Source organism: Mauremys mutica, chromosome 6 (assembly GCF_020497125.1).
Source record: "Mauremys mutica isolate MM-2020 ecotype Southern chromosome 6, ASM2049712v1, whole genome shotgun sequence".
Lineage (NCBI taxonomy): Eukaryota > Metazoa > Chordata > Testudines > Geoemydidae > Mauremys > Mauremys mutica.
Window position 1 is genome coordinate 24041240 of NC_059077.1, and position 288358 is coordinate 24329597.

Here is a 288358-nt window from a genome sequence, read left to right on the forward strand (position 1 = left end):
AGACCCAATATAAGTAAAGTGCACAGAACTCATTTCAGAATGTAGCTATTTCTACACACATTTTTAAACGTCTGATAGTATAGATCTGCAAGTCTAGCAAAGACATTAAGTTTAATTAGGTGTAACAGTTTCTCTACCCATACTTTAAAAAAACAAAACAAAACACAACACTTCTGGATTATTAGTGCAGTTATGTTGTGCATTCTGATTTTTAAAAAAAATATTCAAAAATTTGCATGGGTTTTCTAGTATATCACTGACATGACAGCATCCAAACATAGTTTTTATTTAACTTGCTACTTTTTTGGCATATTTCACAATTATAAATCAAACCGTGTGAAAAACATGATGCAAGATAGGAAGTGTATATTACTTGTAATTTAATATAGTGATATTTTAGTTTATAAGAAAATATGATTTACATACTCTTTAGTTGCATATAAGTATGTTTATGTAGTGGCAGCATAAATACATGTTATTGTTCAGACTCCCAAATCACAGTACAGTTTACAATGCAATTATTTTTGGACTTTCTAATTTTGAGTGTTAGTGGCACAGGAACATAATATATACATATTTTTGAGATTTACCAAGTAAAATAAATTACTCTATCAGTAAACAGTATGTATTTACACAATTGTGTCCTCTCACAAAATGGTAACACTGATATATCTTCCAGGTTTACATTCACGGAAACCATACAGGATTCTTTTTCAAACTGAGTGTAAATTAATTAGTACAAGGATGTTTATTAAAAATCCAACTGTTGGTTTTAAAAGTCAATGCGAGTTTTGCCATTATCTTCAGTGGTATCAGAATCTCACCCCAATCATCTAGCTAACAATCAAAACCTAGTGAAACTCTGAAAGCAACATTTTAATACAAAACATCCTATCAGTGATGCAACTACTCCTATGCTTTATGGACAATCCCTAGACAATCAGGTCATTGCACCATCACGTGGAGCAGACAACAAAACCTAGGAAATTCCCACCACAGTTAGGGGGTTATAAACCCCAACGTGGAATTTTGTTTTAGTCACTGGAGTCCCATTAACATTAGAGTCACCTGGCTAAATGCTTATGCTCTCCTTTGAAAATTATCAGTGGGAATCCAGACATGGGGTCTAGTTAATGTTCTTATAATAAGGGTCTGACCATGCTCACACTGAAGTCAAAGAAAACTTCCATTGACTTAAATGATTGCAAGAGCAGCTCTCATTAGGGCTAGGTTCTATTTGCACATTGACATCTGGATCAGGCTCTTCATGAGTATCCAGTATTCCTTCTATGAAGTTTATTCTCAATCTCTCCCCCCTTAAAAGCAGTGGAACTAAGAATAGATCCCCTTCAATGTGACTTGTAATGCATTAATAAAGAGCTTGTGCTTTTGGGGGGGGGGGGAGAGGAGGGCTTCTTTATGAAGTTTAAAAACAAGCCTTCAGGTCTTTAGGTATTATTGTTTTAAAAATAGGAATGCCAAATCTAGTCTCACATGGTTTTGCTGGAAGACTTAAGGAGGAGGAGAATGCGCCAAAGAGCCTGTGTATTTTCAGTAATCATACTTTGAAGAGGAGGGATAGAGAGAATTTAATAAAGATCCTTTCTCCAAAATGTTTGTTATTGGAGTTAAACAGGTGTTAACATAAAGACCGACAATAAAAAAATTCTTTACTCTCAATTGTTCAGCTTTAGTCTTTGATCATTGGAGAACTAATGACAGCACCAGTCTTCCAGGGAACACAAGACCTGGATTTCTAAAGTTAAAAAAAAAAAACCACACACACAGGAGCAGGAACTCCCCAAACTCCAGAACACTTTTTGAAAAAAATTCTCCCAGGCACACTTTTAAGAGATAATTTATGCACTTGGATGCAAATGAGGTTCCCACTGATTTCAGTAGGAACAGTACATGTATCTAAAGAAATGATTCAGAGTTAATCTGCTATTATATGTCTATTTATTTATGTAATGGGTTCTATAGAAGTGGACCAGAATTTCACTATCCTTCAAAATAGTTACTCAAATCATTGTAAATAAGCAGAGAATACACTACAAGTAGCATTATTTTCTGAACTTCTGAATTATTATTCATTAAAGCAGGTTAGAATCACATTAACACAGATTTTAGAAAACAGACCATTACTAAATGGAACACCTCATCCATGAAAACCTAATTTTCAGTGTAATCCCATTTCTAGATGTTTTAGGAGTTGCCTATCTTTCAAGTATGAAAAAGAAAAATAGTTATGAGATCTAATGCTTCAGCTTTCACCATAATTTTGCAAAGAGAAAACTCCTAAATGATTAAAAAATGTCAACTTATAACCTAACTTTGGCTGAAAATTGCAAACAAAGCAAAATTTAAGTTGAGCATATTTCCCCCAAAAAATCATTTGCATGATAGCATTTTTTCCACTGTTATTCACTGGCATTTTTATGGTGTTTATTTGCATGAATAAGCACTTCTTTTTGCAATGAAGAGCCTACTTATTGCAAAATATAGGTACCTTAAAAACACAGATACCTTGGTGCAGTGCAGTTGTGATGTCAAAAGCATTTAGCAATAATGATTCATGCTACATAGTTCACGTCTTCAAATGGAAAGCTCCAGGAGTTTTACACTGTGCTAGACGTTTGTGAAAAACTGTAACATTATAATTTAAAACTGATAAATTTCACATTAAAATTTCTCTTACACCAAGATTTTCAACTGCTACTACTGTAAAAAGTCTTCTTAAACAGCCATCAGATGCATTCCTGTCATTGCACACATGCTTGAATGACAATGATAGCAAAAAGTTATGTTTATATTTAATCTTAATTATACATGCTACCATTTAACTGCATTTAATATTGAAAGAAAAAATTCCAGATTCTATGACTGATGTGTAAGCCTTCCACATTTTATGCCAGCGCATGTATACAGAATTGCCATTTGATCCCTTCTACTCACAAAGGGCCTGATGCAAAGGCCACTGAAGTCAATGGAAGACTTTTCACTTCAGTGGACTCTGGTTCAGGCGCAAAATTCAAATCACAAGATGTTTAATAACAGTGTGTAATACAGTACTTAATTTAACTTTTCACTTAGGATGACTAAAAACTACATTATATTTCTAAGATCATCTTTTAAAAAAAATTCCTTCCAAAACTAAAAACAAAACAAAAAAAATCCATCCCCAAACCTTAAGTTATAGTTCAATTTGAGCCCTATTTGCATGTTTAGTCTAGGTTTACCTTTAGCTAACTAAACGAGGGTTTTTAAAATTATTTTATTGCCTCCCCAAGAACAAAACAAAACCCACCCCACCCTGTGTAACCATGCCTGTTAATACAAATACAGCTCTACCCCGATAGAAAGCGACCCGATATAACACGAATTCGGATATAATGCGGTAAAGCAGCAGGGAGCCCCTGTCCCTTTTAAGGGCCACCTGAGCCCCGCTGCTTTACTGTGTTATATCTGAATTCGTGTGGAGCCCCAGGCCCTTTAAATCACCGCCCGAGCCCCGCTGCCAGAGCTCCAGCGGTGATTTTAAAGGACCATGGCTCCCCGCAGCAGCTGGAGCACTGGGCCCTTTAAATCCCCACCAGGGGAGCTGGACCGAACCTGATATAATGCGGTCTCACCTATAAGGTGGTGAGAATTTTTGGCTCCCGAGGACTGTGTTATATTGGAGTAGAGGTGTATTCTCTAGCCCACGGTAAGTAAGTTATTATACAAGGTGCATTTCTAACTATTATTGTTCCTTTATTTTCCACAATTTTTTTATTAAAGAAAAAGGTCTTTTTTGGTTCAGAAATGTTACAGTGTTTTTCAAATAATGAGTAGCAGACTTTGATTTCTATTAAGTTTTCATAAGCTATGAAGGGATCAGACATCATCAAATATTCGGCTTCGTGACATTGATAAATACCTTCCACCAGGCTGATACCTGTAGGACATACATAAAGAAATCGTATAAGAACACACAGAAGAGGAAAGAAAGAAAACATCAGTAACATACTGAAGCAACGTCACATCTAGTGTCTATTAAAAAGAAATCTATTCTGCCCATTTTGCCGCATGAAATATCTAAACTGCAGAATAACTTACATTTACAGTGATTTTCATCCTGAATGATCCCAATGTACTTTATTCACTTATATATAATAAAATAAATGCATTAAAATCTGTACAATAAAATTACACTAAAATTGAAATTCTAGTAATCTAACAAACATCTGCATAAGAATTTTATACATGGCAGTTAGCTATCTGAAATTAAATCTTTTAAATATCATGTGACCAAGAGAACATTTAAACATATTTGAGGAGGTCTTTTTTCTAAACTACCTTTCTCATTAGCCATGAACAAACCAAAGACTATATTATATTTTTGTTAAATTGTAAGGAAAAAAAACCCACTTATTGGTATCTGAAAGTTTTCAGGTTGGATGAGCAGCAAAAAAGTCTACACAATATCCAGTGAAATAGCACCACCCAACACCATTAAAAGGTGAATAGCAGCTTTTGAGGGAAAAAGAATGTTTCCCCAAATTGGTAGCCAAATATATGAAGACTTAAAAACACAAATATATTCAAAAGATCATCACAACTGTGTTTTTCTCTCTCTAATAATTCTGACCAGACCCAAAGCAGGGACTTGCCCTTCTAGCACTGTTCTACATGTTTTAAGATACTTTAAACTGTTGCCGTGGAAAAGACTTAGGGCTTGGTTCTACCCTGACATTGGTTTTAACCAGTGGGGTTTCAATGGAATTACTCCTGATTTACACTGGTGTGAGAAAATTTTTTTACTGCTTAGACAGAATTGGTTAAGTTTTAAAACAAGTGTGTTAGAGTCTAGTTCATTCTGGCTGCTAGATCCATTGAAAATTACTGAATTTTACAGGTTTAGCAAGTAAGTGAAAACACACATTAAAGCAGCAGAAATAATGCATTATATAATGTCCTGTGTTCATTTGACAAGTGCAGGAATTATGTGTGTGTAAATTATATGATGCATGGGTTAGAAAAGGGGTTCTCAACCTTTTCCTCTCTGAGACCCACTCTGACATGATATAAAAACTCCAGGGCCCTGGGGGGTGGGGGAGGAGAAAGAGGCCCTCGAGGCAGGGGCCTTGGGCATAGGGTAGTTTGACTTCTGTTTTGGGGGGGCATGGGCCAGTGGGGCTCGAGATACCTCGACATGACGGGGCCCAAGGGAGTACCACCTCCATCCCCTGACTCACCTCAGCAGGCCACCCAGCCTGTCTGGGTTGGGGGGAGGAGAGGGGCGCAAACAAAAATTATAACTAAAAGGTGGGGGGCTTAGCTCAAAAAGTCTGAAAACAGCTTAGGGTACAGGGAGTGGTTGTGTGCAGACGGGGAATAGCTCAAGGTGCAGGGAGGGGGTAGCTGGGGCTGTGCATACAGGAGGTGGCTGTGGGTGCAGGGAGAGGGGTACTAGGAGCTGTGTGCAGGCAAGGGGGTAGCTCAGGGTACAGGGAGAGGGGTGCAAGGGGCTGTGTGCTGGGAGGACTCCCCTACGGTCCCTGTTCCCCGAGCGGTCTGCCAGGCATGGAGTCAGGTCTCCCCACCCAGGGGGCTCTTACCAGCTGCCTCTGCGGGAGCAAAGGGGGCCTGGAGCTGAAGAGCAGCATTAACTTAGGGCACCAGCAGGAGAGGAGGAAATGCTGCCGTTGCCTGCTCCATGGCACCAGCCAGAGCCGCAGCTGCCCCGCACTGCCTGGCTCCGGCTTCCCACCTCCGACCTAGCCAGGGGGTGGGGGTGGGAGAAGTGTGGAGCTGCCCCCTGGCACTGCCGTGCTCTTGCGCTGCACTTGGGGGGGAGGGGCAATGCCCTCCATGTCCCCAACTCTGTCCATGGGCTCAGGGCTTCTGCCCCACAGGAAGCACCAGGGCTTGGGGCTCCAGGATTCAGCCCTGTAGGGGGCACCGGGAACCGGGGCTTCAGCTGGGGGGTCCTGCGGCCGCCTTGAAAGGGCTTGCAGATCCCCAGGAGGCCGTGTTGAGAACCATTAGGTTAGAGAGTACAAGTTAATGAGTTACTACCGAATAGCACACTTACACGTTATATGAGAGAGAGAGAGAGAGAGAGAGAGAGAGAGAGAGAGAGAGAGAGTTTTGAAAATTTTGCCCCATGTCTTCAAGCAATGTGTGGACACAGTTTTGAAAATTTTGGTCACAGGGTTGTAAACAAATTTAGTAATTTACAAGATTATAGTTAGGTACCCATTGTGGATGAAATCCTACCCTGAAAAAATGGGAGTTTTGCCATTGACTTCAATAGTGCCAGAATTTCTCCTCATGTGAATTTATGCAAAGTTGATACACATTAACTTAGTAACTATGATGAACAGTAAAAATGCATGGCTACATGTATACATATTTTTCACTTCTGCTTGTTGATTTTCTCCAACACAATTAGTTATCCTTTTTTGCTTCCCCATCTGTGAATTACAGATGACCAGCAATGTGGGAAACAATCAGCTGAGCCACAGTCAGCCCATGCAATGTCCTTAATTCTTTACAGGATTTCACAGAAGCGGACTCCTTCACTTTTGCCTCTATGAAATATATTTTTCACATGTATCCAATATATTTATTTTACATATATGTCAAAAATATTGACTGAAATAAATAACTTTTACCCACTAGGCATTTGGGAGATGGAGAGGGAATCACCAGCACTTTCAAGTGGTTTCAAACACTGCCCTAGTCATCTTGAGACACAAACACTAGGGGAGATTCTGAATTCTGTTTATCAATAATATGCCTGTGAACTGGATATAGTTGCCATGGATCAAAGGAATAATAAGTCCAAACACTTGATTTAGATAAAACTGAAAATTCCTCACCTTCCTGAGTCAAGAGGATGATCAAGAGGATCATCACTAACTGAATCCGCATTAAAATCCAAAGGTTCCGCATCTTGGAGGAGTTCTATTCTATCCCTTTCGGTCCTGCCATTTGACCTGGTATACTTAGACATGGCTGAATATTTTTTTTTTAAAAGTATAGAATAAGCAAATATCATTAAACATCTTAAAATCCTATGTCTTATAACTGTTCTCTCTCTAACAAACAAACAGAATATGCACATTACTTGTAAGTCATTCAAAAAGTAAGCCTGACTATAGCTAGATTCAATATTTGGCTAATCCAAGTTGGATGCTCACAGTTCCAACCAGTACCCCTGTGAAAAATGCACTCACTCTGCATGTCCAGCTTGCAATTTTTCAAAAGGGAAAACACTTTGCCAAATCTATACCCAGTTTCACCAGAAAACTCCAAGACATTTTTCAATTAGGCCTATTTTGACACAGAGTTTAAAATTATGAGCATTTGTAATTGGAAAAATATATTCCTCCCGCACCATGATTCAAAAGTGGTTAGACAATATTGGTTGAAACTATGTTTCTTAAAACAAATGCCAAATCAAATCCAAACCAAACATTTGGGCAAAGATCATGCCAGGAAAAAAAAAACAAAAACCCCAAAAGCCAAAGTTTCAAAAAGTTATGAATGACTGGGAACAAGTGTTAAAAGGCAATCTGTTATGCAGTCTTGACAATACCAGTTGGTGCACCTCCCATTATAATATTGGAATGTTGCATATTATTTGGGTGTCATCAAAATAATTTCAGTTAATCACTATAAATATTGGATTTCCAGGTGGGAGGAAAAAAAAAAATGATAACCCACCACATTTCTTCCTCAAAATTTGTACCTATCATAGTTACACATAAGATTACTATAACTGAAAATAGTTACATAGGGAAATAATTTCCCTCTACTCAATATATTTACTTTATTGATTTAATACCACTTTGTGCATACTCAGTTTCACTGTATTGATGGGTCAGCTGTATTTTCTGTTTCGTGAATTAACATAACATTATTTGTGTTAAGCTCTGAGAAGCTCCTGGGTAAACAGTAAAACATACTTCTGAATTTTTGCATGTACAAGTGAACAAAAAAAAGGATGGGTAAAACTCTCCAGTAAGCATAAAAACTAATTACCTGCACATTGAAAATTTGACCAATATTTTACTATTTTCCCTCAAGAAATACATAACTGGTAGTTTCACACATTATAAAAAATGTAAACTATGAGTTTGTATAATGGGTTATATATTCAGTATATTGAATTAATATTCCGTAAGTCTAATTACTGTGACATCATACATTTGAAAGATTATCTGGGCAACTAGAAGGGTTAGAGATTTTAAAATCTTAGACTCTAAAAAATTGCAAGCATCCCTACCTATCAGAACACAGTAAAACAATCCACTTTGGGCTGGTCTGTGTTGATGGAAGATGCTCTCCCGCTGATTTATCTTATGCTTCTCAGGGAGCTTGCATACAGATGTCGATGGGAAAGTGCTCTTCCATCAACTTAGCGAGTCAAATCAACACTATTGCATCGATCGCAGCAGTGCTGATTTAGCCATATGTGCAGATAAGTCCTTTGTTGTCAATCCCACAGCTGAGAACAACTGCACAAATCATAAGGACTACTGGTCAAATCAGAGAGTCCAATAACTGACCTAGGAATCTATGACTAGTCTCAGAACCTCCCCCATGGAGTGGAAAGAGGAAGTGTCAAAAAGATTGCCAGCCCCGTGGAGACCTACTGTCCCCCCTGGAGTGAACAGCATGGCTTCGTGACACAAGAAGGAGTAAACTCAGCATGCCCAGATGATAAGCAGAAAACAAATTATTATTACTTTTATAATTATGCTAGTGAAGGTTTTAAGAAAGTATAGAAAAAAAGTGTATTACTTACGTCTGCTTGCATTGGTCTCTGAGAAACTAGATTCTTTTTGGTCTGGGTGAACATTTCTATTTCTAGTGGAATCTTCTCGGCTGTTTCCATATCGCTCTTTCCATTCCTGACCCAAAAACAAAAACAAAAAATACACCCCATCAGCTATATGAACAAAGTTACTTACTCGGATCATATCTGGAATCCTCCTAAATTCTAGATCCATTTCCTTGGGATATTCATCCTCACACAATAAACTAGAGGAGCAGTAACATAGGTGTTTATACATTAGGTGTTATTGAGTACATGCTGTGAGACTGCGTGCCTGTGCCTTCTTCAATTGACAAACTTTTAATAAATGTGCGCCCTTTCATTCTAAAATATATTTTATTAGCGAGTGTTCCCCCCAATAGTTTTTTAAAAGTAAGTATAATAGTTATACTAATTATGTATTAAATCTCTTTGTACAAAATATGCTCAATATCTCTATAGTCTATGCAGTAGAAATGAGATGTTACTTTTTGGTTCCTTCCTCCACCTGTTGGTAGGATAATATAACAGCCACACAGTCATAGGATGCTTACAGTAAAAGTTCTCGTCACTTTAATATTTTCATATTAGAGTTTACATCAGCGGTTCTCAAACTGTGGGTTGGGACCCCAGAGTGGGTTGTGACCCTGTTTTAATGGGGTTGCCAGGGCTGGCATTAGACTTTCTGGGGATAAAGCCGAAGCCTGAGCCCCACCAACCGGGGCCAAAGCACGAGCCCCACCGCCCAGGTCTGAAGCTGACGCCTGAGGATTTCAGCCCTGGGTGGTAGGGCTCAGGTTACAGGCCCCCTGCCTGGGGCTAAAGCCGCTGGGCTTTGGTTTCCCCCCTCCTGGGGTTGTGTAGTATTTTTGTTCTCAGAAGGGGGTTGCGGTGCAATGAAGTTTGAGAACCCCTGGTTTATGTAAAAGAGAGGCAGGATCTGATTTAGTTTCTATTAAAACCCATTGGAAACTATTTAATTACATTCAATATGACTCAAATTCAGATTAGTGGTTCCAGATCCTGAGCTGGTGTAAATTGGCATAATTCTATTGAAGACAATATACCAATTTACAACAGAGCAAGATCTTCAGTTCTAGTCTGCAGAATAAAAACCACCCAACCTTTCTGAACCATTAATTGAAAATGGTCTGGTAAGACCAAAATGTTTCATGTCAATTTAAGTGCAGTGACAATGTAACACATATACACATGAAGAAAACATGTAAAATTAAGTGCTGAAGATTTGCAATAAACCAGATTCTATTTTTAATTCATTTTGAATTTAAAAAAGGAAGTTATATAGTATTTGAGCTTGAAAAACATACCAGGGTAATAATTAATTTCCTGTAGACTTCAATAATGAATTGACTGGAAGTGGATAGACATAGTTCTTCTGGGATTATGACTTTAGATGCCAAATTCCACACCAGTGTTATAATGGAATGAAAACCAAGATCCTAAAGGAAAGTTGTAATACATACCAACATACAGTACATAGAAAATTAGTGCAATACTTTCTAAAATATTCTCATACCCTTCTTCTATTTTCACCTTCTTCCTGCCTTTGCCGTTTTCTTTTCTCTAGAAAAGGAACGATATTTTTATTTAACTAAAGAGTAATAAAAACCATCAGTGATTATAAACAGTTAAAGCAGCAAGGATTAAAAAAGGCACTGGAATAAAATTCTTACCAATACTCTTAAAGGGATTAAATTTAATCAAAACCAATACATTTTTCATGAAGAAGGGGCTACCTGAGGAAAAACACTGAAGTTTTACATTAACTACTTCCCTACTTTTGATAAATTTGAATGAAGCTTAATATGAGCTTTCCCAATATTTAATAACATGGCAGATCAACAGATGGGGCAGGGAAGAAGAATGAACAATTCTAAAATAATGATGTGCCAGATGGAAGGATCTCTGTCAAAGAGAAACTAAAATGTTACCTAAAATACACAAGGGTTTTGTTTTTGTTTGAAGGTCTGGCAGTTGTAAAAATGAACTAATGGGACAACGACAATATTCAGCTCTGTAAACTTAATGATGGGATATTTAAGGGTCCTTTCAAAAGAGATTCTCTGTAAAATGCATGGTGCCATAATTGCTTAAGGGTGGTGGTGCATGCACCTTTCCAATAAAAATTGAGTACAAGTAACTTCATCTTATATTTTATGATTAATGTACAGAGTCTTTACGTAACTTATTAAAAAGTGATGACACATTACTATAGCACCTTCCAGCTGAGGATTTCAGCTTTATAAATCTCAACTAATTAAGAATCACAATGGCCCTGAAATACCTCAAAGGGTATCTCAGATTGTGATCTCATATGAAAAACTTCACTTCTACACTGCCCCTTACCACCAAGTTGGGGCATTAGTTCAGTACTGATTCCAAGAGAAGACTACTGCCTACTGAATCACAAACGCTGGTTCCTGCAGCATTTAAGGTTTCCTTAGACTCTCTTTCACGTACTGATGAAGCCCTATAGTGTGCAAACTGAGAGAGGTGAAGGATTTAGACCAATAGGACATTTAGTTTATAAAGTGATCTTTGCAATTTTAGATTTTGGGACTAAGTACTAAAAAGCCATAAACAATATTCAGTTTTATCACAACATTTTAGATACATTTATTGTACCCATATTACCTCTTCTGATTAACTCCTTTCCTTCATCAATAAAGTCAGAGGTCATTTCATTGTCTCCCATGAACTGTTGGAACCCCAGCAGATTCAAACAACGAGTTCCTAAGCTGGTAAAAACAAAAAGGATAACAACAGTTTTAATTCATAAAAATATCAGCTGAGACAAACTGCGCTGTAGCATGCAAAGTTAGCTATCTCCAAAATTCAGGAAGAAGAGCTTACCGTATTGGCAAGCTACATTTTAAAAAGGAAATCATTTATTTTGCTGAGTAAGCAAGCTGAAAATTCAGAACACTAAGGAGGTACTTAGACCCAGAGTGTGAAGGAAAGGCGTGCATCAGCCCATAAAAGTCCTTTCAATAATGTTAAATCAGAAATACAGCAAAATGGAAGCATGCTTACAATTTATTAGAAGTGTTCCCTCCTATCACTACTGCAAATAACTTAAAACAAGAAATGTACCTGCTTGCAGTAATCTCACAAATACTAAAATTATAACTGTTGTGTCAGATCTTCGATACCACTGTAAACACATTAAGGATTCCCCTCTGCATAGATGACAAGTCATGAGGATGAGTTACTATAGAGGAGCCTATGTAAACTCCCTTCTGGCTTCCAGTGCAGGAGTCATGTCCTGGGTATCCTTATACGAGTGACCCCTGGCTGCTAACCAGCCTCATGGAGTCATGGGCAACCAGATGAGAAGGCTGCTCTAACTTTTATGGGGGACTGGTCTTACCCTGGAATCAGGAGGCCTGAAACCATCTTTGCACTCTCTCCATGGTGACAACTGTTGTTCTTTGCTCATTGAGAGAATCTGTTTGTTTTTAAGTAGATTTAACAGTTTATTCATAGTGTGAAAAACTTTTTAATGTAACTTTTGCACTTTCAGACTGCTGAGCTCTGGTGAATGTTTCAACATTTTACTGAATCATTCAGCTTTTTAGGCATTTTTAAAAAAATGTATTGCTATCTAAAAGCTGCAGATTGTAAAATGCTAAACTGACCTACAATCTCATCTTTAATTGTTTGAGTTAACATGATGATGCAGCTGGGGGTGGGGAGGAGTGTCTTATATTTTGAAATCAGTGCTAAGTAAATAATAAATGCAAAGGATTACAGATCTGTCAATTACTCACCTGAAGTAAGTAGCAATACAGAGAATGACAACCAGCATGGGATAATATATATAAAACCCATCTGCAATGAAAGACAACACTCTCATGGAGCCCATTATCTGAAAAGAAAAAAGTGTTGATTAGTACAAAGACAAGACAGTTGCACTCATTCTCTTTGTTTCTGTCTAGAATTTACCACTGTCTCACTCATAGGGCCCAGTTACAATACAATAAGTTATCCGTTCTCTAAATATCTACGTAATGAATATCTATGTCTATATACATATCTATGTAATTAATGTTGACAAGTGAAAAGTGAGTTATCAATAATTAACAGTACTGACTCTCTCCCTGTGTCACACTGCCAAAGCTGCAGTCAGCAGGGGGCACTTGAGCTGGATCCTGCTAATTATAAAAGAGAGGGTGGTCTCTGAGGTCTCCAAGACCCTGGAACTTTCACTCTCCCCATCTCTGCCCTAAAGAGTCCAAATTTTATGGACTTTCTGCTAGGGCTGTCAAGCGATTAAAAAATTAAATTGCGATTAATTACACTGTTAAACAATAATAGAATACCATTTGTGTAAATATTTTTGGATGTTTTCTACATTTTCAAATATATTGATTTCAATTACAACACAGAATACAAAGTGTACGGTGTTCACTTTATATTATTTTTAATACAAATATTTGCATTGTAAAAAGAAATAGTATATTTCATTTCACCTAATACAAGTACTGTAGTGCAATTTCTTTATCATGAAAGTTGAACTTAAAAATGTAGAATTATGTACAAAAAAATAACTGCATTCAGAAATAAAACAATGTAAAACTTTAGAGCCTACAAAAGTCCACTCAGTCCTACTTCAGTCAAATCGCTCAAACAAGTTTGATTACAAGCAGGAGATAATGCTGTCCACTTCTTGTTTAAAATGTCATGTGAAAGTGAGAACAGGCGTTCTCATAGCCCTGTTGTAGCAGGCATCGCAAGATATTTACGTGCCAGATGCGCTAAACATTCACATGTCCCTTGATGCTTCAACCACCATTCCAGAGAATATGTATACATGCTGATGATGGGTTCTGCTCGATAACAATCCAAAACACAGCGGACCGACACATGTTCATTTTCATCATCTGAGTCAGATGCCACAAGCAGAAGGTTGATTTTCTTTTTTGGTGGTTTGGGTTCTGTAGTTTCTGCATCGGAATGTTGCTCTTTTAAGACTTCTGAAAGCATGCTCCACATCTTGTCCCCCTCAGATTTTGAAAGGCACTTCAGATTCTTAAACCTTGGGTCGAGTGCTGTAGCTATTTTTAGAAATCTCACATTGATACCTTCTTTGCATTTTGTCAAATCTGCTGCAAAAGTGTTCTTAAAATGAAAATGTGCTGGGTCATCATCCGAGATGGCTATAACATGAAATACATGGCAGAATGCGAGTAAAACAGAACAGGAGACATACAATTCTCACCCAAGGAGTTCAGTCACAAATTTAATTAATGCACTATTTTTTTTAATGAGCATCATCAGCATGGAAGCATGTCCTCCAGAATGGTGGTTGAAGCATGAAGGGGCACACAAATACCTTGCAAAGCCAGCTAAAAAAGTGCCATGCAAACGCCTGTTCTCAATTTCAGGTGACATTGTAAATAAGAAGCAGGCAGCAGTATCTCCCGTAAATGTTCGCTAAGACAACCAAGTTTGTTCACAGCGAACAAGAAGTAGGATTGAGTGGACTTGTAGGCTCTGATGTTTTACAGTTTTGTTTTTGAGTGCAGTTATGTAACAACAAAAAAATCTACATTTGTAAATTACTTTCACAATAGAGATTGCACTACAGTACTTGTATGTGGTGAATTGAAAAATATTTCTTTATCATTTTTACAGTGCAAATATTTGTAATAAAGATAATATAAGTGAGCACTGTACACTTTTTATTCTGTGTTGTAATAGAAATCAATACATTAAAAAAAGTAGAAAAACATCCAAAAATATTTAATAAATTTCTATTGGTATTATTGTTTAACAAGGCGATTAATCACGATTAATTTTTTTAATCACAGTTAATTTTTTTTGTTAATTGTGCGAGTTAACTGTGATTAGTACACAGCCCTACTTTCTGGGCATGCTGCAAAAACAAAACAAATTCAAGAAGAAAACACCTGTGTGATAAGGTCTCTGGTGAAGCTGAGGGTAGGGAGATCACTGACTGGCTGAGCTCCTGTGGAACTGATTTTAATGCAGCTGAGATTTAATTGTATTTAGTGTAGGAGTCATTATTTTAGAGCACATACAGCCATGGTTAGAAATATTGTCTTAAATCTAAATCAACAAACAAACTACGCCCTCAAGATTATAGTCTACCACCAAAATGATAATTCAATCAATGTCAAACCACTAATGTTTGTGTTAGAAAAATAAGCCAAATACAGGCCTGTGAGCAAGACTAGGCCCTTAGCATAAGTAGAATCAAGGCCTTAAAATGCAAGTAGAGAGAAAAAGCCTGTGTCAGCTATTATCAGTTTATGCTTGGTTTGTACTAGTTCATGCTTATCAGTCAGGCCCACGCTTGGCGTAACATATGTGCAGCTGTCTTCTCATGCTTATGGCCAAAAGTAGTTCGCTTAATGGGTCACCTTCTCATGCGTGAAGCCAAAAGTAGTTAGTATAGTAGGTCAAAGGAGATATCTTATGTCTTCCTTACAATGATAAATGTATCCGCACAGCTGCACCCTTATCATGATGGATGTATCCGTGACAGTTATGCATATCTTGTTCCTTTTTTGATTGATATATGTATTCTATGTACTCCAATATTCCCTATAGATACATTTACAGGGTCCATAAGGTTAGCCAAATAACGTAAATAAGACATCAACAAAGTTGTTTGTTTCGGGGTATAAAGGTGGGCCCATCTGGCCATGTAAGGTGTCTCTCTCTCGGGCACTAGCCGAGACGAGGACACCCGCTCAGCTGATCGATCAATAAAGCTAATGGTACTCGTCTTCCTGGTCTTCCGTGCCTCCTTGGTGTAATTAGGTAAGCTCCGGGGGGAACGAGCCCTTTTGGCTAACATTTGCTACTGATATGTACACATTTGGAGTCCATGTGCAAAAACAAATATGACTTGGAAGTTACAAGTTGTACCCATTTAGCTCAGCACAGCACACACTGTTCAGAGAGTGAAACTGAGTACAAGCCTGCCAGTGATAATGATTAGAAGGGACAATGAGTATCTTGACCTTGCCAAATGAATAAGACTGGAAAAGAGTTTATATTACTCCTGGGGGAATTCTGTGTCACTGCATGTGCACAGAATTTAAGTCCCCCCAGATTTCTTTTGCAACTTCCCTGTCAGAAGTCATTTTTCTGCAGGGAAGCAAAGTGGTCATATGCCTCTCCCGAGCAGTGCGGGTGCGTCATTTGGGGCGCCTAGAGAAGCTGGTAGAAAAGTAAATCACTGCATGGTACCCCCGGCCCCTGAACCATCCTGAGGAGCCATCTGTACCCAGATCCCCACCCCACTGAGCCCCAACCAGCTGCACCCAGAGCCCCAACCCACCAAGGCCCACTCCCCCAGCACCCAGGCCACCCCAAGACGCCACACATACCCAGACCCCTCCCCACCACTGAACCCCAACCAACTTGTAAATGTAAAGTAATGCACATTGGAAAAAATAACCCCAACTATACATACAATATGATGGGGGCTAATTTAGCTACAACTAATCAGGAAAGAGATCTTGGAGTCATCCTAGATAGTTCTCTGAAGACATCCATGCAGTGTGCAGAAGCAGTCAAAAAAGCAAACAGGATGTTAAGAATCATTAAAAAGGGGACAGAGAATAAGACAGAGACTATCTTATTGCTGTTATATACATCCATGGTACGTCCACATCTTGAATACTGCGTACAGATGTGGTCTCCTCATCTCAAAAAAAAGATATACTGGCATTAGAAAAGGTTCAGAGAAGGGCAACTAAACTGATTAGGGGTTTGGAACGGGTCCCATATGAGGAGAGATTAAAGCGGCTAGGGCTTTTCAGCTTAGAAAAGATGAGACTAAAGGGGGGGGATATGATAGAAGTATATAAAATAATCAGTGTGGAGAAAGTGAATAAGGAAAAAGTTATTTACTTGTTCCCATAATATAAGAACTAGGGGCCACCAAATGAAATTAATGGGCAGCAGGTTTAAAACAAATAAAAGGAAGTTCTTCACACAGCACACAGTCAACCTGTGGAACTCCTTGCCTGAGGAGGTTGTGAAAGCTAGGACTATAAACAGGGTTTAAAAGAGAACTGGATCAATTCATGGAGGTTAAGTCCATTAATGGCTGTTAGCCAGGACGGGTAAGGAATGGTGTCTCTAGCCTCTGTTTGTCAGAGGGTGGAGATGGATAGCAGGAGAGAGATCCCTTGATCATTACCTGTTAGGTTCACTCTCGCTGGGACACCTGGCATTGGCCACTGTTGGTAGACAGGATACTGGGCTGGATGGACCTTTGGTCTGACCCAGTATGGCCATTCTTATGTTCTTATGTAACTGCAATGGAACCTCCTGCAAAGTCCCATTCCTCCTGCACCCAGAAACCCCCAATGAATCCCTGTGCATCCAGATTCCCCACGCACCCGGAACCCCCACCAAACTGCCCACAACCAGACTGCCCCACACAGAACCCTCTTACGCCACACCTGGATCCCCCCACCCTAAGCTACTCCACACACTGATCCTGCTGGGCTGAGCCTGCCTACCTCATACCAAAATCGGGGGCCAGGGCTGGGAGTGGAGGCAAGACTCTGTCCCTCTTGCTTGCTATCTTGGTGTGTGTGGTACAGAGGGGCAGGGCCCTGAAGTCTTTCTGGGGAGGCCCAGCTCTTGCGCGGTGTTAGAGTTGGGTGCAGCCTCACCACCAAATCCATATTGGGGGGGGAAGGTAAGACTGCAGAGTGTCAGAGTGTGTGTCTCTCTCTCTCTCTCTAGACAAATAAAATATGCAGAATTTTAAAATATTGTGCACAGAATTTTTATTTTTTTTGGCACAGAATTCCCTCAGGAGTAATTAATTCTATCCTTCTTAATACTGAGTAAGCAACAAGATGAAAAATTATGTTTTTACAGTAAACATTTAATTTCATAATTAATGTTTTTCAGACTGTTAAGCCATATTGCATCAAGAGAAATGCTCTCTATACTTACTGATGTATATGCAGTTGCCTGAGTGTTTTTGTGAGAGATTGATGAATCCATGTGAGTCAAACCCAAGAAATTCAGACACAGTGGTGGAGTTAAACGGCAGAATAACCTGTATAAATTTAATAGTTAGCAGCTTTTAAGCAATTTCCCCCCTAATAAAATAAAATGTAAAGAATAATATCACAACTAGATATGAGGTGGCTTTTAAAGATGAAATGCTGAATAAGTTGCACCCATCTAATCATCAAGGGTTATATCTGAAACACTATTGATTTAAAATTCATTTATTATTTACGAGGCAGTCCCAGAAACAATATATATACACCCACAAAATATATGGTGTACTTACATGCCACTGAAAAGGAGACTGTATGCATCAGTCTGATGGTGCGAAGCTAAATAATAATAATTAAATACACGAATCCTGAAGACAGTTGAGTAAACACAGATACTTAAGAAGAAGATGGTAAGGAAGCAAGCCATCTAGAAACAAAATATTCATTTTTTACTATTTCTTTCAAATTTACAATTATATCAAAATAACTGCTGCAATACTAGACTTTAGCAACAAAAGACTTCAAGGCAAAATTATTTATTTCTTTTGTGTCATGGAATTATAATATAACTAATGCATAAATTTAGCCTATATAGGGCTATATACAATGCTGTCAATGTACTGCATACAAGATGTACTTAAATAAATACTGCAGTGAAATCATATTTTTGAAAAACAAAAACACGTTAGCTCCTCTAAGTTGCAAAAGTATGAAGTGTATTTTTAAACAGCTAAGAAGGATTTAATAGTGCTACCCTCCTTCCCTATTTCCAGTGTAAAATAAAGCATGTTATAGGCTGCATTTACTGATGTTCTTGCAGTTAAACTGGGTCTAACTACAATTAGGCCTGGTCTACACTGGGGGGGGGGGGGAGGGTCGAACTAAGGTACGCAACTTCAGCTACGCGAATAGCGTAGCTGAAGTCGAACTACCTTAGTTCGAGTTACTTACCCGTCCTCACAGCGCGGGATCGACGTCCGCGGCTCCCCCGTCGACTCCGCCACCGCCATTTGCGGTGGTGGAGTTCCGGAGTCGACGGGAGTGCGTTCGGAGTTCGATATATCGCATCTAGATGAGACGCGATATATCGAACTCCGAGAATTCGATTGCTACCCGCCGATCCGGCGGGTAGTGAAGACGTACCCTTAGACAATGGTGATGAGTTGAACAAAGAAATGGATGAATAGTAAACTAGCTTAGGAGCTCTTCCTTGACTTATACAGGACAGTCTAATAATAAAACAGGCTTTTTAAAGTTCCTGTAGTTTTGTCACCATACTGCAAATGTTGGGCTCAGTTCCTACAAGGTATGTGTCTCTTAAGCCATTCACAGCTCCTAAGACTACAGACTTGCCGTTTGGTGGCAGGTTGGTATATTCAGAGCAAATATCGCACGCGTGAGAACCTTGGGGGGGGGGGGGGGGAGGGCAAAATAGCCCAGAGGATAAGAGAATGAGGAGTTCCATTTACCATGACAACAACCCATGTCTACATAACTAGACCAAGTTACTCCATTTTTATGTTCCTACAGATGACTGAATTGGGTCAGACTCCACCATTTGTAATAGAGTGGTGCACGGAAGAGGAGACACTGCCATAAAATTAGCCTTAGTACTTGTGTAGCTTAGAGAGCTTGTGTAGTTCAGTAGTCAGAGGTTAATTTTTCATAGATAATAGATTACAAGGGTAAACTTAGTCTTCCTCATTACTGCAGGAACTAAAATCTGTACAATAAGACTGTTAAATGAACATTCCAAACTGACCTCTATGCACATATAGTTGTACGTTCTTTCTGCCAGTTGTATGAAGACAGCAAACAAGGACAGAACTGGATTAGTGCTGAAAAATGTGCACTCTGACCACACAACAATTACAGAGAATGTGGCCAAAACAATAGCAAGAATTCTGTAAAACCATGGCCGAAGGAGACATTCCCAGTACCATTCTGGAAAAAAAAAAAAACAACAATAAATAGCAGATTAATACAATTTATATAAGAAATAGGAAGAGATGGAAATTTTCAAATTAGCATTGTTAAGGCATGGTGCCAACTGAGATGGCTAGCTGAAAAGAATCGGATGGGATTTTTACCTCTCTCTCCACAGCTCAGGGACCTAGAGAATAGGTTAGGTTATTAAATTCATGTTATTGGGATTTGGCAGGTTTACAGTGCATCAGTGGGTTAGTTCCCTGATAAACTGGAAATGGAAGTTGGATTACAAGAAGGCATCTCCTAAAGAAGGAACAGAATGGGGCGGGGGCTCCAAGTGTCTGGTACAGTGAGAAAACAACATTTTTTCCCCATACCCTCAATTCTTCTATGAGGGAATGGTGGAAGAGTCACAGCAATGGTATTGGGAACACTTAAAAGGTCTGGAGAGCTGAAGGCACCCCTCTCTACGGTGTTACGGATTACGGAAGGCAGGACGACCTGCACGGGATGAGCTATGGCTGGATACTTTTCCAGATGTATTGCTTGATAATGTTGCAACTTGTTTTTCTTTCTGTAGTGTCCAGGAAAAAGCTTTAGGAATTTCTATGGAGGTGGCCATTATATAGTATATAAGTGCTCTTAATTTGCCTACAAATTAAGTTTATTATCAGAAATATAACTGTTTTTTGGCAGCTGGGGGAGATGGTGTATCTATTCCATCACGTGAGCACAAGAGGATGTATATTTGCCTACTACTTCTATACATGAATATCACTCACGTAGGAGAAAAGATGCCATGCTCTACAGGAAAGCATGAGTTATAGTCATTTAGATACTCAACATTTGTATGACAAAACGTACCAACAGTTGGTGTGTAGAAATATCGGGTAATTCTGTTTTCAGATTCTTGGAACTGAAAAGTATGAACAAACTGACGAGTTGCACTGGTTTCATTTTTCGCCACATCCTCCAAGTAGAATGCTTGTTCTAAAAGAATTCGCCACTGCACCTGCGTACGACGGTGTCTCTGAACTGAATAAATTACCTATAGTAAACAAACCCCAAAGTTTCAGTTACAGAACACTTGCTCCAAGAAATGGGAGAAAACTGTTAAACTCCACACTGACTGCTCACAATGTCATATAGGTGTATTTTGGGCTGAGTTAAACGTGTTAAGGATGGAGTTAAAACCAATTTGGAGCTGAATGGGTGTGAATGTAAGAGAGCTGTAAGAGACAGTTAAGAGGTCACACCTAAAACAAGGCCTAAAAGAGTCTGCCCAGAAACTAGGACCATGTGGGCAGAGGGTTCCAATAGGTGTTGTTTTGACCAGGTCTGTCTGTGAGTGTGGAAAAGGCTAGCTGGAGGGCAGATAAGAAACTGAGGTCTGATCTACACTAAAAAGTTAAGTTGACCTAAGTCAACTTGCATTGACCTAGTCATGCATGTGTCTACTCTTATACAGGGAGTCCTTGGACTTACAACGCCCGACTTACATTGAACACCACTTAAGACGCTTTTTAATTGACTGCCCGTTTTGCCCCACAACGCTAGTTTCACCCTTACGATGCTCGATTTGCATAAAGTTCACTTGAAATCACTTCCTGGTTGTGTTATACTGGTATGGAGCTGGAAGGAGTCGTTTCTGATTGGCTTCGAGGCAGCAGGGTAGCTTGTTGCTGGGTAGGGTTGCTTGTTTTTGATTGGCTCCTGGCCCTGGGCTCAGCCAATCAGAAAGCTTGAACAGTGATTGGCTGAGGCTTAGCATGTATGCCTTTCTCCCTGGCTTTCTAACTTTGTGTTACCGGCATTCTGAGCAGCGTATGTAAGTTTATATGTTTATTTGAATGCTGTTTACAGAATACAGTGTACAGTAAATACATTGTGTCAAGTATCAGAGGGGGAGCCGTGTTAGTCTGGATCTGTAAAAGCAGCAAAGAGTCCTGTGGCACCTTATAGACTAACAGACGTTTTGGAGCATAAGCTTTCGTGGGTGAATACCCACTTTGTTGGATGCATGTCACACACGAAAGCTCATGCTCCAAAACATCTGTTAGTCTATAAGGTGCCACAGGACTCTTTGTTGCTTTTACAGTAAATACATTGATACTGCAACATTAGTCATCTATAATTCATTTAAGTACAAAAAACTGGGTTATTGTGGGGAAAATTGTGTATCAAGCCTTGGTTCAGGAACCAATCCCCCCCCTTCATACCATTGATTCCTATGGGAAAGCGGTTTCGACTTACACTGTTTCGACTTGGAATGCAGTTCTGAGGAACAAATTGTGTTGCAAGTCCGAGGACTCCTGCAAACATATGCACCCCATTACAGCAACACAACAACATCACCTCCCCGAGCAGTGCAGAGGCATGGCTGAACTATTTAGGTCAAGGCACTCTGAGTGTAGATATTGCATCAACTGTGCTGACCCTAATAATCCTCCAGCAGTTGTCCCACGATGCCCCTACCTCTGCAATAGTGGCCAATCCGGTCACAATTTTGAACTCCACTGCCCAAGGTCACAGAGACCGGAAGCCACATCCGCCCCTTTAAAGCCCTTAATCTTTTTTAAATGCCTTTTCCTGATTGACTAGCTTAATGAGCACACCCACTCGCTCACCTTCGCAAGCATCTGACCATGCTGGCCCCAATGACACACAAACTACCAGATGCATTCCTGCCTGAAGCAGGAAAGAAGTCATGGAGCATCTCAGCATGTGAGAAGAGACTGTGCAAGCACAGCTAAGGAAAGGCCGAAGAAATATATACATCTATGTGCAGATTGCACAGGAGATGCTGAAACGGGGGCAGATGTCGTCATGGGAAAGTGAAGGAACTTCAGCAGGCATACCAGAAGACAAGGGATGCAAACAACAAGTCTGGTACTGCCCCACAGACCTGCTTCTTCGATGATGAACAACATGCTATACTTGGAAGGGAGCCCACTAGCCTCCTGCCTATGACTGGACACTTTGTGAGACCCTGAGGCACAGAGCCCTGATGCACATAGCAAGACAGAGGGATGGTGGCAGCGATGAGGAGGGGGACTGAAACCATGCAGTGAATCAGGAGCTATCAAACTCCACTGAACTCAAACCAGTCCCACCTGGTGAGTGCAGGTGAACCCTGGTAAGCATGAACATACATTTTTCCTTGTAAGAATTTTTTACCTTTTTGTTTCCCAAAATCTCATCTCCCTTCCTTCCTTGGCTGCCCACCTGCCCTTCTTCCCCATTTAAAAATGGTGCCCATCCCATCTACAAGTATAAAGAACAAATGCATTGACTTTTGATTGCTTACTTGTAATATGTTAGAAAGTAAAATGCTAGAAAATAATTTTTTTAAAAAGTAGCATTATAGTCTAAATACACAATCCACATCCGATCATTGTCCTGTGCTCAGCTAGAGGTAAAAGAACAAGGCAGAGGTGGTGTCCACATTTCCATTCTTTGGTTTGTTGGGCTAGACAGGGGACCACATGGAATACTTTGTTTATCTGAACAAGAATGTCCCTTTTATCCTCTTGAGCGATCTTGATGAAACTTTGACGGAAATACTCTAGAATATTCTCCCAAACATTTCAAGGCATTGTAGTTTCTTGTTTCATCCCCCACAATAGGACTCTTTCCTGAACCATTGTGTGATGAGTTCCACTGCCACCATTACAGTAAATAGGCTAGCAGCATATGGGCCTGGGCTGGCTTCAGAACACCAGTAGAAGCTAGTTTCTCTGTGTATTTGTCACCCCCAGGAGGGAGATATCAAGCAAAATCACCACTGCCTGTAAAGATATTGGCAATATTCACCACACTTTCCCTATAGTAATACCGGGGGCACCCAGCATCTAAAGTTTCTATGCAACAGTACATCCTCCTTTCATGGTAGGCCAGGGCCTGCTCACCATGGTTTGACTTGCAGAGCGGTGCTGTAATAAGGCACTCCAAAGCTACAGTGACAATTGGCATTTCTTTCTAAAGGTATTTAGAGGAATAATATAAGGGAATTTTGAGACTTATCTTTCCCTTTCTGTTGTGACTGTAAATCTTAAAGGTACCTGTTTTAATCAGCAGCCTCTGGTGTGGTGGCTTGAGAGGGGCCCACTCCACACCCACTGAACATCTGACCTTATCAAGAGGAGAAAGAAGTGGACTAGGAGGATATGTTCTGGGAGATCCCCCAATTCTCTACGACAAAGGGCTTCATATGGCCATGAAGGGGCCATATGGCCATAACCCTGGAGAAGGACCAAGAATGAAGAGATCAGTTCCTTCAAGAGAGGCAAAGGGTCAGAAAGGTGCATTGAGAAGTGCACCACAATATCAAGGGTTTTCTAAAGTAACTCAGAAGTTGCAGAGCATTATCAACCTACATGTCCAAAGACCCCAGACTAAGCAGCCTTTCTAATCCATGGTCACTACTCCACACATACCCCTCCCCTACCCTCCACACACATCATAACAGAATGCAGCATGGTATGAACCCTTACCGCTACCACTCTGTGCCAGAGGAAATACAAGGAGAATAACTATACATATACCAACCTGTGAAAACCACAAGATCAGCCACAATGCACTACAGATTTCATAACATGACAAACATACATTTTTAATATGTAAATGTTTATTGTTTATTTGGATTTTTACAGTCCTGGTTACCCTGTTACAGTGCTGCTAAAATGTCTTTACCTTGTGTTTCTGCACTTTAATTTTGTTTCCTGTTCTTTGCACATAAGGTTCTATTTTCGGAAACTCAATATATTTTTTAACTTCCACCAAGCACAATTGCTGCATTACAGAATTCATAATGGGAGTCAGTAGCTCATCATACACACAAAGGCACACTAGTTCATAAAAGCATCACATAACACTGCTGTGGCTGACTGCTAAAATAGTCTTGTAAAACCTCCCTGAGCTGTATCCCTCCATGGTTGGCACGTCTAATAGTTCTTGTGTCTGGCTGTTCAAATTCAGCAGACAACCAGTCCACCTCACCCCTCCGACAGACTTTTTTCCTTTGCCTCTCAAATATCATGCAGTACACAACAACATGCAGCTATAATTATGGGTATTTTTGCCTCACTAATACCCAAGCTTGTGAGTAAACAGCACTAGCGACACTTTAATCTACCAAAAGTACATTCAACCATCATCCTGCTGAGCTAGTAGTTGAACCTTTCTTTGGTGATGTCTAGGTAGCCGGTGTATGACTTCATGAGTCCCGGCGGGGCACAACGAGTAGGCTGGGGGTCACAGAATCACTACAGGCATTTCAGTATCGCCAACGGTAATGTGCTGCTCAAGAAAGAATGCCCCTTCTTATAATGTTTGGACAAGTCTTGTGTTCTTAAAGACGAGAGTTTCATGCACCTTCCCTGACCAGCCCACGGTGATATCAGTGAAGTGTCAGCAGTGATCCACTAGCACTTGCATAACAAACAAACAGAAATGGATGCTTTTCTACATATCCACTAGCAAGGTGAGGTGATGCCAGAACAGGTATACGTGCCCTATTGCTGCAAATCTACTCTGATTTCCTGCATATTGCCAATAGTCACAGTCTTATGCAGCAGGAAATGCTTAGTGGCCTTGCACACTGGGATGACAACAGCCCCCACTGTAGATTTTCCAACTCCAAACTGATTGGTCACTGACTGACAGCAATCTGGCATTGCTAACCCACAGAGCTTGATGGCCACTTGCTTCTCCACTGTCAATGCAGCTGTCAATCTGGTGTCCTGCACTCGAAGTCTGAAGCAAGGTCAGCACACAGATCTAGGAACGTGGCTTTTTGCATCTGAAAGTTCTGCAGCCACTGCTCATCATCCCAAACCTGCATTACAATGTGATCCCACCAATCACTGCTCATTTCTCAGGACCAGAAGCAGCAAACCACTGTGTGGAACTAGTCCATGAATGCCAGCACCAACCTGGCATATTTATTCACTGTGCCCAACATCCAGTTATTGAGATATTCCTTATCTCTTTTTCCTCATCACATCCCCACTTGTAGTAATACTCATTCAAGTTTCGCAAAGGAGAACAGTGCATCCTGTATTACAGTGCCAGCTCCAGCTTTTTTGCCGCCCCAAAGAAAAAGAAAAAAAGTGGTCATCATTGGCGGCACTTTGGCGGCAGTTCTACCGCGCCGCTTCATTCTTCGGCGACAATTCGGTGGCCAGTCCTTCCCGCCAAGAAGGACTGAGGGACCCGCCACCGAATTGCCGCCAAAGACTCGGACGTGCCGCCCCAAGCACCTGCTTCCTGCGCTGGTGCCTGGGGCTGGCCCTGCTGTATTAGCAATGGTCATTAAAATGTTGATAAGCTCTACAGGATCCATACTTCTGTTAGGCAGATGGCAGAGACTGAAAAGTAGCACGCAGGATTTTGGGAATTTTAAAAAACAGTGCAAAAGTTATGAGATAGAACAAGCATTATGGGATGGGAACTTGACCTTTAGTTCCCAGAAATCCCTGGGCAAATTGCTGCTATCCCACAAATCACTGCAAAAATGTTTAACAAAAGCATTGAGCTGGATGGCGGTGCAGGGAATACTGGGATATTACCCATGGCATATCACATTTTCTATTGATGCAACCATTTGGAGTGAGAAGGCACGGCGACAACAAAAAGCCAAGCGTACACGCACTCGAATGATATACAAAAGCTGGCAGCAGTATGCCAACGTAACTTGTGTCAAATGAACCCTATAGTGTAGATTTGGCCTGAGAGGGACTTAGGGTATGTCTATACTGCAAATGGGAGGTGTGACTGTAGCAGATGTATATATACCCAGGCTAGCTTTCATCTAGTTAAATCAAAGCTAGCTTGGAGTAACAACTGCAGTGTAGTTGTGGCACCATGGGATAGCTACTCATATATGTTTCCTGGGTGGAGCTGTACTTGCGGTATACCTACACAAGTTACAATCACACCTCCTAGTTGCAATGTAGACATAGCCTCAGAAGGAGTGCAAGAAAGCCAAGCACCAGTCTGTAAGCCCTGGGAAAAGGTGTGACCCTGGGAAAAGCCTAAAGAGAGGTTCTGAGTCAGGAGTGCTGACTGAAAGTGGTTTAGGCCTGTTAACTAAGAAACTACTACTTTAGTTTCTCCTGCATTTGGAGAAGCAGGACTTTGTACATTCCCTGTAAACAGACAAGACTGCACTGAATAAGATTCCGTCATTAATTTCTACTCCCAACTGGAACAACTTACAAGGCTCTGAACAAACTAGCTGCTAAAGTTGAAAAGGAGTAACAGGTACAAAGATGACTTCTGCCTATTTTTTGATGGTGTGTATTTAATTCTACTTATAAAAAGAGATGTGAAAGGAGTATTTCAAAACTGAGCATTTCTTTCCCCCACCATTTTCTTTCTCTATCTCCCCAATGTGTTTTGAGCACTTTCACTACAATTTCTGTTTGAGATTCTTCATTACAGCACACAGTGGTATGCCTCATCACTACACGCTACAACATATCATGGGATAAGCAATTTTTATTCCTCTAGATATTCCTTTTGAATTTCATACATTAATACATGTTTTGTTCCACTTTCAGAAATAGAACAAACAGTTCTGGTTTTACAAGCAGAATAAAAATATCACGCAAATTAAGGATCTCAGTTTATTTTAAATGTCAACTAATTTAGAACAAACAATGGTCTTAAATGAATACATTAGCAGGAGAAGTGATGTTGCAACAGAAACTTATCGAGTTACCTGTTTGTGAAGTTTGACCAGACTTTTCTCACTTGGATAGTTGTTTTGCCTGTCATCAAAATCTTCATAGTCATCCATGTTCCTACCCATTCTTTCCTGGTATTCAGTAGGACACTGGTAGGAAAAGGAAAATAATTGAAATACTTCATTTATGGAAGCAGAGCATACATTACCAGTAGGATATGGTATTTTATTGAAGTCTTAAAATATTTTTTTTGGACAGTGGATGCAACTGAAATGCATTTCACTTAAAATATTCAATTTCTTTCCCCTCCGACATTGCAAAGGATTTACTTGTAAAAGTGGAGTCTGCTTTTCCCTGTCTGTAAATTATCACATTCTGAGAATATAAAAAAAAGACATATCTTGTTAAAGAAAAATGTATTTTATTCAAGTTTGTATGAATAAATTCAGAATAGGATACAGCACATAGAAGTAGAAAGAATATTTATCTTTTTCAGTTATCCTTTACAACGTAATTTTAGTGCTTGATATGAAAACAAATATATATCACCCACCAAAGAATAGCCCATCTACATTTATAGAAGACAAGCAATTATATACACCAGGGGTAGGCACCCTTTCAGAAGTGGTGTGCTGAGTCTTCATTTATTCACTCTAATTTAAGGCTGTGTGTGCCAGTAATACATTTTAACGTTTTTAGAAAGTCTTTCTATAAGTCTATAATATATAACTAAACTATTGTTGTATGTAAAGTAAAATATTTAAGACGCTTCATTTAAAATGCAGAGCCCCCCAGGACCCGAGCAGTGTGAGTGCCACTGAAAATCAGCTTGCATGCCACAGATTTCCTACCCGATATATACCATACTACACAGATGTCATTACATAGAGAGGTTGACGCTCATAAACAAGAAATTATAACTCAAGTGTTAGGTCAGCAGATCATCAAGATAAAAATCTTTTTTAAAAGTTACATTATGTTAAAAAATACTGTGTGCTTGCTTTCCATACTCTAGAAAAAGTCCTAATACTATAAACAGAATCCCAATTTAATAATTTCACATTTCATAACAACATTATTAGGACTGCTGGTATTTAACCGAGCTTTTAAGAATAACAGCTTTCAAAAGATTTTTATTTATTGAAACAAAATAAACCACAAGAAAAGAAATTCTAACATTGGACGAGAGTCTTAAAGGGGCTAAAAGGTCAGGTTTTGATATGTTCAGGAACTTACAAAAAAGAGCAAGAATCTCTAAAATGGTAGAATTCATTAATTACCTTTTTCAATATTGTATCAACACATTTTCTCAAAGGGTGATTATACTTGATACTCTCATTCACTTTACGGACTTCCTGTTTAAAAAACAAAACAAAAAACACGACCCACAAACATTACATGTCATTTCAGTGTATGAAGTGGCTAAAAGCTCTTAAGTGAAAATCTTATGTGACCCACTTGAGGTCCTTGCCAATCCAAATGATTCTTTAAAAATTTTGAAACTTCTTACCAATGAATGTTGCTGAGCTTTATTATGCGATCAACAATATAAAATAATTTCACAATATTCCCTATAGTATAGGAAAGTAAATTAAAAAAAAAAAAACTCTTCGCATCAAATAGCCCTACAAACGCTAGAGTGAGAGTGTGTGTGTGAGAGAGAGAGCGAGCGCGCACACAAAACAGAAACTGATGGTCTGTTTTTAAGCAGGCACGTTGAGGGGAAAATGCTTTTTGTTTTAATTTGGGGATAAGAAATAAGTTTTATTCTTGCCTGATTTTGTCATGTATTGTTGGTATGTGATTCAACGTGAGATGGTTATAAGGCATGCAAAATAAGCCAGGGTGCACTGCTAGTGGCTTTAGATATTTGTTGTGGTGACTCACGTGGGAAGTAAACTTGTAAGTGGCAGAAAGTGACTCATCCCAGGTTCCTTCAGAGAATCCCCTTGTTGCCATTAAGGATTTTTTTTGAATATTCTGTAATCCCTCTGCCTAGGTATTGCCCTCATCTCTGGTTGCCACATTTCAGAGAACGTTTGACAAGCATCAATAATAGCTGAGTATATGGAAGATGCTGCCTATCACATAGGCAAGTTCTGTCACAGCTGTTTCCAGCCAAGAACTCAGTGATGCACCAGTCTTGGACAGGTCAAAGAGATGGGGGAGAATCAGATATCTTCCTCCATCCTATTGGAAATGCACGAGATAACTATTTTATGAGAGTTTACTCAAGGATCTGGGTGTTTTCTGTGCTCCTACAGGAAAACTGAAATCTACAGTTCTTCTGCTGTATCAGTGATAAGTTTATCTGGAGATCTATAGTTGAATTCTTTGAGCTGGTGTCAGCACTGTTTGAGGTCACAGGTATTACTGCCCTTAAGAATTTCACCAATGTCAAGGAATGTATATCCTATGAATCTCAGATTTCCAAGGCATAGTGCATTCACTTTCAAAATAAGTTCATAAAATTTCAAACCTTAAAATCACAACAAGCTTTCAGATACTAGACATTTTAGCACTGGTTTTACTTTCTAGAACGAATGATACCCTGTGTTGTAGTTCTTTTGGGTTGCAGATACTGGACCTCAAAATCTGTCAGCAATCGCTCCAGCCAGGAGTGCTTTTTAGGCCATAGACTATGATTGAATATAGGAAGTTCTAAAGGCTCAGGGAGTGTAATTTTCAGTTAATAAATCTGCAAAATTGTCAGTATCTCTGTCACCAAAACATCCCCAGAATAAGGAGATGAAGTTTCTGCTGCCATTTTATCATACCCCGTATATACGTAGGAAGAGTTACCATTACCATACAAATCCCCACAAGTGTCGAATGCATAATTTTATGGTCATGGGCACTAGAACAGGACAGTAAATACTAGTTGTTGAATTTGTTTGATTCACACTTTGTTCTTAATAGAAGATATGATTCTATTGCTCAATGGCAAATCATAGGAATGAAGAATAATGGTAGCGCATTTCTCAGGAGAATCTCTTTGGAAAACAAATATACCTTCTGTTCACTCGTCAAAAAGAAGTATAAATAGAACCAAGAAACAGATCCTGAATCTCTTATTACAAGACAAGATTTTTAAGAATGGAAGTTTTTTAAGTAGTGCACAGAAGTGTTAACAGTATAAGCTGCATGAGCATTAATGGGGTCTGTGCACTAAATCTTCATGCATGCACCCTTATTGATCAGCATTGTTCCAAGAGTCAACACTTGATGATTGCTGTTCCCATTGCTGATATATCATATCAAATTACCACTATGTAGCAGTTTGTAAGCTCTTCAGAGCAGATACTGTTTTTACTTCTGATTTTATACAATACCTAGCACCCCAACTGGGATCTCTGGGCACTTCAATAATTTCATGACAGTAGCTTTCTAAAGCAGGTTCATGTTACTTAAAATGTTCCTCCTTTTGAGGAAGTGGAATTGAAGATGAATAATTAAACCCTCACCACTTTATACTTCTTAATTAAAATTAGCTTGTTTACCTCCATAATATCCTCTAAGTTCTCCTCTGCATCTGCTTTTTCAGTCATCAGTTTGGCAACCTTGAAATAAGTCTTCATAAGAAGGTACCCCCTTTTTGCTCCATTCCAGTGAGAACGTGGAATTTCCACCAAACCATACCCCAACAACAACACAAGAAGGAAAAGACCCCAGGTGTTGGCAGCTGCTATCCCAATTGTCTGAAGCTGGTTCCTAAAACAGAAGAGTGACCTCCAGTAAGTAATTACGTTTTCACAAACACAGAAAAAGCCACCAAAAAACCTCTGCCTTTAAGGAGCAATGCGAGTGCTGTTCACCAGGTGCACCCATACAGAGTGCTGACAGGCAGACTATGCTGGGGAAAACAACACACAAGAGCCACCTTTTTCCTGCCTCTGAAGCTTAAGAGGCGGGGGCATGAAGAGGGAAAAGAATAATCAGAAAACCCAGCAGCAAACCTGCTGGAGCAATAGACTACCATGCCAGAGACGACAATAGAGGTTTATATTAATTTGTACTATTTTCGATATATTCAAGTGTCTTTTTTAATACTAGCAAGTTTATTTGTAAATACTACATTCCAGGATTTGAAAAGACATTTATTGAATGAAGTCTTCCATTTCAAAGTTAACTGCAAATAAAGACCCAGATCAAAAATTTAAGTGTGATCCCAGAAATGTTTAAACAGACAATACTACCACAAGCCTTTCTAATGACAGTCTTCCTAAAAATATCTGACCAATAAAAGTTTTTCCAGAAATGCCACCTGAAAAGCAAGTGCTAGAAAGAAAATATTGGAAATCAGACTAAACCATATACCAGGCCTGCACAACATGCAGCCCATGGGTCGCAAGCGACCCGCGGAGCCTCACTGTGCGGCCCGCGGGGGAATTCTAAATCCCCCGCACACGGCACCCTGCGGGCAGCCCAGAGCCCTTTGAATCCCTGCCGTGGCAGGGAATCAAAGGGCTCTGGGCTGCCTGCAGGGGCAGGGAGCCCAGAGCCGCGGGGAGCCCAGAACCCTTTAAATCCCAGCCGCGGCCGGGAGTCAGAGGGCTCTGGGCTGCCCGCAGAGATTCCCAGCCGCAGCTGGGATTTAAAGGGCTCAGGGCTCCCTGCGGCTGCCTGTAGCCCAGAGCCCTTTGAATCCCAGCCCGCAGCCGCTGATTGCCCCCTCCCTGGACCCCTGCCCCAACTGCCCCCCAGGACCCCCATCCCCTATCTAAGCACCGCTGGTCCTTGTCCCCTGATACCCCTCTCCTGGGACCCCTGCCCCTAACTGCCCCTTGGGACCCCAGCCCCTATCTAAGCCTCCCTTCTCCTTGTCCCCAACAGCCCCCTCCTGAGACCCTCCCAACTTCCTCCCAGGACCCCACCCCCTACCTGTCCCCTGATAAACCTCTGGGACTCCCATGCCTATCCAATTGCTGCCTGTCCCCTGACTGCCCCTCCGAACCTCTGCCCCATCCAACCCCCCCTGCTCCTTGTCCCTTGACTGCCCCCCGGAACTCCCTACCCCTTCTCCAACCCCCAGCCCGCTTACCGTGCCACTCAGACCAGCGTGTCTGGCTCCATGCAGCTCCAGACAGTTGCTGCCATGCTCCCCCGTGGAGCCCACAGCCCCCCCCCCCAGCACCTGCCTTCCAGATTTGAACACCTCAAAATTCAGGAGTGCTCAAGCTCAGTTTGGGCAGCTTTTACGTCATTTCTCCCAAATCAAATATACTGATCCACTGTAACTTGCTGTAGAAAAAGTAGGATAAAATTGAGCAAGAAATGCTTATTAGCACTGGAATTGCTATTTTCAACAGCCATTGCCTTTTTGTTTGTTTGAAAGGAAGACAGTGATATTGCATTAGCAAATTCCCCATAGAAAGAAAGAGTGGAACAAAAGAATAATAAAGGCACCTCAACTTTTCCTCATTTATGGAGGACAGTCTTATAATATGCATCCAGATATCCTCCAATCACACAAGCTGAAAATTGTTCCACTTTACTGCAGCTCTGTAAACATATGGGAACCAATCCTGTCTGTGTTTTGTGCACATCCAAAATTCCTGCTGAATGACCCGCCCTGGGAGCGAGTTACCAGTGACCCAGGGCTGGGGCAGCAGCAGGGTGAAGGGAGGGCACTGGTGGGGAGGAAAGGGGGAAGCCCAGCGCTGAGGCGGCAGGGGGTGTGTGTGGGTGGGGGGAGAGCCCAGGACTGGGACAGCAGGAGGGTACAGGGGGGAGCCCAGGGCTGGGAAGGGCGGGGCAGCCAAATTTTTTTTTGCTTGGGGCAGCAAAAATCCTAGAGCTGGGAAAGTCTAGAGCAAATCAGAATTCTAGGTTAGATTAGTTCTGCCCAACTTCTCCATTGCAGAGATATTGTGAGAAATACAAACGCATTTTAAAGAACAAAGACAAATACTTACAAAAGTATTACTCTTACCATTGTAGATTGAAATTTGGATTTACAGCCACGTATATTAAAAATGCTCCAAAAATCAGCAAGTAAGTGCCATAATAGATTGCATTCTCAATCAATGCAGTTTTAATCTTTCCAGTAATGGAGAACCCTCCTGATCTAGCATAGGACTGCATGAAAGGTAAGAGTATCCTAGAACCAAACAAAAATACATTAATGATGTAAGATGGAGAAATCTTACCTTATTTGCCAATTTTCACTTGCAGAGTTCTCCTAGCAAAACCTGTTACCTATTACATTTGTGTTCTCTTTAGATACATCTAGTTGACAGTAAACCCTGAAATAACTTGTGTTTAGATTAAAATTTATAGACAGCTTTAGTATGAAGAACCATCACTTATGAGAGAACTACAGGCTTTGCTCCTCTTGGTCATCGTTTCACATTAATACACTACCCAATGTATCTAAAACAAGGCATATACATATTGTTTTCCCTTTAAACATATTTGTCGCAGCTACTGCAGGCATGTGCCTTCTCTCATGTAGCTTTCAAGTTCCCCAAGTCCTTTTTATAGCCTCTCATAATGATGAAATGTCGGATTTGTTCTTTATACACATTTCTTGGAAGAATTCACCCTAAAAAAAGAGAACACTGCTGAACAGAGAGACCTTGTAACATTTTGCTCTTGGGCAGTAATGGTTTTGTTTGTTTGCTTGTTTTGTTCTGTGCTAAGATTATCTCTCTGACTCAGAATATTAGATATAGATTGTGGAGCTTGCTCCCCCAAGAGTATACAGAAGCAATAACAGCAGAGAATGAAAGACCATTTTTACGAGCATCACAGTGGCCAGTGTAAGGAACATTCAGTTTGCTAAACCAAAACTCTTTAATTTTGGACTTAATACAAGACAAATATACTTAACTAAGTTTTACTACCAGTGCTTTGGTTTTTAACTGGATATATTCCTTATTAAATCCCCATCAGTTAATGGGAGTTAAACACGTTTAAATGCTTTATTGAAACTACATTGTTGTAAGATATTTGATTTCAAAACAATTTTCTTTTGCCAGACCATCAGATGACAATGTAAAAATCTTTCAGAACGAAATCTTAAAAGGTATTGTAAATACTAGCAATTTTTATTGTGGTCTTTGCCATCTATTTGCCTCACTTACCAGGTTAAGAACTGTGATGTCCAGTATACTACACGCCAGAAGATTGGCATAATTCCATCAGGGATATAACTCCATGGTTTGGAACACCTATGTTTTCTGTAAAAAAAGGTCAGAGAGCCACATGTTAATTGTAAAATCTAAATATCATAACATTCATCACTTCTACCCAGAAACTACTTTCAGTCTTGCCACTGAAGAAAACTGTTTTAATTAAATGTTTTTGCATGACTAAGATGTTTCATAAGAGATTTAGTTTATAGCCCACTTTAAAATTATGCTGATAAATACTGGCACCACAAACAGCACATATCTGGACAGGACAATTTCTCTTAAGGAAAAAAAAAAAGGTAGTCCCGACTGGCGTTCTATCAGGGACTCATCAGAAGTCAACAAGTAACGCAATTTTTTTGGTTGTGTTCAGTAAAACATATTCATATTTTTCTTACATAGAATGTTTCTTTTTCAGAGAACAAGATCTTAGGGAAAAAAGAGCCAACGTGAAAAAAAAGTAAATGGTTGTTTTCCCTTCTATGTATTACATAATTATTTCTGGGGGGTGGGATTTTCAAAAACACCTAAAGGAGTAGGTGTCTAACTCTCATTAACTTTAAATGGAAGTTGGGTGCATAACTTCCTTAGAAGCTTTTGAAAATTCTACCCAGAGCAGTTAGTAATAACAGTGTAGTACCTATTTCTATTATAACTCAGTTTGAGAGTCACTCATCTTTATAAACAAAAAACAAACAAACAAAAAAAAACTTTCACTCAATGGGCTGATACTTTCCAAATCTAGTCTTTGCCTCAGAAAGCTGGAAAGTTTGAGCAAAACGACCCAAGCTGCTGAGTACAAGGAGTGTGAAAAACAATGCTTCTAATCACCAACACAGTCCTCATTACAGAATAACTATCTGCTTGTGTATCAAAGCAGTAGGAACAGAAGGGATAAGAAAGTTACTGTTTGACAGAGACAGCAGTTATTGAGAAGTGTTTTGGAGTGTTTCAGTGAAAAGTTGGTTTTGATTTGCCAGTTATGAGCAATTTGCACATGTAGAGTAGTTTGGCAGATAGTTAAAAATCTCTGATTAATGTCTCAAACTAAGTAAAGCTGCATGACTAACATGATTGCAGACTAAAACAAAAAAAATTATATTTAGTTAATGTCTGTGTTTTGTGCAAAAAGAATTTGAAGGAAAGCTAGCCAAAGACTCAAAAAGTAAAAGCAAAGTATATCAGAAGCAGGAAGCCTACTAAACAACCAGTGGGGCCACTGGACAATTGAGATGCTAAAGGAACACTAAACGAAGATAAGGCCATAGAGGAGAAACCAAATGAGTTCTTTGCATTGGTCTTCATGGCTGAGAATAAGAGGGAGATTCCCAAACCCGAGCCATTCTTTTCAAGTGACAAATCTGAGGAGCTATCCCAGATTGAGGTATCATTAGAGGATCTTTTGTAACAAAATGATAAATTAAACAGTAATAAGTCACCAAGACCAGATGGTATTCACCCAAGAGTTGTGAAGGAACTCAAATGTGAAATTGCAGCTACTAACCACAGTATGTAACTTATTTAAATCAGCTTCTGTACCAGATGACTCGAGGATAGTTAATGTGATGCCAATTTTTAAAAAAGGTTCCAGAGGTGATCCTGGCAATTACAGGCCAGTAAGCTTAACTTCAGTACCAGACAAATTGGGTGAAACTATAGTAACAGAATTATCAGACATATAGATGAACATGATTTGTTGGGGGAAGAGTCAACAGGTTTTCTGTAAAGGGAAATCATGCCTCACCAACCTACTAGAATTTCTTGAGAGAGTCAACAAGCATGTGGAGAAGGGTGATCCAGTGGATATAGTGTGCTTAGATTTTCAGAAAGCCTTTGACAAAATCCCTACCAAAGGCTCTTAAGCAAAGTAAGATGTCATGAGATAAGAGGGAAGGTCCTCTCATGGATTGGTAACTGGTTAAAAAATAGTAAACAAAGAGTAGGAATAAATGGTCCGTTTTCAGAATGGAGAGAGATAAATAGTGGTGTCCCGCAGGGGACTATACTGGGACCAGTACTATTCAATATATTCAGAAATTATCTGGAAAAAGGGGCAAACAGTAGGTGGCAAAATTTGCAGACAATACCAAACTACTCAAGATAGTTAAGTCCAATGCTGACTGAAAACAGTTCCAAAGGGATCTCACAAAACTAGGTGACTGGGCAACAAAATGGCAGATGAAATGGTTGATAAATGCAAAGTAATGCACACTGGAAAACATAATCCCAAGTATACATATAAAATTATGAAGTCTAAATTAGATGTTACCACTCATGAAAGAGATCTTGGAGTCATTGACATCCACTCAATGTGCAGCGGCAGTCAAAAATGCTAATAGAATGTTGGGAATCATTAGGAAAGGGAGAGAGACGACAACAGAAAATATCATATTGCCTCTATATAAACCCATAGTATGCCCACATTTGGAATACTGCTTGCAGATATGGTCGCCTCATCTCAAAAAAGATATACTGGAATTGGAAAAGATACAGAAAAGGGCAACAAAAATGATTAAGGGTAGGGAACAGCTTCCATATGAGAAGAATTTAATAAGACTTGGACTTTTCAGACTGGAAAAGAGACAACTAAGGGGGGGGGATATGATTGAGGTCTATAAAATCATGAGTAGTGTGGAGAAATAAGGAAGTGTTATTTACTCCTCCTCCTAACACAAGAACTAGGGTCACCAAATGAAATTAATAGGAAGCAGCAGGTTTAAAAAAAAAAAAAAACAAACAAACAGAAGTATTTCTCCACACAACGCACAGTCAACCTGTGGAACTCTTTGCCAGAAGATGTTGTGAGAGCAAAGACTATAACAGGGCTCAAAAAAGAACCAGATAAGTTCATGGAGGTTAGATCCATCAAGGGCTTTTAGCCAGGATGGGCAGGGATGCAAAACCAAGCTCTAAAGCAGGGGTAGGCAACCTGCGGCACGCGAGCTGATTTTCAGTGGCACTCACACTGCCCGGGACCTGGACACCAGTCCAGGGGGCTCTGCATTTTAATTTAATCTTAAATGAAGCTTCTTAAACATTTTAAAAACCTTATTTACTTTACATACAACAATAGTTTAGTTATATATTATAGACTTATAGAAAGAGACCGTCTAAAACGTTAAAATGTATTACTGGCACACGAAACCTTAAATTAGAGTGAATAAATGAAGACACAACACACCACTTCTGAAAGGCTGCCAACCCCTGCTCTAAAGTGTCTCTAGTCTCTGTTTGCCAGAAGCTGGGAATGGATGACAGGGGATGGATCACTTGATTATCTGTCCTGTTCATTCCATCTGAAGCACCTGCCATTGGCCACTGTCGGAACACAGGATAATGGACTATATGGACCATTGGTCTGACCCAGTATGGCCGTTCTCATGTACAGTGTACTATAATAAAAAGATGTGATAGTGGTTTATTTAAAGTTGTAGAAGAGATCGTAGGATAATGCATTATTTGAGAAATAGAAAGTCTTAAAATTTAAGACTGTTGAGCAATGCATACCCATCAAGGGGAAAAGAGTTGTGCATGCCACCTTAATGCTGGTATTTCCTGACTTTTTGGTGTTAAACAACCTTAATGTTCTCCACTTTGGGGTGATGAAATAATAAAAATTTTGCACATACAAATCAATTTGCATCCCAGAATCTCAAAACAGCTTACTGACAATTAACTAAGCCTCAGGTCTCTGTGAGACGAGTAAGAGTATTATATCCATGTTTGAAAAAATAATGTAACACACAAAGGTTAAGAAATTTGTTTATGGTCAAATGGGGAAAAGCCAGAAAGAGATCCAGATTTTATGATTTCAGTGCTCCAATTATCACACTACAACTCAGCCCTGTGAGTGTGATTTCTTCTCTGCCAGCAGACAGATATAGAGCACCTGTCATAACTTTTGAGTTGTTTGAAATTTACAGAGTTTTACAGTCTTGGAGATAACTAATACATATACAAAGGAAAGACTGTGTGTCTCTGAAGCACACTCTCATGGTCAAAAACTGTGATAAGCATTAGGTCTGTGAAATAAAGGAAGAAATTCACAAAAGCACCTCTCTTGGCATATTCAAATTCCTTCTAAAAACCTCAGTTCTCTTGTCTTGCCTATGACAAAGTAGAGGAAGAAAGATAACAAAATTTAAAACAATTAAAAATAAACAAAAATAGAAGCACTGAGATCTGCAGATACCTTAATCACAAGATCTTATTGTCACGTTTGTCCTTCCTTGCCTAACAGCTTTCAATCACCATGTCATGTTCAATTTAGAGTGCACTCTCGCCAGCACAGGTACTAGTTCTTTATTTGCACATTTTTGCTTACTTAAAAAGTATGCTAATGCTTTTAATATTTTGATGCCGAAAAATAATATTGTTCTTACTACCTTGGAGCAGAAGTAGGGTAAGATCCATTGATGATGATGTTGCTGCTGCTGCTTTCTGGCGGGCTGGAGTTAACAGCAAGTTTGCATCGATTGTATATAGTCTAGAAGACAATGAAATAATCATGTAAACAACTATTAGAACAAGGTGAAATAGTTAGTGAAGAAAAACAAGAATAGGGATACAAATCAAATTTGGCAACAAAGTTCAATGCTAATGTTTCCATGGCTTTTCACTTTTAATTCTATTAAGGCAGGTTTAAAAAAAAAAAATCCCTACAGTATTTGCACCCCAGCACTTAACTAGTGCATAAAAAAAATTGAGATTGAAACTGATGAAAAACTCACTAGAAAAAACAGAGTGAAATAAATTAGTTCATAGTTCAAGCTGATAGAAATACTAAAAGTAACAGCATAAATAGTGAATTTTAAAATTCACTTATTTTTAAATGATTTTTAACTTGACAGAGCTAACAGCACATTTTATTCAATTTTACAATTTTTAAAAGATCCCTTTTTAAGTCAAAATTTTGTCTTAGAGAGATTTTCTACTGATTGACACAACTGTATTCTTAGTGTGTAGTGTATTTTGTGATTTTTTGTATAGAGCAATAACGTACTAAGCTTTACAAAAATGGAAAATCTTACCGTACTAACATCCAGAGGCAATATAAATACTATAAGAAAGCAGAGATACCAAGCCAGCAGTGTTGCTATGATCACAAGTCTATGTTGTTTCTTGAAGTCTCCATACCGATGAAGTATGAATAAAGCCAGAAAAAAGACAAATATTATCTCGATACCCAAAGCTGCTCCACTCATTATTATATATTCACTCTAACCAGCCAATGCAGCTCACTTGGATCATAACTGTAAGACAAAAAACACATTTCATTACATTAAAATAGAGGTCCTCAAACTGTGGGGCATGCCCCCCTAGGGGGTAGTGGAGGGGCCAGCCAGCCCCCACAGGGGGAGGGGAAGGAGCACCACCTAGCCCCGCTCCACTCCCAGCTCTGCTTCGGCCCTGCCCTCAACCTGGGCCCTGGGCTCCATTCCTGGCCCCTTTACCCTATTTCGCGCCATGCCCCTGCCCCAAGCTGTGGCCCTGCTCCTGGCTCCAGGGAGGAGGGGGAGTGTGGACAATGGTAAGAGAGGATGCAACCCTGAAAAGTCTGGGGACCACTGCATTAAAACCTCTGGAAGATACGTATGAAATAAATGAGCACTGAATGCTCAAAATGTGTTTCTGTGGAAGCTTACTGACACACACTTAAGTTTACATATGAACAGCTTACATAGAATCATAGAATATCAGGGTTGGAAGGGACCTCAGGAGTTCATCTAGTCCAACCCCCTGCTCAAAGCAGGACCCAACCTCAGACAGATTTGTAACCCAGTTCCCTAAATGGCCCCCTCAAGGATTGAACTCACAACCCTAGGTTTAGCAGGCCAATGCCCAAACCACTGAGCTTTCCCTCCCTTCAGATGAATCATCTGACATTCAGAAGGGTCCTGTTTTTCACCTAGTTTTACTGAGGCAGGTGACCAAGTCATCTGTCCAAAAAATTACATGGTGAGTCAATGGCACAATTGGTATTGGATACTAAGATCCACCTGGCTCACAGTCCTTTACTATAATCACAAGACAACACACTGTCCCACAGTTCTGTTAGCAAAAAATAATGCATTCCTTCAGTCACATTTTGTAATATATTTATAAGGCTCCCCCCTCCTCTACCTTCGTGGTCTCAAGTACTTGATATCAGATAGCATGAGTGACAACTTCCTGTTCACTGGATGAACATATAGCCCTAACTTTTCAATATAATCAACAGCAGTAACAATCCAATACAAAATTCTTCTCTTATTTCTAACAGTAAAACATACTATTTTACCATTATTTATTTCTACCATAAGAAACTAGATAGCTTGAACAAAGAACAAAGAAAAAAAGATTTGCTAATATACCAATTTAATTTTCAGCAAGATATTGAGAATTTTATTTAATTAATGATATATATTTTGATTGCGTATTTAGTTATTTACTAAAGAGACAAGGTGGGTGAGGTAATATCTTTCATTGGACCAACTTTTGTTGATGAGAGAGAAGTTTTCGAGCTTACACAAAGCTCTTCTTCAGGTCGTCAGGTTGGTACAGGTCTGGTACTTTTGAAAGCCCTCTTTGTCATGAGGCATTAATGTATTCCTGATGGAGGGAGACTCCTTTTGAACCAGTCATTTCAGCTGAGTTTAACTTTCTGACATGTAAAGTAATTTTCCTGGTGGCAGTAACTTTAATTTGCAGATTAAATGAACTTTCAGGTCTTAGTGACTTTCATCTTATTCTAAGTTTTACAAGGGTAAGGTGGTGATAGAGACTAATCTACGATTCCTACCAGAGGTGAGTTGGATTTCCACCTTAATCTCAACGCCCCACCCAAGGGGTTTACTTTATGGTCACAAATTCATCACAGTTTCGGCTCATCACAAGCACGCCATTTTATGGGGCCTCAGTAGATCAAGTCCTTCCAATCCTACTCTAAGAGCCTGTCTACACCACACAGCTTTTAGCAACAAGACTATGTTGACACAGCCTTGTCACTAAAAGTCAGTGTGTGTAAATGCTCTTTGTCAGTACTTCCAGCCCTGTAAGCGGCATTAGCTTTGTCGGCAGGAAAGCGGTCCTGCCAACAAAACTGTGTTCACACTGCCACTTGTGTCGGCAAAACTTTTGTCTTGTCTTTCGTGTGCGGGGTGTGTGTGTGTGTGTAGTTTAAGTACCCGTGAAAAACAAAAGATTTGTCAACAACTTCGCATTGTAGACATACCCTAAGAATTGGGGCCCTCCGTGATCATCAGAGTCCTGTCCATTTGCTGAATCAAGAAGGCGGCCCTGAGCCAGTTTAAACAAGGCTATTTATCTAAAAATCCTTTCTTTGTCTGTTGGTCCTGCTAGTGGAGGCAGGGGGCTGGACTCAATGACCTTTCAGGGTCCCTTCCAGTTCTATGAGATAGGTATATCTCCATATATTATAACTACTATATGCGTGCCTCTCCAGGGTGGCTTAAAAGGGCTGATAAAGTAAGTACATTAGCATCCCCCTCCTGCTAGAGAGCATACATATAAAGCTACAACAACACAATGTATATCAAATGTATTAACCCTAATTCAATAATGTTTAACTAAATTCAATAAAGTTTAACTTAAGTCCATAAGGTTTGTTGGGGTATTACAGGATATTGTCAGTCTGTCACAGTATCTACCAATTAATTATAAACTACAGGAAAGAATAATTGCACATTAGTCTGAGAAACTTTTTTTTTTAAATCCTCAAAGAGTTCAAATCTTAATGTCTGAATCAAGTTAAAAAGTAAATAAAAAAACAATCTATTTCCTTATTGCATACTGCTTTATTTCCACAGAGGCAAACAAATAGTAAATCTTTATAAGTGGGAATCAGACAGATGGGAAATAGGAAGAGCTCCTTTACCCTTCCACATAAAATTAATGGTTTGGAGGGATAAGTTGGTAATGACTTGCAGAAGATTACAGCTGTTATCTTACTGTGAAATGAGATTTAATATGAACTGGACAGAGCCAACAGTTCCACATAGTTCTGTTATTTAATTTTTCTACATAATCAAATCAACCATTATAAAATAAATCCAGGATACAATTGATCCGGCTGGATACAATTTGTTGTCTGAGAGAGAAATTGCCAAAAAATATTCAAATTGGAGTTATTTCCCCCTTCACCACCAATATTAAAACATACTGTTAGGTCAAACATGATGAAAAATTGCATTACTAAAATGAAAATCTCATATGAAACTCCACAAAAGGTTTTATTATGAAGGTTTTAGTAAGAACCTTGCACAAAGCCTGAATGGATGCTATTAACGATCCAATTAAAACACTCAGGTGGAGTAGTTGAGGTCTACAGAGGTGCTTTAGAACTGCTTCTGAAAAAGCAGAAAAGCATTTCAAAGGGAAACAGGACAAATCCTTTTGTCAACATGGTGCCAGACTTCCTGAACCACAAACCCTCACTTACTTGCCTGTGCTTCCCCACAGAAATATTGCTAAAGCAGACTTCTGAAGATTTTATAAATAATTAGCTATACAAAATATGCTAAACTTGTCTAGTCAATCACTTTGTCAGTACCTTGGAAAAGTAACCCAGTAATTTGAAATATGACTAGCACAATAACTCTTTCTCTTCGGGACCGAGAAGTTGACAGTAAAGCAGAAAAGAATCTGACAGTAAGCTCCTTGGGGCAGGGATCTATTTGTCTTTAAGCATCTAACACACTTCGGGGTACAAAAATAATAAATATGTTATTCAGCAGTTGGGGGTCTTGGAAAGATAGGGAAAATTGGTCAAGGACAGCAGCATAAACACACTTATTTCTTACCTCCCATAAACTCTCCAAACCTATTCTGCGAGCAGGCACAGCTCAGCTTTTAAGGTCCCATCTGAAGTGTACCTATTATTCAGGGTACCAGACATTCTGAACTTTGTGTGTGTGTGTGTTTTCCTTTCTGAACCCACTTTGTTTGTGGGGCCTGACATGGAAAACAGGCCTGTCCTCTGAGCCCACAAATCACCGGGGGGGGGAGGGGCAAGATATCACCATATCCCAGCAACCCCCGTACACCCCCCTACCGCCGTGCCGCCCCAGTGTACCCCCAAGACCTCTCCCCCTACCGCCGTGCCGCCCCCGCGTACCCCCAGGCCCCTCCCCCTACCGCCGTGCCGCCCCCGCGTATCCCCAAGGCCCCTCCCCCTACCGCCGTGCCGCCCCCGTGTACCCCACAAGGCCCCTCCCCCTACCGCCGTGCCGCCCCCGTACTCCTCTCACCGCCCCCCACTATCATGCTCCCCTGTGCCCTGGTGACACAAGACTGGCCCCTCTCTCCCAAGGCCGCCCCGCTCCCCCGCCAACGGCTGCTCTCTGGCCACAGCGGGGGAAAGGGGCAGCTGCGGGGGGCGGTGTCTGGGGCGATCCCTCAGGCCACCCCGCGGACTCACCTGGGGCTGAGCCACTCTCTCAGCACCGGGGCCTCCGCCAGACTCTGCCCCTCTCCATCCTCCCCCGGCTGCGGCTGCTGCCCCGGGCGCCTGGCTCAGCGACCGACGGCCCAGGTCCGAAGCGGGGTTTCAAACTGCGCCACAGCAACCGGCGACAGTTCCCTTGGGGCCCGGCTGCCTCCGTGTCACCGCGACTGGGGCAGCCGGTTCCCCAGCTGCTGACATGTCCCTTTGGCCAATCGCTCGCCGTCCAACAGCGTCATCGGCCGACGCCCAGCCGGGCCGCACGGGCTGCTGGGTAGGCCGACTCCGGCGCCGCTGAACTACAAATCCCAGGAGGCATTGCGGCTGCCTCTGCTCCAGCTGCTATCCCCACTTCCGTTAGGAGTAGCGCGCGCGCCTTGGGGGATGGAACGTTGCCCCGGCCGCGCTCAGTTCGGTGGTGCTGCTGCTGCTGCGCAGAGAGGCGGCGCGGGAAGGGACGGTCGCTCCTGCTGCTGGTTAGCGGGGACCAAGGCTCCCAGCTTTTAATGCCTCTGCGCCAGGCCACCATGCACAGGTAATGCGGCGGCCGGGGGCAGCTGGCCGGAGCCGCGTGGGGATGGCGTGCTAGGGGTGGGCTGCACTGGGGGTTGCAGAGGGAAGGGGTGGGTGGTGGTAGTTGTCGCCCAACGCATAGGCTGCTGCTGTGTTGTGGGGGGTGCGTGCAAAGCGCTGCACTGGGCTTTGTTATCCGTCTGTCTACGCGATGTTAGGTCCCTAACGCTGCAGTATATTGTACGTGCTTCTGCCCCTTCCACCTCTGCCCAGGGGATGGGAAACCGCATCTGCATCCCCCAAGGCTACCCTGGTGAGCACAAGTCATGCCTAAAGGCACCGTCTTACTGTGTTCGCTAACGGGTAGTTAATAGCAGGTAGCCATGTGATTTTGGCGGAAATCTGAGCGGGGCTGAGTATGGGGGCCAGTAGCCTGGATGGTGGTGACTTGTGGCGGGGGGTGAGTCTGTAGGTATTGTCCAAAATACAGTGATCCTGTAACAAACCCGCATTCATGGAGGATTTTGCAGTTTTTACTGTGCTGCACGTTGTGATTATTTGGAATGTTATGCAGTAGTGCAGCTAGATCCCCGCTGCTTCGAAGACACAGGCCCTGTTGCTTGAGCTAAAACAGAATCTCCCTTAGTGAATAGCAGTGTGGACATAATTGTGTAGTTCTGATGATCTACACAGTGTAAGGCAGAGACCTACAGCTGTTGGCCAGTTCATTATAGTCCCCTCTATAAATGAAGCATATTTTCAAGCATCTGAGGTTAAGTGAGTTCATACTCATTGACGGTTGTGTCTTTGGCCCTCTGGGACTTCACAGATGTCACTTTGCATCACACCATGGCTACTTACAACTTCATGGTGATAATAGGACCAAAAATGGAGAATAAATGCCTATAATTTGTGCTGAGAGTTGCTGTTAGCAGTACAAGGCCTGTGATACAACACTTTGACCAATGCTAATTCTATACAGTAAGTGATAAGGGTACATTTATGCACTAACTCCTTCACTGCAGTATTTTCAAAGTCCTGTACAAACACTGTAATCTTTAATTCCCCTGGGAGGTAGATAAGTAATCCCTATGCTATAGGTGAGGGAATTGAAGCAAAAGAGCCTAAAAGCAGATGTCCATTTCAGAGGGAGGATTAGAATTCAATTTCTTGACTCCCAGTTCTTTATTCAAATCACCAGATCACACACTTGACTATAGACTGTAAACTGCACAGAGTTCACACAGGTGGATGAAGCTGTTCTGGCAATGAAAGATGGAGAAGACCTGTTAGATCAGGGGTCTGCAACCTACGGCATGCGTGCCAAAGCTGGCACACGAGCTGATTTTTGACGGCACGCAGCGGCAGGCTGAGCGGCTCAGCCCACCGCCGCTCTGTGGTTCCGGCTGCTGCCCCGTTGCCAGAGGGGATTCCAGCCGCCGGCCCCACTCAGCGCCCGCTGCTGGTCTGGGGACTCCCACGGAACCCCAGGCTGGCAGCGGGCTGAGCAGGCCGGCAGCTGAGACCCCGGCTGGCAGGAGCCGGCAGCTGGAACCCCAGAGTGGCAGCGGGCTGAGCTGCTGGCCTGGGGTTCCATTTACTCAGCCAGTGGTGGGCTGAGTGGGGCCGGCTGAGTGGCTTAGTCCGCTGCCAGTCTGGGGTGCTGACAGCATTCAGTGGGGTGCCGGTCTGGGGTTCCATTCACTCAGCTGACAGTGGGCTGAGCGGGGTCGGTGGCCAGGACCACAGACCAGCAGCGGGCTGAGTGGCTCAGTCTGCTGCCAGTCTGAGGTCCCAGCTGCTGGCACCACTCAGCCTGCTGCCAGCCTGGGATTCCGTCCGCCAGCTCCTGCCAGCCGGGACCCCAGCCGCCAGCCCCGCGTAGCCCACTACCAGCCTGGGGCTCTGCTCACCGAGGCTGGCAGGAGACTGAGCAGGGCCAGTGGCTGGACCCCAGACCGGCAGCGGGCTGAGCGGGGCTGGTGGTTGGAACCCCAGACAGGGATCCCAGGCAAGGATCACACTAAATTGATAAGATCTGCATTTTAATTTTATTTTAAATGAATCTTCTTAAAGATTTAAAAAACCTTATTTACTTTAAATACAACAATAGTTTTGCAATATAATATATATATAATATAGACCTAGAGAGAGACCTTCTACAAACGTTACAATGTATTACTGGCACGCGAAACCTTAAATTACAGTGAACTTGGCACACCACTTCTGAAAGGTTGCCGACTCCTGTGTTAGATCATTCATTGTAACCTCAGCCATTGCAGGACTTTCTTCCAGTTATTTGTGCAGTCTCATTGTAATAGTCCCAAACAACTGGATTTCCACCAATTTCTTTGGCACACTATTCTGCAGCATGATCGGTATGTTAGGAAGACTGTTAATTTTCAGACTGAAGTTTCCCCTTGCTATTTTTCCTGTCCAATAAAATAACAATACAAAATTAAATAGATTAAAATAGCTAAATATTTCTACTTAAATCAGTCTTCATGGCCACCAATCATTGCTGCTGCCTTCACTGGTCTTCCTACGGTTTTATCAGTGATAATGTGCAGTATTCTAACTCATCACAGAGCCAATATCTCTGCTTCATTGCTGTTGACTAAATTCCCATCCCTTTGTGATGCCACTGTTCAAAATTGTAATATTCTTTTTTTGCAAGCATATCATGCTGCAAAGTCATTGTCTGATTTACTTGTCACCCTAAGTGGGTCCATTTCAGCATTTCTGCTTCCCAGGTTACTTCTTTCCATTAAGTATGTGTGTTTCAGACTATTTCCCCCACAGAGTATCACATAGAACTGTTCAGTTTGATCCTAATATGTATCCCAGGTCGGGAGGTGTTGTAAACGTTTGTAAAACCCTATAGGATTTTTGAATGCTATAGAAGTACAAAGTGGTGGTGTTTTTTCACTGTGAATTGTATTGCTTATCATAGGGGATGTAGGTGAAGCCACCTGTGCCATTTTGTGTTTTGTCTTTCTACATACTTCTAATTCTGACATTTGGTGTTGGGGTGGATGAGTGTAACTTGTGCTGTTCCTGCAGGAGACATCTCCAGGAAATCCCAGCTTCAGAGAGCAATGTTTCCACAAGCTTCACATGGTCGTGGGACCCCACCAAGACATCAGAGCTACTCTCCGGCATGGGAGTGTCTGTCCTTAAGAAAGAGAAGCTGGGCAGTGAGAACACCCCTCAGGAGCTGCTAGTGTCTCTTTATCCTCCTCAGAAACGACAGAAAGTGAAAGAGAAGGACAAGGACTTTGTGATTGCACGCAGGCCTAGGCTGCTCCGAGAGACAGAGTCAGGTAGAGTAACAGCAGCCCAGGCTTGTGTCAGCTTGTAACAATGACTGAGGTCAGGTGCTACAAATCACTAATAGTTCAGTTGCTTCTTACAAAGTTTGATGCCTTTGAGCAGACTCTGGTCCAGGGATGGGCAAAATTTTTGGCCCAAAGGCCACATTGGGATTGCAAAACTGTATGGAGGGCTGAGTAGGGAAGGCTGTGCCTCCCCAAACAGCCTGGCCCCTGCCCCTTATCTGACCCCTCCCACTTCCCATCCCCTGAGTGTCCCCTTCAGAACCTCCGACCCATCCGACACCCCTGCTCCTTGTCCCCTAACCTCCCTGCCCCTAACTGCCCCCTGGGACACCACCCCCTATCCAAGGTCCCCTGGAACCCTCCTGCCTCTTATGCAACTCCCCGGCCTCCTTACCATGCTGCTCAGAGCAGCATGTCTGGCTGCTGCGCCACCCGGCCGGAGCCAGACACGCTGTCCTGCAGGTGTGCGCTGCCCGCACGGCTGCAGAGGAGGGGGGACAGCAGGGGAGGGACTGGGGGCTAGCCAGCTGGGAGCTCAAGGGCTAGGCAGGATGGTCCCATGGGCTGGATGTGGCCCCATAGGCGCTGACTCTGTGGGTGCTCTGGGGCTGGAGCACCCATGGGGAAAAAAATTGGTGAGCACCCACCGGCAGCTCCCCCCCCCCCCCCCAAAGCTTGCCTCCGCGTCCTCCAGGAGCGTGCCACCTTATCCTGCTTTTCCCCCCTCCCAGTGCTTGCACTGCAAAACAGCTGATTCGTGGGGGAGGAAGGGGAACATTGTGTGCTGGGGGAAAAGGGGGGGTTGGGGCGGAGATTTGGAGAAGGGATCCAATAGGGGCAGGGAAGTGGCAGAGTTAGGGCGGGGACTTTGAGGACGGGGTGGGGGCAGGGACAGGGAAAGGGGAGGAGGGCACGGGCACCCACCGGCGCTGGAGAAAGTTGGTGCCTATGTATGGCCTGTGGGCCGTAGTTTGCCTACCTCTGCTCTACCTAATCTTGCCTACCTCTGCCCTGGAACTAGTGAATCATGTGTTTCTTTCAAGTCTTAAGAGAGAGTTACTTTTTGGAAGTGGTTGACTCTATTGCTTCCTTAAAGGAGACCTGTGAAGGGATAGTATTTTATCATCTCTGGAGAAAATATTTCCCATGGGTCATAGAGATAGGCTGCATAGTAGCTATCAATCATTTCTTCTATTCTGTTTTTCTTCAATAAGGATTCAATGGGATTTTGGATTTCGCCCATTTCCCAGATCTGTAGTACAGCAGTATTGGCCAACAGAGGGTGGATTAAAAAGAAATCAACTCAGATAGATTCAGAAACATCTCTCCAGCAACAGATTATAATACGTCACAAGAGATGATTTAAACATCACAAGAGATGAATATTCTCAGAGCCTTCATAAGACCTCAGTTTGAGCCTCCTCCTTACCATTTAGTAACTTACTAATGGTTATGACTTTCTTTATGCCCGACCTGTCAAATATTTCTTTTCAGATAAAGTTGTGATCTGGGAAGTGCTGGTTGGGGTTCCTATCTAAAATGTACACGGTCTCCCATCCCATTTAGGGAATCCCTTCTTCCTTTGTTCCATAGACCTCTTTGGAGCAGTAGCAGCATTTTCTAGATGTGCGTAGTCCCTTAAAAATGTACTTGCTTGAGAAAAGAATGTTTGGCTATTAGGCAGGTGAAATAGCTCAAAAATGCAATATCACAATATGTATTAGGGGCTGCAGTCAGGAGAGTCATGAATTTTAAGAAGGGCTAATTGCACAAGAGAAGAATAGCTGCATCCCTTTCAGAGAAAGATTCTGGTTTTGGAACTCTTCACACGCTTTCTCAGAACACGATGGGTTGGACAAACAGGCTTCAGAAGATAAATGTGGGACAGTGCTGTTGGCAGCTATTTTTGCACCTACACACACAGCACCTAATACCACCATCTCATCCAAGGGGTTATTAATAATATACCTTTCCAATAAGGAAATGTAAGTACCTAAGTAGGGGACTAGTGTAGCCATAGATCAACAAGAGAATGAGATGGTGATGGAAGGGCAGGGAATTTTTCTGTTGTCTTTAATATTTTTGTTTAATGGTAAAACTGTTGAAATGTCTAATCAGTGGACAAAAATGAATCAGATCTATGTAAAGCCTATTGACTGTTTTCTTAAAGGTATTTCTTGGGATGCGCTGCCAGATGAATTGCTGTTGGGGATCTTTGCATACTTACCCCTAACTGACCTGCTAAAAGTTTCCCAGATTTGCAAGAGGTGGCAACGCCTAGCGTGAGTATTGCTTTTTACTTGTAGGTGATGAGAACAGCGGCGCTTTTTAAAGGTTGTTAAATGGTCTCGTTATCTTGATGTGCATGTGTAATTCTGCCCACACTGAAAGTGGGTTACACATGATTAAGAGACTAGAGACTCATTTGATTCCTTCTGATGTTTAAATGGAGACTGTCACTTGAGAACTACACTTATCTGAAAATTTTGCATTTGGGCTGTGCCCGTAGTTAAATTAAAGCCTCTGCTCTCTTCCTCCCAATAATGAAACCTGGGGTGTCTCTCTCACACACTCCCCCAATCTGTAGTATAGTCTGAGCTCTTCTATCATGCACCCACCCATTCCATTAATTAATTCCAGAGTCCTATCTTCCCCCAAATTCCTTATGTCTTGCCTCCCACTGAACAAATAATGCCCCCTTTCCCACAGAGTTCCAGTACTTGCAGGAGACTACTGCCTCCCAGTCACACTTCTCCATGTGGACCCTCTACTCCTTGCTTCCCTTCTCTGGAAAAAGCAGCAAAAGTTCCAACTTCCCTGCTCTCCTGTTCCCTCCTCTTGGGACCAGTGGCGCCCCAATTCAGTTGAGCAAAATTTCTGCTCTCCTTGGGTCTTCAATCCCTGTCAAATATTGCAGAGAGTTTCATACAGTATCTTGGCTCTTCATAGTCAGGAAAAAGAATGCGCTTTACTGTCTGATCAGTGAGAATCTCAGTAATGTTTGTAAAAAGAACAGGAGTACTTGTGGCACCGTAGAGACTAACAAATTTATTTGAGCATGTGTTTTTGTGTTTGTTGAGCATATGCTCAAATAAATTTGTTAGTCTCTAAGATGCCACAAGTACTCCTGTTCTTTTTGCAGATACAGACTAACACGGCTGCTACTCTGAAACCTGTCAGTAATGTTTGTATAAGTAAATCCTTGCTGAGTTGACTTTTTCTTATTTTGCACATTCATTTGTAATATTAAAAGCTGTTGATGGCAGTGTCCTTTGCTTTGGCCTTCAGTTACTTACTAACAATCACACTCCTTTCCTCCCTAGGTTTGATGAATCACTGTGGCAGACCCTTGATCTGACTGGTAAAAATCTGCTTCCAGGAGTGATTGGGCAGTTGCTCCCTGTAGGTGTAACTGTGTTCCGTTGTCCAAGATCCTGTATTGGGAAACCATTGTTTAAAAATAACCGGTAAGGCTGTCACCATCTCTTGGTGCCCTGAAACAAAGTCTCCCTTTCAGTTTTTTATATAGTTCAACCAATCTATTTGGTTTAGCACCTCTGGTTGTCACACTTGTGCCATCTATAAATTTTGGAATGGAGGCATCATGGAGCAGGGAATAAGGCACTGGGCTGAATATCGAGGGAACTGCATTCTGTTGTTTCTTGATTCAGAATTGTCCAAGAACTGATTAACACAATCTTGAGAAGTATAGTCTACTACCATTACTCAATTTTTTTTTTTAAGAACCAAGAACTTCTGACCCCTGAAGTATATTTCTATGCAAAGTTAAAGGAAATATGATTTAACTCTAGCATAGACAGAGATATGAGTCTGAAAGATTTGTATGCCTCAAAGTAAATAGAATTTTGCAGTTTTGGTAGCCAGCTTAGTAATATTGATGGATCAGACATGCATTAAAGCATATACATTTTCTGCTAGTTACGCATTTATTTGTGGTATACAAATGCAGCATACTACCTCAATTTTAGAAAAGTGTTTAAAATCCATTTTGTATTGTCTGCCTTTCTCCTTTCCCCTCTTTAGACCTCTTAGAGTGCAACGTATGGACATGTCCAACTGCACAATAAATGTTGCAGATCTCCATACTATTCTTTGTCGTTGTGATCAACTACAGAACCTCAGCTTGGAAGGACTAGTGCTTTCAGATGATATCATTAGGTGAGTGGGCACCCCCTCTGGTGGCATCAGGGAATCAGCGCTCATGCCTGGTTAGTCTATCAGGCATTCTAGCTTGCGGCTGAGCAAGTAGCCGCTTAGGCCTCCTGAATGAGAGCCGAGCAAGTCAACAGTCAGTGGCTCTGGCCTTCTGACCTAAGGGTTAGCATTCATCCAGCCCAAAGCAGGGGATTGGGGACAGGGGAACCCGGACCCACCCTGCTCCACCAGGTCCCAGCCCAGGGCACTAGAAATGACAGGTGATTCCATTGTGGGGTTGCCAGGAGAACGTGGGGGTCCATGTCTCTTTTCCTTGGGCTATTTCCTACCAGCATCTGGTGGAGCTGCTCCATGGCCACCGGGGCTTGGTTCCCCCTCTCCTTGTCAGACAGTCCACTTTCCACTCCCTAGTTGGGTTTCTCCGTCTTCCGGGGTAGCAGTTTGCCTTCCCTCCAAGCTGGCTCTGGAGGTTCATCACTTGCCACAGCCAGTTGTGGGCTCTGCTAGCTGTTTGGCTCCCTGGGACAGACGTCTTGCTCCTTCCCTGGTCTGGCTCTAACTGAGGTGCTGGGTCCTTTTCTTATACTTTCTGCGAGAGAGAGAAGGGACGGGATTAGCTGAGCCTAACAGGGTGAGTTAACCTCCTCTGTGCTGGGATGAGGCCACTCCGCCTCATTGCAAGAAGTATTCAATAACTTGGGAACCTTTTGCATACCAGACAACTTACAAATGTGGGCTCTCATCTTGTAAATAGCTAGACTAGCACAGACTTCAGCAAGATCCCACTTGGGTTCAGGGGGTCTGCATAGGCACATCTATTTACAGGATTGAGGCTTATTTTACAAATGGGATAATTGCTTTATCCATCACAAAAATGCAGCCACCTCTGTGGTGAAACATGGCAGCTGTTTAACAGCGCATAGTAACAGGAAGAGTAGCGAAACATTAAACTGCAAGGAAACATTCAGTTAGGCAGAATGTAAATATCTAAATAGGAATTTGGCCAGGACCTTAGTGATAATAACTCTCCAAGTGTATGATTCATCAAGTACACTAATGTAGCAGGTAAACAGTTACAGAACATCTATTTAACTGTTAAATTGAAAACCTAGGGCTCACTAGGCCAGTGGTTCTCAAACTTTTGTACTGGTAAGCCTCTGAGTGCAACCCCCCTTTTAAGTTAAAAACACTTTTAAAATATATTTAACACCATTATAAATGCTGGCGGCAAAGCAGGGTTTGGGATGGAGGCTGACAGCTTGCGACCCCCCCGCCCATGTAATAATCTTGCGACCCCCTGAGGGGTCCCGACCCCCAGTTTGAGAACCCCTGCACTAGGCAAAGATGCACAAATGTATCTTTACTAAATAAAGTTCCAGGCTCAGGATGGCCTTAAAGTTATGAAAACAAATTATAAAATTGATACCTGGAGAGATGTGAAAGCATTCTGACTCTCCATCTGTGGTCTTTACAGAAGCATCGCTCAGAATTCTAGTTTGGTGCGATTAAATCTCTCTGGATGTTCTGAATTTTCTGCAGAAGCATTGGAGATGATGTTGATCAGCTGTTCTGGGTAAGACAGAATGAATTTATGCACTTAGATGATCATTTCTCCCAGGAATATCAACGAGTACCCCACTGGCATGGGTGTATAACTTTTATGAACTATAATTTGTGCTCTTGAACATCTAAATAGGGTATTATCCTCTGCTGAAGATTCAGATAATTCATGTTTTTTGTTAAACTTCTCCTCTTCCTTAAAGACTGGTACATTTATCTGAAAAAAACAGTTTGCATGAGGATATTCAAAACAGACACAGTTAAAGTTGATTTCCTTATTGCGAGAGACAAGTCAAACTCTGTCAATGTGAAAGTGTCTTCAAAATTGTGAAATGGCATCTGATTAGCCCCCTTTACACAGTGTGTGCAGCTTTGATAGTAGAAAAGATCATGTGATGTTAAGATGTCAAAATAATCCTTCAAACACACAGACTTTTTAATGCTGATGCAGTACCATTATAAAAACTTGACAGCTTGTGCAGACTAACGTTCTGTGATCTGCCAGTGTGAAGAAGAATAGTCTGTGGTTAAGGCACTGAACTGGGACTTGGGAGATCTGTGGCAGAAAATGAATCCAGAGTTCTTGTGTAATGTTGGAGAAACTATTTAATGCAAAGGCAAGCTTAAAATGTACTGTGGGTTTAAACATACTTCCTCAGTTATACCAGTGCAAGTTGTGTAAACAAAACCTTAATCTCTATGCCACAATTTGCAATCTGTAAAATGGGAATATTTTCTTTGTCTTGTAGATTGTCCCTGTTTAGAACCGTGACTGTTTGCTACATGTATCTGCACTGCTTAGCAGAATGAGGACCTGATCTTGGTTGGGACCTCAAGGCCAGTGGTTCTCAACCTTTTTGGGCTCTGGACCCATTTGTAAATGTTTATGGCCTGTCATGACCCAGTAAATAGTCTGGGGGTGAAGGCCCCAGGGGTGGCTTCAGTCGGATCCTGCACCCGGGGGAGGGAGGGAGCTAGGTTCTGCCTGGCACTCACCCCATAGTGGCCGCTCCTACAGCTGCTGTGCTGTGGGTCTGGCTGGGCTTGGCGCTGCACTCTAGGCATTGCAACCTCCAGAGTTGCAGCGCCGCTCAGGTTTGGCACTGGGACCCCAGAGGTTGCAGTACCTGGAGCAGGGTGGCGAGCCTGGCCAGCCCCAGGGAACAGGAGCTGCCATGGGACCCTTTGAAACATTCTGGAGACCCAATTTGGGTCCCGACCCACAGGTTGAGGAAACACTGCTTTAGATGGTGCTATATTTTGATAGTAAGTAACAGGACTGGTGCCACAACATATCACAGGGGGGCTTGGTGTGTAGAGCGGGAGCTGCCCCTGTTTGCCCAGTGTGGGGTGACACACCCAGTTACATGGTTATCGAGATTCCTTGTTGTGCCAAACGATCACAATCAAGGGGTCCAGGACCCCTGTTGAGGCAGAGCAAACAAGCAGTCTGTAGCGCCTGGGTTTCCTGGCTGAGGCAAACACAAGCAGTTGGGACTCTGATCCTTTGGGTAGGGCAGAGCAAACAATCAGTTTATATTGGGAGACCCTGGTAGCCACATCTAGTGGCAAATATGGGGCAGGAGGACCCAGGCCTACCCTACTTCACCAGGTTCTGACTGAGGGCCCTGTGAAGCTGGTAAACACTTGAACCCTGTATAGAGAATCAGCTCCTAACAGATTCTCTGGGTCTCTTCCTACTATCTCGGGCACCTCCTCAGCTGGCAGCACCTCGGTGTCTCTGCAGTCAGCTGGTCATCCACAGCATAGCCCAGACCCATGGAGAGTCAATGGTTCCTCTGCAGGTGCCTGCAGCACACATCCTTCCTCTTCTTCCACCAACACTGACTGAGCTGAGCTGCCTCCTTTTATCTGTCCCCTCTACCTGGACCATACGCAGCAGAAGTGAGGGGCGTGATCTCCTGGGCCCACAATGCTTGTTCAGTCCCTGTTGGCCCTGTGCGGGGTTGATACATCATGTACATTTCTTTGCCTCGCCAATGTTTTTAACTCTGTTCTTGAGGAATCCGTAGGATGAGAGGATGACTCATTTCTTTGACCTACGATGAGACAACCAAAAAAAATTGTCAGTAGTAGTGGTTATTTATTTGTAATCTAGTAGCACCCACAAAGGAGTATACAGTGCCTGCCCCAAGGAGCTTACAGTCTAAGACAAGCAACTTGTGAAGGGTTGAAGAGGGTTGTAGTCAAAACATGTATGATATTTCTGTACATTATAAAAAATACAAACTAAATCAGATGGCCAATTAATAATGGACAGGTTAAGGAGCGAATATCTGTATTTTTCTTCTTTAAAGGTGGATTCTTATCCGTTAGGAACCAGACTATAGCAGATACCCCACTTCACAGCAACAACAAATGATGATTACTTTGCCATTGCTGGCTTGATGCATTTTGACAACCAAGATGCTCTTTATCCCATTATTATTCCTCTGTGCCATCTATTTAATCTGATCTCTTGAAATTTGGTGTCATTAATGAAGAAACTTGATGGTATATAGCATGTACAGGGTTGGGGTTTTTTTTTTTTTCTGGTTTTTTTTTTGGTATTTGAATAGTATGTGGATGCCTTTAAGGCCAAACCTATGTTTCTGCAATGCTTCCAAATTGATGTATTTTTATTTGTGCATAGATTAAAAGAGCTGAACTTGTCCTGGTGTGACTTCACAACTGATCACATTAAAGCAGCAGTCAACCACATTTCTACAAATGTAACCCAACTAAATTTTAGCGGATACAGACAAAATCTACAGATATCAGGTAAATAGCAGCACTGAGAAACCATGGCCAATGGGAGCTGCAGGGCCGGGGGGGGCAGTTCCTGCAGACTGATGCAATGTGCCTGCTTGCAGAGCTGCATGGCCGTATCTCCGCCAGGAGCAGCAGGGACAGGGAGCCGCTGGAGGTGCGTGCCCCCTCCATCTGGCATCCCAAGCCCCCTCTAATGCCCCAACCCCCTGTTCCAAGATCCCTCATGGACCCAAGCTTCCTCCTAGAGCTGTGACCCGCAGCCCCTCCCACGCCCCTGCCCTGCACCCACCCCGCACTCCAAAACCCTCCCTCAGATTTAACTGGCATTTTTAATTTACCAGCATCCCCTGTTCCCCCAGCATGCTGGTTTTTAAAAAAAGCTTTTACTGTATATTGATAGTGCAAATGGCATTTCCGGGGCACTTTTTTTTTTTTTTTGGACAAAGCTAAGACCATTTAAATCCTTTTAAGGGTCTGCACCGAACAACAGTAGGTGAAAAAGATTTGGTATGTTTCAAGTGCAGTACAAATGTTCTTTAAAACAAGTACAACCTTTTGTCAAGAACTCACGTTAGTAGGGAACATGGAACTTACTCCATGTTAGCAGTGAATAATTCAAACCAAATGCAACTTTAAAAGGTAGCTTTTACTGGTCAGGAGAAGCTGTAATATTGCTGGGAAAAAGTGCCTGGCTGATTTTATGTACATTTGTTTTTTTGTTTTCCCCCCTTCCAGACATTAAGACATTGGTGACAAGATGCCCTTATCTCGTCGAGTTAGATTTAAGGTAAAAAACTGTGTATCAAACTCTTCAGCAGCCCTGAATCCAAACAGTATAAAGACATCTTTGCCCCTGCTCCATTCAGGCTGCAACTTCTGTCTCTCTGGAGCCACATCACAGAATCTGTCCCTGTACATCTGAGTTTGTGCTAGCAGAAGCCAGAGGAACCTGTGAGTGATCAATATCTACATACATTTTCATACCAGGCTCATCACTGTTGTTTCTGAGCACCTTCAGGCAAGATCTTCTCTCCCCCCCCCCCTCCCCCAGCACAGATGTCACTCCTTGGAACAGTTATTTCTTTGCTAAATTTCAGGCTTCATCTGGGGTCTGTTCTGATCAGGTTCTTAAACTGTGCCCATCGTTTCCTGTTTACTGTAGTACTGACTATCACAATATGCTGGGATTTTCTTAATGGTAATTCTTGACCCCTTCTTGCCTCTCCAATCACACTGGGGCCAGCTCAAACATTTTGAAGGTATTCTGCTAAACTTTACCATAAATAAATAAATAAATTCCTTGAGACAGAAATTGTTCACAGAAAGTTTCTGAAACTCACCTTTTGGGCTGAGAGTTCTGAGTGTGAAAACGGAAACCTGTTTGCGATGTTACTATAGAGTTTACTTATTTTGATTCTGAGCAAGTTCGATAATAAAGGGTGGGGAATACATAGCATTTAGTACAAGATCACATCTAAAACTTGTTTTAACATAGGTGAATTTATCTGAGAATTGGTTATGCACCCTCCTCTTCCCTTTGCCCCCTCCAGATGTCTGATCGGTTGTGCTATAAACTTTAGGCTAGGTTCACTCATAGGTTCCTGTAGCATTTGCTGGCAGAAATCCAGATGCATAGGGGGCAGATTCTGTGCTGGAGCCCCCCAAGGAGATAGAAATTGCAGCCTGAATGGGGTAGAGGCAAAGGTATCTTAAGCTGCCTTTGTGCTACTTGGGTTCAGGGCTGTTCTCACTTGGGGCAGCTGCCAATGAGCTGCACCGCTACCAAGAATCCTTATAGTACTGTGGGCACATGCTGTATGCCAGGGTTGGCTGTCAAGAGAAATGCTATGAAGTCTTGAAGTTAATAGCAGACTTAAGGTACAATAATTTCTGATGAGAAAATGGTGGCCTTATATATCAGATCTCAGTGTATTAAGTGCTGCTGACTGTACGTCACAGGGGATATACAGCTTGACAGTACCTTCTTGGGTAATATGCTAATTACTGAAACAGAAAAAATACTTTTCTGGAAGGGATAAGCTAAACTCATTTACCCCCAGGGGAATTCTGCACCACTGCACGCAGAATTCGTGTCCCCACTGCAGAAAATGAGGGGGAAGCTGCATGGGGGCAGTGGTGGGGATGCCCATGGCGGGGGGGCACTGTCACATGCCACTGGCCCCCCGCTCCCAATTGCTGAGAGCACAGAGCTGTCCAGCTGAAGCAGAGTGCTGTTCAGCTCTGCTGACTGCAGCTAGACACCACCTCCTGGGTCCTAGTGCTGGTCATGCCCCCGTCTGTGTGGTGGGAAACATCCTGTTTTCTGTACAGCACTGAAGGCCTGCAGCGGGGCAGGGTAAGGAGGGTGGTGGGGTGGGGAGAAGAGGCAGTTGGGAAGGGGGGTAGGAAGGGCACAGGGCAGTAGGGAGGGGCAATGGGTTGGGTAAGAGATGGGGATAGGGGAATTATGGGTAGTAAGCGGGAGCCAAGCATGTGGCGTCCCCCCAGCAGCAGCTCAGGCTTCCAAGTTAAGTAGGCCCAGCGACTCCCTACCTCACTGATCCCCAACCAGCTGCATACAGACCTCCACCCCACCAAGCCTCATTCTCCCCCCCCCCCACCCTAACTTCTTTCACCTGGACTCCCTGCAGAGTTCCATTGCCCCTGTACCCAAGACCCCCTCCAACAAGACCTTGTGCATCCAGTCCTCTGTCCTCTCCCCCCCATACCCGGTCCCCCCCCACTGAGCCATCTGTATCAAGATTGCCCCACACAGAACCCTCTCACCCCACATTAAGCCCTTCCACGCTTGGATCGCGCCGGGCTGAGCCTGCTTGCCCCACACCTGGATCGGAGGCCAGGGCTGGGTGTGCATGCAAGAGCCTGTCCCTCTCTTTTGCTATCTTGGTGCACCTGACATGGAGAGACAGGGCCTTGGTGTGTCAGGGTCGGGTGCAGCCTTACTGCTGACTCCATGTCCAGGTGGGACTGCAGGGTGATCTCCCACCTCCATGCAGCCAGTTACCTGTGCTCCCCACTGCCATGCTGGAGCCTGCACATTTATTTGACCAATAAAATATACAGAATTTTGCAAACATTTAAAATATTGTGTGCAGAACTTTTTTTTTGGGGGGGTGCAGAATTCCCTCAGGAGTAATATACCTGTCATGCATTTGTAACATGATTATAAAATGTCAAAGTATAATTTGATTTTTTGCCATATCAACTAAACACTGGTTAGAGAACTCTTGACATGTAGAGCAATTTCCTTTTGTGTCCTAAATTCCTGTGCCAAAACAGCTTCCTGCAAAACAAGCTACTGCTCCCCCCCTCCAAAAAATAAAAATGATAGAAATTGGTGAAGAATTTCTAATATGTAAGGAAGAAAACATGTTAAATTTGAAAATACTTAATAAGCTGGTGAAAGTTTCTGAAGGCAGATAAGCGTTTAATGCATACAAAACGTTTCTCCCTGAATTTCAGAAACACTTGAAACTTTGCTTCTATTGTGTTCTTGGAAAGGAAATGTTTTTAATCCTACTTTTGTATATCACCTTTATTACAGTGACAGTGCAATGTTGAAGCCTGAATGTTTTCAATATTTTCATCAGCTCATCTGCCTACAGCATTTGTCTCTTAGTAGATGTTATCAGATCTCTCCTGCTGACTTACTGTGAGTAATGTCTTACACCCATTATAGTTTACTATTAAAATCAAATACTTAAACTGTTTAAGTCTATACAGAAGTTCAGGATCTTGAACTGCAAATAATATTTTTAAAAACAAGAGGAAGACTGGAACTAAGAGGCAGAATGGAGCTGATTACTACTGGTTCTCCACTGGGGTCAGCAAAAATCTATGAAACCCCCTGGTGAAGCGTCTGTCTCATTTCCCTCTAGTGCTGGTGCATGCACATGACAACCTACTACTGCTATCGGTGAATGCTTTAGCTCAAGCAGCATAGGCCTGAGCTGTGGATCTAAAGGTTCCAGCTCTGCTGGTTGAACCATGTGGATGTAAATATGATTCCACCTAATAGAGTTCCTTGGTGTGTTGTTTTTTTTTCCTTTCAAGTTCACCTTTTATACTGAGGAAGTTAAAGAATATTAAGGTTCAAAGTAAAAAAACTCAGTTAGGAATTGCTCAAATTAAGGTTGCCTATATAACCTTAATTTGCCTCCCTTGTGTGTATATGCATTATGATAGAATCTAATTACATGTACTGTCTTTTCCAGAGGACCCCTGCCTCATTGAGTGCACAGCTTGGATGGTACTCTGAGCAACTAATCGCTATTTTGTTTTATTCTCATTGTGGCCCTATGCCTTACTTATTGCACATCATTCAAACACTGCTTGGAATATCAAATTCATTTCCTTACAGGCTTTTCTATGATGCTCATTGCTACACTATCTGAATGCATCACAAACATTAATCATAGAATATCAGGATTGGAAGGGACCTCAGGAGGCCATCTAGTCCAACCCCCTGCTCAAAGCAGGACCAATCCCCAACTATTTTTGGTGCCCCCAGATCCCTAAATGGCCCCCTCAAGGATTGAACTCTCAACCCTGGGTTTAGCAGACCAATTATTTGCACAAAACCTCTGAGAGGTATGAGGGTATTATCCCCATTTTACAGATGGATAACTCAGGCATAGAGGGACAGATTTAAAAATATGTAGCTGCCTAACACTCATTGAAAATTTCACTGGGCACCTAAATATCTTTAAAAATCTGGCCCCAAAAGATTAAGGTCAGAAGTGTCCACTAATGAGTGCCAGATTTGACATTTAAGACCGAATTTATTTATTTTTCTTCAGAGTACTTAGCATTATATATCTTTTTACATGGTCAAATCACAGCTCTAATTGACTTGGTTACAGCTGTGAGTGCATAGCATTTTTGCAAAGCAGACACCAGAGTCTCACATTGGGCACTCAAAAAATGACACCAGTGACCACCTGTGAAAAGTTTGGTTTAAGTGACTTACTCAGCATCCCATAGAAACTCTGTTGCAGCGGCAGAGATAGAATCCAGTTCTCCAGGGCAGCATTCAACTGCCTGAACCATGAGACCATTTTTTCTTTTTGCAGTACCCTTCTTCATTCACTACATAACCCCGATTCTTCCCTCAGACCAGGAACATCCTTGTGAACTGAATGAGGCTAGTGTCATGGAGAAAAGTAGTATGCAGTCATCTAATTAAAGACTGTCATAATGCATGAACTAAAGTCGCATAGGCAACCTTAACTTTGGCATTTCCTAACTTTTGAGTGCTTGATTTTGCAGCCTGAACATCTTTTAACGTAGTTTTTTCTCTAATACAAAATTATGGTTGTCAAACTGACCAAAAACAAAAAAATAGGGCCAGATCTTCAGGTCCTGTAAATCAACATGGTTCTGACATCAGTGGAACTATCCTAGTTCCATTTACACCATCTGAGTAACTGCCCCATAAAGTGTAAAGTTAACTACAGGTGAAATTTTTGTTTTTCCCTCTAACTCTAAAGCATTTTGGGTTTTAGTTCAAATGTATGATGTGCCACATTGGTGTTCTTAAATAGGTATTAAAGGAAGTTATGCTTTTGATTGTTAAAACGCCATATTAAATCAGAAGCTGTTCATGTTAATACAGCTTTGCTGTGTGATCTTGGACAAATCAATTAGCTGTACTTCCTCCGTCCATAAAATGGGAACATCTGTCTCATGGTGGTCCATGAGGATTTTTAGCAAAGGGAGCAGTTTTCAAAGGTGCCAAGTGCAGTTTGGCATCTTACTCTTACTGACTTTCAGTAGGAGTTGGTTGCCTGTCATTTAAAAATCTCTTCCCAAGACGTGTTATTCTCTGGTGGAAAATATTATAGAAGTGCAAGGATCTTTTGAACCACACATTACACTGATCTGAGATTCCTTCAATATTTACATATAATGGAGACACTTAAGGATGACTGAAACATTTTACTTTCAGTTTGTTACTGGGTCAGCTATGTCAATGTTAGTGTCACTTTTCTCAGTAGTAGTGAGAAGGGACTAAGTATGTGAAAGCATATCACAGACTAATAGTTCTGTAACTATTTACATATCCCTTTAAAGAGGATTAGGTAGCTGAGCTGAAGGAATTTTAAAACTCAGGTTATTTGCTCAGTAGTACAGAGCTACTGCCACCTCTGTCTATGAAGGAGCTGCTGAAGTAGAATATCCTTAAGGAAATTATTCATTAAGCCATTTCTATTTTCTAAACAACAAGATAGATTCCCTCCTTACCTAGGGCCCACAAAAAATTGTGAATAATATTTAGTAAAACAAAGCATTAAATGATTGGATGCATAATATAAAACTTGTTGAAACAATGTATTTACAATAAAATTCTGTTTGACAAAGTTTAAAAATAAGAATTTGCAATGGATCTATATTGATTCCTAAACCTAGGCTGTTAAAATGGGAGTTGGAAGACCTTTAACACTGATAGTGGTGTGGCTGTGGGATAGCTCTGTAGTGTTTGTTCCTTCTCATGAATCCATCTGTCCCTGACTGTACTTGCAAATACACATTTAAATGATAGCTGGGCAAACACAAGGAACTTGGTCTGTATGACCAGTTCAGACATTACCACAAATTCCATTCTGCTGCTCCCTTGTCCAGACTAATCTTAACCCTGTTACTGCCACTACCACCTTATCTGGCCTGTTGCCATAACCCTTCAATCCTTTCAGACCACCACCACAAACATCACATACCTTGTCCACCCCAGAGTCTATTCACTGGTTATTTTTTGCCCTGTGTTATCAAGATTAAGCTCCTTATCCTCTCCTTCCTGAGCATTCAGAGTTTGATTCATGTCTACCTCTGTTCTCACTTGTAAAGGACTTAGCACACCATTGACGATAAATAAGAATATTCCATACAGTGAAAAATAGTTAATCATTAACTAAGATGACTGATGTGTAGGATTTACCATCTCGGCACAATTTGCTCCACTTATTCTGAATGTGGATTTTAATAGTCCATTGTTATTGCAGAGACAGTAAATAAACCAACCATGTCCTGCAATAATCTAGCATGTGAGAGGCTATGAATAAAGTTACTGACATTTCATTGCATTTAAATTCCTATTTCTCTATTCAAGCTGGTTTGGCAATTGAACTTCTTACTGAATCACCAGATAAGTATATTTAAAATCAGGGATTTTTTTTAGATAGGAGCAAACATTTATCCAAAATACTATTTTTCAGATTTTTCATGAAAAATTGTACTATTCAGTTTGAATAAAAGGTTTACGCCTTTTTTTCAGCCTACTGATCTGCTTGTTTTGTTTCTTCCCTTCTAGTGAGCTTGGTGAAATTCCCACACTAAAAACTCTTCAAGCTTTTGGAATAGTGACTGACAATTCCCTACAGCTCCTAAAAGAAACGCTTCCCCACATAAAGATCAATTGTTCACATTTTACAACCATTGCACGGCCAACGGTTGGCAGCAAAAAGAACAAGGAGATCTGGGGCATCAAATGCAGACTGACACTGAGAAATCCTAGTGGTTTGTGATGCAGCGTTTGCTGGATATTCCCTTTTGTTGTCACCAAGTGTGGTGTGCTTCATCAAGAAACCCAAACACTGGAGCATCACTCTAGTTCTTCTTGTAAAAAGTGTTTTAACTTGGTCTTGTGCTATAATTTACTTAAGTATATTTTTATATTGTCCTTCTCTTACTGTGTCCAGAAATCCAATCAGGTATGAGTAATTGTAGGCATTTTAAAAGTCAATTTTGCTTTTAGAAATATTTTTGCAAAAGCGAAGTGACTATTGCAATTGTGCTAAACATGATTAAGTTAGAAAGTTTGGTAACAAATAGTGCAGCTGTTCTAGTTATTTGGCAATGTGCTTAATTCTGCAGTCTGATGTTGCTTTATTGGAACTGTGATGGTCCAAAGGTGCTTCTGTAATAATTTTCCAAATACATAGCTTTGAATAAGGCCCTTGCAAAGTAGAGAGATGTTCTGTCATTAGGGAACTGTTTTACTTCATTACAACTCAGTACTTTCCTGACTGTTTCAGATTTTAGAGCTCAGAATGAGTAAGGGCATTAAGTCTATTTAGACTCCTAACTGAACAGGATGGAATATTTGGTGCTATCTGCTTTTTTCAGGGGAGAGGGGGAAGGAGGGAGGAATAAACCATGGCATTGGACACTAAATTCACTGAACCCTCTTGATGCACTAGGAGCTGTGGGAAGGGAGAGCTATGCAAAAGGAGCTATGAGAAAGCTGAATCAGATACTAGCTATAAGGCAGCAGAACAGAGCTACAGTGCATTTTTTCCAACCATTACAGAAGTGTGACCCTCACTGTTTCAAAATGACCGTGCTGAAGAGTGTAAAACTTGAAACCCCTTTGCAAGTTTGTGAAACCAAGGATCTCACTTGTCAGGGTGAAGTTTTCATTGGGTATTTTAGTCTGACTTACATTCCAGTTCTGTGCCACTTAATCAGCATTTAACTTCTTCTGATTTGTGATTTTCCAGTAGTTTCTAAAGATGCATTATTAATGTAAGAATCTCTTCAGAAGGAAGCTTAGTAGGTTTCTGTTTATATAGCCCTGTATTCACATCCCTTAAGTGAGACTCTGCTGGGCTAAGGAGCAGTAAAGAGGGAAATACACAGAGCTCTTCAGGGCAAGTAAAGTAAGGGGTCAGTGGGATCTAATGGACATCAAGCGTTCCACAGTACAGAAACAGCAGTCTTGCAGATATGCTTGCTATAGCTGAGGGAGATATAAGTCACCACAGATTCCCTTAGCTTCTACAATGCAGAAAATTTAGCAAACTAAGTTTCTAGGCTCTAAAATACAGGAACTGGGACAATAAAGAAACCCACCAAAAACTTAGCAACTTTGATGGTAGTTCAGGAGAGAAAAATACGAAGGTATAGAAATGAACAACTAGATAACTATTCAAGCCTATAAGAGGGGAAAGGATAGATATGTAGTTAAGGCATGGGAGTAAGCCTTAGAGCTGGTTCTTTATGCCTATAGTCACCATCTGTAAAATGGATATAGTACATCCCTGTGTTTGAGGTGCTGAGAATAAGTTTATTCATGACTGAGGTGGCTAGACAGGTGCCAAGGCCATAAGGTTACCTACAGAAAAAATGTACAGTAGAACTTGAGTTACAAACTGACTGGTCAACTACACACCTCTTTTGGAACTGCAAGTATGCAATCAGGCAGCAGCAGAGATGGGGGTGGGGGGAGTACAGTGCTGTGTTAAACTAGTAAAATAAAAAGGGAAAGTTTTTAAAGATTTGAGGTAAAGAAACTTGTGCTCTTCATTTAAATTAATGGTTAAAAGTAGCATTTTTCTTTTGCATAATACAGTTTCAAAGCTATTAAGTCAGTGTTCAGTTGTAAACTTTTGAAAGAACTGCTATAATGTTTTGCTCAGGGTTATGAACAACCTCTAGTCCCAAGATGTTCGTAACCGAGATTCTACTGTACAACCATAAAGTAGTTTCAGTAATCGAACATGTGCTGTTAACAGGGAAAGAAGCTGAGTTTTTCCCTTTTCCCCAGGGGGGTGGAACAGGTGACAAATTTCTAGCAGGCTTAAACATTTATGTAGCAATTCACATATCCTGGGTATCATTAACTGTGCTTGCACTTTAAGCAGCTAGCAGAAGTTGAGACCAATCTAAGTCTTCCTGGATGCTCCCATTTCTATATCCCACCAATCTGGTCACAGATTCACCATAGTTTGTCAGCCTTTTGGTGTAACGCTCAATTAAGTCTCACTTCTGAATTTATACTTGCAACCAGTGAGACAAGATATGGCACTCAACATCCCCTTCTATCTGTGCCTGGCCCCAGTAGGGAGTTTAAAAAGAACCTCCTCTCCTCCAACTAGCAACAGAACCCTACCTCACATGACCATCCAGTCTACTAGAGATGGCTATTGCTAATCAGTTTTACATGGAAGGTGATCAAGTGCTATACTGAGGGGCAGCAGTATAAAACATTAAGGGTACATCTACACTTAACACTACAGCTGCACTGCTGTAATGCCTATGCTGACAGGAGGGATTCTCCTATTGGTGTAGATAATCCACCTCCCCAAGAGGCACTAGGTCAATGGAAGAATTCTTCTGTCAACCTAGTGCTACACAGGGACTTTGGTCAGCTTAACTACACCACTCAGGGGCTTGAATTTTTCACACCTCTGAGTGATGTAGTTATGCCAGTCTAATTTTCTAGTGTAGACCAGGCCTAAACTATGCTTTCTTTCGTCGGATGATTCTTAACCCATTCAAAAGTCATTAAATATCTCCAGCTGGTGGTGAATCACTTATTTAAGTATGGAATTAGACCCTTTACTATCACACATAACCGTGTGGAGTAGTGTTGACTGGAAGTAATAGTGCCAATCTGTTGCTTTCATTCAAACTATTTCTCCCACTTGACATCTTGCTTTGAGTTTACTGAGGACAGCCCAGTTATTACATATCTAAGCAGCCTGACATTTTTGAAATACCTTGCCATGAATAAGGTCTTCATAGCATGGGATCCTAAAGACTTAACTTATAATTATAAAGACAAAGGCATTAAGGGGTGAAGTATTCTCTGCATAACCTGATACATTTAAAAAAACCACTCTTAGGTTCAGCACAGTTGCATATGTTTCATAGTTTAGGAAACTACAACAAACTAAAGTTGATAAGTAGTAAATCTAGATCAAGTGAAAGTCTTTAAGCTTGGAATACAGAAGAATATTAACTTGTATTTCTCTCCATAAATATTGTAATAGCAAAAGCTACAGCATTTCACTGTTGTACTCCAATAAACTAATTTTTAAAAAATATCAAACCCCTCTTGCTGTGGTGACAGGAAAGTAACTTGAAAAAATATCACTCACTTGTGAAATGGGAAATGTTTATATGCACTTGAAGTGCACTAAAAGCTACAGCTATAGATGAGTGTGCTTGGATACACTCTTACTCTAGAACTGTCTTATTTGAAGACTTTCACAACATGCTACTGTGTTCACCAAGATCAGGACGGTGCAAATCTGTCATCCAGGTAAAATGCAAAAATCTACTTTAACTGAGCTTTTCCACACCATCACCAAGGGATTGGGGGAAGATGGAGAATGCAAGAAAAACTGAAGTCCATGCAGCCTGAAGTGAGGTACAAGTCTGTACAGTGAAATTAAACTCCTAGCACCGTGATGGAATAGAAAATGCTTTAAATCCTGTCCAAATTAAATATTTAAGATGAATAAGATATGTTGGGAAGAGTCACCATGAGTATTGTAAAAGGAAATCATGCCTCACCCATTAGAATTCTTTGAGGGTATCAAGCATGTGGACAGGGGTAATCTAGTGTACTTCGACTTTCAGAAGGCCTTCACTGAGGTCCCACCTCAAAGGCTCTTAAACAAAAGCAAGTAGTCCTGGGATAGAGGGAAGGTCCTTATGGATCAGTAACTGCTAAGGATAGCTAGGGAACAAAGGGCAGGAGTAAATTAACAGTTTTCACAATGGAAAGAAGTAAATGGCAGGTTCCCCAAAGGATCTGTACTGTTCAACATATTCATATACGATCTGGAAAAGGGAGTAAACAGTAAGGTGGCAAAGTTTAAACCATACAAAATTACTCAAGATAGTAAAGTCAAAAGCAGACTTCAAAAAGTTAAAGGGATCCCACAAAACGGGGTCACAAAAAGGCAGGTAAAATTCAGTGTTGATAAATACAAAGTAATTCATGTTGGAAAACAGACTGCATTTTTTTATATATAGTTGGGATTAATTTAGCACTTACCACTCAAGAAAGATCCTGGATATCATGGGCTAGTTCCCTGAAAACATCCACTCAGTGTGCAGTAGCAGTCACAAAAGCTAATGTTAGGAACTATTAGGAAAGGAATAGACAAGACAGTAAATATAAGCCACTGTATAAATCCATGGTATGCTCACACATTGAATACTGTGTGCAGTTCTAGTCAACTCAGCTCATAAATGATACTAGAATTGGAAATGGTGCAGAGAACTTCAACAATGGAGGGGAGGGATAGCTCAGTGGTTTGAGCATTGGCCTGCTAAACCCAGGGTTGTGAGTTCAATCCTTGAGGGCAATTAGGGATCTGGGGCAAAATCAGTACTTGGTCCTTCTAGTGAAGGCAGGGGGCTGGACTTGATGACCTTTCAGGGTCCCTTCCAGTTCTATGAGATAGGTATATCTCCAAATAGTATATTTAATGATTAAAAGGGCATGGGACAGCTTCCATGAGGAGAAATTAAAAAGACTAGTACTGTTCAGATTAAAAAAGAAATGACTGGGGAGGGAGGCAAGAGAGGTCTATAAGATCATGAATAGGCGTTGCCTTACCAAGTGGGGGATTCAGTCTAACAAGACAATTCAACTAACAGTAGAATACCAAGGGAGGAAAAATCACTTTTGTAGTGTCACAGCAAACCTGGTGGCTGAACTTTGTGACTTTGTCCTCACCCACAACTATTTCAGATTTGAGGACAATTTATACCTTCATGTCAGCAGGACTGCTATGGGTACCCGCATGGCCTTACAGTATGCCAACATTTTTTATGGCTAACTTAGAACAATGCTTCCTCAGCTCTCGTCCCCTAATGCCCTTACTCTGCTTGCGCTACATTGATGATATCGTCATCATCTGGACCCATGGGAAGGCGGCCCTTGAGGAATTCCACCAGGATTTCAACAATTTCCATCCCACCACCAACCTCATCCTGGACCAGCCCACACAAGAGATCCACTTCCTAGACGCTAATGTTCTAATAAGTGATGGTCACATAATCACCACCCTATACCGGAAACCTACTGACCACTATACTTACCTCCATGCCTCCAGCTTTCATCCAGACCACATCACACGATCCATTGTCTACAGCCAAGCTCTAAAATACAACCGCATTTGCTCCAATCCCTCAGACAGAAAAACACCTACAGGATGTCTATCAAGAGTTCTTAAAACTACAATACCCACCTGGTGAAGCTAAGAAATAGATTGACAGAGCCAGAGGCGTACCCAGAAGTCACCTACTACAAGACAGGCCCAACGAAGAAAGTAACAGACCACTAGCCGTCACCTAAAGCCCCCAACTAAAACATCTCCAGCGCATCATCAAGGATCTACAATCTATCCTGAAGGACAATCCATCACTCTCACAGACCTTGGGAGACAGGCCAGTCCTCGCTTACAGACAGCCCCCCAACCTGAAGCAAATACTCACCAGCAACTACACGCCACACAATAAAAACACTAACCCAGGAACCAAACCCTGCAACAAACCCCGGGGCCAACTCTGTCCGCATATCTATTTAAGGGACACCATCATAGGACCTAATCACATCAGCCACACAATCGGGCTCGTTCACCTGCACATCTACCAATGTGATACAAAAGTGATTTTTCCTCCCTTGGTATTGAATTGTCTCGTTAGACTGACCTCCCACTTGGTAAGGCAACTCCCATCTTTTCATGTACTATGTGTATATATACACACCTGCTATTGTATTTTCCACTCCAGGCATCTGATGAAGTGGGTTCTAGCCCACGAAAGCTTATGCCCAAATAAATTTGTTAGTCTCTAAGGCCTGGTCTACACTGGGGGGGGGTCGAACTAAGGTACGCGACTTCAGCTACGTGAATAGCGTAGCTGAAGTTGAACTACCTTAGTTCGACTGACTTACCCGTCCTGACGCCGCGGGATCGAAGTCCGCGGCTCCCCCGTCGACTCCGCCACTGCCGTTCACGGTGGTGGAGTTCCGGAGTCGACAGGAGCGCGTCCAGAGTTCGAACTATCGCGTCTAGATTAGACACGATAGTTCGAACTCCAAGAAGTCGAACTCTCCGCGTCGACCCGGCGGGTATGGTGCCACAAGTACTCCTCGTTGTTTTTGCTGATACAGACTAACATGGCTACCACTCTGAAACATTTATAATCACCATATTGGATTAAGCTATCTTATGCAGTTCTTTCAATGTTCTGATTTAGTAAAGTTTTACCTTAATTTCTTGGTTTGCCAGTGGTTCCAGTCAGTGACCCCTAAAAGTTCATGCTGACTGGCAGAGGGCACCGGTATGCATAAGGGTTACAGGGATCCCCTGGGTCAGGTCTGTACATTCTAGTTCACTGAGTACCACCTGTCTACCACAAGACTGTGTTCACACTGATCCTCAGTCTTTCTGACATGTATATGCAGATAACATGTAAGGAGATAGATATATATATTATATTTACACACACACACACACACATACACACACACAATTATGTTCTTAAGGCCTTATAGTTAAAGGCAGGTCATTCAGAGGTAGTGTGCATTGAGACAGATTCCACAATATAGGTTTAATAGGGTAACCACTAATATCTAACACAGTAGTTGCTGACCACTACACAACTCATAGCAAGAAGAAAATTACCAAAAGGCTGTACCAGTACAGCTTGCCCACACAACTACTATGCTGGGACATCATCAGTTTAGCACAAAGTGCGACGTACATAAAACCAAAACAACGCTTCTGCATGTTAATTTCTGAACTAACCTGGCCTTAAACTGCTTGGCTTGAGAACTTACCGAATCAGAGTACAATGTTCTATGTCTGCAACTAGAAAAAACGGTTACCTACCTTTTCGTAACTGTTGTTCTTCAAGATGTGTTGTTCACGTCCATTATACATTAGGTGTGCACGGACGTCGGAAAGTTTTTCCCTTAGTGAATGTGTGCACTGACAACCAGGTGGCTGCTCTACAGATCTCCTGGAGCGGAACCTGTGCCAGGAAAGCTGTGGAGGACTCTTGAGCTCTAGTTGAGTGGGCCGTGATCGCCAGGGCTGGCATCTTGGCAAGCTCATAGCATGCACGGATGCAATCTGTTGGGCCGAGACCGGAAGCCCTTTCGTTCTCTCCACAATGGCGACGAACAACTGAGTCGACTTGCGGAAAGATCTAGTTTGCTCCAGATAGAACACCAGGGCCCTACGGACATCTAGAGTATGCAGGCTACGGTGACTCGGGTCCGTGTATGGTTTGGTAAAGAACACTGGCAAACAAATGTCCTGTCCCATATGAAATTGCAAAATTACTTTAGGGAGGAATTTAGGGTGTGGCCTAAGTTGCACATTGTCCTTATAAAAAACTGTACAAGGGGGCTCCGAAGTGAGGGCCCTCAGTTCTGACACCCTCCTTGCAGACGTAATGGCCACCAAAAACGCCACCTTCCAGGAGAGGTGAGTGAAAGAGCAAGAGGCTAGGGGCTCAAAAGGAGGTCCCATGAGTTTGGTCAGGACCAGGTTAAGGTTCCAGGGAGGGACCGGTGGGTGAGAGTAAGGAAACACCCTCTCCAGTCCCTTGAGGAACTGGGCTTCCATGGGGTTGGAAAACACCGAATGCCAGACTCCCCCGGATGAAACACTGAAATTGCAGCCAGATGCACTCTAATTGAGGAGGGGGCGAGACCTTGATGTTTGAGGTGCAGTAGGTATTCCAGTATGACTGGAACAGAGGCCTGTAGAGGCTGTATGTGCTTTGGTTCACACCAGCAGGAGAACCTCTTCCACTTAGCAAGGTATGTCGCCCTAGTGGAAGGCTTCCTACTACCGAGGAGAATTTGTCGCACCTGAAGGGAGCACTGACTCTTCATAGCATTCAACCACAGAGTTTCCACGCCATTATATGTAGTGGTAGCAGGTTCGGGTGGAGCAGGCACCCGCGGTCCTGCATGATGAGATCTCAGTGCAGGGGCAGGGCAATTGGGGCGGCCACTGACAGTTCCAGCAAAGTCGTAAACCAATGTAGGCGGGGCCAAGCCAGTGCGATGAGAATCATCGCCGCTTTGTCCCTGCAAACCTTGAGGAGGACTCTGTGGATAAGCTGGAGCGGTGGAAAGGCGTACTTCAGACTCATGCTCCAAGGGATCACGAAGGCATCTGCGACTAAGCCTGGACTGTGGTTTTGGAAAGAACAAAACTGTGGGCATTGACTGTTGTCCTTGGTGGCAAAGAGGTCCATTTGGGGAAATCCCCAGTTCTGGAAGATCAAATGCAGGATATCCGATCTCATCATCCATTCGTGCATTTGGCACGACCTGCTGAGGCGGTCCGCCAGCTCATTTCGCTCCCCTGGAAGGTATGATGCTACAAGGTGCACTGAGCGGGCTATACAAAAGTCCCATACAAGAAGGGTCTCTTGGTAAAGGGGAGAGGAACGGGCTCCGCCCTGCTTGTTTATATAGAACATGGCGGTGGTGTTGTCTGTCAGAACAGTCACGCTGTGCCCTTCCAAAGTAGCGTGAAAGGCCTGGTAGGCTAGGTGAACTGCCCTGAGCTCCTTTACGTTGACGTGGAGTGACATTTCGTCCCTGGACCACAAACCCTGCATCCATAGGTCCCCCAAATGTGCTTCCCAGCCGAGGTCTGACGCGTCTGTTACCAGTGTCAGAGTGGGCTGTGGTGCAAAGAAGGGGATCCCTTCGCAAACTACCTGCTGATTGAGCCACCAGCGCAGGAAGTCCAATACTTGGGCAGGGACTGTCACTACAAGGTCCAAGGGGTCTCTGCCGGGGCAATAAGACTGGGCTAGCCACAATTGCAAAGTCCTGAGATGCAGACGAGCGTGTTGGACCACGTGGGTGCACGCCGCCATGTGTCCTAGGAGCTGCAGGCAGCATCTGGCCGTGGTTGTGGGGAACCTCAGCACTGAGTATGTGGCATGCTGGATGGCCAGAAATCTGGATTCTGGGAGGCTCGCTTGCGCCTGTACTGTGTCCAGGACTGCCCCGATGAACTCCAGCCTCTGTGTGGGTATCAGGGAGGACTTGGGCACATTGACTAGGAGACCTAGCCTGTGGAATACGTCCAGTGCCATTGCCAGGTGGGAGTGGACCTCCTCCTTGGACTGACCCGCAAGGAGCCAGTCATCTAAGTATGGGTATACTCACATTTTTCTTTTGCAAAGGCTGCCACTACTGACATGCATTTCGTGAACACACCTGGGGCCGTAAACTGGTAATGGTGCTGGTTTATGGTGAACCGCAGGTGAGCAGGATGAATGGCGACGTGAAAGTATGCGTCTTTCAGATCGAGGGCAGTGTACCAATCCCCCGGATCCAGGGATGGGATAATAGAGCCAAGGGAGTGTGATGGGTTGGATCACAGAAACCCCCTCTGAGCTGACACCTGATGTGCCAAGACTACCTCTGTTCCTATTTTCCCTGCCAGTTCAGGACTCCAGCACTCTGTCTTGCTGAGCCAGACACTCCCATCTGCTCCAACAAAGACCAAGGGTCTGAATTACTTGCCCCAAAGCTGCAGGTTTATCTGAAAACAGCTCACAGAAGTGTGTTTGTCTTTAGCACTCAGATGCCCAACTCCCAATGGGGTCTAAACCCAAATAAATCCGTTTTACCCTGTATAAAGCTTATGCAGGGTAAACTCATAAATTGTTCACACTCTATAACACTGATAGATATGCACAGCTGTTTGCTCCCCCAGGTATTAATACATACTCTGAGTTAATTAATAAGTAAAAAGTGAATTTATTAAATACAGAAAGTAAGATTTAAATGGTTCCAAGTAGTAACAGACAGAACAAAGTAAGTCACCAAGCAAAATAAAATAAAATGCGCAAATCTATGTCTAATCAAACTGAATACAGATAAGATCCTCACCAGTTCCAGAATGCTCCCTTTTTACAGACTAATCTCCTTTTAGCCTGGGTCCAGCAATCACTCACACCCCCTGTAGTTACTGTCCTTTGTTCCAGTTTTCTTCAAGTATCCTCGGGGGTGGAGAGGCTCCTTCTTTAGCCAGCTGAAGACAAAATGGAGGGGTGTCTCGGGTTTAAATAGACTCTCTCTTCTGGGTGGAGACCCCACTCCTATGCAAATCCAGCTCCGAGACGGAGTTCTGGAGTCACCTGGGCAAGTCACATGTCCATGCATCAGAGTCCTGTTGGCACCTTATAGACTAACAGAAGTTTTGGAGCATGAGCTTTCGTGGGTGAATACCCACTTCGTCAGATGCATGTAGTGGAAATTTCCAGAGGCAGGTATAAATATGCAAGCAAGAATCAGGCTGGAGATAACGAGGTTAGTTCAATCAGGGAGGATGAGGCCCTCTTCTAGCAGTTGAGGTGTGAACACCAAGGGAGGAGAAACTGCTTTTGTAGTTGGCTAGCCATTCAGTCTTTGTTTAATCCTGAGCTGATAGTGTCAAATTTGCAGATGAACTGAAGCTCAGCAGTTTCTCTTTGAAGTCTGGTCCTGAAATTTTTTTGCTGCAGGATGGCTACCTTTAAATCTGCTATTGTGTGTCCACGGAGATTGAAGTGTTCTCCTACAGGTTTTTGTATATTGCCATTCCTAATATCTGATTTGTGTCCATTTAGCCTTTTATGTAGGGACTGTCCAGTTTGGCCGATGTACAGAGCAGAGGGGCATTGCTGGCATATGATGGTGTATATTACATTGGTGGATGTGCAAGTGAATGAACCGGTGATGGTGTGGCTGATCTGGTTAGGTCCTGTGATGGTGTCACTGGTGTAGATATGTGGGCAGGGTCGGCATTGAGGTTTGTTGCATGGATTGGTTCCTGAGTTAGAGTTACTATGATGCGGTGTGCAGTTGCACATCCCGGCGACGCAGAGGAAACCCTTCAAGCCCCAGCCGCCGTTTCCCTTTTAAGTTCTGTGTAGATCCCCTTAAGCAGAGGTGGAGAACATATGGCCCACAGACCAGTTCGGTGCACTGCTTAATTTCATGAGGCCCGCGGCAAGTCTCCATGCCACAGTTCGGAAGCCCCAAGCCTCGGTGTGTCTCCCTTTTCCTGCTGTGGAGGGAAGCTAGGATTGCCAGGCTGTTAAAAGTCTAGTCAGCACCGCACAGCTCCTGAAAGCGACAGCATGTCCCTGCAACCCCCATGCACAGGAGCAATCAGGGAAGTTGCTCCCGCCCCCAGTGCTGGCTCCGTAGCTCCCATTGGCCAGGAACCAGAGCCAATGGGAGCTGTGGGGGCAGTGCCTGCGGGGGGCAGGCAGCGCACACCATGCAGAGCCACCTGGCCCCTCTGCCTAGGGGCTGGACATGGCAGTCGCTTTTGGAAGCAGCACAGAGCCAGGGCATGCAGGGAGCCTGCCTTAGCCCCGCTGTGCCACTGACTGGGAGCCACCTGAGGTAAGTGCCACCCAGCTGGACCCTGCAAATCCCCTGCCCCAGGTCATAACCCCCTCCTGCACACCAACCCCCTTCCCCAGCCTGGAGCCCCTCCTGCACTCTAATTCCCTCCCAGACCTTGCACCCCCACCCCAACCACCTTCCCCAGCCCAGAGTCCCCTCCCACACCCTGAACCCCTCATTTCTGGCCCCACCTCAGAGCCTAGGGGAAGCCCGGAGCCTCCACCCGCTGGAGCCGCAAGCGTCGGCTCACCCCACTGTGGGGAGGGACGCCCTGAGCCTCCGCACCCCCCACGGGGCTGTGTGTAGCCCATAACTGATTTTTTCTGTGGGTCAGTGGCCCCTGATTGAAAAAAGGTTCCACATCCCTGCTCCAAAGAAATGTTTCCTGCTTAGCCAAATACTAACAAACACTGAAAAAACTGCATAGCAAGTCAAAAGATTTCAATAAATATTTTAAAGAGCACTTTCAACACAAAAGATACAGATAAGTACAAGGTGTGAAACAGTTTCATGTATCTCTCCAGATTTCATTTATTACACGTATGTATCAACATACCACTGTTTTTTTTTAAAAGCAAAGAATGTCAAATTTTAGTTTAGCAAAATGTTAAGGGGCGTTAACTATTGCTTAACTGAAAAGTTCTGGATTGAGCAGGTTGCTGAAATAGCTTTGTTTTTTGGAGTTAATGCCAGTTTGGATGGACAAAGCAGTTAGATTGTGTTGACTTCTGTCATAAAAAGTATCCTAGACTATATCGTAGAATATAAGTGGCTTAGGGCTGGTCTACACTAAGGGGAAAAATCGATATAAGATACGCAACTTCAGCTACGTGAATAACGTAGCTGAAGTCGAAGTATCTTATATCGATAACTTACCCGTCCTCACGGCGCGGGATCGATCTCCGGGGCTCTCCATATCGACGCCGCCACCGCCGTTCGCGGTGGTGGAGTTCCGGAATCGATATAAGCGCGTTCGGGGATCGATATATCGCGTCTAGATGAGACGCGATATATCGATCCCTGAAAAATCGATCGCTACCCGCCGATACGGTGGGTAGTGTAGACGTAGCCTTATATTACATTCCTTTATAAACACTAGAATTTACCAAATTTTAAAAGGATTTTACACTTAATTTATAAAATAGGCATGAGCTCTTCCTACTGATTTGTCCAATGTGGATTTTTGACCCCATGCTAGTATTTCTACTGAGCACAAACTAGCAGTTCCATCTCATTACTTTGGTCTGTGCACCAGCACCAAGAGCAGCAGAAATACAGTAAGTGATTAACTTCAGCTACAAAGCCAGTAGAGGGCACAAAAGAGCGGTTCAGGTCCACAAACTTATTTCGTAATTTTCTTTTAATACTTATGAATCCAATTGATATTTCATACCAAATCTTAAAAGCAGGTCCAAGACTGGAATTATACTACTTGGCAGTGTTGCCTTTAAGACACAGCATTCTCAACTTAAGGGTCTGAAACTCAAAAGCAAAAAACCCATCATTTTGTTTAATCCATCCCTGTTCTAAATATTACAGCACATGATATCTATCCTTACTTGTTTGGAGAGTCTTCACAATTTTTGCTGAGCGGAAGATGTAGTTTTTGCCCTACCTTTCAGTGTCCTTAAGTTAAATCATATTATTTGATTAACTTTAGTTTAAACACCATACAAATAAAGTGTTCTTAAAAGGTATTTAAATACTTAAAAGGCCTATTTTGGGGTTAGTGCATTTAAAGTGCATATTTACATGGAGGAGTTGCAGCACTTCAATCAGCAGCAGTGGATATTTGCCAAAACAACCTATCCATTGACAGAATGCAAAAACTACTGTTGAAAGGTGGATTATTTTTTACATAACAATGAATTTACTGGAATACTCTGGTTCCTGCACAGTACATCTCTCTGTTAAAAAAAGGGATTAATCCACAATGTGGACTAACATTCACTTTTAGAACAAATTTGCAGATTTTTTGCATTAGACATGTAGAAGAGCATCAGTTTGGTAACAGTAAAACCCAGTAGTTTCAAAAGAGCTTATTTTGATTCCACCTTCCCACTTGCAGCCCAAAGAGCTTTCAAATAGACATTTATGCCACATTTCGGACTACAGCAATTTTTTTTTAAAAAAAGAAAAGATATCTAAAGTATGCATAAACCTGTAACTATAACTGATCTCATTATAACGGCTTTACTGGTTTAACCATCTCAGGGCTCTTCCTCTTAACATTTAATTGGAGTTTAACTTTTCATGCTGAGTACAGAGAAAATAAGGTTGTTTAAACTACTTATTTGATAAGGGTAAAATCGTTTATCTACTTGCTCCACCTGTAAAGTAAGAGTTTATCATTTCAAAATCTAAACAATAAATACATTGACTGCCATTAGAACTTCTGAGTAAATCTGCAGTATAAATATCTTCAAACAAGAATCATTTGAAGAATAATGTCTGAAATAAAAGTTCATTCTACAGTAGAAATAAACCCTTTTTGTTGCTATTAAGTCACATACATAAAATTCAAACTTCAGAGGGGTAGCCGTGTTAGTCTGGATCTGTAAAAGCAGCAAAGAGTCCTGTGGCACCTTATAGACTAACAGAAGCTTTGGAGCATGAGCTTTCGTGGGTGAATACCCACTTCGTCGGATGCATGTCCAACCAAGTTGGTATTCACCCACGAAAGCTCATGCTCCAATATTTCTGTTAGTCTATAAGGTGCCACAGGACTCTTTGCTGCTTTTACAAAATTCAAACTGTTATCTTAGTTTTGCCCAATTCTGCCCTGCAATCCACATGCTACTCAACACACCACCTTTCCCGAGATGATCATAAAGTTGCTTACAGTTTCTGTGGATAACAGTGGGCTTTTTTCTTTTGCAGACACGTGCTTAAATACTTATCTGCATAAAGAAGTTGTGTGTATGGGATCAAAAGCATAAATTGGTCACAGTCAGTTGAGAGTGTCAGCAGAATAATTTAGAACTTATATAGGGCTCTTTATGCATAAATATCAAAGTATTTAATTTCCCTTCAAAATGCTAGCTCCATTCTAAAAATGGGGAAAAGAGGTACAGAGGTTAATCCTGGATCCCATCCATTAGACCCTTATGTCTCCCATACGTGTTTGGCATACAAAAAGAATGGTATGTGATTTCTCTGCATCTTCAGAAGTATAGCTATGAAGCAGATCAAGTACTCAATTTAAAACCAAGTCATTTTACTTACTAACACCAACTATCGCTCTTTTTAAAACCCAAACTATATAATTCTATACCATTCTTTTCAACTGTCTGACAGAACACTTGTTGGCCAGTTAATATATTAATTGAAGCAACATAATTTACTGTAGTTAAAATAATTTGTATTAAAAAGTAGATTTATAGCAGGCAACAACAACAACAAAAATCTAGATTTCAGATGAAACATAGGGAAGAGTTACCTCACTCAAAATAAATGAGTTTTTCTAGTCACCGGAACAAACATTTTCCAAAAAAAAAACCAACCCATCCTCAAGTAGATACCAAAAGAGTAGAAAATCACTGGAAGAGGAGAAAGATTTACCATAAACCATACCACAAAGTAGTGTTATAAAAGTTTGAAGAGGGTACACAAAAAATCTCCATTTCAGTTAGGCCAACATCAGGATTTATTTTCCAAAGTCTATTCTTTATGCTTGCATCAACTCAGTGAATCTTACCATACTTTCCTGTAAAAGTATATGCAGGATTGAGGTGTCTGGTTCATTCAGTTCCAGACTGCTATTAAAAAAACTGTACAGTTGAATATTCAAGGCTAACCACTTTATTTCATTTGAACCCATCTACCTAATTTTTTTTAAAAAGTGTTCTGTCACATTCATCTTAAAAGGTTAAAAAAAATCACATTTCACTGAAGTTAGATACATTTCCTTTGTGTCAGGTGCAATAAAGCTCAAAAACAGTTTTTTTCCAAGATTTCCCCATCCCAGGAATGGGAAATGATTTCAGGTCTCTTCTCAATATTCTTGCATCAAGAGAAGCAAATTTTCCAACTTAAAATAATGCAGCATTCTGATGTACTGTCTATCTCTGCAGTGATTCCCTTTTCCAGGTGCAGGATTTAGTAGGATTTCAACAGACTGTATTAAATTTCTTCATTCTTCTAGCAAAACAGTGCGCAATGCATCTTCTGTATTGATCAATATTGAAGCTATTGCCCCATCATTAAACTCAAAAGAAGTTCCTCCATCTACCACCATACAGGCATCCCAACAACGTGACCGGACACAAACCCTGCAAAAAAGAGACAAGTGATCAAGTGTCTTGAACAAGTGTTACACTCAGATTTCCTATAAAATAATTAGAAAATACACTACTTCGCTATACCACAGTTTTGGACAAGGGGTTAGTTCTAATAGACTGAATAGCCCCTTTTGTTTTATGTGTTAGTAAATCAGAAAAAACATCCCAAGCCAGGGTCGATAAAAATAGATTTTTTAAAATTTAAATTAAATAAGTTTATTTTAAAATAAAGTTTGTTTTTCAAAAAATAAACCTATTTAAAATTACACTTGAAACCGACAGCCTACTTTAAGGCCTAAACTTACTATAATCTAGTAAAATAATTTAAATTAAATAAAAAATATTAAGCAGTATATGTTTGCTGGCAAGTGTTAAAGTAAAAGAACTGAACTGGTGGAAGTCACTGGGTCAAGAGAAGGAATCAAATTGTTGAACTGCAGAACTAGCTTTTGACAGCAGCAACCTCTTCTGTACATACAGAAAGAATATTTTCTTTATTTCAGTTTATTCAACTAGTTCAATTAAATGACTGCCTAATCCAATGTTGAGACACTAATTGGGAGTTAGAAAAGCAGGAAAGCTTGTTTTCCTCTTCCAATCTACAAATAAAAACTAGATGAGAGGATGAAATCTACCAGTTCTAAAATCTTGAAGGACATAGTGACCAGAAACAATCTGTTCAATTCACTTCATACAGATACTTGCTTTAATAAATCAGTTTTAAATGCCAACTTTTTTCTTATCAAAACATGTTTTATCATAAAATGTATGTATCTAGCACATTTAAAGAAGTTTTATTTAACTAATAAAATCATTTTACGTCTGGGCTTGTACATTAATTGAATTTGAATTTCCATCCAAATAGATGGCACATCACAAGTAAAATAATTAACCATCTAATACAGTATTTTTCAACCTTTTTTCATTTGCAGACCCTTACACTGCCTTATAAGGCCACTTCAGACCCTTTTGGAAATCTTAGAATCTCCAGAGGTCTGCGAACCACAGGTTGAAAACCACTGATTTAGTAAATAAGAAACCTATCATTCATTTTGCAATGTAATTAAAAAATTGAAAATGAATAATCCTAATAAGTGTAAAATAAGCTATATAAAAAGGTATATAGATATAATTGTATGTTCCTAGTTAGCAAAAAGAAATACTAAATTTAGTGTAAAGGCTGTATTTAATTGCAAACCAACCACTAAGAATCAACCACACTTGAGGAAAATAAGTACAAATGCAAAACAAGGTTAAAAATCAATTATTTAAAATCAATCCACCCTGTCCCCATCCACACAGAATCCCACTGAAAGAATGCACTATTCTTCAAGCATCTTTTCCAAAGAACTTCCAACTGTACTAAACAGTAAAAAATATACAGTATTAGCACTTTGCTTAGGAGAGGGAAGGAATCTACATGAAGGATGAAAGTAGCCATCCAAATGCCATCCAGCCAGAATTACACTATCTGCTAGAAAAGAAAGACAGCCCACATGTTCAAATAATGAGAATGCCGTAGCTCAGTTAAGTTTTGAAAGGAAGCTACAATTAAACCCATTTAATACTGACTTGCTTAATGAAAGATTTCTTACAAAACTCCATGGAACATGAGCCTGTTCAGCACAATGCTACCTATTTGATGTCCAATTAAAGTCATGAACATCAATTTGTCATTGCATACAGCACAAGCAATTTCAGTTTTTCTAATTAGCAGCACTAGTGATTTTCAAACAAGGTGAAAGGTTTACACATTCTTCATTGTATGCGAAACAGATGAGGGCAGATGGCCATGATTTTGCCTTTTACCGCTAAAGAAGTGCAAGCTTGAAGGTAATATTGCTTATTGGAAAATCCCTTATGTAGAACTAGCTGATTACTATCAATATTAAATGAGTTTGACTATACGTATTTTAAGCTAAAACTTTACCTATACATTTTCTAGAAGCACCCTCTTCTAATACTGAACAAAACACCAACAGACATTGCCACTATCATATTCTTCCAGTTAACTTACCTTTACAATGAAAAGGAATTCAACTGTTGGGGTTTATCCTTCAGAACGTGTAGAAAGTGAGAGTGGTATTAATAAAAAATAAGTTTTAAAAAATGTCACATTGACCAAAAATCTGTTTTAAAGGCTGTATGAATGGTGTCTATTGCTGGGAGAAAGGAAACCGTGACTCACCTCCTTTATTGAGGGTGACTATCTTTCCAAAAGTCACAATTTCATAGAAACAAAGCAATCTTACTTTGGGGTGGGGGGTGCAATTTCAAGGCTTAATCTATTAAATTGGAATGAGATTATCCAGCATTTTACCTCTCCACTGTCCCATCTTTAACTTTGTACCAAACAAACCTAGTGTAAATTTATACTCAAAGAGAATGTCTCCAATACAGAATAAACAAATGGTGGAGAACATTAATTGTTAAGAACTCATCCCATATCAAAAGCTTCCTCCTTAAACAGTTTTCCTCTACTACTATTTCTGGGGGGCCTCGATCACATTTAGACCTCAGCATGTTGAGTAAACTCCCTAGTTTTGTTCAGTTTAATATTGTTTATATTTTTGCCCATCTCATGTGATCTATTCAGGTGAAGTGAAATTCTTTCCTTGGTCTGCTCAATTAGTCCTGAAAGCATCTAAGAGAAAGGAGGACACTTGCTTCCAACTCAGTTTGGACTCAGAAACCTGAGTATCAATCACAAGTCAAGCTCTCAGGCTACCTATTTTATTTTACATATTAGTTAAACATTAAGTGTTCAATTACATGTATAGGCAATACTTACTTTGAAAAGAACCCACGCTGCAGACTACTTGAAAAAACCCGGTTTGCAATAGGCTCTCGAATACTGAAAAACATCTTTGGTTCTTCTGGACTATACAGCAGGGAGTCATTATATTCATTTGTTACTGTAAGTACAAAAATTGGATCAACACTTTCTCTAGAGGAGTTAGTAATTCTCAAGGTTGCACATTCCAAGCAGAGGAACAGTTCCACTATCAAACTGTTTAGACAGCATTTATGATTTTTAAAAGTGCCCAGTTAGAATGAAAAACATATCTTTACAGGAGGAGTCATTACAGTTCCACTGAATGACTAACCACTGAGTGGCGCTCTCAGTTCAGAACCATTATTCAAAGTATCAGTTCTCAATTGTAAAGAGCTGAAATTCTCTACCAAAATATTTATGCCTATTACACATTAAAGTATACAGATTCTTGAATTGCAGATGATATAGTACATTTTATTATATGTGCTTCCGCTTAAGGAAAAACTACTGTTTAGTGTAACGAAACACTTTTAAGTGCTGTAATTGTTAAGTAATAGAATACAACCAATATGAATTATTTAAAAAATGCTATAAAACTACTAAAAAAGTCGTCATTTTCACTAACCTTTCTGTATTAGTTCCCTGCTCAAAGGAAGATTCAAGCTCTCATGCTTTTTAGCTGTTGAACCAAAGGAAGAAAAGGACCCAATTAGACAGGATCATCTGGAGATAAAATTAACATGTAATGCTGTGTGTGCTGTCAACTCACCAATCTTAAGGATCTCTTCAACAGCCTGGGTTGCCACCTTGTTAATATTATAGGACCTAAACACGGAAGTAAAGATAGCATTTGGTAAGTAACACATGCTGACAAAATCTCTTCTATAAAGATTTCAAAATTATCCAGGAGAAAAAAATGTTTGTAATCAAGGTTGAGTAAAGATGATAACCATTTCAGAAAATGCCTTAATACAACTGTTAGATTAAAAATCATCTACATTTTGGAAAGCACAGTAATCCAAAATTGACGTTTCACCTAAATAATTAAAAGATTTGAAACACACAAGTTATACAAATAATCTGAATTCTGCCTCTGTCACTATCCTTAGATCCAGCAAGCAATAGCTGGCAATTGTTTTCTTTATATCTAAAAGAAAATCAACTCAAAACCTGCAAATTGAACACAGACTATGTACATATCCCTTACCCTCATTCTTCCACCTACTTATTGGACCTACGGTTGCCAATCCTCCAGAATTGTCCTGGAATCTCCAGGAACGAAAGATTAATTAAAAACTGTTGTGATGAAATCTTCAGGAATATGTCCAGCCAAAACTGGCAACACTAACTGAACCTGATTCTCATTTATAAAGACTCCTCTCCTCTACTTTGGAAGTGTAAAAGGGACTTAAAATGGAATATATTTATGCTTGAGTAGCGTAAAGATGCCGGAGCGTAAATTAGAATCAGGCCCATTAGGTCTTCTAATTTAATAGAAGACCTAATGGGTCTGATTCTCATTAAGGCAGGCTTTACACCACTCAAACACATATATATTTATGCTTTAAGGCCCCCTTATAAAAGAGTCCTAGTGTAAATGAAAATCAGGCCCATTATGTTTTGTATTAAATTAGATTAGAAGGCTCTCTGAGATGGGGACTGTCTTTTACTATGTTTTTACACAGTACAGTAGCACAAGGCCTTGATCCTGTATTAATTTCCTGCTCAGAGGAAGATTCAAGTTCTCTTGCTTTTTAGCTGTTGAACGAAAGGAAGAAAAAAGCCCAGTTAGACAGGATTTAGGCACTACTGGAACAAAAGCAACAGAATCTGCTATAAACTTCAACCTTTGCCATCTTGTGCTCCAGATTCATTTTAAAAGTTGCTGTTTCTAACACTTAAGATTGTGAAGATAATCATGAAAATAGGAATAGTGCAGTGTTGTCTTTGTGTATGCAGGAAGCATCCATTTGACCTGCCCCATTCATCTCACTGGATTTTTAACTTTGAAACTGAGTTGTCTTTCAGTGACTTAACTATTGTATTGCTATCCATCAGGCATCACCCATCCAAAATCATCTGCCTAATGTACATTCCCAGCTGCCAAACACTGCAGCAGCTCATCCTACTCAGCTGCCAAGCCCTCCATGCTCATCCTCAACAACTACCACCTGAAATTATGTATTTTCCAATACAAATTTCCGCAGTACAGTGAAAACTGAAAAAATGCGTGGACAGTGTGAAACAATTTAATATAAAAAACACAAGGGCTACATTGCATTGAGTGACATGAAATCTGGTGGACTCTGCAAATCCAACAGAGGCTGGCTCCTTCCCCCTTCCCAGCCACCTCATCTCCAGGTGGCTTCTCCCTCACATTCTCCTGACCAAACTCTGTGTTCCCATTGTAGTTTTCAGTCTCTCGATTCTCCAAGATTTTCCCTTTCCATCATGTGCTTGTCTGTCTGCCACTCCCAGCCATGAGAGCCATGATAGGCAGAAAAACTGAGCATATATTTGTCAATGATTTTTCTTTTAAATTATGCATTAGTTATTCATCAGATAGAAACTTGGGTTGTGGCAACTCGTATACTGCCCAAAATAATTGGCCTGATGTGTTAGAAGCTAAAGAAAATGAGCATATCAGAGAACAGTTTTAGAAACTTCAACTCATTCAAAATTGGTTTCAGATGAGAAACATTTAGTACTTTAATATTAAAATAGTGACACTAACTTACCAGGCTTTTGATCCTGTTCCAGTGCATACATTGAGCCCTGAACTCTTCTGCTTTTCCCATGGACCATCATCAACTGATACCTCATAGTAGGAGGCCCTATGAAGCGAGAATTTAAAACTGGGTTTGCAGGACTTATAGTTCACCCTGAATAAGACAGAACACATAGCCCTATATCAGGCATGTATAAATCCAGAAGGACCAGTTTCAAATATGGCTGACAATTTTACAACAGAGTTTTGTACAGTTAACTTTTGATATGGAGGTAAGTATTGCTTTGCTGTCTCATGACAGGTGGTTTTTTTTGTTTGTCTGTTTTTTTTTTAAGTAAACTACTTTGCTAGCATAAATATTAAATTGCATTGTTACACCTGCAGGAAATCAAAGTTAAACTATTTTGATAGCCTTTCAAAGGTGTCCAATCAACACTAAATGTTACATTTGAAAATTCTACTACAAAATAGCTTCCATCTACTACAAAATAGCTTATGACATGTTTTGAAGATACTAGTATTTTCCACATTTCAACATGAGCTTTGCTAAGCAGATTCTTCAACTGTTGATACCATTCATATTGCATTCCATGCAAGTGAGGAACTCTTTATATTTTATATAGTGGTCACAACTTTGTGTACAGCTGGGATTTCTGTGCTTTCTGAAATGGAATTACATATGCAACTATCTCCAATTGTACAGTTATTGAATTACTGCATAAACTATGCTAATGCCATCATTTGGTCCCATGTTACCAGATTACATCAGAAAACTCAAACTGGTAGGAAATTCCAGTGAATTCTAATGCAAGTAAGAGCAAAGCTTCAAACTGAATTTGTGATCACTTCAATAGCAAGTTATAAATACGGCTGGATTCTTCAAATAGCTTTGACTTAATTAAAATCACCAAGCTTTGTTTCTGCTCTATACAAATTCCTTTTAAACTATAAATGTAGTAAAGTAGTCGTCTTGTTACATGACTGTCTTGGAAAGCAATCACTTTTCTGTGCAATGCATTATGGTACATCTGCTAAGCTACACAGAGAGTGGCATTTTTCTTTAAGTCTCAAAACTTCCCTGGGCTAGAGCTGCTGAAATATGAGAGTTAGTTCTGTTTATAAAATCCAATCTAGATCATGAAATCTAGCTTCCTGATAAACACAGTATGTCAGCATCATACATTCATTAGTAACATTTGAGTCACACTTCAAAAGCTCTTCTTCGAAAGTGAGCTGTATGGATGATGAAAGTTCTTATCTGGGAAGACTACACCTTGAAACCTGGTCTTAACTGGCTTCATTTTTGTACATGAACCCAGAGTTTTAGATGACCACATTTTTAAAGAACTCAACATAGAAAGATGGAGGAAACTGAAACCAAGTTATTAAGAAATGGAGCACAGATAAAGTAGACTAACCTGTCAAAGGCATGACAAGCACCCTCTAAACAAGCACTTCTAAACAAGCAAGTTTAGAATAGACAGTAGTTATTCCAATATCATAACTCATTTTCTTTACTGACCTGCTGAGTAAGCTCTTGTAGGGAACTTTAAAGCCTTTCCTAGTAGGTTCTTTCCACTGTTACCGGGACAAAAGAGAGGGGGAAGGAGGGCAGGTCGTGGAGTGGACATGTGCAACACACCTACAAGAACAGTTAGAGAAAGGTAGGTAACCATTTTTTCTTCAAGTGCTTGCACATGTCCATTCTACTGTAAGTCACACATGAGCAGACAAATACAGCAGTGGGCTCAGAGTCTACTTGAATAGTGACTGAAGGACAACTCATCCAAAATGGCATTATCCTGCACTGACGGAAAATAGCATAAGAAGAAGCAAAAGTGTGGACTGATGACCAGTCATAGCTTTGCAAATGTCTAAGATTGGCATGAGAGCCAAGAAAGTGCCTTCGTTGCTTGTGTTCTAGGAGAACATGCTGTCTGGTAGGTCGCCAGCTCAGACCACAGCAGCAGGCTAATAGAAATCAAAGAAATGTCAAAAGACATGGTAATGTGTGTTGGCACAATTCAAAGGAAATGTGATGGTATTGCCTTCATTTATCTGTAATCTGCTGAATGTTATTACATTACAATGTGCATTATACACACACATATACATACACACATGCCTGTACTTAATTAGCCCTAAATCAAAGTATGTATTAGTGTTTAGATGAGAATTTACTCAATGTGTAGAACCGCATGTAAACTAATGGACTGTCTGGATGGTTGTAATTAAATGTATTATGTATGTCTATGTAATTGAATTGCCCATTAACCAGGATTGAATCCTTAGAACTGCAAATGAGAAGCACGCTAACTTCAAAGCATGGGTCGTTGCATTCAACAACGGGAAATCTACAGACTCATGGTGTGCTGGGAACACTGTGCCAGACAACTTTTCAGGGGAGACAGCTATAAGAATGAACCCTGGAAGCGACCCTATATCTCTGGACTCAGAGTCTGACGGGGAATTCTGAGCAATTGGACAGAGATCCCCAAAGGCATTTAGGGTAATCCTGAGAGACTTATGAAAAACCAGCAGATTACTACATCTCTGCTACCACTTGGACTGAAATTCTGATTCACCTGTAATGCGTTTTACCTGCTTTAATCTCTCAAAAATTTCTTTTCTTAGCTAATAAATCTTTAGTTAGTTTACAAGAGAAATTGGCTACAGCATTGTCTTTGGTGTGAGATCAAGAGTATCCATTGACCTGGAGTAAGTGACTGGCCCTTTGGGGTTGAGAGTGACTTAATGCGTGGTGAATTTTGATTTTAATAACCTTTCATCACTTAGACCAGTTTGCCTGGGTGGCAAGATGCACTGGAGAGCCTAATGGGGACTGTTGGGGACTCCACAGTAAGACTAATATAGCAATTCAGGAGTGCACAGTTGTTACCAGCTATGTGAAATCTAAGTATAGAATATACCCAGTTTGGGCCATCTGCCCTGTTCTCTGACAGTTTGACCAGAGATTGGCACTCTCAGATGTGAGCTATTCCAGACAGCGTGACACACAACAATAACTCTAGCTGGTGGAGATACCTTGGTTAGTTGGTAACGAATGCACAATGAGATCCAGGATGAGATTCTTTGAGTGGAAGTGGAGACTGATTGGCCCTTAACCCTGTCTGCAACCGCAACAAACAACCATGTGGCGGATCTAAAGGATTTAGTTCTGTCCATGTAGAAAGCTAAAGCACTTCTCACATCCAATGAATGAAGCCTCTCCTCATCTCTGTAGACATGAGGTTTGGGGAAGAATGTCAGGAAATAGATTGCCTGGTTAATATGGAAATTAGAGACTACCCTGGAGAGAAATTTTGGGTGAGGGCGATGACAAACTTTGTCCCTGTGAAAAACTGTATAGGAAACATACACTAGGGCTCTTAATTCGTCCAACCTTCTGGCTGAGGTAGTGGCCAATGTATGCTACTTTCATACAGAGGTGAAGCAGAGAGCAACTTGCAGGGAGTTCAGATAGTGGTCCCATTAACTTAGCTAGGACCCAGTTCAGATCCCAAGGGGAAGGAACAGGATCTTGGACATGTGGGTACTACTTGGACAAGCCATTTGGGAACTCGGTAATGACTAGGTTGGGGAAAAGGATCTACCATCCATTGAGGTCTGACAAACTGAGATGGAAGCCAGGTGTATCCTTATAGAGCTAATCACTAAACTCTGATGTTTCAGGTTAAGAAGATAGTCCAAAATGAGGCTCAGGGGAGAATGCTCTGGGGGTACAACTTTCTGCTGGGACCAAACAGAGAAGCACTTCCATTTAGCCAGATACATACTTCTAGTTGTGTTACTTAAAAGCATGGATGCTTCATGGTTAAGGTCTTGTAGGTCAGGATGCTCAGGGTCTTGACTTTGTACAAGACCCTGATCAGCAAGGGAACCGGAGAGAAGGTGTACAGAAGAGTCTTTCCAAGGAAGTAGAAACCCATCTGCCAAAGAGCCTAGGCAGAGACCTCTCCGGGAGCAAAACCAATGGAATTTTCTGTTGGTCTTTTTTGCAAATAGGTCCTTTGGGGAGCTCCCCTCTCCCCCATGCAAAAGATTGACCTAGCAATGTCTGGACATAGAGACCACGCGTGGCCATCGGAGAAGGTCCTGCTCAGTCAATCTGCCAACATGTTCTGCTTCCCTGGAAAGTAAGCTGCTTTGAGATGAACTGAACTGGTTATGAAAAAAATTCCACAGGCGAACTGCCTTCTGGCATAGCTGGGTCAACTGAGCCCTTCCCTTTGGTTACAAAGCTGTCTGTTAGAATCAGCAAATTCTTTTCTGAATATGTGGAAGGAAGGCTGAACAGGCTAGTCTCACAGCTCTTAACTCTGAGGTTTATGAATCAATAGATCCTGAGGTGCCCAGAGACCTTGAGTCTGCAGGAACTCCCATATGAGCCCCACAACCCAGAGCTGATGTGTCTGTGACTAAAGTGAGGGCTGGAAGTGACAGGGACCCACAAGGGCTTGGCTACACTTACGGTTTGCAGCGCTGGTAGTTTGCAGCGCTGGTCATCCAGCTGTGTAGGAGCAGCGCTGGTGTGTGGCCACACTCACAGCTACCAGCGCTGGTGTGTGGCCACATTTGCAACATTTGCAGTGCTGTTGGGAGTGCTGCATTATGGGCAGCTATCCCAGCATTCAAGTGGCAACAATGTGCTTTTCAAAAGAGGGGGGTGGAGGGTGGTGTACTGTGACAGGGAGCGGGGAAGAGAGAGAGAGAGTGGATTTTTGGAGCCAACACTTTAGCTTCCTGGATTGAAAAATCACAAAATGTTCGCGAACCCTTGGTCTTAATTGCAAACAGCCTGCCTCCAACGCTGTTTCTCTGTCAAGCAAACATTCACTCCCTGCCTCTCATTTGATCGTTCACAGCCAGGTACAGATAGCTCCTGTTTGCTGTGATCAGTGTTTGTTTTTTAGATAAGCAGTTCAACGGAGCTCCGATCGGAGTTCACAACAAAACAAAGAGAGGCTGCATAACAAAACAAAGAGTAATTTAGTTAAAAGCTTTCTGGGATATCTCCTTATTCCCTGGAGGCCAATAAAAGTGCTGGTGTGTGTCCACACTTGATGAGCAGCGCTGGATCACCAGCGCTGCAATCGCTACACCCCAACCTGGCCAGGTGTACAGCCAGCGCTGCAGCCAGGGAGTTGCAGCGCTGGATGTGCCTTGCAGGTGTGGACGGTTACTAATTGCAGCGCTGGAAAGCCTCTACCAGCGCTGCAACTTGCAAGTGTAGCCAAGCCCATAGAGTGAATCAGAGGGTCTATTCATCAAACCAGAGATGACAAACCTGACATTGGCACCGAACCACCTTGTCCATGTGATGTCAACTTGGAGTATACACAGACACTAGCCATGCCTGAAGCCTTCTGAGGTGTAGCCTGGTGAGCTGAACCACTTACATGCACCCTGCCATGTAACCCAGGATGCAGATACAGCTGTGCATTGTGGTGGAGAGGGTAAGCTTTCACTTGAAGCACAAGGCCCCATTGTCTCGAACCTGGATTGCAGTAGCAAGGCCTTGATAAAGTCTAAGACCGCTCCCAATACAATCTATCCTTTGTATAGGTTTGTGAATTGATTTTTCCCAATTCACTAGGAGCGTCGGTGGGTCGAACGTGGACAAGACGGTGGATATGTTGAATAACACCTGAGTCTCAGACCGACCTCTGATCAACGTCGTCCAAGAACATGTGAACTCCTGATCTTTGAAGATGTGCTGCCAGTACCGTCATGCATTTCGTGAACACCTGAGGAGTAGCTGAGAGACCGAACAGAAGAACCGTGAACTGATAATGGGACCCCTTTATGGGAAACTTACGATGGTCATATCATATCACAATATGGAAATTAGCATCCTTTAAGTTGAGGTCAGCACACCATGTCTCCAGGGAGGAGTAATCTAGGCTAGGTTAAACATGCAGAACTTAATCTTCAGGGATTTGTTTAATTCTCAGATACAAAATCGGCCTGAGACTCTCTTTTGCTTTGGGAATCAGAAAATACTGGAAATAGATGCCTTTCCCCTGACTCCCAGTGGAACTTCCTCTATGGCCCCTGCTTGAAGAAGTGACGAGATCTCCTGCTGAAGGACCATCTCCTGGGATTGGTCCTTGAAGAAGGATGGAGAAGGGTTGTGGGAGCAGGGGTAGAAATTAACTGGAGGGCACATCTCAGTTCTACCATGCTTAACATTCACTGATCTGATGTTATATGGGCCCAAGCACTTGGGAAGTGGGATAAGTGGTTGGAAAACAAAGGTGGGAAATCAATAGACCTACAGTAACTATGCCCTTGACCAATGCATCAGAGTGTTTGTTTGGAATGCGGTGTGTGAACAGGATGGTAACTGTCACTCTGGCAACTGTCACTGGTGGTAAGAAGGAACTGAGGGGAGTTGGGGCAGCTCCAACCTCTTATACCAGCATGAAGTGGTGTGAGGCAGGCGAGGGCACTCGAGTCACCCCAACAGGTACAGCTGAGGGAAAAAAGTTCTCTGATATGGTGCACAAGGCAAGCATTTACACCTACAGTGGAATGGACATGTGCAAGCACTCAAAGAATAGAAATGGGAGATAAAGGCCTGAAACAAGAATTTTAAACCTAGGGACAAAAAGGTAATCAGATATCTTGGAGCAAGCAGCACTGGATACTGATTGTCTGAATTTTCACTCCCTTCCCCTACAAAACCATTCTCCTAGGACACAAATGCTTGAATGACAGGGAGAATGGTAACGTTGCTAGTGGTGGAGATTGTGGAAATAAAGGTGAGAAGTTTGGTTTTGGCCATGTTAAGCTTAACGTTATGACAAGACATCTAGGAGGAGATGTTGGACAGATCTCTATCCAGTCTCATATGTCGGTAAGTTAGGGACAGACAGGTAGATCTCCAAGTCATCATAAAGATGGCAATTGAAGCCAAGTGAGAACACGAAACCACCAAAAGGAAGGGTGTAAAGCAACAAGGGAACCCAGGACCAAGCCCTGTGGGACCCCAGAGGCACAAGGAGAGGAAGAACAGATCTGAAGGAATGGCTAGAGAGGTAGGAGGACAATCAGGAATAGAGGTATGTCACTCAACTGTTCTACCACATCTTAGTCAATATCTATTTTTGCAACCTATGAAAGTCTGATATTCATGGGCTGAAAAGAAATATGGCAGCAAACACAAAGACTACCTGCTGAATTTTCATAAAACTGATATTTAAACAAAAACAAATTTAGACTGTCACGTCTCAATGTTTAACAATGCAGAAGTTAACTGTACCTGGATGAGAGAGACTCTCCAATGAAGACTTCATTTAGTGCTCTCACTGGCAAAAGATGTGGTCCAGAAACTTCAGATCCTGCAGGTATTTGGCAAATGATCATTACTAAAACATGAATTATTGTGGAGAGTTTTAAATTACATTTCTAAAAACTGAATTCTCAAAATTTTCTTAATCCATTAAAAATAGCAGTAACTGATTATAGTTAAGAGTGCATATGTTCACATTCTTAATATCTATTTTCAGTTGTTCATAGTTTTTCTGAAGAGTTCATTTTTCTGACAAACTTTTCTATCCAAACAGACTTCTTCCAGGAAAGTTGAGAAAAAACAGTTTGGATATGTGAATCTGAGAACAACAAAAAAGTAAGTTTTGATTGTGTCTTGCGAAAAGACAAGTGGATGACCAGACAAGCTGAATTCTTCTTTTCATGGTGAGGGTAATTAACCAATGGAACAACTTATCTAGGGTTGGTATGAATTCTCCATCACTCAATTTTTAAATCAAGAATGGATGTTTTCCTAAAAGATATGCTCCATTTCAAACTGGAATTATTTCAGGGAAATTCTATGGAGTGTCATGTAGGAGGTCAGACTAGATGATCACAATGGTCCCTTCCAGCCTTAGAATCTATGAATAGGTAGAGCTATACTGGATCACAGCAGTGGTCCATCTAGCCAAGTTTCCAGTGACCACTATCAGGCTGTCTGAGGAAGTTACAAGAAATTCTACAAGAAACAGTTATGACAATCTGTTCACAAGGAAAGTTTTCTCCTAAACACCATTGCTAGAAGCTGGCTTATGCCCTGAAGCATGAGGGTTTAATCATTTCCAAAATTCTTTTTAATCTTTACTGTTATAACTCTCAGAGTGGTAGCTGCATTAGTCTGTATCAGCAAAAACAATGAGGAGTCCTTGTTGCACCTTAGAGACTAACAAATTAATTTAGGCATAAGCTTTCGTTGGTGCTAGCCCATGAAAGCTTATGCCCAAATAAATTTGTTAGTCTCTAAGGTGCCACAAAGACACCCCGTTGTTTTTGTTATAAGTCTATATATTTGTTATCCATACAAATGTTCAGTCTCTTCTGAATCCTGATAAACACTTAGCCTTAATATCTTATAACAATGACTTCCCACAGGCTAATTATGCACTGAGTAAATAAGTATTTATTATTTTTAAGATTTGCCACCCTTCAACTTCATTGAATGTCCAATCCTTTGTTTCTGTATTATGAGAAAGGATGAACATTCTACCTTCTCTACACCGTTATTCTTTATACTGTACCTTTAACATGTCCTCTCTTATTTGTCTCCACCAGTCCTAATCTTTTCAGGCTCTCGATAGTTTTTCTATACCTTTCATCATTCTTTTCACCTATTTCTGAACCCCTCTGATTGTATTCCAGGTGAGGGTTTACCATTGATCAATGTAATGGCATTATGCTATTTCCAGTATTTATTCTATCCCATACTTATTTGATCTTTTTAAAAAATTACTATTGCAAACTGAGCAGGGGCAGAATATGAATGTTTTACAGAAGAATGGACCACTGGGAGATTTGCTGAGAGGAAATTGTGAAACTAGAAGAAACTACACTCTTAATCACTGGAATTAAGGATACAGCTGAAAACCTCCAGGACCTCTAAATCACCTTTTGAGGGAACAGCAGATCCACCTGCAAGGATATTTTACTGATGTTTAACCGAGAACAAAGAGGCGACCAGCAACTCTTTTCATCCTGCTGACTCACAAGGACGGATTGGGCTATTGTAACACAAATTATTATGAGGTCTGTTAAGACCCAGCAATTAATATTTTTCAGGCAGGAATTAATCCGATTTTTGTCTGACTCCAGAGAAGTCCCCAACTTTCCGAGGTGACTGCAGCTAAAGTTCTCATTCAGATTTCATCCTTCTATTTCCAGTTACTCTCATGGTAGCGATAAAAAAGAAGAGCAATCACTTTCCACAGTTCAACCTCGTGAGATCTTTTTCTGCCAGCATGGCTGGCGCATCCCTCATACTAAACTATGATTTAAGATTGATCATCTTTTAATTAAAAAGTTTCCTCTTCAAAAAAGTTTATAATTATTTCTGGTATGATGATGGTTACATTTGGCCAGCTCAAGATTAGGGTTATAGCTTGAAGAAAGGCTTGCAAAAAGAAGTTATTTACCTTACTATAACTGTGATTCTTCAAGAGGCTGTAGTATGTGGAAAACCCACTGTTAATATGTTTGAACACAATCCACATGAGATCTGAATTTTTGAATATCAGTGTCCATTGAGGCCACATGTGCCCTGTGCTTCCACAAGTTCCCGTACGAGAACATAAAAGGCAAGGGGTGATTGTGGTTTTCTCTGGGTTCCCTTGCAATTCTATGATCATGATGCTAAAGGACTCCAAAATACAGGAATAGAGGGCAAGATGTTGTAATCAGTGTGGATCTCACATATCAAAGAACCCAAATAAATGTACGGTAAGTAACCATACTGTAGGCTAAGTAAGCGTTCTTTTTCCTCTGAGTGTGCATCAGTGTGGATTCCTCTGTATAGGGGGCTCTGATTGTGAGCATTCAGTCCAGACAGATATCATTTATGGCAGTGGTATGTCAGTAAATCAGGAGTTCAGAATGTTACAAAAAGAGCTTGAAAAGATTTAGCCAAAGCTAAGATTCTGGCTCACTGCCTTGGGTGGTAAGGAGGAACTGAAGGAGGGTCATAGACACCCCGCCTCACCCTCTGTGCCCCTGTACAGAAGCACAAGGAAGCACAGGGTGCACACGTGGCCCAAGACACTGCCATTCAAGACTCCAATCGCACACTCCTAAAGCGGAGTTCACACTGCCACATATTGGAAAAACACTGCATCTAGAGGGGAGTTGTCAGCTTTGAAAGCTTGGGAAACCATGTACAGTAACTCCTCACTTAACATCGTTCCAGTTAACGTTGTTACGTCACTGATCTATTAGAGAACATGCTAGTTTAAAGTTGCGCAATGCTCCCTTATAACATTGTTTGGCAGCCACCTGCTTTGTCCACTGCTTGCAAGAAGAGCAGCCCGTTGGAGCTAGCTGTTGGGGGCTTGGATGGGCCAGCAGTCTCCCATCACTTCCCCTAAGTTCCCTGTGCGGCTGCTGCCCAGCTTGCTGGGCGGTTCAGGTGTCCCTCCCCGCACTGCCATGTGCTGCTCCTGCCCTCTGCCTTGGAGCTGTTCCCGGGAGCCTCCAGGTTGCTGTGCGGGAGTAGGTGGGGGCAGAGGGGTGCTGATGTCAGGGTGTACCCCTTCCCCTACTCCTGTACCCCATCTCCACAGACTGGGGGGACGGACACCACAGGGCTCAGGATGGAGGGAGCTTGCTGATCTACTTAAAAAGGCAGTGTACTTAGAGTGGGGTCAGCGTACTTAAAGGGGCAATGTGCATCTCTCACATATACACACACACAGAATGTGTCTCTCTCTCTCTCACACCCCCCCCCCCATGTGTATCTGTCTCACACACACACATCCCCCTCCCCACCCCGGCACTTTGGATAGTGGAGGGAGAGGTGCACTCCATTGGGATAGCGTGGATTCATCATCATGTTCAGTTTCCGCAGGGAATGTTTGCAGCCACTGCCATGTGTCTACCGTGTCTCCTCCCTCCATTTGTGCTGCCTTGTGGAGTGTGAGGCTACATTAACAACGTGTTAACCCTTGATGAACTAGCACTCGGCTGAGCTGTCAATTAGCAGCAAGGCATTCCCTGGGAAATATCCCACCCTCTTTCACCCCGACTCCATCACCTCCACCAAGCTTCACAACCATCATTGCTGTGTAAAGTATTAAACTGTTTGTTTAAAACAAACTCTGTGTGTGTGTGTGTGTGTGTGTTTATATTTATTCTTCCCTGTAACCTAACCCCCATATGTACATTAATTCTTATGGGGAAATTGGATTTGCTTAATATCATTTCGCTTGAAGTACCATTTTTCAAGAACATAGCTACAACGTTAAGCGAGGAGTTACTGTAGTAGATCTTATGGCCTGTTGATGCTCATTTCCCAAGGTTGATCAGTCAATCTCTCCCCCATTCTCCCTAAAACCCCAACATTCTTACAGTTAGTATTACCTATTTAGGATGAAGGCTTTCAGATCTGTAATAAAACATTCAATCTATTACCCTATCACAGACAGCGCAAATACTGGGAACTGTAAAATAGGCTTTTTTTCCTATTTGAGTTTTAACTGCCAAAAAAGTAGTGTGTTCTTTTTAGGAATACTTTCATCTGAAAAAGAATTCCAATAGCAAAATACAAGGAACACCATTTAAGAAGCTTAAGTCTTGCTACAGGCTATGGTAGATTAATTTTTTAAAATAGACAGTCAACTAATATATATGAACAATTTTAGAAGTTAACATGTATATAGTGTCAGGTAGACATATTTCAACACTCAAGACAGTCCCTGCTCCACTCAAGACAGAGTCCCTGCTCCAAGTATGGGTCCTGATCTAACGGATCAACCCCCCTTTCCGTGAGCTTGCGCTACTACATTTATGACTATTTTACAAGCCTATAATAACTACATCCCCAATACAAATTTTTATTAAAGCTAATGTTAAAATTATATAATATACAGGTTGAGAAAAGTGTGTTTGTACATCTGAGTATAGTGCTTAGATTATCCACAAATACGATGTTTGTTTTTAAAGTTATAAGATACATATAGTGCATAATCAGCAATAACCCAAATTTAGGTGAATGAATTTAAAAATACAGTTTAGATATTTAGCATCCAAGTATTCAAGTACACTACTCATGAAAAAAGTTATACAGAGAGTTGGTGGCAGAAAGCAAAATATATCAATGAATGAAGATTGTCCCTCAGTAACTGAGAATTTACGATAGGTTGTCCATTTAGAAAAAACAGTCCATTAGGAAAGTATTTGAGTTATTTTATTACACAACCAACTGACCATTCAAGTGAGTACTGCTAAGTTTTGTTGATTACATTCATAATACCATCTTTAACCTACTTTGATCATGGAATCTTCCATTAACGTGGGCCCTGCTGTGCTGCTCCTGGCTTAACTGCTGTTCATGCAAATCTACAGGGGTAGGGTTAATACCAGTTCCTTCAAGATACATCCGGATTCGCTGCCGCCATTGCCACCTTAGAAAAGGAAAAGAGATTGGTACCAGTGTTGGAGAAGTCAAAACATTCATGAGATAAGGCCTTCATTTCATTCAGTCACTAGATACAATGATTTTATTTGATAGAATCATACTCAAAAAGTAACTAGATAGACCAATATATTTTTTTTTAAATGCAGGAGAGGTCCAAATTCATAAGTCAGTTTGAAAAGCTTACCAACTTTGACCACCAAATGTACCAATTATAATTCAAATTAATTACAGAACTGATACAAACATGTATTTCACATCCATTTCTGTTTTGTTAAATGCTGATTGATAAATGCTCTGTGTCTGGGGATAGCCACAGTGGAACACACACAGGGACAAGCACTCAAAGAAGAATGGTATTTACATGTCCTTCCCTTTTCTCCCCAAATTGCTGCAACATTCTGTCTATTCCCCAGAGTAGAAAAGAAACAATTCCTCCTCACTCTTTTCCTATTTTACCTGGAAGAAACTACAGCAGTTTCTTCTCCAGTTTTGAACAGCAAGCCTGAGTATCTGAAGTAGTTACAAACAGATAATTGAAACACAGTGCCACCCACTTGATGGTGATGAGAATTAGGTATGGCAATTAGCAAACAATTTGCTTATCAAATCACAACATCCCTCTCTCAGAAGGCTCTAAGGATAGCTTAAAAAAAAGAGAGACTAGATTGAAATAAAATCCTTTACTGTTTTATTTTGTTCCTCAAACAAGTTGAGCAGTCTCAACTTTATAAAAACCCATACATGAAAAAATACACGACAGCACATAAGTATGAACGCTAATAGAACCTTTATATCATCCCACTGTATTATTGTAGGTGGGGCTGGTGGCACCACACTATTAAGGTTGCCCCACACTTCCCATTAAAAGACCCTGCTTATAATTTTACTAAACTAATCATCGGGCTGCCTCGCGTAGAATTTTTGGGGAAATTTCCAGCCAAAATTGTTCAGAGGTTTCTGAGTGAAAACTGGGGGAAAATATGTTTTGCCCACATTAAAAAATTCTGGTAACCTTTTCTTTGAGCCATTCTAGAGGCCTCAGGTTTTGGAGAAGGAACTTTGAATTTGTCATGTGGTATCCACTGCTGTCCCCATGAACATCCATGCAAATTTGGCCAACTTATAAGCTTCTGACAAACTACAAGTCACAAGTGCTCAGTGGAGACTTGTTATACTTTAGCACCTAAAATCCCCAAAGATTCCATCCTCACTGAATGTGCTTGAACCTCTCACAGCTCCTAGCTTTGATCAGAGTGAACATGCTCCCTCCAGCCCATGGCTACAAAGACAAAGCCAGTCTTTCCCTGTCTTTAAAGGCAGCTGTGGGCCAGGGCCATACACTGGAAGGAACAGCAGGGAGGCTCTCTATTCTGTGTCGTCTGTCCCCCCGCCCCCATGATAGCTAGGCAGCATGACACCTGATTCGAATGCAGACAGGACAAAAGCCAGACCAGGGGGGGAGGGAAGGGAATTGATTGAGTCATGAAGTCTGGTGGGACTGGCACTGGAGAAAAGAAACTAGGGCTGTGGCTACACTTAGCACTTCAAAGCGCTGCCGTGGTAGCGCTGCTGCGGCAGTGCTTTGAAGCGTTAAGTGTAGTCAAAGCGCCAGCGCTGCTGTCCGTACTCCACCTCCCTGTGGGGAATAACGGACAGCGCTGGGAGCCGCGCTCCCAGCGCTGGGGCTTTGACCACACTGGCGCTTTGCAGCGCCGCAATTTGCAGCGCTGGAGAGGGTGTGTTTTCACACCCTGCTGCAGCGCTGCAAATTTGTAAGTGTAGCCAAGCCCTAGGACTGGGAGCCAAGGGATGTGGGAAGGGGAGGCAGGGACTAGTTGAGCAAGGAGATTAAAGGAGTGGGTGGGGAATTGGTCTGGCTGGGTAAGGAGACAGACTAAGTGTGGGGACGAAGGGGCGAGATCGGGAGTCTTACTGGCACTATTCCACTTGTAAAAATATGTGTCTAAGTTACCATGAGTCCACAGGTACAGGACTCAGATAATAATAATAATAATAAAAAAAAAGTAAGACACCTCCTGAAGTGATCCAAAATAGCTTTTTCGATATTAAAAGCTATACTGGACTCCAGCTTGTATTTTTAGAGTGACAATTCAAGAATCCCTTGTACCATTTCCTTCAGAATTGATAGAAAAGTTCTCTCTTAGACAAGACCTAGTATAACAACTTGGAGGATTTTAGACTGGAGGAGGGGGCAAAATTGGGCTTATAACAAAAGCCAATCTGGAATCTTACCTGTGGAGAGGCTAAAGCCTCATCACAATAGGTTTAGTTCCAGAGGTATTAACAACACCAGAGCACTAGCCTACAAGTCTACAAGCTGCAAAAGCTTTTGAACATTATGTCATCTAACATTGCTGTGACCAGGTCTGATCAATTGTTGCAGAAGCATGAAGGCCATCCACACCAGGACACCAATATTAATACCAATAGAACTGAACCACTTAAAATGGCGCAAAGTTTAGAAAGCTTCCTTACTGTAGCTGGAATTACCAGTGTTGAAGTGATACTTCATTTACCCATGCAGATTGAATCATCTTACTTATACCTAGTCTTGATAAATTGACCATATTGGTTTGTTTCAGTCATGATGCTACATGTCAACTCTGCCATGCCATAAATCCAGTTTACGTTATAATTGGACTACAAACTGAATTTGCCTGTGACAGTAAAAAAAAAATGCACCGAATATTAACATGTGAGATTCCTAGCACAAAAGGGTCTATGTCTGGCCCTCCTAGGCATTACAATAATACACTGCAATTATGAGATTTATTTTCATGACTAGTACAATTTCTTGAGCAAAAATGTTAACATACAAATTATGTTTTAGGGTATATTAAAATTCCACAAATATTTTGTCCCTTTCAATAAAGGCCTCAAATTTAGTATGTACACGGGAACAATTCTTAGCCTGTTTCATAGCATTGTTTGTTCCACAGTTAGACCTTGCCCTCTAATGCAAACTGCATTAAGATCATGCTTAGTTCTAGTTACCTGCTCATCAGTTCTTGTACAAATGTCTAGTAGCTATACCTAACAAGCATTAGCACCAAAATGCTTCCCTCATTTTACTTCGTGCCTGAGCCACTCTATTAACAATTGCAAGACCCTCCCATTAGCAGTGATTAACTATGCAATTTGTATAATGTTGGAATTAGTTACCCTTCTATCTCTCTAGATACTAATATGGCCCTATCCCTGCACTGAGTGCCTCACAAGCGTTAATGAATTTCTTTTCACAACAATCCTGTAAGGGAAGTATTATTTTACAAATGGGGAACCAAGATAGGGAGTTTACGTCATTTGCCCAAGGGCACATCATTAGTTTCTGATAGAGTTAGAAATTGAACCTAGGTCTCCCAAACCCCAATTCAATGTCTTAACCACAAAGGCTCAAGGTCATCCTTCAAGATATGAAGCCTCAAAATTCAGTTCATGATTTAATGCACTTATTTTATTAATCTTCTTCTCTTGTTTGTACAACTGCCCAGCATTACACATGCTCGCCTCAGGAAATATATTTTGTAAAAACAAAGATGATAGAATCCTACCTGAACTCACCACGATAAAACTTCTGTAATGCTTCTGGAAAGGAGTGTGTATATCGTACAGGCAAACACAAATGGCCTTCAGATCTAAAAGTGAAAAGACGACAGAACAATAGAGGTGGCAATCAAATTAGTGAGAATAGGACCCTTTTGGGAGCGCTCTGCTAGCTACATCAAAGCAAAGTTCGATTTTCATTTCCTGTGGTTGTGATCTCTCTCACTAAGAAGTCAGGCATTATTCAGTGGCAATGGGTTATAGAGCCCTTCACCTGTAGGTGGCTGAGTCAAATCCAGACAAGGATGCTACTGGCAGTTACAGCTATCAGATGGCTATTTGGTAGCCTATGTGAAAACAGAATACGACTCATCTCAATGGACAAGTTGTATACATTCAAAATCACAACTAATATACCTAGGCAATCTTGCTGGCAATTCTTGCAAAGAAGCAAACAATTACACAGCACAGAGACAGACCTACACTATTATCTCTAAAGGACAGGACTAAAGCACAATGAGGTGTGGGCAAACTTGTACTGCCTGTTATGTAGCTACAAGACTTCAGTCTCCAGGGCTGTCAAACTACTCTTCACCAGTACTATATTCAAACAGTTTTAAAAAACTGGCAGCTAAGCAGTACCTCTCTGCCCTCAATCTGAACTGGCATATGAAAAGTATTTGTTTTGTTTTTGTTTTCTGACACGGCAGCTCTGACTAATAGGATGTAAAAGAGCAGAATGCCTTAGGCTACCAAATATTTCATGTGAAATGAGGAAAAGGATTTACTTACACAAGCTTACTATGACCATAGGCAAGTCACTTGATCTGTGTTTCTGTAAATGGAGAGACTGTTTCCCTACTCATAGTGGTTGTTGAGATTAAACTGTTTGCAAGGCATTCTCATACTATGCTGACAGGGGGGCCACATGAGTACATATATAACAGGGATGGCCAACCTGAGCCTGAGAAAGAGCCAGAATGTACCAATGTACATTGCCAAAGAGCCACAGTAATATATAATGATTGTGTGTGTGTGTGTGTGTGTGTGTGTGTATCGATATATGCATACACAATCATATTATTTGATAATGTATATTTATTTATGCATTTATAATATATAGTTAACAATAACAATTTGTCTTAACCTTTTACTTAGCGGGACTTCTGGCAATCTTTGCTTTCAACAATTCTTTTGAAGCTTGGTTTGTATTCAGTTGTGCTCACATGCAGCAGTTCTCTTGGCTGTCTGTCAAAATGGATCAGTGCTTGGATTTCACGTTTGAGTGTTGAGAAAAATAGACTCACAAAGACAGGTCAAGACAAACATTGGGATTAATTCTAGGGCTGCATCTATGAAGTTGGGGTATTTATCCTTTGGTACAGATTTCCAGAAAGTAAGGGTCCCCTCTGTCTTCTGAACAGATTTAAATCTGTGATCTTCCAAAAGTTCTATTATTTCCATCTGGGATGTTGCTTCATCAGGGACTAAAGGAGGCTTCAGATAATTTGTTTCATCACTAAAAGGGCCAATCAGAAATCTGATTTGAGGTCTTTTCCGCTGCAAATCTTGGAATCTTTCCTCAAAATTGTTCTTAAGATCTTTAATCATGCTCCAGAGTAGCAGCCGTGTTAGTCTGTATCCGCAAAAAAAACAGGAGTACTTGTGGACTTTAGTCTTTAAGGTGCCACAAGTACTCCTGTTTTTTTTAATCATGCTCGTATATCTAGTTGTGCTCTGTTTTAGGGGTCCTGCTGCATCTTCTTTTGATCTGGCTTGAAGTTGTGACATTGAAGGTAAATGCGTCAGCTCTCCCTCAAGCATTTGTCCGTGAAACATCTGCAGTTTGTTTATGAACACAAATACGCTTTGCACTAGATCAGACAGCAACTGGATTTTTCCTTGTAAATCCACGTTTAGTTTATCCAAATGCAGCAGTATGTCTGCAAGAAATACCAAATCTAAAACCCACCCAGGATCTGTAAGCTCAGGGTATATTCTGTGCTTCTCCTCCATAAACAATTTCACTGGTTCCAGAAGCTCTAAAAACCAAGAAATAACTTTACCTCTCGAGAGCCATCGAACTGCGCAGTGAAATGGCAAATCGGTAGGGAAGTCATCTTCATCCAGTTCTTCGATCAGATTTTGAAATTGTCTGTGATTGAGTGCATTTGAGCAAATGAAATTCACAATGAGCAAGACAGGTTTCATGACGTGATCAAATTTGAGATTTTTAGACACCAGTTGCTCCCAATGAATAATACAGTGAAATGTCCAAAATTCGGGAAAGCTCTCAGACTTACAAAGTCCTACTAATACATTCACAGATCCCCACATGGATGGAGCTCCATCCATAGCAATGGCAGTGAGCTTCTGTAAAGAGAAGTGGTGTTTCGCAACTAACAACATCAATGCCTCCTTTAGATCTCGTCCATGAGTTCCGTCCTTTAGTGGCAAGAGATTGAGGAGTTCTTCGCTTACAACACAGTCGTCAGACAAAGTCCGGACAAATACCGATAATTGAGGTTTATCCTGTACATCACAAGACTCATCCAAAGTGATGCTCAAATACTCACACTGTTGAAGTTGCAAGTGCAGTTGCGATTTGATGTCACTGTTCATGTTCGAGAGTCTGCGTTCTATAGTGTGGCGGGAAAGCTCCAAGCCAGAAATTTTCGGTTGTAGATTCTCTTTCTCTGGTGACAAGATTAAAATCATATCAGTGAGGCACGTTTTTATAAACTCGCCTTCAGAGTAGGGCTTTTTTGCACAAGCTATGTGCCAGCCACATAATAGGAGGCCAATGTTACAGTATGCAATCGGTTGGTAAATCTGGTGAAGAACTGGGCTTCTACATGTGTTTGTTTTTTCAAAGTTTTCAGTTTTAAAGTGCGGAGTTCAGAACCTTGTGGGAATTCTTGATCCATATGTGCATGGCTAGAAGCGAAATGATGCTGCAAGTTTGAAGATTTGAACTGAGAGATACCTGTCTGGCAAAGCCAACACATGGTCTTACCATTACGTTCAATGAAAAAGTACTTATTCTCCGTTAGAAGCCTCAGTTGTCATCTGTGTATTTTCCTTTCCATTTGCACTTGCCTTCCATTGTTAGATGGTGTAAGAAAATTTTTGATTAAAAATTTCACACCAGCTAGTCACTGTGTGCTTTATTCAAGGAGACACAGGCATGGGCCAAGGCCCCGCCTCCCACTCCACCCCTTTCACCAAGTCCCCACCCCCACCCCACCTCTTCCCGCCCCATTCCACCTCCTCCCCCAAGTGAGCCATGTCCTCTCTCTTCCCCTTCCCAGAGCCTCCTGCTAGCCACAAAACAGCTGATCGTGGTGGGCAGGAGGCAACGGGATGGAAGAGGAGGTGCTGGTGGAGGCAGGGGGGCTGGGCGCTGCGTCCTCACTCCTCCCCTCCCCAGAGCCTCCTGCTGGCTGCCAAACAGCTGATTGCGGCAGACAGGAGGCACAGGGAGGGAGCAGGAGGTGCTGATGTGGGGCAGGGCTGCCAGCAGGCAGGAGGCGCAGGGGGTCTGGAGGGAGAGGGGGGCTGATAGGGCTGCTAGTGGGTGCTGAGCACCCACCATTTTTTCCCCCAGAGTCGGCTCCTGGCAGGAGCTGCATATCTTCTGAAGAGCCGCAAGCGGCTCTGGAGCCACCGGTTGGCTACCCCTGATATATAACATATTAATAGCACTACTAATTGGGCAGGTACTTTCTGGGAGCCTGTTGACAGCAGACCAAACAAAGTTTTTTAACCTCTTCTTTCTTTCTGGGACCTGAACAGATCTCCAGTCTGTACACTATAGCAGGTATGAACCTCATCAGTTTCATTGTTTGGCATATGCACACTTCTAAACAGACCACAGAAGAAGAGGTTAACTCACCTTTTGCAATAACTGGAGTTCTTTGAGATGTGTCCCCCTCTAGGTGCTTCATTTCAGATGCGCATGCACCCATGCAATTTTGATTGGAGATTTTCAGTAGCAGTGCCCTTTTGGCCCATGCATGTGCTTGCTGTACACATCCTCATGGCCGGCACTGAGGTGATATAGGGTTGCGCAGGTGAACCACCCTCAGTTCCTTCTCCATTGCTAAGTCCCTAGAGGAAACTCCAAAACAGAGGGGAAGGAGCACTGGTGGTGAAGCATCCATAGAGGGACACATCTCGAAGAACTCCAATTAGCGAATGAGGTAAGTAATCACCCCTTCTTTGAGTACTGCCCTTTGGGGGCTTAACTTCACGTGACTACCGAGCAGTACCCTGAGCCAGAGGTGGGAGCTTCAGAACTGAATCCAAGATCGAAGACAAGACTGCATTTCCAAGGGCAGTATCCGATCTAGAAGAAAGGACCACCATGTAATGATTGGCGAAGGTGTGTATCGAAGTCCAAGTTGCAGCCTTGCAAATCTCCACAATAGGAACATGTTTGAGTAATGCCAGAGAGAGAGATTTTGTGGAATAGGCTATACACTCCAGGAGGAGATTGTATATCAGCAGATTCATAACAAGAAATAATGCATCCAGAAATCCACCTGGTGCGTCTCTGCAGGGAAACCATGGTCCCTTTGGCCAATTGATACAAACAGGATGGGAGATTTCCAAAACAGTTTGGTTCTGTCCAGACAGAAGGCTAACCCCCTTCCAATGTCCTCCCTGGTCTAATGGGGTTTCAGAAAAAAGACTAGGAGATAGATGACCAGGCTGATATGAAATTCAGAGAACACCTTAAGAAAGAATTTATAATGTGGCTGTAACAAAACCTCAGACTTGAAAAATACTGTAAATGGGGAGGGGTGCGCGCACCATTACACCCCCATTCCCTGACTCTTTGGGCAGAGGTGATGGCCTTTTTGGTGACTATATTTGTGGAAAGGTTAAGGAGGTAACAGGGAGCTATTGGTTCAAAGGAGGTCTCATAGGACACCTAAAGAACCAAGTTTAGATCCTATACAGGAATGGATTCTTTAATCTGAGGGGAATAGTTCCTCAATCTCTTGATAAACCTCAATGTCATGGGATGAGTGAACACAGAAAATCCCTCAACTGGGCTACAACAGCTTTTCATTCCCACCAAGTGGACTCTGATAAAACTCAGATAATCCTGACTTTCAATTTCAGAAGGTGGTCAAGAAAAACCAAGAGGGAAGAACGAATGGAGGAAAGGCAGTGCTGGTCACGCCAATGGTTCAATCTCTTCCACTTTTGGAGCTAAATATTTCACATGGATCCTTTCCTGTTTAACAACACCTGTTGTACCTCTGTGGAACAGGAAGTCTCTATTCCTACAAACCATGGAATAACCATGCCCTGAAGAATTCCTAAATTGGGGTGGATGGTCTGACCAGCATCTTGAAAGAGGAGATGAGGAATGGTCGGAAGACACACTACTTGACAAACGGCCAGCGAATGAGGTAAGGATACCAGAACTGTCTTGGGCACATTGGAATTATTAGTATGACCTTGTCTTGCTTGATTTTGTTCACCACTTTTAATATTAGATGCATTGGGGGAAATGCATACAGAAGGCTCCTCATCCATGGAATGAGGAAAGGTTTTCCCAGTGAATGAAGGCCGAGACCCTCTCTTCAACAAATCTATCTCAACTTCCTGTTGGTGGCAGTGGAAAAAAGGCTCAGCTCTAGAAACACCAAAGCCAGAAAGGTGTGATTGTGAGTTCAAGAATCTAACTCTCACTTGTAATCTTGGGAAACATGTCTGCTGAGAGCATCTACAGTGTTGTTTTGTATGCTTGGAAGATACATCACCATAATGAGGATGTGACTGATTATACACCAGTTCCATAGCTTTATTGCTTCAGCACAAAGAGACTAGGATCTCACTCTCCTTGTTGATTGATGTAAAACATGCAACCTATGTTATCTGTCATGATCTCGGTAGATTTGTCTCTGATAACTGGGAGAAAGTGAATACAGGCATTCCTAGCTGTCCTCAGCTCCAGGTTGATGTACAAATGCACTTTCTGAGTAGACCATCTGCCCTGAACGGTATGTGTTCTTAGATGTGCCCTCCTCCCAAAGATGCATCTGTCAGTATGGTAATTGTTGGATAACGGGGACACCCAAACAGATGTTATGAGGATCCTTCCATCAAGTGAGGAAGTCTCATACTTGATGAGGGATTGATATCACTCTGTCCAGACTCTGTTTGTTCCATGCATAAACTGTTCTGAGCCACCCCTGGAAGCAGCAATGGTGTAACCTTGCATGATGTGTTACAACAGTACAAGCTCTCATATGTCCCAAGAATTGGAGACAATTACTTGCTAACGTCCGCTGGCTTATCTGAATCTTTGCAATGAGGTACAATAGTCATGAGTCTTTCTGTGGGGATGTAAAATCTTGCTGGTACTGCATCTAAGGATGCCCCTAAGACATATCCAGGGGTCAGCGTGGACTTTTTGATGATGAGCTGGAGACCGAGCCTGAGAAAAAAGGCTTACAAGGTTCTTTATGGCGAAAAGAACCTTGTAAGTCTGGTCATAGAATAGAATCATAGAATATCAGGATTAGAAGGGACCTCAGAAGGTCATCTAGTCCAATCCCTGCTCAAAGCAGGACCAATCCCCAGACAGATTTTTGCCCCAGATCCCTAAACGGCCACCTCAAGGACTGAACTCACAAGCCTGGGATTAGCAGGCCAATGCTCAAACCACTGATAGCCCGCTGCCAGAACCTTTGAGAATACTTTCAGAGCAGAGGAAAGTCTGACTAGGAGTACCCAATATTGGAAGTGGTCCTGGCTGACCAGAAAGCAAAGGAATCTCTTGTGAGATGAGTGAATTGCAATGTGAAAATATGCATCCTGAAGATAAAGGTCCGAAAACCAATCCCCTGGACTCAATGATTGAATTATTCCTACAAGAGGCATCCCAAACACCTGTGCTTTCACAAAGTTGTTTAAAAGTCTTAGATCTAAAACAGGTCTCCATCCCCTCTTTTCTTTTTTTGGGACCAGAAAGTATTTGGTCCACCTGTGCTGAGAAGGAACTGGTTCTATGGCTCCTAAACATAGCAGGGAATCAATCTCCTCTCTCAGCAAGTGCTTGTGAGAAGAGTCCCTGAAAAGAGATGGGAGAGATGTAAAAATGGATGGAGTAACTCAATCTTCTGACCTCCAATACCCATCTGTACTTTGTTCCCATGCTAGCTGAAAGCAAGGGAAATGGTCCACATAGGGAGGGAAGTGGATAAATTGATGCACCCAACATTCATTCATAAGACTGGGTTAACAATAGTGCGTTGGTGACTGAGAGATGCAAATTTATATTCCAGATTACTCTATATGATTTACAAGAGACAGAGACCAAGATTTCCAAAATTAGGATATAAATTAAGATCCTAAATAAAACTGTTACTTACCTGTAGAGTAACTGTTGTTCTTCAAGATGCATTGTGCACAAATAGATTCCACTACAGGTATAAGTGTGCCCAATGCACTTGAGTTGGAGACTTTTGCCAACAGTACCACTGGACTATCAGGCGAGGGCATAAAAGGGGAACGGCTGCCACCTCCCTCTCTGTTCCTTCACACCGCTGTATGTAATGTCCAAAGTAGGTGAGTGGATCATGGAATGTGTATGTGCACAACAGCTCTTGAAGAATAGTTACTGTACAGGCAAATAATGTTTTTTTCTCCTTCAAGTGATTGTGCACATGTATCAGGAATAGAAGCCTTTTCCTCTCTGTTGGTGAGGAACTTCTATCACTCCCAATTCTAGAACAGATTGTAGTTCTTGAAGTAATACAGTCTCGTGAGAAGTGTCCCTGAAAAGGGATGAAGGGGGGTGGAGAAAGGGAAGGAGGTAAATTGGATAATAGATCCCTCCTTCACTGTACTGAGCACCCACTTGTCTGACATCATGCTTTCCCAAGCACAGTGAAAGAAGGACAGGCATGATCCAAAGGGAGCAAATAGAGTTGGTGTGTTGTCCTTGACCAAGAAGTCAAAATGACTGCTTGGAAGATAACAAGGAGTCTGGTGGCACCTTAAAGACTAACCGATTTATTTGAGCATAAGCTTTTGTGGGTAAAAAACCTCACTTCTTCAGATGCATTTTCTTGTTTTGTGGCTACAGACTAACACGGCTACCCCCTGATGCTTGGAAGATGAAACTGTCTGGTAAGAAGGGCCTCCTTCCGATGAAGATGGCTGGAGACAAAGAGATCTTGACTCTCTCTTAGAGGCATATTGTGACTTCTGTTGGAAATAGGGTTTGGAGTAAGACTGGGGCCTAAACAGTTTCCTCTTTGTAACCGGATTATAAACTCTTAAAGTACTATGCAAGAGTCCTTCAGTGTGCACACAGCGTCATCTGATTCAGCAGAAAACAGTACAGAACCCTCCAAAGGTAAGTCCTCTATTGTGTTCTGAAGCTCCCCTGGAATGCCAGAAGGCCACAGCCAGGAAGAATGCTGCATGACGACTGCAGTGGCTACAGAACACAAAGCTGTATCAGTGGTATGGCTGCCTGAAGGGATGTACAAGCCATGAGATGCTCCTCAGAAATCAGAGCTAGAAACTATTCTTTATATTCCTCTCGCAACCTGTCAGCAAATTTGGAGATTGCAAAGTAATTAATAAAGTAATATTTTGACAAAAGAGCCCAATAGTTAGTGAGTTTCATTTGAAGAATGATGGTGGAATAAACCATTTGTATGTATAACTCCAGCTTCTTAATTTCCTTATCCTTGGGAGCAACCTTAGGATGAGATTGACTGGAATAGTCATTAGCAGCTGTGATCACCAAAGAATCATCAACTGGATGAATAAAGAAAGTCAAAATCAGGAGGAACTTTGTATCATCTGTTCACTTGCTTTGCCAAAGGAAGTCTAAAGGCCAGAGTCTGCCAGAGAGTTTTCACTAGCTGTAGCAAGGCTTCAGTGATGGGACAACTCTTCCTGGTGCGGGAGACTGTAAAATATCTAGGAGAGTATGTGGATTCTTTTGCACAAGTTCTGCCTGCATCCCTAAAGAAGAGGCCACCTTCTTCATGAGGTCCCAAAAGACTTTGAAGTCCTCCAGGAAGAGATGGGGTAAAGGGGAGGGCAGGACTCTGAAGTGATTGCCTTATCTAGTGAAGATGGAGAAACATGGGGAGGAAGATCTAACGGCTCCTCCGTTAATTCCTCCTCCTCCTCTTCCACAGGTCCAGCTCAGTGGACTAAAGGATAGTAGCAGGATACCAAGCAGAAGTTTCCCTCAGTGAGGAAGTAGGAGACTTCCTCCTAGAGTGTGACTGTGATGGAGGTCTACAATCTCTTGGAGAAGCCCAAGACCAGTAAGTCCTGGAGGATACTGCACGAGCTAAGCCATCCACAGTGGGAGACCCCATGCTAGGATTTCCTTATAGAAAGATCAGTGCTGATCTTGGGGTCTTGTAGTGGTAAAAGACCTGTAAGATGATCTAAACAACCTTGAAGGTGTGACAGGCTCCTCTTTCAGAGTTGGAAGAAGAAACAAACTTCCTCAGAGTATGGAGGAGCAGTTCCCCTTGATGTTCTACATGACCCAAGTATAGACACACATTAAGGTCCAAAGGAAGTAAGGGTTTGGGTGGAGGGAACGCAGACAAAATGATCGGTGCCAGCCTAATTGGTTGGAGAAATGACTAACAGATGGAGCCAAGGGTGCCATCTCTCCAACCAATTAGACTTCAAGCTCATCAGCATCAGAATGCCTGCATTGTTTTGAGGAAGCTGACAGGAAAGATGAAGCGTGACATTTGTCACTAGACTGACATTTTGAATCAGAAGGAGCTGGAGGGGCACTTCTGTTTGATTCTGAGTCCCCTGCCTCACAATAAGAGCTCAATTCTAATTTCTAATACCAGACACATCACCTCTTTTATGAGGTGAACCCTCTATTTTTCGGTTGTGGTGCTTAGGAGGTACAATAGAGCATCTGTCTCTCATATGGCCCTCCCCAAGACAAATCAAGCAGCAATTCCGCTTACCTGTGACAAGGATGACAGCCCTGCATGTGGCATAGAGCTTATAACCTGGGAATTTTTTCCCCACACTGAAGTCCTCCAGGCTAGCTACTAAAACTGCAACTTTCTAGCTAACTATACCACTAACCACTGCTAACTATATACTAAAAGTTTTAGAGCAGTGGTCCCCAACCTTTTTGGCTGGCGGGCGCCAGCCGAAGGACCACTGCGGCGGTGGAGCACCCGCCGAAATTCCACTGAATTTCGGCGACGCCTCTCGATGACGTCGCTTGCTGTCGACAAGCGGCGTCATCGAGAGGCATCCCTGCTGAAATTCAGGAGCGACACCTCTCGATGACGTCACTTGTCGACGGCAAGCAGCGTCAGCGAGAGACATCCCCGCCGAAATTCGGGGACGACACCTCTTGATGACGTCACTTGACGGCAAGCGGCGTCAGCGAGAGGCGTCCCTGCCGAAATTCGGGAGCGACGCCTCTCGATGACATCACTTGTCAGCGACAAGCGTCGTCAAAGAGAGGCGTCCCCGCCAAAATGCCGCTGCGGCATTTCGGCGGGTGCTCTCCCGGAGGCCAGGACTCGGGCACATTAAGATGCGCCCGCGGGCACCACGTTGGGGACCCGTTTTAGAGACACTAGTTAACTGAAGCAAATGCTACAGGGGCTCCACTTCTCATCACAGGCATAGGAAGGAGCTGAGAGGTAGGTGGCAGACACACACCTTTTATGCCCTCACCTGAGAGCAGAAAGAGAACTGAGACACATAGTCGACCTAGTTGTACTGCTGGCAAAAGTCTCCAACTTGAGTGCATTGGATGCACACACATCTGCAGTGGAATGCAGATGTGCACAGTCATTCTAAGGAAAACTATGTTTAAGCACCTGCCTGATTTTCAACAGGAACTTGGGTGCTTGGCATTTTTGAAAAAAATCAGACAAGTGTCTAAACATGGATTTAAATGCCTAACTTTAGACTCCTATTTTTTAAAATCTTGGTCTTCAACTTTAACTCCATATGGCCTTGTCTAGCCTAGAGATGTTGGTCTGGTCCTGCAGTTAATTTACTCCTGGGGGAATTCTGCACCACTGCACATGTGCAGAATTCATGTGTCTGTCCCCGCCCCACCCAGAAAATACATTCTGCTGGAGATGCGCTGCAATTACACCTTTTGCCCACCATAGGCTGCTGTGGTGCCAGAAGAGAGGGTAGCTGGCTCAGGGTCAGAGCAGTCAGCTGTGGAGAAGGAGAAGGAGAAGCTGCTTTCCTCACAGCAAGGGCCAAGTGAGGAGGCCCAGGATATGGGACGGACAGACTGAATGGGGCACATGAGGCTGCTGGAGGGGGTCACAGGAGCTAGTGGGGTGACAGAATTGAACCAGGGGCTGAGTGGGAGGGGGGGTGCAGGGCCAAATGAGGATGGGGGTGGAGGGTGGCTGAGTGGGGGTGCAGGCCACATGGGAATAGGGGGAGGAACAGTAGTTACGTGGGGGTGCAGGGACACACAGGGACAGGGACAAATGTGTCTGACTGCATGAGGGAGGCTCCCCAAGTCCCTAACAATCCCTCCCTCTCACTGCCCCCTCCCCCCCAAAAAAACAAACAAACGAAAACCTGTTCCATACTTCTCCCACTGACACCCAACAACCCTCCAGGTTCACTCCCAGGCTCCTTCCCAGCAATTACTTGCCTCTCCCTCAGGTCCTCCATTACCTCTGATCTCCAGGAGCCTTTGCACTGCTTCTGAGGGGTATGGGAAATACATTTCTTTATTGTAGTTTAAATGAATTACTACTCAACGTTCTGTATTAATGTGTCTAGTAAGGAATCTATTTGTCAAAAAACATTTCCTGAATCTTTTTTGTCGTCTTTATTGCTACAGACATACTTGCTGACAGCTATCTTGAAGTAAATTACCAAAATAATTGAAAATGACATGACTATATGGTGTTATTTTGACAAATAAAATGTGCAGAATTTTAAAATATTGTGCACAGAATTTTTTTATTATTATTATTTAAAAAAAACCACAGAATTCCCCCAGGAGTAGTTAATCGACACAATTAACTTGAGTTTACATGATTGCACGTGTAAATCTAGACACTAAACATTTGTTCATGGACAAATATTTGTTCCTGGTTCCATGGCTGGGAACAAACTTGTGTCCTCTGGAAAAGCATTTGTGGATTGTTTAGATCATGTACAATTCTATTATCTTGAGTCACCTGTCAATTAACTCGCATTACAAAAAGACCAAGAACTCTAGCCTAGGAAAAGCCCAACAGCAGTCAGGAGACTTTCAGGAAGCAAGAAATATTCTCACCTTGACACAACAGTAGTTAATCTCCATTCATCAAGTGTATACTTGCTTTTTGCTTTGGAGCCAGTATGGGATTCAAATGATGATATTAGACTCACATGAACATGGATGGAAAGAGCTACTGACTATAGCTATAAGTAAAAACACATCTGCTTCATAATACTGTTCACCTTAATAATGGCAGCAGTTTAGTCTGATAACTAAAATTGCACACTGTGTAATAACTGTACTCTAGGTAGTATGTAAAGTACTGTGGTTTATGTTAAGTAGAGAGACTGCTTTCCCAAATGTGTTGTTCTTACCTTTCTGGATCAGTATTTACTCCAATAACTGGTTTAAATCTGTCAAAGACTTTACTAGCTGCCAGCAACATTGTACCATCACCTAAAGAAAAACAGCATAAAGAACAGCTGATTACTTTTACTTAAGAATTTAAGTATTCCAAACTAAACTGAGTGTCATATACAGACATTAACGTTGCAATCGTATTTTTAATGTTTTTATACAGGCAGTAGGTTAAATAGGTTGCACAAAAATAGAACAGTGAATTGTTCTTCTGCACTGAAAACATTTGTCTGGCCTTCAAACGGAATGTTGGGTACTGCCACGACATTAAATGAATTCAGAATTGCAGTGAAAATCCAAGGTTTATAAGAAGCACAATGGAGAAGCACTGAAAGCACCACTTATCTGATGCTTGGACAACATATTTTGCATTGGCAAATCTTAGATTAGCATCTGTGGAGGTTTTTATATGTTAACGAAAATTGGAATTTAAGAAAAGCCAAACTTCTAGGCTACCTTTTCTAAGAAAAAGAGGCTGTTAATTATTTAGCAGAACTACAACCAATATGAGAGGGGAGAATAAGGTACATCTGTAATACAATTCCTAACATCCATCATGCACTTCAGAAATAGTATCTGGGTTTTAGTTCTGCTTCAACTGTACATGATGTTCTCTTTTTAAATTATGGCTTCCAGTTGTTTATTATCCAACAGACGTCTTGGATGTTTCCCTAATAACAGGGCTTTAAAAATCCACCACTCAGGTCAAGTAGGAATCTTTCTTTTAAGCTCTCATTTGAAAATATATATTAAATTTCTAGCCCTCATGTTTGTAAAGAGGATCTTCCAAACGTGAGCAAGTGTGAATATAGACCCAAGAATACACTGCAAACAGCTCCAGTATCTTTCCTGATAATTATAGTTTTTCCAACAAAGTAAAAAACAGAACTGTGTATGCAGCTTTGAAACTGATAAGAATCAGGTCAATTTCTCTGTTGCTACTTTAGAAAGCAATAAGCAGCAGCACAGGTGAGTAGTGGAGCTATCACTAGGGAGGACCACCAAAAGTCAGAGGCTAACGGAAGGAGAAAAAGTAATAGACGTTCCCTCAAAAGCAGCAACCAGGAAAGAGGTAGAGCAGCAGAGACCAGAGCCCCCTTGCAGAAACAAAGAAATTCTGCATGGATGAAGAAGAGAGACTGTTCTTCCCAGCTTGCAGGAGAGGGGATTTGGAGGCCTTTAAATTTGTCAAAAACCTACTATGCAAAGGCTAACACCAAAGATGAAACCCATAAGAAGCATCTAGGGACAACTACTTGGAAAGAATCCCAACAACTGACAGGGTATATGTTTTGCCCTGGGACCCCCTCTTTATGATCAGTCTTTGAATTAGTGGGGTTAGTCTTCTGGTGACTATTTTAGTTCAATGATCAAGCTAACTGGATGAATGTGAGTGTGAGCAAGAGATCTGGTTTAGGGGGAAAGCGAAAGTAGTGGGAGAAAAATAAATTGCTCATCTTTATTACCACAGACACCTAAGCATGACAGAGTCTCTAGCAGAACATACTGTTTGCTTTTTACACAAGTTGAGCATTTATTCAATTCTACAATTTACATATTTCATGTTGTATCACACAAACTTCCCCAAAGCCACTAAGTATTTGTGTTCACTTCCTAAAAATCTAAACTTAAAGCAAGAGGGAAAAGAGGGTAAGTGGGCCAAGTCATTTAATTATGCTCTGATTTACTTTTACCAAATTAATTATAGCAGATATACTTTCAATATAAATGGGTATACTTTCTTATGAGTGAAGCATTTTAATTCTCCATACTACTTCAAACACATGTATTAAAATTTACTTAAATCCAAGACCCCTTTCCCCAGGCACAAGTTAATACCTCCTGCTGATATAACAGCATCTGCCCATCGAACTGTGTCTTCATCATATTCTCGGCGTTTAACAAGACGGACCTCGATCTGCTCATTCCTAAAAGATACAGAGAGAGTTTGACAAGGAACCACATAGCATACTAATTCAAGCTTTCAGGGGAATACGAAGTGCAGTTTTTTAAGTTAAAATTATATTTAGTTTATGAATATGGTTGGTCAATATACTCTGACATGGTCTACATAATATGAACTAGTACCACACAGTTAATATAATGAGTTAGCTATTATCCTGGGGGGAGTAAGTATAAAATAGTTAAAAGACTTAAAATGCCTTGTGTATGAAAGGCTAGGTACACAACATTTTAATTAAATCAGTTTTGTGAAAGGTATTTCGCTAAGTTGTTCCACTGTTGTACACAATCACTAACATTTATGTCATTTGTTTGCCCTAGCCAGAAACTTCATGCACTAGATACACCTGGTCTAACCAGAAGTCACCGCCTTCTTTATTCAAACTCTTCCTTTAAAAACCCTCACTTCAGCGTTCATGTTTAAAAGGGACTATCTCCATTTACTACAATTTGACTTCTGATCAACCAATGTACTGTACATTTAAAGTGTTATCATCTTATTTACTTTACAGGTCCTGGGGCCAGGCTGCACTATACACTATACACCTGTGATCTATGTACATCATAATCTCAGTCTAATTACTCCATATGGAGTAATAGATCAAGTTAATAAAGAATCTAAAGAAACAGATCTCATGGGTAGAGCAGGAAGAGGACAACATGCTACAGACCTGGTAGGAATGGTCTTTGAAACCAATGTGACAAGGCAGCCAGCCAGTCAACATCACCAGTGCAAACAGCTTGAGTGAGCAAGGGTTTGTGATATAGGATGCAAGATCTTGTAAAATAATACAGTATAGACCTTGAAATCAGACATTCCCAGACTTCAGGGACATTTGGTCACCCCAGATATATTTAGTGAAAAATTATTTTAGTCTGTCACAAACCAAACTTCTCCAGGCCATCACTAATCTGTATGCTCTTACCGTAAACTGTCTACAACATGCTCCACATTTTTTGTATGAATATAATGTCGCTCCAGTAGTCCACCGTAGTTAGATCCCTTCAATGCAAGCTGTAGAAGACAAAGTGACTTTGAAGCAGCCAATCATTATAGAGAATGCTATTAGATAAAGTAAACAGAAAATGAACACATGCTGATTTAAAGTACTAATTTAAGACTAACAAACCAGAATGCATTTGAGAATTAGGATTATGATTATCAGTTAAATCCAAAGAGAGTTCAAATGAATATTGTGCTATAAAACCTGTCTGCAGAACAGGAGGAAAGGGCAAAAAACAAGAAAAAAAACTCTGAAACAATCCTGTTCTATACAGCTGATAATTATATTATTTTTGGCATGGCTAGCCAAAAGGAGATAATATTCTTCAAGCTATGTTTGAGATAAGAACAAAGTTGCCTAACAGAGTTATAAACAACATTCTCTCCTGTATAAAAATGTGCAGTCTTAAAAAACAAACAGCTTTTGAAATTTGTCCCTGGGACCCATAGCAGATTTTCTAAACAATCTGTACCAAACACAAGATAAAGTAAATAGTTAACAGTTTATTCTAGCATCACTCTCTCCTTGAAAAGCAGCTAAGGGATTTATTAAGGAGCATCTCTTTTCAGTACCCTTTGAAGAACTGTTCAGATATTTAATACTACAGAGGAATGCACCCAGCTGCAAGGAAGGGTGGTCTTGTGATGAAGAACCAGGATTCAAGACATCAAGTTCAATTCCCAGCTTTGTCACAGACTTCCCATGTGATCTTGGTGTGACGCTCTGTACCTTGGGGGAACACCCTGTACCCCCATGTTAATCCTTATGATTGTGTGGTATCCAATGCAAAGTTTGTCATGTCAGGCGTCTTCGGAAGACTCATGATGCACTGAACATTGTTGTTATAGGTTGTAATTTCATGTATATAGTTATGAGGCTGAAAATGTGTCCTCATGGCTTAAAACAAGCCCAGGCAAAACTCTCCAGGAGCAGAGGGGCAGTTCACACCTCATCAAGACATGTATGGGACAAACCCAGCCCAGCCTCACAGGAACAAAGGACACTAGACTAGGCAGCAACAAAGGATCTGTTGGACTCTCAAATGAGTCATCTCCCTTCCCTTGGTCAGTCTGGGATTACAATGAGCTAACGCTCACCTGACTTTGGGGGGGGGCACAAAGTCAAGAGAGAAGAAAGAACATGATAAAAGGGAGAGATGTTTGCCATGCTCTGTCTTCCACCTCCATCTACAGACACCAGCACCAAGCGACTGAAGCACTGATCCAAGGGGAGAGCCTGGCTGAAGGGCAACCAGCCAGCTTGTGGTGAGAAGCATCTAAGTTTGTAAAGGCACTGAAAGTGTTACGATCAGCTTAGAATGCATTTTGCTTTTATTTTTGTAGTTAATAAATTTGTTTATTCTACCTGAAGCAGTGTGTTTGCTTTGAAGCATGTCAGAGACTCCCCTTGGGATAACAAGCCTGGTACATATCAATTTCTTTGTTAAATTGACAAACTCATATAAGCTTGCAGTGTCCAGCGGGCATAACTGGACACTGCAAGATGGAGGTTCCTAAGGTTGTGTCTGGGACCAGAGATAGTGGCTAGTGTCATTTGGTTGCACAATCCAAGCCGCGGCTGGCCAAAAGTGCTCACTCACGTAGCTGGGAGCAGCTTACATGGTAGAGGCTGTGCATGAACAGTCCGGGAGTGGGGGTTCTCACAGAAGAGCATGGCTCCCAGAGTTGAGGATTGAAGTGACCTAGCAGATCACCGGTCCAGATAACACCAGGGGAACGTCACACTTGGGCATATCAGTTCATCTGTGTCTCTGTTTTTCCAACTGTAAAATTAGTATACCACAATTTTTCCCCTTCACCCTTTATCTTATTTCTTTGTGGCAGGGCCTGTCATTGTGTGTTCGTACAGTCTCTAGCACAATGGGACCCAAAAATCCAGACTGGTGCCTCTAAGCACTATAATAAAAATTAATAGTAATTTCTGTCAAGACCCAATATGGTACCTGTCATTCACTGTCTCCCTACACATTTGATGGCTACAGAACTCAACCTACACTTCACCGTGTGGTATGATATTCCTTACCTCCCCTATGAAAGCACATCTGAAGACCCACTGCATAGTTAAAGCAGCCAATTACTACAGAGTGTAATATTTTATAAATGCAAAAGTGTCAAACAGTGATTTGGTGGCATTACTCTAAATAATTACCTTTCTGTCTAAAAATTAATCAAGCGGAAACTAATATTGTGACATGTACACTTGTGATCTATTTACATCATAATCTCAGTCTAATTACTCCATGCAGTCTAACAGCTCAAGTTAATAAAGAATCTAAAGAAACAGGAAGCTAGACTAAGTATCTAAAGATTTTTCAACACATCCTAAAGGGCATTGAAAAGGTGTCTTCAGACATTGTACAAAAGTTATTCTCAATAAAACTCACATGAAATAAAATAAACAGAAGGGGACCCAATACAGGAATAAGACTTTTCCTTTTAAAAAGAAAATTACGTGATCCCCTAGCTGTGATTTGGACAGCTGGCCTTCCTTCCCTAAGGACAAAGAATTCCCTTTGTATCTGCATTAATCTGCCATGCGACCCTCTGAAGGTGAGCTGAGAAATACAATCAGAACTTGGTTTCCATCTCCTTGGGGAGTTTGTCCTCATGATCCTGGGAAGCAAAATAAGTCTCAGATATTGCTCCAAAACTATTTCAAGTGGCTAGTGATTTCCCTGCCCCAAAGGAAGCTGGTCTTATTGTCTTCTCTTCACAACAGTGGCCCCTTCTGGGCCTCTTTAGGGTACTGGGGTTCAAGAATGGACTCTCCTGAGGTTCTACCACCATCCACTGTATGGGATTTACAGTAGACTAGAAGGGTCTGTGTTTCTCCTGGGAGACCTGTTACAGAGGTGATATAAGGGGGAGGGAGCTGAGCCTGAAAGCCCTTTACAACACCCTTGCATTTGCAGTGTTTGTGCTGTGTCCAGTATCCTCCATCCACAACCCAAGAGAAAGCAGAGACTGCTGAGCTCTGCAGTCAGGGACAATGATTGCTGGTGTGGATTCCAGAGAATTCCATGATTTTCCATCTGGAACACTGCCCTTCCATCCCTGTTCCCAAGGGGACAGGGAGCTTCTTGCCATGAAACCAACTATTCCAATCCTATCTCCTTTCCTGCTCAAGGGAAAGCAGCTGATGTGACCTCACACAGACTGGGCTAAGGTGGATGAGGGGACAACATGTCGCTCACAGAGCCATTGGAGGTCTCTAACCAGATGCTTGTGAGAGTGAAACAGGACTCACAGACCTTTCCTTTTGTCTTTGGCTTTCTCAAAACAGCTCTCTCTGCTGCTTTCCAGCTGTTGCAAACACCTCAGAGGGGAAGCAGAGCTGAGGGGACAATCTTCCCAAAAGGCAATAGCAGCCCTGGGACACGGTTGGAAGTCAGACAAATACATTGAGCCAAATGGTTAATCAGAAATTTGAAATAAGTTTGGAATTTCCCTTAGAAAAGCTCTTCAGCTGGGAAATCTATCTGTCCCTGCAGAGGCAGATTAAACTGGAGAGAACTTTAGGGGCCAGGCCATTTCCCAGCTGCCGGATCTACTTCTGCCCTCAAGCTGCAAAAAGCAAGCTGAAGTACCCATTACAACTGATCTATGTATCTTAGTACAATAGAGAGCGGGTTAGGGACTGGGTGAAGGTATATGGCAACAGTTCTCTCAACTGTATTTTGTTAGTATAAGCCTTAGTGCTTTTTTAAAAATAGGAATTGGTGTCAGAGGAAATGAATTTCACACATATTACAGGAAAAATGTTATAGACTGGCACACAGTCATAACAGTAGCGCAACAGCGCAGAAACTTTGATCAAGCTCAACAATACTCAATAAAGTAATACTGCCTTGCATTAAGCTTTTCTGTATCATCTTAGAGGAATAGCTCAAAGAATAGTGTTGCACTGAAAATTCTTTAATTTTTAAAAAGTATTTGGTTAAGACTATTACATAGGTTCAAGCCTGGAGCATGTAAAAATGTGCTCTTTACTAGGCAACTTCAGCGCACATCAGCCTATTTAAACAACCAAAATGCTCTGTAAATGTATTTTAATTATTTTACAAACCCAGAGAAAGTCTTGTCATTTAAAACCTGAGTTCACCATTCTCTCTCTCTTCTACAGAGCTGGTAATTTCAAACACTTTGATGCAAAAGAAAACCTTGAATTTAGGTCATTAGGAAAAATAAAGGAATATTTTGCCCATCTGGTATTATTAGACAGCTTAACCAGAATAACCAGTATTTATATTGCAACGAAAGAGATGCAAATGGAGTTTAACATGGAGGGTCCCAGAGCTCAGACTCCAGCCCTAGCCCAAATGTCTGCACAGTAATTTTTAGCCTTGGAGCCCGACCCCCGCGAGCCCAAGTTAGCTGCCGCAGGACAATCATAGGCATGCGGTGAGTCTTTTATCCCTGTGTAGACATATCCTGAGTGACCTGTATTGAGGAACTTCATGTGATCAAGTACTGGGATCTACTTCATTGTTTCTGGTACCTCCAAGTCTGTGGGAATATAGATGTCTAGGGGAAAAACCCTTAAACTGATAAAAAAAAATGCGTCTATAGAAGTCTGGTATAAACAAGACTGGGTGATTAATAAGGGGTACCTATAATTTAATTATGTTCCAGGACTGATAATTAATCGTGGGAAAGCAATTTTCCCTCCAAAAGGGAGGTTTTTTGTCTCACACCATATAAAAGAAAATTCAGGGAATGCAAACTGCTGGCTTCCCACCAGTTACATAAGAGAAACACAGAGAGGCCAGCTCTTTACCTTACATCAAGGTTGGTAATATATCTGTAATATATCTATTCTTTCCTGTACTCTCTATAGTGCTATACTAAACTCAGATTGTTAAACAACAGGCGTGAATGGAAACTTCAAGCACAAATGTGCTTACTCAGTTTAAGTATAATGAGGAAGAAACGTGCTTTTAGACAAAGCAAGACTGGGAGACTTGAGATCTCTATTCCAGTCACAGCTTTGCCATGAACCTCCCAAGAACTTGGGCAAATCACTTGCTCTCACTCTTTTGACAACGTGCAGAAAGCTAAGGAGGTGATGGGGAATTAAAAGGCATGTTGGAAATATGTATTCTTTATTAGCAGGCTTATGTATCATCCAGAGTAACAGTCTTCATGCTGTCCTAAAGCCTGCCTTTGGGGAAGCATAGGGGGCTGATGCCTGAACACATTTTTTCTAGTTGTTTTTGTATGAGTAATACATTTTAAATAATTAGCAGAAAGCAAGACTCCTGACAGGAAGTACAAGATGACACATCTGGATGTGAATAACCTCATAGGAAAAAAAATCCTGATGGAAAGCTAACAGCTGCAAAAAAAAAAAGAGGCTGACTAAAGTCAACTGCCCTATTTCCTAACAGAAAGGGGAATCAAGCAATTGGTGATAGAAGTAAGCCATTCAAATATAGAAGCAGTTACTGTACATGGAGCCCATATATTGAGTTTTTTAAACAGAAGAGAAATAAAAATGTTAATGTTAAAGATACTGACAAGCTAAAGTCACCTGTAATCAGTTACTGTAAAACAAAAATGTTTAGAAAAAAGTACTGTATCATCTGAAAAGTTCTACTCACTGTTCTTGCTGGATCAAATATGTTTCCATTGTATTGCAATTATTAATATTGCTGGGTACAGGAGCCTATTTCAAACACTAATTATTCTGATGGGCCAATAGAGCGCAAGAATTTTTATTCCTTTTCCAGAACAACAAAACAGTCTGGTGAATGAGGTTTTGACTAATGCTTCTCTGAGTGCTTGTATTACTTGCTGGTAAGAACTTTTAAAGTAATAATGGTCTTATTTTAGATAGACCTGTCACAACAGGAATTCTAAATATCTTAACAATACTTAGATCAGGGGTCCCAACGTGGTGCCCATGAGCGCCGTGGCACCTGTGGGGGCATCTAAATGCGCCTGCGTCCTGGCCGGCGGGCGAGCATCCGCCGAAATTCAGCAGCATTTTAGCGGTGACGCCTCTAGATGACACCGCTTGCTGCCGACAAGCGGCATCATCCAGAGGTGTCGCCGCCAAAATGCCGCCGAATTTCGGCAGATGCTCGACCACCGCCACGGTCCTTCGTCTGGCGCCTGTCAGACGAAAAAGGTTGGGGACCACTGACTTAGATTATGCAGTGATGACAGGTATATTAGAAATCCTTAGGCAGAATATTCAAGTTCTATTTAAAGCCTTTTAATTATTTTTGGTAAACAATATTCAATTAAGTCTGTTGGGTCAGCTCATTCCTTGCTGGTCAGAGAAATGAACGTATGAGGTTTCTGCTGATTCTTCTGATCAGTATTTAGGTCTCCAGGCATTACCTTTAGTATTCCTATTTTTTATGTCTATGTGGAATTTGCAATCCATATCATTAGTTCTGTTTGCATTTCTCCAGTCAGAGTTCTGTTCATTTGTACTAACACCATTTTAAGCAGAGGGCTTCATTTCCAGTCCAAGGTAGGTATGGATCACCACGCATTCCATCAAGTGTACATGCCTATGTGGGAACTGGAAAGAAGTCCCTGAACTACAATAGCTATAACTACAATTGTTATCTTAGTACTTAGTGTTACCAGCACTCAGACATCAAGAAATAAAAACAAGCTATTTACAGGATCCACAGTGCACTGCCAACTTTAACTACACAAGCAGGAAGATATCTAAACAGTTCTTCCTCCAGATTTTGATTGCCTTTAAAATCGTACCAGCTAAAATCCTAGGCCTTAAAGTTCAGAACAAAAAAGAGAAAGTTTCTTTATCTAGTAACTGTCTCAAAGATGGCTTCTACTAGAAAGCATACGTAAAAAGTATTTTAAGTCTGTAAAACGGGCCAATTCTGGTTAACAAGTTTTAAAAACATAACGGCATATTGGATTCTACAACCTGGGTAATCTGTGGATTTCATTAAATTCAAAAAGATCATTCAATCCAGATCAGATAGATATAGTACTGCTTAGATATATCTATTTTAAAAAAGCTAGCAGAGACTTCAGGTACTAAACTCTGAAATCCTTCATAAATGATAACACTTGAGTGATGGAGCATATTAACTACTGAATGTTTTGGGCCTTTCAAGGTGAACAGTACAAAGACAAGAGTAAAGACCAGAATGTTCAAATGCTTTAAAAGGCTTGGCTGTTCAAATAGGCTGAATACTGCACATACAGAATATTTACGATACCATACTGAAATAATATAAATTAAAAGCTATGGTTTACAGAGCACCTGTAGGCACCCACAAACAGCTGGCTGATCACGGTACTAGATTTCAGCCTCGTTCCAGAGTGTACATTACAAGGAGCTTAAAGACCTACTGAGCAGCTGGAAGTGAGCCAGCCTAGGCGCTTCTAGTATGGGCTGATGCTATATAGGAGGAAAAGAAGAAAACAGCAAGAGGAACATCTAAAGGACAAGGAAACATGACCATCAGTCAACATAGCCAAAGGAGAGGGAGACATACAAAGAGTAAGGAAAGTGAAATGGGGAAAGGGACCAGATAGAGAAGTAGAATAGGGGGAGATGGAAAAGAGTGAACAAACTGATTAATGCAATGAATATATCCTCTTTGAAAAAAAGTTCACAGTTTTCTACATAAGCAACTGTAGTAACTGTCACAGGGATGTTATGATTGCAATTGTAACACTATGAAAAACACAAGAACTCTTGCTCTAATAGCCAAAAATATCTGATGGCTTATACTCAAATATGAGAATGGCTAACTGCTTGCTGGGGTCAGTGGGTAATTTGAGCTTCCTCTGAATCAACTATGGGACACCAATGAAGACAGAATATCTGACTAGATCAGGGGTCAGCAACCTATGGCACGCCGATTTTTAATGGTACACTGCTGCCTGCGGGGGTCCCGGCTGGGACCCAGGCAGGCATCAACCTGCCCAACCCAGCCTACTCTTCTCTGCCCCCCACTCACCACTCTCTCCTGCGGGAGCAGGGAGAAGAAGCTTGGTCCTGCTGGCTGCTGCTGCAGGGCAGCCTCCACCAGCAGCCAAGATCCCTCCTCCCCCGCCTCTTCCCCCAGCATGCTGGGTTCCTGCCCCTCCTCCTCTCCCTCCCTTTGGCGGAAGAGCTGATGGCCCTGGAGAGGGAGGGGGAGAAGCGGAGCCAGAACCACGCTGCTCCAGAGAAGAGGCGGGGATGGGGCCTTGGGGAAGGAGGGTGGAATCAGGGCATGTCCCCTCCAGCCCCCTGCCGTGAGCCACTCAGGGCAGGGGGGCTGGGGGTGCTGGCTGGAGTCGTGGGGGTGCTCCCAGCCTCCTGCCCTGACTTCTGAACCACCCCCACACCCTCTGCCCTGAGCCCTGAACCCCCCAAACTCCCCCAGCCCTCTGCCCTGAGCCCTGAACCCCCCAAATCCCTGCCCTGAACCCTGCACCACCCTCACACACACCAAGCCCCCTGCCCCCGCAACGATCCCAGACCTGACTCCAGTACCTCCCACACATACCCAGCTCCCCCACACTCCCTGCCCTGACTCCTGCACCCTCCTCCCACACCCCATCTCACTGCCCTGACTCCTGCACCCTCCTCCCACACCCCCATCTCACTGCCCTGACTCCTGCATCCTCCTCCTGCACACACACCCCCACATTCCCACCTGCACCCCTCATACTAAATGGGAGCTGCCCAGGTAAGTGCTTCACAACCAAACCTCCTGCCCCAACCCTGAGCCCCCTCCCTCATTCTAGCTCCTGGCCAGACCCTAAACCCCAACCCCCAGCCTGCTCCTTCACCCCCAGCCCTGTGCTCAGTGCACTCCCACCCTCAGCTCAGTGCAGAGAGGAAGAGAATGGGCTAAAACCAGGGAGAAGGTAGGTACCCACTCTATGTGGGCAGGGCCAGGACCGCAGACCGGCAGCAGGCTGAGTGGGGCCAGAAGCCGGGACCCTAGCTGGCAGGAGCCGGCGGATAGAACCCCAAACCGTCAACTGGTTGAGCAGCAGTGGGCTGAGCTGCTCAGCCCACTGCCGGTCTGGGGTCCCGGCCCTCAGTCCCGCTCAGCCCACTGCCAGCCTAGGTGAATGGAACCCCAGGCCGGCAGTGGGCTAAGCAGGCCGGCGGCGTAAGATCAGCATTTTAATTTAATTTTAAATGAAGCTTCTTAAACGTTTTGAAAACCTTGTTTACTTTGCATACAATAGTTTAGTTATATAATATAGAATCTTATAGAGAGAGACCTTCTAAAAAACATTAAAATGTGTTACTGGCACACAAAACCCTAAATTAAAGTGAATAAACGAAGATTCGGCACACCAATTCTGAAAGGTTGCTGATCCCTGGACTAAATGGACCAATAATCTGGTCCATTGATAGTTGGCATTTATTTAGCACTTTTCAAGGGACCTCAAAGCACTTTAAGAATTAACTGATTCTCAGAGAACCCATGTAAGGCAGGCATCATTTATCCCCTATTTCACAGACACAGAAGTAATTTACTCAAAATTACAGTACTGGTTGGCGTAAAGAAATTGGGTTTTGATTAAGTCCTGTGCTTTAGCTACAAAACTATTCTTCTCTTTGACAGTTGCTGATGTAAATAGTTCCTAATGTCTCATTGCCAGAAACGTCTGTAGCTAGTCAACAAAATTAAGCATAATGCTATTACTGAGCTAATCTTAACTTCTTAAGAAAAATGTTACAAGTCAAATACAAAAATTATGAAGGTCCTGTAAAGAGGTTTTGCACTTGTAAAAAAAAAATGCAGTAGTTTTATTAATTACGGCAAAACAATCCCAGGTAGACCGAGATTAGTCCTAATTTTCACGTTGTCCCAAGAGTGTCATTAGGCTGGCTGTTTTAATTCTTTTGAGTAACTTTCTAAACGCTGAATCAAAGCAGTGTATTTTTTCTAAAATGGACAAAAATCATTATTAAAATGTAATGATATTCTAACATTTTCTTAATTCTTTACTTCCTTCCCAATTTATTGTCTTAAATTATTAAAGTGCATGTTAACACTTGTTTCTTTAGTTTCCTAATTGTTATAATTTTAGATTTTACATAGTTTTTCACTATGAAATTTCATGTCAAGAATTGAATTTGATATTAAATTGCCACAAAGCTGAAATGTTCTGCTAAGGTATACTCCTCCATCAGGATTTGCAGTTTGAGGTCATTAGAACTTGTGCTCCAAAGTTATTTGATAATTTTAGCAAGTGTATAAAAAATTCACAATAACTGTAAAGCATTAAAAAGCTAAATAAAATTATTTCTAACACTGAAACAATTTTGTTTTTAATTTACAAAGATTTTATGCCATTAAGTTTAATGAAAATGTTATTTTAACCACTGGTGTTGCACACACTTATGCATATGCTTAAAGCTAAGCACATGAGTAGCCCAACTGAAGACAGCAGGACTATTCATGCTACTAAAATTACACACCTGCTTAAGTGGTTGCAGAATCAGGACCTTAAATCTTCAATATTTTTGCGTATAGCACTTTTGTAAAATTCAAATAAGATACTCTTCCAGTTGTGGCATTTAAAAAGAGGCCAGCATTTATAATTTAGTTCATTATAAAAGCTAATCTAGAATTGCAGTAGCACAAATTTTCAAATCAATTTTGTTAAGCTTCAAAGTGACTGGGATTGCTCCATTCTGATTTTTAAAATATGGCATTATGGTAAGTTTTCAGCTCTGGATGCAAAGATTTTGGTAGAGTGGGAAATGCAAATAACTCTTCAAACAATCTTAAAGTCTATAACTGCTACAGTTGCCTTTCCAGGAAGAATTCCAGTATTGCCCTATTAACTTAAATTTCTATCCAGAAGCTGTTTGTAAGAAAGCAAAGTTACTGAACAGGAATGTGTCGGAGGAATCCAAGCATATTGCCTTTATTTATCTGCACTCTCGAGTGCCTGTGTTGGTGTCATGAGCCCCCAGGATCCATCTAGAAGGCAATTGTTAGAGCCATCCACACACAGTAGAACCTCAGAGTTATGAACATCAGAGTCATGAACTGACCGGTGAACCACATACCTCATTTGGAACCAGAAGTAGACAATCAGGCAGCAGAGACAAAAAAAAAAACAAAAAGAAAAAAACAGCAGCAAGTACTATACACTACAGCACAGTACTGTGTTAAATGTAAACTACTAAAAAAAAGGGAAGTTTAAAAAAATATTTGACAAGGAAACTGTTTCTGTGCTTGTTTCATTTAAACTAAAATGGTCAAGAACAGCATTTTTTTTCTGCGTAGTAAAGTTTCAAAGCTGCATTAAGTCAATGTTCAGTAGTAAACTTTTGAAAGAACCATAACGTTTTGTTCAGTTACTAACTCTGAAATGTTTGTAACAACCTCTATTCCCACAGTGTTCGTAATTCTGAGGTTCTACTGTACACTCTTTAAGGCTGTGTACACACTACCACTTCCATCATTATAAATTATGTCACTCAGGGGTTTGAATACCCCCCCAAGTGAAGTAAGTTACACCAACCTAAGCACCGGTGTGGTCAGCGCTATACCACCACTTGTGGGGGCTGGAGTAATTCAGTCGACAGGAGAAGTCTCTCCCATCATCTTAGAGCATCTGCACTATCAGCTGTACAGCACCCTACTCCTGTAAGCTTTGTGTGTAGCCATAGCTATAGACCCAAATGTCTGGTGCAAGCATATGAGTGACTGCATTACCAATCACCAAAGAAAAATACCATTTGATAACTGAAGCAGCATAGTGAGGCTTGAGGAACTCAAGTGACAGGCAAGTAGCCTTTTCTCCTCCAATGTGAATTGCTCAAGTGGATCTCCACTCTTGGCAGTGACCACAGAAAGCACGTGAAGAGCATTTAAAGACTGAAGGACTGTACTTCCAAACAGGATTAGACTTCGCTTCTAAATCAAGAAAGCAGTGTTAAGTGAAGGATAACTGTAGTTCCTCACAAAAACTTTAAGAACTTCATTCACAGTCTGTTGAAGAGGCACCACACATGCATAGAGCCCCGATAGCCAAAAGCTTCAGTTTATAACTGAACCACAAGGCTGCATTTGTACTTCTTAGGTGAGCTAACACGTCTGCCAGGCATTTGGTAAAGTCTTAGAAAGCCATTAGCAAAGCGAAACAGAAATACCTTTTATTGGTAGTAATCATTCCCTATTCATAATCTGAGGTACTTCCTGTGTGAAGCTTTACTTAAAGAGGACTCTCAGGTAAACAACCCTAAACCAGTCCTTTGAACTCAATAAGAGATAGCAGTAGCAATTATGTGACATTTGAACCTCAGAATGAATTTGCTCAGCTTTCTTTAGTCTAATAGAGAGACAGATCTTTTATCTTTAAAATTAGAAGAACTGGGAGTAAGTATTTCCCTGATACTGGTGCAGGACTTCAGTTTCTCCTACTTTGTTTAGAAAAGAAACTTTCACCTCAGCATTTTCATATCGGAGTAGGATAGGAAACTATACAAATTGAACACAAAAATCAAGTACTTTTATTTCCATTTTCAACACCCAATTCAAATTAATTCAACTACAGAGAAGAAAAGCAAGATTGTCCCTGAAAAGGTAGATTTAGTCTGATCTACTTCAGGGTTCTGGGCTCACCATCAAAATTATTATCCAGTAGCAGATGCTGCAGGTAGGCGGTCTTTCTTGGAAGCTCCTGCAATGTTCTCCTGATTGAGATTGGTGGGACTACTGATGCCCTTGATATACTAAAGACTGCACCACTGACATTAATGAGAACTGAATGATTAAATCCCATGGAATGCTTTGAGATGCATACATAGTTCTAAAAATCCTACTAATGCCGAGAGTTAGTTACTAGTTTGTAAATAGATATCAGAGTTTATACATCCCCTGTACGGAGCCCTTAGCCACTACATACTGTTCTTGAATATTGGATAAAACTGATAGCAAACCAAGTTTATAATTAGACACAATGAAGAGCTAGAACAGGAAGCCTAAAGTCTAGTGTCTTTATTTTTGCTCATTCATGTCAAATCCTTAACTCATTGAAGGCTTTTCTTCCTGAGATGACAGGAAACTGGATTAAGGATAAGATGACAACCATAATTTCCTCAGGTTGTGAAGTCACCTACCATAGAGCAATGAAGTTCGCATACATATGTCCAACATGCAGTTAGTTATCTCCAGAAAGCACTTGCTTGACAGGATTTATTTACCCCATATAAGACACATTCAATAAGGAGCAAAAAATAATCTTGAGTACATTTTTAAGACCACCATCACTAAATAGTGAAAGTGATTAATTCCACTGTTCAAGATGATGGAAATGTTAGAGGTAAGTAGAATGGTAAAAGTTAGAGGATTTCTCCTTTTTACAACCATTTGGGTTTTAAAGGGATAGTTACAGGAAGGTAAATGCTTGAGTAAACATTTAAGTACATAACATACGGAGAGGTCATGGAAACAAAGGAATGGGAAGAAATTTAATACAATTAGTTTGTCAACAAATACAAAAGTGCACTCATCCATGTACAGAGCTTAGTGTGGCACCACAGCACAGTAGGAGAGGCTGGAATGGGCATGTGCCCTTTTTTGGGGGCTGCTTTTTTTTTTTTTTTTTGGAACAAATGATAAAGAAAGCCTGAAAGGTTTTTCTTTACAAAATGTTTTCATATGTGTTTAATTTACATTAGAAATTCAGGTCCCATCTAGCTTGAAAGACTGATAACTGGAGATTTAGTGAAATGATGACAAAGGCCAAGAATGTAAAAGCCGAACAATGACAGGAAAAAATTTGAGTCACACAGTTTAAAAAATGGTTAAAAAGCATTTAACTTTAATGATTAAACAATGGACAAAGAAACATTAAATATTCAGGGTAAAATTTTCAAAAGTGACTTCCACTGAAAGGCAGTGGGACTGAAGAGTGTGACTCAGGCACTCTCAAAACCTCTTTGCCACATAAGTTAAGGCAAAGGATCACAAAAAAACATCCTAAATGATCCCCAATATTACCTCCAGCAAAAGGGAAGACCAGACTTGACTTTCCTGATATTTCTAATGTAATATTCAAGCAGGAGAAAACACTATTCACACCACCTTTAAACAGTTTATTGTGGCTATGTCATTTCTCCCTGTGAAGTCAGAATCACTTAATGTTAATTACTCCAGCCCGTGAGCATCGGTAGCTGTGTTGTCAGGAAAAGCTCTCCCGCTGACATAGCATACCCACACTGGTGCGTAAATTGGCATAAATTAGGTTGCTCGGGGAGGTGGCTAATTCACACCTCTGAGCGACAATGTATGTCAGCCGTAGCCAAAGTTCTTTCTTGAACTTCAACAGTGACTCTTGAAATGCTAATATTAACAATTCTGCTCTCTGGACAGGAAACGATATGATAAAATGGAAGAGACAGGTTATAAAGTTGTTGCAGTTAGGCATATAGGATTTCCATGCAGGACAACTAGGAAAGAGAACTTCTCCCGTATAAGTACTTCCCCATCCTGAATTCTGCACTTCCATCTCATTCAGCTATACAGACAGGAAGTAATAAACTGTCTCTTGATCTGATCAATGTAGACCATTTCTCAATTTAAAAAAAAGGTTCTATCCAAAAGGTGAACCTTGGATATTCAGTCAGAACATTAAACATGTATAAAAAACCAACAGTAAGCTTTTCAAGGCAGAAAGGTGTGTAAACAAAAGTACTATGCCCGAGGAAGTGATGTCCTTACATACTTCAAAGAGGTCATATCTGAAAAAGGAAACAGTAATGATTAAGTCCTAAACTACATTACTCCATGTTCATCCCCTCAGCATATTTACTGAGATTTCTGTTTACTTTCTCAGGTTTAAGAAAAAACATGCAGAGCCAATCAAAAGTAAAACCTGACAACTTTAGCAAAGCAAACAGAAAATTCTACAAACAGAAGAAAATTCAAGGAATGGGAACATCCAAAATTAGAAGCCTGGGACACAAGGTAAGAGGAATTTTTGGTAACGTAGCGCACAAGCCCCTTTTAACACATACATGTACATAGCAAAGTCTTAAATCAATCTTGAAAATCATAACTAAGCCCTTACTTGCCCTGTCTACTAGAGGAATTTCTCAGCTGGAATTATACAGCTATACTAATGTGGATGCTCTTATCCTGGCACAAGAGTGCCTTTTTCCAGTTTAGTTTATGACGGGGTAGGCAACCTATAGCACAGGTGCCGAAGGCAGCACGCAAGCTGATTTTCAGGTTGGGAGGCTGTCTATAAGCGAGGACTGGCCTATCTCCCAAGATCTGTGAGAGTGAGGGATCATCTCCTTTGAGAGGTTTTAGTTGGGGGCTGTAGGTGGTGGCTCGTGGCGTTCTGTTACTTCAGCAGGTGGGTACTCTAGTTTTAAGAATGTTTGATAGAGATCTTATAGGTGTTTATCTCTGCCTGAGGGATTGGAGCAAATACGGTTGTATCTTAGAGCTTGGCTGTAGACAATGGATCGTGTGGTGTGTCCTGGATGGAAGCTGGAGGCATGTTGCTGAAGTGAAAAAACAGATTGACAGAGCCAGAAGAGTACCCTGAAGCCACCTACTACAGGACAGGCCCAACAAAGAAAATAACAGAATGCCACTAGCCATCACCTACAGCCTCCAACTAAAACCTCTCCAGCGCATCATCAAAGATCTACAACCTATCCTTAAAGATGATCCCTCACTCTCACAGATCTTGGGAGACAGGCCAGACCTCGCTTATAGACAGCCTCCCAACCTGAAGCAAATACTCACCAGCAACCGCACACCGTACAACATAAACACTAACCCAGGAACCTATCCTTGCAACAAAGCTCGATGCCAGCTCTGTCCACATATCTATTCAAGTGACACCATCATAGGACCTAATCACATCAGCCACGCCATCAGGGGCTCGTTCACCTGCACATCTACCAACGTGATATATGCCATCATGTGCCAGCAATGCCCCTCTGCCATGTACATTGGCTAAACCGGACAGTCTCTATCCAAAAGAATAAATGGACACAAATCTGACATCAGGAATCATAACATTCAAAAACCAGTGGGCGAACACTTCAACCTCTCTAAGCACTCAGTGACACACTTGAAGGTGGCAATTTTGCAACAAAAAAACTTCAAAAACAGACTCCAAAGAGAGACTGCCGAACTCGAATTAATATGCAAATTAGATGCAATTAACTCAGGCCTAAACACAGACTGGGAATGGTTGGGTCATTACACTAATTGAATCTATTTCCCTATGTTAAGTTCTCCTCACACCTTCTATGGGTCATCTTAATTATCACTTCAAAAGTTTTTTTTCCTGCTGATAGCTCATCTCAATTGATTAGACTCTTCTTGTTGGTATGCATACTTCCACCTTTTCATGTTCTCTGTATGTATAAATATCTCCTGCCTGTGTGTTCCATTCTATGCATCCGAAGAAGTGAGCTGTAGCTCACGAAAGCTCATGCTGAAATAAATTTGTTAGTCTCTAAGGTGCCACAAGTTCTCCAGTTCTTTTTGCGGATACACGGCTGCTACTCTGATAACTGCATTTTGTATGTACTCAATTGACAACAGTAGGCTTCTGAGAGGCCTAAGGGGAGGATTTTGTTGTAGTTGGGGTGGGAAGAAGTCTGGAGATAAATGTGAGAAGGGAGGGACAGGCAGTAGAAATAAAAGTGAAACTGTTTGAGCAGCATATTCCAGAAGTATTGAGGTCTGAGCGTAGCCTTCACTGATTTGAGATCTACCATACCATTCTCTCACTAGAAGGGAAAACCTATAATGGCAGCAGGCCATAAAAGAGACCCAATTTGGGAATATTTTAATGAAGTTCCTCTACCTGTGAAGAATATGTATTAATGTTATAACAACCAACAAGAATACACTTATGTAGAAATCCATGATTAAATCCAGTCTTCCTGACTTACGATTTAAATCAAATCCACCCTTTGACATATCACCTCCCTTTCTGTTACTGTGTTGAATATTCTATAAAGGATCTTTCTAGCTGGTATTGAGCAATGATGGTCAGTTCAGTTGTAATCAACTTCCTACTATCAGGATACTTTCATACAGTCTAGATTTTGCTGAGAGTTTACATAATTTATTTTCTTTAAACCAAAAAGTAACACTGGTGTTTAAGTCTAAACTGGTCACCTGCCATATATGTAACCCAAGCTTTGCAGCTCTGTGCTAATGTCTGAAAGCAGTGTGTGAAACTGCATGGTTGTTTGTAGTGTTGCTGTAGCACAGCTGGTGCCAGGAAATGAGAAAGATAAAGTGGGTGATGTAGCAACTTGTATTGGCCCAAATTCTGCTGGTGAAACAGACAAGCTTTTTAGCTTCACAGCGATAGAAACCTTGCCTCTTTCACGAACAGAATTTGGTCCAATAAAAGATATTATCTCATCGATCTTATTTCTCTCAAACTGAAGGGTAACAACAGTGCACCTCCCTACCCCACTTGTGGAGCGATGCTGAGAGTTTATCCAGTACGTTTATTTGACTCTAAGTGCCCACAGACCTGCCTATGCCCCCTGAAAAGCGCTTTATCGGGGGCTAATCTGGCCTGTTTCCCTGAACGGGTGAAGCTGGAGCAGGTGGCAGGGCTGAGATTATCCTAGGTGGGCTTCGTGGCCGCTGAGAACCGTAGGGGCGAGGGTACCAGTCTGGCTGCGGGTAACGAGCTGTGCCGCACTCACCAGCTGTTTGAGATCCTCCTCCGAGAGCCCCGCGTAGCGGTAGCGCTGCTGTTCGAACTCGTATCTGGTGGTCTTGGCCACCACCACGACCCGGGTGGGGCGGAACCCACCGCCACAGGGGAGCCCCGCGCTACCCGCGCTCCTCCCCCGCCGCTGATCCAGCCGCGACAGGGCGAACCCAGAAGAGCTCTGCTGGCCCAGGGCGAAGGGTCCGGGTCCGGGCGAGCCTGAGCTCTCTTGCTGGAGGAGTCGCTGGGGTGGGAACCCGGCGGCGCAGGGGGGGAGTAACGACTCGGCCGGGCTCAGCCGGCTGCGCGTAAGGAGGCGCCGCTGGAGCCCGCCGGGCAGCAGCAGCCCGGCCAGGAGAGGCGAAGCCGCAGCCGCTGCTTGGTATTTCAGCAGGGAGCGCAGGGCGGCCGCCCGGCTGGCTGCGCAACGGCAGCCGCATACGAAGCCCGGGTAGCAGGTCATCTCCCGGGCTCCGCTACCCCCGGGGCCGTAATGGCCGGGAGCGTGCGGCGGGAACAGCCCACCCCTGGCCGCTCCAACCGCGCAGCTCTTCGAGGGGGGGCGGAGACAGAGCCAGCAAACCAGCGACCGCCTCCTCCCAAGCGCTAAATACACATGGCGCGTGCGCGCCAGCCTGCGGACCCAGCGCACGGAACAGACTGCGCACGCGCCCAACACAGGGGCTAGGGGAGAGAGACACACCCACCCACCGGAACACAATGTGGACTGCGCATGCGCCACACGCAATCAAACCAATAGGGGAAACTTTCCCCGCCTGCTGACAGGATGAACAGCACATTTCAACCAATCAGGTGGAGGAGAACGCAAAACCGAGGAAGGGCGGGAGGAAAAGGCCGTGGGCTGTTTATTTACCTCAGCCAGTACAGAATGCCTCTCTGTGCTGGGATTACTGAGGGTGCGCATGCGCGTCCCTTCCCGCACCAGTCTCTTCTGTGTCCCCACGGGTTTTGGGAGGGGTCAAGAGATAGCGATTGAATTCGAACTGAGGAGGTGGGTGCGCGAGCTGTAGAGCAACTGCCATCGCAGAGCCAGTTAGAACCGGCTCGGAGGGGGTGGGGCGCTCCCTCAGGGGACTTGTTGACGGTGGGCAGGGGACGCTGGGCTGTCAAACTGCCACCTGTCCCGGGCAGGCTCGCTGTGTTGCGAGCCATGAGGCAGAGTACACAGAGAGCACCGTGTGACCCCCAGCCACAGTGTCGTGCTACGGGCGGGCTCTGACTAGCACTAGCTGATACCCCCCACGCCGCGAACCCCCATGTTCACCCCACCTTGCCCTCCTGTGTCACACACACACCCCGTATCCCCGGTGAAACCTTGGTCTGCGTTGTGACACACACACCCCCAAGTACCCCAGGCTGACCACTGCTACGCCACGATTCCCATTGTGTACAGTAAGCTGCCCAGAGGGCCAGGACCCCAGGCTGTTCCTGGCCTGTGCCATGATCCCCCCTATTGTGCGCTTGGCTGAACACCACCCCCTGTCTTGCCACAACTCACACCCCCCACACACACACAAAACCCAGACTGACCGGATCTTGCCATGACCCCATCCACAAAGCCCAGTCTGACCTCCCCGCCACCAGGTCTTGCCACACCCACAACCCTGTCCGCAAAGCCCAGGTTGCCTCCCCTGGCCTGTGCCACAAACATAGGCAGCTCAGCACCCACCAGCAGCCCCACCGATCAGCTCCTCCCTATCTCTCCCAGCACCTTCCATCAGCTGCAGATCAGCTGTTTAGCAGCATGTGGGAGGAGTGAGGGCAGGTTGTGCTCATGGGAGGGGGCAGAATGGGGTGGAGCAGGGGTGGGAAGGGATGCAGTAGGGGTGGGCCCTGGGGTGGAGCAGGGGCTCAAGCACACCCCAACAACTCATAAAGACACTGCCTATGGCCACAGCCCCCCATTGTGCCTCAGTCAGCCCTCCCACTCCCAGGGCCATGCCACAAGTCCCCCTCACCCTGTGCCCCAGTTACACCCCCCGGGGCTGTGCCACGATCCTACCCTGCTGTGCCCCAGTCTCCCCACACACACACTGTGCCCCAGGCTACCCCTGTTTCACAGACAATTTAGGGCTCTCACCCCCCATTCTCTCTTTTGGGTACTCAGGAAGTAAGGGACCCAACTTTACCCCGCCATGGGCTCCGGGGTAACACCCATTCCCGGTGGGCTCAGGGCTTTACGGTCTGCAGGGCCTTTTCCCAGTGAAAGAGCCTTATACAATAATATCCTTAACCTATATTTATTAACAATTGATTGAAAGAATACACATGCTAAACATACAGTGCTCACCTCTCCCAATAAGGCGAACAAACTTTTCCTGGTGGCCAGTCAGGATTAGGTAGTCCAGGACTCCAGCCTCTGAACAGTATATGGTTGGCAGGGTGTGATGATTTTGGCAGCTTTGATGTTGGCCTGTGTTCTGGAGTTAGGTTCTTCTTCCATTTCTTCTTGGACCCCAATTTTTATAGTGAAACTTGAGTCCTGACTATTTGTATGTTAGCCAATTATTTTTATTGAAGTATTACGAAATAATTCTTTAACCAGTCCTAACATATTGTGAAACACTACTTTACCAGTCATGCCCCACCACCTTAGTTGGTTCCAATCTTGCAAAATTAGTTATGCAACAGACAGAATCAATTAAAGAATCAGACATAGACCATACAGATAAACAATAGAGAAATCAGGGCCATAAAGGCAAAACAATTGAAAAGTATAGATCTTACTGTCATAACTTGATAAGTGGTTTCTTGCCAGACAGAATGCTATCAAGCAACATTTTCTTTAAACATCGTAAGATCTGTTTCTTTATCTGGTGATGGTGGGTACTATTATGACAGGAGTACCTTCTTAACAGCCTGATATTACATTGTTTTGGTGCAATTTAGATGTAAACTGAGGATGTGACTATCTGCAACTTAGCTCAGGGCTGCTGATTTTACTGCAGAAGAAGGTCTCAGACCTTACACCCCAGGCCTTGCCACAACCTTCCCTCTGCTGTGCCCTACGCTATCCCCAAGCCATGCCATGACCCCCCTCCACGTAGCCTGGGCTGCCTGCTCCACTCGGTCATGCCAGTAACACTGAATGGATAGGAGCAGGACAAGATTGCATTTGTCAAGCCAGAAAAAAAACATCTTGTCGTAATCAAGATGTGAGTTGCCTTTACATCTTACAAAGAGAGCTAAAATGTTTCCCCACTCTAAGAGCACCCCTAGGGAATCTTTGCATACATTTTTATTAGAGAGACAAGGTGGGTGAGATAATATCTTTTATTGGACCAACTGGATATAAGAGTGGTAATGAATAGGTGTGACATTATTGACATGAACTGTGACCGTATAAATCATTGTTGCAACCAAGGTCCTATAGTTACACCAAATCTTGTAGAAAGGAGGTCAAGTAATGTGTCTATGAAAAGGTTGTAATTTGCTGGTTATGATTATGCTGTCTGTATGTATCATTTTTGTATTTGAAGTTATGAATATTGGCTATGTACTTGTATCTCAATGTATTTGATTCTAAGTAGCATTAGTGAAGCATTTGGTCAGCTTCTTGAAAAAGGAATTTTCAGATTAAGTTTCCAATCAAGAAATACTTAACTGACAATGGACCTTGGGAAACTCCAATCCACATCTGAGGAGCCTTCCTGGGAACGTTCAAGGTAGCATCTTATAGACTAACAGACGTTCTGGAGCATGAGCTTTCGTGGGTGAATACCCACTTCGTCGGATGCAAGTAGTGGAAATTTCCAAGGGCAGGTATACTTGCATCCGACGAAGTGGGTATTCACCCACGAAAGCTCATGCTCCATAACGTCTGTTAGTCTATAAGGTGCCACAGGATTCTTTGCTGCTTTACAGATCCAGACTAGCACGGCTACCCCTCTGATACAAGGTAGCATGTGAGCAATGGCTGTTCTACCTGTAAAGAACTGAGTCATGCATGGACATGTGACTTGCCCATGTGACTTCAAACTCCACCTTGCTGCTGTGATTTTCCACAGTAAGAACATGGGGTGGCCTTTCACATAGCAGAGGATATAAAAGGCCCTGGAACCCCCTCAATTTGGTCTTTAATCCTGCTTCTTACCTCTGGAAGAACTTTGCTACAAACTGAAGCTCTGAACAATGGCCCATCCAAATCTTTGGACGTACGCCAGAGACTTGATTTGAGCCTGCAGTTTATTCCATTACTGCTACAAACCTGAACCAAGAACTTGGCCATTACTGTATGTAATTGATTCCTTTAACCAATTTTAGCTCTCGTCTATATTTCTTTTTATGAATAAACCTTTAGATTCTAAAGGACTGGCAACAGCGTGATTTGTGGATGAGATCTAATTTGTATGTTGGCCTGGGTGTGGGTCTTGGTCCTTAGGGATCAGGAGAACCTTTTTTCTTTTGCTGGTGTATTGGTTTTCATAACCATTCATCCCCATAAGGAGAGGTGCTGGTGGTGACACAAGGGAACTGGAATATCTGAGGGAATTGCTTGTATGACTTCTGGTTAGTCAGTGGGGTAAAACTGAAGCCCTCTCTGGTTGGTTTGGTGTGCCTTAGTAATAAAGGACCCCCAGCTTTGGGCTGTGACTGCTCTGCTCTAAGCAATTTGTCCTGAATTGATACTCTCAATAGTGTCCCACCAGAGGCCGCTTCATTACAACAGGTAAGATATTTTATGGTTCTTTTCCGAATGGTACCTGCTTTATGATCCTTTGTGACATTTGATTTGTTATTCCTGTAGGACTTGATGCTTCACATGTTACATAGTCCTTTTGGACTATTTTCAACTTGTTTGGTCATGCTTTCCCTACTGCAAGGTGATCTAACTTAAGCCATTGTTGCAGGTACATGCTTGTGTATAATGGGCTTTTTTTTTTTTTGTCATGGGAAGTATTCTAGAGCTAGAAAATCAAGTATTGGGCCCTTTGAATTTGTAGTAGTAATATTACTACTTAGCATTTAAACTTTAATAAATTTAAACATTCTCAAAACACATTTCTAAATTAAAACTCAGAACTGTGACATTATTCTCATTTTACATGGGAAACTGAGGTACAGAGTTAAATGGCTTGCGCAACATCACAGAGGAAGTCAGCAGAAGAAGGAATGAAACTCAGAACTGCTGACTCAATCCTATGTTTGGCTGAAAGGCCAAGCTTTCTCTGATTCATAGGATTTAGCCACTCTGTCCCCAGCTCTGGTCCTGGCTGCAGGCCCACTCCCGACTACGGCCCCAACTGCAGCCGTGGCTCCACTCCTTGCCATGGTCCCCAGCTCCTGGCCCCAATCATGGGCCCACTCCCAGCTGTGGCCTCTGACTTCCAGCCCTGACCTCAGCCCCTGGCTCCCAGCCCCAACCACGGCCCCAGCTGCGGCCCTAGCCCTGACCATGGCCCCACTCCCAGCCACAGTTCCGATCCTGGCCCTGATCATGGCCCCACTCCCAGCCACAGTTCCGCTCCCGGCCCCACTCCCGGCCCCGCTCCGGGCCACAGCGGCGCCGGTTTCCCACCAAGGCTCCCAACCGTGGCTCTTGGGGGCACGGACCAGGTAAGGGGGCACGAGCAAAAAAGTTTGGGGATCACTAGCTTAGGTCCTTCAAAGGGGATGTCTTCAACAGTATTCTGTTCCTCTAGGAAGTCCAGAAGACTGTAGCCAAGATGCTCACTGCATGACCACAGCAGTGGCTAGGGATCTAGAAGCTGTCAGTGGCATCAAGAGCTGCCTTCAGAGAAACTTTCGCTATTAACTGACCCTCCAAAATTACGGCTTGAATTTGTTCCTCTTGGTCTTGTGGGAGGTGCATGATGAAGATGATAGTACTGAAGAAGAAGTCCAGTGCCAGTTTAGATGATATTTATGGCTCTGAGGTGGGGACAGTACAGAGGCAAGTGTAGAAGCAGTGGATGGAGCTTGGTGCCTCAACGTATTAGGTGGTACCATGGTAGGTGCTTCTTTGTGCTGCCTGGTAGACTTCTCTGATCGAGGCTTCTTAGGTGACACTGATGCCTTGATACCGATTTTAGCCAGAGCCTCAGTAGTATTCCTTACAGGCTGCAAGGACTCTCCGACTCAAATTTATGGGGTGATCTACCCCTTTGCTTAGATTCCTTAGTAGGAGAAAGAGGCTTCTTTCCTTTCATTATCTTCATTTGTGGAGCTGCTGCTCCACAATTAAATTTATATAAATGAAAGGAGGGAAACTGTGAAACAGTGGACATCAAATCCTCTGTCCCTGTGTTAGTTAGTTTTTTTGCCTTCACTACTCTGCTTGGAAGGCTGTTCCCAAACTTCACTCCTCTGATGGTTAGAAACTTCTGTCTAATTTCAAGCCTAAACTTATTGACATCCAGTTTATATCCATTTATTCTTGTGTCAACATTGACCCTTACCTTAGATAACTCATCTCCTTCCCTGGTGTTCATTCCTCAGATGTATCTATAGAGAACAGTCATCTCTCGCCTCAGCCTTCATTTGATTAAGCTAAACAAGCCAAGTTCCTTATGGCTCCTCTCATAAGGTTGGTTCTCCATTCCTCTGATCATCCTAGTAGCCCTTCTCTGCACCTGTTCCAGTTTCATTTCATTTTCTTGAACAAGGGGGACCAGAACTGTACACAGTATTCCAAATGAAGTTGCATCAGTGCCTTGTATAATGGTAATAACACATCCCCATCTCTACAGGAAATACCTCATCTGATCCATCCTAGCATTAGCCTTTTCCACAGCCACATAACATTGGTGGCTCGTAGTCATCTTGTGATTGACCAATACAACCGGTCTTTCTCCCCCCTCTGTCATTTCCAACTAAAACATCTCAAGCTTATAGCAAAAATTCTTGTTTAATCCCTACGTGCATGATATTACACCCTGCACTATTAAATTTCATCCTATTTCTATTACTGCAGTGTTCAAGGTCATTCAAACCACAGACATTTTTCAATTTACTACCATAATAATCTTGAAGGAGCTCCAGACTCACATTAGAAACCTCTGTTTAGAAAACAGAGTCCTATGCTCGGTCCCCACTAATTGCCATAGATAGGAATTGAATTCCTGCAGCCAAATTTTGCCCTGATTTACATTACATGCAATTCCAGTGAAGTCAGTGTGGCTACATGAGTTGAAAATCGGGGCAGAAATTGGCCCACAGAGTTTACTTCACAGATTCCAAAGAAGGTTGGTTAGTCATAAAACAAAGAGCATGCAGAAGGCCAAAACTTTTAATATGAAGAAAAAATATATTGAGAGCATGAAGCCCTCAGAGAGATGGCAAGTCCAGATTTCCTCTGGAGCAAGTCTTATTTTAGTTTAATTAATTTCTTCAGAGCCCAGGTCTGTTTTCTCTCCTTGACAATCTATGCTTATACAAGGGAAACGTCTTCAGCATGAAGGTCGATTAACTTCACTGACTACAAATTTAAAAGTAATATAAATACACTGAAATAGTTAGAGTTAATTTTTCAAGTGACTGTAGTGTTTGTGAAAGATAACATAGCTCCGAAGTCTGCATTTTTCGCAAAAGAACTGGTACAGGAGCGGGAGTAGCAGTCCAAACTTACCCAAACTTCCCTGCCAATATGCCTCAATTTTAAGTCACAGAAAAACTACCTCAAGAGGAAGTGGGATTCAGTCCCCTTATGTTTTCAGTCCTTGGCCACTCTGCATAGATTGCCAGTAGCATGAAAAATTAGTGACTAATGCAATGGTGGTTTGGTGATGTGGACTCCTGTTCACTAGGAAGTGTACTGAACTATAAACTCATTTTAAATAGGTCACTGAAAGACATAAAATGGTAACAAGATTGAGGTAAGGATTTAGCCTGCTGACTTGAAGGTGAAAGGCTCTAAATTCCATTATTAATCACGTGGGCCACACTGTCCATCAAACAATTTTTATCAGATTGCCTATCACTCTATCAGAAGCAGATAATCTTTAATGTTGACTACTCAGATATTTGTTCCTTTTTCAGGAACTGTGAGTTACAATTTTCAAAAGAAGCTGGAAGCTGAGTTAATGATTAAGGGTCTGATTCTGCATTCCTTGTATGTTCAAATCTTTCATTGGCTTCAATGGAAGTTTTGTCCGCACAAGCTATATACTGACTTTTTTCACAATTTTTTCACCCTGAATAAAAAAAATAAAAGGGACAGCTTTCCTTTTAAAAAAAATTTATTTAGAGCTATAGTTGGGACATAGAAGAAGACATCTAATTAGACTGAAAATGCAAGTTATCTGTAAATTGTTTGGCTATAATATTGTTTTATTATATGCTGCAATAAACTCAAATACTTTCTCAATACCGAGTTAAAGTATTTCATAGTAATAGATGTTACCTTGAAAAGCTATGTTTTGCAACAATACTAAAATAGCACAAATGTAAAAAGATGTCAAAATTAAAAACACACCATGAATATGTTTTTAATTCTACCTATGTATTTATATGGCCCCTATCACCATTATATCTGAACACCTCCAAAGTAGTTAAAAATAGAAACAACACCTCTTTCTTCCTTCCCAGTTCAAAGAAGATACAGCTCAATTAGTTATTAAGTGTGTGCGCGCATGTGGGTGTGTAGACTTTCAGGGGGCAGAAAGCAAACTCACAAGAGATAGGTTATTCATTTAATTCTGAATGATCACAAACTCAGTGCATCTTCTGGGAACGTGTCTTGGGCCAGCTTCTATGAAAATTCTGTATCTCACTCCTGAGCCTTCCTTTGTTGACTGTTTTGTGGTTGTAAAAGAACATAGTTGTTGTGGGAAGTCATGGCTGCAAATCTTTGAGATAGTCAAAACTCCCCACAGAATAGGATCTAGCTATCATGATAGATCTTGAATCAAACTCTGCCTTCAGAGGAAAACCAGTTCAGAGAGTGGAGTGCCTGGCCAACATTCTCGCCATAACCTGTTGCTAAGCACATGGGCTGCTGCTTTTTATAACAGCTGAAGTTTTTTCAGAATGTGTAGTTTTGTTCCTAGATATGAGTTGCAATAATAAAATTTGGAAGTCAGTAATGCAGAGATCTCCATTGACAGGTGTGAAACTGATCAGCAGGGTTACAGTCAGTCACAGATTTAAAAAAAAAGAGCATTTTTTGGTTTTATGGCTATTTGACATCACTAAAATTGGATTCAAAAGGATCCCAAAGCAGTGACCTATCTTAATTTGAGGGCAGATGCTCTTACAGTGGCATTTCCCTTTTCCTATTAGCATCACCTGAGCCTTGCCCAGATTCAGTTTTAGCCAACTGCTCTTCATGCAGGTGCTAATTTTGGTGAGGTATTGAGAATTCTGGGAGATGGTGCTGTTTATTATTTTAAAATAAATGTTGTGGAGCTGAATGTTCATGGTGTGCTGGCACCTAAACCCATGTTTCACAACTTCTCCCAACAACTTCATATAGATGTTTAACGAAACGGGAGAACTGAGGCTTGGGTGGACTCTGCAGATTACATCTTTTGAGATGGAGAAGCCATAACAAACCTCGGGGTCTAGTCTAAAAGAAGAGACTTGAGCCATTTTAGGGCATTTTCTTCACATCTGCAGCCGTTGGTGGTAGGAAACAAATATGTGATAATCAATGGTATTAAATTTTGTAGTGAGGTTCAGAACGATGAATATGGGTATTTCCTTTCTCTGTTGGCAAGAAGAGCAGAGAGCTCCTATGCATCAAATGCTGTCTTTTTAACATGCAGTGGCCTGAGAGGGATCCAGTATTCTTCTAGTTTCTCAATCATCTTAGTTAGAAAAGAGGTTAGACAATGGGCAGTATTTGGTGGGGTCGCTACCATCGTGTGATGGTTCCTTTAATACTGGTTGGATTATTGTATGTGTTAGGATGGCTGGTAGACTTCCATCATCAAAGGAAACAGTGTTCAGGAATACCAATACTTAATAATAAAGTTATTATATTTAACTCTAGTTTAGCTCACCAATTTAAGGCAAAAGTTGTAGCAGGTCTCCAGAAATAATGTATGTGCATCCATTTGCACATGACAAATAGGCAGTTATCTGTGCAATTACTTATTTTGTATAGGCAAAGGGAGTTTTCATGTGTGCAAACAGATGTGCCCCAAAACATTACAGTTGAATTTTCAGATGCTTCCTAAAGCCTGATCCTATCCAACTGTAGTTGGTGACAAAACTCTAACTTACTGCAGTAGGAACAGAATCAGACCCATCTCTTACCATTTTAAAAACGGTATCCTAACTCCAATCAACAATATAAGATATTTTCAAAACAAAGATCTTGTTTAATTAAAGGTTAGTTTCTGTAGACTTAATTCATATGAAACTCTCATTCACAAGGAGTTCTGCATGAATACGGACTGCAGCATAGGACCTTGAATGTTAGCAAACAACTACAATGGCTCTTTCCAATAAAACGATGTTTAAAGTGTTCATAATATGCATCTTTTTATGGACAGACATTACATAACTGAAACAAACAATAAATATCTTTTTAGAAATATCACTATCTGATGGTTAAATGATTCTCTCCATCAATATGATGAATGAACCTTGATTAGATATAAAATCCATCACATTATTAATGTCTCTATATATGATTAATTCCAAATTGGAAGGCTTTGTAATGTTTCTTGAATACCAGAGGCCACCCTGTCATTCCTATTCCAGCGCAAGGAATTAACATTGGAATCCTTAAAGTGCTTCTGAAGTCCATTTCTGCTGTATTAAGTTTATGTTGTCCTAAAAGTTAATCTTTGCTTGAAAATCATAGAATGTGAATGCATAGGATTTCCTTACTCCAAGACTGCTGAGATGGTTTACAATTTTCAGCAAGATGAGCTATCAACTGTATTGCTGTAATCATAGGTAGCTGTCATGAGCAAACAACAGGCTGTCTGCGGATCCATCTAGAATGATCTGAAATAGAATTAAATATATTCAGTATATTCACACTTTAAATCAAATCAGTATTTCATAATAGAGTAATAGGTTAATGTCTGGATATGATGTATTCATTGGTTATATACATGTAATTTAACTAGCTAACCCTGGAACAGCCAGACACACTTTTGCAGGTCAATCTGTTTGACTACTCTGATCTCTATGCCTGCTACTTATAACAACTTAAAAATCTATCCTTTTGTATTTAATAAATTTATTTTATATTTTACCTAAAACAGTGTGGTTTTGGGTGAAGTGCTTGGGAAATCTCAGTTCAGACTACAAAGGCTAGTGTAAATCCATTCCACACTGAGGGAGTGGTGAACTAGGTAATGAGCTTATGCTGGCCAGGCTTCTGACCAGTGCCAGATAGTACAGTTTGGATGCAAGGCTGGGGAGCTGGGGGGAACTGGCTGGGGCCTCTCTATTGCTGGTTCATGACTGGCTGGGAGATAATTCATGTAACTAGATGTGCCCCTGCCTGTGGATGGCTGTGTAAGTGCACTGCCTGACAGAGGCTTGTAGTTTAATATTAACATCACACTGTGAGAGACAACCCAGGCTGGTGGGTTTGGAGGGCTCAGCAGTCCCACAGTCCAGGTTGCACAGTTAGAGCTGTTCAGACTGCAGGTGGCCGGAGAGAGAAAGTACATCAACAAATCTTGGAGCTAAAGGAACTGGAAATAGGGGCTCAGAATCAAGCAGAGGAGTTCGCACATCAGCAGGCCTTAGAACTGCAAGCCAAAGCAGCTGAGGAAAAGGTAAAAAAGCGGAGACACCAACTGGCCTTGCTGGAGAACCAGAACCTTCCCTCACCACTGATTTCCACCTCTCCAAAAATCCATAAATGGGAACAATTGTGTCCTGCATACAAAGAGACAGACAACGTTACAGAATATTTTACTACCTTTGAGAGGCTGTGTGTGATTAATGAGATTCCTGAGGACAAGAAAATCCCCTCTTTGCTTGCAAAGTTAACTGGTAAAGCTCTGAATATATTCAATGAAATGCAAATTCAGGATGCTTTAGATTATTGCAAATTCAAAGAAACGGTTTTGAAATTATTTCAGATTATCCCTGGAACATAGAGGGTAAAAATTAGGAATCTTAAGAGAAATGCTGGTATGAGTAATGGGGAATATGTAAACAGCATGAAAGATCTGATGGGAAAATGGGTGAGGGGAAAAGGGATTGAAAGCTTTGAAGAAACGTTTGACCTTGTTGCTCAGGAGCACCTCCTAAGCATATGTAAAGATGAAGTGAAACAGAGTCTATGGGGCAAAAATGTGAAAACTGGATAAAATGGCATCTCTAGCTGATGTCTTTGAGAAGACCCAGGCATCTACTGAGAGTAACCACAGAAAGAGGAGATAAAACTTGGTGGGAAGCAGTGTACCTGTTTTACCCCTGGAAAAAAGGAGGGTGGCTGGGAGGCTGGGCACTCATCTCCCCAACATCATTCTTCTAATCCCTATCTCAAATCTTCTGTGAAACCAGAAAAGCCCAAAAGGTGCTATCGTAATTCAACTGCTCACCTGAGGAATAAATGCCCTGTGCTGGGAGGAAGCAGACAACAAATAGTTAATGCTGCCATCTCATTGACTTTAAGGTCAGAAGGGACCATTATGATCATCACAGGAATTTCTCAGGCACCTGAGGCTTATCATATTGGTTTTGTGAGACTAGCCTCTGCACAATTAGACATGGAGCACGTTAATGTTGTCAGAATTAATGACAGGGAATACTTACGGTGGAAGCATACAGGGGCACAGATTTCTCTGGTTAATCAGAGTGTAGCACCAAATGCCAACATATTACCTGGTTAAATGGCAGAAATTGTAGATGTGGGTGGAACCAGATTCCTTGTGCCACTAGCTAGAATTCATTGGCGTGGGAAGATTTGGAAAGTGTTTTGACTGTGGGGGTAATGGAAGGTCTCTTGGTTGACATACTTAGTGGGAATGATTTTTTCCATATAGCTCAGGCTGTTAAGGTGTTTGCCCACAGCAAGAAGAAACATTATGCTGGGACCCGAGAGGGAAAGAGTATAGTCCCAGGAATTGCCGAAGGAAAGGGAGAAAAATCTCATTGATTACTCTGCAGCAGATGGAAGCAGTATGCTTCCAAGAGTGGAGGAGATTGAGACAGGCTCTGCATTGCAGCTGAAGGCAACACTTCCTCAGGAAGGGAGGAGGGTGGAGTGCCCGTCACTGAGAAAACTGTCTGGGGGTGAGCTGCCAGCACATTGCAGCTGAACAAGGGATAGATCCCGCTCTAGAGAGCATAGAAAGAGTGTCCTGGGGCATGGAGGCGGCAAAGAAGGAAACTGGGGAAAGAATAGTGGGAGAATGTCTCCTCACTGGTCACTTGGGAGAGGATGCCCAGGACAGAGTGGACACAGGCATGCATCCTGAGACTTAGGTTCAGAGAGGGAACTGAATAACTGACCTTTTGGAGGGGAGCAAGTCACACAGCTGACCTCTTGGGGATAGAGAAAAGGGTGATGGAGGGTACCCCAACCCAGGTCCCAGTTTTCCAGGACGTTGGTCCTGATATGCTTGTGGCAAAAAACTGTCTCTTTAAATCAAGATGCAGCTACCATGCCTGTGATAGCCAAGGAGTTGTATCCAGGAAACTTCCAGGCAGCAGTTGTCTGTGAGAATGCAAATGACTCAGCTGGCAGAGGAGGCTTTCTCCAGGCTGGTAAGACATGGAAAGAAGCTGAGGGAGAGCTGCTGGGAAAAGGTGCATCTGACCAAAGAGTAGACACTCTACTCTTGAGGGAATTCTACACCAAAAAATTAAAAATTCTGCACACAATATTATAAAATTCTGCAAATTTTATTTGTCAATAAATAAATGTCATTACTCCTGGGGGAATTGTGCACCACTGCACAATGCAGAATTTTGCAGAAATTAATGTGGGCAGAACTTCCTTTCCCCCACAGAAATGGGCTGCAGTGCTGCTAGCTGCAACTAGGGTCTGCTGGACTTGGTAGAGCCCAGCTCACACACAGAAGACACTGCTGGGAGAGAAGGGGAGGGAGCTAGAGGATTCCTGGCAGCCGCAGTTCCCAGCATGCCCTGAGGGAAGGAGAGGGTGGCACACAGGAAACTCCGTGCAAGCCTGTGGGACCGAGCATCAGGCTATTTCTCCCTCTGGATCCCTGGGCTCTCGGGGGAGAAGGGTGAGTGTCTGAACCAGGAGGGGCCCATGGCTGGGCTCTTGGAGGAAGGAGATGCAGGTATCTGGGCCGGGGGGAGACCCATGGCTGGGCTCTAGAGGGGAGGGGGTGCAGGTATCTAGGCGGGGGGGGGCATGGCAGGGCTCAGAGGGGGGAGGGGGGTTCTGTGGGTGTCTGGCCTCCCAGCTGGACTCTGGGAAAGGGGGCAGAGAAACAGGAACAGGGTTGTCATAGCGGGTCCTTTAACTCTTTACTCCTGGGGGAAATTGTGTGTGTGTTACAGACATACTTGCTGACAGGTATTTTGAAATAAATTACCAAAATAATTGAAATTGGTGTGATTATGTAGTGTTATTTTGACAAATACAATTTGCAGAATTTTGCAATTATTTTTCTTTTTTGGTGCTGAATTTTTAATTTTTTGGCACACAATGCCCCCAGCAGTAAAATGTGCAGGCTCCAGCATGGCAGTGGGGAGCACAGGCCACTGGCTGCATGGAGGTGGGAGATCACCCTGCGTCACTGCCCGCCCCTGCACGGAGGCGCGAGATCAGGGACTTGATGGTGAGGCTGCCCTAACCAAGACACACTGCAAAGGCTGGGCCTGCCTCAGAACACCCCGGGGCCCGCCTGTCTGCACCAGGTGTGGGCAGGCAGGCAGGCTCATACCAGCAGGATCCAAATGTGGAGGGGCTGAGTGTAGGGGGATCCAGGTGTGAGGTAAGAGGGTTCTGTGTGGGGCAATCTGGGTACAGGGAGCTCATTGGGGGAAAATGGATGCACAGGGGATCATTGGGGGATTCTGGGTGCAAGGGCAATGGGACTCTACAACTGGGTCCAGATGAAGGTGGTTGGGGCTCAGTGTGGTGGTCCGGGTGCTGGGGGAGGTATGGGTCCGGGTGCAGCTGACTGGGGATCAGTGGGGTGTGGGTCCACATGTGGGCGTCTCATTAGGGTGGTCGAGGTGTAGGAGGGGTGGGGCTCATCGGGGTGAGGTTGATGGGCCTGCTTAACAGGGGAGCCCCAGCTGCTGTTAAGGGGATGCTGGGCTCCTGCTCCCCTCCCTTGATTCACCAATCTCCTTCTCTTCCGCATCCCTCCCCCTTTCCTCTCCCCACTGTCCCCTGCCCTATCCCACATGCTTCCTTCCCCACTGCCTCTTCCTCCCACCCCACCCAATAATGACATGTTTTGTTCTGTGAACTGAATATTATAGAGATACAACAAATGATTATGGGAATAAGTATTGTAAACTGTCATATTCTTGCTAACAGGAAAAAAGGCATGTTTGTTTCCTAAAGTAAACAGTCACTCAAAACTGTTATTTGTATGTGATTTGATCCTTGCTGAAGAGTTCTTTTAAAAACTAAAAAGGGAACAGCCTGCAGCTCCACTGGAAGGAGAAGTGTCACATGGCTGATGATAATTCAAACATCATTGCCGTATTCCTCCTGAGAGAAGACGTATTTGCAATTTACAACCCCTACATGAACAACGGCAACTCTCCTGGGGTGAATCTCCCCACTGGGGCAGCATAGTGCCTGCCTTCCACCAAGGAAAGGCAACTTTCAGCTCTGGCCACTGTATCTCTAGAGTCCCTTGACTTCTCCACGGTTGACCCCAGCTACTTTATGGGCTGTGCTTACTGCCACTGGAGTGGGATTTGTGAGCATCTTGCTCAAATACACCCTGCTTTAGGTGGACTCTTCACCAGTGGGGGTTGTAGTCTTTGTTCCACTGGTGAAAGCAGATTAAACCTGGGCAGGGTGTCTAGCCCCATAAATCTCCTGGTAGACAGAATCTATCACTTTATCAAAGTTGTTAATGTCCTGTAACAGTATAAAATCTCCTGGTGCTTGCATTGTCAACCAGTTTTACCACACATAAATGACTGTTACAGTCTGTCAGCATAGGTTGATATTTAAAAGAAATCAGACATTACATAAGTTTGGTTCAAATGACCATTTTTATGGTTCAGGTAGACTAACTACCACAAGCTGTATGTAGCACTGATATAAGTGGACTCAACTTCCAATGAAGTAAGTGGAAATTGAGCGCAGCGCTACAGACTATGTCAACTGAGATATCCAAGTGTGCGTTTATGAGCCTTAACTTTAAGCTTGAAAATTTTTAACCCAGATATCCTGACACTCAGTCCTCTGTCAAAAGACTATTCTGATTATTTATTTTAAAATAATTTGGCAGTGTTGACACAAGCCTGTCAAAATAAAACCCTACTTCAGTGCTGGAGAGAGGGTCACCATAACATAGGCACTTGGATGGAAAAGAGAGGTTAATAAAAGGGGGTAGAAATGGAATTCTCAGGGCACCAAGTGAAGTTCAAAGGAGCACAAAAGTCTCGGGAAAAGTTCTGCTTACCTGATTCATTGCTGCTCACTTGAGTTATTGTTTCATCTTCTTCATCATCATCATCACTATCACAGTTTAATGAATGAAAGGCTGTTTCTGGCTCTGTGTCAACCTGATTTGCATCCAATTCTTGCTCAGCAAAGCTTCGCAGTGCAACAAGACGGTGATGTATTGCTGTATACAGGTACTCAGTATCTTTTGAACTTGCCTGTAGAAAATAAAGTGCATACAACCATTGAAAATAACTGCAAAATAACTCTGACTGCATCCAAACCAACCACTGAAGTGCAGATGCAAAGGGGAGAGATTTTAAAAGGACTGAAAAGAGCTAAAATCCCTTCATCAGACAGCAAAGAGTCCTGTGGCACCTTATAGACTAACAGACGTTTTGGAGCATGAGCTTTTGTGGGTGAATACCCACTTCGTCGGATGCACCCACGAAATTCACCCACGAAAGCTCATGCTCCAAAACGTCTGTTAGTCTATAAGGTGCCACAGGACTCTTTGCTGCTTTTACAGATCCAGACTAACACGGCTACCCCTCTGATACTTCATCAGACACTTACTGTCCTTTGGAGTCAAAAGAATTTATGTAAGATTCCAATTTAGTAACTTCGTGAGAAAATCGACTTAAATACAAATAATATTAAGTTTGTCTTAATGGTCTGTATTTTAGAATTTGTTAAAAAATAATTGTTGGTTGTTTTCCTTATTGAGATAATGGATGCAACTTTAAAACAAAAATTATGATTCATCTCAGTGAATGACTCAATTTTTATTGAATACTTAATATTCTTGACTCTGTGCAACTCCTCAGTAACAAAATGTACTTCTGAAAATAATAAAACATATATGGATTGTGAAAATTCCTAGTCATATTTCTGGTTAGAAGTAAGTAAAAACAGAATTAACAACCAAGAATGAGTTTTCTCTAATTAACAAATAAAAAGATGCCATGAACTCTGCTAGTGAAGTTGGAAGGAAATAATTTACTGTAGAGTAGTTGAAAGCACATGGTCTTCTGGGGCCTGATACTCCACTGCTTTGCACCATGTGGATTCATTTACACCTGTACAAATTCAGAGTAGAAAGATACTAGTCTGATTTGGTAGTTTTATACCCAATTTATATTCACTTTGCACAGGTGTAAGCGACTGCAAGAGTTGCAAAGCAGTAGAGTATCTGGCTCTTCTTCCATGCTGCTCACATTTGCAGAAGCCAAAAACGTTCCTTTCACCATAGCCACGCACAGAAGAAAGCAGTTGAGAGCAATTCAGAGTTGGCGTTTCAGCAGAAATTAGCTCAGTTGTCAACTGAGTAATTTGTCATCACCGGAATATGCAGCTTTGCAGGGACAAAGTCAGCCTAGGGTTGCAAATGTTATAGATTAGACTCAAGTAGCTGCCTTTTTCATTGGTTCTCAAACTTGTTCATATATCTTTGAACCTGAGCTATGAGTGAGCCATTCTTTTTAGGCATATCTGAGGAACTGTCCTAGACTGAGGTGTCAAGAGAGGAGATTTGGGAACAAATTGGTAAATTAAACATTGCTAAGTCAGCAGCACGGACCAGATGGTATTCATCCAAGAGTTCTGAAGGATGGGGCTCCCCTGTTAAGCGTTCTGAAGGAACTAAAATATGAAAGTGCAGAACTACTGACTGGGATACATAACCTATCACTGAAATCAGCCTCTATACCAGATGACTGGAGGATAGCTCATGTAATGACAACTTTTTAAAAAAAGGTTCCAGACTAACTTTAATAGCAGGCAATTGGTTGAAACTATAGTAAAGAACAGGATTATCAGACACACAGATAAACATGATTTGTTGGAGAAGAGTCAACATGGCTTTTGTAAAGGGAAGTCGTGCCTCGTCAATCTATTAGAATTCTTTGAGGGTGTCAACAAGCATGTAGACATGGATGATCCAGTTGATATAGTGTCCTTGGACTTGAAAGCTTTTGACAAGGTCCGCACCAAAGACTCTTAAGTAAAGTAAGAAATCATGGGATAAGAGAAGGTCCTCCCATGGATCAGTAACTGGTTAAAATATAGGAAACAAAATGTCGGAATAAATGGTCAGTTTTCATTATGTAAAGAAATAAATAGCAGAATCTGTACTGGGACCTGCGCTGTTCAACATATTCATAAATGATCTGGAAAAGTAGGTAAACAGTGATGTGGCAAAGTTTGGAGAAGATACAAAATTACTCAAGAAGATAGTGAAGTCTAAAGCTGACTGAACAGTTACAAAGAGATCTCACAAAACGGGGTGACTGGGCGACAAAATGGCAGATGAAATTCAATTTTGACAAATGCAAAAATAGTGCACATTGGGAAAAATCTCATCTATACATACAAAATGATGGGATCTAAATTAGCTCTTACCACTGAAGAAAGAAATCTTGGAGTCATCTTGGATAGTTCTCTGAAAAAAGCTGCTAAATGTGTGGCGGCAGACAAGAAAGCTAACAGAATGTTAGGAACTATTAGGAAACTGATAGATAGTAAGAGAAAATATCATAGCACCACTATATAAATCCATTGTATGCCCACACCGTGAATACTGCATGCAGTTCTGGTCACCGCATCTCAAAAAAGAGATATTAGTATTAGAAATGGGCAACAAAAATGACTAGGGTTATGGAAAAGCTTTCTTATATGGAGAGATTAAAAAACTGGGACTGTTCATCTTAGAAAAGAGATGACAAAAGGGGGGGAATATGATAGAGGCCTACAAAACCACAAATGATGTGGAGAAAGTGAATAAGGAAGTGTTATTTACCCATTCACATAAGACAAGGATCGGGGTCACCCAATGAAAATAAATCTGCTGCCTATTAAACAAACATAAGGAAGTACTTCTTCACACAATGCATAGTCAACCATTGCCAGGGGATATTGTGAAGGCCAAAACTATAACTGAGTTCAAAAGAGAATGAGGTAAGTTCATGGAGGATAGGTCCATCAATGGCTTTTAGTCAAGTTGGCCAGGGATGCAACCCCATGCTCTGGGTGTCACTAAGCCTTTGACTGACAGAAGCTGGGACTGAACAACTGAGGGTGGATCACTCGATAATTGCCCTGTTCTGAACACTCCCTCTAAAGCTTCTGGCACTGCCCACTGTCAGAAGACAGGATACTGGGCTAGATGGATCAATGGTCTGACCCAGTATGACCATTCTTATGTTCTTATATATCTTATTGGCGACTCTTGTGGACCACCTGCCCTTCTAGTCACAATTGCATGGACTACTCCCCCGCACTGATCACTTTGAATAATATCCCTGAAGCAACTATAGCAATTGTTTCTATACAGAAGGAAAAAAAAAAAATCAGGAAAGTGTGTTGATATATTTTAGGCATCTTTTAACATTATTTAGCACCATGGAGTAGTCAGTTCCATGGATCACTGATAGTGACTCCTGCTGGCTGTCTAATACAGTGATCTGGTCAGGGGCGGCTCTAGCAATTTCGCCGCCCCAAGCACGGCGGCACGCCACAGGGGGTGCTCTGGCGGTCGCCGGTCCCGCGGCTCCGGTGGACCTCCTGCAGACGTGCCTGCGGAGGGTCCGCTGGTCCCGCGGCTCCGGCGGACCCTCCGCAGGCACGCCTGTGGGAGGTCCACCGGAGCCGCCTGCCACCCTCCTGGCGACTCGCAGAGCCGCCCCCCGCGGCATGCTGCCCCAAGCACGCGCTTGGCGCGCTGGGGTCTGGAGCCGGCCCTGGATCTGGTTATCTCCTTGGGCCATATCAGACCTTCAGCTTTTTGCACAAAACAGCAATTGACCTCAATGGTAATTGTGTACATGTTATAGCCTTACACTTTTTACCATAAGGAGGCTTGCCAGAACAAGGAATCCAAGCTAAATTGCCAAGTTCTAGATACTTGTTCTTTTTCAATTTTTTCTTACCTGTATTAGAAATACTTTAACAGAATGGTCTTCTAGGTCTGTCGCAGTGATGCACAGACTCTTGCGATTTGCTCTTTCTATCGCCATCTGAGTCCAGAGTTTGGTGTTGAAAATCAGTCTCAAACTGCCTTGATTTCGCATAACTAAAACAGGAATGCTTACATATTAGACATTACATGGAAACCTCCCTGTTGTTTCAGCAGATTTATTCAGTACTGCTATAAAAATCATATTTCCATTAACTTTGCATTTCAGGGAATTATAACCTAACATTTTGAAAGAGGTGGGGGTTTAAATTTATTTACTATACTTTGATATTTTTAAAGTTTCTCTCGATACGATATATTTGCCATATGATATAATGAAACAAACAATCTTTCAAAACTACACAATAAAGTGTAAGAAACTACTGCTCAATAAGCAGAACACCCCATAAGTCACTTGGAAGAAGCAGCACCTCTGGTAAAGCCAAATTAGAAAAGAGAGAACTAGAGTAAAGAAACCTGGAAACAGAAATACATAGTGCTTAGTGACATCTGTGAGTACCTGCAGCTCACAAAAACTGCAGCAGCAAGAGATGTTTAGTAGGTAGCTAACTTTATAGAGTAATAATGAAAAGGCTTTGAACAACTGGATATAAACAAACCTGGCTGCAGGATTACAAATGATGTGATATTCAATTGACTATGGCAAATGAGAGCACGATTAAGTGGAACTAATTTTTACCTAGCCTTGACTGTAATGTTCCATGTTTATTGCTTGAAGTGTCATTAAGCCTCAGGGATCCTCTTCCTCTTTCAGTCCAGGATAGTGAGAGTTTATTAAATACAAAAAGCTTGCAACTGATCTGAAGGGGAAAATGTTATGGAAAGTGTCAACTGATCTGAATTCTGTTGTGCCAGAGATTGCAGTTTATAGGTTTGATGTCTCTGTGCTATAACTTTTTACTTTACAGTTTGCATAAAATTAAGACAAATTTTAAAAATGAAATGAAAATTGCACTAACCCCAGATTTATGCTGAGTACCTCTAGTAACCAGGCTATGGGGAACATTTAGCATAGAAATACATTTCACTTTTACCTTTTCAATTTTTAACCTCTCTCTGTGAAATCCAAAGACATCTCCATATTTCCTGAAGATGTCCCAGAATGCATCATCCTATACCACCACTGATATCAGAAGTTTCATGCAACTTTTTGTACCAGTACTGTCATAAATTGAAGCTAATGACCCATCCACATACAAATTTCCCACATATGAATGGGAGAAGTGGATTCAAGCAATCTTACAGTTTTATATCTTTCCATTTTTAGATTTTTGTAATATATCCAAGTGTTAATTTGCCAAGAAAATAAAGAGTTTTAAGAATTTTGAGTAGCAAGATTTATCCTGCTAGCCTAAAATTACATGGATATACCTTAGTTTTATTATAAAACCACTTACTTTGATAACTCAATAGTTAAAAAAAAAACACCAAGCCTTTGTGTTTATAAAGTAACTTTAAGAGTACTTATAAACTGGGGTTTTATTTATTGGTGTTAGGGAATACTGTCTTATTGTGAAGACAGTTATAACAGACACTAGCAGAATGAGGCTTTGGAGCATGATTTTGGAGGTTGAAAGAGCTCTCTATATTCAGTATAGAGAATATACGATGAAAAGCTACGTATCAGCTTGAAAAGAAATTACGGTAGTTAACAGAAGCATATTTTTAAAAAAGGAAAAACTTATACAGTTATCCAACAAAGAAGTAGTAGATATGTATTCATGGTATTATAAGTTACAGTACACCATAATGTGCTTTCTAAACATAAGTAGAAAGGCTCATCATACAATCTTTAGGAAAATATACCTGCAACACGTTATGTTCTGCTTCTTCCCCGGTTATAACTTCAACTTTATCTAACAAATATTTCTGTGCTGGTTTGGAAATGTAAGCCGCAGCTGATTCAATTAGTGTTGACTTCTTGACAAAAAATGTTTCTAAAGGAGAAATAAAAACAACAGAAAATTATAAAATTTCTACAGCAGGAATGTTTTAGTATGTCAACAATATGTCTATTTGTATAGTCTAGGTCTTTGTACCCCTTAGTGCTAGATATCAGTTAATGTTTTAATAAACTTCAGGCATCCCTGTATATTTTTTAAAGAATAAGACCACGATCCAAGGTTTCTGTTTAGGCACATTGGTCTGTCAACAAGGAACAACTAGCAGGATCAAACCCTAACTAGTTAATAGTTGAGTTTCCAAATCGAATTCTTTGTGATATTGCTGCTCAAAGTCATAGTCATGAAAAACATAAGTCCCATAAATCACAATGGTAATAAGAGGGGTGTGAATATTCAGCAGGAAAGAACATGAACAACTAGCTAAAATTGTGGTTGAAGTGACTTGTTCATAAACAAGCTATAGGCTGAAATGTGTTCACAAAGTATTCATCACACAGTTTTGGATAACAAATAAATTTGTAAAACTCAAAGTCTATTCAAGGAAAACTTACAAATAAAAAAAATAGTCTAAATTAAATCAAATAATAAATTATTCGCTATGATGATAATCTAGCTCTAATTCTGAGTCACAAACCAAATGACAGTTGCTTTCTGGACACTTCCATTTATGGTGCACATCCTAATTGTATACTAATGATTGGATAACTTTAAAGTAAATAGATGATAATTACTGAACACCACTAATTTGATTGCTTCTATGATGCACTGAAATTGACCTATTGGTAGAGCCTCACTGTGTTTGTTTGCTAAAGTAGTAATGCTTACTTGTATGTGAATAACCAATATGAACAGTTTTGGCATCTGTGGATGTTATTTCTTTCTTGCATAGATCAGTTTCATTATGCAGCTTGGTAGATTTCTGAGGACTCTAAAAAATGGAAGAAACAAGGAAAAACAGTTTAAGAAATTGTAACGTTTATATGTTTGACATTAGCAGCAAGCTGAAAGATCAGGAATGGATTGAATCATAAAATACACAGCAGGGGTGAAGATTAGTTGAAATAATAAGTTAACATGCAAACTTTATTCCTACATACAAATACTAACATAGGATATAAGTAAACAAGCATTTGGTATTTCAGTCAATATTGGAACTTCGTCCATTATTATAAAAGCCCCAAAAATGTCATTAAGCAGGAACTGTAGTCTCTTCTTAAGAGAGACTCTGAGCTAAAAGAATAAGCTTCTTTCAATTTAAGTTTAAGGTGATCTGATAATAAAAGTGGAGACGTTTAGCAGATATCTTTCCAAATTAATTCCTCATTTTACAGATCACCATATATACCCAAAATTTAAAAAAGGCATTGCAGAATTTAGAAGTAATCATTCTCTGAGATATTTTAAACTATTACATTTAGCTAATTCTGCAGAGTTACAGTTTTCTCATTGTTCACATCTCCTTTATATCTGTATACTGCTAATCAAATATTTTCTTGGAGTCAGAGGGGAGAAAGCCTACAGCTCTGAATGTTAAAAAAGTCTGAAGTGGTTTGAGCTATAACAGAAAATTGCTAGAATTGATTTTCCTACTGAAGGGCCAAGTCTAAAATTTGGGCCACCTAAGTTATGCCCATGAAATGTGCACACAAGCCAGCCGAGCACACCCAACAAGTAACTGCCTGTGCAGATGAACACTGACATATATAAACCCATTTTGGACCGATCCTGTGAACAGCTATACATGTTTAACTTTACTCATGTGACTTGACTTCAAAGCGATGACTCATGCATTTGCAGGACTGGGGGCTTTGTATGTACATATGACAAATGTTGTGGTCACAATTTAGGGGACCATCTTTGAAAATGTGACCCTCAGCATTCAAATGCCAACTTTTTCAGAAACAGAAGAAAGAAGAAAAATTTAAATATTTACAAATCTTACCAAAACTCTCTCAACCATGTTTTCTCCAAACACAAAAGTAGAATTTCTGTTTAAAAAAGTTACATCTTCAACTGTCTGATTTCTAGAGAAACAAAATATGTGAAAAATATCAATTAGACTTTGTAAAAGATGCAAATATAACATCCATAACAGCATACATTTACCTTTCCAAACCTTACATTAAAACAAAAATATTGGCCTACTGGGGACCATAGAGAATACTTCATTAAAGGAACTTAGGGAGATACATTGTATTTCATGTAGCATAATGAGAATGTTCCTTAAAGACTAGATAGTGGCAAAGCCACAGGCCACTGTTGCAGCACCCCAGGAGCAGTATAGGGAAAGAATCATGCATCAGAGAGGCACACTTCTCTCCCTGCTTCCTTTTATTCCAGCAAACTGCTACCCTTCCTATGTCGGCTTAGCTGTGCCAGCCACCAGATCCACCCACTCCCCTATCTTCTTCATCTTCTCCTTGTCCATCTGCTTGGGGGAACATAGAGGGACAGATGCACATCTTATTTCAGCAAGCCTAGATATAGATTATGTCAATGCTGCAATGTAAGCATGGGTTCAGACCAGGGTTGAGCCCAAATCCTCCTTCCGTCTACACACAAATCTCAGACTCAGGCTTAGACTTAGGGTCCTAGGATCTTGCAGGGATGGAGGCTCCAAGCCAGTGTCAAGCCATGACCCAAGGTTCAAGCCTTATTGCTTTGAAGTACAGATGCAGCCCTGCTTGACTTGGGTCCTGGGAGTCTGCCAAAAGTATCCCATAATCCCACAGGCCACCTTCTTTTGTCCTCTCTATTGCAAAAATCTCCAATAGACTCAGTTGAAAATGGAAGCCCCCACTTGGAGAACAGCAGCAGCTCAGTGAGTCAGCGTTAACCCTTCCATTTTCTTCTGACCACCAAAAGGAAGGGATACAGATCAGGATAAGTAAAGAACTCGTCAGAGACCTTTTGACCAATTTGAATGAATTAAAGTCAGCGGGCCTGATGCTGTACACCCCAGGGTACTGAATGAATTAGCTGTAGAAATCTCGGAGCCACTGGCAACAAAATGAAATTCAACAAAGACAAATGTAAGTTTGCTACACTGAGGGAAGGAAAACCAAATGCACAAATACAGAATAGGGGATAAACTGGCTTGGCAGCAGTACTGCTAAGAAGGATCTGGGAATTGTGGTGGCTCACAACCTCAAAGTGAGTCAGCAATATGATGCTGTTACGAAAAAGCAAATGCAATTTTTGGTTGCATTAACAGAGGAGTCATGGGAGGTGACAGTATCGCTGTACTCAGCACTGGTTAGGCCTCAGATGGCATACTGTTTTGAATGTAACATTTTATGTCCTTGAAATTCCACAAACATTAATTCTGTGCTCCTCCAGTGAGCTATTTGAGACAATAACCTTCTGTGTCTTGTCCTATTGCAGGCCTCTACACCTCTACTGGCTGCTATACCTCCACAACTCGACCTCAGTGCAGTACAAGCCTGGTCCAACATACCTCCACAGACTGTTCCAAGAGGAGCATTTCCATGGTGAACTTGGTCGAAGTTCTTGAGTGGGCCAACCAGCAGGCCCAGTACCAGAAGCAGAGGGACTTAATATTGGAGAAGAGGCATGCCAAGAGGCAGGAGGAAAGGCTGAGTCTCACCGCACAGCTTGAGGACAGGGTTTTAGCAAAGGAGCAGGCATTTGCTTCACAGTTCCTGGAACAGGAATGGCAGCTAAGGGAGGAGGAGAGGGCTCAGCAGAGAGACTGCTGCAAGATTATCAGGGCTGCAAGATTATCGGCTCCTGCTGCCACTCCCACACCATCTCCTGATTCCCTGAGACGTATTCTCTGTCCAGAAAACTTGGAAAACTCCACATCTAGGTGACTCATGCAATCAGGCCCCACAAGCAGCTGGGCAGGGCAACTAAACACCATGCAGCTCTCCATCTTGCCCCCTCTTCCATTGATATCTCTGCCTCGGCACCAAGTGCACAGAAAACAAGAGCAAGGAGAACGGAGTCCAGGGGACATGCAGTGGTAGAGTGATTCTGTTGTGTTTGCCCTGGTTCATACACTTTGTTTGTTTTGGAAAATGTTCTTTTGTAACTGTTTTGGTATTTTAATGGCAATGGGTGACTGTTGCACAGTTTTAACACATTTATAAATAAAGCTGTTAAGGAAAGTTTATTGCTATAGTGCATCTCATCATACGATCATGATTTGAAATAACAAAGCTAAACACATGATCAGGAACAATTAGGAATTACTACACACATGCTATTCCTCTATACAGCTAAGTACAACAAGTCACACATCAATAACTTCCTGATGTGAATCCATACTGTGAATCATCCCCCACTCTATCCCCAATTCATAATTCAGCATGTCATTCATAAGTACATTGCATGACAATCAAATCCCCACCCTTCCCCAAGAACTGAATCCCCAAATCAATTAGCCCCTTAACTCTCACAAGCAGATTCATAGAGGTACTATTTCTCCTCTTCCATGGGGCTATGGAAGTCCATAACATAGGAGCACAGAGCATCCTTGACTGCTGTTGCCTGTGTGCATCTAGCTCCAGCTGTGGTAGGTGCACTTTCTGGCTGAGTGTTCAGCAACCCCTTGGTCCATAGGTCCATTCAGGGGGAAATGGTTCACCTCTTCCTCCTGGTCCATCTCGTGCTTTTGGTGGCTCAGAAAAAGTTGCCGAAATGTTCACCAGTGCCTCACGGAAGCTCCGTTTTCTGTCTCAAGAGTGAAAGTGCAAGCCAGACAACTTCTTGAAAACGGGTCTCCTCCATGTTGCTCATCTGGCTGTGTTGGTGGGCTGTTCAACCTTCCTATAACATGCAGGGTGGGCAGTAAAGTTTTCCCACAGTGCACCATGGACAACGGACTAGAGTGGCCACATTTCAGGAGGGCACTAGGGAGTCTGGGATATGGATGGTTTTGAGTTGGGTCTATATGCTGCATTGTGGATGCCAGAGCCCCAATTTCAAGCCCAGGTTAGAAAATTCTTAAGGTTAAAAATCAGTGTAGACATTCAAGCCCTGGATTCTCCAACACACGTCGGCTGACTTGAATCCCACTACGCCTGGGCTTACACTACAGGGTAAGCATACCCTTAAAGTCCAGGTAACTTTACACCATGCAGAGGTGTAAGGGGAAGTTCTTACTCCCTTGCACAGACATATAGTTCAAGTTATAATCTGTTCATAAGCCTTTCCTTTCTGGCTGATGTGAGCATTTTTTCAGCTAACAGATACACAGACACATGTAAAGCAACAAGCCAGAGGACAAAACCAAACACTTGCTATTCTTTAGATACACAGAAAAAAAACCCCACAATGCTTTGACTAACTTACCCTATTGTTTTAGGGCTAGAAAGGTGCATGGAGATAGATGGCCTCACTGTTGTCTCGGAACTTGCTGAGTTCTCTGCTGGGCAATGAGAGCTCTCTTCAGACAACTGGAAACAATTAATATGATCAATTGGAAATGTTGGAAAAAATTAATTTTGGCTCATCTTGCACTATAAATAGTTTTACCAGCAATTAGGGCCTGCAAAGCCCAATGCATGTGAGAAAGTATTATTGGCAAGAGTAAGCCTATGCATGATGGGTCCACTTGCATGAGTTCAGATCATTCATGTGGTGGTTTGCAGAGTCAGGCCCATGTTTATTGTGCGAAGCAAGCCAGTGCAATTCCTAACCAGATTTTTAAAAAAAATTCTTAGAAAGTAATGTTTTCCCAACCCTCTATCCCAAATTCAGATTGAATTACAAGTTTATAGCATCTGCACACTCATCAAGCAACTGTATGGGCAGTTTAGCAAGGGCTGGATTTTCCAAAGCACTCAGCATTGGTACAGTTGCTCCACTGAAGTCAAAAGCAAAACTCCTGTTGACTTCACTGGGAACAGAATTAAACTAATACTGAAGACTTCTCTGTAAAATACTTAATTATTATAAATATTATTAGAGCTCAGGCAGATGGAAAAAAACCCAGACATGTATATTTGACACTGAAGTTACATTTTTACCTGAATATTTGCTTTCTCTTTAGTTTTGGAAGATGCCAGTGTATTTTCAGTGCACATCTGCCTTCTTTCCTCACATATCTGAGACTGTGGTGGCTGTAAAATGGCAGGTCTTATGACAGTCCACTGCTGAATTTGTGACAAGGGTCCTTGCAAAATACAAAATATAAGGTTAATATATGCAACCTTTCCTTCACATTTAAACAACACATTTGTGTCTTGCTTTTTCGACTCATAATGTAGATGTGCTGTGGAGTTTTAAATTAATTGTATTTAAGTGTTATTGTTAATACCTGCCATCCTTTCCTGTTTTAAGTCCCTTCTAAAAACCCTGCCAAATAAAGGAAGGATGCAATATTTAATAAAACAAATCTGCACTGATTGTGATAAATCCATCTTCTGATTATATGAAGCTTGATCCTGCACCCACGGAAGTCGACAGGAGTTTTGCCTTGCCTTCACTGGGAGCAGAGTTCAGTCCTTGTTAACATTATGGATCAGAAATATATATTTGGGATGATATTCACTCCTGAGCAGTGGTTCTAAACATGGCCTATGAACCACTTACGTTTTCAAAATAGAGCTGTAAGTGGAATTAAGTGGTTTACAGGCTTATAATACAGGCCTTCTGCATAGGGGGTGAATATCAGCTGTAGAGAGGAAGCTGGCTGGGCCAGGGATTGTCTACGTTTTACCTGCTCTGTACAGTGTTGAGCACACTGTGGATCAACAACAAATTAATATTACAATACTAACAATAGTTACCTTTTTCTGTTCTTGTGATGTCATGGTTTCTTTGGAGAAGAGCTGAGGTCATGAATATGTTATTCTTTACTGCAAAAGAAGTGTTTATCCACAGTGCTTAATTGCTTATCTGTATTTCTGTAGCCCCCATCACTGCAGTATCTGAGCATCTCACAAACATTAATGCATTTATTTCACACCACCTCTTCGAGGAAGGAAAATATTATCCCCATTTTATGGAAGGGGAAACTTAGGCACAGTGAGAATGACTTCCCCGGGAACTCTAAAGCAGAGCCAGGAATTGAATCCAGATATCCTGGGTGTTAGCCACTACTTTAACCACAAAACTGTCCTTCTTTAGCTTTACAGCTCATGGGCATGATACTGTCATCCAGTCAGAATATCCTTTCGGATCAGCAAAAGAGACCCAAGAGTACAATGGTAAATGCAGGAGATCTAGCACGTGCTGGTAGTGATGACCATCATGATAACTGTAATGATGGTCAATGTGTGGCACTGCTGCTGCTTCTTTTATATGGTTTCCAAATGCCACCCAGAAATGCTCAGAAGGGCTGCCAGCCTTGTCCCATCAATAGCATGCTATAAAATTACATGTCTCATAATCCATATAAAAACTCCTCCATTCCATTCCAAGATGATTCTGGTTTGGTGCTATACCAATTTTGTACCCTTACCAGATTATTTGGAAACCCCTAATCAACAATTTTTTTAATCCAAAAGGTTTTCAATGTGGGAGTCAAACAGGTGTCATGGTTTGTGACCACCCTGCCCTTCCCTTATGGATAAATGGGAGGGTGATCCCTGCTAAATCTTGGCTAGAACGGAGGGTGTTCCCAGTATGGAAAATGGTGTCACTGAATATGCGAATCACTGTTTTAGTCCAAACACACCTAGCTCCCACTATTTCTTCAACTCCATTCTGTGTTTACTGTCCATAATATTTGACATAATATTTTATAGGTTAATATAACCTTCCACCTATTTGCTACAAGGCTTTGTAAATCTCAAAAACATCTGAGTTGCAGCAGTGAATAGACTCTGCACAACCCAGTGTAGCATATGGCATAGGCTGCTTGCATCCCATCCAAACAGCAGCTCTCCCATGCGCAGAGTATTCCCTAGCACAAGGAGATATTAGTGCGACATTGACTGAGAAATGAGTGCCATTGACTGAATCACCAATGCATCTTGTTGAACATCACAAAGTTCCTTGCTCTCATTCACATACTGACTTTGCCCAGCCCAGTGAGCTCAGTCCCACAGAAACAGCAGTTTTATTTTGTTATTTTACTGATTTTTGGTTTTAAGTGAATATTTACTGAATAATATTTTTAGTTACCTGGCTGTGATGGAGGAAAGGTCGGAAGGATGGTACAGGAAGATGATCTCACTCTTTTCTGAGACAGTGCTGTATCTGAAAACATAAGAGACTGAAATTATCCTTTGTTCAAAGCACAGTACCTGAATATGGACTTTTCATGTTAGCAAAATGTATTTGTCATGGATGAGCAGAATCTACCTGTATCAGGCAACTACTAAGGCTTTGTAGTGTAGACTTTGAATTTCCAACCATTGCTAGCACTAGTGCAGTTTCAACATAAAGAAAGAGCTGGCAGCTGCCAGCATTTTTGACCATACCATCATCTGCTAGACCTTCTCAGATTAGGGCTAGATGTCATGGTGGTTCAAGTGCCAAGAAGCTAGTCTACACTGGTACTCCTATTGTTGCTACCACCAATGACACTGAACACAAAGGTAGGAAAAATATAGTACAGGCTCAGCCTAAGAGGGTTATTATAGCAAAAGTCTGAGACTACCAGTTTTTTTTTTTGGTCTGGAGCTGATCAGGACTAAGTAGATGTAGGAATGATCGAGGTGTGATTTTAAAGGTAGTTAAAGTTTGGTTAATTGTACCCTTTTAACTAAATGGGTTAAGTTTATCAATGGCTGGGTGAAGCAAAATATTATTTACCTACATTAAGGCCCAAATTTTGAGGAAAGCATATGGCCCCATCATTACAATAATGACACACTTTAAAATAGAATTTCTACTGCACATGCTCAGTACACAGTGGTCTGCAGTGACTTATGTGTGTTCCCTCAATATTGTGGAAATAACCCCACCACCCTGAAGGGGTTTCCAAGTCAGATGATAACTAGTTGGAGGGGAAAGCCCTTGTCAGCTTCTCAATTCCATGGGTCCCCCTGGGCTTATGGGGTTGAACAATGAACATCTTCCAAAGGGTAGGAAATCCTGCCTTCCCTTGACCTAATCAAAAGATTCCAGGGAAACTCATGATTGAAACACATGGACCTTCCACTGCCTGATGTGGAAATAACTCATGTATGGACCGGGAGCCCTCTGTTAATTTAAAACCAATCTTTTTTCAGACTTAGGAAGGAGCAAGTTCCTCACTGAGAATTACTTGCAGACTAACTTCAAAGTTTAAAAGTTTTGCTGACTTGGAATTATTCTAACCAAAATGTGTATCTGAATAATGGGGAAAATATTTTTTTCTAGCTTATCAATCTATAAAATATAATTACAATTATAACCAAATTGAGCTAAATGACATACCCATGTAGAACTGCGAGTCCGACGTTTGGAAAGTAAAAGATGAAGACCTTGCCCGTTTCCTGGAACAACCAATGAAATCTAAGAGACACATAACATATCATGTACTGTAAAATCAAATTTTGCAACAAATTTCAGTAAATTATTGCACTACAGAATTCTAATATCAAAGGTCTAAAATTAAAGCCTGACCTGGACCCGAGTACAGACAACCCAAACTAACCCAAGAGTGTTAAGTCATTTTTAGATGCAACTCAACCCAACACTTCCCCCTGAACCTGAGTCAGTGTGACTGCCTCATCCTTGGGGCTCGGCCTGCTGGGGGCTTCCCATTCCCCACATCCTTTGCCTGCAAATCGTCTCCAGCTGCTGCCTGCCCATGGGGTCGGTGCAGCAGGGGCTGCATACCTCATCCTGCTGGCCACAGCTGCCTTGCTGTGCTGTGTGTGCTGCAGAGCGAGAGGCACTGCAACTCAGTGGTAGCAGCCACTGGGCTGACCTCATGCACAGGAGGAGGTGCTCGGAGATGACTAGACCCAACATGACCTGAGAGGTTTTGGGCTGTTTTTAGATGCAACCTGACCCAAATCCAATACTTGTAGTTGGATCCCATTGGGTTTGGGTCGGGTTGCAAGGCTCTAGCAGAATCTACTCATGGAAGGGGCTCTTGATGCCTCAGTAAAGGCCTGATCCAAAGCCTACTGAGATCAATTCCACTCCCGCTGACTTCACTGGGCTTTGGATCAGGCCTTTTTTCCCCACTATGCAGCAGGCTGAATGGCACTCAGCTGATTTAAAGAGACGGCTGAAACAGGACCCTGGAGTCACAGCACTCTTCCATGTATGGAGTCGTGTTATAACAAGGCCTGAAGGAAGTGAAGAGATCATTCAAAATCTAGTAGTTGTGTGAGTGCTGCAGGGGAGCTGAAATTTGGATCGCGGTCAGTGTGTGTGTGTGTGTGTGTGTGTGTGTGTGTGTGTGTGTGTGTGTGTGTGTGTGTGTGTGTGTGAGAGAGAGAGAGACAGAAAAGGAGGACAAAAGTGGTGACTCTGTGCCCTTAATCCACCCACAATAAATTGACTTGTTACATACAAAAAGTGAAATTCTAATCACTACTAATGCTTGCAACGGACTCAGCCCTTACAAATACTCCATGTAGTAATACGCCTTTTATAGCAAGTTTATAATAAAGGGTTTTAATTATGCAATTATTACCATTTTCAGCCTTGCAAACCAGGTCTTCTGCAGGCCTCTGGGGAAAAACAAAACAAAAATGTGTCAATGGATATGTCTACACTGCAGTAAAAGATCCGCGGCTGGCCCATGTCAGCTGACCTGGGCTCATGGGACTCAGACTGCGGGGTTATAAAATTGCAGTGTAGATGCTTGGGCTCAAGCTGGCACCCGGGCTGTGAAACGCTTCCCCCTTGTGGAGCCTAGGCTCCATGATCAGGTCCTTTATTTCCTGATTTTCTGGCTGCTTTATGACCAAAACAAAAGGAAGAAGCTTAAGTGTTACCTTGAAAGGTCGTTCTTTCTTTTCAAAAACAAATATGGGCTGAGCAATAACTGATGTCTCTGGAAAAGGAAAGAGGTCATTTTTAGAACATGTGAATTAAACTATTTATCATAATGTTGCATTTACAATTAAACTGGGATCCACTGAAAATTTTAAATCAAGGTATTTATCATTTAAAAATACAGGGCTTGGTCCTGCAGTCCTTACTCAAACAAAACTCCCATTAACCCTACTGTGAATTGTTCCCAGTTAGGGCTGCAGGATTCGGCCCCATATTTTTAAACTTCTTTTAGACCAAAAATAATGCTTTTCATCCAGCAAGATCCCAAAATACTTTGCAGACTATGGGCTTGAGTCTATTTCCAAGCACACCCAAAATTCCCTCCATTTCAACAAGAATGCTAGATAAACTGATTATTTGGGCCAAATTCTAATGTCCTTACTCAGTTTTTGCTTAGTCCTTGGTAAACAGAACCTTAAAAAGTTACAGTTCAAAGTGGGGCAGCCCAGTGGAGAGTTGGGGCTCTTCAGGCCTAGTGTCTGGGATGCCCTCTCCAGTGTAGTCTCTATTCAAGCAAATAGGGGCTTACAGGTTTCCAGGCCAGGATCAGTTAGCAGTGTGTCTCTGATTGGGGCCCCTCTGCACTGGCTCCCTGCCCAATTGCTGCTTCCCCTCCCCCCCCCCCCAATCAGTCACACACACACACACCTGCATCCAGTGTGATATCTGACAGTCACACTCTGTTCTGCATGTGGCTCTGTACACAGTTCCTGGGGCTGCTTCTTTGCAGCACCAGGTTAGCCATGCAGCCACTGTTTTCAAATAGAACCTGGTCATTTCCTGGGTCAGGACCTTTCCTCTGCCCTTTCCGGTAAGAAGGGGATGTGCAGTGGGGACAAGCTGATTTGAGTTGTAGTCTGCTCTTAATAGATCCCCATTTTCATTCCCTCTCCCCCCCCTCCAACATTTTCTAGCTATTTCAGCTAGTGGACTAAAGACCCCTGTTCTGCAAACCCTTTCATATGTGACTTGCCTGGGATCAATTATTCGATTAAGGCTCAGGCCTTTATACAACCCCTGTGCAGCAAACAGACTGAAAAAAAAAAAACCCTTTCTTTCTGCAATGAACGGCCCGATGTAATTGCAAAGGAAGAAGCAAAATTTGGCCCACTCTGGTCATTTGGAGTCTTGCCACAGGGGTGACCAGATAACATATGAGGAAAATCGGGACAAAGAGTGGGGCATGGTGGGGGTAATAGGCACCCATATAAGACAAAGCCCCACATATCAGGACTATCCCTATAAAATTGGGACATCTGATCACCCTACTTGCCACTCACCATTTTAAAAACATTGAGATGGCTGAATATACCTACAAAGATGTGATTTTAATAACAGGGACTTCCCACTGGATCACATTAAAATATCTACCTTTCCCCCGCCCACACACAGTTCTGCAAACGTAAGAGTGACATCTTTATCTTGGTTTGCATACCCATTGGTGGTCAAACTGTTGCTTAATGGTATAATAAGCCTTCCATTAGAGCGGGGTGGCCAAACTGCAGGTTGTGAGCTGCATGCAGCTCTTTTACAGTTCAAGTGCAGCTTGAGCCCCCCACGTTCCGCCCCCATTCTCTACCTACCAGACTGGAGGGGCGGGAAGCACAGGGCTTCTACCCTCCCCCCCCAGCAGAGCCTCTGCCAGAGACAACTGGTGCCTGCTGAGAGCAGTGGCCCCTCCCTGCTGCTCCTATCTGTTTGCCACAGCCTCTCCACACGCGCTAACACCTGGGTGCTGCAGGGAGGGGTACTGAGAGTAAGGGGTGTGTGTGCCTGGGAGGGCGTGATTTAAGATGTTGTGGGGAGGTGAACCTTTAAATTATACCGCCCCCCTTTAGCTTCTTGGGGCAAGGCAGTGGCTATCCCTGCAGCTCCCAGCTGTTTGCCGCTGCCTCTCCCCATAGACGCAGCTCCCAGCATGCTGGCTCCAGCAGCTGCAGTGCAGTGAGGGGGCCAAATCGCACCATGTGACCAAGTGAGGCCAGAAAACCCTGGCAAAAATTGGGGGGGGGAGATGACCCCACATGCCTCCCCTCACACGTCACTTCTGACTTCTGCCCAGTGGAAGAGGGACTCAGGGCTTCAACCCCTCAGGGTGTGCCTGCTGGGGCTCAGGACTTCAGCGGGAGTGGGGCTGAAGCCCCAAGCAGGCACCTCCCACAGGCAGGGCCAGTGCAAGGATGTTTCGCGCCCTAGGCGAAACTTCCACCTTGGCTTCCCCGCCCCCCGCACGCCCCTGCCCTGAGGCACCCTCCCCCCGCCCCACGGCAGCTCCCCACCTCTGCCCTGAGGCACCCTCCTTGCATCATATGTGGCTCAGAGGGTCAGTAAGTTTGGCCACCCCTTCACTAGAGCTTAACACTTAGTAATAAAATGTTTCAACAATTGTTAAATTACCCTTGTAAATAAGTATTGCTCACAGAAACCAGGTGCAAAACCATGACACTGATTATTTATCACTGGAGTGAACTGGTAGTAGTTTAGAAACAAGGTAATAATTAATATGGAGTGTTACTATAGTTATTTTTTAAATTTTCAAAGTAATTTACAAATATTGTGGCCCATCTTGCAGTCCTTACTCTTATTTTTACTCCTGCTTACATAAGGGCTAAATTCAGCCACATCAGTATTTCTGGCAATGAAATGTTAACATATCTGTGATCACCAAGGCCTTCATGATTGCCATTATATTGTCCACCACAGACTTTCACAGTGAGAGCTTTGGCTCCACAAGCACAATCCCCCACAACCTCAGCTAAAGGAAAATCTCTGTTAGCTGATAGGACATGTGCAGCAGCACTTGGATGAGCAATTCCAATTCTATGCAGCAGAGGGGGAATAGTACATATAAACCAGTGGCTCTCAATCTTTCCAAACTACTGTATCCCTGTGAGGCATCTGATTTGTCTTGCATATTTGTCTTGCAAGTTTCACCTCACTTAAAAAGTTCTTGCTCACAAAATCAGACATAAAAATACAAAAGTGTCACAGTGAGAACCATTGATATGATAACAGTTCATTGCGATATTCATTTATTAAATACAACTATTTTTCTCTCTCCCCTCCCCCATTTATTAAGGTTCAAGCTTAAATACTAAATACTTCAAATTACCTCTTAAAATGTAAAATCCAACACAATATTTTTAAGATACATGTACCATTTTAAAGCCTGGAGCATATTGCATTAGCAAAGAAAGAATTAGAGTGAGAAAGGAACTCGCTGATTCCACATCAGCTATCACTGAGTCAGCCTGGCTGGAGCTAGAAGGCTGCAGGAGTTAGGAAACCCTTTGCCAGAACACTATTTTTTTTTTTTAAAATAACAGTTCTAAACTGGGAATTACTGAGGAAAGATTTACAATTGGTTGGTTTATGGCAGAAAATTGTGGAGCTAGGATATAATGGTGCTCGTTAGACATTAATAGGTGTATTCTGTTTTAGAAAATAGAATCACCATTAACTCCACTTGTGCCTGAGGAAAGAGCTCTTCTCAGAGCATTTAATCAGAGGTTACTGATACCACCTGGATCAAGTCTTGTCATCTTCCGGGATCTATGCTGCTGCTACCAAAATCAGGAGAAAACCCCGTGTATCCCCAGTAGTGTGGGTATTGTGGGTGTTCAGGCCACTCAGCATTTTCCTGGAATGAATTCATTAGTAATCTTTGTAAAAAAAAAAAAAAATCCTATGTATCAAATTATAATAAACTTTTAAAATTTCTAGCATGTTTAAATAAAAATCTTGTACAGAAGTCCTACTAGGAATGAGTGATAAAGACCTAACTAATCAGTGCTGTAAGGCCAGTAACACTGGGGAATTCGCACATTCAGATGACTATGTTAATTCTAACTGTCTTGGCTTAATTTGAGGTTTTTGCACTGCTGAACAGGGTTGACACTGTCAGTGCTGTTGCATGCTGGGAAAGGAAGAGGGAAGAGAGGAACAGCTTCTTTGTTTCTTTAGCATCAGCAGGGGGCATACAAACAGGCACAGTGTCCCCAGGAAGAGGTGGCCCTTTGTCATTAGCAGCAGCAGCAGCCACGGCCATGCACACAGACAATGAGTCAGGGCCAAGAAAGGGGAGGGGTAGGATCGGGCAGCCCCGCCTCCTCATTGCAGGGAGGAGGACACACAGACACAGTCTGGTGAGAGACTGGATAAGACCAGGTTGCTCCAGTCCTGAGCCGTTCAACTACTTTTGGGTGAAGGAAGCTGCTAGAAAAAAGTGACCGCAGAAGCTTGCCAAAGGAGTTGCCTCTGAATGCGAGGACAGGAATAATCCACCACTCTCAGCCAAGAGAAGGAGTGCCTGCCCATAAATAATCCCCACAGATTGGACTCCTTTTCCCTTTCTACAAATCCCTTGAAGCTGCTGAATTAGAAAGGACCTGGCCTAATGTCTCCTGCCTTGAGAGTTGTAGAATGATCCCATGCCCTACGGCAAGTATTAGAACTGCCAGGTTAACTCACTTGTGAATCATCTGCCTGGTTCCAATATCCTGCTGACATGTGAGGAATTGAAACCTGGATCTGATATTCTGCTCTCCCTTACATGTGAGGGATTCAGATTCCTGGTCTAAAACTTGCTCTTCCCCATGTGTGTGGAGCATGGATCCTAGCCACAATATTCTGTTCTCTTCCATCTGCACAGATCATGGCTCCCAGCACTATCCCTCTGCTCTTCCCTATGTGAGCTCTGAGTTATGCACATATAAGGGAAAGCAGAATATTTGAGCTGCCACTTGAGTTCCATACACATACTGAGGGTGGAATATTAGAGCTGAGACTCAGGGGCGGCAACTTATATAGGCCTGAATTTGCTCCAGCAAATTCAGGGCCCTGGGGGCCCAGCTCCATTAATGTTTGGGGCTGGGTCTCTCCCACCTGCTGCCTTCATGCATCTCACCTGGAGCGTCCCCTAACCCTGCATGCCCCCTGTAGCTCCACGCTGTGCTCCCTCACTGGCCGCTGCCAGCTCTGGGGACAGGCTGAGGCAGCTGCTGTGCCTGTGGAGGGAGGAGGTGCATGGCAACCCTCCCCAGCAGGCAACTCTGAGTCAACACAGGAGGAGCTTATCCTGGCTGGACCTCCTGAGCAGTAGCCTGAGAGAGTTTGGATGAGTGTCGTGCTGGGGTGGGTGTGGGAGGGCACCCTCTCTCTCCCTTGGAGCTTGCTGTTGATGGCAGGGAGAGGGGTGGGGGGAGTCCTCCTCTCTGGCCCCCCGTTGCAGCCTGCCTGCTGCACCCCAAACTCCTCATCCCTGGCCCAGTACCATGCCCCATCCAACACCCCAACTCCCTAGTCCAGCCCAGAGCCCGCACCCAGCACCCAAAATCCCTTCCAAAGCCCGCACCCAGCACACCAAACCCCATCCCATACTCCCTCCCAGAGCCTGAGGCAGGTGTGGGGAGGGGGGCAGGACTTGGACCCCTTCTGGGCACCACCAAAAATTATACAAACCTGCCCCCCCTGCGAGACTGGCTGTGTGGGTCTCCAAGGAGTATTTTTCCCTATGGCAATTTTTAAAGAATCTCACTTTTGATGAAGGATTGTGCAATATAAATTCTTATTCATGATTAAAAAAAAATTAATTCACCACAGCTAGAAAGCCCTGAAATGTTAAAAAAGAAATGTAGGTCACATTACGAAAAAATCTCCATGGCTTTTACTTCCTTAAACAAAACATTCCAAAAGGGGATGATGAAAAGAGGATGCTGGGAAATGATGAATAATAATATTGTAATTACAGTATATACAGACTAATACAGACTATAATTAATTACAGATTATATTTTCAGACTTCAGTCTGGTCTTGCACTTGTTGTACATGTTTTTAAGCACTGTCACCTCTGCATGCAGGTAACAGGTTCTATCAACTGCACATGCACAAATGGAGATCATGTTTTTAAAATTTGGCTCGGGGGAGAAAAGGAGATCAAACTTGGAAAAACCTGATTGCTGGATGCTGAGTGAGCACAGGAAGCGTTAAGCAGAAAGACAAGCAAGGATATAGCTGAATCCAGGATGTAAAATTGCCTACATTAAGTCTACCTGTAATGTGAAAAAGTCTGTTTACCCAGCTAGGTGTGTGGTAATTTCAGCCTGCAGTGCAAAACTGTAAGGTTTACTTTTATTTTTATTGATTTTCTGTGTTCCCAAAGTTGAAGTTCTTTTTGTTTTTTGCTTTGTTTTTAATTTAAAGACATTTTTGGCTGGTTTGGGATTACTGTTGCATATTCTCCTGAGGACAGATAAATGATCCGTGGCCTTGGAGGACAGATTGGAGAGAGGCCTAAACTTAAGTCCAGCTCAGTTTCTTGGTCAGAAGCAAAGACCAAGGTTGCTGTCAGTGCCCTGGCTTCAGACATCCCAAAGCATGAGAAAAACCTAAAAAACGAAGGATGAGAGATGGGTTCATGGAGAAAAGATAACAGTTACAAATTGTTTTTTCTTCGCAGTCTGCAAAATTAATTAGTTCTCTTTTGCATCTGAAAATATTAAAAAAATTGTTTTACCTTCAATGTCATGTGACTCACATTTTTGCAGGTGTTTGAAAACATTTTTTAAAACAACAGTTTGAAACATGGATACCTAAAGTTAGTTATCTAAATATATATCTATACACCTAAACAGAAGTGCCTGTATCTCCTGTATGTTGTACTCTAGTAGCCTCCACTGACTTCAGTAGCATCTGTGAGTGCACAGCAACTCTGAAAATGAGGCCAATTTTAACATGGATTAAGATTCTTAAATGTAGGCATCTGCATTTGAAAATGTCAACTTTTTTTGTAGTTCAAAATCTATATCTTCTTTGCCAACTTTGACTGTAATTATAAATCAGTGCTGGCTGCTTTATGTTAAGGAGTGCTGTTGTAGCCATGTTGGAACCAGGATTTTAGACAGACAAGGTGAGTGAGGTAATGTCTTTTTGACCAACAGAAGTCAGTCCAGTAAAAGATAAGCTTTCAAGCTAAAGAAGAACTCTGTGAAGCTTGAAAGCTTGTCTCTTTCACCAACAGAAGTTGGTCCAGTAAAAGATATGACCTCACCTATCTTGTCTCTCTTATGTTAAGGAAATAAAGAATTGATTTTCTCATACAGAGTTCTGCATTCCATTCCAGTCCATCCCACTTGCTAATGTTCCATGCTGGGTAAATTAGAAAACCAAGAAACCAGTGAATTCTGACATAGAATCATAGTACTGGAAGGTAGGGTTGCCAATGCCAACCCTCCAGGACTGGCCTGGAGTCTCTAGGAATTAAATATTAATCTTTAATTAAAGATTATATCATGTGAAGAAACCTCCAGGAATACATCCAACCAAAATTTGCATCCCTACTGAAAAGGTCCTTCAAGATGTCTTCTAATCCAGTCCCCTGCACTCAAAGCAGGACTAAGTATTATCTAGACCAACCCTGACAAGTGTTTGTCTAGCCTGCTCTTAAAAATATCCAATGACAGAGATCCCACAACCTCACTAGGCAATTTATTCCAGTGCTTAACTCCCCTGACAGTTAGGAAGTTTTTCCTAATGTCCAACCTAAACTTCCCTTGCTGCAATTTAAACCCATTGCTTCTTGTCCTATTCTCAGAGGTTAAGGAGATTTTTTTCCTCTCTCTTCCTTGTAGCAACCTTTTATGTAATTGAGAACTGTTTTCATACCCTCTCTTCTCCAGACTAAACAAACCAAATTTCTTCAATTTTCCCTCATAAGTCATGTTTTCTAGACCTTTAATCAGTTTTGTTGCTCTTCTCTGGACTTTCTACAATTTGTCCACATCTTTCCTAAAATATGGCATCCAGAACTGGACACAATACTCCTGTTGAGGCCTAATCAGCGCGAAGTAGAGTGGAAAAATTACTTAGAATACTTAGGCTCTCTCTATTTTACTAGGGATGTACCAACACCTAGCTTTTGTAATATAGTTTGCATGACAAATATTATTCAGGAGCCAGCCAGTGAAATTTGAAGAAAGTAAAATGTTAGTAGTAATTATTAATCTTCCAGGAAAGTAAACATTAATGCTAGATAGTGGCTACACCTTACAGAGTGAATTCAATTCAAAATTAGGCTAAAACTGGAAAAAGCTGTATTTTAAAAGTTTTCCCACACAGCTGCCCAGTCTTTTTCAGGCTGTTTTGCTGATGTTGTGCTACTGACCTGTTGTAAGGCAAGTACCTCAAATTTTCACTGCTGTCTTTCACCCAGTTCACAAATCAAGAGGCCTTAAAATGGCCAACGGATCCATCCCGATTTGCCACAGCTCTTGCTACTGTTAGAAGTCTTTCCCCTATGTTGTATCTATTTTGTGATGTGGCTCTTTACAAGTAAGTGGAATCCTGCTGCCTGACATCTTCCTTGGATTTTTTATTCTTTCTCATTCAGAATTTTGCTCTTTATAAGAGCTCAGTGAAATGTTGAAAGCACCATTTTTTAAAAACAAACTATTAAATGAGAATATCAGTGTCTTCGAATATAATTTCTACCCTTATATTTCTTGGTACAGTGTTGTATAGTATTAGCAAGCTTCTGCACTCTACTTATATTGTATCATGTTTTCACTAACATTTGATTATTATTTGCAGAAATTAATACAGCAACACTTATACAAGCTAATGTAAAAACTATTTAACTGTATGATGAATCCTTAGAGAAAAAAAAATCAGAACTAGTTTAAATGTTCTCTAGTGCAAAAAGCTAATAGCGGTGGGACATTTTTGTTTGCCACTTTTAGCATCAAACCACAGACACTGTAACCAGAAAATTGTCTGACCCAAGTTAGGCCTATCAGCGCTGCAGTACAATCTGCATAGTATACTGTTAAGTACAGTATAATATGGTCTTGTCCACATACTTTTTTCTAAAAATAAATAGAATCCCCACAATTGCCCTCACCATTCAGCTCTACCTTATGATTGTGAAGATAGCTTTATTCTTGATGTCAATATATTTCTGTTTTGCCGAGTTTGCAGACAGAAACAGTGTCAATATTCAGGAGACATGTGACTATATTCACCTTAATGGGTTACTAAACTTCAAAACCTGTTGATAATAATTTGATTGCTAACCCTCTTAAACAAGCAGCCAAAACACGAAGACTTAGATGAAATACCGTAAACCGGAATGAAAAGTACAGCTTTTGTAAATCAGGTTTGGGATTTTATGTTTTCTAGCTCCTAGGAAACACATTCAAGAAATAAAATTAGAGTATATGTGGCATGTTTTGGAAAGTTTTAATACTAATATTCTGCAGACATATTATTTCAAGTGATATACTATTTAGCTATCTTGTGAATGTCTTGGGAGAAGTAGAGAGGAAAATTAGATTCCTCACTTATTGTGATTTTGGTTATTACCTCTTCAAAGGTACTTGGATATTACAATGATGGACACTCACAGGAGACATAAATAGACAGACAGGTTTGTCCTACCATTCATTAAAATTTGTAAAGTTTAGAGTAATTGATCACATTTAAAAAGCATTACAATATTATTGTCATGCAGGATATTCAAAACTATTAATGCTAAGAACAGAATAAAACAAATATGGTCTAAAATATAGGACAGATTCTGATCTATTATAAGCCAGAATAGTTCCAGTGAAGTCAAAGGAACTACATTAACTTTGCACTAGCTGAGGATTTGGCTCTAAATTTGTCTCAGAAGAGCACACATCAGAGTTAAGTTGTGTACTGATATTTCCATCCTTCTGTAAATTCCACATAAAAACACAGTTCACTATTGTCTATGATCAGAAAAAACGTAACTCCCTTCAGAAGCATAAATTGCAGAAGCAGACCAAAAACCACACGTTAAGCATCATATTGGTTTTGTACTTTCTATATAAACTTATTTTGTTTCAGTTCTAAAACTGCTTCTTAGCACATTACTTTTGGATACAAAGAAACAACTGTCTACATTCCTATAGATTGCAGCCAAAAATCAGTGAAACCTCATGGCTAAAAACAGGACTTGCCAAAACATGCCGGCAAAGTGTGGTTTACATTTTATAGATCTGATTAAACATCACAATACAAAATCATAGTTAGCTCTCAGGCAAGTGGGTGTGCAGCAAGGATTTCAGCCAAGCTCTCAGGTCCCTTCCTGATCTCTTTGAAGTGCATAATCCTAGTTTTCATTGCCAAAACTCAAGTGAGGAACATTACATGGGACAAAATTAGAGATACAGGAAAAACAGTAGTTTAAATCTGTAAAATGCAGAGAACCTCCTGCAAGCCTTTTAGACAAGGACTTTCAAAAAATAGTAGCCTATAGTTAGGCTCCTAAATTTCTATGTGTGTTCCTGAATAACAAGCCTGATTTTTAAGTTCTGAGCATCCAGAAACTCCCAGTGAAGTCACTGGAAACTGTTGGTTGCTCAGAATTTATGAAAATCAGACCAGTTATTTAGAAACCTAAGTTTAGAAACCTGGGATCCTAAATTTAGACTCCGATGTTTAAAAATCTTGGCCTTAATGTCCTTGACTCTATTGACTACAATTTAAAAGGAGTTGAGAGGCCTCAGAAGTGAACCCTACAGCATCACATCCCAGGAAAATTAAAAAATAGTTCCCCTACAACTTGATACACAGCCAGTTTTAAATCCATATGATAGCAGCTCTCTTCCAGCTAATTTAAATATATTTTTCTATTAAGATTTTGTGACACAAAGAAATGCTTTATTAAAATTCAAATACTCAGCAACTACTGTATTCCCTTTATCAGCCACAAAAAAGCAGAACCATGAAATATAAAACAGGTTAGAGGAGTAGCATGGAGGTAAATTTGACTCTGCAGTCCTAGAAGTGACCATCTTCCAGCCATACCATGTCATCAAACTGGGGTCCTGTCAGACTTCACAAGCTAAGCAGAAGTGGGTCTGACAAGTGCTTGGATAGCAGACATCCAAGGACACTGAAAGGTGCAACAGGAAGTGTTCTTGGTAGTTTTGTTGGTGGTGCACAATTTTCAAACAATGTCTTAATGAGATGTCCACAGTAGATCTGGTCAAAAATTTTCCAACAGAACAGTTTTCCATAAAAAATGCTGATTTGACAAAATCTATTTTAGCAGGAATGTATTTTCCGTGCAAAGAAACGTTTTGTTTCAACAAAGTCAAAGCACTTCGTTTTCATAGGGTCAAAGTGCTTTGTTTCAATTGTATTGTTTGACTTTTAAGTAAAAATGATAGTCAAAATGAAGCACTTCAACCTTATTGAAATTTTTTTTCAGAATTTCTGTTTTGTGAAAATTTGTGTCTTTTTGTTTCAAATTGGGATGACAGAAAATTTTGAAATGTTGGAATTTCCAGCAGAACACAAATTTCAGGTTTCAACCAGCTCTAGTCCAATCTACACTGGTCTACACTGCAATTAAACACTCACAGCTGGCCCATGTCAGCTGACTCAGGCTCGTTCGGGCTATAGGGCTGTAAAATTCCGGTGCAGACATTTAGACTAAGGCTGGTGCTTGACCTCTGGGACTCTGTGAAGGGGGAGAGTCCCAGCGCCCAGGCTCTAGCCTGAGCCTGAACGTCTATACTACAATTTAACTGCAATTTATAGCTCCGCTCCCAAGCCCACAAGCCAGAATCAGTTGACAGAGGCCAACCGTGGGTGTTTTATTGCAGTGTAGACGTACCCTACATTTCACTGAAGAGATTCCTGTATACCATACAATGTGCTGATGAAAGACACTATATAAAAGGAAAATAAATATACATTGTCAACCTCCGTTTCAAATAGCATGATATAGATACAACTTGTGGGAAAAGTTGTGATGGGAATGAGATAGCGAATTACACAGCCCCACTCAGATCAACAATGATTCATACTTGCTTGGGAAACTTAGATTCCATTTATGTTGTATTTAGGAAAAAGAAAAGGACAGACCACGTCCAGCTACCTAGGGCCAAATAATGCTTCTTAGAATCACTCTTTTATAATATCTTTCTTATGTTTTTAGGGCCTGAGTCTGCAAATCCTTCATCACACAAATAGCTCATACTCACATGAATAATCCCACTACTGCCAGTCATGTGACCAAGACTTTGCAGGATTGGGCCATTACTTGTTAGGCCATGTTCACCCTTGCATTAATACTGTACTAGCCACAACTTCTGTTGCTATAGGGCTCAAGCACCATCTGTTTGTTCAGTGTGGAGTGAGAGTTACCCAAACGGTGCTATTTATTATCCCACGCCAATAGCATGCTTGTATAGCATGGATCTATGAAGGATTTTTCTAAAAATATCCTTGTTCACACTGGTCATAATAACTTGGCTATAAGCCTGCTCCCTGTGATGTTTACAAACACAGCATATAGATACCTTATGTACACAGCAGTGGCCAGTACAGTTCCAAGCACAACGTGGGCATTGGATAGGGCTTAACAAAGACTTTTTAAAACCTCAAAGACTACAGTCTGTGAAAAAACGTTAGGCCTCCTTTCAAACAAGTGCGTGTTGTAAGTATTTTTGGAAGTCACATCACAATAATGTAATTTAAGCAGAGCATCTATGCCAGCAGTAACTGTGCCACTAAACCAGTGAGACTGTGCCAAGAACAAAGAATTGCTTCATAAACACTCGAGACTCTCTGACATCCCCACGCTCACTATTATAATATATAACCTAACACTCCAGCCCATGCAGTAGTCATCTTAGGAAGGGTCATAATAATTAGCATACATTTAATATTCATAAAGCACAATACAAATATTCAACATTACAGCATCCTAGTTAAGTATTAGTTTCCTCATTTTACTTGTTGAGAAACAGACATAGAGAAGTTAATGTTTTGATCCAGCAAAGAAAGTAAGTACATACTTAATTTTAAGCATGTGAATAAATGGGACTACTTGTAGTTAACAGTAAGCACCTGCTTAAATGTTTCCTGGGTTGGGGCCTAAGTAATTTGCCCAGAACTATAAACTAAATCAGTGGCAGAACCAGGATCAGACCTCAGAAGTGCCTTACTCCTAGCACTGTTCTTAGTGCACTAGACCAGCTCTTGGTTTAGCAATAGTTTGTACTATCACACACAGGTTTTTTTTTATTGGTCAATAATCCAGAAACTTTTTCTTGGTAGTGTCCTTCCTCCTTTTGAGCAGCTGTTAATAATTTCAGATAAATCACTTTCAAATACTTCCTCTTCCTGCTCCTCCAAAAAGCCATGATTTTTTTTTTGGTCCACCTGTGTAATTATGGGGCTCTTTGGTTATCCTAATGAGCCAGCCCCGCTTTCATTGCCCAAGTGCTCAGCATAGGACATAGCATTGAGTACAGCCCTGGCAGTGAGTACCACTTCCATGAGCTGTGCTAGGCCAGGCCTTTCTGAAAGCTGCAAAAGTTTCAATGATACAGAACTCAACATCCTTTGGAACAAAGAGGGACTGAGTGGAATTTAAATTTATAGCAAAATCTAGACCCGGGACCCCTCTGGGATTTCAAAATGCAGCAATCTTGAACATGCAGTCTTTTTTAACTCAGCCGGGAGCACAAACCACAGATCTTTGCAGGGTTACATTGATAGAATCATAATTTTAAGAGTTTAGGATGAAAAGCATTTCAGACCAAATTCGGTCTTCATTTACACCTTTGCAACCCCTTTAATATTACTTAGACAGCATGCATATAACAGGGAACAGAGTTTGGTCATTATGCCTACAACTATCCCATTCACCAAAAATATATTTGCTGTAGGAGCACAAGTATACAAAACCTACCTGTGTAGCATTCATCGCTGCAGTTTAATTTGCTGTTACCCAAGCTGTGGAACTGATTGCTGATGGTTTGTTTTTGCACATGAGTACTGGTAGCTTGGTTCACAGTCCAAGGATCACTGGGACATCCTCTTCTTTTGGTGAGGTAAGGTTTGTCCTTCATGTGATGCACAGAGCTGACTGTAATATTGTTACCTGTACATGAAGGTCCTTTCCCTGTATATAATACATTTGCTTCACTAGCAGGATCTTCTTGGTGTCTCATATTTATGGTTCTTACAGTTAAAAAAAAACAACAGTTTCAGCTTATCTGGCCCAGAACTTGTGGTTTAGTCTTACTAGCTCTTCTTTTGAAGATTAAAAAAAACCCTAAGCCTAATTTCAGTAGTTTAAAATCCTGCATAGAAACTATGTTTTCCAAACAGCTGCCCCAATGCTAACAATTCCTGCTTTGCATTCTTCTGTTGAGATGAGCTTCTAATGCAGAAACTCAAAGTAACACCTTGTTAAAGCAGTTATACCAGATTCAAAGAACATTGCTCCATGGCACAAAATGTTGTAGATGAAGTAAAGCAAGCATTTACTGAGTACGCTCTTGTGCTACTGTCTCTCACAGCTAAGAGTTCTCAGCAAAGGCTTGTCTTTGGGAGGAGATATGTAAAGCCAGAAAGATTAACATAATGGGGTGGGCAGTGAATGACGCCAGAGTCACTTTGCATAGCACTTACCAAAAAGGAGATAGGGAATGGTTTCAGAAGATTCTGTGTTTTTCTAGTCATTGGATCCTCACAGGCAGAACAGCTGCATACATAAACCCCAATTACCTCGTTTTACTGACAACAGTAGAGCAAATTAGCAATTAACACTAGGTGTGTGTGTGTGTGTGTGTGAGAGAGAGAGAGAGAGAGAGAGAGATTTGATGAAAGTTTCTATATCTACCATTCATCAAAAGAAATGCAGTTCCAAGCAGAACATAGAGAAAATTGCATGATTTGATGTTGTATGATTGCAAAGCTTTCTAGTGGGTGTTCTTTTATAAAAGGAAACAAAAAATGTGTTCTTCATTTGATTAGGGCAATATATCAACATCCTTCTCAACTTTGCTCAGCTGAGAAAGAAAAGTGTATAGTCCCAATCTAAACCAGAAATACAGTACATCTCCAATGATATTTTTTCTTTTCAGTCATTTTTAGAACATTTTAAAGAATAGCATGCATGTTATAAAAACTTGAAGATATTCAGAATCATTATGGGCATAATCCTGCATAATACTCATACAAGTATTTTTACTCATGCAGGTAGTCCTATTAAAATCAATGGCCAACTACAAAGGAGAGCCTAAAGAAGTCTATTAAGAGCCTCACTTGTGTAATTCAGACCTCCTTCCAGCCCCTACAACATGTATGTTACATCCAGGGGCGGCTCTAGGAATTTGGCCGCCCCAAGCACGGCGGCACGCCACGGGGGGCACGCTGGCAGTCGCCGGTCCCTCCGCAGGCACGTCTGCAAGAGGTCCCCCGGAGCCACTCGTCCCGCGGCTCCAGTGGACCTCCCGCAGGCATGACTGCGGAAGGTCCGCCGGAGCCACCTGCCACCCTCCCGGCAAAATGCCGCCCCAAGCACGCGCGTGGCACGCTGGGGTCTGGAGCCGGCCCTGGTTACACCTAGACCTCCTGTTCTTACACTTACTTTGTTTCACACCCACTTACAAAGGTAATTTACACCTTCCCTCACATCACCTCAGAACTTGTCCCACTGAGTCTTAACTTTGACCCTCTGAATGTAAGGGAATCTAAACTGATGTAATATGCCAGCTAAGGGCCAGAAGAAAGGAATGCAGCAGGCAAGTAACTAACAGGAGGGTGTAAGAATGTGAAAGTTAAAATAGCCACACACTGCTCTAACCTACACTCCAAGCAGCCTGCAAAAGATGTAAGTTACACTAACTTGGACTCCCTTACACATTGATAAGTGGTTGTAAGTATGTCTCAGGGAATCTAACCAAGTATAAGAGAGTCTGACTTGCACCATGCTACATATTACCACTGAACAGCCCAAAGAAACTACTCCTGTGACTAATGACTACTGTGGTCAGCGAAGGCTGCAAGATTTGGCCCTATTGCTTACAAAATATTTGCCTGTGTGCTCCCACAAGCCCAGGGAATGCTCTTCTGGGTGGCTCTTACACAAGTTGTGTATTATTCCCTTTCCTCACTGTGCAGCCACATTAGACAGGATCATGACTTATCTTATAATGATAAACAATGAATCCTAGAGGTATTTCAGCGCCTCACTAAGATTCAAGTAAGACAAGGTTAGCTTTTATGGCACAAAGGTGCTATCTGTCCTATTCACTGGAACAAAGAACTGACAACTAAAGACAAAGAGAATTGCTTTTTATGGCATATATCTGAGTGGTCTGTGATAGTATATAGTATTATGGTCAAAGCAGGAATTTATGGCAGTCAGAAGAACCAATTTACAATGTTACCAGAGAGAGAGAGAGTTAAACATTTGGATAAACATGGGATCTCAGTTAATTCTTTCTGATGTCATCTAGGAAAACCCCCCCCCTTATGTGTAAGCACACGTAGAAGCATCTTAGCAATTAGGTGTTTCTACAATACTGAGTTTGAGTTCTGCAGGGACAGTGCAGACTAACATTGGACTCCTGAAGCAGGAATAAACCACAAAACAAGCTGTGAAAACTGCACAGTAAAAGTAGCAAACATTAAAAAGCACAGCTGCCTATACAACCTTTAATTTCATAGGCACTCCCTTGCTGCACAGAGCTGAATTGTCTGAGCAATCTCTCTCTGAAGAATAAGCACAACCACCAAGCAGGATATGTGGTAATCTCACTTGCAACTAATGTGGAGTGCAGAAGAGGACATTTTAAAGGGGCAGTGTCAAGCAGAGAGCAGTCAAAGGGTATGTCTACACTACCTGCCGGATCGGCGGGCAGTGATCGATCCAGCGGGGATCGATTTATCGCATCTAGACTAGATGCGATAAATCACCCCCGAGCGCTCTCCCATTGACTCCTGTACTCCAGTGCCGTGAGAGGCGCAGGCAGAGTCGATGGGGGAGTGGCAGCAGTCGACTCACACGCTGCAGACACCATGGTAAGTCAATCTAAGTATGTTGACTTATTCACATAGCTGAAGTTACATAACTTAGATCGACCCCCCCCCCACACATCTCCCCAGTGTAGACCAGGGCTAAGAAATTAGTTTAGGAAAGTTCTTCCTCCCTGGAATATGCATCAGTTTGGAATATTGTATGCCTCACATAGAGTCAAGCTCAAGAAGTCACTGTAGTACCTGGGACCTGAGGCAGAACAGAATTTGATGTGTAATGGGCTCTGAAAAAAATTATAAATCATAAAAATAGTATTTATGATTTAACGCTGAACTCCTTAAATCTATAAGTATGCATTTAAGTGATATTTTTAATCACTAGGAGGCCATAATTTCCCTTTTATGTGCCTGCAGAACTTGTGCATGTTGGTTAGCAACCATCTCTTTGGATCAACATAGCTCTTGGCATCAAATTCCTTATTTAGTTTTTCAATATATACATATAAAGGGAAAGTAAAGGAAATATCTGAAACAACCAAGAGTTGTGATTATTCCCATGCTTGAATAATGTGTGCCAGGGGAGGGCACTGAAATGATCAGACTACAATTTGAGCATAAAAATGCACCAGTGGCCTGCTCCTTCAAAATGCACTTTGCAACATGTCTGTAAAGTCTGGGTTGTGTCCCCAGCTAGTGGCTAGATCACATAAAGTATAACAACTACGAACTAAGAGAGTTACTCTTTTAGTGCCAGTAGTAGAGGTCTGTGCTTTAGTATGGAAGGTCCTGATGATGATCTGTATTGGGTCATTGCCCTGTGTACTTCCCGTGTGGCATGGAGTAACCTCACTGCACACTAACTTACTTTCCACCTTTTTTTTTTAATCCTCCCCATTTGTAAGAAACATAGAAATTGCCAGACTGGCTCAGATTCATGGTTCAGTTAGTCCAGTGCCCTGTCTCTGACAGTGACCAGCACCAGATGCTTCAAAGGAAGGTGCAAGAAAACCAACAGCAGGTAAATGTGGGGTCATCTGCTCTCCCCCCATCCCCCCACCAGAGGTTTTATCCAAATCCCTAATAGCTAGAGATGGGTTTAAAATCTGAAACATGAGATTTCCAGTACTTTTTTTTGTTAACATTAACCATTATTACTGGATATTCTTGTTATACATGTAAATGTTCAATCCTTCTTTGACCCTTGCTAAATTCTTGGCCTCACTGACATCCTGTGGCAACAAGGTCTATAATCTAATTATGTGTCATATGATAAATTGTTTCTTTTTAGCAGTTTGGATCTGCATTTTCTCAGTTTCCTCAAATGTCCCCTTGTTTCTGTTATGAGACGGGGGAAACAGAAGCTCCTAATCTACCTTACCTATTATACCATTCATTATTTTGTACACTTTTGCCATGTCCTCTCTATGGTAAACAATTCCAATCTTTTCAATCTCTCTTCATAGGAGAGTTTTTCTAAAAAACCTCACTTAATAGCAATGCAGTCACAGTTCAACAATGAAGACAGTGTGGCCTAGTGGACAGAGCACTGAATGGGACTTGCATTCTATTCCTAGCTCCGCCACTGGTCTGCTGTGTGACCTTGGACAAGTCACTTCACCTCTCTGTGCCTCATTTTCCCCATCAGTAAAATGAGAATAATGATACTGACCTTTGTAAAATGCTTGTAGATCTACTGATGAAAAACACTATGAGAGAGTGCGGGATTATTATTTACCTTTAGCTCAATTTTAGAAATTCAAATTTTAAGATTGATTGAACTAATTGTGTGTGCCTCAGTAGTCAGGGTGTTCAGTCTGAGACATTCCTGCCCTGATTTCAGAGATGCTGAGTACCTGTAGCTCCTACTGACTTCAGATGGAGATGTGGGTGCTCAGTACTTCTGAAAATTAGGCCTAACCAGGGCTGGCTCCAGGAACCAGCGCAGCAAGCAGGTGCTTGGGGCGGCCAACGGAGAGGGGCGGCTCGTCCGGCTCTTCAGCGGCAAGTCCCTCAGTCCCTTTCAGAGGGGAGGACCCGCTGCCCAATTGCCACCAAAGAATAAAGCGGTGCGGTAGAGCTGCCGCCAGAGTGCCACCGATTGTGGCTTTTTTTTTTTTTTTTTTTGCCGCTTGGGGCGGCAAAAACGCTGGAGCTGGCTCTGGGCCTAAGGACAGTGTCTCAAACTGGACACCCCAAATTAGTATCTTCTTTTGAAAAAAAAAATGGGCATAGGAAACTACTGTAGTCCCTAAGAGGAAAGGCTAATATCATTCTGGATTCTGAAATCAATGAAGGTTGTGCAGGGCAGCTGAGGTCATGCAGAGCTTCTAAACTTTTATGAGGTCATCCCTTATGATTCTGAACATTCTGTTCCTCCCTCAGTGTCAGTTCAGTTTGCTGTATAAACAGTCTTCCCCAATGTATGCAATTATTGTAAACCCCAGTTCAAATTGTTATATTAATAATGTACTAATATACAAATACTAAGCTTGGCCAAGTAAAATAAAAAGTGTTCATTCTTAGAGTTGGGTGCAGTGTGAGGGATTTTCTTTACAAGTGTTAGTACTAGAGATGGGCTTGAACTGAAATCTTGAATCCACGCATCCCAAAGCATCGAAAAAGTTTGGGGCGCCAGATACAAATCCAGCTATGAACTTTGTGGATTGGGCCCATTACTAGTTTGGGAAAACCCTTTCTGCAGTTCCAAACCACATCATAAGAACATAAGAATGGCCCTACTGGGTCAGACCAAAGGTCCATCTAGCCCAGTATCCTGTCTTCCGACAGTGGTCAGTGCCAGGTGCCCCAGAGGGAATGAACAGAACAGGGAATCATCAATTGATCCATCCCCTGTCGCTCATTCCCAGCTTCTGGCAAACGGAGGCTAGGGACATCATTCCTGCCCATCCTGGCTAATAGCCAGTGACAGACCTATCCTCCATGAATTTATCTAGTTCTTTTTTGAACCCTGTTATGGTCTTGGCCTTCACAACATTCTCTGGCAAGGAGTTCCACAGGTTGACTGTGCATTGTGTGAAGAAATACTTCCTTTTATTTGTTTTAAACCTGCTTCCTATTAATTTCATTTGGTGACCCCTACTTCTTGTGTTATGAGAAGTAGTAAACAACAACATTTCCTTATCTACTTTCTTTACACCAGTCATGATTTTATAGACCTCAATCATTTCTCCCCTTAGCCGTCTCTTTTCCAAGCTGAAAAGTTCCAGTCTTATTAATCTCTCCTCATATGGAAGCCTTTCCATACCCCTAATCATTTTTGTTGCCCTTTTCTGAACCTTTTCCAGTTCCAATATATCTTTTTTGAGATGGGGCAACCAGAATTGCATATGGTATTCAAGATGTGGGCGTACCATGGATTTATATAGAGGTGACATAATATTTTCTGTCCTATTATCTATCCCTTTCTTAATTATTCCCAGCATTCTGTTTGCTTTTTTGACTGCTGCTGCACTTTGAGTGAATGTTTTCAGAAAACTATCCACAGTGACTCCAAGATCTCTTTCTTGAGTAGTAACAACTAATTTAGATCCCATCATGTTATACGTATGATTGGGATTATGTTTTCAAATGCGCATTACTTTGCATTTATCAACATTAAATTTCATTTGGCATTTTGTTGCCCAGTCACCCAGTTTTGAGAGATCCTTTTGTAGCTCTTCACCGTCTGCCTGGGACTTAACTATCTTTAGTAATTTTGTATCATCTGCAAATTTTGCCACCTCACTGTTTAACCCTTTTTCCGGATCATTTATAAATATGTTGAATAGGACTGGTCACAGAACAGACCCTTGGGGAACACCACTATTTACTTCTCTCCATTCTGAAAACTGACCATTTATACCTAATCTTTGTTTCCTATCTTTTAACCTGTTACCAATCCATGAAAGCTCCTTCCCTCTTATCACGACAACTTACTTTGCATAAGAGCCTTTGGTGAGGGATCTTGTCAAAGGCCTTCTGAAAATCTAAGTACACTATATCCACTGAATTCCCTTGGTCCACATGCTTGTTGACCCCCTCTAGTAGATTGGTGAGGCATGATTTCCCTTTACAAAAACCATGTTGATTCTTCCTCTACAAATTATGTTCATCTATATGTCTGACAATATTGTTCTTTATTATATTTTCAGCCAGTTTGCCCAGTACTGAAGTGAGGCTTACAGGCCAGGATCACCTTTGGAGCCCTTTTTAAAAACGGCATAACATTAGCTATCCTCCCGTCATCTGGTACTGAAGTTGGATTTAAATGATAGGTTACAGGCTACAGTCAGTAGTTCTGCAATTTCACTTTTGAGTTCTTTCGGAACTCTTGGATAAATACCATCTGGTCCTGGTGACTTATTGCTGTTTAATTTATCAATTTGTTCCAAAACCTCCTCTAATGATACCTCAATCTGGGACAGTTCCTCAGATCTGTCACCTAAAAAGAATGGCTCAGGTTTGGGAATCTCCCTCACATTCTCAGCCGTGAAGATCGATGCGAAGAATTCATTTGGTTTCTCCTCAACGGCCTTATCTTTGTTGAGCGTTCCTTTAGCATCTCAATTCTCCACTGGTTCCTTAGCAGGCTTCCTGCTTCTGATGTACTTAAAAACAAAGTTGCTATTACTTTTTGAATCTTTGGCTAACTGTTCCTCAAATTCTTTTTTGGCCATCCTAATTGTATTTTTACACTTCATTTGCCAGTGTTTATGCTCCTTTCTATTTTCCTCACTAGGATTTAACTTCCACTTTTTAAAGGATGCCTTTTTGCCTTTCACTTTTCTTTTATTTTGTTGTTTAGCCACAGTGACTCTCTTTTGGATCTCTTACTATGTTTTTTAATTTGGGGTATACATTTAAGTTGAGCCTTTATTATGGTGTCTTTAAAAAGTTTCCATGTACCTTGCAGAGATTTCACTTTTGGCACTGTAACCTTTAATTTCTGTTTAACTAACTTCTTCATTTTTGTGTAGTTCCCCTTTCTGAAATTAAATGCTACAGTGTTGGGCCGCTGTGGTATTTTTCCTGCCACAGGGATATTAAATTTAATTATATTATGGTCACTAATACCAAGCAGTACAGCTAGATTCACCTCTTGGACCAGATCCTGTGCTCCACTTAGGACTAAATCAAGAATTGCCTCTCCTCTGGTGGGTTCCAGGACCAGCTGCTCCAAGAAGCAGTCATTTAAGGGGTCAAGAAACTTTATCTCTGCATCCCGTCCTGAGGTGACATTGATTCATTCGTCCATAATTACATTTTGATAATTGAGATTTGGGTTAAAAAAAAACCCTAAATGTTTCAAAGCCAAACTCAGGTGAAACAGAGTCTTGTTGCAATCAGACAAAGCCAAGAATTGCACCTGATTTTGATGTAAAACTATAAATGGTCCCAGATTCATTTAAAATTGGACCCACGTTTGCTCAGAAGGATCACAAATTTAGGAAAGCTTTCAAGGAACCTGTGCTGAGTTTCAAGTGTAATAAAAATCCAACACAGGCAGGATGCTCTACAGAGTCATGTTTCATTACAAATGTATTTTTTTATTTATCACCAGTCACTTACCCTGAAATGCTAAAGATGTTACAAAGTGTAAAATACACACACCATATACAATAATTAAAATACAAAACCTAGCATTAAAGTTACCACTCTTGCTCCACAAAATAATGAATACGTATGCCACAAAATGAACAAACAACCAGGCAAGCAAATACAAAGAAAAATGCCCCAACATCTCTAAGAAAACCAGCCTCATGTACCACTTTATTTATATTTCTGCTTTCCATTTGGTTTTTAGCTGGAGTTGTGCTTTGCAAGTCTTTTGTGTTGTGTATTTGGTTGTCATGGTTTTTGTTGCTATGGCAACTGAGTTAGATTATTATGGGTTAGCTCAGCCGGTTTCAACCGGCTGAGTGAGCTCTCTGTATATCTGTAAATAAAATGGAGGTTTTGGTTAGCTGCCTGCTCTCTGGCCTCAAGTGATTGCTTCCTACACCGGTTGCCCCAAGGATATAACACTGGCGACGAGGGTGAGACTCGGTGCTGCTCCAGTAACAGAAGGAAGTAGAAGTTAAGGTAAAGAACAAACAAACAAAAAAAGCTGCTTGTTTGCACTGACTGTGAAAGTGAAACTAAAAATCATGGCTACTCTGACCAGGCCCCTGGAGCCTTTTGATGAGAATACAGAGCAGTGGCATGTGTATACTGAGCGTTTTGAGCTTTTTGGTATTGCAAATGACATTACAGAAGCGAAGAAGGTGCCAGTATTCTTAACTGTTGTAGGGGCTAAAACCTACTCTCTGCTACACAGCTTACTGCACCCTGTTAAGCCTGAGACTAAATCTTACAGTGACATTGTGGAAATCCTGGGGTCTCATTTCTCCCCAAAACCACTGGTAATTGCTGAAAGATATAGGTTCCACAAAAGAGACCAAAAGGAAGATGAAACAGTTGTACAATTTGTAGCCATTTTTAAAAAGCTAGCAGAACACTGTGAATTTAAAGAGATGTTAAATGATGCCCTGCGTGACAGGTTAGTGTGTGGCCTCTGCAGTGAAGCTATACGGAAGCGCCTACTGACAGAGGCTCAGCTTACATTACAGAAGGCTGTTGATATTGCTGTCTCCATGGAACTGGCTACAAGGGAGGCACAATACATCGGTGCATCCCCTAGGGTGCAAAAAGTGTCACAAGAACTGACCCACAAAACGGTGCAGAGTCAAGAATGTTACTGCTGTGGTAAGCTGGGTCACCAGGCATCAGAATGCTGGTGTAAGGACCTGGTGTGTCGACACTGTGGCAAAAAGGGTATGAGTATGCCTGTAAACATTGAGTATGCCTGTAAACAAAAGAAAAAGAGGCCTGTGGTCTGGCCGACAAAAAGAGGAACCTTGCATACCCTAGAGCAGACCCAGGATGATCAAGGTGACACCTCCTCACAAGAGGAAGTGCCACTGCATGTTTTGTCTTTGGCAGCGGGCTCACATGAATACTGGGTAACCCCTTTATTGGAGGGCAAACCTATACGCATGGAACTAGACACCGGTGCAGCTGTCTCGCTGGTTCCTGAGACTGTGTATAAGGAAAAGCTACAGCATCTTCCGCTTAAGGCAACAAAAACTGTTCTGAAGACGTATACAGGTGAAGCTGTGCCCATGTTGGGCACTATTGATGTTAAGGTGGAGCTCAATGGACAGGCGGCTAAATTGCCACTGTTTGTGGTGAGAGGTGACTACCCAGCCTTAATGGGTAGGTCTTGGCTTGGGAAGATTCAACTGAACTGGGCAGAAGTGCACCGGATGACTAAAGAAGAAACCAGTCTAACCCCTATTCTAAGGAAACATGCTGCTGTTTTTGGAGATGATTTGGAAAGTATGAAGGGAATCACTGTGACATTGAACATTAAACCTGACAGTCCACCAAAATATCTGAAAGCCCGAACTGTGCCATATGCCATCAGGCCAAAAGTTGAAGCAGACCTGGAGCGCCAATGGTCACCAATGGAGTCCTAATACCAGTTACCCATAGCTCATGGGCCACTCCTATCGTTCCAATCGTGAAGAAAGATGGCTCTCTCCGGATTTGCGGTGATTTTAAAGTCACTGTCAACCCAGTGTTGTGTGCAGAGCAATACCCGCTTCCCCGCATCGATGACCTCTTCGCAGGCCTGGCTGGGGGACAAAAGTTCAGTAAGATTGATCTGAGTCAAGCATATTTACAGATGCACGTCGATGAAAAGTCCCAAGAGCTGTTGACTATTGTGACTTATAAGGGGCTTTATCGATACTGTCGCCTACCCTTCGGAATAACATCTGCTCCCGCCCTGTTCCAGAGGGCTATGGACCAGATCTTGTGTGGCTTGTCAGGAGTTCAGTGCTATCTGGATGATATCCTGGTCACTGGAAGAAATGAAGAGGATCACTTAAAGAATTTAGAGGCTACCCTACAAAGACTGGAAGAGTATGGCCTACGAGTTCGCAAAGACAAGTGTGAATTCTTCAAGCCCTCTGTTGAATATTTGGGACACATCATTGATTCTGCAGGTCTTCATAAGGCCCCTGCAAAAGTTAAAGCTATTGTGGAGGCTCCCCCACCTCGAAATGTAAGCCAGCTGCGCTCGTTTCTAGGACTCCTGAACTATTATGGAAAGTTCATCTCACAGTTAGCCACACTGCTAAAACCACTTCATGAGCTCCTTGGGCAGAACAAGGCCTGGAAGTGGACTGAAGCCTGTGATGTTGCGTTTAACAAAGCTAAGGATGCATTGCTAAATTCTGAAGTTCTAACGCACTTTGATCCATCCTTACCACTGCAATTGGCCTGCGATGCCTCCCCTTATGGAGTGGGAGCAGTCGTGTCACATATTATGCCTTCAGGAGAAAAGAGACCTATTGCTTTTGCTTCACGCACTCTAAGCAAAGCAGAAACTAACTACGCCCAAATCGAACGTGAGGCATTAGGAATTGTTTTTGGAATTCGGAAGTTTCATCAGTACCTGTTTGGGCGAAAATTTACTCTTCTCACAGACCATCGACCTCTGACATCAATTTTTGGACCCTACACAGGCATTCCCCCATTAGCTGCTAGTCGTATGCAACATTGGGCATTGTTACTTTCAGCACACACATATGAAATCAAATATCGGAAATCCACTCTGCACGGCAATGCAGATGGCCTTTCAAGGTTGCCTTTGCCAGTCAAACACCAAGATAGTGCCCAAAAGGAAATCTTCTACTTTGAACAGGTAGAGAATACACCCATCACTGCTACTCAGATAAAGAAGGCAACTCGCGTTGACCCAGTATTGTCCCACGTTATGGACCTGGTGATGCATGGAAAATCTTGACAAACCTCTCCGGTCTCATCCGACCTTGTTCCCTACATGTCCAAGCGGACAGAGTTATCGGTCCAATCTGGTTGTTTGTTGTGGGGGAGACGTGTCATTATTCCACCACCACTGAGATCACAGATGTTAGAACAGCTACATTCCGGTCACTGTGGAATAGTGCGCATGAAGGAAATTGCACGAAGCTATTTTTGGTGGCCTGGACTGGACAGCGCTATTGAAGAGAAGGCAAAAGCTTGTATGTCATGTCAAGGTGTGAGGAATGCACCCCAGTGGGCACCCCTACACCCATGGGACTGGCCTGAAAACCCGTGGCAACGTATTCACGTTGACTTTGCTGGCCCCCTTGAAGGAAGCATGTTCTTGGTGGCAATAGATGCCCATTCTAAATGGCCAGAAGTCTCTATAATGCAGTCCACTTCTGCAGAGAGTACTATCCAAAAACTATGAGGACTCTTTAGTCGTTTTGGTCTGCCAGAACAACTTGTGAGCGACAACGAACCGCAGTTCGTTTCTCAGGAGTTTCAAAATTTTATGAAGGCAAATGGGATACACCACATCACGTCAGCACCATATCATCCGTCCACCAACGGATTAGCTGAAAGATTTGTGCAGACAATGAAAAACGCTTTGAAATCAGCAAAGGGACAACACTCCATTCAAAAGCGTCTGGATACCTTTTTACTTTCCTACAGAAACACACCTCATGCTACGACCCACGCATCTCCGGCCTTTCTAATGATGGGACGACAGCTGCGCACTTGCTTTGATCTGCTGAAACCTTCTGAACCCCGACAAATTGTGCAACATCAGCAGCAATATCAAGTCATCAGACGGGCACCCAGAGCAAAAGACCGAACCTTTAGCCCGGGACAGCCAGTTTTGGCTCGGAATTATACTTCCAGAGCTAAATGGGTTCCGGCCACAGTCATCACTCAAACAGGACCTGTTTCCTATACAGTCCGGACTGCAGAGAATCTTACCTGGCGGCGACATGTAGATCAGCTGTTGCCAGGTCATGCCAGTCCTCAGGACCCATCTGCAGTTGAGGGGTCTGACTTCACCTCTTCTGGTGAGGGACCGAATCACGAGTCACCTGTTTCTGACTGTTCTCCTCCATTACTGCCGGCGGCTGAGATACCCCTTTGCCCAGCACGAGCTGATACCACCTCCTCACCTGTTCGTGCTGCGGACCCTGAGCCCCTAGTGCTTTCGGGTGCAATAACACCAGAAGTTCGCCGTAATCCACCTAGAGACAGAAGGCCTCCTCATCGGCTGGATCTTTAGCTAGGGCGAACCCACGGTTATGGGGCAAAATAATCCCCAGGGTTTAGCCGGGAATGGAGGCAGTCTACCCTCCTTCTCTAGTTTAGTGTGTGTTTTATTTAGGGGATGTTCTTATTAGGGGGGGAGGAATATGTTGTGTATTTGGTTGTCATGGTTTTTGTTGCTATGGCAACTGAGTTAGATTATTATGGGTTAGCTCAGCCGGTTTCAACCGGCTGAGTGAGCTCTCTGTATATCTGTAAATAAAATGGAGGTTTTGGTTAGCTGCCTGCTCTCTGGCCTCAAGTGATTGCTTCCTACACCGGTTGCCCCAAGGATATAACACTTTGAGTGTAAATTTCTTTCTCCTCAGTTGGTAGTTTCACTTGGACCCAGATCCTCAAAGGTATTTAGGCACCTAACTCCCACTAAATCAATACATGTTAGGAGGAAACTGGGAAAACTTTTGGGATGGGGGGAGCCTATACAGGAGAGATGGGCTCCACCTAAACCAAAGTGGAACCAGACTGCTGGCACTAAACATTAAAAAGGTTGCAGAGCAGTTTTTAAACTGGGAGATGGGGGAAAGCTGACCGCTGCAGAGAAGCATGTGGATCGGACACAGACTTCTCTTAGGGGAGAGTCTAATGATTGAGAATCTCCAGGTTATAGTCAGGAGCAGAGGATGGAAGAGGATAATGTAAGGGCCAGATCAGATGATAAACAGTCACTAAAAAAGAATCTGACACATCAGAAAAGGGCAGACAAATAAACAGTGACAAGTTTTTAAAGTGCTTGTACACAAATGCTAGAAGTCTAAATAATAAGATGGGTGAACTAGAGTGCCTTGTGATAAAAGAGGATATTGATATAATAGGCATCACAGAAACCTGGTGGACTGAGAGCAATCAATGGGACACAATCATTCTGGGGTACAAAATATATCAGAAGGACAGAACAGGTCGTGCGGGGGGAGGGGGAGGAGTGGCACTATATGTGAAAGAAAATGTAGATTCAAATGAAGTAAAAATCTTAAGCGAATCCACATGTTCCATAGAATCTCTACGGATAGAAATTTCATGCTCTAATAAAAATATAACATTAGGGATTTATTATCGACCACCTGACCAGGACAGTAATAGTGACGATGAAATGCTAAGGGAAATTAGAGAGGCTATCAAAATTAAGAACCCAATAATAGTGGGGGATTTCAATTATCCCCATATTGACTGGGAACATTTCACTTCAGGATGAAATGCAGAGATAAAATTTCTCGATACTTTAAATGACTGCTTCATGGAGCAGCTGGTCCGGGAACCCACAAGGGGAGAGACAACTCTAGATTTAATCCTGAGTGAAGCGCAGGAGCTGGTCCAAGAGGTAACTATAGCAGGACTGCTTGGAAATAGTGACCATAATACAATAGCATTCAACATCCCCTGTGGTTGGAAGAACATCTCAACAGCCCAACACTGTGGCATTTAATTTCAAAAGGGGGAACTATGCAAAAATGAGGGTGTTAGTTAAACAGAAGTTAAAAGGTACAGTGACTAAAGTGAAATCCCTGCAAGTTGCATGGGCGCTTTTTAAAGACACCATAATAGAAGCCCAACTACAATGTATACCCCAAATTAAGAAACACAGTAAAAGAACTAAAAAAGAGCCACCGTGGCTTAACAACCATGTAAAAGAAGCAGTGAGAGATAAAAAGACTTCCTTTAAAAAGTGGAAGTCAAATCCCAGTGAGGCAAATAGAAAGGAGCATAAACACTGCCAAATTAAGTGCAAGAGTGTAATAAGAAAAGCCAAAGAGGAGTTTGAAGAACGGCTGGCCAAAAACTCAAAAGGTAATAACAAAATGTTTTTTAAGTACATCAGGAGCAGGAAGCCTGCTAAACAACCAGTGGGGCCCCTTGATGATCGAGATACAAAAGGAGCGCTTAAAGACGATCAAGTCATTGCAGAGAAACTAAATGGATTCTTTGCTTCAGTCTTCACGGCTGAAGATGTTAGGGAGATTCCCAAAACTGAGCTGGCTTTTGTAGGTGACAAATCTGAGGAACTGTCACAGATTGAAGTGTCACTAGAGGAGGTTTTGGAATTAATTGATAAACTCAACATTAACAAGTCACCGGGACCAGATGGCATTCACCCAAGAGTTCTGAAAGAACTCAAATGTGAAGTTGCAGAACTATTAACTAAGGTTTGTAACCTGTCCTTTAAATTGGCTTCGGTACCCAATGACTGGAAGTTAGCTAATGTAACGCCAATATTTAAAAAGGGCTCTAGAGGTGATCCCGGCAATTACAGACTGGTAAGTCTAACGTCAGTACCGGGCAAATTAGTCGAAACAATAGTTAAGAATAAAATTGTCAAACACATAGAAAAACATAAACTGTTGAGCAATAGTCAACATGGTTTCTGTAAAGGGAAATCGTGTCTTACTAATCTATTGGAGTTCTTTGAAGGGGTCAACAAACATGTGGACAAGGGGGATCCAGTGGACATAGTGTACTTAGATTTCCAGAAAGCCTTTGACAAGGTCCCTCACTAAAGGCTCTTACGTAAATTAAGCTGTCATGGGATAAAAGGGAAGGTCCTTTCATGGATTGAGAACTGGTTAAAAGACAGGGAACAAAGGGCAGGAATTAATGGTAAATTCTCAGAATGGAAAGGGGTAACTAGTGGTGTTCCCCAAGGGTCAGTCCTAGGACCAATCCTATTCAATTTATTCATAAATGATCTGGAGAAAGGGGTAACAGTGAGGTGGCAAAGTTTGCAGATGATACTAAACTGCTCAAGATAGTTAAGACCAAAGCAGACTGTGAAGAACTTCAGAAAGATCTCACAAAACTAAGTGATTGGGCAACAAAATGGCAAATGAAATTTAATGTGGATAAATGTAAAATAATGCACATTGGAAAAAATAACCCCAACTATACAATATGATGGGAGCTAATTTAGCTACAACGAGTCAGGAAAAAGATCTTGGAGTCATTGTGGATAGTTCTCTAAAGACGTCCACGCAGTGTGCAGCGGCAGTCAAAAAAGCAAACAGGCTGTTAGGAATCATTAAAAAGGGGATAGAGAATAAGACTGAGAATATATTATTGCCCTTATATAAATCCATGGTACACCCACATCTTGAATACTGTGTACAGATGTGGTCTCCTCACCTCAAAAAAGATATACTGCACTAGAAAAGGTTCAGAAAAGGGCAACTAAAATGATTAGGGGTTTGGAGAGGGTCCCATATGAGGAGAGATTAAAGAGGCTAGGACTCTTCAGCTTGGAAAAGAGAAGACTAAGGGGGGATATGATAGAGGTATATAAAATCATGAGTGATGTGGAGAAAGTGGATAAGGAAAAGTTATTTACTTATTCCCACAATACAAGAACTAGGGGTCACCAAATGAAATTAATAGGCAGCAGGTTTAAAACAAATAAAAGGAAGTTCTTCTTCACGCAGCACACAGTCAACTTGTGGAACTCCTTAGCTGAGGAGGTTGTGAAGGCTAGGACTATAACAGCGTTTAAAAGAGAACTGGATAAATTCATGGTGGTTAAGTCCATAAATGGCTATTAGCCTGGATGGGTAAGGAATGGTGTCCTTAGCCTCTGTTTGTCAGAGAGTGGAGATGGATGGCAGGAGAGAGATCACTTGATCATTGCCTGTTATGTTCACTCCCTCTGGGGCACCTGGCACTGGCCACTGTTGGTAGACAGATACTGGGCTAGATGGACCTTTGGTCTGACCCGGTACGGCCGTTCTTATGTTCTTATGTACTCCTGTTGGCCTCTTCCTCATTGGTGCAGAACAACACAAAGGTGTTTCAGGTAACAGGGCAGATTTGGTGTATGTCAGCATGATGCTCTCATTTTTTATTTGTTTATTTGGGGCCACATTCTGCCATCCTTATGTGCAGAGTAATTTACTACTTAATGTGAATCTAGCCCTTTTTAAATACATACTCTATGTCCTCAAAATTTTCATATCATATAGCAACATTCGTAATTAAATAAGATCAACAATAATGCCACCCTGCAGCCAAAATAAAATTGTTCAGCTTTCTAGATCCAAACCACCAAAGTTTGTATCTGGAGTTTTGGTTTAAACCGCTCTCTAGTTCCAAGGAACACGTGTCCCAACCATCCCCACAGGCATTCATATCAGGCTGGTTGCAGTGTAGTTTTCTCCTGCTGTTACTGTCTACTGTCAATAATTTCCTATAATCCTGTATGCATTCTCCTCTCAGTGCAGACCGTGCAAAGTGATGGATTTGACCAGTTCTTCCCCCTCCTTCTACACTTTTTTCCAATCCCAATCCCTGATTTAAGAGGGTCAATATAGGCCATGTCCATGTGCCAGCTCTGTGACACGCTTGTCTGTTTAACTATGTGGCAGGGCAGCTGGAATGGAGGGAAAGCTCAGCTGGGTAACAATATGTGCCTGATAAATCACTAACACTTACAACATGTTCTCATTCCACCTGCCCCCAGGGGCCAAGAAGACTCTAGAGCTAGGGATTACAACACAGTCAGGCACTGAATGGGGGAAAAGGGGAGGAGGAGGGGTTTGTGGAAGGAGAATGCACATTACTGCCATCTCCAGTTACTGCCTGAGCACACAAGGAAAGCCAATTTACTGGATACTGGCAGCAGCCCCAGGGCTTGAAACAGGATACAGCTCCGAACATGGGCAAAGTCACGTAGAAGGAAGAGAGATAGGCTCTGAGCCCTGCTGGCCCGGGGTCACTTAGCACAGCAGCATGCCAGAGCCTGTAGGGAGGCAAGAGGCTTAAGGAAGCCTGTTGAAAGCAGAGAGGGCAGTATTTGGCACTACCAACTGGAGAGAGTCACAGGAGCTGCCGCGTTAATCTGCCCTCTGGGATTCCAGGACAAACACATACACATGATGCAAAACAAGAGCTAGTGGTTGCTTCAGATTTGGAGACCTATTGGCATTTAGTCAATACAAGTGGTAAACAGATCTAGAAGCTGAACTGACTAAACCCTTAGGACTGTCACTGACTACACTTCCCAGGCATCTTGCTCATGCAGGATGTATACAATTGTTTTCTATTCCAGCACTGCCATTTGAGATGGAGAGACACTGCCCAATTCAGGACAAATTTTATATCAGCTAAGGTATCATCTGCTAAGCACTCTGAGGCTTCATATGAAAGACACTATAGAAATACAATCCATTATTGAAAAGAACAGGAGTACTTGTGGCTTAGAGACTAACAAATTTATTTGAGCATAAGCTTTCGTGGGCTACAGCCCACTTCATCGGATGCATAGAATGGAATATACAGTAAGAAGATATATATACATACAGAGAACATGAAAAAGTGGAAGTAGCCATACCAACTGTAAGAGGCTAATTAATTAAGATGAGCTATTATCAGCAGGAGAAAAAAAAACTTTTGTAGTGATAATCAAGATGGCCCATTTAGACAGTTGACAAGAAGGTGTGAGGATACTTAACATGGGGAAATAGAGTCAATATGTGTAATGACCCAGCCACTCCCAGTCTCTGTTCAAACCCAAGTTAATGGTATCTAGTTTGCATATTAATTCAAGCTCAGCAGTTTTTCGTTGGAGTCTGTTTTTGAAGCTTTTCTGTTGCAAAATTGCCACCTTTATGTCTGTTACTGAGTGACCAGAGAGGTTGAAGTGTTCTCCTACTGGTTTTTGAATGTTATGATTCCTGATGTCAGATTTGTGTCCATTTATTCTTTTGCGTAGAGACTGTCCGGTTTGGCCAATGTGCATGGCAGAGGGGCATTGCTGGCACATGATGGCATATATCACATTGGTAGATGTGCAGGTGAACGAGCCCCTGATGGCGTGGCTGATGTGATTAGGTCCTATGATGATGTCATTTGAATAAATATGTGGACAGAGCTGGCATCGAGCTTTGTTGCAAGGATAGGTTCCTGGGTTAGTGTTTTTGTTGTGTGGTGTGTGGTTGCTGGTTTGAGTATTTTCTTCAAGTTGGGGGGCTGTCTATAAGCGAGGACTGGCCTGTCTCCCAAGATCTGTGAGAGTGAGGGATCATCTTTCAGGATAGGTTGTAGATCTTTGATGATGCACTGGAGAGGTTTTAATTGGGGGCTGAAGGTGAGGGCTAGTGGCGTTCTGTTATTTTCTTTGTTGGGCCTGTCCTGTAGTAGGTGACTTCTGGGTACCCCCCCAACCTGAAGCAAATACTCACCAGCAACCACACAACAAAAACACTATGAGAAAAGGAATGAAAAGAGGCAAGACTGCTACTCTAGAGACAGGGTCAAAGTTTGGGTCACTTGTTCATCAGGCCTACAGGACAGGAGAGCCTCGTACTGCTTGAGTGAGCTCTTCTAGCTGGCACTCTCAGCAGCACTAGCAGACTCCAGAAGGTTTGTTGCAGTGACAAGGAATCCAAGGCAGAACTAAGAGAATAGATGAAGGGGAAAGCAATGTTTACTGAAAAAAATCAAGAGAAAATAAATGAAAACAAAGGTTGACTATACAAACAAGAATACACTTACATCCTAGGGATCATGCATGTTGGTCCCTACCCTGTTGCTGACAGATTCCATGCTCTGAGTTTGCATTTCAGGGTCTGCATAATCCATCTCTTTCGGTCAATTTCTCCCCTCTTTTCAGGAATAAAGAGAAGAACATAATAGAAACAGAGATGGTAAGCATTCTCATTACCATCTGACTTCTAATCCAACACAATTGTACAATGAGCAAGAGGAGCCTCATGCAGTTAATTCCAAGTTCCAGTTTATCCAATATTTGAAATCTTTGGAAATTTTTGAGTAAAACTGCTTTTGTTTCAAGTGAATTTCACAAACCTAAGAACAGGCAGTTTTGACAAAAAATGTTCACTATGAATATTTTATCCAGCTCCACGAATGAAAACCTGCACTCCCTGTGACATATCCATTATGCCAGTCTCTTTGCCCAGCATGATAGGCCAAGAGACTTCCATTGCTGCTAGAATGATTTCCATGTGGGAAATTGTAAGGGCCAGGGGTGAGATCCTGACAAATGGCAAAACTCCCCATTTTTATCTTTGGTTGTTGTTGTGAAAATACAGCTACCACCACGTAAACAGAAATGCCAGTGTCCTGTAAACTCACACATGCCCCAGCTCACTCACCTTAATAAATTGTGAACTTCAAATCCTAATTTGGGCAACTGAAATGCTAACATCATTAGCCATAGGTCATTTCTCCCCAACCCCCATTTAATTTTAAAGAGGACCTGGACAGTAAATGCAAACAAATTAATGTTGCATTAACATCTGTCATACAGTTAGAGTCACAAAAGTTAGGAAATGGAACTCAACCATATTCATGCTTTATGGTGTATGTTGGACAAAGAATTATACTGTAATATTAAGCTACACATTTAACAAAAAGAAAACAGGAATATAAAGTACAATGCATCTGAGTGAATGCTGCTGTTTGACACATTTTTTCATTTCCTGACTTTGTGATTTTAACTCTGCAACCTTAATATTGAGCCCATGTAATTTTTGCATGTAACAACTGAAAAACAGAAGTGTCTCCATGTTTCTCCACTACTTTGCATATCCAAGCATGTCCCTGGACTATTCAGCATTGCTTCTCAATTCCCAGACCCTATTAAGATTCAAGGAGACACTTAAAAAGCCAAGAGACTTGAACATAAAGGCAGTTATACTAGCTGATGAATGACAATGATAAATTAAATAAATAGATAAAAAATATTGAGGCTTTGAATGGAAAGGCAAAACAAAGCACATCTCACAGCTTTAGCTAGATTCAGATATTTCTGTCACACACACAAGCACAACCCTTCCCTATACCTACCTTTTTAAAGCTGAAAACACCAAAAGAAAACTGAGTTCCAATGCAAAGGATTTAAACTTCGGTTTATTAACCTTCCTTAGAATCCCTATAAGCCAAAAATCAAAGACTCAGCCGAAGAACCTTGGAGTTTGTTTAACTGTGGAACTTTCCATTTGCAGAGAAGTATTGAGTCACATCTTTCTCTGCAAATGGAAAGTTCCACAGTTAATCCATACCCTATAATTACTTCATTTGAAAACTAATTGGAAATAGTCTCTCCCACTTTCTGGATGCACTGTGATGCCTACTTTGAGCAAGATGTGGCTCTGGCCTGGTCTACACTAGGCGTTTAAATCGGTTTTAGGAGCGTAAAACCGATTTAACGCCAAAACCGTCCACACTAGGAGGCACCTTATATCGATTTTAATGGCTCTTTAAACCGGTTTCTGTACTCCTCCCTAACGAGAGGAGTAACGCTAGTATCGGTATTAACATATCGGATTAGGGTTAGTGTGGACGCTGATCGACGGTATTGGCCTCCGGGAGCTATCCCACAGTGCACCAGTGACCGCTCTGGACCGCAATCTGAACTCGGATGCAGTGGTCAGGTAAACAGGAAAAGCCCCGCGAACTTTTGAATATTTCCTGTTTGCCCAGCGTGGAGCTCCGATCAGCACGGGTGGCGATGCAGTCCGAAATCAAAATAAAAAAAAGAGCTCCCGCATGGACCATGCGGATGTGATCGCTGTAAGGGCAGGCAAATCCGTTCTATCCGTTCTATCAGCGCTCCGTTACAGAAGATGAAATTCAGAATCCTTTTTTAAAAATCTCCAGACAGACGCCATAGCAGGGACTCAGCGCACTGCAGCGTGACAAGCGTAACGGAAAGCCAAAGAATCAAATGGATGCGCATGGACTGGAGGACTGAAGCTATCCCACAGTTCCTGCAGCCTCCTAAAATTATTTGCATTCTTGGCTGAGCTCCAAATGCTTCTAGGGTCAAACACAGTGCCCGCAGGTCAGGGCATAGCTTGGCAATCTACTCACCCACCCCCCACCTACCCCCAGAAGCGAAAGGTAAAACAATCCTCTGACTCTTTTACATGTCACCCTATCTTTACTGAATGCTGCAGATAGACGCGATAGTGCAGCACTCAACACCAACATCCTTGCTCCCCCCCCCGCCATGGGCGGCTGATGGTACAAAAGGATGGAAATCCATCCTCATCATCAGCATAAGCTGATCGTACAAAATGATGGAAATCCATCCTCATCATCAGCCTCAGCTGATGGTACAAAAGGACTGGTAACCGTCCTCGTCATCAGCCTATTGGCCCTAATTTTTTCTGGTGGATGGATGGTGCAATATGGCTGGTAACCATCCTCATCATAGCAACAGGGGGCTGAGCTCCATCAGCCCCCACCCTTCATGTGTAAAGAAAAGATTCAGTTGCCCTTGGACTAGCAGCGGGATGCTGGGCTTCTCTCCTACACACTGCTTAATGTCCTGTCTGGACTATCATAGCAGCTGGAGGCTGCCTTCCACTCATTTCTCACTAACAAGTCAGTGTGTCTTATTCCTGCATTCTTTATTAATTCATCACACAAGTGGGGGGACAATGCTACGGTAGCCAAGAAAGGCTGGGGGAAGAACGGAATCAACAGGTGGGGTTGTTACAGGAGCACCCCCTGTGAATAGCATACAGATAATAATTTCTGCGGGCTCTGACACAGAGCAGGTGGTTCTCTAGCACACTTGCCTATATTAGGCAGCACTGATTCTATTTTTAGATACCAAAAAGGAGGGATTGACTCAGGGAGTCATTCCCAATTTTTGCTTTTGCGCCCCTGGCTGATCGGCCAGGGGCACTTATGACAGCAGCCAATGGTACAAAACGATGGAAGGTGCAATATGGCTAGTAACCACTCTTGGCTTTTGCGCCCCTGGCTGATTGACCAGGGGCACTAGCAGCAAATGGTACAAAAGGACTGGTAGCCATGATCATCCTCAGTTCCAATTTATGGAAGGGTTTGGATGGTGCAATATGGCTAGTAACCATCTCTGCTGTCATGCAAAAGCAAAAGCATGCTTCTGTGTAGCGCTGCTGAATCGCCTCTGTGAGCGGCATCTAGTACACATACGGTGAGAGTCACAAACGGCAAAAAAAGCTCCATGATTGCCATGCTATGGCATCTGCCAGGGCAATCCAGGGGAAAAACAGGCGCGAAATGCTTGTCTGCCGTTGCTTTCCCAGACGAAGGAGTGACTGACGACATTTACCCAGAACCACCTGCGACAATGATTATTGCCCCATCAGGCACTGGGATCTCAACCCGGAAGTTCCAAGGGGCGGGGGAGGCTGCGGGAACTATGGGATAGCTAGGGAATAGCTACCCACAGTGCAACGCTCCAGAAATCGACGCTAGCCACGGACCATGGACGCACACCACCGATTTAATGTGCTTAGTATGGCCGCGCTCCACCCGATTTTATAAATTCTGTTTTACAAAACTGGTTTATGCAAATTCGGAATAATCCCGTAGTGTAGACGTACCCTCAGAGTACTGCAAAGCCTCTATTCCTGTGTGCTTCCTAGCAGATGGCCGAATAGCAACATTACAGCAGTCTCAGGCCAGGCCAGCTGTGTGCTTCCAGAAACCCCAGGAGGAGTGCTGTACCTGTAGCTCATCAAAAGGTTATTTTTCTAAACTGCTCATTCTTTTTTGGAAGTAGGATGCCCACTAATCCATCTCAACTGGGTAGCGTCCTTCCCTAGAGAGCTCTGGGGAGCAGTCAGAGCTGTTCAGATGATCTAGCTCCAAAATGAATACATCTGACAGAAGCTGAATAAAAATATTCATGCCCTGGAAAAAAAATCTCATGAAGGGCAGCTAGGTGCCTAACTTCTATCTGTGCCTTTGAAAATATGCCCCCTTGAGCTTTAAAGATAAAGTTCCAGATCCTCAGTGGTGTAAACTGGTGTCATCCATTGACATCAACTGGAGTGCTGCTGATTTTCACCAGCAAGGAACTGACCCAATGTGTTTTTATCACTTGAAAGTTAAGGGTTTTTTAAAAGACCTATACACAAAATAAATGCCCTATCATATGAGTTGCCTACCAGAGTGTGTGGGGATTGGTGAATAAATTATTTAGAGAAAATAAATTAACATATAAGAAAAATATTCTTTTCTATTTTACCACCATTCATCATTATAGCAAAGTAACTCACAGGAATAAATACACTAGCATTTCCAGGGATGATTAGGCCCCTAGTTTCTTCTGGAAGAGGAAAGAGTTGAGGTCTTGTGATCCTCAGAACATTTCCTAACCGCAAAGTTGCTACACACTGCCTTTGATAGTGTATTGTCCAGTACAAGAGGGACATCCCGATGTTCGCTTAAGACTTTGAACCAAAATTTGATTTTAATAACAATTAGTTTCTCTTCCTTTTTTGCTGAAGTTCTAATATAAAGCAATTATATGAATCAGTCCTGTTGTGGGTTTTGTTTCCTTGCAAAACTCATTGACTGACTCATTGAGATCAGTATAAGAATAAACTATGACCTGTGTTATGCAGATCAGATAAGTGGATCATAACAGTCTCTTGTAGCCTTGTAATCTATGAACAGACTAATGCCAGAAGGGACCTTCATGATAATCTAGTCTGACTTCCTGCACATTGCAGGCCACAAAACCTCACCCAGCCACTCCTGTAATTGACCCATAACCTCTGGCTGAGTTACTGATGTCTTCAAATCATGATTTAAAGACTTCAAGTTATAGAAGTTTATAGTAGTTTAAAGCTGCAAGTGACCATGCAGAGGAAGGTGAAAAAAACCCGTGGAAAATTCCTTTCCAACCCCAAATACGGTGATCAGTTGGACCCTGAGCATGTGGGCAAGACCCATCAGCCAGATCCCTGGGAAAGAATTCTCCGTAGTAACTCAGAGTCCTGCCCATCTAGTGTCCCATCACTCGCGGTTGTTGACATTTGCTACTAGCAGTTGCAGATTGGCTACATGCCATTGTAAGCAGTCTCATCATACCATCCCCTCAATAAACATAACAAGTTCAGCCTGGAAGCCAGTTAGGTTTTTTGCCTCTACTACTCTCCTTGGAAGGCTGTTCCAGAACTTCATGCCTTGGATGGTTAGAAACCATCATCTAATTTCAAGCCTAAACTTGTCAATGGCCAGTTTATATACATTTGTTCTTGTGTCCACATTAGCACTTAAATAACTCCTCTCCCTCCCTAGTATTTATCCCTATGATGTATTTATAGAGAGCAATCATATTTCCCCACAGCCTTCCTTTTGTTAGGCTAAACAAGCCAAGCTCTTTGAATCTCCTCCTTGTGTGTTATTCCATTCATATTGGCAATACCGCCCAAATTTGTGTCATCGCAAATTTTATTAGCACGCTCCCACTTTTTGTGCCAAGGTCATTAATGAAAATATTGAATAAGATTGGTCCCAAGACCAATCCCTGAGGATCTCCACTAGTAACTTCCCTCCAGCCTGACAGTTCACCTTTCAGTATGACCCATGGTAGCCTACCCTTTAACCAGTTCCTCATCCATCTTTCAATTTTCATATTAATCTCCATCTTCTCCAATTTAACTAATAATTTCCCATATGAAACTGTATCAAATGCATTACTAAAATCCAGGTAGATTAGATCTGCATTTCCTTTGTCTAAAAAATCAGTTATCTTCTCAAAGAAGGAGATCAGGTTATCCTAGCACTAGCTGCCTTTTGTAAAACCATGTTGTATTTTATCCTAATTTCCATTCACCTCTGTGGCCTTAACTACTTTCTCTTTCAAAATTTGTTCTAAGACCTTGCATACAATTGAGGTCAAACTAAGAGGTCTGTAGTTTCCCAGATCACTCCCCCCCCCCGCCCCTTCTTAAAAATAAGTACTATATTAGCAATTCTCCAGTCACATGAATGATCATCCTGTTAAAAGGATTCTTTAGTTTTTGGTCTGAATGCTAAGAATGTTACTTTCTATTTCTTTCTCCTTTGTTCTTTCACCCAGCTTTAGTTATCCCAGGGAAAATTCCTTAGGCTTACCTATAAACAAACATAGTAATGCTTTAACTATGCCAGTATAAAGGCTGCAGCAGTGTTACACAGTTATACTAGGATAAAAGTGCTCATACTAATCTTGCTTGTTTCTGTACAGAAGGGGGAATAAGCTATTTCAATGTAAGGCCCCTTTGTACTGGTATATCTGCATCCATATTAAGGGTTGTACTAGTATTACTTTAACAGTAAAAACCCAATCAAACAAAAAATAACACCCCTTGCTGACATAGTTATCTTGATACAACAACTGTGTAGACCACACCTTAAAATTATAAGGTTATAAAGCAGGTATCCAAATGTGAAGACATTTAATTATGTTTTCCAGGGATGTTTGCATAGCACTTGCCTATTGCACAAATATTTCAGAGATCATTTCTTATATGGTCTTTGGTATTTTAAAGGAACATAAGAGTAATTAACATCAGACCATTAGTCCATCAAATCTACTAACTGGCTGTGGTGAATCACATGTACTGGAAGGGACATTGAGAGATCATCTAGTCCAGTCCCCTGCACTCCAGGCAGGAATAAGTATTATCTAGACCATCGCTGACAGGTATTTGTCCAACCTGCTCTTAAAAATCTCCAATGATGGGGATTCCATAACCTCTCTAAGCAATTTATTCCAGTGCTTAACCACTCTGACAGTTAGGAAGTTTTTCCTAATGTCCAACCTAAACCGCCTTTGCTGCAATTTAAGCCAATTGCTTCTTGTCCTATCCTCAGAGGTTAAGAACAACATTTTTTCTCTCTCCTCCTTGTAACAACCTTTTATACACTTGAAAACTGTTATCATGTCACCTCTCAGTCTTCTCTTCTCCAGACTAAAGAAAACCAATTTTTTCAATCTTCCCTCATAGGTAATGTTTTCTAGAACTTTAATCAGTTTTGTTGCGCTTCTCTGGACTTTCTCCAATTTGTCCACATCTTTCCTGAAATGTGGCACCCAGAACTGGATACCAATACTCCAGCTGAGGCCTAATCAGTGTGGAGTAGAGCAGAAAAATTACTTCTCGTGTCTTGCTTACAATACTGCTGCTAATATATCCCAGGATGATGTTTGCTTTTTTTGAAACAGCTGTACACTGGTGACTCATATTTAAGCTTGTGATCCACTATGACCCCCAGATTCCTTTCCGCAGTACTCCTTCCTAGGCAGTCACTTCCCATTTTGTATGTGTGCAACTGATTGTTCCTTCCTAAGTGGAGTACTTTGCATTTGTCCTTATTGAATTTCATCTTATTTACTTCAGACCATTTCTCCAGTTTGTTCAGATCATTTTGAATTTTAATCCGATTCTCCAAAGCACTTGCAACCCCTCCCAGCTTGGTGTCATATAGGACAGTTACCTGTTCCGTAACTGGAGTTCTTCGAGATGTGTTGCTCAGGTGTATTCCACAGTAGGTGTGCGTGTTCGCCACGTGCACCTGTGCCGGAAGTTTTTCCCTTAGTAGTACCCATAGTAGGGGAGCACCACTGCGACCCCTAGAGTGGCACCTCTATATAGCACTATAAGGGGAGCTGCACACTCCCCCCACCCTCAGTTCCTTCTTGCCAGACAACTCCGACAGAGGGGAAGGAGGGTGGGATCATAGAATCATAGAATATCAGGGATGGAAGGGACCTCAGGAGATCATCTAGTCCAACCCCCTGCTCAAAGGAGAACCAATCCCCAAATCAACCCCTCAAGGATTGAACTCACAACCCTGGGTTTAGCAGGCCAATGCTCAAACCACTGAGCTATCCCTCCCTTCGCTAGGCCTTTCTTCTTCGAGTGATTGCTCATGTGTATTCCACAGTAGATGACTCCAAGCTATATCTGATGGAGGTGGGTAGGAGTTTAAGGGTTTCCGGGACGGAGTACCGCCCAACCAAACCCAGCATCATCTTGTGTTTGGGAGACGATCGCGTAGCGCGAGGAAAAGGTGTGGACAGAGGACCACGTGGCAGTCCTACAAATGTCCTGAATGGGGACGTGAGCTACATAGGAGGCTGAGGAGGCCTGAGCTCTCGTAGAATGCGCCTTCATGAGAGGCAGTGGGGGAATCCCTGCCAGGTCATAACACGTGCGTATGCACAAGGTAATCCAGTGGGAAATTTACTGGGTAGAAACTGGTTGCCCCCTCATGAGTTCAGCAGATGCAATGAAAAGTTGCTGGGATTTCCGGAATGGCCTGGTTCGGTCTAGGTAAAAGGCCAGCGCCCTACGCACATCCAGCGTGTGAAGGCGCCATTCCTCATTAGAGGAATGGGGCTTGGGACAGAGTATCAGAAAGAAAATGTCCTGATCCATATGAAAAGCCGAGACCACTTCTGGCAGAAAAGCTGTGTGTGGGTGAAGCTGGACCTTATCCCTGTGGAAGACCGTATACAGGGGTTACATAAGAACATAAGAAAGGCCGTACCGGGTCAGACCAAAGGTCCATCTAGCCCAGTATCTGTCTACCGATAGTGGCCAATGCCAGGTGCCCCAGAGGGAGTGAACCTAACAGGCAATGATCAAGTGATCTCTCTCCTGCCATCCATCTCCACTCTCTGACAAACAGAGGCTAGGGACACCATTCCTTACCCATCCTGGCTAATAGCCATTTATGGATTTAGCCACCATGAATTTATCCAGTCCCCTTTTAAACATTGTTATAGTCCTAGCCTTCACAACCTCCTCAGGTAAGGAGTTCCACAAGTTGACTGTGTGCTGCATGAAGAAGAACTTCCTTTTATTTGTTTTAAACCTGCTGCCTATTAATTTCATTTGGTGACCCCTAGTTCTCGTATTATGGGAATAAGTAAATAACTTCTCCTTATCCACTTTCTCAACATCACTCATGATTTTATATACCTCTATCATATCCCCCCTTAGTCTCCTCTTTTCCAAGCTGAAGAATCCTAGCCTCTTTAATCTTTCCTCGTATGGGACCCTCTCCAAACCCCTAATCATTTTAGTTGCCCTTTTCTGAACCTTTTCTAGTGCCAGAATATCTTTTTTGAGGTGAGGAGACCACATCTGTACACAGTATTCGAGATGTGGGCGTACCATGGATTTATATAAGGGCAATAATATATTCCAAGGTTAGGGACCTAAGCTCTAAGACACGGCGGGCTGAGGTGATTGCCACAAGGAACGCTACCTTCCATGATAAGTGGGACCAGGAACACGTGTTCAGGGGTTCAAAAGGGAGACCCATGAAGTGGGAGAGCACTAGGTGCAGGTCCCATAGTGGGACCGGGGGCCTGGCGTAAGGGAATGCCTGATCCAGTCCTTTCAAAAACTGGGATGTCATGTGATGGGAAAAAAACGAGCGACTATGCACCGAAGGATGGAAAGCCGAAATGGCATCTAAGTGTATCCTGACCGAGGTGGGAGCTAGCCCCTGGGTCCTAAGGGACAGGAGGTAGTCGAGAATGAGTTGGAGTGATGCGGATGATGGGGAAGTACCCCTTTCTCTCGCCCACCTAGTGAACCTATACCATTTGGCCAGGTAGGTCCATCGTGTGGACGGCTTTCTGCTTTCCAGCAGAACTTGCCTGACATCCTTCAAACACCTCCCTTCCTCCTTGTCTAACCATGGAGAAGCCATGCTGTCAAATGAAGCGCGGCCAGGTTGGGATGGAGGAGGCATCCTCTCTCCTGGGAGAGGAGGTCCGGCCGAAGCGGCAGCCTGCACAGGAGGGCAGCTAGAAACTGTAGGAGTGTCCCGTACCAATATTGCCAAGCCCAATCCGAGGATATGAGGATAACTCTCAACTTGTCTGCCTTCACTTTCTGTAAGACCTTGCCTATCAGGGGAAACATAGAACAGGTGGACCGACCACCAAATCAGGAATGCGTCCGAGATCGCCCCACTGCCCACCCCGGCCCTGAAGCAGAACTCGGGGCAGAGACGATTCTGGGCAGTAGCAAAGAGATCTACCTGGGGAGCTCCCCACTCTTGGAAGAGCTGCTGGGCAACCTCCCAGTGCAGTGACCATTCGTACTGGTGGGAGAAAACCCTGCTGAGGTGATCGGCTCGCGTATTGCGAGTGCCGGGCAGGTGAAAAGCCCTCAGAGAGATATCATGGGCTATGCAGAATTCCCATAGGTCCAGGGCTTCCTGGCACAAGGCCGAGGAGCGCGTGCCCCCTTGCCTGTTGATGTAATACATCGCGGCCGTATTGTCCATGAGGACTCTGACTGTCTTTCCCCATAGGTGCGGGTTGAACGCTATGCACGCCAGGCGCACCGCCCTGAGTTCCCTGACATTTATTTGCAGGGACAATTCCGAGGTCGACCATCTGCCCTGGGTTTGGAAGCTACCTGTATGGGCTCCCCACCCCAGGTCCGAGGCGTCTGTCACCAGATCTAGCGAGGGAGGGGTCTCTCGGAAGGGAATCCCTTGTAACATTGCAGGTCGGCTACTACGGTGGGAGGTAACGTGACCACCTTGCCCTGGTCATCCCTGGCCTAGGAATATTGGGAGGCCAGCCAGAGTTGGAGGGGCCTCATTCTGCATCTGGCATGTCACACCACGGAGGGGCATGCTGCCATGTGGCCCAATATTTGAAGACACACCCTTGCCGTCATCACAAGGAAGGCCGTGACTGAAGTCATGAGACTTTTGAGTGTCTCGAACCTGTCCCAGTGGAGAGAGGCCATGGCCACCACTGAGTCTAACAGCGTCCCTATGAAGTGTATGCGCTGAACCGGCACTAACGTGGACTTGTCTTTGTTCACCACTAGGTCTAGACTCTCGCAAGTGGCCAGCAGAAATTCCATCTGGGCCTGCACCTGGGACCGGGACTTGCCCTTGAACAGCCAGTCGTCCAGGTATGGGAAAATTTGCAGCCCGTTCCTCCTGAGGTGGGCTGCCACTACCACCCTGCATTTGGTAAAAACCCTGGGGGCTGTGGAGAGGCCAAAGAGAAGGACCGTAAACTGGTAGTGGTCCCACCCTACCCAGAAGCGGAGGAAGCGCCTGTGGCCCTTGAAAATATGGATGTGGAAATACGCATCCTGGAGGTCCAGGGCTGCGAACCAATCCCCTGGATCTAGGACGGAATAATAGAGGCCAGGGAAACCATACGGAACTTGTAACGGCCCATAAATTGGTTGAGGTTCTGCAGGTTGAGGATGGGCCTGAGCCTGCCTTTTCCTTCGGAATCAGGAAATACCGGGAGTAAAACCCTGTGCCCTGGAATTCCCGAGGTACCTTCTCCATCGCGCCCAGTGTGAGGCAGCGCATCACCTCCTGGTTTAGAAGGAGGGCGTGCTCTGGATCCCTGGGGACCTCCGGGGGCAGGTGGTGGTGGAGGGGGGGCGAAGCAAACTGCAACATGTAGCCCTTGGAAATGGTGCTGAGGACCCACTGGTCTGACGTTATACTGGACCATTGCACTCGGAAGGCAGATAAACGGTTGCCAAATACAAACTGGGGGGGCTTCCCTGGCAATAGGCCCGGTAACCCCCCGCAAAGAGTCAAAAGCACCTCTTCCCCTGCCTCTTGCCCTTTGAGGGGCCAGTCGCGGGGCCAAGCGGGACTGGCGCTGGGACCTGCGTCTCTGCTCCCTCGGCCTCCCTGGCAGAGGCTCATATCTGCCTCTAGCTGGAGGGGCCGAGGCTTGTGGTCTGAGTTTGTCCTTCGCTGGCGGGACATACAGGCCCAGAGTTTGCAGGGTAGTGTGTGAGTCTTTTATCCCATGCAGACAGACGTCTGTCTGATCCACAAACAGGGCCTTCCTGTCGAAGGGCAGGTCCTGCATGAGGGACTAGGACTCCGCGGACAGCCCCAACAGTGAGAGCCACGACGCTCTGTGCATGGAGATGGCCGAGGCCATCGAACGGGCCGCTGTATCCGCTGCGTCCAAAGCCACTTGAAGAGCTGCTTTCACCACTGCCGCTCCTTCGTCGACCAAAGCTCTGAACTCCCTCTTGTCCCTTTCTTGGAGAAGGGGTTCAAACTTTGGCAGGGAGCCCCACAAATTAAAATCATACCAGCTCAGCAGGGCTTGGTGATTTGCCACCCTGAGCTGGAAGCTGGCCGATGAATAAACCTTCCTGCCAAAGGTATCCAGTCTCCTAGCGTCTTTATACTTAGGGGGGTGGGCACGGGTTGACCATGCCTGTCCTGGTGGTTTACAGACTCCACCACCAGAGAGTTGGGTGCCGGGTGAGAGTACAAGTATTTGTGCTCCTTTCCTTTACTGGCACAAAGTACTTTCTTTCTGCCTTTTTAGAAATGGGCGTCAAGGAGGCTGGGGTTTGCCAAAGCGAAGTCGATATGTTGGCCACCCCTTGGTGGAGAGGCAAGGCCACATGGCCTGGTGCTGAGGAGGACAACACATTGAACAAGGTGTCTGACAGTTCCTCCATCTCCTCAGCCTGAAGCTGGAGGTTCGAAGCCACCTGCCTAAGGAGCTCTTGGTGAGCCTTGAATTCTTCCTGCAGGGCGGGTGGTGGCGCCGCTATGGATTCCTCCGGTGCTGGTAAGGGGACCGGCTCTGCCCCCAGGGTATCGGGTGGTACCAGTGGTTCAACCCCCAGTTCCGAGTCCTATGCTGCCTCCGGCATCGATGGCATTTTCACCACAGTAGAGGCATGTGTGGACGGGACCGGACTACTCCGCTCAACGCGAGTCAGAGGTCAGGTTCCCGAGGGGGATTGTGGGCTGCCCAACATGGGTCTGGCCTCACTCCTGTCCTTCTCTTGGCACCGCTGAGTCTTCCATTGCTTCTTGGCACGGGGGCGGTGCTGACTGGTGGATGGAGCCTCACTCCACACCGATGACGCGTGCCCGGCGCTGAGTTGGGTTGGCATGCAGGTGCTGGGGACAATGCCAATTCCATTAGCAGGGCCCGGAGTTGTATATCTCTTTCACGCTTTGTTGAAGGTTTGAACAATCTGCAAATTTTACAATGCTCACTCACATGAGTTTCACCCAGACAGCGAAGACACTGAGTGTGGGTTGCTCCTGGGCATAGAACTGCAACAGGAGTCGCACGACTTGAAGCCTGGGCCATGGGGCATGCCCCAAGCCAGGCAACTAACTAGAATAATAATCGATGAGAAGAGTTGTGCTACTAAGGCTAGAAGCGCTACAGCAGAGCTGGAGCACAAAGTTCCAACTACCTTCACTGGCGGCAAGAAGGAACTGAGGGTGGGGAGAGTGCACAGCTCCCCTTATAGCGTGATATAGAGGCACCATTCTAGGGGTCGCAGCAGTGCTCCCCCACTATGGGTACTGCTAAGGGAAAAACTTCCGGCACTGATGCAAATGGCGAGCACGCACACCTACTGTGGAATACACATGAGCAATCACTCGAAGAAGCAAACTTCTTAAGTGTACTCTCTATGCCATTATCTAAATCATTGATGAAGATATTGAACAGAACCAGACCCAGAACCGATCCCTCAGAACATAAGAATGGCCAAACTGGGTTAGACCAAAGGTCCATTAAGCCCAGTATCCTGTCTACCGATAGTGGCCAATGCTAGGTGCCCCAGAGGGAGTGAAACTAACAGGTAATGTTCACGTGATCTCTCGCCTGCTGTCCATCACCACCCTCTGACAAACAGAGGTTAGGGACACCATTCCTTACCCATCCTGGCTAACAGCCATTAATGGACTTAACCTCCATGAATTTATCCAGTTCTCTTTTAAACCCTGTTATAGTCCTAGCCTTCACAACCTTCTCATGCAAGGAGTTCCAAAAGTTGACTGTGCGCTGTGTGAAGAACTTCCTTTTATTTGTTTAAACCTGCTGCCCATTAATTTCATTTGGTGGCCCCTAGTTCTTATATTATGGGAACAAGTAAATAACTTCTCCTTATTCACTTTCTCCACACCACTCATGAGTTTATATACCTCTATCATAACCCCCCTTAGTCTCTTCTTTTCCAGGCTGAAAAGTCCTAGCCTCTTTAATCTCACCTCATATGGGACCCGTTCCAAACCCCTAACCTCGTTCCGAACAACTAATCACTTTAGTTGCCCTTCTCTGAACCTTTATTAATACCAGTATATCTTTTTTGAGATGAGGAGACCACATCTGTACACAGTATTCAAGATGTGGGCATACCATGGATTTATATAAGAGCAATAAGATATTCTCCATTTTATTCTCTATCCCCTTTTTAATGATTCCTAACATCCTGTTTGCGTTTTTGACTGCCGCTGCACACTGCGTGGACATCTTTAGAGAACTATCCACAACGACTCCAAGATGTTTTTCCTGATTAGTTGTAGCTAAATTAGCCCCTATCATATTGTATGTATAGTTGGAGTTATTTTTCCCAATGTGCATTACTTTACATTTATCCACATTAAATTTCATTTGCCATTTTGTTGCCCAATCACTTAGTTTTGTGAGATCTTTTTGAAGTTCTTCACAGTCTGCTTTGGTCTTAACTATCTTGAGCAGTTTAGTATCATCTGCAAACTTTGCCACCTCACTTTTTACCCCTTTCTCCAGATCATTTATGAATAAGTTGAATAGGATTGGTCCTAGGACTGATCCTTGGGGAACACCTCTCCATTCTGAAAATTTACCATTTATTCCTACCCTTTTGTTCCCTGTCATTTAACCAGTTCTCAATCCATGAAATGATCTTCCCTCTTAATCCATGACAACTTAATTTATGTAAGAGCCTTTGGTGAGGGACCTTGTCAAAGGTTTTCTGGAAATCTAAGTACACTATGTCCACTGGATCCCCCTCATCCACATGTTTGTTGACCCCTTCAAAGAACTCTAATAGATTTGTAAGACATGGTTTCCCTTTACAGAAACCATGTTGACTTTTGCCCAACCATTTATGTTCTTTTATGTGTCTGACAATTTTATTCTTTATGATTGTTTCAACTAATTTGCCCGGTACTGACATTAGACTTACCAGTCTGTAATTGCCAGGACCACCTCTAGAGCCCTTTTTAAATATTGGCGTTACATTTCCTATCTTCCAGTCATTGGGTACAGAAGCCGATTTAAAGGACAGGTTACAAACGATAGTTAGTAGTTCTGCAATTTCACATTTGAGTTCTTTCAGACCTCTTGGGTGAATGCCATCTGGTCCCGGTGACTTGTTTCTGTTAAGTTTATCAAATATTTCCAAAACCTCCTCTAGGGACACCTCAATCTGTGACAATTCCTCAGATTTGTAACCCACAAAAGACGGATCAGGTTTGGGAATCTCCCTAACATCCTCAGCCATGAAGACTGAAGCAAAGAATTCATTTAGTTTCTCCACAATGACTTCATCATCTTTAAGTGCTCCTTTTGTATCTTGATCACCCATGGGCCCCACTAGTTGTTTAGCAGGCTTCCTGCTTCTGATGTACTTAAAAAACATTTTGTTATTACCTTTTGAGTTTTTGGCCAGCCGTTCTTCAAACTCCTCTTTGGCTTTTCTTATTACATTTTCACACTTCATTTGTCAGTGTTTATGCTCCTTTCTATTTACCTCACTAGTTATGCCCTTCCAGCACGACTGTGTACCACTATCTTGGAATGATTTTCCAACCACTTATGCACCCACCTAGGTTGTATTTCCCTAGTTTGTTTATGAAAAGGTCCTGCAAGACAGTATCAAAAGACTTACTAAAGGCTTTTGAATAACTGATGCTTCTGAAATCTTACCCTTCCACAGGGAGCCATTTGGAGGATGGTCCAGTTTCCATTAACGTCAATGGAGAGACTCCCAATAACTTAATAGGAGCTGGATCAGATCCCTAATCAGCTATGGAATGCTGTGCATGGGAAGGTGCATGCTGCTGGCAACCAGCTTATGCTCTGAAATAGGAGTTTTTGTTATCCATATTTTCTTACCTTGCCTAACTACACATGTTAAAAGCAGTGCAATTATCCAGCCCCCTTAAAAACCCAGACATCATATTTCTTTTGATAACCTCCTGTGGCAGTAAATTCCACAGACTTATACTATGTACTATATATCCTCATATCGAGTCTAAATCTCATTGTCCTTTAATATTTGAATCCTTTGAGTTTCAGGTTTGACCGAAACCTGAAGCAGAACTCCCAGCGTGCAAGCCCACACTGATCAAAGGCATAGAAAGTGTTTGTTCAAACTCCTGTGAAGTGAAAGTGATACATTTCACACAAGTCTTGACAATATTGAAACCATCAATTCACTTTCCCGCTTAAAAGCTTCAGAACTGATTTAGATTGTGTGCTGTACAATGGCTGTCTGTACACTATAACAGCCAACAGATGGGAAATCAAAGTTTTAGCCACTGCAGTAACAACGTATGTGGCGAAATTGTTCCATGAGCCCATGCTCTGCTCTGGGGTTATGAAGGCTCAAGAGGCCTTCCTCCCTGCTTAGAGCCCACCTCACAATAGGGTTGCCAGGCATTCAGTTTTTGACTGGAACGCCCGGTCGAAAAGGGACCCTGGCGGCTCCAGTCAGCACCCGCCAGCGGGGAGAACCTGCAGCAGCGCTCTCCCTAGAGCTGCTGTGATTTGGGCTAAGCTGGGAGAGCGGTGAGCCTGGGGTAGCAGTGGGATGTGTATGTCACTTTCGGGGAATTCTCCCCCCACCGCATTCCAGAGAACAGGAAAAAATTTTGTCCTCAGTGCGCTGGCCCAGCCATGTGTCCAGGATTCATGGCAGATAAAGCAGGCTCTGAGGCCTGAGAAATGCCAGGGCAGCGCTGGTGTGGCTGCTATTTAAGGCGCCGCCTGACATCAGTGCCTGCCGGAGCCCCTGCAAACTGCACCAGCCAGAGCCATGCAGAACCCTCACCTCAACCCTCTCCTGTGTCCCAACCCCCTGCCCCAGCTCAGAGCCACTTCACACACCCAAACTCCCTCCTGCACCCCACACCTCCTCCTGCACCTGAACGCCCTCCCAGAGTCCGCACCTCCCTCCCTCACTCTGAACCCCCGGCCCCAGCCATAGTCCCCTCATGCACCCCAAGCGTTGGCCCCACCACAGAGCCCACTCTTCCAGCCAGAGCCCTCACCGGCCCACCTCCTGCCCCAGCCCCATGAAAGTGAGTGAGGGTGCGGGAAAGCAAGCGACGGGGGGCGGGGAGGAGAGGATGGAGTGAGCAGGGGCAGGGTCTTGGGGAAGGGGCAGGGCCAGGATGTTTGGTTTTCTGAAATTAGAAAGCTGGCAACCCTACCTTACAAGGGCACATCACACTTGCAGTCCACGCAACCTCCTGAGCCCAGGAATTCCTGCCTGCTAGTGGAGTAGCCCAGGATGTTAGCCACCCCAACATCCTGGAAAGCAATGTGGAAAGCAATGTGATAGCCCCCTCCTGTCCTCCACACTGGCTGGTGGACCTTACCAGACAGATGGGGGATGAAAGTCTCCTGCAGCGGTCCCCGAGGAAGGGAGTTGGGGCTGAGAACAAAGCCCTGGCTGGAAATTTTGTTTTCCTTTGGAGAAGAAGGTAAAGAAGGCAGGTCAGGCCTTACACCTTCTCCAGTGGCCCAGAGCTGTAAGAGATGGTACCTCAGGGAGGAGGGAATGTGCCCAACTTAAGGCTGGGGAGGAAGACTGTTCACTTTGAACTTCCTGCTAATAACCAGACCCCCTAGAAGGGCTGTTAGTGGACTCATGAATGTCTCTTGTGAGTATTTGAGGCGCCCATGGAGATAAACTAAGGCATCATGCTGCAGGCCCACTCCTGGCCATGAGGGGGTGTGTGGGAGATGGCTGACCCCGTTACACTGCCCTTCAGTGAGTAATTCTCTTTTAAAATTTTAACTGTTTTCAGTTGTCTCAGCTTTATTTGTACTGCATGCACCTACTTCAATATGTTACTACACACTTCGCTTTCATTTTCCTCTGCTTTGCTTTAAGGTTAATAGCATTTCAGACTAAGCAAGATCCTAAGAATAAGGCATTAATATAATAGTTTTTCATCTAATAATACCTATCTCTTATATAGTGTTTTTCATCCGTACAACTTACAGCACTTTACAAAGTAGGTCAGTAATTTTCTCCCCATTTTACAGGTGTGGAAATTCCCATGGGGAGGGAAGTGACTTTCATAAGGTCTTCCAGCAGGCCAGTGGCAAAGATGGGAAGAGAACTTAGGTCTCTTGAGTCACAGTCCAGTGCCCTATCCATTAGGTATATCAGGGTATGACCAGAGCCCCTCTGTACTTCAGCAATTCCCAGCTGATCTCTTGTCATGAAACTGTAAAGCAACAAACTGAAAACTAATAAAGAAATACTTTATTATACAATGCATTAGTTAACATGTGGCACTCAGTGCCACAAGATATCATTGAAAGAGCTTAAATATCAGACAACTATATGGATAATATATCAGAGAATGATAAATGAATAAGGGATTTAAATCCTCATGCTTCAGGGCATAAGACAAACACTAATTGATAGGAGTTAGGAAAAAATTCTCCCTTGGGCTGATTATGGGATTAATGTACTTTCCTCTGAAGAATTTGGCACTAGCCACTGTCAGAGACAAAATACTAGACTATTCATTTGATCAGGTATAGCAATTCCATTGTTCCTAAAAGTCTTGGCTTTCAGAATAGTAGTGTGCTTTCTCTAAACTATCACATTTTGAACTATGCAAGCCATGCTTTCAGACATGAGACTTTATTGATTTTGAGAGCTATGTAATTTCCCTTTTGGCTGTGAACAGTTGCAATTTATTAGTTACAGTCTCTTTACTCATAAAGAAGGTAGTTCTGCTTCCCACCAAAACATTTAATTGCAATATATTCTGGGTTTGTTTAATCCATTTACTAGGTGCTTTTTCTGAGGAATTTAAGCACCCATGATAAAGACCAACTACAAAGGATTAAAAATCTAGGAAAACAAGCAACCAGTCAAATCAAGTGCACAGTCACTGAGCAGCAAAAACATATTCCATCTCCAAAAGGATCCATTTCCAATAAATTGGAAGAAGAGGAGAAAGCAAGAGGATGGCAGAAGGCTAAGAAAAATGGAAATAGCTGAAACAGCCCATGATAGGAGAAATGAAATAGTAAAATGGAACTGGATATGTGTCCAAAAGACAGCCAGACAAGGATTGGCAAGGGTATGGCTACACTTGCAACTTCAAAGCGCTGTGCGAGTGTGGTCGCTGCAGGTACTCCACCTCCCCGTGGGGATTAGCTGGGGCACTGTTTACACTGGCGCTTTACAGCGCTGCAACTTGCTGCGCTCAGGGGTGTGTTTTTTCACACCCCTGAGCGAGAAAGTTGCAGCGCTGTAAAGCGCCAGTGTAGCCAAGGCCAAGTCCCTGTGTTCCCTAGAATGCAAGGACTACAATTCTACTTGGCCTTTGCACAAATGACACAAGGAGGGGGAAGACTCATTACACCCACAACTGTGACCCACATAAGTGCCAGGCAGAATCTGGCCCCAAGTTAGCATTATGTGTGTCTCATGCAGAAGCATCAAACATTAATTTACAATATAAATACAAAAATATAATGACAAAAGATGCTCAAAGAACATAAGCCCGGGTATAAAAATTAACATCAGTCTTAATGTATGGACACAACACCATTACAAATTCAGATCTTATACCTACTTGGGTTTGGAATGTGCACCTGCTAGAAGTGTGTGCCATACGTCTGTAGACTATATTATGGAATCATCAGCACAGCGGCTTAACGGAAGTAACATACAGAGTTAACATCATGCATGCTAACCAGTAATATTTTGCATAAGGAAGAGTCTATGAAGATAGTTTTCTGGTATGCCACCAAATAAATAAATAAATAACGGCATGGTAATGAATGAAATTACAAGAACAAGGACCACTGTACCTGAATTAGACTCTCATGGTAATAGCCAAAAGGTGGCAACATTTTGGAGGTGATAAGAGAAGACACTAAGAACAAAGCTGACATGAGCAGAAAAGTCTTTAAGGTGCCACAGGACTCATTGTTGCTTTTTACAGATCCAGACAAACACGGCTACCCCTCTGATACTAAGCCAACTCTGTGCTTTAAGCAACAATACTTACAGAATCAGCAGCCAATATATATGTTAGAAGATATATAAGCTTTTATTAATCACAGACACAGTATAACCAATACCAGCTTCTTCAGTATATTAAGAAAGCACAACTGTATTCCCCCTTTACTTTAGCTGGTATCATAATTGCCTCCTTCCTATTAAATATTCGTTACACCAGACATTTAAGAGGGAGCATGGTCTTCATAACAGGGGGAGAAGTGTCACCTTCTCTTTGTCCAGCCACTGTCCATCCTCTCTTACAGCTTCCCTCTAACAAACAATGCAGAATATCATCCAGCAATGTTGTAATCTAGTGTTTGGAACACCATCATTTATCCCCGTGGAAGCAAGTGGCCTGAACGATATCTCTTCTCTGTACATGTATAGCTTGAGAATAAGCAATGAGAGAAAATACCAGAAAGGTTGAGAATTCCATGGAGTGGCAGTAAACTTGTATGGTCTATACATTCCTTTCCATTTGTCTGTGCAGAGGGAAGCCAATCCAGCATCACCAACCCCAACTATAAAAATACCCATGAATACCCTCCCCGCCAGGATCAGAAGATTCACTTAAAATCACAAGATTTTAAAAAAATTATAGATGGGGTACTTTGCTGACTCATTTGAGACTTTAGGGTACATTCTAGTCATGTTTTCAACCTTGTCCCTACAATCATGTGGGCTAGAAACTTACTTTAAAAAAATGAAATCTGAAATTCTCATGTAATCACTTGACTTCAGGAGTTGGTAAAATATCATAAGACTTGTGATAAAATCATGATAGTTGGCAACACTATCAAGTTATGTTGTGGGCAAAGAAGGGGCACACAGCAGCTCACTGGTTGTGCTTTCCTGATTCCATGGAGGCACCTGTAGCCCAAATCCATAGGACTGGCTTCTGTAGGTTAGGTGTAGGCATGAGAGGGACAGAGGTGGGGCTGAGGAGAGGCTCTTGACTATTATGGAAATGTACCTCAAAGTCCCAGAAGACAAAACAGAGAGACCAGGCAGGACAACAGGCAGCACTGCAGTGACAGATTTTCACAGGAGACGAGATTATGGAGCAGAACTCAGTCAGTGTGGTGGTTCTATATAAAGCCTGTACTAAATCTTGGGTTAAACGTTTTCTTTGGCTTGGTTGTTCTATAAAAGTTATTTATTTTAGCCCAAGGTTAAAGAGCTTTTGATGAGTAAAGCAACAGCTTTTTGTGTGGTTCTTCATGTATTTTGTAATCTCTTTTAGCCTTTTTAGGTCAGGGAAGATTTCTCTGGTTTTATGGAGTATTGTGGATTCTGCCTGTTGATTTACTCTGCTGGAAGAGTTCACACAGAGTTTTAAGTCATTGGGACTTCTCCTGCTGTTAGAGAGCCACCCAAAACCCCTATTTCTTTAAGGCTGGGAATTTCAAAGGGGCCTAAGGGATCTCAGTAGCCACTGAAATCCCATTGAAATTCACTGAGAGGAGAGCACTTAACTCAAGTAGGCACCTTGGAAAACCCCCAGCCTTTACTGGGGCGAATGAACAAGAAAAGTTTTTCACATGAATGTTTTAAGATTAGGTATTTATTAACTAGTGTTTGCTTAACTAACTGTATCTACTAATGTTAGGTCATTGTGCTTTCACAGTCATTTGATGTACTGTGGGGTCAATCGACGTATATATTTATTGGTAATTCAATATTGTGAGCACAGGTTCATGAGATTTATTCTTCCTGATAAGGCCTTAATATTGAATCTATGGTAACACTGCCTGTATCTCATTTTAAGGAATATGGAAAGAAGTTACTGTGGTCATGAGAAAGAACTCACACAAAGACTATCCAACTTTGTCATGTAATGGATGTCTCCCTTCCAGATCAGTAGCCCTCAATGTGCAATTCCTTCATGACCAAATCTCACCATCCTTACAGAGCCCTTCCTTAGGCAAATCTCTCATTTCATTCAACAGGAGCATAACCTGGGTAAGCATTGAGAGATCTGGCCCTCAGTGAATGCTTATTTTATAGAAAGAGTCTAAGCACAGAACTAGGAACGAGTTTGAATGAATCATCAGTGTTCCCATCTATAAAATGGGGATAATAGTGTTTAGTTATCTGGCCTACAGAGGTGTTTAGGAATTAATTAAATTAAATTAAATATTTATAAAGTGCTTTGAAAGTGCCAAGTAGCAAATAATCAAACATCTATAAAGTATTTATTATAGGAAAGCTGATCTAACTGCATGGATACATTTATTAAAATACATTTATTAAAAATCTCCTGGATATAGCTTGCCTTTGTTTCTCAGTGCTATTGTCTCCCCCTCAGCTTAATTTGGTGACTTGTGAGCATTTAGGCCCTGATCCAGTTCCCACTGAAGTCAGGGAAAAGATTTTAAATTGATTTCAACAGCAGTTGCTCAGCAGTTACGGGGCGGAAAGCTATGTATTTAGGTACCTATTTTATGAAGCCATTTAAAAAACCCAGCTATAAAAAAACTGCAGAAGTGCATCTGTTTATCTAGTGGCAATTCTTTTGTTCATCACATTCAAAATATGAGAAATTAGGTTTTGTACACAGTTGGCCTGCTTCTCTCACAAGAGTTTTAACTTAATGTGACTAACTTCACTCTATTTAATCTATTTGTTTGATCCAACTATCTAATCTAGTTTATGTATCAACTAATCTATTTAAGTTCTCATACAGCACCCATGTATCTGAGCACTTCCCCAAATTATAGCATGTATTTAAGATTATAGTCTTCTCTCTTTCCCCCTCCCTGCAGCAGGGAGTGGATATTATGCACAAGTCTTATATAAGTGTAAGTCCTAAAATGCTCTCTTGCTTGGTCTTTCTCATTTATAAACTTATTTAGGATACCTCAGTGCTCTCCTGAAATAGAACCCAATTTTGCAACTATTGTGTACATAGTAATCCTCACTCACCATAGTAGTTCCTTTGACTTCAGTTCAAATGTCATAGTAATCAGAAAGTGCCAAGCAGAAGTCTTCAATTTTTCGTATATCATAAATGTTCTCCTGCTAACTGCTCATTCTTCAAATATAAATGACTAAATGGCAACATGGAAATTGCTGCCAAACTCACTTTTTTCTGTTTCTTGTAAGTCTCATTTTGTTCAGGATGATTCACTGTTTCAGGAAGCAGCAGGTTGCATAATTTTGGGTACCTGATCTGTATGCTCATGTTACTGAAGAGTCATCTTTATACATGGAGGCTGAACTACTTTATTATCTAGTGGTGAGAAATGGGGACTGGCACCCTGAATTCTGCTTCTGACTCTGCCCCTGACCCCATGCTTTAGCTTGGGTACCTAACTAATTAGTGTCTCACTTTTCTCATCCGTAGTAACAGCCCCACTTACAAAGTGCTTTGAGATCACATATGAAAGTTTCAAGGGAAAAGTAATACATTATTACTGTTGATCTGCTTATACACCATTAGAGGCACATACATACTAGAAGCAACAGATCATTTATGCTGCTTCAGACATTGAAATAATCTGGGTGTACATTTCTTTTGTGACTAAAAATCAGGGCCCAGCAGAATATTACTATGTATTCATCATGGACAGGGACTATTATTATTATTATTGACTTACTTACACTCAGAGGTTTCAATCAAAATCAGAGACCCACTATCCTAAATGCTATAAAAAGCCCAAACCAGCCAGACCTGCTCTCTACCCCAAAGAGCTTACAAACAAAAACTGCTATTTAATGAGTCACTGAATACTCTCTAATTGATCTCCCATTTCATCCAGCCACCTGAGATACTCCAGCCTTGAGTATCCATCTTCCCTGATCAGGATGACTAGACAAGAATCCCTTTGTAGCACATCAATGCTGTCTGTAACTTGGACGTAGGCAATCAGCACTGTAGTTACAGCACATGTCAATAGTCAGGAATCAGAGCCCTGGATTAGAATAAGATGCCAAGCCACAGTCAGGAATCGGAGTCAAGGGTCAGGACCAGGTTACCTGGCACAAAACAAGTCAGGAGCAGAACTGAGAACAAAAACGCCTGTCACAACCATGAACAAATGATCTGGACAGTCATTGACCTGCTTCTGGGCGTAATAGCTGGTCTGTTGACTCTTCTAACCAATTAGATGGCGTAACCAACCCAGCAGCCTACTGAAGCCAGTTGCACTTGTTAGTGCACTTGCCCAGAGACTACCTCTGCTGCAGGCCCTGCTATCTGACACATGCTACTCACGGTGGAATGGCATAAGGCATTTTCATCCAGAAGTTGATCATGAAGATACTAATCTGGAAAAAATACAGAAAGCTTGAAATGACATTGGTTTCCTAAAAATTCTCAAGGGATATGAGCCCATATAAAGGGAAAAGATCCATACATTGCACTGAAAAGAATATTATCTGTGGAGGAAAATCTGACAATCCATAATGTTTCAGAAGCATAAGATTTGTACCTGCCAGATTAAGATGAATCTGTGCAGCTTGAAAGATGGTAGAGTTTTTCACAGCAATCAGGAGACCACAATTAATAATCATCATTTCTTTTTTTATTTTAATGTATTTTTTATTATAAAGGCAGTCATGTACAAGGCAGAATAACTATGGTACATATGGATTTTTTTTATGTGAGGCCAGGAATTTATTTGAGTAACAAGCTGATCATATTTGGGAAAGCTGTTAGCCGAACTACCAGGGCAGATAGGCTGTGAGTAATGGTGTCAGATGTCCTAGTGTAGGTCCATATCAAAGGTTTGCAGGAACTCCTGTAACTGACTAGGCAAACAGCAGAGCAGATCAAAGGAGCCATATGCTAGTAAAACTGGTTACCTGATTGCTTGTGTTCCTGAGTGTAGAGGCCAGGATTTCTGACTGAGGTATTAGCCTCTGGGAGCTTATTGTTGAAGTCAATTCGGTATCTCAAACATCAAAAGATAATTTAGCTATTATTGGAAAATCTGAGTTTATGATGTCAGTCAGCAAGCCGAAGCTGAGGGGTTGATCTCTATGTGAACTGTAAAATGAGAGAAACCGACAGTAAACAGAAATTGTGTATGGGCTCTTTTAAGAAAGGCTCGAGGAAGACTGAGTCTGAATGTAGAGAAGGGGAATGACTTAAGTATACTGGCCAAGACTTTCAAACTGTGGATGCCTATAGTTAATCTATGAGAGTTGTGAATGCTCAACACACTTGAAAATCCAGATCACCTGTTTAGGGGCCTAAATTTAGGAACTCATTTCAGAAAACCTGAGTTCCCATGTTTACCTGGGTAAACTATTATTTTCTTGGTTTTTTTTAACCTGTTGTGTGGTCTATTCCTGTATTTGCATTGTATCTTGTAATAAATCCAATTTTTATTAAAATGTGAGCAACTGGGATAACTGTATGTAATTTAACCTCACCTAATGATTTTATGCATTTTTAGTGCCTTACACTGTACTATCTCGGTGCCCTGCACACAGGTTGAAAAACAAGAGTCATCTGAGAAGATCTTAGTTTCCAGTTCCCCAATGACTTTTATGCACAGGGTCTGATGCTGCAAGATGCTGAATGCTTTCTTTGTGGTGCTCAGCACCCTCAACTCCCATATGATTTAAATAGGAGTTCAGAATGCTCAGCACCTTTCAAGGTGCTCAATGCTAGGATCAAGCACTAAGTGGGGCTTTCTCGTTTATTTGTTCCCTAGGCTGCCATGATACTTTGTTCCATCTACTGAAGTTTCCATCTGTCTACAGTGATTGCCTCCCTCAAAAGCTGAGAATACAAAGTACCGGTAAGTGTTTTCACAAACCGACAAGGCCATAATTTAAGTGGAGAGGTCAGCTGATAACTGTATTTGCAGGTACATATAGTGTTCCCAATATAGTGTTTCCTGCAGAATAGAGATGAGTGTAGTGGAGTACAAAGGAGAGATCAAGAAGAGAGGGTATTTGTGACACAGGCACAAGCATAATTCAACATATATTTTGTGTAGAAATTTATAATTTAAAAGACAGCTTTTCATTCTGGGACTTGTGTCAGGGGCACAGTGTTCCAGCAGCCATCTTGGGAAAGGTAAGAAAGTGTTTCATAGCTTCACAAATGGGATCAGTATGATCATTTAATGTGACCTGCTGCATAACACAGTCCTTAGAACCTTACCCAGTAATTTCTGCATCAAGCCCATAGTTACTGGATAGCTATGATAGGGTTGCCAGGCGTATGGTTTTTTACTGGAATGCCCAGTCGAAAAGGGACCCTGGCGGCACCATTGACCAGGTCGTTAAAAAGTCCAGTCAGCAGTGCAGTGGAGCTAAGGCAGACTCCTTGCCTGCCCTGGCTCCACGCAGCTATCGGAAGTGGCCAGAACGTCCCTGTAGCCCCCAAGCACGGGGCAGCCAAGGAAGCCCCCACCTCAAACACCAGCTCCACAGCTCCCACTGGCCAGTAACTGCAGCCAATGGGAACTGTGGGAGCAGTGTCTGCAGGTGCAGGCATCGTGCAGAGCCACCTGGCCATGCCTCTGCCTAGGGGCAAAAGGGACATGCTAGCTGCTTCCAGGAGCTGCATGAAGCCATGGCAGGCAAGAAGCCTGCTTTAGCCCCACTGTGCTACCAAGCAGGAGCTGCCTGAGGTAAGTGCCGCCCAGCCGGAACCCCCTCCTGCACCCTGACTCCCTCCCAGACCCCACACCCCCACCATAACCGCCAGCCCTGAGCCCACCCCCCACCCCCAAGTCCCTACCCCAATCCTGAGACCCCTCCCATGCCCAAACTCCCTCCCAGAGCCTGCACCCCAACCCCCTGTCCCAGCCCTGGGCCCCCTCTTGCATCCCAAACCCCTCATCCTCAGCCTCACTCCAGAGCCCACACCCTCCATAGCTTCTTCTTTTTCAAGATGGATTTGCAATAAGAACTGAGCTATCACACTTGATGGACAAACTTTGGAAGAATTACCATCAAAGGCCAAATTTTCAAAAGCGATTTTGGGTACCTCAGTTTTTGGGTATGCAATCTGATGCACCTAAAGCCTCATATGCTTGAGATACTGAGCACCTGCAGTTCCTTGTGATTATGATCTCTTGACTTAGAGCCTATCCTGTAAGGTGTTGAACACTTCTTGGAGATGCTGATGACTCTCAACTCTCACATAAGTCAATGGGAGTTAAGGGCACTCAGCACGCCACAGGAGTGCTCAGTGCCTTGCAGGATGGAGCCCATAATGCCTATTGTTTTTGTAATAATTCTGTTTTTTCTCTGCCTAAGCCTCTCTGGCACAATAGTTCTAATGCTCTTCAACCTGCCTAGAAAGGTTTCCCCTAACCACACCAAGCAAGCAAAGTGGTTATTTGTCAGTAATATACAAGATATTAAAGGTTTTAATTATGACATGACTAATAGAAACATAGGTCTTATTGTTATACACTGTTAATCTTCTGAAGACTGTTGTTTCAAGAAAGGGATTCCTGAACAAATACCTGGGAGCATGTAAACTGTATCCAAGGTCCAATCATCCACAGCCTACTGTCAAGTTGGAAGAGAAGTTCAGTCACCTGTGCTAATGTTGTTTGAATTGTGATTGATGATTACAGCTGGCCTTTTAATTGTAGACCTTGAGTCCCTAAAGAGTGATATGAACCTGTGAGCTGACATTACTACATCAGATGAGGGCAAAGCATTGGTTACATTTCACAAAACCAAAACAGACGGTGGAATTGTTGCTTGGAATGGAGAAATGTAGTGGTTTTGGACAACAGCTAAACCTGAACATTGGACTCTCACAGACTCTGGCACACAGCTGCACAGCACATACCACAGTGACAAGCAAAGGGTGTGAAGCCTTTGATGAGCTAAACTATTCATGCCCTATCTTTAGCATGTTAATTAAACAGTCATGCCCATTAATGTGATTGAACTGATTGAAATGTGAAGCTTTGAAGGAACTGTCATGTCATAAATCACTTGCAAATTACTAATCATCACTTTAATAACCAGTCAGACCTACTGACATGGATCATCTGTTCCTCTTTTCCATGGTGCACTGGCAATGGGATAATATATACTGGAGAACATTTAACTCCAAAACAGCTGCTCAATATCATGCTTAATGGGCCAGATTTTCAGCTGGCCTTAAGCATGCATAGTTACAGCTAGGTTATTTGCTGTATTTCTTTGCCTAATAACAGAATTTGTAAGCACAAATATAGCAACTGTGCATGCATATTTGTGCAGATGTGATTAGGGACCATGTTTTGAAAAAGTGTTGCACTGCGTCTACCATATTAACCAAAAGAACAAAATTGTGTTCTCTCTCTCTCTCTCTAACTAGGTCTTATATGTCCCTCAATGTGAGTACCCACCAAACAACATACATTTCTCTCTCTTTTCTCCTTCCTGGCCTGGAGCAGAAATGATTTCATTCATATATAGGCATATTTGTTTGTTGATACTTGCAAAAGTAGGTGTAGTATGTGTATTTGTAGACTTCATGGGTATGTGTTTACTGCAGAGTTAACTCAGGTTATCTACACTCAAGTTACTTCTCTCCAGTAGCCTAGCTTGAGTGAGATTCAAACTGCTGTGTCCACACTGTCACTCACTTGTGTGTATCATACAGAGTAGTCATGTGAGCAGCTGATGAGTTGTGCTAAATTGAGCTTAGCCATTCACCCTGGATGGGCCCGTCAACTTTAGTTAAAACATCAATGGTTTTTGTGTGTGGATGGGACTCAAGTTAATTTTGCAGTGAAAATAGTTCTTCCTCACAGGATTTAAGTCCAAGAAAGGTGCTTTTGCATTTAGAGTCCTATGTTCATTCCTATTTCTTCTTTCATAGTCTAGATCCAGATCCTGTGAAAATTCTCCTCCACTCATAAGCCTTCCCCTATTGGTTGACATTTTCATGGTTCCCGTGAAACATAGCTGTTGCGGGATGTCATGCTCATGGCAGGAATAGCAACCACTCAGGTAGTTAGGGCCAAGCCTGTGGAAGGTTTTGAATATCACGATAGAAACACTGAACTGAACTCTATATTGACTGGGGAGCCAGTGTAAAGACCAGACCACCAGAGTGATGAGTTCACAATGATCTATGCTGTTAAGCAGGTGAGCTTTTATGTTATGTACCATTTGGAACTTTATACCCAGGAACGAAATCTGTGGCTTCATTCCTGGATATAAGGGCTCTATCTCCCCCTCCTATGTGAACATGTTGGAAGAGAGGAAACTAATCAATAAATTATGCAGCTCTAAGACAGTCATTGTTTGGAAGACATACTACCACTTTCACAGCAGGACTAGACGCGGTAGGGCAGGGGCAGTGGGCAGCCTGAAAAAAGCTTTGAGATGGGATCCACTGGAAACCCTCACATATGCTCTGCAGTATCTGGCCAGATGCATGCAGAGACTCTCCCACTGTACTCCTCTAAAACAACCCAAGCACTGGTAACATAGCTAGAGCCAGGGCCATGCTGCTCTTAGCTTCCAGACCACAGCTGTGCTCTGTGACCCTTGGTATGGGAAGGGTCACAGAGTGCAGCAAGGAACTTAATGCTGTTCTATACACCATGCAACTCTTTTAACATGGTCTTTATGCCACATAGCCACAGGACTATGCCACATGGAGCAGCTAGCTATCCCCTGACCTCACCCCATGCTGCCTGGCCAAAGCCCTTTCCCTGTGTGTCCAGACTGCCACGGAGGGCCAAATACCATTTATGCAGAGGGCAGAAAGAGGGTGAATCATATGGTGATCCAACCTTTCTGCTCCACATAGGGAAATGGGTGTTGGTGCTAACAAGGGCTGTTGATGTGGCAAAGTGATGTGAGGGCAGTCATTTGGAGCTACAGGGCTTGATAAAAAATTTATTCTCATTTTTAAGCCTCTTGTGTGACTTTGTACTTTTCTGAGCCTTTTCACATGTGAATTCTCTAATGGAAGCCTTGTGGACTTGGAAAGCTTATTCTGGTTACAAGTATACAGGGTGACAGGTAAATGATTACTTTTCCTCTATCACCACCTCTGAGCTGGGGATTTTCCACTACAGTGTCATTGCTTAGGGAAAGTTTTAAAATGGCAGCAGAATCTCAAACTGTCTGATTCTAGTGCTGATATAGTGCTGCTTGATTTGCTTGACTAAGGAAATGCTGGCAAAAAAAGCTACAGTTGGCAATTTGCTTGTCTCCCTGCATATTTTGGCTCCATATCAATGTTTTAAAGTTTTTTCCAGACGTGTGCAGAATAATCTGAACAGCTGTCATGTGACCAAATGTGAATGTGATGAGAACATTTTACATATACAGTGTGATGCCACAACTTAGTGTGATATGTTATAAATAACTATCAGTGTTAATGCACTAATAAAAACTATAATCTCATTTAAGACTAAAGAAGTATTTGATTCTTCATTCACACTGTATTAATATTTTATCCTGATATAGGGATCTGATCCAGCAAACCCTTACATGAATAGTTCCAGCATTAGGATTGCAGGAAGGACTACTGGCATGAGTAAGTAGTTTCAGAGTTCAGCACCTAATTATCATCAAATATATAATATATATGAACAATTAACATCACAACCAGTCACTGGACTCAGGAGCTGATGTTCTCATGAAAAGCTAAATTGATGTAACTTACACATACTGCTTGCCTAATCAGTTCATAAATTACACCTCTTTAAACTTCCTTAGATTCACCTCTAAATTTGGCCATGTAATCTCCATACAGCTTGAAATAAAACTGCAAAAGAGACTTGTTCCTCACCTGTAATTTGTTTACTGTTACAGAAAGATAACATTAGTGACAGTAAGAGAAAGTAATGAAACCTAACAGTTTTCATTAACTGAAAACTTCAGTATATGAAGAAGAATCATTGTCATGAGAAAATGCGTGTGTTGAATCACTGAAGGCTATACCAGGCTGCATCTCTTGAAATCCATGATATTTCAGTTATAAGTTTTCAAACCAAGAAGTTTTCCTATAGGTTCCACTTACTTTCTACTGCAAGGTGCAGGGAAGACTGAAATGGTATGCAGTGTTCATTTATCTGTCTATGTTTTCAAAAGAGCATTTCTCAAAGGCATTGCGGGATCTTCAGCTTCAGTGTTGCTCCATTGGAGTCAATTTACACTAGCTGATGATCTGGCACATGATGTGTTATAATACACAAGCAACTTTGCAGCTGTGGAAAAGTTGCTTTATTTTCTTAGGGCCATGTCTTGCCAGCATGACCCATGTGGAACTCCCACAAAAGCTAATGGGATTTCTGCATAACAACTGATAGCAAGATAGAACCCAAAATTTGTAATAACTATGCAAGAATTTTAAAGGTAGTAATAAATATCCATATATATTTTTGCACATTTTATTTACATAAATCTATTGTGCATTTATTTTCTACTTAGATTTTTAAAGATCACGTTTTTATTTGTTCACTTTCTAAAGGTCTTCTGTTTTTAATTTTTTATTCTAATTTTTTTAATTAGCACTCAGTCTGTGTTTTTAACATGTAGGTCTCAAAGTACTTTACACAGGTAAGCAAGAATTATTATGCTCCATTTACATATGAAGAAATGGAAGCACAGAGAAGTTTAAGCACATACATTTGAAAATGGTGGTCTAAAGGTAGAATCTTTAACTTCAAGGTAGAACCTATATCTAGTTGTCTGATATTAAGAGGTGCTGTGCACCTGTACCTCCCACTGAAGTTAATATAAATTTAAGACTCTAATTGTAGGATCCCAAGTTTTTAAAAATGGACTAAATGACTTGCCCAGTATCACAGAGTAAGTCAATAGCAGAGCCAAGAATACAATTTCCATCTCATGACTATCAATCTAGTGCTCTATGACTTGACTACACTTCCTCCCTTTATAGGGCCTTCTGTGAAGCCATCATCCCTGTCTCCTAGAATTGATGGAAAATGAACAAAACTTTCTCTTGCAGCTGCAAAACTAAAAGAAAACAAATATACTGCTTAGTTCACCTTGGAAAACTATTTCTTACTTTTTAAAATATACCTATTACTAAAGAAAAAAGTTATAGATGATGTAACACTGTATTTACTATTATAGACACACTAGGCAGCCTGTGTATTTGACCTTTCACATCTTCTGAAGTTTGCTAGGGGATTCAGAATGGGTTCGTTGTATTTTTACCTCCACCTTGTTTCTCTAAGAGGTTCAAAATAAATTACTCATGTACTCTTTTGTGGCAACTGGTTCTCATTAATCCATATTGTGCCATACGTTTTTAGATTAAAACTCCTATTTGAAATCAATGGTGAGTTCTGCCTAACAGTTGATGGCACAGTATGGACCAAGATGCTCCATTTGATCCTGAGCTGTTTGTTGTATTGGATATTCAAAACCCCAAATTCAAGCTGTGTTTGTGAATTCTCATTGGACACAGAGCTCATGCTATTATTTCTGTTCCCTGATTGGATGAACGTAGAGTCAAGTTTTTCAATCAAGCTATTGTTCACAGAGTCATCATGATAAACCCACCCACCTATAATCATTGTTCCACCCACTCTCAACCTATAATGAAGATATAATTTGCATTCATGCATGTGTATAGTTTCAAATGTGTTATTCCTATCAAGCATTGTATTAAAATGAATATTTGGGCTGTGAAAAATTCTTCATTTTCAGTTTAGGGGGATTTTGTACAACTCTTTCTTTGTTGTGGTTCATCCCCTGAGGTTTGCTTTGAAGGGGTTGAAGTACATTTTATTAAGATGCTACATTGCTCAAAGATTTTTCTAGACATAAGGTGCCATTCATAACCCCAAAAGAAACTCAATTAACAAGGACACTGGTATATGTCACAAAACCTTTTTCATCTGTGTTAAAGTTAACTGTTTAGATCATGTTGCTGCTGGATTGTCTCTTTCTATAGAATGAATAAAAGACATCTAGATAAGAATTTCTTTGACCTTTCAAAGATAAGCATTTTGACCTTTCATTCATTAAATAGTTTTTCCCATTGCAAGAATGTCCCTAATACAACTGAAACAGTACATTTACGTCACAGACATAGTGTCTCCACCTTATGACTGCATAAGACTGCAGGATGGCTGTCAAACAGTAAGTGATTGGTTCATAATTTTCATTCTGTACAATTTGTCCTTTGTGCTCTGACGTCCAAGAATACCCATGCACCAATAGATCCAATAGTAGTTGTGCGTCATTTATCCCCTCTGTCTCTGCCATTTAGAACAACAGTGCTACTTTTGATTGTTTATTTTTGCATGAGGGTAAAAGTCCCATCCAAACTGAAATACAGCACATTTGAGTTCAGCCTGGGAGTAAATTTCTGTCTTTCCCAGCCAAATCAGAAAAAAAAAATCTGATTTCACTGTCGGTTTCTCTCTCTCATCTGAAAACAAACCAAAGTCACCCAAGATAAGGTGGAAAATGAGGCAGTGATCAAAGTCAGGGAAACAGAAGAAAAGAGACTTTGGGATGGTAGATAGAGCCACCTGTGGGGGATAGATGGGAGAAGAGCCAGATACAGTGGATTTCAGAGGGGGTGAAGGAGCAGGAAGATGAGGAGGCTGGAGATAGCAGCAAGGATTGAAGAGGAGCCCAACAATACTGAGACAGCTATCAAATTGTGGGAAATGAGACCAGGAGAAGACAATGACAAATGTAAAGTCAAAGTCTTGTGGCTTCAACATGTCTAAGGAGATCACAGAGTGGGAGAGAAAAGGTTGTGGAACAGGGTTGAGTCTTTAGGAGCTACAGCAGAGGGAGCAGATGAAATGAAACAGGGTAGGGGATAGCTGAAAGGTTGGCAAGAGTAAATCCTGAAATAAGAATATCACTGCTTCTGCTTCATGGCCTCCTTGTGGGTAGCATCCTGGAGCAGCTGGCTATCAACCTCATCTGCCTGCAGCTGGACATAGCGGACAATGGAGCCCTAGATTAAGTAGTTCTTGACAGACAGCATGTGGGGTACTTCTCCAGGTCAGTCACTCCAATGTCAGTGTGATATTCAAGTACTGATCCACAGAGTGGAGGGCCCCGTATGCGTACACAGCAACTAGACATCCATGATTGGCCTGTGCCAACTGACTCGGGCCCGCAGGGCTTGGGCTGTGAGGCTGTTTAATTGCTGTATAGACATCCAGGCTGAGTCTGAAGCCCTAGCTGTTGGACCCTCCTACCCCACGAGCCTGAGTCGACTGGCATGGGCCAGTTGCAGATTTTTCTTTGCTGCAGAGACATACCCACAGATACTCAGATCATTCTTTAGTTCTACTACCACATCCTTTCCAACCAAGAATTTGAAGAATGCATAGAAGAGTATCCCACCAGCTGGAAGTGGGATACTCCTCCTCAACTTCCTGAAATTTTGCACATTTGATTTTATTCTAGAATAGAGCTTTTCTGGGAAGCAATGTAAAAATCAGAAAAAGAGCTTTTAAATTATAATGTTTTGTAAACAGACCTTTTAAAAAATATTTTTAACTTGTTTTGGCTCCTCATATCTGAAAAATGGCTTGGCCTAGAAACACCACATTTGTTTTGCTTTCATGGCCTTGCTGAGGAGAAGTGTTTTTTAGTCCTGCTGCAGGAGAGACGTCTTGCTTTGTTGGGACACATAAGATGTGTGGGAGCAGGGCTGCCATGAACCTTATATGCCAGCCCATTTTTTAATTTTCATTAAAAAGCAGGAAAATTCCTACATCACATATTTTGCTAAAAAAAGAATTAAGAATGAAAATGTGTTTCAGTGCAGTCTATTTCTTTACAAAAATCCTACACCTTTCAAAAAACCTTAGACTGTCTAGAAATGAATGGCTAAGGGATCCCTGTAAGCCTTCACTGCTCAGTGTCACCTGACCTGATTTATACTGCCCACCCAGTGTTAATCTTGCAAGTACACACAAAAGTCAAAATAACAAATTGCTAGAAGATGATAAAATTCCATTTTCTATTCAAGAGATCAATTTCCAGTAATCTCCTTCTGCATGTATTTTTTCAAATGTTAAGGACAAAGTTAAGGTTGGGTGGCAATGTAAATAGTGAGCAAGGAGGATTTATGTAGTGGTGTGGAACTGACTGAATTCTGTAACTGGTCAATGACAGTCTAATTGGGGATTCTTTTGAAAACATGCAGTTTTTATAAAGAGCATAAAATTGCTGGACTTCACTGAAACACTTAACAATTGTTTCCATTTGTTTATGAATAAAATATTGCATTGAAAATATCTTATTGTACAATTTCTCTTCACAGGGCCTAGTTCAAAGCTGATTATGTCTTTCCATTGGCTTCACTGAGATTTATATCATGCTCAGAGGCAAGGATTATCCTGCAAATCATGGGACCAAACAAGCTGCTGGACCACTTCTAAGAAGGCTTGAGACAAAACGTCAGAGTACAATAACAATTTCATCATATATTCCATTTCAACTGAGACAATTAAAAAAAGATTGTCTCTGACTCCAATTGATATACATTTTATTTGCTATTGTTAGTATTCAGAATATATATCATTCTTTAAAACGAGTGAGTTCTATTGGAATGTCTCCTAAAACATAATTAAAAGGCTTTTGATTAGAACATAGGGACACTAAAATTGCCATACTGGATCAGACAGATTCATCTAGTCCAGTATCTTGACTCACAGTGCCAAGAACCAGATGTTTCAGGAAAAGTGCAAGAAAACACAAGGTGGACAGTTATGGAATGATATCTTTACAGAGATCTTTGAGCTAGAGGATGTCTTCTGTCATGCAGCACAAGGGTTCGTATGCCTTCTAATATATTTCAATCCTATCTAATGTAACGGTGGATATTCTCACAGTTGCACTATACATATCAATGCCTAATTCTTGCTTGAATCCAACCAAACCCTTGGTCCACAAAACATCTAGTGCCCAGAGTTTCCACCAGCTACATATGCATTCTTTTTACTGGTATTAAACGATACTTGAAATGTATTTGCTATGATTTAGGACAAGGGTTGGCAACCTTTCAGAAGTGGTGTGCCGAGTCTTCATTTATTACTCTAATGTAAGGTTTCGCATGCCAGTAACACATTTAAACCTTTTTAGAAGGTCTCTTTCTATAAGTCTATAATATATAACTAAACTATTGTTGTATGTAAAGTAAATAAGGTTTTTAAAATGTTTAAGAAACTTCATTTAAAATTAAATTAAAATGCAGAGCCCCCCGGACCGGTGGCCAGGACCCAGGCAGTGTGAGTGCCACTGAAAATCAGCTTGTGTGCTGCCTTTGGCACGTCTGCCATAGGTTGCCTACCCCTGATTTAGGATTTAATACAACCCCAACATTAGATGCAACCAAAAGATGTGTAGTTGGTTTACTATTTGCCCATATCCTCTCTAAGAGAGATTTGAGCATTCTGGTTATTGTGCATTCAATATAGGCTATTATTCAAAGAGTATAGGAAAATGGGCTATAATTTCCCATAGACATAGAGGCTATAGTAGCATATGAATTGAACATTTGTCTGATTAAGTCTCATTTGGGATATTTGTATTGATTTCTTAATATTCAACAATTTCTCCATTATATTGCAATGTAGAGTCCAGTCCCCTGGACTCTAGCAAATGCAGCACAGCAGCTCCTTTAAGCAGCCTCAATAATAGTTTAGCAACGTAACACAGCAGTGGTAGAAGTTCCTTCCGCTGTCATAGCAAAGGTCCCCAAACTATGAACATCTGATAGAACAACTTCCTGGAAAAATTGTCCTTCTATTGGAAAGAGGGAGAGAAGAGAAAACTCAAGTCTAGTGGCAGACTTCAAGTTAGAATTTAATATGTCTGTTTGTAAAGTGATCAGATGCCATGGTGTAAAAACTTGGACAGATAAGAAGGCAGACAAACAGATATTAACTGTATAAATTTATTTTACATTTAGTGTGAGGTTGGATTTGTTGCTTAGCACTTTGGAGGACAGGATTAGAATTCAAAACAATCTTGACAAATTAGAGAATTGGTCTGAAATAAACAAGATAAAATTCAATAAAGACAAGTACAAAATTCTACACTTAGGAAGGAAAAACCAAATGCACAACCACAAAATGGGGAATAACAGTCTAGGTGGTAGTACTGCTGAAAAGGATCAGGGGATTATAGTGGATCACTGCAAAAAATGCAAATATCAATTTGGGGAATATTAGCAGGAGTGTCATATGTAAGACACAGGAGGTAATTGTTATGTTGTACTTGGCATTGGTGAGCCCTCAGCTGGAGCCAATTCTGGGCCTCGCACTTTAGGGGCAATATGATAAGTTAGAGAGAATCCAGAGGAAAGCAACAAAAATGAGAAAAGGTTTAGAAAACCTGATTTATGAGGAAAGGTTAAAAAAACTGGACATGTTTAGTCTTGATAAAAGAAAACTGAGGGGGGACCTGATAACAGTCTTCAAATACATGAAGGACTGTGATCAATTGTTTTCCATGTCCACTGAAGGTACGACAAGAAGTCATGGGCTTAATCTGCAGCACAGATTTTGGTTAGATATTAGGAAAAAAATTCTAACTACAAGAGTAATTAAACTCTGGACTAGACTTCCAACAGCGGATGTGGAATCCTGTCACTGGGAGTTTTTAAGAACAGGTTGGACAAGCAACCTATACTATCCCTGACATTCTACTTGGTCCTTTCACAGCACAGGGTGCTGGACTAGATTACCTCTCAAGATCCCTTCCAGCCCTACGTTTCTGATTCAAGGCTTTATCTTGCTCCCACTGAATCCAATGTGAGTTTTGCTAATAATGTCAAAGGGAACAGGTTGGGGACCATTTGGTGTATTGCCCCCATATGAGTATCATTACGATGATGACGACTATGACATTTTGAAATATACAGCTTTTCTGAGTGTCTTAAGCTTGAGCTGACATTCCTAACAATGTGTTTTAGACGGGTCTTACAGGACACGCAGGAAAGAAGCAAGTGTGAAACGAGAGTCCCATTCTTTCCAACGTGTTTGTCCCCCAGTGCCTGCAAAATTCTATTTGAAAAAAAATGAGGAAGTGCTTTTAATTAGAGCTGTCAAAAAAAAATTAAACTATCTGTTACATTTCTAAAACTAACAAAACAGTTCAATAGGTTTTGTTTGGAATTTGTCTTTGGGCTCACAGAGTATCCACTCAGATGTGCTTCTTCAGCCAGGGTAAAATTTCAGCCCTTGCCTTCCCTCTGCTCTGCACTGGATGCTTGCTTCCACCCTTTCCAAAGGTGTCTGTGATTCACTGGTATTGTGTGTACTTAATGAGTGAATCTCCTTAGGATGAATTATAAATGTAATAATTTTATGATTAGTTAAAGCTTCTGACCACTTTTGGAGCTTTGTTCTTTAGCGAGACCAGAGGAACACACCCTCAGCACAGAGACCATGAGTGGGCCAAATTCTGCACCCTTGCTCGGGGAGAAAATTAGCGACTGACTATCCTTAGGATCTGACTCAGCTCTGTAGTGGTGATATCAGGCTGAGCATGCAGCTCTTGCTGGCTCTGTTCCACAAATATTGGTCCACTATTTTCAAATGAGGGAACAATAATATTTTTAGAGTTTTTCGAAACATTCATGATTAAATCTGAACCAGACAATGTTCACTTGGTTTTGTGACTAACAGATTTAATTGGGCATAAGCTTTCATGGGTAACCCCCCTACACTTTTTCAGATGCATGAAATTACATGAATTACAGATCTGTAATTTTCACTCCATGCATCTGAAGAAGTGGGTTTTTTACCCACGAAAGCTTATGCCCAAATAAATCTGTTAGTCTCTAAGGTGCCACTGGACTCCTCATTGTTTTTGTGGATACAGACTAACACGGCTCCCCCTCTGATACTTGGTTTTATATTTCATTATAAACCCAAATTTGGGACTACTCTTCACTGGGAGGGATCGCTCAGATTTTCAAACTTTTTAACACTCCTGGATCAAGGTGTGAGTTAGCCTTGGCCAAGTTATGATTTTGAGTAGGAATTTGGCTGAGTTTCCCTTTGAGGTTTTGTTTTAATACTCAGTGGGGTGCGAACCCCACACAAACTGAAGTCAGAACAAAGCTGGAATCCCTGCCAACCAAAACTGCTGAGTTTCACATAGCTCTAAATATTTTACAAAGACTGAAGCTTTGTTTGCTCTTGTTTGAAAGAACTGTTAGGATACTGCTCATAGTTTGCCTGACCTCTGCCTGTAATTGGGAAGGTTTACTCCTAAGCATACCTGTAACTTTCCACTTCACACTCCGTCTCAGATATCCATTCAGTACCAACCATCCCTGTGAGTGTTGAGTATGCAAAGCCAAATCATAGAAAAGGTTAGATTACAGCAGACCTGCGGGACAAATGCTGGTATTCTGCCATTTGGCAATTAATCAAAATGGTCACAAACAAACGCTACAACAGTAGCATTGATTTGTGCCCATATTCCACCCGGCTATTGCATGGCTACATGCATGATCTCTTTATTCATATTACTCCTGCTTAAAGCAGGAATCATCTGCCTAGAGGGAAGGGATGTGTATGGTTGCCATTGCAAGGTATGAGGCACAAAAGTGCCACAGGCCTGCTGGAATATTGGCCATGCCTTGGTATCCCTCCTGTCCTGAGGCCACAGATCAGCTTTTCCACATTTTTTTGGAAGGAATGGCAGAGTTACAAAAAGCTTTGAAGGTGGTGTCAAAAAGCTTGAATGTAATGCAATAACAGATGGGGGAACCAATGGAGGGATTCAGGAGAGGGAACATCATGATCAAATCAATGGATAAGAAAGATGACTTTTGGAGCTATATTTTGCATGGATGGTGGGAGGCAATGGTATTCGGAATCCAAAGAGGAGGCTGTTGGAGCAGTCAATGCAAGACCTAAAGGGGTGCTAAACAAGAGATTTGGATGTAAGAATGGAAAGAAAATAAGGTATCTTGGGGATGCTGAGGAGGAAGAACAGATATGGGCTGGACGTGTTGGGCAAGAGAGAGGGAGGAGTACAACCTTCCAGATTGCAGGCCTGAGTGCCAGGGAGGCTGATAGTGTTGTCCACAGTGATAAAAAAGGGGAGAAGTGAGAAAATTTTGGAGGCACGATCGAGATTGGACTCAGTTTCATCTCAATTAACAGGGATTTCCAAACACAGCCCCTACTCGTGTTAATGAGTGGATGAACAAATTAAAACAACAGACATTTTGCCTATGGCAGTGGAGTATGTAGAGCTGATTAGAAGAGGGGACGTGATGGTGGCTTTTCACTTTCCTGATCCTAAACCTTCTCTGTGCTGACATAACTGAATGCTGTTCTTCATTATGCCTGGTGTCAGTGGTTCCCAGGGGACAACACACTAGCCAGGGATCAGCAGGGCATAGGAATGCCACCTTAGCCAAATCCCCTTGTCACATAGCTGTGTAGCCCCTGCACTGGCACCAGTCAGAGGGTAGGTAGTGTGGAAGCCACAATGCAGTCTCAGCCAAAACCGCATGATCCTCCCAGTGCCAGTTATGCAGGCTTGGGGGCCACACTAGTGGACCCAGATCCACTGCAGCAGTGGATCTGGGCCCATTAGCGTCCTTTGCAGAAAGGAGTTTGGATGAAGGTGGTGAAGGAGGGGTTTATGGTTTGACAATTATATTTTAGAACAGTGTTTTTATTCTGTTCTTCCTACAAATTTCTCCTTAAAAGGCACGTTCCCCAGGAATCCCTCCTGCCTTGGTCTCTTTACCTTCCCCTACCTGAACCATTTTCCCATGACTTGTCTAGTCCTATCTAGTTTAGATCATAAGCTCTTGGGGGCAGGGACTGGGTTTGACTCAATTGCTGCAATCCCACAATCTGACCCACACGGGCAGATCCTTGTGCCCAAGCAGAGCTGCATCCCTACATATTTCCAACCGTGGAACTGGGCCGATGTTTGTAAAGTGCCATGTAAACATACAGATGTAGATGGTTTTATAAATAAATAAATACTATAATCACATGTATTAATAAACTCTTTCAGAAATATTCATGTTTGATACAGATGGAATTGCCAATTTTATCTGCACTGCTTATGGTAATTTTAATTTAAAATATAAATTTATAATTTCAGTAAAAAGGAGCCACTTAGCTCACATTATTAAAGCTAAAGACTTCTCATTAGAACTGTAATTTTTTTAGATTAAACTAGAAAGATTAGATTAGATAAAAAAACAGATTACAATACTTATCTTTACTAAAGTAAAGGTTATACATTTCAGCTACCATAAACAATTGTGAAACTTCAGTATGTGTAGGGTTAAAGGCTGGAAATGGGCTATAACTTGCAGTGGAAATTTCCACTGCATGCTTTATTGGCAGTGGAATGAGCCAGACCCATCTGAAGGTGTGCACGTGTGTGGTCTCTTCATAAACACATCGGAATGCTGTGTCACATTATTTTTCCTTTCAGCTTTCTGACAAGCTTTTGTTTTCGGTCTTCCAGAGTTTTATGGGGTCACAGAGTACATAGTTACCCTGAAGTCAGTGGAAGTTGTGCTTGAATGAGGGCTGCAGGTTCACACTTCAGCCTGCTCTGATTTTTTTCTTATAGTTCTGGTTCCATAGTCCTGCAGCTCTTTGTCATTCATTGTTGCTTTTTCTTATTTTTGTACTGTTTTAAATTCATCATTTTTGTCCAGGAGACGGTCAAATGGCAAACCCTTATTCACTTTGATATGTCTATTGATGATGATCTTCATCCAGGGGAAATAATGGAATGATACCAATGATTCAAAGGGAAAAGAAAATGTGTATATTTAAGAGTTTAAATATGTGTTTGGTCAGTGTTTAATTTTATGTAACAGCTATAGGCTTTAGTTTACTATAACCAGTCGATGGAAGAAATAGTTTAAAGCAAAGTGCAAAGCTTCTTTTCAGCTTTTTTAAGAATGAGGTTTTGGAAAAAAAACCTCCAGAAAATGAATGGTCTGATTGAGATGATATGCAGACACAATCTTAGGCATAAACTTAGGGTGTGGCTCAGAAAGAAACTGTCTTTCTGAAATGTCATGGAGTATGGGTCAGCTAACAGTGCCTGGAGAGTGGACACCATTCACACAGAATTAAACTGCTACCAGAAATGCTGTTTTAATTGATAGTGATAAGGAAGTTACTGCTAAAGATTTGAAGGAGGAACCTTTTGAACAGGACAAAACTATATTCAGGTACCAAGAGGGTACTGGATTGGAGACAGGAGGATACATATGAATGAGACTTCAAAAATTAGTGCCAAGGGATGCAAAAAAAGATAGAGAACCCATCTGCTGGCAGATGTTTTGTAGAGATTTAGGCTGACTGCACTCTTACAGTTGATATAGGTTAGGGTACCAGTACTGCCTCAGCCAGGCTGGGGCTCTGAGAATTAAATTTGCTTTGTCTCTTTTTAGCTTCCTCAACTACCTCAAAATTAGAGGGACAGGCAGAAAGACATACATCAGAAGACCTGATCAACAGAGGAGGAAAGCATCTGTCAAAGAATCCAGTTTGTGACCTCCTCTGCATTTGTTGGTCAGGTTGGTGGCAAAGAGGTCTATTACAAGGTAACCCCACTGATGAAAGATCTGGTGGGGGGAGAGAGAGAGCACACACACACACACACACACCCCACTTATGATGGTCTACAAAGGTCCTGCTGAGAGAATCTGCAGTAGAATTCTTCACCCCTGGAGGTGAAACCTCTTTAGAAAGCCATTGTCCTTTATGCAGAAATTCCACAGATTTGCCAAAACTGATTCAACCTTGCACCTTCCTGCTTGTTCAGATAAAACAGTGGTAGTGGTGGTGAGTGTTTGAACCATCTGGTTCCTGATGGTGGAAATGAATGTCTCACAAGCTCTTTGAATGGCTCAAAACTCCAGTATGTTTAGATGGAATGAAACCTCCTGGGGCTTCCAAAGTGCCTGATGTTGACCCAGGTGGGTTCCCCAACTGTGGTAGAGGCATCTGTTACCAGGGTCATAACTGATTGTGATGGCAAGAAGGGAACCTCCTTGCATACATTTTGAGGGGCCATCCACCAGTTCAGAGACTGAAGCACTGGGGCAGGCCCACAAATGAGCACAGCCATACAATGCCTGTTTGGACAATATACCATGTGGAACCAGGCCTGAAGACACCTGAGATGAAATCTGGCATTCTAAGTTACATATGTGCACAAGAGCATGTGCCTTAACAGCTGCAGACACAAGTGCACAGTTGTCCTTAGATTAGACTGGTGGGTTTTGGACAGAGAGACTATAGACTGGAATCTGTCTGTCAGAAGATAAGCCAGGGCAGTTGTAGTCTATATCCACCGCATGACATGACATTTATTCTTTGTTTGTAATATCAATCTGTCTACATTTAATTTTAGACAGACGAGGAAAGAGATGTCTGATGATGGGGATGTTTTGGATGTGGGACTTTGATCTTCCCCGAACCAGCCAATTGTCTAGGTAAGGAAATATTTAAATCCCTGAATGGCATACATGAACTACTCCCAGAATACATTTAGTAACCACACTGAGGGCAGAGGTTAAGACAAAAGGCAATACAGCATAGTGGTGGTGCACATTGCCTACTATGAATTAGTTACTTTCTGTGGCCAGGAATTGCCACATGCAAGTATGTGTCCTGCAGATCAAGGCAGCATACCAATCCCCCATCTCCAAAGGAGGGATAATAGATGCAATTGTGACCATCCTGAACTGGATTGTCTTGATAAATCTGTTCAACTGTCTTAGGTTGCGAATGGGTCAAAGATCACCTTTCTTTTTGGGAATCAGGAACTTGTGGGAATAGAAGCCTATCCTGTGTTGGTAAGAAACTTCCTCTATTGTTCTCCCATTAAAAAAAAACTGTAGAGGCTGTATTAATATAGCCTCATAGAACAAGTCCCTGAAAAAGGACAGGGAATGTGGGTTGGGGAAGGGGAGGGAAGAGAACTAGATAACATATTCCTCTTCAGCACCCAGCAGTCCAAAGAAATTTCTGTCCATGCACCGTAAAAGATAGATAAGTGGTTTCCAAAGGGGGTGTATGTCTAAAATTTGTAAATGATTTACATTCGGTATGCGGTCCTTGGTTGTGATGTCAAAACAACTGTTTTGAAGCCATGGTCTGGTACGAAGGGCCTGCTGTAGATGAAGCTGATGGAGGTGATGTCTAGGAGGCTTAGATAGCCTTCTGGAGCAGTGGTTCCCAAACTTGTTCCACTGCTTGTTCAGGGAAAGCCCCTGGCGGGCCGGGCCGGGCTGGTTTGTTTACCTGCTGCATCCGTAGGTTCGGCTGATCGCGGCTCCCAGTGGCCATGGTTCGCTGCTCCAGGCCAATGGGAACTACTGGAAGCAGCAGCAGCGAGTACGTCCCTTGGCCCGCACTGCTTCCAGCAGCTCCCATTGGCCTGGAGCAGCAAACGGCCACCGGGAGCTGCGATCGGCCAAACCCGCGGCCACAGCAGGTAAACAAACTGGCCCAGCCTGCCAGGGGCTTTCCCTGCACAAGCGGCAGAACAAGTTTGGGAACCACTGTTCTAGAGACATGCTAAGATCTCAAGAGTTAGAAAGGCCTGTACTGCACCTGCGGTTAGAACAGTTTCCTCTGTCACTGTGGTGTAGACACCCAGCAAGCGAAGTGTTGCATAGGAATCTTTTAATGTGTGCATGGCATCATCAATCTTCTTGAAATAAGTAGCTCCCTCAACTGGCAAGTCTTCCATTGTATTTTGTAGTTCCCTTGGGCTGCTAGTGGCTATGCTTGAAGAATGTCTTACCGAGATGGCTGTCACCACTGAACGTGAAGTCATTTAAGATATGTCAATCACTGCATGGAGAGATATTCAGGCAGCATGATGTTAATGTCACTGAAGAGTTATAGCATAAAGTACAATTTATAATGCCAGAGAGTAGAAAACGTTAACTAAGTTGTACCATAGTACTTATTATCCTAATCAGATTTTTAATATGAGAGGAAGGGTAGGTTTGCTTCAGGGGGAATGGGGCTGAGTATCTTTTTGAGAGGAGTTACCTGTTATTTTATTATCCTTTAGAAACAGGAATATTATACATGCTGCAGGGAAAAAATGTATTTCTTTTTTCCTAGTGAAACAAAGCTTAGTGAGATGCATTATTGCTTCACAGGAATCACTGTGTGTACTCAGTGAATTTCTCCATATTCCAGAATGAGTGCCTGGTCTTGGTTCAGGATTGAAATTATGAAACAAATGGATCCCATTATCATCAAATGTGACTTCTCCCACATTTCAGGTCTTTGGAATGTGAAAGAGGCCCTGGCTGGTAACAGTTACTAGATAGACTTATTAGCATTCGGTGTTATTTTAATAAATCTGCTGTGGTCTTCTGTGCTAAAGAGATGTTTAAGTGAACCACATACTCTTCCTCAGAATGATCAGGGATCCCAATTTTCTATATATTCAATTTTCTGAACCTGTTTTCCATCAAAAAGTCAATGTGTCATCATGCATTTTGTTCAGAAAAGAAGAGTGGTGATTAATCTCTATTGCATCAATTCAATTGTCATTGTTGAAACTCATGCAGGAAGATCAGAAATATGTATTTCGATTTTGTAGCTCTTGAGAGAATTGCTATATAGAGTTACTGGAACTATTGCAGACATCAGTAAACAGCATTTGAATGGCTTTCCCCTCATGTGCTGGTCAAGTGGGTTAGTAACCTGCCTGGCTCAGGATTTTTTATTTTTTTTTTTAAAAAGGACAACAGGCCTGGAGTGAAGCTAGGTCTGTTTGGCATTTTAATTTGGTTTGCTGCTTTTTTGAGCTTTCCAGCCTAAGATTATCTTGAGGCCATTCAAACCCCTTGATACAGCTTCTGATTAAGTAGTTTAATATGGTGAGATCCAGAATGGTATTGATAAATATATGGAGATATACCTATCTCAGAACTGAAAGGGACCCTGAAAGGTCATTGAGTCCAGCCCCCTGCCTTCACTAGCAGGGCCAAGTACTGATTTTTGCCCCAGATCTCTTAGTGGCCCCCTCAAGGATTAAACTCACAACCCTGGGGTTTAGCAGGCTAATGCTCAAACCACTGAGCTATCCCTCCCCCCGATCCTGATTTACAGAGGTGCTGAGCACCCACAACTTTCCACTAAAGTTAATTGAGGCTGCAAGTGCACAGCACCACTCAAAAATCAAGTCATTAGTTTAAAGTCTTTAGAACAGCTATGCCTTGGAGCTCGGTTTCAGAACATGCTTTTAGGTTGGTATTATCTTTGACTGCTCATTTCTGAATATTTAAAGATCTGCTCCTATTAGCCATATATTGAGGAAAAAGCAATATAGTCTAGGTAGGATGCTTAAAAAAGTGAAGTTAATACTATACAATACTTGCACTCTTAGGCCATGAAAACTTCAGTTAATATATAGTCTTAGCCCAATAGTAAGTTTTTTTTCAAATCTCAAAAGTCATTTAACTATCTGTGATGGGTAAGAGAGAACTAGTGTTTAAGGTGCTGCTTTGCATCTCTTGAGCTCAAAAATAGACCTTGTGGGGAGGAAGATGGGAAAGAGGCCTTTCTAGCATGGGGAAAAGAGAGAGGAGGTCTCAGGGAAGCACCTACCTAATTATCCTGGATAAAACTCCTTAAAATAGCATTATTTACAGACTTACACATAGACTTTCTTGATTATCTGATTCTTTGCTACCTCCTTTGAAGATGCCTAAAAGGGAAATCTCAACCCAAGAACTTTATTAGCAAAATTACAGATTTAAAAAGAGAAATAATGTTTTTACCCAGAAAAGCCACAAAATACACATCTCCCTCAAAACCAACTGAAAGTGAGTGTTAAGAAAACACGTCCTTTCAAGGACAGAATTGATGCAATGGAACAACTCATGGAGGCTGTGAGCAGGGCCGGCTTTAGGCCTATTCCACCAATTCCCCCGAATTGGGCCCTGCGCCTAAGAGGGCCCAGCGCCCAGTGAGAATCCCTTCCCTGGCTAGAGGCGCCTTTTTAATTTTTACTCACCTGGTGGCGCTTTGGGTCTTCAGCGGCACTTCAGTGGCGGGTCCTTCGCTTACTCTGGGTCTTCAGCGACACTTCAGCAGCGGGTCCTTCAGTGCCGCTGAAGACCTGGAGCGAGTGAAGGACCCACTGCCGAAGTGCCGCCAAAGACTCAGAGCACTGCCCGGTGAAGACAAGCCCCACGTGTTTTTTATATGTGTTTTTTTTTTTAAGTAATCCCTGCCAGGGCCCTGTCGAAACTGTTTGAATTGGGCCCCGCCCTTCAAAAAGCCAGCCCTGGCTGTGAGCCATGTTCTGTTCTTGGTTACACCCTCATAGGTCTACTGACCTTAATAGAGTTGTGTAGCTGCAACTGAAGATGGATTTTAGCCCAGGGTAAATAAGGAGTAAGAAATATAAAGTACACCTTGCAGAACAAATCAGGACTTCTAAATGCATGGCATAAGAAACATTACTAAGCAACTCAAACATACACCAGATCTAAAACCAGAGGCTAGAACCTCATCCTCATTCCATTATGCTACTCTGGCAGCCTAAAAGGGGAGTAGAGGAGGAGGGCAGGGACTTGTCCTTTACACGTCCTTCTCCCAACAAACTGATACTCCTTACCATGTGGCCTAAGTTGCACCCATGAAGAGGTGTAGCAGCAGATATAAGCAGCAGAGGAGGCATTCTAATGCTCCCCCTGGGGAGTGCTGCTTCATACTGCCCTTCATGATGGGCTTGGAGCAAATTGCACAATCTAGCTTACAAGGATTGTGTTGAGAAGTGACAAGACCACAATTATACAGACAAGGTGGGTGAGGTAATATCTTATTGGATCAACTTCTTGACAAGCTGTCACCAATTGAAGCTAGTTCAATAAAAGATATTACCTCACTCACCTTGTCTTTCTAATATCCTGGGACGAAATAGGGCTACAAAACTGCATAAGACCACCATTTTTTAATTTTATTATTATTTTTTTTAACGTAAAAGTTACATTGCCCTGACTCAAGATTTTAATAGAAATTTACTATGGAAAAATGTAAACTCATGTAGTTCTGCATTCTTCAAACTGCTTAGATTTCATTTTAAATATAATTAAAAGCATATGAATGAATCCCCAAAGATAAGGTAACATTTTTGCATGAAAACACATCTGTATTAATTTTGCATGCTATTACTAAATCACAGTAGGAACTTATACAAACTGATGAAGATAGAGAAACATCCTTTGCAGTAATCTAAGCTGTGAAATATCCTTAGCACGAACAAACAGTCTCCCATGGAAAGACCTGGATATTTTAGAACAGCAGCAGTATCGACTTCAGTATGAAAAGAAGCTTTAAAACATGGAGAACAGCTTAGGCATTTAAATTGTAGAAACATCCATAAATAATATGCTAGTCCCATCTATGGGACTAGCATATTATTGTCTCTTTCTAAGATATCACTGTCTCTTTCTGACAGTATTTTCTGATTCACTGTTTCCTGAATCCTATTATTTTAAACAAAATAGGCAGATTGATAGTTTCTAAGTAAGTGGGCAATTTACTTTGGGAAATGTTTTCATTAACTCTAGATAGTAAGAAATGCAAGTCTGACACCTTCTGGTTACTGAGGTGCTGCAACATCAGTTTTCATACCACATTGTTGATACTGTGGGAAAAGATTGGAACTGATCATTAGAAGCAATATTGTTGATTAAATAAATTTCAATTCGCATCACAGCTGAAACATCTATGTTACTATTATTGGGGACTGATAAGGAACAACAGCTTTCTAAGTTTTTCACTAGCCCCTGGAATCTAAAGCTAGTATATACGTTGTTTTTAACATACATTTTAGCTCTCATGCAGTGGACTATTGTGCTGCCCAATGAGACTTAGCACCTAAGCTGTTTTGGTATTTTTGTAAATCCAGATAGGCACCTATCTGCATCTAAGTCAGTGTTGCCAATTCTTATGATTTTGTAATGAGTCTCATGATAATTATTGTTTTCCTTAAAGCCCCAGGTCCTAGGGTCAGTCAAGTGGATATATGATGATTTCAGCCTTCATTCTTAAAGAAAAAAGTAAGTTTCAAAATGTGACCCCAGTGTACCCTAAAGGCTCAAAAAGCAGAAGACAAATAAAAAGAATACCACATCTATTAATTTTACATAATTTCGTGATTTTAAAGCCAATCTCAGGATATCTGGGGGGCCTGACTCAGGATTTTGAACATCTGGGGTTGGCAATACTGCTAAGTGACTATATGCTTTAAAAAAAAAAATCTGGCTCTCACATACCAGTAACATGATTCTCCAAGTTTTATGGGGAGGATGGGTAGTAATTGCAGCATATTCCTGTTTCTGATTACAGAGTACACTCCCATTAACCCTGTATATGAAAAACCCTACAGATGGTGTTTAGTGTCACCTTTGTGACTAAAGGTGGTATGGCATGATTTACTGATGTGAGGGATCACAGGCCTTGAACCCAAGGCAGTGCTTACACAACCCAGCAGCTCACTTGAGTAATCAGGGAAGGATCTGGAGAAGGATTAGCTTGTGGAGGACCCAGCCCCCAAAGCTCCACATTGATGGAAACATCCAGCCCCACAATTGGCTGAGGGACTCTATATAAACCAGGAAGTAACAGGAAGTTGCCTGAGCAAGAGGAATCCCTGGCTGGCTGCTACTATGGTCCCCCTCTGCTTACCTGACTCCAAACCCTGGCATTCCCGCCTGCTTCTGGTTCCTGTCCTCCTATTCCAGACTCCAATCTACTCCTGCTTCCTGCTCTGCTCCAGATCCCTGCTCCTCTGCCTTACCCATCTCTCTGGCTCTGGCTTGGCACTGCACTATTTTTGGTTTTGACCCTTGGCTCAAACCAGTCCACAGACTGTTCACAGCCTGGTCATTGCAGCCTCCCACACATCATTACTCAGTTCCCACCCTGATCTGTTATTAGCCATTGATTTGTCTGGCTAAATTAGAGTAAGTTCCTTTGGGAAGTCACTTTACTTTCTTACATTGCATGACACTATCAATATAACTCTATATAATATAGAAGTGTCTGATACAATTAATTTCTACATTGATCTAGATCTTTTAATATTTCTGATAGGACAATATCTACTGAAGAGAAAAGTATACCAGAGAAAAGGAGGTTCTTTTACTCTTTGAACACCCACTTTCTTCAAAGATCTGCTGAACTACCACCACCTGCAAAACATTAACTGAATAAACAGCATCCAGAAATTTAACACATCTGCTCTTTGTTTTAGAAAGCTTTCAGATTTGCTTGCAATGTTCTCTAGCAATGTAATCTTGAAGCAGGCTGCTCAGCTGCCCAATTCTTTCATGGCGGATGCCTTTAAAAACTACTCCCTGTTGCGTAGCTGTTTGATGTAATTTTTAAAGTCTGTTTTGTCCTACCAACTGCACTGTCCTTGTCCATACTTCAAAGCCCGTGCCATGCAGAGCACAGCATTTTCATTATAAAAATAATTAGTTTATTTTGTAGTGCCCCTAAAGATGCTCAACATTTCCACAGAATATATGCTCTCCCTCCATCCAATTTACAATCTTTGTAAAGAACATGGCATGCCTATCACTTCCCTGGCTGAATATATCTAACTGCAAGGAAACGTGAAGGTTACTGACAGGGGCGGATCCAGGCCCCAGCATGCCAAGCACGTGCTTGGGGCGGCAAGCCGCGGGGGCAGCAGGCAGGCTGCCGTGCTTGGGGCGGCAAAATCCCTAGAGCCGACCCTGGACTTACTGACTCTGTGAATGTTGGTGGGATCACTTTTTTTCTTCTGAAAGCCTCAGATCAGCCTTGTTTTATGCCATCAAATAATTATCAGCTCCAAGCAGAACTGTGCAGCACCTCAGTCAGTTTTTGGCACTGCTTTGCTTACTTCTGATTTTTTATATCTACAAATAAACAAAATGTCTTTTGGGTGCTGACATTATTTATAAACATGTTGGTACCTGTCACAGGCTGGCTGGTCCTTTAAGGGGAGTCAGACTCAGCTTTGCCTGTGACCTAGCAGTTATAACCCAGTCGATCCTGATATGGACTCAATTACAATTAGTGATCCCAGCTGTGGCAGGGTCAGGATAAGCTACACAGAGAGGAGCAAGAACTCACTCAGGAGCAGGAGGAGACCTGGAGAGAGAAGCAAAGGGAGTTCCTGCCCTCTGGCAAGGAGGCCTGATGAAGACAGGCTGGAAAGAACCACAGGGCGCAGATCAGGCTCCTGTGGGGGGCCCTGAGATTGGGATCTCCCTACTTTCTCACAGGCCTTAAGGAAAGCTGCTTTTGTTTTGGGGAGGGGAGGAGAGGTAGAAGAGAAACTTGCTGAGAAGCAACAGCATAGGAAACTGCGGGGTCCAGAAGGAAGGAGAAAGAACAGAACTTCAGCATAGCCCAAGAGGGCCAAAAAATTATTGGTTTGACTATTTGGATTTACATTTGGACTTGTTACCACAGAAGGGGACTGAATTTAGGGGACCTGGCTAGAGGGCTGGGCCACAAAAGACCCAGACAAAGATAGGCCGTGACAGGGCCAAAAAAGTGATCAATAGGGGGCATTAGAGATTAAGTCTCCTGCAAAGCCATCCTCCAATGCCACAGGGTGCTATAAAAGTGAGGGTAACTACTTACATACCCAAGAGACCTCTGTCATAGCTGTAACCTTTATCCCACTCAGTGGTGCTTATATGAGGAGCATGGGTATGTTAGATGGTATGGTACTGATGTAGTGGTAACATTTGTTCAGTGGTAACAGGTTTGGATATCAATTGGTGGTTTTTGTACAGTCCTTACCACTCTCATGGACATGACCTGCGTAGGAGAATACATTCAGTATGTATGAGAGGAGTCATATGAACCAGTCACAATATATACAACATGTATGCAAAGTACTACGGGGTGATGTTTTCTTAAAGGCAAAAAGAACGGGAAGCAGCAATAAAGTAAACAAAATACAAAGACTATCAAGGAGACAAAACCATTCCCTCACCTCGCACATCAGGTAGCTTTTCCACTCAGCAGTGTCCCTGAACCCTGAGGCTGTAAGCTTTTGCATGAATGTAGATACTTGTTTAGCTAACAGGGCCGCCCAGAGGATTCAGGGGGCCTGGGGCAAAGCAATTTTGGGGGCTCTTTTTTTTTAAATGGAAGTTGCAATACTATAGAATACTATATTCTTGTGGGGGCCCCAGGGAAAATTGCCCCACTCCCCCCCGGCAGCCCTGGGAAAAAACAAACATTTAAAAACCTTCCGCATCTCAGAACAAACCCAGTTTTGAGAGAACTTCTTTTCAAGTCACATTTACAAGTTATCGCTGGTTCTCAGCATCAGCTAGTGCTAAAAGGCACTAAAGCTCATTAAAAGGGGTGGACAAATATTTTCCATCAAAACTTTTTTTGGATAGAAAACTAGGAGTTTTTAAAAAGCAGGAAAAAAAATCACGGACAATGTCTGCTTTCCTTCAATATTTGTTGTGGTTTTTTAATTAAAAAGCTGAAATTAGTCTGCCAAAACCTGAACATGGTTTGAGGTTTCAGAAGTGTGTGGCCAAATATTTGCTGCTTGCTGTGTTTGATTGTTTAAAGAATCAATAAAAAAAATTCAAAAAACCTTTTGAACCATCTCAGCTTGTGACCAAATGCCTGAGCCCATCCAGTCAGATTTTTCCAGGTTTCTGATACTCTGCTGGCTTCCTTGACTCATATCTGTCTCTGTAACTTTGGGTTCATTTAGGCCTTTGTCAAATCAATGAAAACCATGTACAAGTCCTGATTTTGCTCTTGAGATTTCATAGATTTGGTGGGCAACAAAGATCATTTCAGTTATCCTGCGGGATGGTCTAAAAACCACACTCAGATTCTGGCAATATTTCCTCAGCAAAGGGAAGTATTTGGTTTGAGAGGATACAGGCAAGAATTTTACCTGCTGTAGACTGAGGCATTGCCTTGCTGTTTCCACACTGACTTATCTCCTTCCTTAAAGATTGTTACAATGTTAGCGTTTCTCAAGTCTTCTGGAATTTTCTCATTATAAACCAGATATGAAGAAAAAAGTTTGTGGAGCTACCCTACCAGTTCTTCATCTCCAAACTTTTAGACTTCAGCCGGTATGTCATCTGGCCCTGCTGCCTTATTGTTCTTAATTTGCATAATGGCTTGTGTTACTTCTGAGGGTGGCATGGGGTCATCAAGAGATTCAATGTCATTGAGGTATAGACTTTATAGTGGCATCAGAAACAGTTGACTCATGGTTCAGGAGTAACTCCAAATGCTCCTTCCATCTGGCTTCGATGGCTTCGCTGTCCTTAAAAATGTATTGACCGGTCTTGGGCTCAGAGTGGTGTGGGTCCATGGGAGCCTGGACTGCAAATGGCTCTTATTGCCTGAAAGAAACTCTTTATGTCATGTTTATCAGCATAAAACTCAATCTCCTTGGCCTTTTCTTGCCACCACTTATTTTTGATGTGTCAGAATTTCCTTTGGGCTTCAGCCTTGAGTTGCTTGTATGACTCTTCTGCTGGTGTGATATGTCGTTTTGCCACATGAAATGAGCTTATCTTTTCTGGTCAAGCAGGCCCTGAATCTCAGCATCGTTCTCATGAAATCAATCTTGGTGATGGCAGATGACAGACAATGGACTTGGCACATTGAGAGAATGGCACTCTTTAATCCCTTCCAGAAATTATCAGCATCATCAGCTGTAGGCATAGCAGCAAACTTCTCTTGGAGACACTGCTGAAGTTTCTCCCAAGTCACTATATCTTCAAAGGCCTTGACACTGAATTTCTTTTGCACTGATTTTGTCTGCTCACAATGCCTTGAGGTGATCTGAAAATTCATGATTGATCTAACAAGACAAGGGTCTGTCCAACAGTCATCTGTTCCATGCATGGCCCTTGTGATGTGGACACCCTTCTGATCTCAATCTCTAACAATAACAGTCAATAAGTCAATGCCTGGAGTGAAAGTGTCTTCAGGTGGTCTTTTACTTCTCACTTTGTCTAAAGAGGCTGTTTGTGATGACCAGGCCATGTTCTATGCATTTGCACAGGAGGAGGAAAACTACTCCTTTTCTAATAGTGCCATTCCAGAGATCTGATCCTGTCCAACTCTAGCATTAAAATCTGAGGAGAATGATCTTGTCCTCCTTGGGAATGTTGTTCAAGACTCTGTCAAGATCTGTATAGGATTGTTCCTTGATATCCTCAATAGAATCAAGCATTGGGACATACACACTGATAAGGGCAGCAGGCTGGTTGTTGCTGAGCTCAAGACAAAGAGACATAAGATGTTCATTGATTCCTACAGGAAAGCCTGTAAACTGACTGACAAACTTATTCCTAATTACAAAACTGATACCATGAGCGAGACTGTCCTCTGCAGATTTTCCTTTCCAGAAAAAGGTGTAGCCTCCAACTTCTTCTCTCAGTTGACCTTCATCTGGGCACCTTGTCTCACTCAGGGCAGTGACGATGTTATTTCTCAAGTTCCCTGGTGATGATAGCAGTTCTTTCTGGCCATACGTTATCTTTGTTCTCCATCAGGATGTGAACATTCCATGAAGCAAAAGTCACTGTCTTTTTATAGTTTCGACCACAGGCAGAGTGATCCCACTGGATGTGGTAATCCAGCCAGGAATTTATGAGACAGCCTAGGTTTCAGGCACCTCTCCCCAAGCGGGGTGAGCAGAGGGTACCCCAAAGAGGACTGCTCAGTTGCAATAGTAGCTGTCAAATTGCTCCTCTGTCTCAGTCCAGGTGCCAGACAGACAACCATCTAACTACCGCTGCCTACGTGCAGATTCATGGCTAGGGACTGCCAGATTCACTAATCCTGTCCCCATCACCACTAGTTCATCACCACAGGGCTTAGGAGGTTGGAAAGATGTTATTTCCGGTGGTAGATGCCTGCGCGTGATTTCTTTTAATGTGGGGAAGCTGGTGTGCCTATAGTGACCACACGGGCATGATAAGTTGGAGGTCTGGGGCCCAGTAGCAAGAAAAGTTCAAGATGATTGGAGATCTCCACTTGCTGCAGCCTTCATCCTCTTTCACAGCCATTGAGATCCGAGAATCCTCTTCCACCTGATCCACCATTGAGGACTTGGGGGATTGGACTGAGCTTTGTCTGGGACCTCCCCTCAGACCTGTTTGCCTTGGGAGACCCTACCAGGAACATGAAGCTCCTGATAACTTGCTCCGAGGATCATTGGAACATGCAAGCCCCTTCACCACAGAGGACTTACCTGTTTAGTCAACATTCAAATCTCCAAAAATATTCCCCCAAATGAAACTTTATATGACTGGCCTGGACTAATAAAAAGTTGTAGACATAGCAGCTCTAATCCTTTTCCCCCCCCCAAACTTGGATGCCATTTTAGATTGGTTAGCGCAAACACTATTTTATAAAGGGACTGTCCTACTCTTCCCAGCCTTGCTGGAATTTTCCATATTAGAAGAGCAGCTGAATCATGATTTTCTGAGCTCTGCCTTCCTAATATGGAAAAAGTAAGCAAGGGGCCCTTTCTTCTAACATTCTTCTCTAATACCTTAGCACCATGTGACCTCCAAATATATCTACTCCAGAAGAACACTTTGATAGAACAAAGATGCAAGTATGGCACAGGTAACAAAGTAAACATTTCATGTCAGTATTTTGATTTAATTAACCACAATTAATGTCAGCAAATTTAAATGAATTTTACATAAAGACAAATTATATGAAAAATAAATGTTTTACCAAGGAGAGCTTTGTGCATAGCTTCCATTTTCAAATACAAAATTCCTATAATCCTATTAATACCGAGTTTCCATAAACAAAGATGTTGCCTTCTTGAATCAAAGGAAAAATTTAAAGGGGACAGGGCTAAAAGACCCACTGCAAATTAGAGCAAGAGAGATAGTTAATTATACACCAATTAGATGCCTGTAAGCAACAAACTAATAGCATCACCAATATTATACATTAGAGGAGTACTAGTTCTTACCTGAAGGTGGTGCTTATGTGCCATTAAATAAACCATTCATTCCTTTGAAAAAGAAAGTTACCAGATGGTGAAACATATAATAAATCCATCACAATTCCAGCTTCTCTTTTTGAAAGACAGACCATGGATGGAACTATGACAAGGGCCAAATCACATCTTTCTTCTATAGGAGATGAGTTTCCCAGGTCATGTTCATAGCTATTTGTGAAACTGGGGACTGCATCTTATTTTGCATGCAGATTAATGGTGAAACACTCTTCCTGTGCGGCAAAACATTAGTCTTTATAAAACACAACAAAAGAGTATTCATAAGGAATACTTAAAAAGGAAGAGGATATATGCAGATGAAATGCCGGAACAAACATTTGGCTATCCAAACCTGCATGACTAAGTACCTGCCAGAAGCTGTAGTTTTACAAACTGGCCTCTGTTAATTCAGATTGAGAAGCAGTTTAATTGCAGAAAGAGCAAACAAATATATTTCCAACAAATAAACCAAAAGGTCCACTTTTAGATGAAACCCTGAAGTGTTTGGATTTAACTGACTTCCCCTAAAGTTGTTTGCAGTGTTGTTGTAGCTGCGTTGGTCTCAAGACATTAGAGAGACAAGGTGGGTGAGGTAATATCTTATTGGACCAACTTCTGCTGGTGAAAGTTTTCCAGCTACACAGAGCTCAACCCTGAAGCAAAAGACCTGAAAAAGAGCTCGGTGTAGCTGGAAAGCTTGCCTCTCCCACCAACAGAAGTTGGTCCTCTCTACACTTGCCACTTAAAAGCCAATAAGACTTTTAGAATTAATACATTTATATAGTACCTTTCATCCCACAGGATCCCAGGATGCTTCACAAACTATTTTTGAAGCTGTTAGCAACCAATATAGTTAAGGATGCAAAAGAGTTTTCCTTATAAGCCCTCTTCTTATCAGTCACTCATAACTTTCTGAATAGTTCTCCTGTTGGTCCAAAACTTTCCATGCTTGGTTTCTGTCTGAAAGTAACTGCTCTGATTCTTAGATGTCAGACACAGGACCCAAAAGGTGAAGGTGTAAAGGTACCTTTATGCTGCAACCTGTGAGACTTCCTAGTTTTATCCAAGCATATATTAGAGCACCCACAGAGCTGCCCTAATGTGTATCACAAAGGCCATTCTGACACCCCAAAGAGCAAAAACACAGTAGTGCTCTGGCTATATGCCCTTTCCCCAGGAAAAATGAGGAGGGTGGCATACAGCCTCTACCACAGCTCTGTTCCAGGCATGGACCTTTCCTTAGGGCAAGTGAATTCACCAGGCCTGTTTCCATCAATTTTATGGCCCCTTTTGTCAGAGTAAAAGGGTCATAGCCTAGCCAGGAGTCAGATGCATGCTTCCACAGTCTCTGCTAGGGTGTTGTCCCTTTGAATCTTTTCTACCATATGTAGCGTCAAGCCTCAATTCAGCCAATAATGTAATTATAGCACAAAAATCTAATCTCATTTCCTAGTGAGTGCTGTAAAATAAAATTTGGTAAGTTGTCTGTGTGAGTTTAGCTTTTTCAGAAAGCTCTTATAAATAACAGGATTTTTCTTCTTCAGGTTCCCCCCATACCCTATTTGAAATAGCTCTTTCAATATCTTTTAACTAAAGGGGAGTTGGAGTAGTCAGGCACACACTAGTAGAGTCAGAAGCATTCAGATATCAGTGGCAGATACCACATACAAAATAGTTTCCTGCATCTTCTCTATCGCTGTTGTAGTCTGTATAAAGGGGAGGAAGAATGGTGGGAGGTTGAAAGAGAATAGAAGGAGGGAGTTGTTACTACTGATGAGAATCATCCAGAACATCTAAAAAGAGGAGACAAAGACTGTCTCATTAGGTCTCAGTAGTTTTTACCTTTCAGAAATGCCAGCTTAGTCATTCTGCAGGACAATCACACCTTCCATTGACATCAGTGGGAGAGCATATTTAGAGGGTCTAATGAGTTCAATAAGCTTTGGATCCACTCCTTATACAACACAACACCTAAATGAATGTTCATACACTTCAATACCACCTGCACTGACAGAACACAATATCTATTCACCCACTACACTATTCGGCACTCATACCTAACAAAACCTTAACACCACATGATTTCACAGTAAATAAACACTTCAATTTCATTAAGACTGCTCTGGCTCTAATTCAGCTCTACTTATACAACCTCCTGGTGTGCAGAAAAACAGCCTCAAGCCCCCCCTCTTCCCACACCAAGGTCAGATACAATGATGACCCTTTAAAAAGGGACGTTGGACAAATTGGAAAATCCATTAACAACTGGAAAGCAATAAAAGGCAAAACCATTCATCATTATCCATCCTACCCCCCGCCCCCACTAGCGTTCTGGGGAGTAGGGGTGGATAAGGCCATGTCCTCCAGGGGACTGTTTCTTGCTTCTTAATAGTGGGCCCCTCTTTCCTTATATCCTGCAGATCTTTTCCCAGTACATGTCTGGGAAAAAAAAATGTTGCTATTCCTCATGAATTTTGCCTCATTGTCTGTGGATGCTGTGAAGCTTCTCTCTCCACACAAGATGATGTAAATAAAAGCTCTTATAACAAGAACTAGACTAACAATATGGGTCAAAAATAAGCTCAGAAACCCTGAGTGTCAGACCCAGCTAGCTAACCTATTATTTTCTGTTTATTTCTTGTTAAGTCATTGATATGGCAGTTGCTCCAGATGGTAAATGTATCACCTTTCAAGAGTGAAGTGAAACAAAGGGCCTCAATGTGGTGTATGGTGATCTAACAACTGAGGTGACTTTGAGCGATTATTGTGCCTTTAAGACCCAGAACATCCTCAATGCAGAGTTAAATGAGACTTGGTATTTGTAAGCTGTTGCAGCTAACGTTAAATGCAGAATGAATCTAAGAATGGAGGGCAGCTGGATGTAACTTTTAAACAAGGACTCTTTCATGGTGAAAATTCATTCATTTTAGTGTTATTTCTTTTTTTGTCAAGACTGAAACTCTCTCAAATTAAAAAGGTGAGATTACCAAAATCCACTAGCCAGATATCCCAGTAACAACTAACTTATTAAAGACCCATGGCATTATTCATCAATGTAGGGATATTTACCTGTGTCCTGACTGGATTCTTACTTCAATGTTGTTGTCCCTTTAGCCTGAGTGGCTAGCCAAAGATCTATGGCCTTGCTGAGTTGTTGCCATTAGGATGAGAAATCAGTAATACGAGTCAGGTATATTCTTGAGGTAATCTTATTTATTTACAGAAAATGTACACAAAATTCTTTTTCCCTGAACACAGCACAAACAATAGCAGGCAGCTTCCTGGCTCAGAGATCCCCAAGTCTGCCTGTACAGTGAGTTCTGTGCCCAATAAGCCCTTTCTCTCTACTTCCTCTCAGGGTCAACTCAATTCCTCCTCTGGGCTTTCTGCCACCAACACACATACAACCTACAACAGATATCCTAGCCCCTCTGATTGCAACCAGGGAACCTCCCTCAGTCCACATGGCTTAGTCTGATCTGACATATGCTGGTGTGCTTTGAGCAATAGCCCCACAGTCCCCAGCTGTTTTCAATACATAAGGGGGCTTAATTGCTCCTTCTGTAGAGCATGAAAGAATGCTGGACAGCCACATTGGCTTTAATGAGGTGGGTGATTGCCTTTGGACCTGAGACTCCCTTAATGGCAGCCTAACAATATTTACAGAAACCCTTGTCAGCAAAACAGTATTTACATTCTACTCACCTAAATCTCACCTGTAGATTCAACCAGAAAGTGATTTTCTGTTCACTGCAATACATTTTTGTGTAGCTCTTGCCTTAGGGCTTATCTTCACTGGAAAATTGACCAGTATAGCTATAGTGGAATAAGCAATTCTGCTATAGTTATTCCAGAATAGTTTCCAGTGTGGACACTCTGGGTGGGATCCACAAAGACAGTTAGGCACCTAAGTCCTGTTTTTAGGCATCACTGCAACCCACAAAACTCCTGCTTGGCTGCTGCCTAAGCTTATACTGTAGGTGCTAAAGTCACTCAGTGCCTACATTTTTGCAGTAAAAGTTCCCTAAACTTCTATGTTTCTGCCTCTAGCATATGCATTGCTGCTTCACTCTAGGCACCCAGGCACCTATCTCCCACTTAAACCCCAGTGCAATTCATAGGCGCCGACTCTGTGGGTGCTCCAGGGCTGGGGGAAAATTAGTGGGTGCTCTGCACTCACTGGCAGCCAAGCTCTACCCCCAGCCCGTGCTTCCTGCACCCCCACCATTTAACCGCTGTTTGGCAGTGGTTAGGACTTTCTGGTAGGGAGGGGGAAGAGCAGGGACTTGACGCACTCAGGGGAGGAGGCGGACAAGAGGCGGGGCAGGGGTGGGGGACTTGGGGGAAGTGGTTGAATGGGGGCAGGAAGGGGGTGGGGCCTTTGAGGAAAGGAGGGAATGGAGGTGGGGCAAGAGCCATGCAGGGGTGGTACAAGGGTGGGGCCACAGGTGGGGGAGGTCGAGGACCCACTGGGCAGAGGGGAAGTTGGCATCTATGGTGCAATTCCTGAACTGGGGAAAAAAAGAGGTATTCAGCCATCTAAGTCATGAGTGAGGCTTGACTGGTAGGTGTGGTCAGAGACCACCCTAACCCCACAAAATGGGAATGGTAACATACAAAAGCCAGTAGGTGAACACTTCAATCTCCCTGGTCATTCTATAACAGATTTAAAAGTCACTATTCTTGAACAAAAACACTTCAGAAACAGACTTCAAAGAAAAACAGAACTAAAATTCATTTGCAAATTTAACACCATTAATTTGGGCTTTAATAGGGACTGGGAGTGGTTGGCTCATTACAGAAGCAGCTTTGCCTCTCCTGGAATTGACATCTCCTCATCTATTATTGGGAGTGGACTACATCCATCCTGATTGAATTGGCCCTGTCAACACTGGTTCTCCACTTGTGAGGCAACTCCCTTCTCCTCATGTATCATTATATAATGCCTGCATCTGTAACTTTCACTCCATGCATCTGAAGAAGTGAGGTTTTATCATCCACAAAAGCTTATGCCCAAATAAATCTGTTAGCTGTTTTTGTGGATACAGACTAACATGGCTACCCCCGATACATTTGCTTAGCATTTCTACAGCTCTTTCTCATCTTCAAACACTTTACATACATTAACAAATGTAATCCCCTTAATCCTTTTAATTAATCACTTAAGTACTTCTTGCTATTTCTATCCCTCCCCTCCCCGAACAGCAAGGATGTAACTGAAGGGACCAGTGGCCAGCACAGCATTAGCTCCACCTCATATGGAAATTACCAAGAGCCTCTTTTGCATGCATCTCAACCAATCTCCAGACTGCTGTGGAAACACCAATTTTAAGTAGGTGGTTTTACAAGTGAGTGTACTAGAAATGCTCCTACCTGCCACATGGGGCCACAACTGTGGTACCCCTAACCCACCCAGCAATATTGTCAATCTATCCAACCACACACTCAGCCCAGAAGAACAGTCTGTCCTATCTCGGGGACTCTCCTTCTGCCCTGCCACCCCCACCAACATGATACAGTTCTGCGGCGATCTGGAAGCCTACTTTCGCCATCTCCGACTCAAAGAATACTTTCAGGACAACACTGAACAGCGCACTGATACACAGTTACCCTCCCACCAACAGCACAAGAAGAAGAACTCCACATGGACTCCTCCTGCGGGTTGAAATGACAGTCTGGACCTATACATTGATTGCTTCCGCCGACGTGCATAGGCAGAAATTGTGGGAAAACATCGCTTGCCTCACAACCTAAGTCATGCAGAACGCAATGCCATCCACAGCCTCAGAAACCATCCTGACATTATAATCAAAGAGGCTGATGAAGGAGGTGCTGTTGTCATCATGAACAGGTCTGACTACCAAAAGGAGGCTGCCAGACAACTCTCCAATACCAAATTTTACAGGCTACTTCCCTCAGATCCCACTGAGGAATACACTAAAACTGCACCATCTACTCAGGACACTCCCTACACTAACACCAGAACAAATCAACATACCCTTAGAGCCCCGACCAGGGTTATTCTATCTACTACCCAAGATCCACAAACCCGGAAATCCTGGACGCCCCATCATCTCGGGCATTGGAACTCTCACTGAAGGACTGTCTGGATATGTGGACTCTCTGCTCAGACCCTACGCCACCAGCACTCCCAGCTATCTCCGTTACACTACTGATTTCCTGAGGAAACTACAATGCATTGGTGACCTTCCAGAAAACACCATCCTAGCCACCATGGATGTAGAGGCTCTCTACACAAACATCCCACACACTGATGGAATACAAGCTGTCAGGAACAGTATCCCTGATTATGCCACAGCACAACTGGTTGCTGAGCTCTGTGCCTTTATCCTCACACACAACTATTTCAAATTTGATGACAATATATATCTCCAGATCAGTGGCACCGCTATGGGCACCCGCATGGCCCCACAATATGCCAATATTTTTATGGCCGACCTGGAACAACGCTTCCTCAGCTCCCATCCACTCACACCCCTTCTCTACCTACGCTACATTGATGACATCTTCATCATCTGGACCCATGGGAAGGAGACTCTGGAAAAATTCCACCACGATTTCAACAGCTTCCACCCCTCCATCAACCTCAGCCTGGACCAATCTACATGGGAGGTCCACTTCCTAGACACCACGGTGCTAATAAGTGATGGTCACATTAACACCACCCTATACCGAAAACCTACTGACTGCTATGCCTACCTTCATGCCTCCAGCTTCCATCCCGGACACACCACAAGATCCATTGTCTACAGCCAAGCACTGAGGTACAACCGTATCTGCTCTAACCCCGCAGACAGAGACCAGCACCTAGAAAATCTCCACCAAGCAGTCTCAAAACTACAGTACCCGCACGAGGAAATAAGGAAACAGAGCCAGACGTGTACCCAGAAGCCTCCTACTGCAAGACAAACCCAAGAAAGAAACCAACAGGACTCCACTGGCCATCACATACAGTCCCCAGCTAAAGCCCCTCCAATGCATCATCAGGGATCTACAACCCATCCTGGACAATGATCCCACACTTTCACAGGCCTTGGGTGGCAGGCCAGTCCTCGCCCACAGACAACCTGCCAACCTGAAGCATATTCTCACCAGTAACTGCACACCGCACCATAGTAACTCTAGCTCAGGAACCAATCCATGCAACAAACCTCGATGCCAACTCTGCCCACATATCTACACCAGCAACATCATCACAGGACCTAACCAGATCAGCCACACCATCACCGGTTCATTCACCTGCACATCCACCAATGTAATATATGCCATCATATGCCAGCAATGCCCTTCTGCTATGTACATCGGCCAAACTGGACAGTCTCTAAGGAAAAAGGATAAATGGACACAAATCAGATGTTAGGAATGGCAATATACAAAAACCTGTAGAACACTTCAACCTCCCTGGCCACACAATAGCAGATCTTAAGGTGGCCATCCTCCAGCAAAAAAACTTTAGGACCAGCAACTGCTGAGCTTCAGTTCATTTGCAAATTTGACACCATCAGTTTAGGATTAAACAAAGACTGTGAATGGCTTGCCAACTACAGAACCAGTTTCTCCTCCCTTGGTTTTCACACCTCAACTGCGTAGAACAGGGCCTCATCCTCCCTGATTGATCTAACCTTGTTATCTCTAGCTTGCTTCTTGCTTGCTTATATTTACCTGCCCCTGGAAATTTCCACTCTTGCATCCGACGAAGTGGGCATTCACCCACGGAAGCTCATGCTGCAAAATGTCTGTTAGTCTATAAGGTGCCACAGGATTCTTTGCTGCTTGTACTAGAAATGTACAATTTATAGCAAAAAAGGTTTTAAAATATCTTCTTTACTGCCTGCAAAACAACAAGAGATGTTCAAAGTATTTTTAACCATTGTGAAAGAGAAATAAAGAAGCTTTAGTTGTTTTTGAAACAGCCCTATTCCCTTTTCCTAACTAGGGTACTTATTAGGCCCCTATGATCTTAGCTATCCAAATGCTAAAGAAAATTAAGCAGCAAAAGAATCCAGAACAAATGTTTTTCTTTATTCCATTACAGGGAAGTATAAATGTATATGTTCAAGGATTTATTTACTTAACAAGTGTTCTTCCTGGGGAATGGTTTACTGAAAATGCATTTTATACTTTAATCTGATGTGGGATGAGTGTGATCTCTTCCAGCAAGGAGTTCCCTAATCAGGGTTGTGCAGATAAAAGTGCTTAGCACCTGATAGTCTAAACTTGGGTGTCTCCATCTGCATGATCCCCAAGGAGCACAGCTGATATGGATGGTCCTAATCTGCAATGACCTGTTACTTGAATTCTGTCCTGAAGTGAATGGATAGCCAGTGGCGTTTGTGAAGCACAGGTATAATGTAAAAGCAGCAAAGAGACCTGTGGCACCTTATAGACTAACAGACGTATTGGAGCATGAGCTTTCGTGGGTGAATACCCACTTCGTCGGTATAATGTGTTGGCATTGGCCTTTGCAACTTGTGAATTAAACTGTTGCATGTTGTACCACTTAAGCCTTTCTGTGGTGGTTACAAATAGCTCAAGTAGAGTGAACTGTAGTAGTCTAATCTGGAGGAGACAAACATGTACATCAAAATGGTGAAGTCCTTCGCCAAGTGTTCCACATAACTATGGCAATCTGTGATTGTGTGTGGAGCAGCGATGAGACCAGTATGACTCCCAGGACTCACACCACTTAAGCACTGTCACCAGCCTCTGCAACTACCTTAGTATGGTGTACTTAACCAGAATTTGGTTAACACAACATTGTTTAGCTTAAGAACTGACAGGACCGCAGTACAAAGTTATAGGACAGTAAGCACAATCCAAACCCCTCCTAAAGCGCCAGTAACCTCAAGTGCTGTCATCTGTGATTATTCTGCACACAAATTTCTATCAGACTGTATTCTGCATCCTTAAACATTAAACAATGTTTAAAAGGGGACTGGATAAATTCATGGTGGCTAAGTCCATAAATGGCTATTAGCTAGGATGGGTAAGAATGGTGTCCCTAGCCTCTGTTCATCAGAGGATGGAGATGGATGGCAGGAGAGAGATCACTTGATCATTGCCTGTTAGGTTCACTCCCTCTGGGGCACCTGGCATTGGCCACTGTCGGTAGACAGATACTGGGCTAGATGGACCTTTGGTCTGACCTGGTACGGCCATTCTTATGTTCTTATCCTCCCTTGTAGGCAGAGAATCTCTTCAGTTACATTTGCTCTGAAGATTCTCAGTGTCACTGAGTTTAATCAGAAACTTAAACACTGTCTGGCAGGCAGGGGTGAAAGTAACATAAAAGACTTACTGGTACAGGGGCCTGGCTCCGGGCCCCTGGAAGGGACAGAGCTGGGTGTCCACCTTCCCCAGCCAGCCCTTCCATGCTGCCCGGCCCACGGGGCTCCAGCAGTGATTTAAAGGGCCCAGGGCTCCAGCTGCCTTTTAAATCAGTGGCCCTGGGGAGGAGAGGGAAGGGGAGGGCAAAAGGGGCACTGATGTTAGAGTGCTGCTGTGGCAGTACTTTAATGTAGGCTGTGTATGGGCCGGTATTGGTGGCCACTTCTTACTGGTACGCCATACCAGCCCACTTTCACCTCTGCTGGCAGGGTAGCATTTGTTTATAATGAAGCAGCCTTTTAGGAAAGCTATTCTGTCTTGGCCACACAGTAACCTTTACTAATGTCAGAAGATTTGTTTATATAATTCACAGTATACTACAAAAGTATAATTTCTCTGTGCACCTTTTCCTTTCCCAAATAGTTACAAGTGTTAAGAAGGGATTTTGGTGAGCATGCAGGACTCCGGTGGGAAAAATGTGGACAAAAGCTTGAGGACCCTTGTTCTCTGTTACTCAGTATTCCTCTCCTTTTTCTTTACAGAGTTTTGCCTTCATAAAGATTATTTTATAAGTTTGGGATTGATTCTTCTCGTCAAAATGTTTGCATTTGTAATTGGGACATGCATTTAACCTGCTACTTGCCAATTTACCTAATTGATACAAAGACCAATTGGGTGGGGGAAGGTGAGTTCCTCCACATGAGCCTTCTGAAGTAAGGCTCAGATCCCCAAAGAGACAGATACCTAAAGGTTTAGGTGCTACTGTGATCCATAAAACCCCTACTCAGCTGCTACCTACCCCAGTAAGCACCTAAACTCACTAGGCACCTAAATTTCTATGTAAAAGTTTCCTAGACACCCAAGTTTATGCCTCTGGACTGGCAAACTGCTGCCCAGCTTAGGCAAGTTCCCAGACTTCTATTTCATGCTTAAGCCCCAGCATGATCTTCACACCAGGTGAAGATATGTATTTCCCTACCAATCATGCCTGTGGGGCCCATGCTCTGAGCATGTCTAACTGTACACAAAATGGCTGGGATCATGTGGGACATGCTGGTTCAATTCCCCTCTGTCTGATAAGGAGAAAGGATCTGAACAGGGGTTTCTCACCTCTCAGATGAGTGTCCTAGCCTCTGGGACAGTCTGATGTTGGTCTCTCTCTCAATCTTTCCTGTAGAAGCTGCTCCACTTTGCTTATTGGGATACCCCCCGAGAGAGAGACACTGTACAGTCCAGTGTTGAGGGCACTCACCTGAGAGGTGGGAGAATCACTTTTCCTCCTCAGGCAGAAGGGGGAATTGAACCAGAGTTTCCCACATCCTGGGTGAGTATCCTAATCACTGGGTTAAAAGTTCCCTAGCTGCCTGAGTTTCTGCCTCTGGTGTGTGCTCATTGCTGTCTCAGCTCACACAGGTACCTTTCTAAAAACCTAAGCCTCAGCTCCCTCCCACTTTGTCAGGAGTTGGGTGTACACTGCTGTTCTCGCAAAAAGGGTTAGGCACCTAATTACAGAAGAGGGTTCCAAGCTGTAGATCACAAACAGATAGGTGCCTCCTTGCAGCCAGGACTTAGATGCCGAACTCTGTGAGAGGGGTGGGGCTTAGGACAGATCTCTCTCATCAGCATCTACTGTTGCATAGCTTGGGGGGAGGGATAGCTCAGTGGTTTGAGCATTGGCCTGCTAAACCCAGGGTTGTGAGTTCAATCCTTGAAGAGGCCACTTAGGGATCTAGGGCAAAAATTGGTCCTGCTAGTGAAGGCAGGGGGCTGGACTCAATGACCTTTCAAGGTCCCTTCCAGTTCTAGGAGATAGGTATATCTCCAATTATTACCTTATAGGCATACACCCTGCCTAGTGTGCTGGGTTATATGGATCCCATTCTTAGGCAACACTCTTCTCATGCATTGTACAGGTAGCCTACATACCTAACCCAGGGTTTGTGGATTCCATTGGATGGCTAGGGACCAGATTTTGAAAGGTGTTTAGACACTTATGTCCCATTGAAATCAACAGGAATTAAGCACCTAAATACCTTTTAAAAGTCAAGCCCTGGGTGCCTAGAAGTTACAACACCCAAGTATCTTTGTGGATTTGGGCCTAAAGGCTTAGCATAGAAGAGGGAGGTAGCAGTGTACATCTGATGAAAAAATTGTGAGTAAACTGAAAGCACCATAGTGTTGTGACTGGTAAAAGTTAAGAGAAATCCTAAGCAAGAGGTTACAAGGGAGTATAAAGTAGCTATGTATGGCAGTTTAATAGATAAAGATTTTTTCAGACTTTCAAACTTGAGCTCAGGATAGAAGCAGAAAGAGGTTTATAAAAAAAACAAACAAAACAAGAAGTTTGTGATCGGGCAAAGTTTCCTACAAAGGACAAATGGGTTTGGGGAAAATCACTAGTGTTTGGGGATAGAAAAATGGAAGAGTTTAGGAAGTCAGGCAAAAGTAGATCCTAAGATCTCCAAAAGGCTGAGAAAGGAAACTTGTTATTGTAGAAACATAAGCACTCAAGCCAATAGGCTCTCAATGAGATCTTTAAATACTCTTTGTCATAAAACTTCAGCCTTCCATCATCATGTAAAAGGAAACAATTAGGTCTTCTGAGTTTAGAGAGTTGAGTTTACAAAAGTATCAGAGGGGTACCCGTGTTAGTCTGGATCTGTAAAAGCAGCAAAGAGTTTGTGGCACCAACAGACGTATTGGAGCATGAGCTTTCGTCTGTTAGTCTATAAGGTGCCACAGGACTCTCTGCTGAGTTTACAAAACATTTTTCTAATTAGGCTATCACTATGAGTCCTCACTGAACGTCTCCTGCCCCTCTGAGTTGGCAGCAACAAGGGCCGGGTTCAGTATCCAGGGGTTCCATTTCAATAACACAATGCAAAACCGGCTCGAGCCCCCACCCAGTGACCTGGGACAATTACCTACCACCCCCCCAGGGCGCCTCTAGGAGGCAATACTTCCCCACTCGCAAGCACAGAGTCCGAGTGTAGCAAAATCCTTTTAATAAAGGAGGGAAACAATGCGGCATCACGTTGGAGAGACACCACAAACAGGACTATACACAAACCATAAGCAAAAAACCCACCCCCAAGTACATTTGGCACTGTCCTTTCCCCCTTAGGGTCTTAAGTCCAATCATCCCAAAGTCCAACAACCCAAGAGTCTCTGTCTCTAGTCAGTGCCACCCCAGAGTTCAAAAGTTTATCTGCAGAGTTTTACCCCCCCCCAGCCTGGGTGGAAATGGGGGGGGGCACACACAGGGTGTTAAGGGACACCTTACGTGGGCCAGGGCCGACTGCCCCGCTTCTCCGTGGAGTTCTGCTGTAGCCTTCACCACGACTGGCTCCACTCCACCAGCTGTGCCGCTCCTCCAGCCAACCCATGAACCGCATCAGCCGTCCATGCGAACCGCTCCACACTGCTCCACGGGCTGCGCCAACGTGCTGCAGACTGCTCCGCTCTGCCAGCTGCTTAGCGATCAATCTTCAGGCTCCCCACTCAGTGATCTCAGCTCAGTAAGCTTAGCTCTTTTAGTGATTTCAGCTCTTGTAGTAAAGGAGCCCCAGTGCCACCTTGGCCCAATGTGAATTCAGGTCAGCAGCCTCCAGATGGACTCCTAAAGGATTCAAAATTAGCTCTGCTCTTTAACAGTGGAGAGAGGAGGATGTGCAATTGGTGTTCCAGGCCCTCAAAAGGGGCCCATACCATCAGGTACACACACCAGTCCCCAGCCTCTCTCTCTCTTCACTGGGTTTTGGAACCCATGTCCCTTGTCTAGCAAGTACTATTTAATGTAGGTTGAGTCATTTCTGTCATAAAGCAGTCTCATAGTTCCTCATTCACATAATTAAGGTAACAGCCCCATTTTTTTCTTCCTGCCCCAATAACAAAGAAATTGGGGATTCCACAGTGTGAAAATAACCATCCCATGCTGCTGTGTGTTATGCTAAGTGGAGTGGGTTTACCAATGCAAATGCACATTCCTAAAATTCCTTTGCCCACTCCTCATAATGTACCACCAGATATCAGGGTAGATTTCATCCTGACGCTGCTTACATTTAAATACTCTTTGTCATAAAACTTCAGCCTTCCATCATCATGTAAAAGGAAACAATGAGGTCTTCTGAGTTTAGAGAGTTGAGTTTACAAAAGTATCAGAGGGGTACCCGTGTTAGTCTGGATCTGTAAAAGCAGCAAAGAGTCTGTGGCACCAACAGACGTATTGGAGCATGAGCTTTCGTCTGTTAGTCTATAAGGTGCCACAGGACTCTCTGCTGAGTTTACAAAACATTTTTCTAATTAGGCTATCACTATGAGTCCTCACTGAACGTCTCCCATCCCCGCTCCCAATGCTCTCCCAAAACATCTTCAGCAAGTCAACACCTCTGCCTAATTTGATCACTCCTAAAGACTCATTTCTGCCATTAAGTCTATGAGAAGTGAACCAATTAAAATAGCAAATTGCAGAAAATTTACCACAGATCATGATTCCACCACATTCTCATGATTGTCTTTTGATCCTGCCCATGACTGTCTGTGGGCATGAAAACTCATGGCTGTTTCTCTTTTATAGTTTGTTATGCAGATTTTACTAGGGGGCAAGGAAATTGCAAATTCAAGTCTCATGCAAGGATTTAAACACCACACAGTTCAATATTTTGCAGTATAATACAACCTTTTGTCTCCTCTATATGTTCCATTCTATGCGTCTGATGAAGAAAGCTTATGCTCAAATAAATTTGTTAGTCTAAGGTGCCACAGGTACTCCTGTTCTTTTTACCTTTTAGTGCTTCTCAAGGTACTTCATAAGCCATACATTTATTTTAAAAAACCCTGAAAAGCAAAACCCTGTCTGAATTAAGTGAGCCATAGAAAACAAATAGTCTTAAGCTTAACCTTAAAAGCCTAACCAGGGCCAGATTCTGCCCCTCATGAAGTCAAATGTACAACTGCTGCTGAGTTCAGTGGTGGGAGATGGAGATCCCGAGTTAGTATTTGTTTCTTGGAATAAATAATTGAGAGAATTTCAGGTCCAAGGGGCACCATAGTCACAACCATCAAATCTAAACTACTTTCTTAGGCCCAATAGTGAGATGATATAAACTGGCCCTAGGGCCACTGAAATCAGTACAGCTAAACTGCCTTACACCAGTTGAGAATTTGCCCCTTTGGGTTTAAATGCAAAATGCCAGCTGCACTGCTAAACCAGAACACACTCCCATAAAACCACAGAGTTTGATCTAACACATAAGGAGTCAGGAGATCGCTAAGAGAGTACACATTGACAAATGGAAAGATTTCTCACAGACTGACAGATTAGGTAATGATTTCAAATATGATGGTTTAGAAAGTGTCACATTGCATAAAGTTAATTTGAAAAGCTGAAAAAGAATCTGTCACACTGAATTTTACTTGCTCGAGCTAAAACCTTCATTCCTTAAAAAGCTGTTTCTAGAACCTGGTGGAGTATCCTTGTCTGGTAAATGAAAAGGATTTAGGCCTGGTCTATACTAGACAATTAGGTTGGTTTAACTACATTGGTCAGTGGTGTGAAAAATCCACACGCCTGAGAGGCGTAGTTAAGCCCCCCTCTTCCACCAATCTAGTTACTGCCTCATAGGGAGGTGGATTACTTACACCAATGAGAGAATCTTCCTGTCCACAGGGCCGGCGCAACCCATTAGGCGACCTAGGCGGTTGCCTAGGGCACTAACATTTGGGGGGTGGCAGCCGCCCCAATCGTCAGCGGTATTTCAGGGGCGAGACCGTCCGCTGCCTCTGTCGGGGGTGCCATTTCAGGGGCAGGAACTTCCACCGTCTAGGGCACCAGAAAAGACGGCTGCGCTCCTGCCTGTCCATATAAGTATTGTCTACACTGAAGCACTACAGCGGCACAAGGGCACTGCTGTAATGTTTTAAGTGTAGACAAGTCCTTACCATCTGGAAGAAGTTATCTGGACTTAATTTACTTCATTGCTGAGTTCTGAAAAATTCTCCAAATGTAACTTCTAGTATTAATCTCCCTCTCCTCCCAAATCCAGAAAAGCGTTTGGATGGGTTCATACGACCACAAAGTTGATTAACATAACTGTGCAAGGATGAAGGATAGTTAGGATGCTAGAAGCTACATTATTTTATGGTGCCTGGTTTCTGAATGGTACTTTAAAAGTCAGCTGCTCAAATAACTTACAGGGCTAGCTTCACAAGGGAGACTTGGGCACCTGGCTACCCATTTAGGCACCTAGGTCCCAACATCTGGGCACCACTGGCATCAAAACTCCCACTTAGCAGTTGCATAATACTGTAGGTGCCTAAAATTCCTACATTCCTCACTTTCATAGATATTTAGATGCCAAGGCCAGAAGGGACCACTGATCATTTAGTCTAACCTGTATAACAGGCATAACACTTCCCCAAAATAATTCCTAGGATATATCTTTTAGAAGAACATCCAATCTCGATTTAAAAATTGTCAGTGATGGAGAATCCACCATGATCTTTGGTAAATTGTTCCAATGGTGATTTACTCTCACCATTAAAAACGTATACCTTATTTCAAGTCCCATAAAGTCTTTAGGTGCCTGTGTTTCTGCCAGCACTGTGGGTGTATGCACAGCCATCTAAATCCTGACACTGCCAGGCAGCTTGGCACCTAACTCGCATCTAAGCCCTATTGGGATTCACACACTAGACATTTCACTGCCTATCTCGCCTGCATCCCCCAATCCAGTAGTCATGCTCTGTGCCTTGTTCTCAGAAATGATTAAACTGTTTTGGTTTAAATTTTCCAAGAAAATTCAGCCTGAGGCTGAGGAAAATTCCAGCCCAAAGGGCTACAGTTTGCAAAGTTGTAAGCAACTGAAAATAGGGTCTTCTAATGGGAAGTGTTGGACAACATTAAACATGGGTCCAGATTCTCATTTACACGAAGATCACTTCATACCACTCTGGACTTAAAGTGGGGGTAAATGTAATTGGCGCAATAGTACATGTAAACATGCAGACACAGCATCATCTACAGCACCCATTTCATAAACTATTGAAACTTTTGGTTGGAATAGATGGTCTTCCCCTCCCCCCATCTTTGTACTGAAATTTACCTCCCCTTTCTCTCAGATCTGGTGCTATTCTCCCTGAATTATTTACAAGTATCGCAGAAATGCTGCACCTTGTTACTGACTCTAAACCATTCCAAGCTTCCGCCTTTCCAGTTTTGTGCTGTTTCTCTTGTGGAGTTTTTGTTCTGTGTCTGATGCAGAGAGGGATGACAGTTACTGTGTTTTAAATTTTTTTTTTTAAATGATCCACATTTGTCATCTGTCTACACAAAAAGGGAAAATCCAAATATAAGTTACTGAGCAGTTATCTCCCAAAAAAATGGGATCTTTTTCTGTTTCAGATGTGAAAACAGGCTGTCACCATTTGCAGTCAACAATAATTGAATGGAACAGAAGGGCTCATTTGAAGTTTAATCCATGAGAATCACAGTTACAATGCTGGTTCCAATGTGTTGTATTGTTTTTGTCCTCAGAGTGACCCTTCAGGGTTCATATCCCATGACTCACTATCAATGCAGGTAGCCCCCTGAGAATGAGCACTCCCTAATCTACCTTCAGAAGTTTAGAAAGATTAAATAATAGATGCAAGATTTACTTACAGGCAACTGGAATGCTGCAGTGTTACATTTCTGTGTTACCTAGTTCAAAAAGTCTCACAGAACACCAGGTGATAGGGCAGGAGTTAGAATGATGCAATTTAAATCATTTTTCTAAAAAAATGAATCTACCAGGAAGGAAACTTATTCATTTGGAGCTAAGTCACAATTTCATTGAAGTCAATGGCTTTATGATAAACTCCATTGTCTGCAAAGGCATCTCTAACACATTTTCAGTTTTAAGATATATAACTGCAGTTAACATTCTATTCTTTAGGAAACCAATTTATTTTTCAGCTGCATGACACCATGCTTTTCAACAACAAACTTCACTTTACTCATTAAATACAAATCTTTAATGAGGAAAGGAAGGACTGCATTTTAGCAAAAGGACAGTGATATAGTCACAATAAATACGACACTACACTGCAGTGCCCCATCCATTTCCCCACACTCCTTTTATGAAAACTTAGAAGGCTTAGTTAAACCACTGAACAAACATTACTTCCTGACCATGTGTCTCTTTGGAAAATAATGAAATTATCAGAAAGCTAAACGCAAAGCCAGCTTTTGGAATGTCCAAAACCATAAGGTGGGACTTACACTGGAGCACGATCTGACCAGTAGTTTATCTTTGGTGCCTGTCACCAGGTACACCACTCATCGCTAGTCTGGCACCTCCTCTTGGTCACTCTGGGAATTAGCTCTTGAGGTCAACACCCCCTTCTGCAGCTTGTATGCCTCACAGGTCTTCAACTCTTCTCTCATCCCACAATCTGCAGCATCCTCTTAGTGACTCAGTCCTCCAGCCAGGTCACTCAGTGCTCTCCCCTTCAGGGTAGTAAGTCCCTTCTCTCTAGCAGTCCTGGGCAGTATTCCCCCTCAGTGCCCCATGGTGCCACTGCCTCAGTGTCTGGTAGGGGGAAACAGGCTCTGGGTTCCAGTCCAGGGACCCTCAGCTCAGCAGTTCTGGGCTCTCAGTACTCACTCCTCCATCCCTGTACTGCTTTCTACCACATCTAGTTCCTCTTCTCACTTTGGGTGTACCAACTCCAAACCCGCCTCCCTCTTCCCAGGGAGTGACTGCTGTCTGCCCCCTTGCAGCCTTTCCCAGCAATCCCCTCTACTGCTCACAACTCCTGGCCTTATTAGAGGCCCCTCCTGTTCCTGCACAGCTGAACCTCTTCCAAATAGTTCTCTGCTCACTGAGTCCTTCTCCAGATGTGGCTTGTGGAGTTAATTGGCCTGCCTGGCCAGCTTAACCCCTTCCAATCCTGGGTGGGTTGGGTACCCCATCACAGTGCTTTCCTATCCAGCAGGGATTGTGTCTGCTATAGTGAGTTTAACATTTGTAGCAAATTCTGATTTTAGTTATTGGGGTAAATTCATAGTGCTTGGACATTAATGTGGATAAATGTAAAGTAATGCACACTGGAAAAAATAACCCCAGCTATAAATACAATATGATGGGAGCTAATTTTAGCTACAACTAATCAGGAAATATCTTGGAGTCATCGTAGATAGTTCTCTGAAGACGTCCACGCAGTGTGCAGCGGCAGCAGTCAAAAAAGCAAACAGGATGTTAGGAATCATTCAAAAAAGCATAGAGAATAAGATGGAGAATATCTTATTGCCCTTATATAAATCCATGGTACGCCCACAACTTGAATACTGCGTACAGATGTAGTCTCATCTCAAAAAAGATGAACTGGCATTAGAAAAAGTTCAGAAAAGGGCAACTAAAACGATTAGGGGTTTGGAATGGGTCCCATATGAGGAGAGATTAAAGAGGCTAGGATTTTTCAGCTTGGAAAAGAGAAGACTAAGGGGGGATATGATAGAGGTATATAAAATAATGAGTGATGTGGAGAAAGTGGATAAGGAAAAGTTATTTACTTTTCCCCATAATATAAGAACTAGGGGCCACCAAATGAAATTAATGGGCAGCAGGTTTAAAACAAATAAAAGGAAGTTCTTCACACAGCGCACAACCTGTGGAACTCCTTGCCCGAGGAGGTTGTGAAGGCTAGGACTATAACAGGGTTTAAAAGAGAACAGGATAAATTCATGGAGGTTAAGTCCATTAATGGCTGTTAGCCAGGATGAGTAAGGAATGGTGTCCCTAGCCTCTGTTTGTCAGAGGGTGGAGATGGATGGCAGGACAGCGATCACTTCATCATTACCATTAGGTTCACTCCCTCCGGGGCACCTGGCATTGGCCACTGTCAGTAGACAGGATACTGGTCTGGATGGACCTTTGGTCTGACCCAGTATGTCCATTCTTATGTGTGGCTATCAATTACAGTTAACACAAGCGATTAACATAAAACAAATTAACTAGATTTAAAAAGTAGTCATGATTAATCGCAGTTTTAATCACACTTAAATAATACCAATTTAAATTATAAATATTTTTGGATTTTTTCTAAATTTTCAAATATATTGTTTAATTATAACGGAATACAAAGTGTACAGTGCTCATTTTATATTACTACAAATATTTGCACTGTAAAAGTGATAAAGAAATAGTATAGATAAACAAGTACTGTAGTGCAATCTCTGTCATGAAAGGGCAACTTACAAATGTAGAATATTTTTACATAACTGCACTCAAAAACAAAACAATGTAAAACTTTAGAGCCTACAAGTCCACTCAGTCCTACTTCTTGCTCAGTCAGTCATTAAGACTAAACTAGTTTGTTTACATTTATGGAAGATAATACTGCCTGCTTCTTATTTACAATGACACCTGAAAGTGAGAACAGGTGTTCACAGGCTCTGTTGTAGCCTGTGTTGCAAGGTATTTACATGCCAGATATGCTAAACTTTCATATGCCCCTTTATGCTTCGCCTTATATTGATAACCATTATAACAGAATACATTTGAAAATGTAGAAAAATATCAAAAATATTAATAAATTTAAACTAATATTCTATTGTTTAACTAATTAAAACAGTGATCAATCGTGACTTTAAATTGTTTGACAGCCCTAATATTTTACTATTAAAAAGAGTGGACTTTCATATTTAAGTATTGTAGGTTGTGTTGCTCTGAAACTCTCTGGCAAACATGGGCATATGTGAATGGTGCAACTTCACCAACATCAAGTATTCCCATTCACGCAGTGGTGCTATCAAAGTACTCCCCAGCCATGCAATTGGAGTGACCTGAAATTATACTGATCTAGAATAAAGAAAATAGTATGTACCTCATAATAGCACCCCAGAACTCCCATATTCACCACTGAGATATCATTATGATATGTTTTGTACTAAATATGACTTGTGAGGTATCATTTAAAAAGTCTTGATCTCTTGAACATTAATATCCTGTTAAATTGTATGTACTATCATTGTATGTGAAATTATGAAGTAGTGCTGTATATTTGTTACTGAAATATATAGTAAGTGGAAATGCTCACAGCTACCTGGTTCATTGGCAACAAAGGAGAAACATTAACAAGACAGATTTACATCAGGACCAGTGTGACAGGCCTGGCACCACAGCGCCCCTTTGTGGCAGGGGTGGGATGGGGTGTTGGCACCTCCCCACTCTCAAGTTCCCGTGCCCGCCTCTCTATGGGTGGCCGGTTATGGCCTATTGGCCTCCTTCCACACCATCACTCCTGTCTGGTGGGGTAGTGCAGCCTAGCGGCCAGAGTCCACATGACCCCCCTCACAAATGGCGTAGCGTGGCCTGGTGGCCGGAGTCCACATGACTCACTCCCCCATGTGGGAGCAGTGCTGCCTAATGGCCACAGTCCATACAATCCCCCTCGCAAGCAGGGTAAAGCAGCCTAGCAGCTGGAGCCCCTAGGATTCCTCACAGTTTGGGGGTGGAGTGGTAGGGGGACCTGGACCCGCTCTCTCCACCAGGTCCCGACCTAGGGCCCTGTTAGTGGCAAGCTCCTCTTGCCACCTGCTCAGCAGGGATCTGCCCACAACACGCTAAGCGCCTGTGCAGCTCTAACGCCGTTTGCCTCTATAGTTCACCTGGGTCACTTCCTACCATAAATGCCAGGTTCTCTGCTGCAGGGGGTCCTCCGGTCTGTTCTCCTGTGATGTCCTCCTTCAAGGTACCAGGAAGTGTGCTGGCTTCTGGATCCTGGTGCATAGGCTCTCCCTCCTCAGGAGCTAGCAGCACATCTCCTTCTTCTCCGGCAGTCAGCCCCAACTGAGCTGTTCTGCAGGCTTTTATACCTATTCTCCAGTTGGAGCATGCCCAGCAGAGCTTCTGGGGTGTGGCTTCCTCTGGTAGAAAAGAGGGGTTAACCCCTGTGGTACCAGTGCGGGGCCACTCTGCCCTGTCACAACCAGACAGACATGTACTGATGGCCCATCAAGAAGAATTTACTCTCCCAGAGACTCCTCAGAGAGGGCATGTACATAGTGGGGGCTACCTAGCCCCTATAGCACAACAAGGATCTTTCTAGAACTTTGAGATAATGTATAAATGAGGGTTGATGATATCAACACTTGGCCTTTCTCCTCCCCCATCTCAACACCTTGAATTGTTTGGTAGACAAAGACTTTGAAGTGGGGAGCTTGATCCCAGGCTGAGAAGGGAACTCAGCCTGTGTATTAACTGTAAACTGCCTGCAACATCCAGTGGGGTGAGGAAAGCTGTTTGATTCAAATCTTGCTTAGTCTGTTAAAGTTAGGATCATGGTCTAAATTCTATTTTTATTTCTTAAAATAAATTTTGACACTTTATAATCACTTAAAACCTAGCTTTCTGTAGTTAAACTTATTTTAATGTTATATCCTTACCAGTGACTTTGTCTAAAGTGCTTAGGGAATCTGCTCAGACTACAAAGGCTGGCTGGCGCATGTGCATTTTCCTTTGACAAAGTGGTGAACTAAGTAATGAGCTTCCACTGTTCAAGAGAAAGCCTTGAGCAGTGTCAGACAGGACATCACTGGGGTGCAAGGCTGGGGAGATTTGCTGGTGTCTCTCTCGGTATACTTCATGAGTGGCTTATAGAGCATTTATGCAACTTAGCTGGGTGTGTCCCTGCCTGTTGTTGGCTGAGTGATCACAGCACCTGGAGGGGTTTGTTGCTTGTCACTAGCACAGCAGTGCAAGAGACAGCCCAGGGAGGAGAATAAAGGGGGCAAAGCAGACCCATAGTCACACACATGCAACGGGGCTATTGAATTTGGTGAAAATGCTGTATGTCACATAAGAAAGATCTCTGAATGGAAAAAAATTCCATTTTAATTTAGGGGACACTCTTATAGTTTTTTCTGTCACCACATGGCAACTCTTAAAAGTTCATCTAAGGGGACTGTAATGCAATGCACAGAATGACCCGAAGGGATAGGATTCAATCTAGTGGTTAGGCCACTGAACAGGGATGTAAGAAATGTGTTTGACTCAAATTTCCTGTGTAGCCTTAGGCAAATAACTTAATCTGCCCTCAGTTCTCTGTCTGTAAAATGTGGCTAATACTTCCCTGTCTCACAGAGGTGTTGTGAGCCATTAATTATTGTGAGATGCTTTGCTATTATGCTGATGGGGCCATAGGAATACCTAGCTAGATACATGAGACTGAGAAGACCCTTGGGCACAACTAAGCTTCTGTAGTGCACACAAGAGTGGTGACTGTTTACTCCTGATACCGGTAAAAGCATGTCACCTTATAACATGTATTTATGCTGCACAGCACAATGCGGAAATGTATCTGTACTTAAAAAGATAGGTGAAGCACCTGAGAATAACTATGTCCTTAATCCAAGCAAAAACACCGGGAAAATACTCTTTGCACATGGCTCATGTAATCAACCATTTTTAACTGATTGGCCTTTGGCCTGATATTTGCTCCATTCAACTATATGTTCACCACAATCATCTGGGTACATGCCTTTATACTCACAAAGCTATTAGCAGTAGCATACAGTACATTGTGTGAAATCAGCTGTGTCTATCAGAAATAATTTAATCATAGATTATCAGGGTTGGAAAGGACTTCAGGAAGTCATCCAGTTCAACTCCCTGCTCAAAGCAGGACCAATACCAACTAAATCATCCCAGCCAGGGCTCTGTCAAGCCTGACCTTAAAAACCTCTACGGAAGGAGATTCCACCAACTCCCTAGGTAACCTATTCCAATGTTTCACCACCCTCCTAGTGAAAAGGTTTCTCCTAATAGCCAACCTAAACCTCCCCCACTGCAACTTGAGACCATTACTCCTTGTTCTGTTATCTGGTACCACTGAAAACAGTCTAGATCCATCCCCTTTGGAACCCCCTTTCAGGTAGTTGAAAGCAGCTATCAGATCCCCCCTCATTCTTCTCTTCTGCAGACTAAATAATCTCAGTTCCCTCAGTGGTTTGAGCATTGGCCTGCTAAACCCAGGGTTGTGAGTTCAGCCCTTGAGGGGGCCACTTAGAGATCTGGGGCAAAAAATCTGTCTGGGGATCGGTCCTGCTTTGATCAGGGGGTTGGACTAGATGACCTCCCGAGGTCCCTTCCAACCCTGATTTTCTATGAAATCATGTGCTCCAGCCCCCTAGTCATTTTTGTTGCCCTCTGCTGGGCTCTTTCCAATTTTTCCACATCCTTCTTGTAGTGTGAGGCCCAAAACTGGACACAATACTCCAGATAAGGCCTCACCAATGCCGAATAAAGGGGAATGATCATGTACCTCAATCTGCTGGCAATGCTCCTACTTATACAGCCCAAAATGCCCTTAGCCTTCTTGGCAACAAGGGTACACTTGACTCAGATCCAGCTTCTTGTCCACTGTTAGGTTACAGTGGACCAGAAGTTTTGAAAGACAGGAGACTACTAATTGTAAACACTTTTCTTTTCAACTACTGTAAAAATTGTATACAGTTACACTGTATATGAATAACTGGTAGGTTTAGGAAGATGTTCTGTATTGCAGAGGTAGCTTAATGTTCCATCCACTGAGTAGGATGTATGCAACTTCCCATTCTGTAGAAATAATGGGCAATATCCAAAGGGTCTTGCAACAGTGCAGAAGCCCCAGTCTTTGTTTGTCTTACATCACTGGTGTGAAACTTCAAATAAATGATAGAATAGTGCACTTGAATTGCTTCTATTGCTACCATTTGCTGCCTCCACAGGAGTCAACAGCTCAGTTCCCATGGTGCTGTGTACTTTCTTAAAAAGGTTGCATACATACAGTACCACATGTTTCTGTGGTTGCTAAGGTAATGAAAGTACTTGTTTTTTACAAAATGGTTGAGACTGAAAAATAGGGACATAAAGCAAAGAGAAAAAGCTGCAGAATAAGGACAGTGTTAAATTTTTATCTTTTTAAATAAGTAGGGGCATTTTGTAACTGATTTTTCATTTGATGTACTTCTTTTCTGTTCAAATATTATTGACTTCTATACACACTATTGTTGTTATGGAGGCAATGTACTGTACACAACACCTTTGTCTAATACAGAGAGGTTTTATATGTTCAACTAGTGCCAGTTAAATACAAAACAAATCAGTGGCATATCAGAGCAAATGTAATATTGTATTTTTCACTATATTATTGTTATGCATCATATTGAATATTCACCCCATTCTCCATGTATCCCTTTGTTTCTTAAAAAAAAAAAGTATCTGCTTTGGCCAGTACAAGGGAAAGACAAAAGTTCAGTCACTGCACCAAAGAGCTAACAATTTAAAGACCAAATGCTTTATCCACTCTCATGAGAGGTGGGAAGCATAAAGATTCTTATAACTGGAATGCCATTTACAGAGGGCAAAACCTATATAGAAGAGGGTGAGAAGGACAAAGGGCTGGAAAGGTTTTGATATATCAACAGTTACAAGTGCTAACAATGGTGAGGAGCTATTGTCTGACAAGGAAGAAATGAGAAGTTCTTTAGATAGAGTTACAAGGAATGAAAACCAAAGTAGAAACAATTATGGGCAGCTCCTACTGACCACAAGGGAAAGAAGAGAATACAAGTGACAGCTTACTGGACCTATTTCCAGGGTGCTCTGAGCCACAAGATACTGAAGTTATTGATAATTTGAACTATTTATATGTATATTTAGTAATAAATACAAATGAAAAAGCAACTTCTAAAAGTTAGACATTACCTATAAAGCAATTTATGTTCCAGAAAGCAGAGAAACCCCAACCAAAAAGAATTCATCTTGGATCAGCTTCTTACAGATAGGAAAGCTCTTACTGTGTATGTGAGAATAATGGGGAAAACTTGGAACAAATGACTACAAGCTATTGGTATTTAGCATACTCAGAAATGGCAATATAGAATGCTGCAGTGAAAGGAGGTTATAATTCAATAAAGCTAGTCTGGAGACTAATTAAACCTATTAGTGGGGAGTTAATAGGAGAAGTATTAAAATCCATCAATGTAAAAGAATGTTTGGGAGTCAGAAAAAGAAAACACTGGGGCAGGTTCTTATTTTTTTCTCTGGCTACTTTGTGCCATTCAATCACTGAAAATTATTTTGGACAGGTCTATGACAAGTGAGTGAGTATCTACTAGAAGACTGGAAGAAAGCAAAACTCATACTGATCTTCAGAAAAGAAAAGAGTGATCCTGCCAATTATATCCCATAAAAATCACATTAACAGATGACCACAGTTGTTTCTCCTGTGGTTTTCATTCTTTGTAACCTCTCTGCCGCTCCAGCTCCCAGAGCTTTGCAGCAGCTTGGGAGTGGAGCACCAGGATCAAATGATGGGAGGCAGTCTCCTTGCTCACAATTCCAAGCCTGCCTTTCCAGCCAGCATTCTGACCATAAAGCCCTCTCTCAGGGCCATGCTACAAGTGCTTCGCCTGCTTTCTGGTTCATTTTTTACCTACACACAGACAGATGCAACAAAGTCTAGAAAATTATATTGACCTAATTTATGTTGGCATAGAGCCACTACAGTTATTAAATTGCTTGTGTGTGTGCACAATTGGCTCCTTGTGTTGGCAGTGCGTGTCCTCACTAGGAGCACTTGTATTGATCATATTGTCAGTATGGGTCATAGTGAGATGGTTCTTGAAAACCAGTAACAGTCAATGTAAGCAACGCAGCGTCTACACTGACACTGCATCAATCTAATTACATCGACTGTGATTCTATGCCACTCGGAGAGGTGGTGTTACTAAATCAGCACAGAGAGGCACTTACATTGAGAGCAGCCAAATTTAAGTGAAGAAAATTTCACAGCTAAGTTGACACAAGGCAGCTCACATCAACCTAGCCCTGTAGTGTAGACCAGGCCTCAACCCCCAGCTCCTGCACTTGCATTCAATCCACAGGTGCCGACTTTTCAAACTGCTGGGGGATGCTTGACCCCTGGCTCTATCCCAGGCCTTGCCTCCACTCCACCCCTTCCCTCAAGACCCCACCCCGCCCTGCCTCTTCCTGCCCCCATCCCACCCCTGCCGCACCTCTTCCCGTCCAGTTCCACCCCATCCCCCAGTGTACTGCATATTTGCTCTCCCCCCTCCCTCCCAGCCTCCGGCATGCTGCAAAACAGCTGATTGCAGGGGGCAGGAGGCACTCATCTGCAGGGCCCACCAGCAGCTGGGAGGCAGTAGGGGGGGGAAAAGAAGGAGCTCATAGGGGGATTTTTTCCCCTGTGGGTGCTCTGGGGCTGGAGCACCCACAGAGTTGGTGCCTATGATTCAATCTATTCTTTGGACAGAAGCTTCCAGTGGTTCACTAAACAAATGACTGAATGAAAAGTGGCCAGCACCCACATCCATCCACTTTATAAACATCTGTGCATGCCTATAGATCAAAGATAACGTCCAAATTTCAGCATAACAATATATTTTTAGAAGCTTAATGCCACTCATGAGCTACAGACATCACTGATCTCCAAATGAGAGGCTGTGCCTTGCTATGTTTGAACAGATGGAAGTAACATGGACACTGAAACAGTCATGTTTACCCAAACAATTACATTTCCCAGCCAGACATAAGAACCTGCTTCGGGGCAGGTTGCCTATTGAGAGGTATACAGAATATTTTGGCAGAAAAGTGCTATAACTTTTGAAATAAACCAGCAGCTCTCAAACTTTAGTAACCTGAGGACCCCCAAGCTCCCCGCTCAGCCCTAGGCCCTGTCCCCACTCCATCTCTTCCCATTCCCGCTCCACCCCGGCCTCTTTTCGCCCACTCTGCTAAGTGCCCCTGTTCCCCCTCCTCCCTGCACCTCCTGCACACTGGGGAACAGCTGTTCTGCTGTGTGTAGGAGGCACTGGGAGGGAGGGCGAAGAGTTGATCAGTGGGGCTGGTGGCCCCGGACATGATTCTGTCCCCTCCCCTGAGCGCGCCTCATCCCCGCTCCTCTCCCTCCCTCTCAGCGCCTCCTGCACACTGGAGGTGCTGGGAGGGAAGGAGAGGAGTTGATCAGCAGGGCCCCTGGACCTCCCAAAGTACCCTAAGGGACCTCCGGGGTTGTAGCCCCGAGTTTGAGAAATTCTGAAATAAACGCATCTAGGTCTGTTCAAGTACTTCATGTCTGATGAGAGATTTCTCCTATGCATGGAGATTGAGTTGCATGAGCGTTAATAAGCCAAAAGACTAGTGAACATACCAAAATATTATAAGCTGCTAAATATGTTTTCCATACTTCTCTGTATAGGATTTGTATCTTTGTACAAGCATTTTGCTAATGGAAAGTTCTCCATAAATTAAAAATATATTGATATCCTTTCCACTGATTCTAAGCAAGCCCTGGATGATAAGAACATAAGAACGGCCATACTGGGTCAGACTAATGATCCACCTATACTACTATCCTATCTTCTGACAATGCTTGTTGTCAAATGCTTCAGAGGGAATAAACACCACAATTTATCAAGTGATCCATTCCCTGTCATCCAGTCCCAGCTTCTGGCTGTCAGAGGCCTAGGGATACCCAGAGCATGGGGTTGCATCCCTGACCATCTTGGCTACCCATTGATGGACATCTCCTCCATGAATTTATCTAAGGCCATGTCTATACTACCATTTATAATGGCAAAACTTATGTGGCTCAGAGGGTGAAAAAACACATATGAGAGACCTTACAGCAGTGCAGCTGCATCAGTACAGCAGTGCCAGGGTAAGTTCTCTAGTGTAGACAAAGTCTAATTCTTTTTTTAAACCCAGTTATACTTTTGGTCTTCACAACATCCCTGGCAACAAGTTCCACAGGTTGACTGTTTGTTGCATGAAGAAGTACTTCCTTATGTTTGTTTTAAACCTGCTGGCTCTTAATTTCATTGGGTGACCCCTAGTTCATGTGTTACGTGAAGAGGAAAATAATACTTCCGTATTCACTTTTGCCACACCATTCATGATTTTATAGACCTTTATCATATCTCCCTTTAGTCATTTATTTTCTAAATGAATGAGTCACAGTCTTTTGAACCTCTCCTCATATGGAAGCTGTTTCCTACCCCTAATAGTTTTTGTTGCCTATCTCCGCACTTTTTCCAATTCTAATATAACTTTTTGAGATGGGGTGACCAGAATTGCACACAGTACTCAAGGTTTGGGCATTCTATTGTTTTATATAGTGGCATTATGATATTTTCCTAATGGTTCCTAACACTGTTAGCTTTTTTGAATGCTGCTGCATGCTGAACGGATGTTTTCCCGAGAGCTATCCACAATGATTTCATGATCTTTTTCTTGAATGGTAACAGCTAATTTAGACCTCATGATTGTGGGATTGGGATTATGTTTTCTCATATTCATTACTTCGCATTAGGGTGACCAGATGTCCCAATTTTATAGGGACAGTCCCGATTTTTGGGTCTTTTTCTTATATAGGCTCCTATTACCCCCACCCCTGTCCTGATTTTTCACAGTAGCTGTTTGGTCACCCTACTTTGCATTTATCAACATTGAATTTCATCTGCCTTTTTGTTGCCCAGTCACCCAATTTTGAGAGATCCCTTTGTAACTCTTTGCAGTCAGCTTTGGACTTAATGATCTCGGGTAATTTTGCATCATCTGCAAACTTTGCCACCTCACTGTTTACCCCTTTTTCTAGATCATTTATGAATAGGTTTAACAGAACTGGTCTCCATAACAATCCTTAAGGGACCCTGCTATTTACCTCTGTTCACTGTGAAAACTGACCATTTATTCTTACCCTTTGTTTCCTGTCTTTTAACTAATTACTGATTCATGACAGGACCTTCCGTCTTATCCCATGACTGCTTACTTTGCTTAAGAGCCTTTGCTGTGGGACCATGTCAAAGGTTTTCTGCCTTATAATATTTTGTAATAGTAGTTAGAGATAATATTGGCACTAAAAGTGTTTTTTCAAAGATCACTTGGACTGTGCTAAAGCCCAAGATGTTCCCTATATTAGTATAATAGCGTAGTGTTATGTACCACAAATGCTGGTGTGTATATATAAATGGCTTGGGATGTGACTATACCTAGAAGATTGCATCTCTTCCAACATGATACTGGCACAGTTGTGATCAGCTAAGGAACTTGGGCTAACAGACACCCCACCCCCCAGCCCCAGTTTAAAAGGAAGGCAGCAGCTGGCATGGCATTTTCCATAAAGGGTCTTAGATTCTGGAAATGGCTCTTCATCTTGGTCCAGCAGAACCTGTTTTACTAAGGATTAGGGCACCCACCTCAATTTCTCTGAAAGTGCATGTACTCATGTAATTACAAGCTATCCAACCATGTGTAAGTGTAAGGGAGTGGACTCACCCCTGCGGCACCTCCTAATGGTCATCCATGGGAGTTAGCTCTTCCAGCATCCTGGAGCACCCCCTGAAGGCTGGTGATCCACCTTACCACTGGCCCACATATCCATCCCTGGACCCCAGTGCCCCTTTACCTGTGGTGCTACCCCCTAGCAATAACCCCTCAGTCTTAGGGTCTCCCCTCCCTGGGGAACCCCCACCCACTATCCCCACTTCACCTCAGTATACAGCTACTGCCAGTCATTGTCTAGCTCCCACACCCTGGGGCAGACTGCAGTATCAGCCTACTCATCACTGGCAAGGTTGGGCTTGGACCTGCTGCCTTTGTCTACCCCTGGGCTGCCCTCTGCAACCCCCAGTACCTATTTGCCTTGTGCTAGGCCACAGCCTAGGGCTTTCCAGGCTGGAGCTCCCCAGCTCCTCTGCCTTTCCCCAGCCCTGCTTCACTCAGGTACCCTGTCTTTAGCTCCCTGCAGCCAGGCCCATCTCCCTCTACAAACAGAGAGAGTCTGCCTAGGCTTCTGGCTCACAGCTTCTTATAGGGGCCAGCTGGGCCTAATTGGGGCATGGCCACAGCTGAACCTACTTTCCCCAATCAACCCAGGCTTCTTGCCCCAGCTATAGCCCTCTCCTGGGCTGTTTTAAGCCCTTCAGGGCAGGAGTGGGGTAAGCACCCCGCTACAGTAAGAAAGCAGAATTTAATGCTGTAAATGGAAAAATAATTTTGATGTTTCTTTACTTCTGAGTATTTAACCAGGCAACTAAAGTAGTTAGTTTGATATTCAAATTTTTTTTGCACATGCAAAATACAAAAGTGTACATTTGGAGTTCTGTGAGTTTTTGTGTGTAGAATTTACATTGACAAGTTATTCTAACACAGAATTCTAGATAAAAAAAATATCAGGTAGGTTTACTTATTTTGAAAGATTTTGTTTGAAATGTTTGATAATCTTTAAAATGCAGATGATTGGTTTTTAAACTTTGAGGAGGAAGCCTGGCCCAATCAGTTAAAACGT

General features: G+C 42.4%; 4 protein-coding genes and 3 long non-coding RNA genes across 16 annotated transcripts; 3 read left to right on the forward strand and 4 right to left on the reverse strand.

Annotated features, from left to right (window-relative positions):
* Positions 1–3469: 3469 nt before the first annotated feature.
* Positions 3470–44244, reverse strand: LMBRD2 (LMBR1 domain containing 2). 3 transcript variants are annotated; one of them, XM_045020928.1, is made up of 18 exons: positions 43998–44244; positions 39610–39831; positions 38965–39065; positions 34532–34627; positions 33379–33546; positions 30947–31157; positions 28727–28801; positions 27482–27595; positions 20623–20806; positions 19592–19773; positions 18123–18256; positions 17777–17882; positions 12598–12695; positions 11462–11565; positions 10344–10390; positions 8798–8903; positions 6867–7002; positions 3733–3937 (listed from the first exon to the last, which is right to left on the reverse strand). In XM_045020928.1, exons 2-18 carry the CDS (start codon positions 39781–39783, stop codon positions 3877–3879), a joined length of 2097 nt encoding a protein of 698 aa, XP_044876863.1. In that variant the 5' UTR covers positions 39784–39831; positions 43998–44244; the 3' UTR covers positions 3733–3876. The 3 variants fall into 3 exon arrangements, with proteins under 3 accessions (XP_044876861.1, XP_044876862.1, XP_044876863.1); XM_045020926.1 differs by lacking the exon at positions 6867–7002 and having other exon boundaries at positions 3470–3937; XM_045020927.1 differs by lacking the exons at positions 6867–7002; positions 43998–44244 and adding an exon at positions 43381–43482 and having other exon boundaries at positions 3470–3937.
* Positions 44245–44368: 124 nt separating this feature from the next.
* Positions 44369–66490, forward strand: SKP2 (S-phase kinase associated protein 2). Its single transcript, XM_045021734.1, has 10 exons — positions 44369–44556; positions 47598–47857; positions 50043–50154; positions 51196–51339; positions 51917–52051; positions 53523–53621; positions 56262–56389; positions 57116–57167; positions 59946–60053; positions 63708–66490. The coding sequence occupies exons 1-10, from the start codon at positions 44528–44530 to the stop codon at positions 63919–63921; spliced, it is 1281 nt and encodes a 426-aa protein (XP_044877669.1). The 5' UTR covers positions 44369–44527; the 3' UTR covers positions 63922–66490.
* Positions 51764–68243, reverse strand: LOC123373001. 5 transcript variants are annotated; one of them, XR_006580508.1, is made up of 4 exons: positions 68184–68243; positions 55322–55668; positions 53475–53825; positions 51764–52637 (listed from the first exon to the last, which is right to left on the reverse strand). It is a non-coding gene; the product is annotated as an uncharacterized LOC123373001 (long non-coding RNA). The 5 variants fall into 5 exon arrangements; XR_006580509.1 differs by lacking the exon at positions 68184–68243 and adding an exon at positions 61371–61521 and having other exon boundaries at positions 55340–55668; XR_006580507.1 differs by lacking the exon at positions 68184–68243 and adding an exon at positions 61371–61521.
* A 10959-nt stretch (positions 68244–79202) lies between these two features.
* NADK2 (NAD kinase 2, mitochondrial) lies at positions 79203–135236 on the reverse strand. 2 transcript variants are annotated; one of them, XM_045021725.1, is made up of 12 exons: positions 134666–135236; positions 116912–117000; positions 115863–115951; positions 113981–114062; positions 101389–101472; positions 97666–97802; positions 92645–92723; positions 85370–85465; positions 83401–83456; positions 83257–83310; positions 82647–82770; positions 79203–79846 (listed from the first exon to the last, which is right to left on the reverse strand). In XM_045021725.1, exons 1-12 carry the CDS (start codon positions 135134–135136, stop codon positions 79708–79710), a joined length of 1500 nt encoding a protein of 499 aa, XP_044877660.1. In that variant the 5' UTR covers positions 135137–135236; the 3' UTR covers positions 79203–79707. The 2 variants fall into 2 exon arrangements, with proteins under 2 accessions (XP_044877660.1, XP_044877659.1); XM_045021724.1 differs by having other exon boundaries at positions 85370–85513; positions 134666–135235.
* LOC123372991 lies at positions 91742–94700 on the forward strand. 2 transcript variants are annotated; one of them, XR_006580502.1, is made up of 4 exons: positions 91742–91849; positions 92632–92729; positions 92949–93010; positions 94186–94697. It is a non-coding gene; the product is annotated as an uncharacterized LOC123372991 (long non-coding RNA). The 2 variants fall into 2 exon arrangements; XR_006580501.1 differs by having other exon boundaries at positions 91750–92444; positions 94186–94700.
* A 9694-nt stretch (positions 135237–144930) lies between the features above and the next one.
* RANBP3L (RAN binding protein 3 like) lies at positions 144931–186857 on the reverse strand. 2 transcript variants are annotated; one of them, XM_045021540.1, is made up of 17 exons: positions 186421–186857; positions 181675–181946; positions 167887–167945; positions 167583–167619; positions 166370–166447; positions 165131–165205; positions 163792–163860; positions 163030–163175; positions 162353–162456; positions 158979–159060; positions 157862–157964; positions 156939–157069; positions 155812–155932; positions 155086–155228; positions 151179–151377; positions 146402–146478; positions 144931–145590 (listed from the first exon to the last, which is right to left on the reverse strand). In XM_045021540.1, the coding sequence occupies exons 2-17, from the start codon at positions 181934–181936 to the stop codon at positions 145534–145536; spliced, it is 1743 nt and encodes a 580-aa protein (XP_044877475.1). In that variant the 5' UTR covers positions 181937–181946; positions 186421–186857; the 3' UTR covers positions 144931–145533. The 2 variants fall into 2 exon arrangements, with proteins under 2 accessions (XP_044877475.1, XP_044877476.1); XM_045021541.1 differs by lacking the exons at positions 146402–146478; positions 186421–186857 and having other exon boundaries at positions 181675–182305.
* Positions 186858–225689: 38832 nt separating this feature from the next.
* LOC123372913 lies at positions 225690–231990 on the forward strand. Its single transcript, XR_006580483.1, has 3 exons — positions 225690–225811; positions 227392–227478; positions 229294–231990. It is a non-coding gene; the product is annotated as an uncharacterized LOC123372913 (long non-coding RNA).
* Positions 231991–288358: the final 56368 nt, after the last annotated feature.

Excerpts from the sequence above, each read along its gene's own strand:
- LMBRD2 (XM_045020926.1), bottom strand. The coding sequence starts at position 39,783 with ATGAGTGGAGCAGCTTTGGGTATCGAGATAATATTTGTCTTTTTTCTG. Across the intron at positions 39,066-39,609 it reads TGCCTCTGGATGTTAGTACG|ACTATATACAATCGATGCAA; the intron begins GTAAGATTTTCC and ends ATTGTCTTCTAG. Across the intron at positions 17,883-18,122 it reads AGTCTCCTTTTCAGTGGCAT|GTTATTCTGCCGTTTAACTC; the intron begins GTAAGTACACCA and ends AAATTTATACAG.
- RANBP3L (XM_045021540.1), bottom strand. The coding sequence starts at position 181,936 with ATGAGACACCAAGAAGATCCTGCTAGTGAAGCAAATGTATTATATACA. Across the intron at positions 155,933-156,938 it reads CAGAACATAACGTGTTGCAG|ATCAGTTGCAAGCTTTTTGT; the intron begins GTATATTTTCCT and ends TTTCCCCTTCAG. Across the intron at positions 145,591-146,401 it reads GGTTCTGGTTCTCCAGCAAG|ATCATTCTAGATGGATCCGC; the intron begins GCCAGTTGGTGT and ends ATTCTATTTCAG.
- NADK2 (XM_045021724.1), bottom strand. The coding sequence starts at position 135,136 with ATGACCTGCTACCCGGGCTTCGTATGCGGCTGCCGTTGCGCAGCCAGC. Across the intron at positions 114,063-115,862 it reads TGCTGTTATATCAGCAGGAG|GTGATGGTACAATGTTGCTG; the intron begins GTATTAACTTGT and ends GTTTTTCTTTAG. Across the intron at positions 85,514-92,644 it reads GGAGAGTCTCTCTCATCCAG|GGTGAACTATAAGTCCTGCA; the intron begins GTACAGTTAACT and ends TGTCTTATTCAG.
- SKP2 (XM_045021734.1), top strand. The coding sequence starts at position 44,528 with ATGCCTCTGCGCCAGGCCACCATGCACAG. Across the intron at positions 57,168-59,945 it reads CTCGTCGAGTTAGATTTAAG|TGACAGTGCAATGTTGAAGC; the intron begins GTAAAAAACTGT and ends CCTTTATTACAG. Across the intron at positions 60,054-63,707 it reads ATCTCTCCTGCTGACTTACT|TGAGCTTGGTGAAATTCCCA; the intron begins GTGAGTAATGTC and ends CTTCCCTTCTAG.